General features: G+C 38.1%; 3 protein-coding genes and 1 long non-coding RNA gene across 19 annotated transcripts; 3 read left to right on the top strand and 1 right to left on the bottom strand.

Moving 5' to 3' along the window:
* Positions 1-1,875: 1,875 nt before the first annotated feature.
* Positions 1,876-22,059, bottom strand: CMAS (cytidine monophosphate N-acetylneuraminic acid synthetase). The gene is made up of 8 exons (XM_014832446.3): positions 21,662-22,059; positions 13,937-14,079; positions 13,637-13,792; positions 8,936-9,069; positions 7,095-7,189; positions 6,432-6,603; positions 5,476-5,629; positions 1,876-2,489 (listed from the first exon to the last, which is right to left on the bottom strand). Exons 1-8 carry the CDS (start codon positions 21,919-21,921, stop codon positions 2,299-2,301), a joined length of 1,305 nt encoding a protein of 434 aa, XP_014687932.1. The 5' UTR covers positions 21,922-22,059; the 3' UTR covers positions 1,876-2,298.
* Positions 22,060-94,102: 72,043 nt separating this feature from the next.
* On the top strand, positions 94,103-217,585 carry ABCC9 (ATP binding cassette subfamily C member 9). Of its 15 annotated transcripts, none has more exons than XM_014832427.3 (42): positions 94,103-94,668; positions 95,806-95,920; positions 98,531-98,591; positions 99,929-100,090; positions 102,656-102,797; positions 107,450-107,571; positions 114,642-114,808; positions 115,844-116,086; positions 117,988-118,182; positions 120,111-120,263; positions 121,037-121,192; positions 123,126-123,260; positions 125,057-125,219; positions 129,264-129,304; positions 130,229-130,371; positions 137,882-137,990; positions 142,264-142,371; positions 149,815-149,887; positions 150,790-150,895; positions 160,658-160,696; positions 162,111-162,212; positions 163,876-163,960; positions 165,226-165,306; positions 172,741-172,878; positions 173,026-173,151; positions 176,695-176,791; positions 179,414-179,643; positions 180,607-180,755; positions 180,966-181,035; positions 183,058-183,215; positions 186,590-186,682; positions 191,112-191,214; positions 199,690-199,791; positions 200,375-200,495; positions 201,758-201,888; positions 202,632-202,710; positions 204,617-204,725; positions 206,066-206,169; positions 208,388-208,521; positions 210,125-210,187; positions 210,899-211,072; positions 214,891-217,585. In XM_014832427.3, the coding sequence occupies exons 4-41, from the start codon at positions 99,949-99,951 to the stop codon at positions 211,034-211,036; spliced, it is 4,650 nt and encodes a 1,549-aa protein (XP_014687913.1). In that variant the 5' UTR covers positions 94,103-94,668; positions 95,806-95,920; positions 98,531-98,591; positions 99,929-99,948; the 3' UTR covers positions 211,037-211,072; positions 214,891-217,585. The 15 variants fall into 15 exon arrangements, with proteins under 15 accessions (XP_014687913.1, XP_070350060.1, XP_070350062.1 ...); XM_070493957.1 differs by having other exon boundaries at positions 94,165-94,182; XM_014832426.3 differs by lacking the exon at positions 94,103-94,668 and adding an exon at positions 95,314-95,451.
* A 13,165-nt stretch (positions 217,586-230,750) lies between these two features.
* Positions 230,751-238,003, top strand: KCNJ8 (potassium inwardly rectifying channel subfamily J member 8). Its single transcript, XM_014832453.3, has 3 exons — positions 230,751-231,152; positions 231,996-232,440; positions 236,320-238,003. Exons 2-3 carry the CDS (start codon positions 232,067-232,069, stop codon positions 237,218-237,220), a joined length of 1,275 nt encoding a protein of 424 aa, XP_014687939.1. The 5' UTR covers positions 230,751-231,152; positions 231,996-232,066; the 3' UTR covers positions 237,221-238,003.
* Positions 238,004-272,453: 34,450 nt separating this feature from the next.
* Positions 272,454-286,498, top strand: LOC123287593 (uncharacterized). Of its 2 annotated transcripts, XR_011497015.1 has the most exons (5): positions 272,454-272,590; positions 273,581-273,719; positions 273,879-274,079; positions 274,557-274,712; positions 285,246-286,498. It is a non-coding gene; the product is annotated as an uncharacterized lncRNA (long non-coding RNA). The 2 variants fall into 2 exon arrangements; XR_006530934.2 differs by lacking the exon at positions 285,246-286,498 and having other exon boundaries at positions 274,557-276,242.
* Positions 286,499-288,358: the final 1,860 nt, after the last annotated feature.

Genomic DNA, 288,358 nt, shown 5'->3' with positions numbered 1-288,358 from the left:
TGACACAGGAAGGCTGGAGTGGAGCAGAGTTCCCTTCTCCTGGTTGGGGTTAGTTTTCAGTACTGCCCTTTGGGGAGAGGGGCTTCCTACAATAGGAAGGTAGGCCTTTGTTAGGGAGAAGGATCTGGGACGGTTTCACAAAGGCAATTCTTCCTCTTCTGCCAGGGGCGCAGAGGTATTTTTTTGGGATCCTCAGATCCATCCTGAGCGAACCTGCTGGCATTCCTGGAGGGAAAGTTTGCCCCACTCCCGCCCCCACGACTGCAGCCTCCAGGAGTTTCTCTTTCTCACAATAATCCACACTCAACCTCTGGCAATTCATCAAAACTATTAGTTAAATGTTTCTATTAGTCTGTCACCCAGCAGCTTTTGCTCCAGGTGCTGTATTTCTCTAAATGCGCCAGTCTCTTCAGATTTTGGAGCGGTTGTTTGCCCTTCGACCTCAGCTCTCTGAGAGACCCAAGAAAAGTCACTGATTTTCAGTCTGTCCAGTTTTTCTTGTTGTAAGGAAGGGCCTGGCAACTTCTAAGTTCTTTACATGTCAGAGCTGAACATATATTTTCTTGACTAAGATTCCCTACTATTGGGAACACAGGCAGTAGGAGTCACAGCAAGGACTGAATTGTCTCCTTGTTCTTGGTTTTGGGTCACTGGAATGAAACAAAGACTCCAGTATCACCTATACTCATGCATGGTATTTACTTTGGGAGGTATTTTGGCAGGAGTTTTTTTGAGGAATGAATGATTCACGTGGTGATTAAAGGTAGGACTTGAGAAGAACAGGCTAATAGAGGCATTGCTGAATTACAGAGAACAGCTTGACTGGGGTGGAGAGAACCATAAGAATCAGTAGGAACTGAGGCTGGAAATATTGTGTTGAATACATCTGGCCCAGGGAATGTTTTAGCACATTCTGTGGGCAGCATGGAGTCACTAAAAGATTTTATAAAGGATAACAGCAAACACATGAACAATTAATCTAGCAACGGTGATGGATAAACTGAAAGGATACTGGGCTGTAACATCAGCTCGAAATTTGGTGTCTAACTAGAGATGAAAAGGAGAAACTGAGGAAGGCTGTGATGCCTCAAGAAAAAATCAGAAAATTGAGAGGCGAAGTCCAGGAATCTGGCTTATTACACAAGAGTTTGAGATGCAACAAGAACTCACAACAGAGATTAGATTACAGAGTCGTTAGATTTCAAAGTTATCTGCATGGAGGCACAGCTGAAACTTTGCATAGAAACGTGGTCTCTGGAAAGAACAAGAACCTTTGGGAAGGTGTAAATTTAAGGGGGTAGGAGAAAATAGTCAGGAGTGGAAAAGCCAGAAAGACCGGCGTAAAACCGGGACAAGATGTTAAGGAAATTAAAGTAGAAGATGGTCCTCTTTCTCTCCCAACTTACGTCTGGCCTATAGGGGCGGACTCTGAACTGTACAAATCCCCCCAGTCCTGATGGGGGAAAACAGCTTCCTGTGCAGCATGGCCAGAGTTTTACATGAACTCTTTATAGTCGAAACAGATGTAAATGTTCCACAGGAAATGGTTAGTGTTTATTAGGTAAGGGCCCACATTTATGAGATAAGGCCCCATTCTTGGAATCTAACCAGGTAGGAGAATGATTTGTGGTGGCTGTAAAATTGTGATAGCCAAATTTAGTACACAAAATTACGATAAGCTCAGAGGTAGCTGCAAATGATTTACTCCAAATCAATGGACAACCTTTGCAACATACCAGGTTCTTCAGATATCTGTCTTTGTATATATGCTTTGCACCTGGTATCCAGAGGCTTGTTTCTTATACTGATTGCAAGGTCGATGCTTAAAGGAAACCAGGGGATGTTTGGGAAATCTCTTCTACTAGCACAAGGCAGTTTTCATCAAGTTTGTGAAATGTAATTTTATTAATTATAGAAGGGCATGTCTTACAGACACACTGTCCCCAAATAAATAAAATCTCAGCATCATTAAAAGCACACAAACACACAGCTTTACAGGGTACAATACAAAGTCAAATTCTGATGATGTTGTTACTTGCATTTACTAAAAATCTGAGAAAGACTGTAATCAATCTCTAAATAATTATCTTGCATAAAGAGAAAAGTAGAGCACAATTATTTCAGAGAAGATTTTGGAGTGACAGTTTGAGAAGACACTGCTTTAAAAGATATTAAGGTATATCACAAATCAAATCACACTCTCTGTAACATTACAACATGGAATTGTATTTAACTGAAAATAAAAGTAAAGTGGCTGAAGAAGCCTGAATACTTTCTTTCCCAACATTATACTAATTTCTATTTTTGGCATGAATTAATAACCTTTTCCATTAATAGGAAAATGTGCTCTGCAAACTCTCGGAGGGCACCACGGCCACCATTACTTTTGCAAATATATCCAACAGCCTTCTGGGCAGTGGAACAGGCGTCGGCAGGAACGCCACTGAGGCCCGCTTTCTTCAAGCACTCCTCATCAGACACTTCGTTTCCTACCAACACAAGAAACACCGGTGAATATATAAGAGACAAAGAATATTCTTTCCAAATAACGCAAACAGCAAGCACTAAGTAATTCTGGTAACTTCAATAAGACCTAAAGCACTGCATGTAAGAATATTACAGAATAGATGAAACAAAAATATCTTAAAGTATTTACAAGTATAATTGAGGCCTAGGGCTTTTCCTACACAATTCAAAATAAACTCTTTATCAGTTAAAGGAGGAGAATGAACTACACTTTCTGCCTGCCACGCATATTACAATCACTAGAAATTCTCTATATAAATTACAAATTATTTAAATTTTTATTAAGGAAAATGTCAAACATATACAAGAATCCCATGTTCATGTGGTATAATAATCAATGTTTTGGATTATTTATCAGTATTTTTCTCTATTCCCTGCCCCCTAGTTTTTTGGAAGGAAGATGGGAATTCCCAGATACCATACTTTACCTCAAAATTCTTCAGGATCTACCTATAATAGATACATATATTTTTAAAAAAGTGACACAGTATCATCAAACTAACATCAATAATTCCTTAACATCAATCTAATAACCTAGTACAATGTTCAAATACCCCTGGTCGTCTCAAAATTGTCTTTTTATAGTTTATTTATTTGAATCAGAAACCAAAGTCCACATATTGCGTTTTATTAACACATATCTGAAGTCTCTTTTAATCTGTAACAGTTCTCTCTGATTTGTGTGTCATTTGTTGAAAAATCACCATCACACTGTCATAACTACATCCTTTCTCTCCCAGCCTTGCTGCTTCTCTCCGACCCCGCCCCCTTTTTTATTCGATAAATTTCAGAAGCTCTCAGTAGCTTAAATTCACCATTCTGAGTATAACTATCACTATACCATAGACCAAATACTACTAATAAAATGCTCGCTAAAAGAGGTTGTTTTAAATTTGTTCTACATTTATCTACTGAAATAATTTCTTTTATTATTAAATGTACTGAAATTTGAATTATTTACACTCAAAGATGACGAAAACTAAGGTATTTCTTTGCCTAATCCACTCCTCAAACTAAGCTTTACTCGCTAACTTTTACTTATAAAAGTGTCGATATTTTTAAGAAATATATTTCAATACACTTATGTGGCCAATGCAAACGCCACTCCGATTTTTAAAATAAAAACTTGGAGTCTATTCTGTGTTTTTTTGATATTCTAACCTCTACTTTTTATAGTAACTTTTATGTTATATAAGTAATGCATATTGCATGTTGATAGAAACTTTTTTTTAAATAAAGGCAAAAATATCAAACATCCTAATTACCACTATTTATGGATAATCACCATATTTTGGCATATATAATTTTACAGTTTTACCTACATAAATGATACAGTTATTACTACTATATGTAGGCACTACATTAAGCATTTTATATTATCATTGATTTTCTTTCCAATGGCTTTATAAAGTTCAATTTGTGTTTATATATTAGGAATAGAAAAACTAAGAGTTAGAGATGCTTGCTTAAAGTCACACTGGTAAATGAAGGACAGCTGGGATTGGTTCTATGTTTCATTAAAATTGTCTTCTTCTTAGAAAAACTGTATCATTTTCTAGCAAAGGTTCTACAGCATTTCTCTGCGTTTAATCTTCACGTGTCATTCAAAGGCTATTCCTGAAGCCGCCAGATCAGAGGCTCCCAAAGCATTCCTGTGCAGCTTCTCTTGAGGCCCATCTAGCCCTGTAAAAATGCATTTCCTAAATAGTTGATGGATTTATGTATTTTAATAACTGGTCCTGACTGATATTTAAAATGCTGACATCAATAGACTATCAGCTCTCTAAGCAGTAAGTCCCAACAACCAGTTCCGAGCTTGCATGCAGTAGACACCTGGTAAATATATGTGCATGATGCTAAAGAGAAAAACTCGTGACATCTGACCATGTCAATAAATACAGATTACAGCACTCTTTTTTTGGGGGATTTTTTTTGATTGGCACCTGAGCTAACAACTGTTGCCAATCTTCTTTTTTTGTCCCCCACTGCTTTTTTCTCCCCAAATCCCCCCAGTACATAGTTGTATATTTTAGTTGTGGGTCCTTCTAGTTGTGGCATGTGGGATGCCACCTCAACATGGCCTAATGAGTGGTATCATGTCCGCACCCAGGATCTGAACCCTGGGCTGCCGAAGTGGAGTGCACAAACCTAACCACTTGGCCACGGGGCTGGCCCCACAGCACTGGTTTTTAATGGCTGCATAGTATTCCATTTTAGGAATATCCTATTTTTGTGGGATATTTAGGTGGGTTCTTTTTCTTTCCTCCATTATTGGTACATTTGTCTAATTTCTCTCCTGGAATTGGAAGCTGCGGGTCAAACTATATAGGTTTTAATAAGAGCAAAAATACTCAGGGTGTACTTCCTATACATTAGGAATCTGCTAAATGCTTTACCCAGATTATCTCATTAATTCCTACAATAGACCTATGACAATAGGTATTCTTGACATTTCCAGTTTACAGAGGAGGAAACCAAAGCTTACCTTACCAACTCTGGCTAATTAGTGGTGTGGTCTGACTCCATAGCACGTGCTGGTAACCATTCTACTAGGCTATACTTGATACATATTATCAAACTAACCTCCAGAAAGGCTGTCCCAATTTAATACTTTTATCAGTGGTGCAGGAGAGTTTCTATTTCCTTGCAGTCATGCCAATCTTGGGAATTTTCTTTCTTATTTTTTTTCTATTTCTTAAAAAAAAGTTCTGGGGCTGGCCTGGTGGTGTAGTGGTTAAGTTTGCATGCTCCACTTTGGTGGCCCAGGGTTCGTGGGTTTAGATCCTGGATGCAGATCTACACACCACTCATGAGCCATGCCGTGGCAGTGTCCCACATAGAAAATAGAGGAAGACTGGCACTGATGTTAGCTCAGGGCCTATCTTCCTCACCAAAAAAGAAAAAAAAAATCTGGCCCATTTTATTATGGCTGAATAAAAAGATACCAACCAAGATATGCCACTTCTTTCCAGCAGAGGCCCATTTCTTTTCTCCATTCATCCACAACTGCTAGCTTATCTGGTACATTGACTTCCATTTTGCAATCCAGTTTTAAGGAAGAGAGTGTCTGCTTTGAACAGGCCCTTTCTGAGATTAACCTCACCTTAAAACAAAAAAGTGAAAGGGCAAAATGAGAAAATGAAGGAAACAGATTATCTTTCACAACAAAACACCTTGTAAGCAATACAAGTTACAATGAGTAGTCCTCCAACCTTCTTTAGGACTGACTAATTAAAATCAACTGTTATTTTAAAATGATGAAGCGTTAAAATATTTTATTTCTAGTAGTCCAATAAAGGTGAAAGACACTGTTTTCTACAGTGGAAATGATTCTCTCTACAGATCAAAAGTACAACATAGATTGTCTAATCTAAGATTCTCCTATAATTCAATTTGTCCAGAGGAAGGGCTGTATAACCTGTCTCTTGTGCTGCTTAGGGACACATATTTAAGATTTCTAGTGAATTATATGAAATCATCTTAGCCTTCATTTTTGAAAATACACTTAAATATTAAGTTATTTTGAATTAAAACTTTCACTCAAAAGAATAAGCTACAATTTAAAAACCCTCAAGATATTTGCTTTTTTCAAAATGCTGACACCTATTTTCTATGAAGTCTTTGTTGTTGTAAGATTCTATGGGAAATACTACTATAAAGTGCCTATTTAAAAACAGTATATTCATACTTATTAAATAAACAAGAAATATTCTTTGTTGATTGACAAGTTCCCAATTTTACTCATCTAAAAGCAAACAGTATGATAACTTTCTAGGCGTGTGAAGGCTAAATGTCAGATATTTTAAAAGATAACACCAAAAATGTAAAGCTCTTATTTCCCTCCTATGCTCCTTGACCCTGAATCACAATCTTAAAAACCAGTGCTATATTCAGGGGGCACATACCTCAATACCACTTTTCTTTAATAAACTTATGCCAATAGCATCTTTTATATCATAAGATATTATTTCTTTTTGGTCTCCTGATACATAAATGTGGCCATTGGTGAGACATCCATCAATATTGCAAACCAAAAGTTTTATTTCCTTAAGCTTCTCTTTGCCAAAATAGCCATATCTAAAAGAAACCAAAATAGACCTTTGAACATAAGTGCAATACTAATCACTCCCTCTCATCTGGCTAACACTAATAATTAATAACCCGTTCCCATTCAATTAGCCAAATATCACCCTTCAACTTGAGCAGTGCCGTCTAACCACACTGTGTGTTTCTCAAGCTACTGAATGAGCCATCTAAAAGCATATTTTATGTCTATGTTTTCCTCATGTGAGCAAACTAATTACACAGGATCCTGAGATGTTCGGAATATCAGAAATCGGTGTCTGATTTGTACAGTGACAGATGGAAACTAGACTTTTGGCGGTGCGTATGACATAGTGCCTACAGAATTCGAAATATAATGATGCATACCTGTAATTTATATAACATTATAAATCAGTGTTACCTAAATTAAAAAAAAAATCAGTGTCTATAAGTACAATTAAACATATCTACTAAAAATAATATTTTAGGGTCTAATGCAAAAATTATCTAAGTCTTCTTTTTACCTTAAGACTCTTTGTTCTGCAATAGGCCAATCAATATCCACATCTATATCCACACTGTGCTCAGCTCGCATTTCGTAGTATGCCATTTTTCCACCCTAAAGATAGTACAACTGCCGTAAGTACTGTTTTTAACATCCATTTACACATACCAAAAAGTTTATTATAATACAGAACAATGAATTCATTTCTACAGCACTGAGAAAAATTAATAATCCAGTAGTATTAGTGACATACAACAAATGGTTTTCTTTTTTGGAGGGGAAACCTTTTTATTTCCCATATAGTCAACCGACATAATGCAAATAACCTTGACATTTTTCAAATTCTATCTACACAGTGCAAGTTCTCATTTTTCTTTAAATAGGTTTCTATTTTAAGATTGAAAAAAGCAGAAAAAGTACCCATCCTTCAGTATTCTGACCACAAAGAATTTTCTGGAAAGTCCCTAACTGTATCCCCTTTGTTCTGGCACTCTCTCCTGTAATCATCTAAAAGCAGCATAAATGTTTTTGGAACTTCTGTTCCTATTCCGAATATGGGGCAGGACAGGGGAGGAAAAATAACTGTAGTATCTATTGTACAGAATTATCTTCAATCCTGAGCTACAGAGAGGAGTGGGCAATAGTTATCCAGGTCACATGTGGGCAAAAGGTAGGGACAGGTTCCTGATCCTGGGGTAAGGAGGCAAGAGGAGAGGCGTTTCTTACGATTGTAAATATCTGAATGTCAAGATCTAGTACAAGAAAATTTCATTTTTCAGAATTTCAGTCTCTTCACAAATTTTGTTACGATGAGAAACTTCATTTTTTCCCACACTTTAGAAAAGGGTCAAACCACAGTCCTCTTTAGCAAAGAGCTTGGGGAGGGTGGTATCTATATAGCAAATCAAATTTCCCTGAATACTCAAACTTACCTAAATAGCCAGCCTACAGTTTGCCTATACACTGACCAAAAGATTGGAAAAACACTTTTCCCTCAGAGCATGAGTCACATTAGAATTTTTACTAGAGAGTGGAGTTTTGGGTTTTTTTAATGCTATTTTTTGAGTAACACAAGGACCTGAATGCAAATCCTGATAGTACTATTTACTACTTGTTTTGGCCTTGAGCCAATTACTTCATTTTTCAGAGCTGCCGTTTCCTCCTCTGGAAAACTGGGCTAGGAATGTCCACTTTCTTCCGCTGCTATGCAGATTACGTGAGATAACCTATGTAGCGTTTCATATGGTCTTTGGTGCACAGTCAGGGCTGAATAAATAGTAGCTATAACTCAAATGAACAAACAGTATGCGACGTAACCAGGTAGCCTCTAGAGACATGCAACCACCTTATTTTAAAATGAGAGCAGTGAGACTGAGAGCACATAAAGTGATACATTCAAGGGGACATAATTAGAGACAGAACTACTGTCTGGTTTTCTTGACGCCCGGGTTGATGCTCTTTAACCTCTACCATAATGCTTTTTTCTTTTGTCTCTTTTTAAAGCAACAGAAGTTATTCACCTGTACGACCAGAACCTGACAGCAATACAACCATGGGTTAAAAACAGAGTTTTGAATGGAATAATAGGAATACAGGACATGTGTAGAAAAACATTCAATACTTGATTCATTTCTTATCTTAATGTTACAGTTGTAACAGAATTTCTTGCAATTCACTGAGTGGATTCCAAAGACCAGTGTGTCTGGGGTAAGGCTGCAGGACTAAAGCTCCCACAATAAATCCGCTCAGTCATTGCCTTTCCTCTGGGGCTGACACTTTCCTTTATGAACTGTGCCATAGGCCTCCCCGAGAACTCAAGGTACACAAACAAAAGGGTTTTTGCAAAATGAAGGCACACACCTGTAAGTAACCCATCTCTATCAAATGTCTTTTGGCAAAATAAAATGAGCCATTTTCATATAATTCTCCATCCCAGTCTTGGCGACGAGGTCGTTTAGCTGGATTCAAATTCAGAGGCTCAGTCACTTCACGAACTAAAAGCAAAAAGCCATGGTAAGTCTACATTGCTCTGAATACTCAAAGTGTTCATTTAGTAATTTTTATAAAAAGCAAAAACAAACTCAGAATGTAGACTAATTCTGTACATAGATAAATAATTAAAAGGATTTTTTAAAGGAATAAAATCTCTAAAAATTCTGATGATTTATCTTTGCTTTCTAATAATAATAAAATATTTCATAGAGGAATTCTGAATAATTAAGGTTTTAAGATATTTATACAAACATAATGCTTTGGGAGGACATCAAGGCAACCTTAAAATAACTTCAAAGGAACTAAACTTGGGGCTGGCCTAGTTGCATAATGGTTAGGTTCACATGCTCTGCTTTGGCAGCCCAGGGTTTGTGGGTTTGAGTCCTGGGCACAGACCTACACACTGCTCATCAAGCACATGCTGTGGTGGCATCCCACATACAAAACAGAGGAAGACTGGCACAGATGTTAGCTCACTGACAATCTTCCTCACCAAAAAGAAAAAAAAAAGAAGAAGAAAAAAGAACTAAACTTGTAATAAAATACCCATATTCAATATTTGAGCCCTTTAATCTATTTCTCAGTATTTGCCTCTAGAGAGATACAATGTATACACTATTATCTAATATAGTTGAGAAACTACTTTTATGGAACTCTTACAGAAAACTGATGATTTCCCCATTACTGAAACTTTAATACTGATAGAAATGTTTATATAATGTATTACACATTCTCACCAGTAGTTAAAAAATATACTAAGCATAATAATAAATATATTATGTTTATTATTATCCTTGGTAATGAGAGCTCAGCATTATCAATATTAATGATTACACCACGTAATAAATGAAGCCCTCAGTACTGGTATGTAAGGATTCCTTTGCCCCTTCATTAAATTTTTCCCAAATTTGTATTTGTAGATGTGTATGGGTATGCATGCAATGTGTGTGTGTGTATTTAATAGCTGGTGATTCTTCCGAATCTTTCCTCACTTTGGCTGTCACTTCTGTGTATAAAGGCTTCTAAGAATACCAGTTACATACTTCCCTAACTAAACCATCCTCTGCTCAATCCACCCCAGGGTTTGATACAATTATGAAAACGCTCAGCAAATATACACTGAATACATGGTATAGTGTTATAAGGCCTGGATACACAGCAGTGGACATGACTCTCTGCCCTCACGGAGAGCTGCAATCTAGTGGTGGAGACAGGCAATAAACAAACTTCGTAATGCAAGCAGTACTTTGAAGAAAAGGAAAGAGAGGGACAAGTCTTTCCTAGATGAACAATGATCAGTGGCTGCTTTCTCCCTGGGGATATTTGCTGAGTCTGAGGAAGAGGTGAGAGGAAGATCAAGCTTGGCATAAGCAGCGGGAGTCTGCTGGAGTAAAGAGAAACCAGAAGAATTTTTTAAAGTTTTTAATGACCCGTGGACTAGAGTCACAGATTGTCACCTGCAGAAACTTCAAACACAGAGCTAGCTCTTCCCACCCAATGATGCCCCTACAGGACTTCTGCTGAGTGTGCTGTGGCACCAGAAGCTGAGGATAGGCTGGAAGGCAGGGATAGATGGTTATAGTTTTGTGATGCTTAGATCCTAAGGTCCTGTTAGCAGAGAGGTATTAGCAATACATACAAGATATATCTCCTGACAGGACATCTGCATAAGAGGTGAACTGAAATTAAAGTTCCAACTCAGCCCAACTCCTAATTAGATCAAAGTGATTAGCCCCTTATCCTATCAGCCTGATAGAAGAAAGGGCGTGCCCTCCCAGGAGGAAAATAATTTATCCTCCAAGCATACGAAAAAATACAAGACATATGAAGAAGCAGAAACACATGACCTATAATCAGAGAAAAACTGTCACATAAACTGAACAACAAATGACTCAGATGTTGGATTTTGCAATCAAGGATTTTCAAATAACTATCATAAATATGTTTAAAAAATAAGAGGAAAAGATTTTTTAAAAAAGGAAAAAATGATGAAGAATTTCAACAGAGAATGGAATCTCTAAAAAACAACCTGAATGTACACTCTAGAACAGAAAAACACAGTATCTGAAATAATTCACTGCACAGAATTTACAGTGCACTGGACAAGTGAGACGTGGTCAATGAACTCAAATATAAGTCAACAGAAATTACTCAAAATGAAGCATAGAAAGAAAAATAAACAAATAAATAAATAATACAGAACAGGCTGTGAGAGAGATGTAGACACCATAAAATTGCTTAAAATCCATTTAAATTGCTGTCCTAGAACAAGAGGAGAGAGAACTGTGGCAGATGAAATATCCAAGAGAACTACTGAAAACTGATGATACAATATCATCCTACCTATATGAAAAGTTCAGAGAACTTCAAACAGGATAAACAGAAAGAAAACCAAAGCAATACAAATCAGAGTCAAACTGTGGAAAACTAAAGATAAAGAGAAAAATCTTTAAAAATAGCCTGAGGAAAAAAAGACACTATATTCAGGAGAATGATGGTCAGAGTAACAGCTAATTTCTTATAAGAAACAATAGATGGTAGAAGATAATGGAATGACGTGTCAAAGATGCATCCTCAGAAGAATAACATCTTAAAAATGTAATCTTAAAATGCTGAAAGAAAACAAAGGCCAACCAAAATTTTATATTCAATGCCAATGAAACTATCCTTCAGAAATAGAAGTGAATTAAAGACATTTTTAGACAAACAAAAGCTGAGTGAATTTGTTACCAATAGATCACACTACAAGGTGGAAGCAAATTTAAGTAGAAAGGGATGAAGAAAACAGAAAGCATAATAATTTAAAAAGTGTTATTAACTGTCTAAAGTAAATATAACAACAATGTACCCTGGGGTTATAATATATGCAGTACTAAATAACGTGACAACAGCAGTGAAAGACTGTAACAAGTTAAGGCAAAGTGTAATCTCTAGAGCAGTCCTGACCAGGAGAAACAGAATGTGAGCCACATATGTAATTTTAAATTTTCCAGTGGCTACAGTTCAGAAAAAGTAAAAAGAAGTGAAATTAATTTCAATAATCTATTTTATTTAGCCGAATGTACCTAAAATATTATTTCAACATGTATTAAATATAAAACTTATTGAGATATTGTCCATACTTTTTTCATACTAAATCTCAGAAATCCAGTAGGTATTTTGCATAAATAATGCACATCTCAATGCAAACTAAGCACATTTCCACTGCTAACAGTGCTAGGGCTACATATTAGCGCAGTTCTAGAGTAATGAGTAAAAAAAAGAATACAAAAAGTTATGGAAAATAAAATGGAATCATTTTTCAAGTATTGATTAATCCACTAGCACTTTTAGCAGTAATGACTTTACAAACAAAGAATGTAAGAAAGGAATCATAAGAAATATCACTCTGGTTCAGAATCACTGTCCATCCACAGCACTTTGTTTCACAGCGGTTCCAGGGGAATATGTCTTAGGAAAAGACAAAGCTACTGTCCCTAACATTCACTCTTCAGGTTAAGATATTTCTTCACACATTCCTAATTTCATTTAAAAATCTTTATGGATCTGTCATCTGTTAAATCCAGATAGTTCTTAAACATCTTTAACTTTAATCATGTAGCAAATAAAGCTCAATATTCAGTCTAACACTGGGCTTCCTTGAGTTGCTTCAAAAATTTGTTTTTTAAGCTTTAACAGATCCTTCCCAGATCTTATTTTTGAGATTTGGTGCACAAGGTCAAAATTTTACACATACAGCTTAACACAGAACCTGACACAGAGAAGATACTCAAGCAACAGTTATTGAATGAAATTAACAAATAAATGCCTTCAATGATATATTTTACTGGTTTTGATAACATTCACATTTTGAGACTGAAAAATCATTATTTTCAGTCTAGTTTTCTCCTCTTATCTTAATTAGACTTTTTTGTACCTTCTCCAATTTCACTGCATCTTCCATACTCTCTCCTTTAAGTCACACATGTCAGAGACAATTAGGCCAGCTTTCCCATGTTCAACAAATGTCAGGGCATCTGATAGAAACCACACTGCCTTTCCTCAAGTATGTTCCATTTCCTTATTTGTTGGTGATTCTATTCTTTATTACATATTTTGCTAGGTTATCTGGCTAGAAATCAGGCTCCAGCTAAACCCTATGGAACTCTTCTTAGATATTCTGAGGAGCAATTCCACAATTCATTCTTGAGGTCCTCCAGAACATTTTGGTGGAGGCTGTTTATTCCCACAACTCTATATGATTTATAGTGGAGTTTATCAAACACGTCTAGAACAAACATAAAAGCATTTGATCTAGAAAAATGACATGTCTGCCTCAAAAGACAAATAGAAGGTTAAAATGTCCCTTTGTAAAAAGTAAAGCAAGATTAATTTGGTCTCACTCTCCTGCCTCAATAATCACAAGATTTAGAACTGACTATAAACGCCATTACCTACCACAGCTAAGAATCACATACTCTCTTCTGCTGCTCCCTTTTTACTCTCCTCACTCCTAAAGAATATTATAACATATGAAAAAATTGATTCTCTGTAAAATCAGCTAAAATAAAGACTGATATAACAGATTACCTCCTTTCTGAATTTCACTCCATCGAAACTGATGGCGTCTCACAACTGAGAAAACAGAATCATATCCTTCTTCTCGAATCATTTCTGCAACTTTCTGAAGGTCAGTAGGGTGTAAACACGGAGAAGTAGCTTGAATATTTCCTACAATGTCAACCTCTTACAAAGACAAAACAAATGAAAAGGACATCAAAATAAAGTTCTTTGCAAACAAGTAATACTAAGATCTTAAATGCAAATGTTAAAACCAGCCCTGTGAAATGATAAGAAAGTTGAAAATTACATAAAATTGTAAATGCATACCATTGTGAAAATTAAGAAATTCTATGATGGCATCTAGTGAGGTAGAGCTGTCTTTTGAAGTTTCAGAACTTCTTCGATGAACTTGTGCACCAAATTGTTTGGCCACATTCTCAATTTCATCATGGTCTGTTGAAACCCACACACTGTACAGGCATTAAAAAATAAATTAATTAAAAAGTCAAATCACTAAAAGAAATCACTAAAGATAAAAAGGGGCTCTAAACCCAAAAATACAGCTTACATAATGTTAGAATAGTTTTTGTACATCACAATAATATTACAGATCCAAAGTAACAGAAAATTTAAAGAAGCATATTTTGTATGTAAACTATAATTTTTAATGTCTGAATCAAAAATGTCCTAGATATTTTATATTTACACATATATTTATATTATATATAATATATATTGTTATTTATATAAATATCATTTATGTAGCCCTAGAGATAGTTTTATAAAATTAGAAAAAAGGTTACTTGGTATTTTTAAGGCTACTGGTATATTAAGTAAAACAGTAGTGCTAGAAATTCGAATCTAAAGGAAATAAAGAAGATCCTAATTCTTATTCTCCATCCGAATCCAAAATATTGTATAAAGCATTTTAATATACTTGCTAAGAAAAACATGGACTTGGCTTAGCCAAACCAAAGAGCTGAAAGATTTTCAAGCTTAGAAGAGACTAAATGCCCAAACTGGGTTAAAAATAATCAGATACTTTCTCCTTTTTTGGCCAACTAACAATGGCTATATAAATATTTGAACACAGAATCAACTGGGTTAGAGCCATTGATAACAACTGATAGACACAGAGAAGAGGACTTGATTGGCTCAGGAGTTTAGCTTAACAGCTCTATTAACCACATTATACAGCTGGCTATTCAGACTTTGTAAGAATGATGATTAAGGACAAAATTTCAGCTATTTTGAGGAGATGTACTAGTCTCTATTGAAGTTAAGTTTCTCGGACCTTTACAAATTCCCATTGCTAGAAACAAGATGTGAATGTCACTCCAGCCACAATGTCTGCATAGTGATATTACACAAGGATAATGTCATGACTGACAGTCTTTGGCATATGCATCGACTTTGTTTTATTCCCTTGATTCAACATCTACTGAGGGAAGAGGAACTACATGTTTCAGATGTCAATGTTCAATTGCGAAGAGTACAAAGAAAGTGAGAAACTAAAGACAATTTTCTGATATATCTCTGTATTTCATTTACTAATTTAATTTCATTTATTCCCTTTAATATTTGCAGAAGGAAGATTTAAATCTAGAGATAAAGTCAATAACTCCCCTGAAAAGTTTTCACAGGAAGCTAATAAACAAGATGAGCCACTGGCTAGGGGTCATATCTACTCATGCCATTGTGCACAAGGCAGAATGTAGGAGACCCAGCTTCCTCCATCTGGAAATCTGAAGTAATTTTGGGTAGGTTTTTCACTGGAGAAATGTGTAAAAGGTATACATTAAACTGAAGTACCAATGAAGATGTAGCAATTTTTTAAAATAGAGAAGGTGAAGGGAAGGTGGTAAGACAGTAACAGAATAAAGGAAAAGTGAACAGTAAAAGCAAAAAGAATGGGTCTTTTGACTTTTAATGTTATCACTAACTGAAATAAATTGCTGAAGCCATTTACTTTATTATCCTATCTTTACTGTATGAAAATTCAACACCACAAGATTCAGTGATTTTTTGGAAATGCTTAAAAGGTAAATAAATAGTAGAGGTTTGAGAAGAGGTTTGCTTGCTTTTCTTCTTTCCTCCCTTTTATCATCCATTCATTCCGTCACTCATGAAAGGTATACTGAATGCCTACTCTGTTGCAGGCCCTACTCCAGACACTTGGCGCTACACCAACCATTTTCTTAAGAAACTCTTGGCTTATTGGTAGAGCCAGAGGCCAACACAGTACCACGATTCCCTTTAAGCCATCAGGGAAAGAGAGGTAAGGAGGCAACGACTAACCTCTCCATAATGCTTTACTTTCTACAAAGTATTTTTACAATGCCTGCTACGTAACAAGTGCTCAATACGTATTAGTTGAATAAAACAATAAGTGGTTAAGAGCACAGGCTCTGAAGGAAGGGGTTCAAATCCTGGCTCCACCACATGCTAGCTAAATGACCCTAGGCAAAATTCATAATTTCCAGGGAGGTGATAATAAGGGTAATTACTTCATATGGTTGTTCTGAGGATTAAATATAAACTGTAACACAAAATAAACATTTAATAAATGTTAGCTATTCAAAATAATAAAATAGGAATAGTAATAAAGGAACAGCTATACAGTCTCATTTAATGCTCACAATGACTCTGCTGGAAGGAAAACTGAAGTTTTGCTTTCAGACTTTCAAAGGTCCAAATGTCTAATTTGTATGTATTATGCAAAGCAATGACACTAGAAATAAGAAAACAGCATCCCATATGTACACTTAAAATACAATGATCGTCATCTATTAAAGGGACTAAGTGGATCATTTTCCTTGGTTTAGGGGCAGCAGATGAGGGAGGGCAAAAGAGAAGGAAGCAGCAAGTGAACAAACAGGCCTGATAAAATTTACAATCAATTACAGAGGAAATGTCAAAGTTTAATGGCAATGGGTTTAGCCTCAAATGAAGGCATCCTATATCTAACAGGAGGAACAGGAGTATCAATCATGGTGCCTATGAAAGGTATGTCGAACCGTAACCTGCCATTTTAAAGATAACACAGCAGAGACCTTTCAATAATCATAAATCCATACACTAGAAATGAAACTAAAACGTAACGTTTGTTTTTCACGTTAGGCAACATTTTAACAGTCAGTCTGTTCTGAGGCTTACGTACACTGCACTGAGCCACTGTTGGAAGCGAAGCTCTTAGCAACTCAGGGCTAACAATAACTTCTCACTAAACGAAAATGAAATTATTCCACGACAGCTAACTCTCCAAGTTAGCATGCAACATTAGCAAGCTTCAAAGTCCTGTTAGCTTTGATTCTGAGCAGGCCACAAAAAAGTTGCCCCAATTAAGTCAAATCAGGGTTTTGAACAAAATAATCTCCAAGGTGACTCCTAGCCCTGAAAAACACAAATCAGGCAGCTACAATCTTCTGCAATTCCTTCAAAGAGTAAATCTTTATTGAACAAAGAGAGAGCGAGAGAAACAGGAAGGCTGCTCCAAACCCCTACTGCACCTTCAGAAGATGTCAGTTAAACTCAAAGCAACGTGTTTTAACTGAGGTTCCAATATATAAAGCAGAGCAAAGTGAATAAGATAGCACCGGCTCACAACAACCTTTCCACCTGGTAAAGCAGGGGTCAGCCCAGGCCAAATGTGCCTCACTATCAGCCTGTTTTTAGAAATAAAGTTCTCCGGGAAGACAGCTATGCCCATTCATTCCAGTATCGCTATGGCCACTTTCACAGCAATCAGCAGCAGAGCTGAGGAACAGAGGCTGACTGGCCTGCGAAGCCTAAAACACTTACTATCTGGCCCTTTCCAGGAGGAGTCTGAAATAGAGAGGAAAGACATATTTCCACTAACTCTTCAAAGTCAAAGAACATTAACAATAGAATTTTAAAGATAATTACAACTTTCTCATTTTACCAGTAAGGAAACTGTGGCCCATGGAAGAGATGAAGATTGTAAAAACTTTGAACACAAGGGGAAAATGTCAAGGATAGATCATACACACACTACACGCCAGGCACTATTCTAAGGGCTGTATATACATTACCTCACTTAAGTGCCTCGGCAAGCCTGTGAGGCAGACATTGAAGCCCATTTTGCAGGTGAGGAAACTGAGGCACAGAGACCTTATGTGATTTACCCAAAGTCGCATAGTTAATACATGGTGAACTTAGAATTCAAATCCGTACAGTTTGACACCAGATCTATGATCTTACCTCCGTGCACAGTGCATGCACTAACAAAGATACGAACAACGCTGCTGTGGGTGGGGAAACAAAGGCACAATCCTCTTTCACTGAGGGGATGACCAAAAGCTTCATGGAGGAAGTAGCGCTAGTCCCTTCTTTTACCTTTTGAGTTAAACTCCCCAGATCCCTAGAAAGGATGCCAAGCAGCCATGTGAACTGAACAGAGTAAAATCACAATACTGTAAGTTAGAGAGGCAGAGTTAGAAAGATTATGCTCACTGTGCTAGTTAAGAGACACACTGGTTTTATTTCTTCTAATTGCTATAACTGGTATACTGACAGATCCCATAGGTGGCTCCAAGTACAAAACACCACCCCTATCATCAAGGACTTTCTGCTCTAGTCTAGAGGGATTAAATAAAACTGATACAAAAAAAGTTAATACTTGGGGCAGGCCCAGTGGCGCAGCGGTTAAGCATGCACGGTCCACTTCGGCAGCCCAGGGTTCGCCAGTTTGGATCCCAGGTGTGGACATGGCACTGCTTGGCAAGCCATGCTGTGGTAGGTGTGCCACATATAAAATCCAGAGGAAGATGGGCACAGATGTTAGCTCAGGTCCAGTCTTTCTCAGCGAAAAGAAGGGGATTGGCAGCAGTTAGCTCAGGGCTAATCTTCCTCAAAAAAAAAAAAAAAAAGTTAATACTCAAGAGTCATTCATTCTTTCATGGAATTTCATACGAATGCATGTTAATAAATGGACACAGGAAAATTACTGTTTAATATATACATATATTTTCCAATCATTTTGTAGCAAATCTCCCAACGTCTGCTGTAATAGCTTTTTGTTGGGTTTTGACTTCCAGCATCTATTCCCCACTTGGTGGTAATCGTACTCCAATTTTTCTCTGGATGAACTGCTCTGTGACATGCTTCAGGGGGCGCTCCATCACTAGCTCTGAAGAGTGGAAGATGTGCTGAACTGTACCAATACAAGCACTGTGTTCTGTGTTCTCCTACCTACAGTGACTGGTTCAAGGATGAGAAGAGGTCTACTGAGACCCAATGAGACTTTAGTTCAAGCTGCGAAGAGGGCAGCCCTTTTTGACTAGCCTTAAACCTGGCAGGATATGAGGAGGAGTGTCAAGGATAAACAATGCCCAAGCCTGGTTAAAGCAGGAAGGACAGGTTTTATTCACTAACTATTGCAATAGGGAAGAGTCCAGCATGAACTGAACTCAAATTCCCCCAAGCAAAAGGCTGGAGACAGGGGCCAACCCGGTGGCGCAGTGGTTAAGTTCACACCTTCCTCTTCTCGGTGGCCCGGGGTTCACCGGTTCGGATCCCGGGTGCGGACATAGTACCGCTTGGCAAGCCATGCTGTGGTATGGGTCCTACATGTAAAGTAAAGGAAGATGGGCATGGATGTTAGCTCAGGGCCAGTCTTCCTGAGCAAAAAGAAGATTGGCAGTAGATAGCTCAGGGCTAATCCTCCTCCTCAAAAAAAAAAGGCTGGAGACATTTTAAAGGCTGGAGTGCGCTAAGGGAAAGGAAGGCACTGAGGGCTGTCACAGCGGGCTAATCCCCGTGAGTAGGCCATTTGGGTTTGTTAACTGGCGCTTATCCAGAGTAGTAACAAACTTCTAGCTTTGCCACAGGGGGCAAAGTGCAAGTTGAAGCAAGGCACCCATTGAATTTAGGCCCTTGTCCTCCCCCAGGGACTGGGAAGGCAGAGTTATCTCCCAAAATGTTTGCATTTCAAACAAACAGCTCTCAGGTCCTTGAGGAAACGCTTTTGGGTGGGAAACTTACATCCCAAAGGGCAGAGAAGGGATTTATAATTGTAAATTTTCTAAAGCAACTCATCTAAGAGCAGGGTTCAGAGGTTATCTGCTGATTACCAGGTTATCCCTGAAACAAACAGGAAATTCTCCTGGCAGCATTGAACTTTCCTTGTTGAGGAGGGCTGGGATCATCCTAGGAACATGCCCTTAAACTGCTAGACCCCATACTAGAGTTTGGTTGAGTGCAGAAGTTTGGACAAAGTCATCATGGGCCAAGAGTTCTGCAGTTCTCAGCACAACCATCTTTACAACTATACCATCTTGACACCATAAAGGCAGAGCCTAGCCAGAAAAATCAAGAAACAGAGGATTCTGGTGACAGAGTCCACCATCCCCTTACTCTGCTTTATGTTTTTAAAAATATTTATTACCATCAGGTACAGTATATATTAATTTGTTTCTATGTTGCCTGTCTCTCCCTATTATAATGCAAGCTCCATGAGACTAGGGACTGACCCTGCTACTACTGGTATAGCCTCTGGTTAAGGACACAGAACAGTCAGTGCCTGCCACATAGTAGGTAGTCAATAAATATCTGCTGAATGACTAAATCATTTTTAGCCTTTGAATCTCCTTGTACCTGAAACAAGCCTTACCATTTTTTGTTAATCCAGTTTGAAAGGGGTTTCCTGACATATGCAACCAAAGAGCTGTAAATTGAGTTTTGTTCTCAATCGATTACGAATGTGATTTTGATCTCTAGTTCATTTCACAAAAATAGGATTTTACTATATCACTGATGCCTGCCTGCACCTTCCCTAGGTCCTTTTTTTTCAGTGGGTACCCTTCGTAAGGAGGTAAAAATGTCCAAAAAGTCTGTGAGCTTCACAAGGAAAGAACCATGTCACATCCATCATGGTACTCCCTTGGATGTGTACCGCAGAAATTAGGGCTCAGTAAATGTTTCCTGAATTGAACCAACTCCCCAGGTCTTCCCCTATCTCTCCTTTGCACACTTCCTGTTACGTTAGTAACAGTAATCTTCTGAGTGCCAGCTCCTATTTACCTCGCTCCACCCAGGCCTTCCTTTGGATTTAAAACATTAAGGAAATTAGTAAATTTAAACTTTCTTGGTATCTCCTTTTTAAACAAGGTTGGTTAAATAAAAATCATTTACCTTTATATTAATGTGGGTAATTAATATGCTTCAAAAACAGCCATCTCTTTAAAAACCAAAACCCAAACATCAAAAGGTTAAAATAATTTATCTTCCACAGTAACAAATTCAAGCATAATTGGGTTGAACTTACTATGTGTAAATTCATTCTTGGCACAGACTTCTATCTCCCTTCTTTTATGAATGACATCAGCTTGTAACTCCTGACCAATATGGCATATGGCAATGTCTCTAAATGATGTGCAATTAAAACTGTCCTCAGGGCAGACGAGGTTCCAAAGGTACGATAACACCATTTACAAGCCTATCATAAAAAAAGCTAGCTGCAAGCTTTCCCACTATCTTTCACCTGTGTACAAACGTAGGCAGCTTTCTAGATTGTGCTGACTCACAGGCAGATAGCTTATTTTTCAAAGGTCAGGATAGCATCTCGAAGCTGGGCTTGAAATTAGAAAGCCTTGACACCCCACTCCAATCATGAACCTGATGCCTCCCTGATCGATCAGCACCAAGTGGTTATCAGATGCTGAGCAACCGGGGAACCCCAGTGGCCTCGGTCTAAAGGACTTCACATATTATCGCGGACGTTTCACAGGGGTGGCCTCCTTTACTTTCACCCTGTGAGGTCAACCAGGGCGGCGGAGGTGCCTGAAAAGAGGAAATCTCCCCTTTTGCGGATGGCACTCTCAAGGGCGGGGACAAGAACTGTACCATGTCGTGACGACTAGCAGCTACGGAACAAGGAAGAAGCTGGAGCCCATCCTGCCGGGGCCCAGACACCCCGGCTCTTGCACACCCCTTCGAGGAGCGACGGCCCCAGGAGCCCCAGCCCCTCCAGCGGCCCGGCTCCCCCTACCGACCCCCGCCCAGGCCGCACCGCCCACTCTCGCACATGCGCACCTCTGGAAGACGCCCGAGTCCAGGGCCGCCCGCAGGACCCAGCCAATGAGCGGGACCCCCGCCAGGTGCTTAATGTTCTTCAGGGGGATGCCCTTGCTGCCGCCCCGGGCCAGAATGAGGGCCGCCAGGTGCGGGGGCTTCTCCACCCCTCGGCCCTGGCCGCCGCGGGAGTTGCGCTGTAGCTTCGGCGGCCGGCCCCGGGACGGCCGCCCCCGCGGGTTGGAGACGGAGGTGGCGGCCCCCTTCTCCACCGAGTCCATCTTCCTCCCACGCCTTCTCCCCAGCTTCTCCACATCCGGGAGCTCTTGTCTCGCCACCTCAGCTCGGCGCCGCCCGATCTCCCCGCCCGACCGCTCGCGGGGGTGGCTGTTCCTGGGTCTGCCCCACCCCCCCTGCCACGTCCCGCCCCCTCGCGGGGCACGCCGGGAATTGTAGTCCGCGGCCGCCTCGCCCGTTCCCATAGGCCGAGTAGGCTCTGACTTGGCGACCCCAACCCCAAGGCAAACAGCGAGAGTTCAGAGATGACTGGAAGGAAGTGCGGCTCTTGGGGGCTTGATCTTGTACAGTGATTTCTAAAATAGGCAACATAGATTATTGATCTTTTGCTTCCCCGCAAAGAATCATGATAGGCTTCCCAGTGTACAACTTGATGCGCCCTAACACAAATCAATTTTATATTTTAAAATTTATGTTTTAAATGAGCATCTTTCTGCCATGCTCCTGACTTATTGTTTTCAAGAGATTACCTCATTCGAATGTCCCACAAGCACCTCAAATTCAACATTTTAAAAACCCAGCTCACTCTATGGGCTCAAACTGCTTCAATCTCTGCATTTTCTATCAACCTTGCCATCCACCGAGAGACAAAAATTTGAAAGCTAACTTTGACTATTCCGTTCTAGTGTAGTAGACAACTCTTCTTGGGATTTTTGTGGGGTTTTTTGTCTGCTAACAATTTTTCCTCTTGGGAATTATTACCCCTCTTACCCGGTGGGGTTGTCACTTATCTCCCCCGCATTGTAGCACCGGGTGTGTCACCCAAGCTGGTCAATCTCAGTATCTCATCTTCCTAAACACGGCTATGGTCTAGGGACAAGCATATGACCATCAGAGCCCATTGGAGTCCTTTCCAGAGACTCTGGGAAAGAAAGGATTTTTCTCCTGCTGCATTTTTGGGTGCTAAGGGCCCTGTAATCCTGAATCCTCAGGGTGGGCTGAGGGAAGGGGTGTGGGGAGATTTGCTGTTCTGAAATAGGCTGAGACACTCATGTTCATACTGAAGAAAGTGGGTTCAAGACAAGTGGGGAGAAGAGAGAAAGAGCCCTGATGGCATCACTGAAACTTCTTGATCCAGCCAGACATTTCAAAGGCATGTGCACACACACACCCCTTTTTTAAATAGATTTTTAGAGGGTGTCTCCTACTTAACACACATTTTGTCTTTTGCCACTTTTGCAAGCCTGTATCTGCAAGTAAAGAGTCTCCTTGTCTGTCCTAGGGGGAGGCTAAAACATCCAGAAGTAACAGAAGGTAGTGGTTGTTTTCCCTTCTCAAGGAGGGTAAAAAGGCCTTTATGCTTCTCAGGTCTTGGCTCTTTCTGAAGGGGACAGAATAAGCTTTTGGTGTTTTGAAGTCCTAGGACAGACCCTGGAAACTTCACCTCTCTCTCCCTGTGAAGTAGCGGATGGCCCATCTCTTTCTGGGGCTGGTTCTGGGAGGAGGTGGCTGCACTCTCGGACACGGAGAAGGACGGCTGTAAAGAGACATCAGTGCAGTGCCTGGAAGGGGGCCAGGCACCAAGAACCTTCCCAGCACTACAGCCGAGTGGTCAGTTTGCCCCCACGTACTGGCTCTTTGAATAGGACCTTTGCATTTATTGTGCTTCAGACACCAGCACTGACTTTTTGGTACCCGTGTGAGGAGGACATCTACTGCTTCTTACACACCAAAACCCCTTTCTCCTCTCCACCCCGATAACAATCTTGGTTCCCACTAATAACACAGTTGCCATTCTCCACAGTATTTCCCTAGAGGGCCATAAACCCTAGCTTGCCACCCACACCTGAGTCGTTTGACTCCTGTGGCACCCTGGTGTCCTCCAAGCTGGGGACAGAGCAAGTGGCACCACTGTTACTTATCAAAGGAGATTACAGTGATTTGCGTAAATGACATGAGTCTGTGGACTCCTCCAGGAAAGGGACTGTTCCTTCTTTGTAATTGTATCCAGAACAATGTGTGGGTCACAGTATGTGCTCAGTAAATGTCAGGAAACCGAATTTCATATCACTTTTCCAGTCTCTGCCCACATACACTTTTGTATATAGTTGCAATCTTTTGATAGTAAAGCATTTTGCATTCTTTGTATTGTTACAGTGCAATTTTGGTTAGACCTGACAACTTGCTGGTCTCAATCTTGAGAAAGAGAGAGACAGACAGACAGATGGGATGGTAGTAAAAGCGGAAGGAGTTCATCTAGTTCAATATATGGCACATGGAAGTTCGATAAATATTTTTTTCAATGAAATTACTGTATACTCACTTTATATATTTTTTCTTCTGTCTAATCAGTGGGCATAAAGTTGCAGTTAAGCAAGATGAATAAACTCAAGAGGTCTGTTGTACAACATTGTACCTATAGTCAACGATAATGTACACTAAAAATTTGTTTAAGACAGTAAATCTCATGGTAAGGATTCTTATCGCGATAAAATAAAATTAAAACAAAGAAAGAGGGGCCGGCCCTGTGGTCGAGTGGTTAAGTTCCTGCACTCCGCTTCAGCATCCTAGGGTTACACAGGTTCGGGTCCTGGGCGCGCACACGGCACCGCTCGTCAGGCCACGTTGAGGCGACGTTCCACGTGCCACAACTACAGCAACCCACAATTAAAATATACAACTATGTACTGGGGGGATTTGGGGAAGAAAAAGCAGAAAAAAGAGAAGAAGATTGGCAACAGTTGTTAGTTCAGGTGTCAATCTTTAAAAAAAACAAAAACAAAATACAAAAAACAACAAAAAAAAGACAATGGCTGTGCTAGGAAGAGGAAATGTTAACTTGTCTTTGAATTACTTTGGAGGAATAAAAATAAACCACTCTCAAAGCAAATATTCGGACTCATCCTTCCTCTAAAGATGAATGTGAAGTATTATTGTCAAAGAACAATTCATTGGTATTTATAGTGGAAGAATTTATCTTTATATTACCTCCTGTTTCATGATTCTATATATGAACAAACTCGATACACAGCAGAGTTCTTTCATTCATTGATTTGATCATATTCATTGCATTCCACAAGCCAGGCCCTGTGCTACCCTTTAGCAATATCAATGCGAGATGACCAAAAGATGGAGCTTATAGTTCTGATGGGGAGACAGGCAAACTTCAGTAGAGTGTGGTTTCTGCTGTGATAGAAGTGTGTGTGCTAAGGTAGGCAAACACAATGGGGAGGTATTTAGGCTAGAATGAGATTTTTGTTGGCTGAGTTAACTCTTGAAATACTGCTAAAGTGTAAGAACGTTCTAGGCTGAGGGAACAGCATTGCAATAAGGCATAGAGGAATGAAACAGCTTGATAAATTGGGAAACTTGAAGTAGGTCACTATACTTGGAGCATATGATACTTGTTGATTACTGGAAAAGATGGTAATAGAGAGGAACACGTGGGCCATATTACAGCACATAAAGGTGTTATGGGCCAAGCTTTGTCACGGAGGTTATGAAGTGCAGGGATATGCCATAATTCACTTCATTCATTCTGTCAGCAAATCGTTATTACATGACTATCATGTATCAGGTACTTTTCTGGGCACTGGAAATGCATTGAAGGTAATGAAATGTGCTCAATTTCTCAATATATCTTAAAAGTAGAGCCAATAGGATTTGCTAACAGACAAGATGAGGGGTGTGAGAGAAAGAGGGAGAAAAGAGTGACAGCAGGATCTTTGGCTTGACCACTAGTAGGCAGGAGCTGCTATTAACTGAGACAGAAAAGACTATGAAAGGACCAGTTTTGGAGGCAGAATTAGGAATTCTGTCTTGTACACGTGGGAAGGGGTGGGAAATAATAACATCTTTGTGCAGTGATAAGAGAAAGTAGAGAGGGAAAAATTAACGATGCGGAAGGAGGAGGGAAGAATTGCTGAAGCAATTTCTTTGAGTAGGTGTTGGGCGAGGGTGGTGATCTAGTTCTAGGTGGCAGGGCTGGCTTTGGCTAGAAACGGAAGAGAAGAGGAACTTTATGTGCTCATGTTCAGGTATGCGGGTTTACGTAGCCAGTGTTACTCTCCCACTCAAACCAGACGAAGATAATTCAAGAAAACTACAGACCAACAGCTCCTATGAATATAGACATAAAAACTCTCAACAAGATACTAGTGTATTATTTTTCTATGAATGCTATAACAAATTACCACTAATTTCATGGCTTAAAACAACAGAAACTTATTCTCTCACAGTTCTGGAGGCCAGATGTCCAACATCAATGTCACTGGGATAAAATGAGGGAGCCAGAAGGACCACACTTCCTCTGGAGACTCTAGGGGAGAATTCATTCCTTGCTTCTTCTAAATTCTCATGGCAACTGGCATTCTTTGGCTTGTGGCTGCTTCACTCCCATCTCTGCCTCTGTGGTCACATTGCCTTCTCCTGTTTGTAGTCTCTTCTTTGCCTCCTTCTAATAAGAACACTTGTGGTTGAATTTTGGGCCCACTTGGATAATCCTTGATAACCTCCTCATCTCTAGATCCTTAATTTAATCACAACTGCAAAGTCTTCACCACATAAGGTCATGTTTCACAGGAACTGTTGCAGAATCCAAGGTCTTCATTCCAGACCAATTCTTTCCTTCTGGTGGATTTTGTTTCAGGGGTCCTACTATCCCCTTTGTGAGTCGACTCCTTGTAGGACTCCGCAGTCCCCCAGGCCTGTGTATGTAACTAAATCCCCACCACAGACACAAGTTGAGTCCTTTTTCCAGAATGCTTCCTTCTGTTACTATCTAGATTAGTTTACCATGAGTAAAAACTATGGCAGGGGTATCATGTAACACCATCTGACGGCCATGTCTAAATCTCAGTTCTGGATTAGGTGGGATCATTTTTACACTGGAATTAATGGAGATAGTGTAAAGGGCTTAGCCTAGAATTGGCCCATAATACAAGATTGGTGAATTGCAGTGTTTATTATAATTCTTTAATGTTGATGAATCTCACCAGAAAGTGGGTAGGAATGAAGCCACACCAATATCTGAATCAGGTGAGCAGTCAGTCTCTGGTGAAGCAAGAATGCCAGTTCTGCATAAAATCGCCTTTCTTTTAGGATTTCTGTAAGTTCTCAAGGAATATCTTACACGTGCTCATGAAAAGGAAAGTCCTGGCTGCCACTTGCAATGGCAATGGTTGCTAGACACCCACAGATCCTGAAGACTTCACTTCTATCTCTGGAGCTAAGCTAAGACCTTCTCACCAGTTTTTTAATATATAGATATTTAGAGTTGTAAATACAGTATATACACAATTTTATATTCTTTTGTTGTTTTTGTTGTTTGTATCATTACAAAGTCTTTAAACTTATTGTTAAAATTGTTTAAAATTACTTTAAATTGACAGACCCTAATTTATTTAGCAATTCCTTATTGCTGAACATTTTTATGTAAGGTAATAATCCCTAATAACTTTGCATATAAATTTGTAATTATGTAGGCAACAGTTCCTGGAACAGATTTCTATAAATGAAATTACTTGATTAAAATGTAGTGATTATCTTCCTTTGAATCCAAATTAAGATTCAATGCTATCTGGGTATGTTGGCAACTGTTACTAGTTACGTATAAGTTATCGCGTGCTGCATAATAAGTTACCCTAAAATTTAGCAGCTTAAAACAACAAACATTTATTTATATCTCACAGTTTCTGAGGGTCAGAGAATGATTTAGTTGGGTGGTTCTGGCCCAAGGTTTCTCATGAGGTTTCTGTCAAGCTCTCAACTGAGGCCACAATCATCTCAGGGTTTGACTGGAGCTGAAGAAACTGATTCCAAGAAGGCTCACCCACTTGACTGTTGGCAGGCCTCAGTTCCTTGTGGGCTATTGGATTGAGGGCCTCAGTTTCTCATTGGCTGTTGGCCTGAGGCCTCCTTTAGCTCCTTATCACAAGGGCATCTGCAAAGGGCAGCTCACAGTATGGCAGCTGGTGTCCCCAGAGAAAGCGATTCAAGAGAAAGCGAAAAACAGAGAAACCAAGATGGAAACCACAGTATCTTTTAAACATCTAGTCTCCAAAGTCACACACTATCACTTTTGTTTCATTCTATTTGTTAGAATTGAGTCACTAAGTCCAGTTCACACTCAAGGGGAGGAAAATTGGGCTTTATTTTTGAAGGAGGAGGCATCAAAGAATTTATGGGCATATTTTTTAAATCACCATAACCTAGGAGTTCGACTTCTTTCCTTCTTCCCTCTTTCTTTTTTATTAGCTGAAGAAATAAGAAGGAAGTGCACCCCAGCCCCAGATTCCTGGGAAGCATCTCTAGGTAGACTAATAACCCTAAATAGGCAACAGATTGGTAGAATTTTTTTTTTAAAGCCCATGATAGAGCCCACATGGTCGCCAAATCATAAGTATTCCCAGAAGGTGTGATGATAGCACCTGAGGGGAAGAAGTTTCAACTGTGGCCAGACCCTATTGCTGGGACATAACTCCAGATGCACATCCCTCAAGCAGAGATAATAAGCAGAGTGAAAGAATCCTGAATAAGGGGGCTTCCCCAGCCACAAAGTTGCTAATGGTTTGGTGATTGTGGCCTTAGAATTATTAAGATTTGAATTGGCATTTAAAACCTGGGATGAATAGATTAATTTTTAATTTACATCAACATAAAAGATATGTTAATGCTAGGGAAATTATTCCAAAAATAAGTTGGAAAGAAGCTGTGGAAAATAAACTTGAAAACGTGCATGGAACAAATGAGAGAAGGCTAATCTGTGGGGAAATGCTCCTGTGGAATCTCAGATAATCTGCAAGACTGGAAGCACTCACTGGACCCTTATCTGCCTCTCTCTACCAAATTCTTACTGACAATGACTTTAGAAGGAGAAAGAAAGGCCGGTGCCTCAGAACTACTGAGCTCAGAGCCAGTAGGGTCTTCAGCTACTTCAGCCATTTTTCGGTTTGGTTTGGTTTTATTTTTGCAGGGAAAGATTTGCCCTGAGCTAACATCTGTTGCCAGTCTACCTCTTTTTTCCCCCCAAAAACCCCAGTGCGTGGTCGTATCTATTAGTTGTAAGTCGTTCTAGTTCTTTGTGAGCCACCGCCAGAGCACGGCAACTGACAGACGGGTGGTATGTTTCCCTCCCCGGGAACCAAACCCAGGCCCCCAAAGTGGAGCGCTCTGAACTTTGACCACTAGGCCCTCAGGGCTGGCTCAGTGACTTCAGCCTTTGAACTCCATGGGAGGAGTTGATCAAGGTGGTGGAGATGCTTGTGGTGTTGAAAACATCTGATAAAGCCCTGTCCACAATTAGAGAACTCCTGGGCAAAATATCAGGTCTTTACAGGCACACACAGCCGTTGTTCTGTGGTTTGCATGGGAGAGTAGAAGGTGGAGGGAAGCAGGTTAACTGTAACTGCCAGGGGAGCCGTCTTCTATTACTGAGTGCCAAGGGAGGTCAGGAAGCAATCAGGACTTAGTGTTCCACAAAGTTATGGAACTGACCTCCTCAAAGACTGGATGTAGGGCCAACAAAACCAGAAAAGTTTCTGCTGAGCCTTGAAAGGAGAATACTTCTAAAACAATACTCTGCAACATGGTGAATTAAAAATGCCCACCACAGGGCCTGGCCCAGTGGTGCAGTGGTTAAGTTCACACATTCCGATTCTCGGTGGCCCGGGGTTTGCCGCTTCGGTCCTGGGTGCAGACATGGCACCACTTGGCAAAAGCTATGCTGTGGTAAGTGTCTCACGTATGGAGTGGAGGAGGATTGGCAGTAGTTGGCTCAGGGCTAATCTTCCTCAAAAAAAAAAAAAAGTGCCTGTCACTTTGACGATGTTAATGGAGAATAGCCATTTTCTAGAGGGATGTATTCATAATCACAGTTAACATTTGTTGAGAACTTGTGTGCCATGCAGCTGCTGTATTTACGTGCATTACCTCATTTCATTCCCACGACAACCCTAACCATTTAATGTCATCAATATCTCTGAATACAGATAAGAAAACAGCCTTACTTAGCTCTCTAAGTAACTTTAATTCCGTTCAAAGTCTCACAGCTGGCAATTGGTCAAGGTGAGATTTGAATGCAGAATCTTGAACACTAGAAGCTGGATTCTAAATCCCTATGCTGTGAGCACCAATCTTGAATGATTTAGTAGTTAAAGTCTGACTTGATAGGGAGAGGAAAGAGCAGAGAGAACCCCCAGACTCAGAACAGATAGGATCTAGTAAGACATGTTTCTGTAGCATGTTCACTTCTCTTGTATAGATGGGGTTCTTGGGCAAGATGGTGGAAATCTATGGAAACCATGAGACCTTAGGACTAAGCTAATGCTGATAACACCAAGTGTCCTCACAAACTACTTCCCAACAGGGGGCAATGGAGAATTCCACTGTTCAAGGTGTACTTGCTATAGAAGCACTAAAGGGATATAGGATGGGAAGAAGGTATTCCAAAAGGAGCCACCTAGCAAGTAGAGACACAGGAGTGTCACCCTAATCAGAGGATGAAGAGGGTGGGTCATCTGACCAGATCTTTGTCCCTATATGTTGCCTTGAGCAGAAGACATCTGATAGCCCCAGGCCACACAAGGTCAAATCAGCAGAGCCCTACCTAAATGTCCAGCCCCATTCCTGAAGGAGCTCGTGATGGGGAAAGGAGGCTGTGGATGGAGGTGAGTAATCTATAGGGAATGCTACAAAGTTGCCCAGTGTCCTGGCCACATGCACTGATACTGCTCTGCATGGGCATGAGACTGGCCAGCCCTCTTCCTTTCAAGTGCACGGGAGTCTATAACCCTGGGAGAAAGTCAGAAATAGCAGAATGCCCCAGTTAACACATTGCCTATTTCTCTAAGTGCCACAATGTGATGTGTGGGAGGGGTGCAGAAGATCTTCGCGGGGATGGAAAGATCCTACAGAGGATAGAGCGTCTCCTGCACATGCTTGTGCTCAGTGGTCTATGTGTTCAGATCTTCCCTTTACCACTTATTAGTTGATTGACCTTGAGCCTCTAGGAGTCTAAATTTTCTCATCTGTCTCACAGATATGATAATAGTAATGACCACATCATAAGATTGTTTCGAGGATTAAGTGAAATTCATAAAAAGCATTTAGCACAATGAATAACATATAATAAGGGCTCAATACATGTAGTTATTGAAATATTTATGTATTAGAGAAAAAATGTTAGTTTATGAGCTGACGCAACATTTCCTATTTCCTAAGAAGATAACTGAGCTTTTTTTTTTTTTTTTTTAAGCCCAATGCTTTGAGAGGCTCTTTGGGTAGAAAAGATGAAATTTCGGGTCAAAAAAATGAAAAGCATGGCCTAGATGAGCTGGAGTTAGAGCATTTTTAGGATGTGTCCTGTGCTGTGCTATGCTGTAAACGCCTTCCTGTCTTCCGCTAGAGTCGGCTACCCACACAGCCTCTGTCAGGGCCCAGGGTAGAGGTTACAGGATCCAGTTCTCAGCAGCATGTGGGAAAGAGTGTTTAAAGTGGGACACAATGCACAAGATACGAGATGTAGAGTAGCATTGAGAATGTTCTGCAAAGGCAAGAAGACAGAAGTAGGGAAGAGGAGGAGAAATGGAAAGCTCCCGAGAGTCTTTGGAGAAACTCGGAGGCATAATGGATATCCAGCTACATGTAGTTGGAGAGTTTGAACAAATTTTATTTAAATCTTGAAGCACAAGTTATCCACAGCAGGCTCAAGGACTTTGAGGACTTATAAATAGGTGATACTTAGCTTACAATTATTTCGTTTGATTCCAAACTTGATCATGCTGGTGAGTGGTTGGAAAAAAGGGTGGAGTCTTGAAGTACTGAATTAGCTTTGTTTTTGTGAAGGCATTTGTGTTTTGCTGAAGAACGGTACATAGGCTGAAGAACAGCTCCCCAAAGATGTCCAAATCCTGGTCCCCAGAACCTGTGACTATGTTACACGGTAAAAAGGGTTTCGCAGGTGCAAGTAAGTTAAGGATCTTGAGATGAGGAGGTTAGGCTGCATTATCCAGCTGGGGCTACTGTAACCAAAAGTGTCCTTACTTTAAGAGGGAGGTAGGTGGGTCAGAGTCAGAGCTAGAAGGTTTAAGAATAGAAGTAGAGGTCAGAGAGGAGAAAAGATGCTTCACTGTTTTCTTTGAAGACAGAGAAAGGGACTGTGAGCCAAGGAAAGCAGGCAGCTTCTAGAATCTGGAAAGGTGAGGAAACAGTTCTCCCCTAGAGCCTCCAGAAGGAATGTAGGCTTGCAGATGCCTTGATTTATCCCAGTGAAACTGATTTTGGGCTTCTGACTTCTAGAACTGTAAGATAGTAAGTTAGAGTTGTTTTAAGCCGCTAAATTTGAAGTAATTTGTTACAACAGCAGTAGGAAACTAATGCAGAGGGGGAGTTTGGGGTATTTGGGCAAGAGTAGGAAAGTAGAGAGGACAGTGTGGTGTCTGTCCTCTGTCAGGCCCTATGGGTTGACATCTGGGTCCTGTGAAAGGAAGAGCTGTGGTGGGAAACGAAGGAGCTGTCTTCATGACGAAGCGGTTAGGGGATGAGGGCAGAGGCAGCAGTACTTCGGGTTCTGCATGAGAAAGTAGGACACAGAGCAGAGAAACGGGAGGGTTAGCTCTGCTCCTGCATGAAGAGGTTACTACTAGATTTGTTAATGGCTGCCCTGGGCAAGGAAGAGAGAAGCTTCAGGGTCTGTGATGGGGGGTGGTGGGGATTGGGAAGATGGGGGCGATGGTACCAGGAGAACCAGCACTGTCACTGATGGAATAGGACTTGTTTGAAGAAATATTAGACATCCCCGGAGACTCCTCGAAGGACCTGAGGGACACTGATGGAAGGATGAGTTCTTACATGAGTGGGGAAAACCAGATAGTTTGAATTATTATTGTTTCTGTTACTTTATCTCTAGGGAGAAACTTGGATAGCAGAAGAGTCTTAACAGCGGTTTTAAGAATTCTGGTACATTCAAATAGTTTTCCAGGATTTATTTATTCCGCTGCCAGGGATGAATGTGAGGCACTTGCCACAGGCCAGGTGAAATGTATTGAGACCACAAATTAAAAGTTGTTTGTGTATTCTGACCACTAGGGGGCCCCATTCCCATGGGCTGGAGAATGTTTTTAGTGACCTCCAACTCCAAGGGCTTGAAACACGTCATAATGGTTTGCTAGTTTGCTAACCTGGGTACTTGTAGGCTTTGGGGACTATTTTTTATGTGTTTTACAAGATTATGTTAATATAGGAGCTCCTCTTTTCATTCCCCCTTTTACTTACAAGTGTTCTGTCACCTGCTCCACGAACAGGTTCCTATTTGTGAAGTCAAATGGTCCCACGTTACCTACTAGACTTGAGATGTGGAAGAGAAAAGGAGAATGGCATTGAAATTCTCCTTTTTTGAAGATTTCGTTTCTTTCCCCTTTTGATAAGGATGGGAGAAAAGAATAAACAGAATATACAATGACTTAACCCTGTTTTTCACTTTATATGCTGTTGGCCACAATATATTCATACAGCCATCCATCTCTTCCTCCAACAAACATTTATTGAGGGCCTATTCTGAGCGAAATAAATTTCCTAAGGATTGAGATGGCTTATATAAATTAAAAACACACACAGAGAGCTCCAATTATAAAGAAACTTAACATTTCTTGGAGGAGAACAGATATGTAAATTGCTAAATATGACATATGGGGAATAAAATGTATAATGTAAACTGTCTTCGATCTTCATGCATTCAGTCATCACATTCATGAATTTATTTTCACATGGGATATGTTGGCACTTCCTTTCACGAACGATTATAATATTTTATACTAGGAAAATGTGTTTGAGTTTTAACCACTGACAAAAAATGCAATCTTGAAACACAGCCATTTTAAACTCAGCCTCCATATCTTCAAACATAAAGAGAAATGACAAGTGTCTATAAAAGGGATCTGAAATACGTTAGAAAGTCTAGGAAATGGGAAAAATGGAGGACTTTACGGTGTCCTTTTAATACCCCATAAAAAATAAATGGAAATAAATAAATGAAGGCTATTGTAGCGACGTACTATTTTGAAAATACTGGTAAAATTTGAAACATACCGACATTTTCTCCCTGTTGCTTCATCATCCTCACCATTGTTTAGGCAGATTTTGTTTTGTTTTATTTCCTAAGTTTAGGTGCTGACATTTTAGATAACAGTCCTCTGTTCATTATTTTCTATTATCCTTGGTCTAAGAGAGGCCCCCTCTTATTTTTTTCCCCCGTTCATTCCTAATCCCCACTCGCTGTCCCCTCCTTCTCACGGACACCTTCCCTAATGTGTTTCACATATGTCCTTGGCTATGTATTGATGTGTGCATGTAGCTTTGCTTTGTGTATGTACTTTAAATGTGTTATGTGAAGGAGCTCCTTTTTCACCTACTTAATTTTGTCGGGAATGGCTCTACCAGTATAGGGAGGGGAGAAAAACACCAGCAAAGCTTGAAGACTATAAAAGCAGAAAGGACAGGGTGAAGGATTTGGAGAGATGCTGTCTAAGGGTACGAACTTGCAACCAGAAGATGGAGAAGTTCTGGAGATCTAATGCACAGTGTAGTGATTATAGTCAACAGTACTGTAACATTTGCTTAAATTACTAAGAGACTAGATCTTAAATATTCTCACCACAAAAAAGAAATGACAATTATGTGATGTGATAGGGCTAAGCTAAGTGGTAATCGTATGGCAAAATATAAATGTATCAGGTCAACACATAATAAACATTGTGTAAGTTTAAGGTGTATATATATATTTATTTGTTTATTTTTTATTGAGGTAACAGTGGTTTATAAACATTATATAAACTTTAGGTGTGCATCATTATATTTCGATTTCTGTATAGACTACATGGTGTTCACCATCAAAAATCTAGTTTTATCTATCACCACAAATATGTGCCCCATTACCCCTTTTACCCTCCCCCCACCTCTGGTAACCACTGATCTACTCTCTGTATCTATGTGTTTGTTTGTTGTTTTGTTTTCCACATTTGAGTGAAATCATAGAGTGTTTGGCCTTCTCTGTGTGACTTATTTTGCTTAGCATAACACCCTCAAGGTCCATCCATGTTGTTGCAAATGGCAAGATTTCATCTTTTTTTATGGCTGAGTAGTATTCCATACCATGTATTCTTTATCCATTTATCTGTTGATGGGCACTAAAATTGTTTCCAAGTCTTGGCTATTGTGAATAATGCTGCAGTGAACATAGGAGTTCATATATCTTTTGAATTAGTGTTTTCATGTTCTTTGGATAAATACTCAGAAGTGGAATACCTGGATCTAATGGTATTTCTATTTTTAATTTTTCAAGGAATCTCCATACTGTTTTCCATAGTGGCTGTACAAGTTTACATTCCTACCAACAGTGTTCAAGGAAAACATATACAGTGTTATATCTCAATTATATCTCAATTAAATAAATAAAATAAAACAGAAAGGCCCAATGCCCTCTTCCTAAGCAGAGACTTGGAAAATAGTAAAAGCCCACAGCTGGCCCATGACACTGCACGGTACAAGATGGGTAGACAACATCTGCAGGGTGTGTGTGTGTAGGCAGAGGACCCTGAGAGGGCAACATAAGAGTTTCACTCCCAGCATAATGTGGGGCACAACCAAGTGATTTTCTGTGTACTGGAGAGGACCTGGAAAGGAAGGACTTTCACCTCACCATTTTCCGGTGTCTCTAGAGAGGAAGAACAGAAGTAGCAAAGAGAGAGATTGTATGTATCAGACATAGCCAGGCTTGAGGACCATTTTTCTCATAGTCGTGACCTGCATAGATGCAAAACTAAAGACCGGATTGAAATGCAGATCATGGCAGCAGCTGCTAGAATAGATTGACGATGATGACCAAGACAAGATGCTTCACCTTTAGTTTTTGACGTTACATAAGCCCCCCAGAATGTTGACATTACTCCAGGGGTGGAGGAGGCCATGCATTGGCTGAGATTTTCTTCTTTGCACTTTGTAGCTGCAGAAGATGGAGGCTGAGCAGCTGTGAAAACACGTGTGATGGAGCAAGTCTAAGAAAATTTCCTTAAATTCAATGTGAGCTCTCCCTTTCGAAGAGCAGCACACGGTTATAGCACTTAAGAAGAACTACATCTAAACTTCAAATTAAAGTCATAGTCTTAACCTTCAAGCAAACTTACTCAACTTATTTATTAGCTCTAATAGTTTTTTAGTGGATTCCTTTGGATTTTCTAAATACAAGATTCTATCGTCTGCTAATAGTTTACCTTCCTCTTTTTCAATCGGGATGGCTTTTCTGTCTTTACTTGCCTAGTTGCCCTGGTGAGAAACTCCAGGTTGAAAAGACATGGTGAAAGCAGATATTCTCATCTGATCTTAGTGGGAAAGCTTTTACTCTTTCATCATTAAGTATGATGTTAACTGTTTGTTTCATAGATGTCCTTTATCAAGTTGAGGAAGTTCCCTTCTATTCCTAGTTTTTTGAGTGTTTTTATCGTGAAAGGGTGCTGGATTTTTTTCAAATGACTTTTCTGCACTTATTGAGATGATTACATGTTTATTAATACGGTGTATTACATTGATTTTGGGGGGATGTCAAACCAACCTTTCTTTCCTGAGGTAAATCCCACTAGGTCGTGGTATATAATCCTTTTTATATGTTGCTAGGTTTCATGTCCTAGTTGTGGCAGGCTGAATAACAGCTTCCCCCAAAATATACATGTTGTAATTCCTGACTGCAACCTGTAGTTGTTACCTTGTCTGGGAAAGACTATGCAGATACTGTTAAGTTAAGGATCTTGAGAAAAGGAGATTATCCTGGATTGTCTAGGTGGGGCTCTATATGCAATCACAAGTGTCCTTAAAAGAGGGTGCAGAAGGAGATTAAAGACAAAATAAGACAAGGCACTGTGCCCATGGAGAAAGAGCTTGGAGTGATATGACCACATTCCTTGGCTTTCAGGATGCTGAAAGAATAAATTTCTGTTGTTTTAAGGCACCAAGTTTGTGGTAATTTGTTATTCTGGCCATAGGAAAAAATATACTCGTTATCTTATTAAAGACTTGTGTCTATATTCACAAGATATATTGGTCTCTAGTTTTTTTTTTTCTTGTGATATCTTTGTCTGGTTTGGGTATCAGAGTACTACTGGCGGCATAGAATGAGTTGGGAAGTGTTCCCTCCTTTTCTAATTTTTTGAAATTTTTCTAGGACTGGTATTAATTCTTCTTCAAGCATTTGGTAGAATTTACCAGTGAAGCCACCTGGACCTCGTCTTTTCTTTGTGCCAAGTTTTTATTACTAATTCAATCTCATTACTCGCTATGGGTCTGTTCAGATTTTCTATTCTTTCTTGAGTTAGTTTTGCTGGTTTACAACTTTCTAGGAGTTTGTTCATTTCATCTCAGTTATCTAATACATTTTGGTCATTATTATTTTCATTATTATCAATGATGATTTTTGTTCAAACTTTAGCAAACACTAAATAACCCCCCTACCCCCATATATATATGCCTGCATTCCTGAAGCTTATTTGAAATTCAGAAACTTTATCAGCTTATTTTATGATTTTGACTGCTTGGATCCAATTTCCCTGAAAAGATTCATGTCTTCTATTATTTCAGGAAAGTTTTCTTGAATATAGCTTCAAATATACATTCTGTCTTTTTTTTAATTTTTAAAATTTTTATTGTGGTAAAATATATATAAAATAAAATATGCCATTTTGACCATTTTTAAGAGTACTATTCAGCGGCATTAATTACATAGTCAATGTTATAAATGCTGGAGTTTTATTTTAGATGGGAATTATAAAGATGTGTATATTGGCTGTCTCTGACTACTGTCCATTTCCATCATTTTCTCATCATTTTAACTCTTCATTTTCATTTCATGGGCTCACCTTATTTTTGTCTTCTATCTCACTTACTGTATTTTCAGCCATACCTATTTTCCCTTGTGCTTCTTCCAACTCACTTTTTTCTGTGAATGATTTTATGTTTTCTCTTCTTTTTTGATTTCTCCCAGCTTATACTCTACCTCTTTCTATTTCCTCACAAAACCTTCATTGAGCTCTTGGATCTCTGCTCCTTATTCTTGTTTCATAGAGGCAATTGCTTAAGATTTTCTCATTTATATTAAATATCTGGTGATAGTTTTTCTTTACCCCTTGGTAACGTCCTTCCAGTGAGTGTCCCTAACTAGTAAGTTGATTTTCCTGTTCTTTTCTTCTCCTTCCTCTCCTTTTCCTTCTAATATCTTTTTGTGGATCCTGAACAGATTTCCCTTTTAAAATTCATCAGTAAAACAGGTTGTTTTCTCTAGCTATTTCCAGGAATTTGGGAGAGTGAAGGAGGACCAAGTCTATGGCAGAGGAGCTGGATAGGCAACCATAAATTTGGCTGGTTTATTTAAGCTGGTAAAGTCTCTCATGCACGGCTACCGAGAAAGACTGCCTCATTAAAAAAATGACTTATTTGCGTGATTCCTCTTTTGGCTTTACCTGCACTGATATTGGAACACACTGTATTCCTGCAGTTAACACATGCTCCTTCTTCCTACTGTTGCAGACCAGGGATGTAAGTTTTTGTACCTTTGGGCATGCATTTCTGTTTCAGGAAATGCATTTTTGCCTGCCTGATCCTTATTGCTTTTGAAAGCTCTTTCACCTATTATATGGTTTGGAGTTTTAGCTGTCTTCCAGTTTTGCCAAAAATAACTTTAGAATTTTTGTTTCTCTTTTTCCTCATTGCTCTTGGATGGTTTCCAGGAAGAGAAGAAATGGAAGAGAAGGCAGAAATGCCAACTTTATGCCACTATTTTGAAACAAGATGTTTCATCTTAAATTTGGACATTTCTTTTCCTTGCTTCCCCCCCCCCCACTCCTCACTTTGCATTCTTCTTCTTTGTAATTGATCTGCGCTCACAGTTTCATCTGAATGAATTACTATTAAATTGCCATCTTTATGCCTAGTTTCTCTCCTTTTGATTATTCTTTCCTTTGCTGTTGTCAGCTTCACATGGATATTCCTAAGAAACTTCCAGTATTGTCGCCCTTCTCTATACTTTGATGTTCCTGATCTTGGTCAATGATATCAGTTTCTCACCTAATCTAGCTGAAAAGCCTAGAATCATATTTGTGCCTCTTTTTGTCCATCTATATTCAAAATATCTCCTGCCTCATCTTCTCCTTTTTGTTTCCACTGATATTACCCTAGTCTGGACCCCACAATGTGGATACCACTGACTCACAGCTCTTGGTTGTCTTGTCCAGTGCTGATTCAGCTACCTACTCTGCCAGTGTTAACTTCCTCAAATACCTGGTCACGTTATCCCTTTCCTCAGAAACCCCGTGGTTAACCAGCACAAACAGAGTAATCTCTTTAACTTTCCATAAATTGACATCTGAACTCTCTACCAACATAAAATTATTTGTTGTTTCCTAAAATGCTCTTCATTCCTTCATTACTGTAACTTTGTTCATCTTTTGTTCTTGACCTGCTGGGTCTATTTTTTCATCCACATTTGCTGATGTCTAGGCTGGCTTTCAAGGTTCTGCTTAATGAGGCCTTTTCAAAATATCCATTTGCAGTTAATCACTCCATTCCCTACCCTCTTAGAATTCTTTTTGGTTTTTTTACTTACTCATTACATGCCTCATGGCATGGCATGTATGTCTCTGCCTTCCCCATTTGTGAGTCCCTAAAACACAGGAGCCATGCCTTTTTCAGGTTACATTATCCACAACACACAACACAGGTGCTCACGTGGTGGACACCACTCTTTGATTTGAATTGAAATAAGTTATGCTAATAGATATTTGTAGTTTATCCTAGTGGAGATATATATATATATATATATATTTATTTACTTATATATAAATGTAATATATCATATATTTATATGTTACACATTAATTTTTTTCTTTCTTCTTAGATTCTATCTTATTTGATAAAACTCAGAAACTAACAACCAATTCACATCCCTCCTTCTGGGAAAGAGGTAGTTCCCCAGCGACAAAAAGGCTGTGGCTTGGGGATAATTCACCATCTCCAGGTTTTATGCTTAGGCAGACTGTGGCCTGGTGGTCAGGCCTCCAGATCCCAAATTCTCAGAGGCAATAGAAGAAAGTAAAAGGAAGCTCTCACTTCAAAAATGATGAAACCCTTTTGCCCCTCTTTCCTGCTACCCACAACTGCCTCACATCCCCAGCCTGAATCAAAAGATAGTAGAAGACAATGCAAGAGTGTGAGAGACACAGACAGCTTCCTTTCAACCGAAGAGTGGCAAAATCCCTCCCAGGAAGGAAGAAGATTGGCAACACCAATCACGGCTTGGCGGTCCAAAGCAATAAGAGGATTCATGTGAGACTGGTAAAAATCCACGGAGAAAATATTTCCCCTTCAGCCCATCCACAGGTCTCTAGTGAACTGATTTCAGTTCTAAGAAATCCCCATTTCCACGCAGGTGGACTGTGGTTTCTGGGGCAGCTGGCTTAGAGAAAGGTTTCCCAAGGCCAAGAAGACAACGGTGGGGGAAAGGGGGCAGGGCAGGAGGGTAATGCCTTTGGGGAAGGTCTGGGAAAGGGGGTTCCTGCCCTTGGCTAATAATATATTATATATTATAATATGTAATATATATTACTTATTTATATTATAATAATGTTATATAATATATATTTAAAGATTTTTGTAATTTTAATGTATTAATACAATACCTCTTAGTATTTTTTTAAATTTCATTTTTCAATACTATTTTCAAAGGCTCCTACATCTACTTTTCCAATTTCTTGAAAAAATTTGCATGGTGGCGTATACTTTTCCTGGTGACCAGATCATCAGCTGATTTAACAATTCTTAGTTTGTTGTGTTGTTACTGTCCTTTCTCTGCAACATATTACTACTTATTTAGGTGCTCTCTCCCTTTATTTCTCAAAGCACCAATAACAGAAGGTTATTGTAGATTTGCTGAGTTTTCCTGACGATTTAGAGTTTAGGATTGAGAGTTGTTAGAGCACTCATCATAGAAAGTTCCCAGCCACCCCTGCCTTATGGCAGTTATCGCTGGACATCCTTCTTAGTACCCTGCTTGCTGACTTCTTGCTCATCTATCCCTCTCCAGCCCCCAACTGTCTCGCAAGATGCTTCTCCATAATTTCATGACCTCAAAGTGGTAGTCTACTCCACCTGCCAGGGAAAGATTCAAAATTTTTGTTGCTTTATTTATCAGAATTCTTTTGGTGAGAACAGAAAACCCCATTCCAAGTGCCTTAAATCATAGTGATGTTTGCGATCTCAGACCTGAAGTCCATAGGTAGGGAGGCTCCCAAAGTAGTTAAAGGTTCCATGATGCAGTCAGTTACCCTGTTTCTTTGTGGTTTTCTTCTCTGCAATTCTTAGTATGTTGCCTTCTTTCTCAAACTGCCTCTCTTCATAAAATATCTGCAGCAATTCCAGGCATCATATTTAGACACAACATTCAGAAGTAAGGAGAGACTGTCCCATCCAGTTTCTCCCTTTTAAGAGGAAAAAACCTCTCCCAGAAGCCTCCAAGCAGAACTCCATCACGTGTCAATAGGCAGCCCCCCCAACCCCCCATCCATCACTGACTTAGGTGGTCAAGATTTACTCCTGGGTTAGGGATATGCCCACCCTTGTGTGGGGGTAGAGACTTGAATAAAGTCAGGATTTTGTTAGTATGAAAGAAGTAGGGAACTAGTTTTGTGTAGGTGACCAATAGTTTTTACGTGCTTTATTATGTGTTACAATTTAACATTTTTATTGTTGTTTAAACTTTTTCTGCCTAAAAAGCTTGATTGGGAAAACTCGCCTTTATAATCACACCAACACATTGAGGTATCTTCTCTAAAGAGAAATGGAATTGTTTTGTTTGCTCATTTTGTTTTGTGAGAGATTCTGCCTTCTTCCTAGACTCACCAGCTCACGCTGTAGTAATCAGCTACTAAATGACATGTTTTCCTTCTATTATGATTTTTTGATTTTTAATTTCTCTTGAACTTTCCAAGATATTAGTGAGAGGCATAATATCTAGGTCTTTAAAATTATCTTCTTTTTATCTGGAAAATTTCCTCATTCTTGATTTAAGAATCAGAAAGAGAACTTGTGTCAATGGAGGGTCATATTTTTGGCTTTGTTATCTCAACATCATTTCAGTACGTTGTGTTGTCCTAGATTTTAACTTACCCAGTGTTGGTAACTTTTTCAAGTCTCTTAAGCCGTTTGAGTGGAAGTTTTCCGATGTGTTCCGGTATATATAAAAAACTGCTTGTTGCAAAGTTTTAAGACTCGAAAGCTGATGGGGCATAAAGAAGCATTGGATCACTTGAGGAAGTTGATTCCGCCTGGTCTATTTACTCTTGACTGACTTAATCTGTGATAATGAAATAGCCTCTTTAATTGAATGTGCAAACAAAAAATAAATAATAATGATAACTTTAATAAGTCCTTGTCACTATACCAGAATGGTTTTGATGCGTCTATCTTTATTGTCTACTTTTTCAATATCAATATATTTTAGTATTATATTAGTGTTTTCAAAACATATTTTGTGTTGTCTTTATAAAATACCAGGATAAAAGTCAAAACTCTGAAGACTCAGGTTTCATGACCATATTTGCATATTTTCTTCTTTTATGACTCATAATCTCGAGATCCTCAATATCGTAAAATTATCATGTCATTGGCTATTACAACTTTATGGGATACAAAACAAAGAGTAAATTGAGGGGCTGGTCCAGTGGTGTAGTGGTTAAGTTTGCACTCCACTTCGGCAGCCTGGGGTTCGCAGGTCCCCATCCTGGGCACAGACCTGCACACTACTCATCAAGCTGTGCTGTGGCAGCATCCCACATACAGAAAATGGAGGGAGATTGGCACAGATGTTAGCTCAGTGACAATCTTCCTCAGGCAAAAAGAAGAAGATGTTAGCTCAGGGCCAATCTTCCTCACCAAAAAAAAAAAAGCAAATTGAGCAAGGTTAATATTCATTGGATAATATAAAGTTGAAGAAATATAGAGTTTAATCCCATAGCCGGATCACATCTTTCTCATAGCCTCCATCAGAAATATAGGTGAATTATCTGATTATCAAATATAAGAAAGGACAACCAAATTAGGAGTCTTGTTTGCTTAAAGTTTAAATAGAAACCAATTCAATTCACTGAACACTGACTCAGAATGTATATATCTAAGCTATATAAAGATCAGAAGGTACTTAGAGTCTAATTAATAAGCTGATACAAAACATTTTAAATTGACATGTTAGTTAAATCAAATAATACTTATTTATAGTTATAAATTATATGTAAATATTCTTATATAGAAAAGTTATATTTCATTATGTCATATGCTACCACCAATGTGGGAGGTTGTTTACTATCAATTTAGTTTTATTTGCTCTTGGAAGGCCTGATGAACACAGAAGAGACACAGATGATACAAAGATAACTAAGGATCCTACATTTAAAAACTGTTCAGTAAAATCCTTGAATTCCTGAGAAACAACAATAACACATTCTTGAACAAAGAACTCAGAATTTAGTGAAATGAGAGAGAGAAAAGTCTATTATTTCGCCTAAGATCCAAGTCCTGAAAATCTGAACCCAGGATTTTTCCTCCAACGATGTTCAGAGAATATTGCAAATGTCATCTCACTCTTGGAAGTCTTCATCATTCCCTTTCTCTGAATGAAATAAACTCCTATTTTGCCTGAATTTATTACCTAAATCGTAACCTACTGTTATAAGCTACTTTTAGTAATCTTTTAACTAAAATTAAAAGTCTTAATCAGAAATGCCACTTGACTAGATGGCTACCCGCCTCACTACAGATGTGAGTCAAGGGAGCACCTTTGGGAACACACTTATTTTGGGATTACATTTTACTCGGCCAGTATCGTAGTCACCATGATTGCAAGTCTAACTCCATTCTACTCCCTTTGGGTTCTAGCACTAAACAGACCCTTATGGTTGTTTTCATAGTCTGAGCTATTTCTCCGACTACCTACATCGCAACCTGCCACTTTTCTTGGAGTTTTTAACTTTAATTCAGAGGCATTGTATGCAGAAAATTTGTGAAGAAGCCTTCGCCAGAGATGACTACAAAATGCACTTCTTGCATATGTTCAACTTCTGGCTGGCAGATTTTATAATTTCATTCAGTTTGCTAAGTAAACAAAATTGTGCAAGTCTTATTTTATCTTTCTGGTCTGCTCTTGATTTGATCTTTCAAACACAAGGACTCTTTTGTATGCCTCACACTACTTTGAGGGGTTATCTGCTACGAGGTGTCAGATGACAAAAGAATTTTTATCATGACTTTTATTTTCTCGTAAAAGTTTATGAATGGAAGATGAAAGACAGCCCAGTCACCTGGAAAAGGATTTTATTTTAGTCAAGTGGGATCTGTCTGAGAGCACTCAAGAGGTGACTTTTTCAAATTAAAGTGATCCCTTAGGAACCATGATAGAGTAGTTTATAGACTGGAACATTGCATTTTATGAAATATATATATATAGTTGCATAAAATATAAATGATTATATGATGTGTGTACACACACACACAGAGTTTTAAACAGCATGCCTTTGTACGCCAAGCTCTTAAAAGACAATAGGTGGTAAAGAAGTCAGCTTGGTTTACGTGAGTAACATTTGGTTGTAGGCAGACATGACTTTTTAAAAACTTCCATCTGATCAACATTTATTAGGCTTTTTTTATGTAGAAGACACTAGAATGAGTAAGAGACAAATTTGTTCTCAAGGAATTATTGAAGTAGAGTTAACGGAAGGTAGGTGGAGAAATGTGAGAAGCAAAAGACAAATCATGGAGTCGGAGTGTTTAAAGGAGGAAACAAATGACTCCGCTTCAGGACATCAGGAAAGACTTCAAGGAGTCCACGGCCCCATTTGATATGAGCCCTACAGAAGAAGAGAACTGGACACTACATGCTATCAGATACTGCAAGTGTTCTCATTTTGCTGTCATCACCACCTTTCTCTCTCCCTGGTCCCCCCTCAAGGCTGGCCTGTTTTTCTTTACCTCCTAACAGGACACAGGTGACTGTGATGGCTCATTTTGCATTACATAAGGGAGTATTAATGTCGACTGAGAAGTAACTGGTTGAAATAAAAATTACTAGGACTTTCTGGTTACATACTTTTTTCTGTTTCCTCCTTGCCTGTCCCGCTCCTCTGATTCACACTTAACTCCATGAGGCCCCAGTTTGCTCACCATAGTACACTCAGAGCCTGTGTGTAGCAGGAATTCAATAAACGTTTGCTGAATGACTGAACCAATGGAAGGATAGCAGAGAGGAAAGGAGGAAAACATCAGGAGCATTGTACTTACAATTTCTTCATTTTACTTTACTAACCTCATCTTTGAAGTTTACTATTTATCATTCTATAAACTAAAATTGCAGAATAATTAAAGCACTGGCAGCTGAGATAACACTTGATCTCTTTGTAGATGCAGCGTGTTTAAAGCACAGAGCAAAGAAAAAACCTAGTAAAACAAAGACCTATATCCTAGAGGAGTCTATAAACTAATCTTATCAAACGAATAAAATATTTTTGTTTTGATTCCAAAGGACGTGAAAATAAGGGAAGCATAAGGAGAGAAAATGTTGAATATAAAATTTTGTTAAGGCTCATGAATATTTGAAATTTAATGATAATACTTGAATTCAGGTCATCGTCTATCAAAGATGAGGGGAGGAGTCCGTGCAACGCACCTTAGTCACAGAACTTTGGTCCTTAGTATCCTCAATGTGCCAAAGTTTACAGGCAGAGCCCCCACCCCACAACTCTCCCTATTTAATGTTTGCCTGTTAAAATTCATTTTTGGTTTTTCATGCCTTAACTTCACAGAATATATTTATCCCTCATTACAATGTTTTTCTGCTGATGTTTATATAAGAATATTTTCTATTCACATTACTAAAACTCAATATAACTTTCAATGCCTTTTACCCTGTTTTTTGGAATTCCTTTTCCTATCTAGTTGTGCTTGGTAATTACGTGGTTGGATCTACTGAGCAAGGTATATTTAAGAAAGACTTGCTCCTATCCGTTTCCTCTGCTCTAGTCTCTTCCTCTTTCTGCAGGATACTACTTTTAATTTTTTATGATTTATCTGTTCATTTAAAAAATAATACATGTATAAATACATACATATGTGTTAATAATATATAATATCTTCTGCCTTTTCCTAGATAAATGATAGATTATACACAATTTTCTCTACTTTACATTTTTCATTTAACAACATACCCTAAAGATAATTCTATAATAACAGGTTAAACAAAATGATTAGGGAAAAAATTGAGTTACATTCCAAATAATATTGAAATCACTTGTAGACTTTTTGAAAAATATGTCAATGGTTAACAAATGTTACTACATGCAAAATAGTTGTTTATTAAACAACAATATCAATTGTTTGGTAAACAGAAAGTAAGGTTTCAAGCATTTACATTCTAATGTGATAGTTTGTTGCATATATATATATGCATTTATACATACATGCATATATGTATATGCTTTAGTGAACTTTTGTTACATTTTATAAAGCTGATGAGGCTGTTGAGTTGATGCATAATGTGTTAGTTATAATTGTTCCTTATTGAAATACTGGGATATATTCTCCAAGTTAGTGTTATCACATAGAATGTCTGATTTCCAGAAAGGGATGACTGATAATAAGAAGATATCTGTATCTTATTTCTTTATCCTAATTTACCAGTATGTTATGATTTTACTACCAAACAGTAGATGGCACTGGAAGTACATACTCATCAGAGGCCAAATTAATGTCTCGTAAACTCCAGTGTGTAATTTACATTATTTGTTATCTGAAGTCTTTGTGCCTAATGTAGTTCAAAAATAAATGGACCATTGCCTGAGGTTTAGAAATATATTTCTGGTATATTCAAAATTTCTATTCAAAAATATTTTGAAATGCTATTAGTTGCAACTACTAAGTATTTTTGTTTTGATAAAAATGTTACTGATACAAAGTCTACAAATGTTTTATGGTGCTTTTGAAAAGTTACCAATGGGCCTCCATGTTGCTAAATCCAGTTTTCATTCTCAGGCCTCGTTTTGTTTGACCTGTTGGCAGTATTTCACATAGCTGATCACTCTTTTCTTCTGAAAACATCTTTTTTGCTTGGCTTTCAAGACACCACATCCTCCTGGTTTTCCTTCTCCGTCACTGGCTGTTTCTTCTCTGTTTCAGCTTTTTCCACTTCTCCCTAATCTAATCTCTTAATGTTGGAGTGCCCCAACATTGGTCAATTTCTTTTTCTTATCTATACTCACTTCCTTAATGCTATCATCCAGGTTACAGTTTTAAATACAAGTAAAATGTCCACATTCTAAGTGGAGTCCAAAAAATTAAACTGGACAGCAGGAATTGCTGCATTATTTCAAGGCCAATGTGATGCAGAAGAGGAGTAGTGGTTGCTAATCAAGTATATTTAAATTTCATAAAATCATGGGACCTGTTGTGGATTTTGTGTACCATTTGAGTTCAATGACTGTCTCCTTGGTAACAAGGCTCAAATTTATATCTCTAGGCTAGACCTCTTCTCTGAATTCCAGACATATATTCAACTACTTATCTGGTAATTCTACTTGGATATCTAATAAAAATCTCAAATGTGCCCCAATTTTGTTCCCATCTCCAAGCCTCCTCTGCCACACTTATGTATCTCTGTTGATGGTGGTTCCATATCCTTTCAGTTGATCAGGCCAAAAACATTGAAAGCATTCTTGACTCCTCTATTTCCAACCTGTCACGAAGTCCTGTTGGCTCCTCTAACTTTAACATTTACCCAGAATCTGATCACCTCTCACTACTTCCACTGTTACTGGTTCAATTAATTATCATCTCTCATTTGAATTATTGCGATAGCCTTCCAACCACTCTCTCATCCTCCACTCTGACTGCCTTACAATCCATTTTCAGCAGAACATTCAGAGTGGTCCTATCAAAATGTATGTCAGTTTATGTTACACGTTTGCTCAAAACTCTGCAGTGACTCCACAGTTCACTCAGAATAAAATCAAAGTCCTTACAATGAACTACAAGATCAAATAAGACCAGCCCTCATGACATCTTTGAGTTCATCTCTTGCTACCTTTCCTCTCTCTCACTCCATTCTGGCCGTACCGGCCTCCTTACTTTTCCTCAGACACAGTAGATGCACTCCTACCTCAGGGCCTTTGCACTGGCCAATTCCTTTGCCTGAAGTCTCTCCCCTTAGTATTTACATGGCTTGCTCTCTCTCATCTCCTTGTTTTCTTTACCTCTCTCATTGAGGAGTACATTGAGGGTTCTATTTACAATTTTGAACTTTATCCCTGGCCCCAGCATTCCATTTCTCTTACCCTACTCTATTTTTTTACAAAGCACATATCACCATTGATATAATATATATTATATTATTTATTTCCTGCATTAAAATATAAACTTCATAAGAGCAGAGCTTATTGTCATTTTGGATCACTTCTCTGTCAGCACCCAGAGCAGCATGCTGTAGGTAACCAATGAATATATGTCAAATGATGAATAAATAAATGAATGAATGCTAAGGGGTACAGCACACCATAATCTTTTCAGTATTTAGAGTCTCTAAATATCACTTAGTTTTCACTTAGAAACTGTCACTCATTTTGAAGGATGACTCACTGTTATAATAGCTTTTTTCCTTTTAAATCTCATTGAACCAATCAATGGTGGACTGACTAGAATGAAATTCCAAAATATTAGCTGTTCTAGTTAAAAATATAACTCACACAGTTTAAGGTGTAATAAGGAGGTGCCTAATATTTGAGGAATGTTGAACATCTTGACTATTGTGATTGCCTAGTAAGGAAGGAAAGTCACGTTGACTGGGCTGCTAACATACCTATGACACTACAGGCCTTTGACGTATACATTATCTTTTACTCTTGGCAACTCAGTGAGGTAGATATTGCCCTGATTTTGCTGACTCGGAGGTCTTGGCTCAGGAAGATAAAATTGCTTGACCAATATCACACACTATCTGGAAGCACAGGTGGGATTCAAACCCAGTTTTGATTCCTAAGCTCATAGTCTTTCCATGACACTTAGTACCCTGTTCCCTTAATATTTTAAGGACAAGTAGACTTACATATGTATTTTACCAAGACGAGGTATGTTAAAAATCAGGGAGTCCAGTGATTCTTGAACATTTATAGCCCAGAGGTGCCTCAGCTTCTGGACTCACCTTTCATTCTAACCTGGTCCAGGATGAACTTGATTTTGTTTGGTTTTAATTTAGATAAAAATGGATTAAAAAGGCACACTGGTTTTAGGTACCTATGTACATACCCTAGATCTGGAAAAGCAGAGGTAGAATAGTTCGTCTTGTTACACACGGAACCCTTTAGTTCTTTCACAAGGAATGAAGCGGTTTAATATATACAATAAAATTATCTCGGCAACGATATGGTCAGTCTGGTTACTTTGACAACCCTAACAACCAGTCTAGATTTTGTTTTGATTCTCATAAAAAATTAACCTATCTCTTGACCTAAATTTGGATGGGAAAATAATAATAGAACAAAATACTTTTGTCTGGAGTAGATTCTTCTTCTGGTCCCAGCCTCTGGCTGATAATGACTCAAAGGGCCAAGCACAGAGAAAGTGCATGCAAAGATCATATGCTGTTTGGAAGTGAAACGAAGTCACCTGGCTCACACATCTGCTCCCCATCTGATCCCTGGAGACTGCTAATGGTCAGACAGAGCCCGTGTTCTTCCCACATCCATTTAGTAGCAATACCATCAGGAAAAGTGTTCTTCGCTTGGCACTTAAACTACAGCTTGGAGTTACAGAAAGTTCTTTCCTCTCTCATGCCCTGGTGTTAGCAGAGTGACTTTTTAGGCCTGGGGATGTCTCACATCGCTTTTATTTTGGGATCTCCTGTCCTGAGACAGCTGGTGAGTGTTAATGACCAGGCTGCGGTGCTCAGGTCTGCACGTCCACTCTCCCTGTTTCAGAACAAGGGAAACATCCTGGGATGTGGTTCTCACAACACAAAGGAGACACTAAATCCTTGGGACGATCCTCAGTGGGAGACGAGCTATTTTTCAACTTGGCTTGGGCCCAAGTGCAGAAAAACGTGAAACCATTGATTACATATTACTCCTTTTGGCCAAAAAAGTAGAAATTATACAAACACAAGAAAAACTTATTATATTTTTCCCACATTCTTTCTTTTCCCCAGATATATTGTTTAAATTTGAACAGTCATACAAAAGATCCCATGGGAATGGCACTTCCCACATGAACAGCTTCCTTGCTTATAAGAGATTCAACTCAATTCTCTGGTGGCTGAGGGGCCAATTTAAGGTTGTAATTTAACCCTAGGAGTCCTTAGATGCCATTATGTGGGGGAAGGGAAGGAAAAGAAGGAAAAATCCTAAATTTCTATACGTTGGCTGAAGATTGTCCCATGTGGTATTGGGTTTAGCATTATGTTAATGCCACACTTGCCTATGTCAGTACAAAGGCCTGGTGACACAAGAGAAGAGATAAAGAGCACTGAGATATAATATAGTGCAGTTCAGATCTACAGCACTGTATTAAAATCTGTATTCTAGGAACTAAGCCAGCTGCTGAAGATTCAAAGGTGAGTTATATTCAGTCCTTGCCGTGAACTTAACCATCTAAGAAGAAAGAACGGACTAGAATTTAAACATGGTACCTCACAAACCAAAATCAAGAATCATACCTAGAGCAGGTAGATATGATTCATTACCTTACACTTCCTTTCGACACATTGATACTACCCTTGTGGGTTCTATCAATCACAGGGATGAAATAAATTCACCATTTCAGCTAATGAACTAGCTAGACTAACGAATCATCCGAAGCAAATTGAAACAGAGAAGCAGTTTACCTAGCTCCAGGAGATAATTTATAGTGTTATGGAACTCTATTACACTCCTAGGAAACTCAAATTGTGCTCCCTTCTGAACAAAAAAATATTTGGAGTATGGATAAAGCTGGAAAGGTTCAGAGAAGTATTCTGTTCCTTTGATAAATGTTGTTGTTGCTTTCATCATTATACCATCAGGGCCCCATAGGGTCCTGCAATGCTCATGCCTCTAAGAATGAGGAAGATCTGATTCCTTTTATGCGATGAGGACTCACTTTGCTGCATGCACAATCTTGATAGCTATCTTTCAAGCTAAAGACTTCAACCTACAGTGAAGCCTCTTGAGCAATTTCTTGAATGTTACTTTATGCCAGTTTACTTTAGGTTAAGTGCTTGTCTATCTTATTTATTCTTTGTAGCAACTCTCTAAAGCTAATCTTGTCCCTGTTATCCAGAGGAAGAAATTGTCAGAGATTAACTAATTTGCCCAGGGTTCCTCATCAACCAAATGGTGGTACCAAGACTCAGAGCCAAGGTGTTGTCAACAGTGACCGAATACGACGAAATAAATTATCAAATTTAAAAAATTTCATCACAAATATAATTGGTTATTAAAAAGCAGTTTTACTTTGTATGTAATTGCTACTTGAGAATATCTTTGCATTTTCCAGAGTACCTTTCAATTTCACAAGGCTTTAATTTCACTTGAAAGAACAGAGTTTTATGAAAACGTCAAACGTTTTTCTCCAGTAAACATGATTTGGGGAAGGAGGCTGCAAAGTTAAGAAAAATCTGTGTGTGTGTTTTTTAATCTTCCTTTTCTAGGAAATCAACCAGTGCCTTCTTGTTGACATAATTTCTGCCAAGACTTTTAGAAGTACCATATATCTGGAATTTACATGCTCTACAGAAAGGACGGGGCCGGGGAACACTAAGTAGTGTTGTTTGAATGGGAAACAGGAAACCAGGCTTAAACACAGATTATAGGATTCAATTAGCCTCAAAGCCTAAAACACGCTTTTTCTTTTGCCATGCCTTAATAGCCTTCTTTCTTTATTCTTTTTCCAGTGCACAAATTACTTTTGCACTGTGAAGAGAGTAGGTGTTTAGTAAAGATGTAGGTAAGAATTCATTTTAATACAGCAATAAAATCCTACAGAGGACAAAATTTATAAAAAATACACACACACACACACACATAGATAAACATTCCTTAGAAAGACAGAGAATATAAAAACAAATCAGTTTTGTGCCTGTCCTGGATCATCGCTTTCTTTTCTGTTTTTAATCTCTTCTAACGTTGGAATGAGAATGACTGGGAACAAGCTGAGTTTCTGAGTGCTGGTTCTGGAGATTTACCTAGTTATACCTCACTTAGTTTATTATCTCATTTCACAGCTTCCACAACACTTGGAGGAAATAAATTACTGCCTTTGAGGTCCTATAGCTATGAACAGCTGTGTGGTTCCAAGATACAGAGAAAGTGTATGTTAATTGTCATTTTAATGATGATGGTAACATCGTCTTTTCAATGTAAGTAGACATTTTATCTTTCAAGGAGATTTAGCTGTGACATTTAAATTAAGAGAAGATTCTTTCCTTTCATAATGAAGCTGGGAAGATGTGAACCTGCATCTACCACAGGCCATGACCCCAGCCGTGTGGAAGAAGCTGGTTCACATTGGGGGAAATAAACCCAACACACAGAAAGATACAAAATGAAAGACACACATACACATACACCTGCTGGCATTGGATTCCTGGTTCTAGTCCCTGAGGGCCCTGGAGCTACTCTGTGTGGTTTCCTGATTCCCGGATCCTCATCTTTAATTCTGCAAGTTGCACCAATAGCTTTCAAGTACATATCGTTTGTTGCTGCTGCTGCTGCTGCTGTTTTTGTTGTGATTTTTGCTTAAGCTAGCTCAAGTTGAGTTTCTGTCGTCTGCAACCAAAGGTCTTTATATAGAGAGGAACATTTTTATCTCAAGGGCTGAGGTATAATCTGAGCTCCAGAGGTTCTGTGACCAAGAAGCAAAGGATCACACAGGGTATTACCCCAGCCTACGAAATAGTCTTCAGGGGCTAAACATCAGAAGGCTTGGAAGAGTCTGTGATAACAATACTAAATAAGAGATAAACCTATATATTCTGGTTTCCATGGAAAGTCCCAGTTTATACCAATTGTACTGGTCTCCTATTTGGCTTAGCATTTGTCTCAGAGTTTTTATTTTCTAAATAAGCATTATTACTGATAGTTACATTAAAATAATCCAGCACTGGTTTGTTAGAATGCCGCTTTTCATTTCTAGCTTCTGCAATGGTCTTATCAGGTAGTGTGTGAGACATGTGTGCAGAGAAGATTCTTATCAATGTGTGATTAAGTCTGAAAGACATCCAGCAGCAGCCTGTCTCTCTTCTTCTAACCCATCCTCCATGCAGCTCAGATTATACCTCAGCCCTTGAGATAAAAATGTTCCTCTCTATATAAAGACCTTTGGTTGCAGACAACAGAAACTCAACTTGAGCTAGCTTAAGCAAAAATCACAACAAAACCCTTCTCTTTAAATGGAAGTATGCAGAGTGAATAAAGGTGCATCTAAAGCTAGCAAACACTTGCCAGTCTCCAATGGTGGTAAAGAGGTGTTCAAACTTGCTGCTATTGCCAACAACTTAATGGACCTACCAGTTATGCCATGGGCTATGCATATTTGCAAATCAAATATCAGACAAGGTGTTAATTTCCAAAATATATAAAGAACTCATACAACTCAACAACAAAAAAGCAAACAACCTGATGAAAAATGGGCAGAGGGCGTGAAAAGACATTTTTCCAAAGAAGATACACAGATGGCCAACAGGCATATGAAAAGATGTTCAATATCAGTAATTGTTAGGGAAATGCAAATCAAAACTACAATGAGATATCACCTCACTCCCATCAGAATGGCTATAATTAACAAGACAAGAAATCATAAATGTTGGAGAGGATGTGGAGAAAAAGGAACCCTCATACACTGTCAGTGGGCATGCAAGCTGGTGCAGCCACTACAGAAAACAGTACGGAGATTTCTCAAAAATTTAAAAATAGAACTACCATATAATACAGCTATCCCACTACTGGATATTTATCCAAATAACTTAAAATCAACAATTCAAAGAGATTTATGCATCCCTGTGTTCATCACAGCATTATTCACAATAGCCAAGACATGGAAGCAACCCAAGTGCCCACCAGTGGATGAATGGATAAAGAACATGTGGTATATATATATGTATATATATATATATATACAATGGAATACTACTCAGCCATAAAAAAGACAAAACTGTGCCATTTGTGACAACATGGATGGACCTTGAGGGTGCTATGCTAAGTGAAACAAGCCAGACAGAGAAAGACAAACACCATATGATTTCCCTCATATGTGGAAGACAAACAAACACATAGATAAGGAGAACAGATTACTGGTTACCAGAGGGGAAGGGGGTTGAGGGAGGGCAAAAGGGGTAAAGGGGCACATACGTATGGTGATGGATAGAAACTAGACTATTGGTGGTGAACAAGCAGTCTATACAGAAACTGATATATAGTAATGTACAGCTGAAATTTTACAATGTCATAAGCCAATATGACCTCAATAAAATAATTTTTAAAAATTACAGTAAAAAACAAATAGAGGCAAGAAGCTGACAGGCCATCAGTTAGAGCGTCAGGGTTAGGGTGAACTGTAGGAAATTTGGTTTATATGTAATATGTGCAGGCAATTATAGGCAGAACAGTCCTCATATGGGTCACATAGGGTACAGTCTGAACACTTTGCCTCCAGTGGTTTTGTCATTTATTGTATAATAGAAATCTGCAGTTACTTCTTTGTATTTTATTACTTGGTAACACTTTAGTATTTTATACTTTTTCTTTTTCAAAGATTTTATTTTTTTCCTTTTTCTCCCCAAAGCCTCCCAGTACATAGTTGTATATTCTTCGTTGTGGGTCCTTCTAATTGTGGCATGTGGGACGCTGCCTCAGCGTGGTTTGATGAGCAGTGCCATGTCCGCGCCTGGGATACGGACCAAGGAAACACTGAGCCGCCTGCAGCGGAGGGCGCGAACTTAACCACTCGGCCACGGGGCCAGCCCCACACTTTAGTATTTTGCAATAAACCGTTTAGGCAAGGGTGAGCTCCAAAAGACAAAAGTCCATATCCATTGCAAAGTTAAATACTTAATTTCCAATTATCAAGAATATTCATAAAGAATATGTAATTTGCAGAAAATGTTTGTTGATATTTACCATCCCTGACAATACGAAAACCTAAAGACACAATCTACTGAAGGAGAATCAGCATCTACTTCAAAACTGAGTTGTTATTTTAAGAAGAATGGGCCTGAAGACAACCATTTCATAAAGTTGGCTGTGATATGTGTATTGAAAATCACTCATTTAGGTCAAGTAACTTTTCTTAACTATTTTATCACATTTTCTGTGTCCAAGTTTGGTTGTGCATGTGGGGAAAGAGAAAAGATCGTAGGTGCTAAAAAATATATTTTTTAGTGAATATTTGTTGAGAAATAAGAACAGAACATTTACATGAGAAAAATAGATATAGGTATCATTGAAGAGACTAAGCCTTGAGTGCCTCCTATGTAATAGGTTAATTATATAAATTAATTATTATTAATATAATAATTAATAAATACTTGTGGATTGAATAGGGCAGGTTTTCCACAGATCATTAGATAGATGCTAAACATCTTTCAAGGGCCGTTGTACTCTGATTAGTCATTTGAAAGCTTGCCAGTGCTTTCATCAATTTGCGCAATGAACAATGTTAAAGCTGTTAACACTTACAATTTTAGAAGTTTCTCGAAGTAGGACCTAAATATAATCACAACAGTTTCTTCGGCTGATACAGATTATTTTGCAAACGGCTACTGGCAAGTTTAAAGACTAAAAAACAGTAGTTGGCCAAACTCCCAGGTTAAATTGTGGACCCCTTCTCTGTGTGGGGCTACCATTTCAGGAGCTGCTTGGGTGGTATTTTGCGCATAGTTATGACTGTATTTCAATTTACTAGATTTGCCTCTGAGAATTAGGTAAAAGTCTTCAAAATGCAACGCTAATTCTTTGAATTTTCTTCTGTCAATCCTATCCTCTTATTGACCTGCAAATAAAAAATGACGTGCTGAAAGGATCTTTAGAATTCTTTTAGAAATTAAGCAAGGCTTTCCTCATGCTAATAATTTCCTAATTTAATAGTTTTATGGGTTATTTATATATTATATCTTGCATGTCATTGAGCAAGGAATTAGGATGAAATTTATCTTCTAAAGAAATAAAAGAATTGTATAAAGGTTCACTTTTCTTCCTAGTTCCAAAGTCTCTCTCTTTCCCTGTGTGTGTGTGTGTGTGTGTGTCTGTGTGTGTTTGTATAAAATCAGACTTTTAAATGATAAATTAGATTCTAATTCTTTGGAAATCCATGGCACACTAAATTGAAGAGTGTGTTGGGCAATTTTCCAATGAATTTAGTCAAGGGAAATAGCTAAGGCTGATAATTAGCAGATAGTTTGTTCATTCCTAAACTCAACTGATAGTTGCCCATAACTTTATTTTCCTTTGTTTACATAATGTAGACTTGACACAAGTATGCTAAAATATGTTGCTGATGGGGAAAGTTCCAAACATTCTAACACCCAAACTTGCTTTTATTCTTCCCCTTCTATATGGGAAGCAATGATGAACAAAACAAAGGCTTAGACACCTCAATTTTTCATCTTATTCAAGAAGAACTATGGTCCAGGCAGATTATCACTGGCTCGTGATTCTCCTCTATGTCCCCTACCTAAACCCTCCCCACAAAGCCTGAATTCTCTGTTGAGGTTTCCTGCACATGAGTGGTAAAGTGGGAACATTTGCAAGTTAGGATGGCATAGTGGTGTACTGTCCCAGAATCTCACTCCCCCGATAGCCAAACAAAAGTAGGTAAAAATAATAATGATAAACAAAGCAAGGATTCCCAAGAAGAAACCAATCACAGGAGAAAACTAGGGAATAAATTTCAAAATTTCAAAAATTGTATTTTTTGATAATAGAAGCCAAAGAGTCTGAGGTGGCCAGGCTTCTTTCCCAGCAGCCTCATCCAAGAAGCAAAAGGGGAACTGACAAGATCGGAGAAATGCCACTTATATCCTTCAACTTGGGGAGAAGCTGGCTAAGAGGATGAGAAGAGCTTGCAAAGAAAGAATCCATGAAGGAACAGGTCAAGCAAAATCTCTTCAGAGTAGACAGCCCAGCATCCTAGAAGACCTCACTAGAGGCTCCCTGCACTGAGCTGAGATGGAGGAAATGAGTCACAGCCCAAAGGGGTCACACACTGACTGGATAGAAGGGACTCTGGTATAAGATAATAAAGGGGATCTTAGAAGATGAAGCAGAATCTAGGTCCTCAGCAAGTATTTCATTCAGTGCCATCTGGGTTCTCCCTCTTCCTTTCTCCACACCACCAGATCACAGCTAGCATACAGACCATCTGGTACTTCAAGGGTAGAACATAAGGAGGTGGGAGAGAATAGTCCAGGATAATTGGGAAGAATATTTTTACCACCCACCCCCAGAACAATTACAAAACCAATCATTTAGGAAAATGACTCTTGAGTGTGGAAAGCTTTGGGATTGGCTTATAAGTTTGTTTCACATGGACGAATGACCAGAGGAAGAAGTTTGACATTAGTCTTCCAAGTGTGTCAATACAACATAGTTATATTTTTCTAACCCCAAAGAGTATTAACACTCTTTCCCACAGTCATTTTGACTTTCCTGACGTTTCCTTTTAATCAAATTGTCATTAACATCTGTTTTAAACAACAAGACATTCCCACGGTAGCAAAACTATGATGATTTTTTCATATGGAGAATGTAATGAAAACACATGAATTGAGGAAAACAAACCAACAACTTGAAAAATCTTGGGATTAGGGGAAAAAAAACTTTGATCAATTAATATAAACTTTATTTTGTGGGAAGGAATGTGAGAAGGATACACTATTCACAGTGCGTTCTTCTTTGCTGAAAGCTGCAGAGAAGAACCAACCATTAGCAGCATGTGGGTTGTTCTAAGACAAACCTCAACTCACTCTTCTGTCTTCTTGCCCTTTCTGGGGACTTTCCCAAAAAGGAAGGAGCGTTTCAGACTTTGTCTCAATTGTCATTAGTGGGTCTTTATTGTCATAAGCAATGTGGCAAGACAAAAATCTTTTTCGTAATAGCTCTAGTAGAGGATAAGCCTAGGTGTCAGAAACTATTGGATGATAACTAGAGGGAGAATTTATCTTTGCTATTATAGCCACTCAAGAGCTACCTAAAGCTGTGGGTATCTCTCACACTCACTGGTATACATTTTTACCCATTCCCATCACCAAGAGAAGTGCTGAAAGAAGGCAAGTACCACAGAACTTTGTCCATATGTTCTTTCTAGAACAGGTTCTTGATTACTTTCCACAGACAAGAGCTCAGGCCCATTAAAACTCATATAAGTCTTGTGGCTTCTTTTAAACACCAAACTGTGGTATTGTACCCAAAATAAGTATACTTCACAAAGGGCAAAGGAGGAATTAGTTTAACAAAAACATTCTATACAAGTGCCCTGAGATGTTGATTAACATTCTAAGAAATTGTTTGTGGAATCAAAACAAGAAAGATTAGAATTTCAGAGCTGGAAAAAAAATCTCAACGATATCTAGTCTCTGTCTCTCTAGTCTCATTTGATATGTAATTTCTCATTAATTGCATTTGTTCATCTGTTCAACAGGTATTTATTGGGAACCTATCAATCTCTGCTCAGCACTGCGTATAGAGTGCTGAACGAAACACATAGTCTCTGACCTCATGGAGTTTTAAGCCTACTGGGAGAGACAAAATTGAACAAATTACCATGCAAATATTATGATGTAATCTGATTTGATAAGTTTCAATTGCTCCAGTAGCGTGGAATTTATTATTATTATTTTTTTTTCCTGAGGAAGATTTTCTCTGAGCTAACATCTGTTGCTAATCTCCTTTTTTTTTTTTTTTTGCTAGAGGCACATTAGCCCTGAGCTATCATCTGTGCCAATCTTCCTCTCTTTTGTATGTGGATCACCACAGCATGGCTGATGAGTGGTGGAGGTCCGTGCCAGGGATCTGAACCTGTGAACCCAGGCCCCTGAAGCTGAGTGCGCCAAACTCAACCACTACCCCATGGGGCTGGCCGCAGAACTTACTATTTTTGTAGGTAACCATCCTATTTATATAGGACTGACAACGAGAAAAGTCTTCTAAATCTATTTCTATCTCACAGAGCATGGGCCATCACTTTTCATATGCTTCTAGGAATTATCCTAGCATCATGTTTACACCATCTTCTCCAGTCTTTGCCAGGGTTTTAAATCCTGTATCTCAGGGGAGTGCTCTCTCTTATTCAAATTTATGCCCCACCACTCTTGATCCAGTACTCTCAGAATCCAGTTCCATAAGGGTTCTCCCAGCTTCTGCTAGTATATGTTGGCTAAATCTTACAGCTCCTTTGGGATGAAATCCCTTTTCTCCCTTTTCAGGTCTAATACATTCCAGCTGGGTTAATATTGTCCTAGTGGCCAGGAGGGGATCCTGCAATATAATTGTGGGTCATATTGTCCTGTAAGAGAGGACCTCTGTATCACCTTCATGTAAGGGAGAGTTCAGACACTTAACAAGGATGAGTAGGACACTTCTGAGGCTCACAAGGCAGGGGAATCTGGAGATTCAAGAATTTCAGATGACCCCATCCATGTGTCAGGATCTGATTCTTTCCCAGACAAGACCTAATCTTGGCATAGCAGAACCCTGGAGTTCACTACTCTTCGAAAGTGCTAAGCTTGGTCCTCAGCTTTCTTTGCCCACTAACTATAGAAGATTAAAATCTTTTGTATGCTACAAAGGATGCCCTCTGGCTTGCAGACTTAGAGCGCACAAACTTAATCACTCGGCCATGGAGCTGGCCCCAGTTGATAACATTCTCTATGCTACATTCTCCAACTAATCCTCACCAATTTGCCAACTAATCATCCTTAGCATGTAACTTTTTTTCCAAGGTGTCAATTAAGTTTAGCACCCAACTGTGTCCTTATAGTTGTTACTTACCCTATATTTCTCAAAGGCCAGAAACATCCAACCTGCTAGTGTACTTTCTTTCACCCAAATACCATTTCAGTTTACCACCAATGAAAGTTTTAATAACAGCATGGATACTTTATGTGGGGACAATCTGAGTTACAACTACTACCAGTGCTGGAGTCCTCATTACCAGTTGGGTGGCAGGTAATCCAAATCCAAAGTCCCATCTTAGTGTCTGCTTTCTTGGATCCATTTCTGGTGCCAACTGTTGTGTGCTTAGGCAGGTAGGAGGCTGAATCTTAGAGATGAGAGAGCGGGAAGTTTATTAGAGAGTGCTCCTGGGATCAGCATCTATGGAATGGAAGAGAAAGAAAAGAGATCAGACTGGGCAAAGGGATAAACTGGACTGTGCCACAGTCTCAACAAAGGACTCAACTGACCCCATGGGGAGTTCTGAAACTGGGATGGTCCTTTAGAGTTGTCTCAATTTAGGGCAGGGAGGCTAGATTTTTACGACCCTCAGTCGACCAGTGAGTGAACACGGGTTACCATGGGAAGGAAGCGTGACCTTGGGTGAGGTGGGATCTTCAGCAGAGGCAGGCACCAAAGAAACAGCTGGGGCCACCTGCTGGGAGTACCTCCAGCGGTTAGGGAAGTAAATCCTTTATTCACAAAGGGTATATGGATGGTGATCATATCCATGACAGAGAGCATGAGGGAACTTCTGGAAGTGGCCCACTTCAACCAGGAAAGTGGGCAAAGGCATGCGGAGTGGCTGATGCTTTCTCCAGCATTCTTTCTGCTTTAACATGCTTCACCACCATTCTCCTCTGCAATAATTACCTCATGAAATAGTCTCTTTTCAGAGTATCAAAGAGGACCTGTAATAGGTCTCTTATTGACCTACCTGGACTTTCTACCATTTTAAGAACACTTAAAAATTTTCAGTACTGAGAAAGGAAGTAAGAGTCTTTGAACCCGACCTCTTTCTCTTTTCCCCCTCTGTCTTGGCTTCTTTTTCAATTGATAACTTTTTTTTTTTTTAAAAGATTGGCACCTGAGCTAACGTCTGTTACCAATCTTTTTTCTTCTTCTTCTTCTTCTTCTCCCAAAACCGCCCAGTACATAGTTGTATATTCTAGTTATAGGTCCCTCTGGTTGCGCTATGTGGGACGCTGCCTCAGCATGGCTTGATGAGTGGTGCCATTCTGTGTCCAGGATCCGAACTGGCAAAACCCTGTGCCACCGAAGCAGAGCGCACAAACTTAATTACTCGGCCATGGAGCTGGCCCCAGTTGATAACATTCTCTATGCTACATTCTCCGACTAATCCTGACTGTGAGTTATAGATAGATAGCATATATAGCTCCATTGTCAAAGTCCACCAGACCTGGGTCGTGATGTGTAAATGGCATTTTGGAATTAGCAATCCCTTTTCTCCTAGAAAGTCTGGCTCTCAAATCAAGACTCTACAGAGTAAAAAAATAAAAAATCTAATTTGGCAATCAAAGCTGACTATGGTGTATGGTTCTTCTGATGCTCCAAAACCTATTGTTTCAAAGGATGGAGAGTCGCAAAGAATTACAGTTCAAACAAAATGAACATAGCTGTACTTGAAGTTTTCCAAACAGTATAGTTGCTATGATAGTAGTGTTTCAAACTTTGCAAATATATTGACATAATAAATTTACATTTTAAAAATTATTTGCATCCTATCTCTGTTATTGTACTAATTGCCATCCTCCATTCAAGAGGTAGAAAAACTTTCTAAAAGCACTGCCCTCAAGCCTGAGACGAGACACACTGTATGACAAATAAGCCAATTAAAATGCTTAACAGGATTTGTAAATCTATAGCAGAAGCAAATAATCTTGAAAACAAAGTTTTCATGTGCAACAGCAAGGCTGTTGAGAGAAAAAAGGATAAGTGAATTCTGACTTGTCTGAGCCAGTATAACTTGAAGCAGATTCAAAGAATACAGGATTATGAACCAAAATATAAGATATTACGCCCAGGAAAAGAAATGAGAGCTTGATGACATGAAAGAAAGAAATGGAAATGAAGTAGTAATTAATTGGTTTCTAAGAAAAAATGTTTCCTTACCCACTGTTTGAGTAGGAGAATTGAAATTTCAGACGTGTTTGAAAGTACTGGAGAACATGTGCTAACCGTTTTCTGGATTCTTGAGAGTGGCCGAGGAGGCCACAAGCTTCATAGAGAAGTTCCATGTGTACCAGTGAGCCTTACAGGCAGCTCAGCAATGACCAAGAGAAGGGACCAGGCTGATGGGCCTGAGGGTGGGCTTACAGAGTTACAGTCAGCTCAAGGGATAGACATTACCAATTCTATCCAATACTCAGTTCTCTTCCCCCTGACGTGAAAGAAACGTTTCCCAGTTCTCTTGCAATTAGGTGAAACCAGGTTCCTAATTTGGTCAGTCACATGAGATTGAAAGTGATGTATCAGTTTGGGGCTGAGGTAATTAAAAACTCCAAGGTGATTCTCCAGTCTCTCTCTTCCCTTATCATAGTGACCAAGAAGGCCACTTGGTCTAGATGATACAGCTGTAAGAAGATCAGTGGAACCTCTTCGGCAAGGTCCCTGATGGAGCAGAGCCCTCCAGGAAACCTTGTCGGACCTGCAGCATGTGTTAGAAATAAACTTTTGTATGTTTAATACGGAGATTTGGGGATCGTCTTCCTTCCTTCCTCCCTCCCTCCTTTCCATCCTTCCTTCCCTCGTTCCTTCTTTCTCACTCGCTCTTTCTTTTTTTATTTTTTTATTGTGGCATAGCCTCTCCTGTCCCAACAATGAGTAAGTAGATGAGAATTCTCAAGCTCCCAAATGACAGGAAGCTGGAGGACCTCAAGAAGCCTGAGGCTGGGAATGAGGAAGATTTGAGAATGTGGATTTCAGCAATAATTACTGGCTTCATGACGGCAATAAAAAGCCTAGATGTGATCAGAAATACTATAGCAAAGGCCAGGGACCCTCTTCTGACTGCAGAATCATATGTAAGTTCTCTGGAAATTTAAGTTTACTCTAAGGAAAGGGAAGAAAAAGAATGGTAAGAGGGAAAATCTTTTTTTTGGAAGATTAGCCCTGAGCTAACATCTGCCGCTAATCCTCCTCTTTTTTGCTGAAGAAGACTAGTTGCTAACATCCATGCCCATCTTCCTCTATTTTATGTGGGATGCTTGCCACAGCATAGCTTGACAAGTGGTGGGTAGGTCCGCACCCAGGATCTGAACTGGCAAACCCTGGGCTGCCGAAATGGAACATGAGAAATTAACTGTACGCCACTGGGCTGGCCCCAAGAAGGAGAATCTTGAGCAACTAAATTTAACTACTGAATCAATCACTTTAAAATCAGAAATAATGACATTACCTTAAATTGGAAAATTCATTTTTTCCTGTCCTCCATAAAATGAGGAGCTCATAATCTAAGTTGAGTAGCCTAAGCAGAATAAAAAATAGTACCACAAACTAACAGAAATCAGAATTCACTTTGTCGAAAATTGAACCAATGAGGAGACTTTTTAAAAAACCTGAGAATAAATGTCATAATAATTAGAAAGGAGAGACAACATTGTTTTTATATCTAGATGATAGGATGACTAACTTAAACAAGTCCAAGAATTCAGCAACAAAACTACTAGAACAACACAAAAATCTCAGTAAGTTCTCCAGTTTCCATACAAATAAACAAAACCATTAATTTCCCCAATTTAAAAATCAGAAGTTATAAAATACAACTTTAAGATGTTCTGTTCATATCAGTATATCAGTTGCGTATTGCATTTTGTTGCTAACAGAAGTTTGTAAGATGTCTAATTTTTAAATAATAAATGAAATAATTTTCCTATATAAAAATCACAAGCTATAAAATGCAACTTTAAAATATTCCATTTACAGTAGTGTGTCACTTAGGAAATGCATTTTGTTGCTAGTAACAGACTGAAAATAAACATTGCATAAACAAGATAGAGGGGCCGGCCCGGGGGCATAGCGGTTAAGTTCACGTGCTCTGCTCTGGTTGCCTGGGATTAGCCAGTTCAGATCCTGGGCATGGACCTACATACCACTTATCAAGCCATGCTGTGGCTGGCATCCCACATATAAAGTAGAAGAAGATGGGCACAGATGTTTGCTCAGGCCCAATCTTCCTCAGCAAAAAGAAGAGGCTTGGTGGTAGATGTTAGCTCAGGGCTAATCTTCCTCCAAAAAAAAAGGGCAAAAAACCACACAACAAGATAGAATTCTCTGTATCTTTCACTAAAAAGAAGTCTAGAGATAGACAGTCCATGGCTGGTATGGTTCTACGACTATCATGCTTCTTATCTCTTTTGGCTTTGTCATCCTTAGAGAATGACTTCTCTATCATCAAGTTTGCCCCATGTTTATAATGGCTGCTGGAGCTCCAGCCACCATATCCGTAGTCCCAACAGCAGGAAGGTGAAGGTCAAACGGTGCATGTACCCTAGTTAAATGTCGCCACTTTAATAAACCTTTCTAGGAGTGTCATCTAACAACTTTCACGTGTGTCTCATTGACCAGAAATTAGCCACAGGCCACACCTAGCTGCAAGGGAAACCAGGAAATGTGGCCCTTTAACTGAGCGCTTTGCCACCTTGAATCAAGCCAATATTCTTTCATTAGAGGAGAAAGTGGAATGGATATTAGTGTGGATAACTAGGAATCTCTGCCATAAATTGTGTTTAAAGCTACATACAAGTTAGAAGTATTGAGGATCTGTTCTTGAGCATATAAAATAAGATTTGAATAACTTAAATTATAGTGAAGTAAAAAAATATCTTTGAATGTAGTTAGAAGGACAATGGTGACCCTGGTTGGGAGAAAGCTAAAGACGGAATGGACTGTTGCCAATGTTCTAGCTTTTGTTTTGGGTGGTAGGTTTGCAAGTGCTTATTTCACTATTAAAAATTACTAGCTAGCTTAGTAAATAGAAGCAGACCATGCATGAGCAAAGAATAGAGTATGTCATCAGCTAAGATTTATTAATCCATCACAAAAAAGAAAGTCCAATTCTGAAATCCTAATTTTTTATATTCAAAAACAACCCTAGGGACCGGCTCAGTGGCACAGAGGTTATGTTTGCACATTCTGCTTTGGTGGCCTGGGGTTCACTGGTTTGGATCCCAAGTGTGGACCTACGCACTGCTTGTCAAGCCACGCCGTGGCAGGCGTCCCACATATAAAGTAGAGGAAGATGGGCACAGATGTTAGCTCAGGGCCAGTCTTCCTCAGCAAAAAGAGGAGGATTGGCAGCAGATGTTAGCTCAGGGCTCATCTTCTGCAAAGAATAAAAAAAGAAAAATGACTCTAAAATGTATATGGAAGAATAAACGGGTGGAAAGCCAAGAAAAAATGGGAAAAGGAGAGTAAAGAAAAAAATGAGTACTGTCAGATTTTTAAAACTCCTAACACATCATTTAACTAAACACTGCTTCTTGGAAGGAAGAACCAGATCCTAGTCATCAACCCATGCTGTCACAGATTCATGAGGGACACTCTGCATATTTTATTGGAATTAAAGCAAAGGGAGTCACTGTTCACCTTTCTACACTAAAGAAAGGTGATTATTGCTGCTCATGACTCTTCCAGGGATTTCAAGTTGCATCTTTATGCTGTGTCATTATCACCTTCTGCTGCAGAGGCTGTTGACTACCTAGCTCAAGATCTAGTCTCTTTCTGCCTTGATCTTATTCAGAATGACTAATGATGTAAATGGGAAGTGTGTAAGTTCTGGGAAATTTTCTTAAAAGACAGCTGGAGTACATCCTTTGGCCTTTCTGCCACTTCCTCCTTCCTGCTGCCTAAAATGCAGAGGTAATGCATTTGTGGGCACAGTGGGTGGGAGAACTTGGTGTGTCTCTGGGGTCCTTATGACTCCATGGAGCCACTGTATCAGGCCTGGGCTGCGCTCTCTGATCTTCATCAAACACCAGAGCATAAGCTCATACATTTCAGCTTCCATAGTGGGGTCTCTGTTATATGCAACTGAACCCAATCCTAACCAACCCACTTTCCTTTTCTTCGTTATATGCCAACAATTTTAAGAATCCGAAGCCACAGGAAACTAGCAACAGAATGCTAGGCAGAATCCACATTCTGAAGCAGAATCTTGAAATAGTGGTGGAGAAGATTGTTTCTCCTATGCACTGGAAAAGATGAATTCTCTAGGATACACATTCATTATATTTTACTATTATATTCTTGCGAATAGCAAAATCATCTCTTCCAAATCAGTCTCTTCCGTCCTGAAAAAGTGTAAGAGCTCCTTACACTAGCATTCCATAGAGAAAATTTTGTATCTAAAAATATAAAATGGGGCATTAGTAAACCAAGATTCTCCAGGGTTAGATCAATATGATAGCTAAACTTGCAGTCCAGAAGGCGTGTTTGATGAAGAGTATACTGTCTATATAATATCCAGGCACAGAGAAGTATGCCATTTCTAAATGTTTGCACCTCAGCAATATTTTTGAAATTTTGTGTTATTTAATGCAAGAAATAATCTTCTCTGATTCTTTTAGATAGACTGCTAGACTGGAAGATAGAAGCCCTCATTACACTGCCTGTACATCTTGCCTTATCTTTTTGTATACACTGTCACTAACCTGATGATAAGATTTCCTAACTCTAAACCAGTTACCCATGCAAGCCAGCTGTTCCTGCCAGTGCCAAGCCTTGCTCTCAGGGAGTCTTTGTAAATAGTGAAGGGAAAGCTAAGAATCAGCTATTGCTTCCATAATTTAGAGAGGCATCAAGAGTGTCTTTAAACCTTATCTAAACACTCAGAGAATGACTAGAAAAGAAATTTCCAGAGGATTTTGTTCCCTCAGTCGTGTAGGAGACTAAAATGCTTCTTTCTATTTTTTCTTCTCCAACCCCAATATGCATGCATTAACGTGATGGGTTAAAACGTTTTAACACACGTGTTCTTAACTTCTCCTTTACCTTCGTCCACTTAAGAGGAACTAACTCCATCTGCTGACTTTCCTCTCCTCTGCATCCTCTAAAGAGCATTCTACCTTTCCTAGATGGTTTTTTCTGAGCTTTTCCTGAGGAATCCGGAAGAAAGTGACAGGAGCAGGACAAATACTATGAAAGATCATGGAATGGAAGAAATGAAGATGGAAGAAAAGAGAAGGGCCATGTATAAACTTCGTGGTGTTTGTGAAGAAAAAGTAAAGGCACTGAGTTATTTTGAGATTACTATTTTGTAGCTGTATTGAGTAATTTTGATCAATAACTCTGAGACTTTAATAAGGGCATAGACTAACCTCTCATAACTCTTAAGAGAAGGTCTCTGTGATTAGACCGATATTTCTCAACTGTTAAAAAACCCATGCTCTTTTTTTTTTAAAGATTTTATTTTTCCTTTCTCTCTCCAAATCCCCCCAGTACATAGTTGTATATTTTAGTTGTGGGTCCTTCTAGTTGTAGCATGTGGGACACCACCTCAGCATGGCTTGATGAGCAGTGCTATGTCCGCGTCCAGGATCTGAACTGGGGAAACCCTGGGCCACCGAAGCAGAGGCGCAAACTTAATCATTTGGCCACGGTGCTGGGCTCCACCTCAGGCTCTTTCCTGATAAACATAAAAGTCTCATGACCACCGTACTTCCAGGGATTCTGGTGTGGTCCCCTAGGGCATAGTTGAAAGCCACTGGGTTATCTACATTTTCCCACCAGCCAAAGCAATCTTGTCAAGCTTTACTCTCTGTAGATTGAATTATATAAGAAATAGAATGCTTTTTCAAGTATTTATCTTATAATATATTGAGAAGTATATGACCCTCCATGCCAAAAAGATGGGTATGTCCCTTACTGTTACTGTTACTTCAAACGGAAAGTCTTGCTCCGAATCTGAAGTGAGAGTTGTATAGATCCTAGCCAACAACCTGAATGTGAAAGAATGAAGTGTGATAAACTTGAGAATGGAGTTGTACAGATTTAGGAGAGTTGGGGAGGAGAGATGAAAAGTACAGAAAAGACTGGAAGCAAATGGCTGACTGTTAGGAAGAGAGTGCAGGAGAACTCTCTTGGGTCTCCTTGGGTAAAGTCAGCTTTGCTGGAAGCCATCACCAACCCTAAGGGATTGTGGGATTCATGGCTGCTCAGTAGCCTTAGCCTGTGACATGCAGACGAATTCTTCCAAAGTCTATGGGCACAACTACTCAACTGTCAGTCATTGCTGACTTGGAAACTGCTAAGTTGCTTCTTTCCAAGTGTATTTGAATCGTGTACCTCATTCTTTGAAAAATGTAAAAATAATTAAAGAATGAATTATTCCATTTTTTCATAGCTGTTAAATAATTCTGTCTTACAATGAAGTGTTTCTAAAAATTTAGGTGCCACTCTAAAAGGCACATCTTCAATTAAAAGATTTAAGGTAGAGACAGTCAATAATTTTTCCTATTCTGTGTATTCTTTCAGCAGTTTGGCTCAGAGGGTATTTGTTAGGAGTCAACACTGCACGCGCTGCAGGAGAGAGGTGATGAATAGGACCCCATCTCTGACTTACGGAAGTACTTTAACGTGTGAACGCTATAGTAATTCTTTCTGCAGTTACCTTTTCTATTGGTTATACTAGCAAAATCCTCACGTTGTCTCTGGAATATTGTCTCCTAACTCAGCACTAGGGGGAGCAGCACCGCAGTAGAAAAGTTCTGAAAATTTGAGCTTCACAATCATTACAGGAATATTGAAAATCAGAAAATTTCAGAAAGAAATGGCTGGGAAGTGGCAGGATGTCTAACAGTCTAGGATGCTGAGCAACTTCTAGAACCCAGACAGGAAATCACCTTCTAGGTGAGGTTAGCAGTGGAAGCTGCTTTGGCTAGCTGAAATCTTTTTGAGGGAAGTTTTTCCGAGATCAGGACTTTTCAAGTCCATACATTAAACAGTATCCAGGAGACCAGGACATATCGCTCTTGAGGACTTTCCTGCCAAATTTTGCTAGTTAGCAAGGATAAGGCAAGAATAAGTGGCTAGAAGAGTTTTTGGCCAAGGGCAATACAATTGTGACCTAGTCTTAATAAGCAGACTCCTGAAAACAAAAGACTTTTGGAATGAATGGTAACTATATAATGCAGAGAACAGCCATGTTATTTCCTAGTAAGAATGTTTTAAAAGAAATTCAAGAAATTTTGAGTCAAAGGCAAAGAATTATGGGAAAAAATATTGCAATACTGAGAAGAGAAAAATAACTAAAATGTATCAAGTGCCTGTCCTTCTCCTTTGCCTCTGTGTCAGCCATGCTTCACTATGATCCTACTGAGGGAGGTAGCACTGACCACATTTTTCATATCGGAAAACAGACTCAATATAAGCCAAGTATGATACTCATACTCAATTGTTTGATCATCAGACTATAATATCTATATAATAAATATGATCAGAATCGATACAAAATATGGTTAACTTTATTTTAAAATTTAATACAAACACTGAAAGTGTATATTATCTAAGAAAAGCTTGCAATTTTTGGCATGTAACATTAAGTAGGAAAATTAATCCTTCGAAAGTAAGCTATCTTATTACCAAGAGAGAAAGCTCAGTTCACATTGTTCTTGGCTTTTAAAAGTAGTGGTTTTAATGTTAACTCATTTGAGCTGAGTGTATAAATAGGCTGGGTTTATTATCAGAAATCGCTAATACCGTATAAAGTCCCTTTAATTCCTCATGCCAGTTCAGGTGGTGTTGAGGTCACTCTTTTGTTGGTTTCGTAACATGAATGTGTTGATGTTGACATGAGGATGCGATGGACCAACTCAGATCCTTTCCAGTAATCCTATGGCATTACTGACTGATATGTAGGACTTGCTCAACTCATAGCTGAGAACAAAAGACACTATGAATTCACCTTTTAAGCACAAAGAATGTCCTCTGTCCCCTACTGCTAAATTATGAGATGCCCCACCAGAAACTTGAGAGGAAAGAGAAAAGTGATCATCTTCTTGAGAGTATAGTTCCTAAAGCAGTTAACTAATTCTCAATCCCTGAATTGTAGGACGCACTAGACTTGCATATTCTGAAATTTGGGGGGTTCCAAAAATAGGACAATGCCATTGACTTTTCATCTGGAGATTTCTGAAGGCTGGGAGCCCACTGATGAGGAAGTTCACTCAAGTAGGAGACCCGCAGGGCTTGAGAGCATCATAGTGCGCCTGTGAAGGGAGGAGTGAGGGCCAGCCACATCCCTGTTCCTAGAAGGCAGGGAAGCTGGTGATAAGATTCCACCTGAGAGAGCCCAAAGTTGAACAGAGGGACAGGAGCCACTTAGCTTGTTGTCCAGCAGAATGTACACCCAGAAGGGTGTGTGCACCACTGATGAGGGTTTGGGGGAGATGCACACCAGCCAAGAAAACCCCATATCCTACCTACATGGAGACCCTGCATCAGTAGAGACAACGCACATCAGACTGAATCTGATTGAGGACAGAGATGCCCCTTGCATCCCTCTGAAAGCACCTGACTGTGACTTTGTCTTTGGCCAGAAGCTCCAATTCCAGGGGCCAGACCAGAGGATGATAGCAGTGGCAGAAGCTCGCGAGGAGGAACAGGACTGGAGGCAGGCAGAGAAAATCAGAGAAGTAGAGGAGGACATCATGAGCAGGTGACTTAAGACTGCACAGTGCACATTTTCATAAAAAGTTTAGGGACCAAAACTCTGAGGAGGATTGAATTTATGAGGAAGGACTGAATCGGTGTGGAGTAGCGCTTCACAGGCTTGGAGCCATGTTTGAATCCTCGCTACTCTATTTACCGGCTATGTGACCTACAGCAATTAATTGTCCCTGCACCAAGGTTTTTTGAGAAAATTAGATGGGTTAGCACGGTGTCTTAAACATAAGAAACACTCAATACCTGTTAGATATAATGATGAAGATGATGATGACAAATTTACCATCCAGACACAAGTGGGTTCATAAACTTGATACCAGTTAGGGGAAAATACAGCCTAAGTTTGTACATAACTGAGTTCCAATGCTCGATATACACCTATTTCAGTGTTTATGTTTATATAAAGCATGATATAAAGTTTTTTGTTAATAAAACGAGCCAGCCCTGGTGGCTTAGTGGTTAATATTTGGCACTCTCACCACCATGGACAGGTTTGTTTCTTGGTCAGGGACCGCACACCACCCGTTTGTCATTTGTTGGTTGTCGTATGGTAGTGGCTGCATGTTGCCGTGATGCTGAAAGCTATACCACCAGGATTTCAAATACCAGCAGGGTCGCCCATGGTGGACAGGTTTCAGTGGCTTCCAGACTAAGACTAGGAAGAAGGACCTGGCCACCTACTTCTGGAAAGACTGGCCATGAAAACCCTATGAAGAGCGGCAGAGCACTCTCTGATATAGGCTGGAGGGGGAGAGGTTGGCGCCAGAAGACCAGGGAGGGTTCCGCTGTGCTGTTCGTACAGTCACTAGGAGTTGGAATCTTCTCAATGGCACTAACAACAAAAATTAATAAAATGTTCTTTTACCAATTATATAGCTTATGCAGCCATAAAATATTACATGTTAGTTAAAATAAAGTTTGTAAAAATAAATAACTATAACCAAAGAGGTATTATTCAAACAAAAGAGAAACATTCTTTACTTTTTAAACCAAACCTCAAAACATGGATTTAAAATTACCATGCTTTGAAACAAATCACCATCATACACATTATTTTTTGTAAGACGAAATGTTCATTCCTTTGCGTGGCACACAGACTTTAGATCAGGTCCCCACTTGCCTGTCTAACCTCTTATTTTTCTATCATAATATTCATTCTCTTGCCTTTACATGGGGTCTTTTTCCCATTTGAGTTACACACACACGCACACACCCCTTTGCTGTAGGCAAATTATTCTGTTTTGTTTTCCTCAAATATAATTCTCACCCTTTTCTCCTCTGAGACACCTTCCATGAACTCATTCTTCCAGCATTCATTTTTGATTCATTTTAACATTCATTCTTTCAACAAATATTTCCTGAGCACGTAATTGTTTCAGGCATGATTCCATGCCGGCGGAGGACAGTGATGAACAAGACACACAAGGTCCCTCCTCTGAAGAAGTGGCACATTAGTGGGAAGAGACAGAATAAATAGGAAGAGAAAAAGTGAATAGCACTGACATTGAGATCCGTGGTCAGGAAAGACTCCTGAATGATAAAGAGGCCAGCTGCTAGGACATGGACTCCATAGTAGCAGAGACTTCCATCTCTCCTGCTCACTGCTGTATCCCCAGTGCCTAGGACAGTGCCAGGAACATAACTGATCCTCAATAAACACTTTTTTTGGATGTAAACATGAATGCAATAGATACTTTTAGAATGCAAGGGCAGAGTGTTCCAGGCAGAGGAAAGAGCAAGTGCAAAGGTCTTACGGGAGGAAGGAGCTTGGCATGTTTGGGGAACACAAAGAAGGCCAGGGAGCCAGAGGAAGAGCAGTAGGAAGTGGGGTCAGACAAGGAGACAGGACCTTGTGGAACCTGGACTGGAGTGCAATAGGAAGCCATTGAAGGCAGATGGAAACTTGCAAGGACTTTCATCATAAATGGTCATGATGTTTTATAATTTCTTGATCCATCCTATTGGGCTTGTTTTTTTCACTTTGCCATTGTTTTCTGCTCCTATCTTTATTATTTCTTTCACTCTACTTTATTTGGGTTTATTCTTTTATTTCACTTCTTGATTTTGATGCATAGTTTACTCTTTTTTTTTTTTTACAAATTTTACTTGTTTTACTAATATACGAACATAGCACTATGTTCTAAGTGTTGCTTTAACTTTACCCCATAAATTTTGGTATGCAGTGTTTCCATAACACAGAAACTGTTTCTATCTCAATTCAGATGTCTTCTTTGACAATTTAATTATTAAGGAGTATGTTTTTAAGTCCCAAGTATATGGGCTGTTGGTTATCTCGTTTTTAATTTTGTTATGGTAAGAAAATATGGGTTTGTATGATATAAATTCCATGGCATTTGTTGAGACTTGATTTGTAGCCTAATAAGAGGCAAATTTTGTAAATGTTCCATATGTGCTTCAAAATAATGTTTTTTTCTAGTTATTAGACGCAAATCTCTATATATGTATATTGCATCAAGTATTTTAACTGTGTTGTTCAAATCACCTATATCTTTAGTAATTTTCTGTTTGTTCTATCACTTATTGAAAAAGCAGTTCAAATGATTATAATCATGAGTGCAGACTTGCCATCTTCTTGTAATTATGTCAGTTTTTGTTTTTATATTATCATAATTCATATATATTATTAGGTGCGTGTACAAAGTCAGAACTGATATATCTCCTTAATGAATTGCTCCTTTTATAAAAATAAAAGTTTCTTCCTCCCACTGAAGTGTCTGATACCATATTAGCAGGCACCATCATATCACTCTGGTCTTCCACTTCCTATATTTCACTTTATGTCCTTTGTTCTCTCTTTCTTTTGGACAAATCATGTCTTTCCCAAATTTCCTTTACTTCTTCTTTTATTATTGTATGGCAAGAATGTATTCACTTTCTATTCTTTAAGTAGATAAGTCCACAGTGTTCATTTACAACATAGAAAGTGTAAAGATAACCAGTATCTTTACTCTCCTCTCAGACAACATCAAATTGGGACAACGCATCAACTGACCTCCTACGCACTCCACTCATACATCATTCTGAAAATTCGCCTTGCTTTTAAGCCCCCACCTCTCCAAAGTAAGCATTTTTGTTGTGCGGAGGGGAATTTTTAGAGTCAATGCTAGTTTAGGTGGGACCACATATGTTTACCCATTTTCTTTTTTTGTTCCACACTGTTTATTGCATCTCAGACCTTCCTCCTGAGGTCAATTTCTTTCTTTAGTGAAAATCTATTTGTTATATTATAAAATCTCACAGTCACTGTCTGAAAATGTCTTTATTTCCTCTTCCTTCTTCAGTGATATTTTAGTTTAGTTTATGTTGACAGTTATTTTCTACTTTGAAAACATTATATTGCTGTCATCTGGCCTCTGCTGCTATTGATTACACGCTCCTTGTAGTCTCATTATTGTTTCTTTATAGATAATCTGTCTTCCCTGTCTGTTACTTTTAAGATGTTCTCTCTGCTTTTGTGTTGTACAATGTCTCTTTCAGATCACTTACTTTTTAGTTATCCTATATGAGAATCGTGTTGTTTCCTCTCTTTCCTGACTTCTGTAAAATGCTCAGATGTTATTTCTTCAGATCTTGCCTCCACCATTCTCTCTATCCTCTTCTCGGGAAGACCTATGGCAACCTTCTCCTTGTTTCCCTGTATCTCTTAAACTCTCTGTCATACTTTCCATTTTCAGTTCTCTCCGTCTGTGTCCTGGATAATTTATATGTTCCGTCAAGTTGTTTTTCTATTATATGAAGTCTTTAGTAGCACGAATACATCTGTTATTGTTCCTGCAGACTCTGTCTCAGATGGATTTTTTTCCCCTTGTATGTTTTGTAATTTTTTTCCAGAGAGTTTGTCTTTAGAGGTGCTTGTTTATCTTCCTGAGAGAATCCCGTGGGAGTGTGTTGGGTCGCGTCCCTTAGAGCCAGATACTTGAGATGAGGATTCAGTGGTGACGCTTGGTAAGGAAGTGTTCCAGGGAAACTGGCAAGGGAGTGGGGGAAGACAGGACAGAGGAGAGGAGGAATCTGAACAAGGGTGTGACCTAGGGCAAAGTCCCCCAGAGAATGATCTCAGGCTGATCCTGTAGGGGACTCTGGAGTTTAAGTTATGCCACAGAGTTGTTGCAACTGAGACTACGGAACGAAGAAAAGTGTGGGGTGGGAGGATGTGTCCTGGAGGGCAATGTTCTGAAAAAGGAGGCCCAGGAGGTGCTGGATAAGAAAGCACAGCAAAGAGGGATCCCACTCTCCATCCCCCAAAATAGTAAAAATAAATCCAGGGGATCGAGGCAAAGCACAGACACTGACATTATCTACCATGATGTCTTCACAGGGCGATTTTGCATTCGATTCTGCAAGGCACTTAAGAGTATAACTGGCTGAGAACCAATATTTATATTTGCATCTCAGTTTGGGGACTCTCTGATAGTGGTATGTTTCTATTCTGAGAAAGGCAGGCCAAAGGAGCTGATTTCTTATTAAAGAATTGTTTTCACCCAAAGCAAAAGCCAAGATGAGCTGGTGGGTCAGTTCCCTGGGCTGCTGGGCCATTTATTCCTTCCTAGTTCCTCTTTCCATTAAGAGCACAGCTCCTCCAGGAAAGGCCTTTAAGCAAGGTTTGAGTTTTGAACCCTCATCTCCTGTCCTCTGCAAGGACTAAAATCCAATCCAGGTATTAGCTGATCTAATTATCCCTCCGCATCCCTCCCAAGCCATCTCCTAGGACTGCATACATGTTTGCGTACTAGTCTGGTTAGAGAGTTTGGGCTGCATCTATGAAAGGGCTTTTCTTACTCCTATTTCGGTTTTCTGCTTACTTGATCCTTCAATTTCGGATCTTCTGTCTCTTCTCTCTTGCGGATGGGTTTTATGTGGGAAGAACTTCAAATTCTAACTGAAAGTAAGATTCTTGCCTTCCAGTCTTGGTTTGGACTCCAGTACTCTTGAGTAGACCTTAAACGATCCTTAATTGTTAAGATCGTTGATGGAGAAAAGTTGGAGAGGGGGTATAGAGAATGCTGTGAGAACAAAGGCTTCCAAGGAATTAAAGTGTGGGAAACTTGATATCTTCAAGAAGGATAAACAGGAAGAGCACGTCACCACTACAACCAGAAGAGGAGGTGAATGTATTTGTGTGCCCTCCGGCCTACAGGCGTATTTTATTTCTGTAGCATGAGAAGAAATGGTCAGAAGTTCTCTCTTTTATATTCTTTTTCCTAGAAAATCATATGAGGTTTCTGAGACGGCTGGAGAAACAACTGAAATGCAACTTTCCTCGGTTTTCCTTTTATCCCAAAGAAACTTAAAAATCTCCATATGCTGGATGTATGATAAGAAATGAGACTAAAGTCTGGAATTCTGATTTTTTTCTTTCGTACTTTCCTAGAAGTACTGACACAATACTGCCCCTCCTAACATTGTCTTATAAGGTAACAGCTCAAATAAAGCTGTACAAGAAGAATTTAGGCTTCCAGCAAGGAAAACTTTAAACAAATGATTCACTTTCAAACTGTATGACTGATACTGAGCCCCTCAAACTATAGTTCTAAAGTAGTTGGCATTACTTTGACTTTCTCAAATGCAAGTGGCTGGACTGAAAACATTCTGGGTTGGTGTTAGGGTAACACATAGAAAAATCAAACAGAAGATGCAAGACTGTTTTTGAAGAGTGTTGTATGACGATTCTGCCCAGTTTGGCCAATAGATTTGTAACAATCATGGTCATGTGGGGCCTGTCCTTCTGTCAAGAAGCGTTCTTTAACTCTTTATAAAGACAGAAAAAGGATTTGTTGAGAATAACTATTCACCCTGTAGATGATAGAGGTATTCTATTTCTTACAGAGATGATGCTATAGGAATGATCAGCTATTCAGTTCCTTTCTGACACTAGTTTCCTGTTCCTTAGGAACTGGAGAAAGCTCTTAAGCAAATGTGGCAGGCATCTCAGCTTGCGCGCTAGGATATAAGAACGCCTACATAGGTCCGGAAGACTGGGAGTGGGCTGCGAGACAAGATCTGTTTTACTACCAAGAGAGAACTCTTCCTAAGGTAAGAGAAGTAGAAGCACGGAAGTTTGGTGAAGTCCAATATGTTATTGTTAGAAGGGAGTATGTTCATTTGCATTTGTCATTTAGATTATCAATCAGCCCAGCCATCCTCAGCCTGAGAGCAAGGGAGCTGCAAAATCTCAAAAAGCTGTTGTTCTTACAACCTCCATGAGATATTGAGCCCTCCTGGAAGTAGGGGCATTGGTGACACTGGGATAGAATGTTAGCAATGTTGACAACAGCTGCATTGGCAATATGGGTAATGATCAAATGCTGGTTTCAGGGCCTTCTATCCCCGAATATAAGACATCAGAATCCCTGACTAGCAGTCAGAACCCATGGTCTTGGGCAACTTGGCATCATCAGTGGTGCTTCCAGTAGGGCCATGTCTGGGCAATGATACTATCAATGAGTAACAATGACATAGATGTCACTCTTAAGTGCAGTTAGGCACATTATCTCAGTGCCCTGGACCAGAAGATAAGAAAAATGGTAGGTTCCCCCAGGGCAGTCAACCAAACATTATTAGAAGTTGCGTGAGACACTGGATATGCTTAAGTTTACTTGGGAAGATCTGGGGGTTATCTTTCTTGAGGAGTAAGTAGGATTACAGATAGCTTTTCTTTTTTTTAAGATTTTATTTTTTTCCTTTTTCTCCTCAAATCCCCCCAGTACATAGTTGTATATTCTTCGTTGTGGGTCCTTCTAGTTGTGGCATGTGGGATGCTGCCTCAGCATGGTTTGATGAGCAGTGCCATGTCTGCGCCCAGGATTCGAACCAACGAAACACTGGGCTGCCTGCAGCGGAGCGCGCGAACTTAACCACTCAGCCACGGGGCCAGTCCCCCAGATAGCTTTTTTTTTAATGGCTGTTTTTGCAATTTTGTTCTTAAATCCAAACTACTGTAACTCAGGCAATGTAGGTGACATATGTATAGTCAGAGGAATGATCTCTGTCCTGCTTCCTCTTCCTCGAGTTATCCAAGTTCTGCTGCGCTCCTGTGTATCTGTGACAGACGCTGGATTGTGCTGCTCAAATCCCCCTTCAAAGGGCCCACTGCCCAGCCATGAGGAGTGCATGAGCTCACAGTCTCCAGCAACTGATTCCCTTAGGATCTGCTCCAGCTTTTGAACAGAGGTCAAGTTCTCAGAGTGCCCATCAGCCAATGACTGAGCAAAGTGGTGCCACAAGGTAGTACAAGGGCTTCGCTTTGGACAGTCTTTGCTCCAACAGTCCCCACTGGGCTGGCAGAGTTTTTCTCAGGTCAGTGTCATGGTCTGACAGCTCCCCTTGCCCAATCCTACTTCCTCCTCTTTCCTTTCAAGGTGGTATACTAGTCAATAAACCATTTGTACTCCTAACTCATCTCGGAATCTGCTTTCTAGAGAGGCCAACAGGAAGGGTATCCCACACTCTCTTCATTCAACACAGTTCAGTGTTATGATATTCTGTGCAACACAGTATCCTTCTGCTTCAGGGCCTTCATTCTTAGTTATTTCTTATGCAGACAGTTAAGTTGGTAGGGTTAAAAGAGACCTGATGTTGGATTCAGATTTGCTCTGGGTTTGAATCTCCACTCTGCCTTATACTTAGCAATACGAACTTGATCAAGCTGCTAATTTCTATGAGTTCCTATTTCCTCGTCCTTCTGGTTTGGGCCTGAGCTAGAAACAAATGCCCCACTGGATGAAAACACGGGTGCATACAATTGCTGTGCAAAACAATTAAACATCCTCCTAACAGTTCCAAGGACAGAGGTCCCAGTTCATGCTCACTGTGGACCGCATGGATTTCATTATATTGATTCTCAGCTTTTATTTTCCGTTACCACTAACGTGTAAAATGAATGAAACATCATTTTGTTTCTTCCTATTAAAAAGAAATTCCATGCACTGTAAAATTTGCTGGCACATTTTTTCCCTTTACCCTTGGAATTCCTATTTTTAATCATTTCTCATCTTCTGCCTTTCTTGAAGGAAATCTTTTCTTCCCTAAAGTTTTGTATATTTTCTGATCCTTTGACTATGTTTTGTTGTTGTTATTGTTTTTGTTTCCCAAGGAGGAGAGGTATTAGCTCTTGGTCTTTATAATTAATAGGTCAGTGTTTGGATGTGAATTATGTCCATTGTGTTATTTACTGTATTTCGAAAGAGAGGTTTCACGCCATGTAACTTCCTCTTTGTCTTTTAAAATAACTACTTGAAATATTTTCCCTGGTATTTTTCCATAGAAACAAAAAATTGGGAAAGAGACAGAAAGAGAAGAAGAATTATGGAAAATGTTTTAAACGAAGTTAGTTTTTTTAAATGCTTTTCACTTTCCTTGCCAAGTTTAAACCCATGAAGTCTTGACTGAATACTAAGTATAGGAAAGCCCCAAACAAATTAAACCTGCTTTAAGCATGGTTTCATATCCCCATATTATATTTTGAGAAGGGATCTTTCCTTACAATCTTACAATTTTATGGTGTTTTACAGTTTACCGAGGGCTTTCCCTTTATCTTATTTTAATCTTGTGTAAAAACATCCAAAGGACTTTTCACAGTCTTCTTTATACAACACTAAGAAGACTGAAACAATGTGTAATAGAATGTTAAATGGAAGTCTTGCTCAAGACCTTAAGACAACGGAGCCCAGAGATTCCAGAAACGGGGTGACAGTGCTCCCCAACTCTCTAGGGAGGTGAGACACTTGAACACATCACAAAACGCAGCTGAACAAACACAAGCGATGGGAGCGCAGTTCTAGTGCTTCTCACGATCACCTCCTGCTCTAGCCTCTCATCGTTTAGAATGAGCAGGCATGATGCAATACTTGTTCACTTGGTCCCTCAAACAGCAGGAGACACAGATTAAGCTCACCAACTGGTCCCCTTAGATCTCTTCACTCAAGACTTGGGGTTAGGAGGGAGCTTCTCACACTCTTCCCTTTGAGGGGACTCTATGTAGAGACTCTTCTCCAAAAGTCCCTCTCAAAAAATCATCTTCTATTCACTAACTCCTGACTCCTGTGGGCAAGGAGGCTTTAAGAATTATCAAACTGGAGGCCAGCCTCACGGTCTAGTGGTTAGGTTCAGTGAGCTCTGATTTGGTGGCCTTGGTTCACGGGGTTGGATCTCAGGAAGGGACCTACACCACTGATCAGCCAGGCTGTGGCAGTCACCCACATACAAAATAGAAGAAGATTGGCACAGATGTTAGCTCAGGGCTAATTTTCTTTGGGAAGAAAAAAAGAAAGAATTATCAAACTGGTTTTGGCCAGCTAGTTTTTGCAAGTTCTACAGGATATTCTCCCTCATTTTGATATCTGGTATCTGTTGGTCTCAGCCAAAACTTCTCTTTTGAGAGCCTATTACAAATTATTTTTTGAAAAGCAGTGGTATCTGCCTACTGCTTGCATAGAGAAATATATGCCACAAGAGCTGGTCTTCTATCAAAATCGATCACCCTGGGACCTCCCCGTGGCTAAGTGGTTAAGTTTGCACGCTCCACCTTGGTGGCCCAGGGTTTTGTCGGTTCAGATCCTGGGTGTGAACATGGCACTGCTCATCAGGCCATGCTGAGATGGTGCCCCACACAGCAGAACTGGAAGGAGCAACAAGTAGAATATACAACTATGTACTGGGGGGCTTTGGGGAGAAGGAAAAAAAAAGAGAAGATTGGCAACAGATGTTAGCTCAGGTGCCAATCTTTAAAAAAAAAGAAAAAAGCCAATCACCCTGACTCTGAAATTCATCCCTGATATTAAATAAATGGCTTTACATGTCATGAGATCATCACTCAACATTTTTGAGTATCTGCTTAAATATCAATCATTACCATAAAATTCAGCAAACGTTCACTTATGATTTTCTAGATGCCAAACTAGAAAAAATCAAAAATATTGGAAGTAATTTCAAATATGCAGGGGAGAAAAAGAAAAATCACATTCAATAGGAATAACGAAATGGGACTTCATGCAACAGCAGCCCCTGAGGTTTTTTATGCCTTCTGTGACAAAGATCATTGACTGTGCCTTTTTCTTCTTGGGCACACAGCTAGATTGTTTTTCCCAGTTCTGCTCACAGATATGTACGACTGGGTGCCGAGTTTTAACACATAAAGGAAGATGTGTCACTTCTGACACGAGGCTTTTAGGGAGCATGTGTGCCTTTTCCACACTCTCTTTTCCCATCACTAGCTGGATGTCTTGCTCCCACTCTCAGACATTCTGATTTAATTTATATAGGGTGCAACCTCAGCGACAGGATTTTTAAAAGCTCTCAGGTGCAACAAAGCTTGGGAACCTCTATCCTAGGGGTTGGCAGAGCCAGCTGAGGTCGTGAGTCACCACATGGAGGAAAGCCATCTATTCTTCAGGAGCACAAGCTTTGAACGATAATATAAATAAGGAATAAGCTTTTGGGGTCTCTTCAACGTAGCAGCTAGCACTGCCTTAGCTAATATACTTAATAAATTTGAAAAATGTGCAAGGAAAAATCATGATGCTGAGGGTTACAGTGGTAGTAATTTGTTCATATGTATTGCTTTTGCAAAGCAATATATATATACTATTATATGTATTAATAGTATGAGAAACGAAGATATTTCTATCACTTAAATCAGTAAATCTATTCTTAGTAATATGTTAAAAGTAATTCAACACAAGAAAGTAGATGAGTACAAAAGATCTCTATATAGGCATATACATATTTACATGTACAAAAGAAGAAACAACCTAAATGTTTACCTACTGGCTGGTTTCCTATTGATATTAGATTACATTTTAAGATCTTTATTATGACCTTCCAAGGCCTTGCCTGTTCTGTCTCATCTTACCTCATCCCTCTCACTATACTTCAGACAGTAGCCTTCTACTGGTGCCTCAAAGACATGCAGCTCCTTCCACTGCAGGGCCTTTGCACAGGTTCTGTTGACTTAAAACATGATTATCTTCCCTAACATCTCTTACCTCTCACCTGGCTTACTCCTTCTCATCCTCTAAGTTGCAGCTTAAATGTCATATCCATAGGAAAACTTCCCTCATGAGGTCTGGTCTGGCAATAATACGCTCTCATCACACTCTGTACTTTCCCCTTGTAGAACTTAGCACAATTTAATTTTAAACAGTGTTTCTTATTATGTATTTACTGGTTTTCTTTTTGCTAGACTTAAAGTTTTAGAAAGACAGGGGTGTGTCTACTTTGTTTGAAGCTATTTTCTTCTACCACATATGAGACACATAATAGACAGTCAATAAGTACTTGTTGAAAGAATAAATTAATCCAAATCTTAATACTCTTTGTTTCAAGAAAAAAATGCTCTGTGAGGCTGGTGGAATCAGGAACGTCAATCTGTTGATTTTCAGACTTCATTTTCATCAAGATTTCATGAATGGTACTTTCTCTGACTTAGGGCAGATAACTTTTTTCCCAAATGAATCATCGAAAAAGGAAATGCACTCTTTAAATGGTTCACATTTGCAAAAGAATAAAAAATTTGTTATTACGTGACTGAGCCAGTGTAATCTTTAGTGCTTATCTGAGTTTATTAAATGTCCTCAGGATCTGTTTCCCAGATTAGCCTCTGTGATCTGCTGTTCCAGGAACAACATCATGGGGTTTTTTTTTGACTCTAACCTTATGTCCTTTTATAGTATTTCCTAGGGAAGTTCGTCTGTATTCACATCCTCAATAGGCGCTGTTGAATATTCAGTATGAAATGCGTGTGCATGAGTCTGTATTTCCAGATTTATAAGACGCATAGAAATGGAGATATAGACCTTACTTAGGCTTTTTCTTTTGTGTGAACATTATGAGAATCCTTCATTCCTACAAATCATCTTTGGGGAAACTGCTCTCTGATTTCTATTGCTCGACTCACCTGTCTATAGCATGATTCAGAACAAAGCTCATTCCTTTAAAAACAATATACTTGACTCAAAATGCTATTGGACTCACACCTACAAGCGTCCTCACTGATATGTCTCCAAGAACACAGCTCATTGCTCTTAACCTCTGCGGTTCTCTCCACATGAATCTCTGTAACATCTGTTGCCAATCTTCCTCTCTTTGTTTTTTTCTCCCCAAAGCCCCACTACATAGTTGTATATCTCAGTTGTAAGTCATTCTGGTTCTTCCATGTGGGATGCTGCCACAGCATGGCTTGGTGAGTGGTGTGTAGGTCCATGCCCAGGATACGAACCCGGGATATGAACCTGGGCTGCCAAAGCCAAGTGTGCAAACTTAACCACTCAGCCATGGGGCCAGCCCCTCTGCTCTCATTTTAAAAACACTTAAGGCAGAAGCATATCAAGTTTTCCAAGTTTTCCAAGTTTGCTCTGGGCTAGTGGGAGCAAAGGCATGATTTAAGAGATAGACGACTACTTGTTTGACTAGAGTCCACAGGCCTATTCCTCATTTGTCCTCAGGATAATCGATGCTTTGTACTTGAAGGGAGAAGAGAAGGAGTAGCCGCCACTAAGCCTACTGCCTTCTAAGCTATCTTGATTTGGGGAGGAGTGTGCTGGCTGGAACTGGGCACTATGGGGGGGGAATAATGCAAAAGCCACATTGAAGGGGCTGCTATGACTGCAATTACAGAAAGAAAGGGCTGGAGCCATCAATTTCATATCTACTATGTGGCAGACACTATGCTAGATCCACAGTTGGGTGATGCAGAAAAGGAGGTGTTTAGGAGGAGTGTTGAAACAGGGCAGGATTCAGAGAGGAGAAAAATATAAAGTAGATCGTTTGAGTAGCTGGATGAGCAAAAACAAGGAAGTTGAGGTGGTTAGAACAGGGGGTATACTGGAGCTGTAAGTAGTGGAGTTTGGCTGGAATATAAAGGGTCAGTGAGGACGAGGCAAGCTTTGAGAGGACCTGAAATGACAGAGCAAGCCAAGAAAGATGTTCGAGTGTGGTAGTGCTATGATTGGAGCTGCATTTCAGGAAGATTCATATAATATGGATGTGTAAAATGGTTTAGGCAGCAGGAGACCAATTAAGAGGTTGATGCAATAACTAATGGGGCTCTAAGAGAGAAGGGAGGCAGAGGGAAAGGAAAGAGACAGAGGGAAGTCATTGCCAAGCATAACATAAATGATTTAATAACTACATGAGGGTGGGAGGTGAAAAGAGGAGGTGAGCAATGAGTTCAAGCGCACTCCAGGGCTTGAAGTCTGACTTACCAATGCAATTAAAGAGAGAATGGTGAGGTGGGGCTAGTGTTGGAGTGGGGAAAGAGAAGGAATATACTATAGATAGTTAAAATTTTTATTATGCCTGCAGGGCACTCTAATAATAAATATTTTATCTCAGAAGAAAAGTTTGGACTTTACTGAAGTCTTAAAGATATGGAGAAATTTTTCCTGATCAATATCGATATTCTAGGTCTTCCCTATTGCCCTCCAAAATTAGCTCTTATCGTAACTGTGAAGCAAAGACATTGCAGTTGCTTGTTGACTTACCTCTACTCTGCAGTGCTCTCTACAGTCCTCCAGGGCCATAGGGAAAATCCTGATTGTATTCCCAGTACCACTGGGTTGGCAAGAAATGTAATTCTCTTTTAATTAGTTTCTTCACCAACACAAAAGGGATTATTAAATGCTTAGTGGATAGAATAGTAGTGAGGTTGAGTAAGACGCTTCGACTCGTGGCTGGCACATTATAACTGTTCAAATTGCCTGTCATTATTGTTGCTCTTCATGAATAGAGAAGTGAATCCTTGTGCCTTCCAGGCAGGCTTATAACAATAAGGTTTTTCTATTCTCTCCTTCTGGCTTCTTCTCCTGTCAAATTACCTAGATAATCGTGTTATTTCCAAATACTTTCAGTTATTACCTAAGTTATGATGATTGTCTCGGCTTTCTACTTCGCAGAGTCTGGACAAAGAAAGAGCTGAAACCGTCTTCAGAAAGAAGAGAGGCATGAACCAGCTGAGCAATAGAAAGTTGGGATTTGACTGTTTAAATAGTGATTTCATTAGCCATGGCTAACTGAATAAGAAAATAAAGATCAAAATGAAATTAGAATTACTTTAGCCCAAGAGCTATATTTGGCATCATGACTCAGCATCATTACCTATATTTGAAAGCATTTCCAGAGGTTATCCTGGTAAACAATTAGTTGTGAGGCCATTCTACCACCATGTTTCTTAAACCGGGATGCATGCCTTGGACACTTGATACAACAGAGTAATCACAGAACACATTCCTGGCGCAGTGATTTTACTTGAAGATATAGGAAGATATACATTTTTCCATTGAAGACAGCTTGGATATATTATTTAGTCACTCAATAAATATTTATTGCCTTCAGGTAGAATGTCAGATGCCAGGCAATACTAATTTAGAAAATGGATACGGCTTGTCAGTAGTGGTGATGGTAGGGATATAAGGTAATGTGCAAAATTGGTATGAATTGTTAAGTTGAAACATAAGACGATAAGAAATTTTGATCTTCAGGCAGACCTCTTTGGGTTAAATTGCCAGGGCCATGAAGGTATACATTCGCTCCCCTCAAATGCTGGGGGTAACTGAGAAAAAGCTTGGGAGGTAGGCATGGAAAGCTGTAGAAGCATAAGAGAAACATGCCCTGATGTGTTTTACTGAGCAGAAACGCAGTCTAAGGTTCCTACTCTGCCATAACTGTGAGAGGTTGGCAGTCTTTAGTAAATAGATATTGTCTTCATTGAAACTAGTGATCAGTTCCTCCTTGTTTGTGGTCTCTGAACACTGGCAGACCAAGAATGACTTTCTCTTTGTTTTGAGTTGAAGAAGAAAGTTGGAAGTGAGAAATATCCTTTTACCCTTCTGCACCTCCTATACGCTGAAAAAGTTGCCATGTTAGATATACAGAGGAATACGAAGAGCTTTAAAACATCCTTTATTTGATTTTGTAAACTCCATGCAACATTTATGGCGTAGATAAGCATGTACACACACAAAATACACATCTGGAGTTTTATATGAATCCAGAAAAGTGTTAAAATTAGGCATAGTTAAATATTCTCTCTAAGATTCAGGCAAATCAGACATACTATACAACATCAGTGAGATATTACTGCTAGGATTCTTCCTATTAAATTCTTGAAAATTTAACATATTTTAAAAAAGACTGATTTTTAATAAAAATAACTAATTATAGAATTCACAAAGGGAAAGCAATGACATGACCTTTAATTAATGTTAATTAATTTAGTATAAGATCTCCAGATGTCTGTGTCGAGGATTACACAGGAAATACTTACAGCTAGCGTATCAAATATTAATAGGTTTCCTTTAAAATATGTAAAGCAGTTTACTTTTTTGAGTCATGTAATTAATACCCTTGAAATGTTTACAATATTAGTCTCATGGGCTATTGTCAGAAATACTCCAAATGTAAATAATGTAATCAATATTATTGCAATACCCAAATTAGCAAGATCTAAATTCATTTATTTTTATTATATATTAGAAGCGAAAGCAGTTTTACTACTTTAAGCTTGAACAAATAAAAATGTATAGTTTCCTTAAGTGTTTCGTTTGACTAATGACAAAAGTATGAATCACCAATTGTGGAGATACTTAGATTTGCCAACAATCACGTCTTTACTAAATTTGAAGAACGTTAGAGCCAGCCCAGTCCCCTTTATTTTACAAATAAAGACTTGAGGTCCCTGTCCCATTCTCTATATGACTTTTAATACTTGATATCATTTACACCATTTTCTTTCCTTCTTTTTTTCTGTTTTACCAAGTCAATATAGAATTTGCACCAAGAAATAAACAGTGTATCTAAATTTACTTGGCCCAATTAAAAGAAGCCAATGCTTATGAAGTAAATATCACTGAGATTTACTGCCAAACCAATGAAAAGTCAGTGTCATAGATATGCTTTAGATAAGAATCCTACTGGACAAGTGGATGCTACTGCTTCCTGATGGCTCTCTGATTGTTCATAGGCATGCACCTGAACTGTGGTGGTCACTACGGCCCGCCTGGAATGGGGAACCCCCCAGTCTGAAAGAGCCTTGGACTCCATGGCTTACATGCCATTAGGCCCAGGGAAGGCTACCTAGAGCCATGCAAGGCAGTTCCTTTGTACCAGAGGAGTGTACTTTGACATTCTATTCCTTTCTGCGTCGCTTGGCCTGTAGTAATACCATAGCAAAATAAAGAGTAAAAGACAACTAACTGAAAAACTCAGATTTCATTCAACATATATTCTTTGATTGTCTATCGTTTACCAGATAATGCAATAGATATTGAAGCTACAGAATTGAAGAAGACATAGTCCTAGCTTTCAAAAATTTCAAAACCTCATGGGAAGAGAGATACATAGATAAGCAGAATACAAATGTAGCTTAATAAAATATATAATCACCAGCGATCATGGAGCATAGAGAATATAGTTAAGAAGGCACGTTCAATAGCTGGACGAGGAAGAGAAGAGCATTTAAGACGAGTGGAGCAAAACCATGGGCAAACACCTGGAAGACTCAAAAAAAAAGATTTATTTACGGATAATGGGTGTGCCATGTGCTTAGAGTATAAGGTATCTGGATGATATTAAAAACTATGACTAGGAAAATTACAGAGCAAATGAAAGCATTGAGTTTTTATTGAGTAGGTCATTCTCAAAATTTAATAGTGTTAATAATCACCTAAGATGCTTGTAAAATATATTGATTGCTTGTTGGAGGGCCCCTTCTCCTGATTCAGTAGGTCTGGGCAGAGTTGGGCCCAGGAATCTGCACTTTTCACAAACATGTGAGCAGATTCTGGTGAGGTCATTGGCAGACCACACTTTGAAGGACTGAGAAGAGGTGACATGACTAGATCTGTGTTTTCAAAGATAAGTGTGGAAATGATGGAAGAAAAGTAGAAGAGGACAGTTCAGCCACAGAAACATGAGTTTGGAGGCGTCAAAATAATCTCAGCAAGAGACAACAAAAGGATGAATTACGGCAGTAGCAGTGGGATGGGGAAGGCAAAGAGAGAAGTCACAGGTGACTTAGGAGGTAAATCTGATAGGCATTCATGATCAATTGAGTGTGTATGTTGGAGAGCTGATTCAGAGGTATCATTGTTTGAGCATAGGGTGAGCGGCAGCATGAACAGAGAGAGGAAATCAGAGGAGCGTGGGGCGGCAGGAACAGTAAGTTCAGTTATAGACACAGTGAGTTGGAGGTGTACTATTGGGACTTCTTTCTCCCATCACAGACAGCAGAGTCACTTTCTGGTTAGCTTAAGCAAAATGAGGAATTCACAGAGATCCTGGGACAATTTAAGGGATTCTAGAAGAGGTATGCCCTTGGCTTGGATTAAGGGACCCAAATACCATCCAGACCCTCTCCCGTGTCTAGTCTTTGTTCTTTTCCCTTCTTTCTTTATTTCTATCAGAGTCAGTCACCTAGGAAGAGACTGAGCTCTCTTTTCTCTCTCTCTTTTCTTTTCAGTTCCAATTTCAAAATATTTGGGAAAGATCCTGACTGGTCTAGCTTTGACTATATAGTCATTACACGTCCAATAAGCTGTGGTTAGGAGTCTGGGATCACAAACTAACATTGCAGCTCCTACAGTAACCAGGTAAATCAATGGAGGCCAGACTTCCTAGGACAAAGATGCTGGGCAGATAATGTAGAATTCACTAAAGGTGCCTGTAGAGCCTTCTCCTTTTAGAGAAGTCAAACTTGAAAGAATAACTAAGGGAATTGTTATTGGCTGAGTGCCTCCTGCATGGTAAACAATTTGCTTGGTATATCTCATTAAGTCATCCCAACAATCCTCAGTGGTAGGCACCACACGACCGTGCCCATTTTCAGCTGAAGAAATTGAGGTCCAGAGAAGTAAGAAAACTTTTCCTGAGGTCATACAGCAGGTAGTGACAAAACTTTTAGGCAAGTCTATACTTTTTAACCATTGCAACCATATTAGTTAAAGCCATGAGGGTGAATAAAACCTCTCCCAGAGGGTGTATAAGGTGATAAAGGAAGAGAGTGTAGAGTGGAACCCACATTTACGGCGTAAGCAGTGAAAGAGGAGTCATTGAAGGGGACTGAGGAAGGGCAAATTATTAGAGAAGAAAAAGAGTTTGATGTGTTAAAACTAAAGGAAGCAAGCTTTCCAAAAGGAAGACTTGATCAAGAGTTTCAAGGTGGCAGAGAGAAGCCAACAGGAATAAGTCTGCAGCATTTGGCAATTAAGGAACTGCCTGGTGCACTTCCGCTTCCGAAAGAATCTTCTGTTCCCTGTCCCATTGTGACTGTGATAGCATAGGCCCCCAGCATCTCTCACCTGGACTTTTGTAAGAGGGTCCTGTTGTGCATCCCTGTCTTTATTCTCATCCTCACCAGTCTGTCTTTCATACGACGTATAGACAGATCTTTTACAAGCAAGAAACATAGCATCTCATGCTTGCTTAGAAAATCTGTGAAAAAGCTCCATATTGTTTAGCTTGAAATATATCCCCATCACAAACCAGTCTCTAGCAATCCTTCCAGCTCACTATATTTTTATTTATGCCAAATTAAGCTACTTAAAGTTCAAGTGTGTGAGGTCTTATCGGCTTCTGTGCTTCTGCACATGCTGTTCCTACTGCTTGGGAGACTTTTTAAGGCTTCTTCTTTCCCAACTTTGGCTGGTGATGGAAAGATTCTGTATCTTGGCTGGTGCTAGTCACATGGCAGTATACATTTGTCAAAACTCATAGACCTGTAAACCTAAAAAGTTGGATTTTAATATATGTAAATTTTACCTAAATAAACCATACTTTAAAAAAAGATATCTGGGCAATGTCCAAATATTTGGCAATTAAAACATTTCTAAGTAACCAATGAGTCAAAGAAGAAATTTCAAAGAAAATTGAAAAATATAAAGTCAATGATGCCAAACATTTTTAAGCTAAAAATTAATAAATCTCTAGCTAAACTTGCCATTAAGAAATGAGGGAGCGGGCGACCGGCCCTGTGGCCTAGTGGTTAAGTATGCACTCTGCTTCGGCAGCCTAGGATTTCGCGGGTTCGGATCCTGAGTGTGGACATGGCACCGCTCATCAGGTCATGCTGAGGTGGCGTCCCACATAGCACAACCAGAGGCACTTACAGCTAGAATGTGCAACTATGTACTATTGGGGCTTTGGGGAGAAGAAGAAGAAGAAAAGAAGATTGGTAACAGATGTCAGTTCAGGTGCCAATCTTTAAAAAAAAAAAAAGAAAGAAACAAGGGAGAAAATGCAAACTACCAATGTCAGGAATGAAAGGGGATATCAATAAAAATTCTTTAGACATCAAAAGAATACTTTGGAAATATGAACAACTGTGTGCCAAGACATTAAAAAATGGGAATAAATGTACAAATTTCTTAAAAAGCACTGATTATGTAAACTGACAGAAGAAGAAATAGAAAATTGAGTACTACAATATTCAGTAAAGAAATTAAGTACTTAAATAAAAGTTATTCTACAAGGAAAACTTTTACAAGCAAGAAACATAGCATCTCATGCTTGCTTAGAAAATCTGTGAAAAAGCTCCATATTGTTTAGCTTGAAATATATCCCCATCACAAACCAGTCTCTAGCAATCCTTCCAGCTCACTATATTTTTATTTATGCCAAATTAAGCTACTTAAAGTTCAAGTGTGTGAGGTCTTATCGGCTTCTGTGCTTCTGCACATGCTGTTCCTACTGCTTGGGAGACTTTTTAAGGCTTCTTCTTTCCCAACTTTGGCTGGTGATGGAAAGATTCTGTATCATGGCTTCAACTTTAAACTCTATCAAAAATTTGAGGAAGAAATTAATAATCTTATAAAATTCTTTCAGAAAACAGAGGAGGAGGGAATACTTCCAAATTCATTTTATGAGGCCAGCGAAATCCTGATATCAAAACTGAATGAAGACATTGCCAAAACAAACAAACAAAACTCCCCAAACCCTGCTCCATCAGAAAACCCAAAAAGCAAAGAAAGGAAAAGAAAACTATAGACTAATGTATAAGATAGATGCAAAAATTCAAAATAAGATATTAGTAAATTGAATCAAGGAATATATACAAAGGAGATGATATCACAACAAGGGGAAATTTATCCCTTTTCATTTAATACTCAAAAATCCAACAATTCATTTGGCCTATTAACAGAATAAAGGAGAAAAAGCATATGATCAGCACCATAAATGTGGAAAAAAAATTTGACAAAGTTCAACATCCATTCTTGGTAAACTCTTTCAACAAACTGAATAGTGGGAAACGTCTGTGATCTGATAAAAAGGATCTATAAAACACTTATAGACAACATTATAATTAAATGAAGAAAAATTGAATCCTTTTACCACTGAGATTAAGAAAAACCAATGATACCCACTCTCATTATTTCAACTCAACATCATACAAGATTTGCTAGCCAGTGCAATAAGGCAAGAAAAAAGAAACAGGATACAGATAGGGAAGAAGGAAGTAAAACTTTATTTGTAGATGACATGATCATGAATGTAGAAAATATTAAGGAATCTGCAAAAACACTACAACTCATAAGTGAATTTAGCAATACCGTAGGATACAAAGTGATTTTGTGTATTCTAGTAATGAAAAATTGGAAAATGATATTGAAAAAATACCATTTATAGTAGCATTGAAATCATAAAATATTCTGGGATAGATTCAATGAACTAGGTACAAGGCATATACACTGAAAAGTTGAACACATATCTGAAAGATAAAAGAAGACCTAGATAAATAGAGAGATGTATCATGTTCATGGCTTGGAAGACACAATATTGTTAAGATGAAAATTTTCCCCAAATTGATTCATAGATTCAATACAACCAAAATCAAAACCTCAGCAGAATTTTGTAGAAATTGTTAAGCTAACTTTAAAATGTATACTGAAATGAAAAGTGCATTGAACAGCTCAAATAATCCTGAAGTTTACCAGGCAGTAAGCTTCTTGACATTGGTCTTGGCAATGATTTTTTGGATTTGACACCAAAAGCAAAAGCAACAAAAACAAAAATAAACAAGTGAGACTACATCAAACTAAAAAGCTTCTGTACAGTAAAGGAAACCATCAACAAAATGAAAAGGCAACCTACCTAAAGGGGATAAAATGTTTGCAAATCATATATCTGATAAGGGGTTAATAGCCAAATTATACAAAGAACTCATACAACTCAATATCCAAAAAAACAAACAATCTGGTTAAAAACTGGGCAGAGGAACTGAATAGACATTTTTCTAAAGAAGACATGCAGATGAACACCAGGTACATGAAAAGGTGCTCAACATCACCAGTTATCAGGAAAACTCAAATAAAAAACACAATGAGATATCACCTCACACCTGTTAGAATTGATATTCTCAAAAAAGACAAATAAGTGTTGGTGAGGATGTGAAGAAAGGGGAATCCTCGTGCACTGTTTGTGGAAGGTAAATTAGTGCAACCACCATGGAAAACAGGACAGAATTTCCTCCAAAAATTAAAAATAGAACTACATACAATCCAGCAATACCACTTCTGGTATTTATCCAAAGAAAATGAAAACACTAATTCAGAAAGATATATGCAGTCCTATATTCACTGCAGCATTATCTACAACAGCCAAGATATGGAAGCAACCTAAGTGTCCACTGGTAGATGAATGGATAAAGAAGACATAGTATATATACACAATGGAATATTACTCAGCCAGAAGAAAGATTGAGATCCTCCCATTTGCTACAACATGGAGGGATCTAGAGGGTATGATGCTAAGGCAAATAAGGCAGACAGAGAAAGAAGAATACCATGATTTCATCTTATATGTGGAATCTAAAAGAAACAAAACAATGAATAGACAAAACAAAACAGAAGCAGACTCATAGATACAGAGAACAAATTGGTGATGGCCAGAGCCGGGGGGATGCGAGGGGCGGGGAGTGGCAGGAGGGTGAAATAGGTGAAGGGGATAAGAAATACAAATTTGTAGTCATAAAATAAGTCAGTCATGAGGATGTAATATACAGCACAGGGAACGTAGTCAACAATATTGTAATAACTTTGTATGGTGACAGATGGTAACTAGTGTTAAGGTGATCATTTTGTAATGTAAATAAATGTCCAATTACTATGTTTTAGGTCTGCAACTAATACAATATTGTATGTCTTCTATACTTCAATAAAAAAGTAGATAAATAAATAAGGATGGGGGTCTCATGAAGGGAGAGACTCTGGAGGGCTGGCCCATCACCGACCTCTGTGCCAGGCAGGACATGGGGCGTGCTCTAATAAATCTCTGTAGAATGTATGAAAACAATTGCTTTTATTTTCTGTGAAGGCAGCACCACTAACATTTCTTTAAATGACAAATTGAGAAAAAGACTTGTTATATATATGAAACAGGATTAATATCCCTCTCTTATTAAAAGTTCATGCAAATTATAAAAAAATGATGACCCGTAAGATGGACAAGTACGTGATCAAGCTATTCACAAAAGTGGGAATACAAAGATTAATGAACATTAGAAAAAATGCTGAATATTAATAACAAAGAATTGCATGTATCTGTCAAATTACAAGATTAAAAAAAATAAGAATATTCAGTGTTGCTCTGCGTCTCATACTGTTTGGGAGGAGTTAATACAAACTCTCCAGGAAATAATTTGGCATTCTATATCCACAGCCTTAAAAATATTTACTACTTTTGACCCTGTAATTACTTTTCAGAGACTATATCTTAAAAAAGTTATCCGCTACAAAGAAAACTTCATAACAATGTTCATCATAGGGTTAAATATGGTAGTAAAAATTTGGCAACTACATGTGCAGCAATAGGAAAATAGATTTAAAATTATGGTATAGCCACACAACAGAATATTATGCCACCATTTAAATCATTTCTCTAAAGATTTTAAAATACCATTGGAAAATAATTGTTTTAAAAGATACAGCGAGGACACGAATTATCTTGTGATTGCCAACAATGTAAAATACACATAGAAAAAATAATAACGATAGCATATGCATTAACTTGTATTATCTCATTTACCCTCACATCAAACCTCAGAAGCATATATTTTCTTACTGGTTCCATTGGACCGGTGAGGAAACGAATATACAGATGGATAGAGCTACTGTCTGATCTAATGGGTGGGCTAGCAGGATTTGAAAGTAGGTTGGCTCCCACCTCCATGCTTTTAATCAGTGCTCTATACCGTTTACTTTCGTTAAAATATAACGAAATGTTTTCAGTAGGGTTAGAGGTTTGGGGGCTCAGTGGCCTCTCTTACACTTTTCCATAGCTTCCAATAGTTTCTACAATAAACATGACTTTTAATCATTATAAATGATCTTAATAACAGTAATATTAAAAAAAAATCCCAAAGTCAATTTGATTTTGTCTAGTCACGGTCAGAGTCTATAACAGGGGATTATCTACACTCCCAACCCCGCCCCCTATTTCCAGTTCTCTCTCCCCAGATGCCCTGGGGAGGCTCTGGTCTCCCTTCCGGCTTGTTCACGGGGTTTCCCCAGGTTCCACCCACAGGACCCGGATCCCCATTCTGGAAGCACGCTCTTTTCTCCCTGCGCCTGCGTCGCAGCAAACAGCTCTAAGGTGCAGTTGCCAAGCTTTCAAAGGCCGCAGGACCTTCCCGGGTGCCTCCCCTCGAGGCCCCGCAGACCCCTAGCTGCTGGGGGTTCAAGCTCCAGTCGCTGGCCGAGGCCGGGCACCCACCCGGGAACGCAGCGACCTTCCCGGGGGAGCGGCGCCCGCGGGACCTCCCCCAGGGCTTGCAGGGCGGGGTGGCCTCTGCCCACAACGTCCATCCGAGAGGCCAGAGGCCGCTGAGCTTTAGGGTTCAAGTGCGAGGACCAGCTCCGGCTGCCAGCGGTCCTGGAGCGGTGCCCCTCGGGGGTCGCGCACGGAGCCTGGGAGGCACCAGCCCGCCTGGCTGACCATCCATTTTCAGATTAGGACCGTTGCTGAAAACAATGGTTATTTCAAGCTGAGAACTAGTCCCTGAGAAAATCGAGTGTTATTTAAAGAGAGATGTCTGGGACAAAATTTACAGCATGAGTCCTGGGGGAAGTTATTTGTGGGGTGAGTGTTTTTTGAACACTATCTCCTTGTGAATTAATTCTCTCTCTGGTCGCGAGCAAGAGTCGGGGGAACTGTTTGTGTAGCCTTGGGAGCCACAGTGACCCTTTCGGGGGGCTAGGGTAAGGGTCGCCCTTTTGGAGCGCGGCGACTGGTCCAGAGGAGTAACCAAGCTTTCCGGGTCGCTGGGGCAAGCGTTTCACTTGAGCCGGCCTTGCTCATGGGAGACATTCACACGGGGTCCCACAGCCTGGCTGCGGGGGTCCTCTGCCTGGAAGGAGCCCTTCATTTCCCAGGTCCGCTCAGGGGGAAAAGGGTGAAATCCCCAAATCCGCTTCCTTTTGTGGTTAATAAAAGGGCGCAGACAGCCTGGGAAAAAAAAATTACAAGTGCAAGCGAGTAGCTTGCGAGTTTCAAAGTTTGCAAACCCGACTCCGGTGAAATCATTGAATCATATGTTGCAAGTTTCAGCGTCTAATGAAGTTTGGGGGACGCATATTCCTTGTGTTGGTAAAATGTTTGCATCGCGCGCCCCAAGTCTGCTGCTCCAACGCGGAAAGCGGGGCCCAGCGCGGGTGGGGAGGGTCTTCAGTCCGCGACGCCGTGCTCGCTCGGGGCTTCTGCCCAGTTTCCTGCCTCGGAGTCGCCGTGTCCGCCCCAGCCCAGAGCAGTTTGTGCAATTTAGAAACTCGATAGGAGGCAGCAGCTGATCTCCCACCACCCTAAAAATAATCTGCTCCGGCGCCCTGCGTGCTTCGGCCAGGGGAGGAAAACTCTGCCTTCCGAGTAAGTGAGTCCGTGTCTTTTACATAAATATCATTTAAAAAATTTAAGAGTAAGGCTAAGCTGTTGTTTTTGATCTTAACATTTCGGCAACCAAAAGGCGCCCGCGCACTCTCGAAGCGCTTTGCTTTTCCGGTCGCTATTTCTAGGATCCAGGCACCGGGCCCCTGGCCGGAGGAGAGAGGGCGGGGGGATCAGGTTTCCAGCTTTACTTACAAAACTCTGCCGGCTCCCGCTTAAACCATCTGGAGAAAGTGCAAGGAGTTATTACAGGACTTTTTTTCTCTTCGACATTTCCTGTCTTGTTCGTGAAGGAGCTTTCTATCTGCTTAATTTTTGTTACTCTCTACTTTTTAGGAGTTCTGCGTCCCGGTTTGAAATGTACACTTAAGACAGTGTAGGAAGCCGGTGTTTTGAAGGTAGCGCAAGCGCACCAGTAGGGGTGTGAAGCAGCGTCAAACGATTGCCCAAGGTATTTATTTGTTGCTTTATTTGTTCAGTTTGGGATTTTTAAAAAAAAACCCATTGAGGGGTCTGTCTAAGGAATCTTATCTGCTGAGTAGTCCCAACATTCCCCTTGGTGTGCGATAGAGCTTCGGCGGGTGAATTCAGATCAGTATTAGATCAGAAGTCTGTGGGCGTTTTTGCTAGGGATTTTTCTACTTGGATCTGTCATATTCATAGATAAATGGGTAGACAGACATCTTTTAGTACATATTTTATGACCCATCGGCTGAATAACTTCAAAAAGTTATTACGTTTGTTTTAATAAGCGATCTGATCCTGAAAATGCCCTAGATAATGATAAAGCCCTAAATAAGTTCTTGAAAATGTCGTGTTTCTGTCTCACCACGTAATTTGGTTGATCTCTGAATAACTGAAGAACGAGTTATTTTGTATGTAGGAATGAGAGCTTTTATATTGCCTTTAGCATGTTTGCTTCAGGTGTTTCCAGCATGTTAAATTCTCTGGGGTTTGTACTCCTTTAGAACTGACACTTTCTGCTGGGTGAACAGGAAAGAGTGTTACTTTTCACTTGCTTTATTGTATATTCATCAACTAAATCCAAATTTTCTAACTCCTGACGGTGTGAAACTTCATGCAATGCATTTCAAAGAATAAGAATGCTGAGGGTAGTATTCCTGCCTTGAAATCATAAGTTTGGTCATCAAGGAGTGTTTTCTTTTTATGTTTTCTGCTCTACAGACCATCTCTGTAATCAAAGTTTCACTTTTGATGTTTGTCTTCAAAATCCATACAGTCAAGATCTCCAACCTTATCTGCTGTCATAAACGCTTGAACATCTTTCCGTGGGGTCATGCTTGTGGGGAGAAAAATGTCACGTCTTCCTGTCTGGCTGGCCTCTCTTCCCTCTCCCCCATCCTTGATGCTTGGGCCTGTCAGTGCTCAGCTGAACCAAACAGCTCCAGAAAGGGCGGGGCTGAAGGCTGTCACGTGACAGAGTTTAGCCAGCAAGAGCAGCAATTTATACTCTTCCCAAAGTGTTCCTAACTTAACCTGGGTTCTGGGAGGGAAACCCTGAATGACAACTGGAGATTTAAGAGTTAGTTAAAAATCCTGATTGAAGAAAATGCCTTTAGTAAACAGTAATTATCAACATATCTGCAGGGTTACTCCTTCGCTCTTTTAGTCCATGTAAATTTGTAATATGGGATGGCTGTTAGAAATGTGCACATGCACATGGCATATTGGAAAGGGGGCCTAAGGGACAAGGGGAAAAAGATGGAGGAGGAGGCAGGAAAAAAAAAACAAAAGGAGGGATGTGGTGAGAGGTAGTGAGCAGGTTAGGAACTGGCGGAAATGTGAGGGTAGAGATTACGGTAGAAGGAAGAAATCATTCTAAAGCTTTTACTTTACTAATCAGAAGTATACACTTAGTATGATTATGTCATTGTATGTTTCCCTGTCTGGTAGATCACAACCTTTACATTATACCAATAACTATTGGGATTAGTGTGTATATCAGGAGTGTAGTATGATTTATATAGTCTAAGACCACAGTGACTATTTCTGTCATGTGCACTATTGGATTCCTAGTGTGTAGCACATGGTCAGCATCAATAAGTATTTTTACAGTTAATTACTCAATGGCCTAGAATCCCAGCCATCAGGTACATGGCTGCAAATGTTCTTTGACTTCTTCAGGTTGTTGTTCTTCTGTGATATTTTCTTTCCACAATTACACACATTTATCCAAAGATTACTTAATTGGTAGGTTTCAGGATTCAGACAGGCAATGCTTATAGCTAATGAAGTCTATGTTTTGCAACTTCAGATTATACTTTAGCATCTGGCTCAATGATGATGATTAAATATCAAGGTTTATAAATGTGGCCAATTGGAATATTATAATTTGGATAAAATTATAAAACTAGCTAAAGTAAAAATTATTTTCTGGTTTGTTCTAGGAAAGTTTATACATGTCTTTCAAGTAACAGTCGGCTTTAAGTTTCCTTTTATCATTTCTTCTAAATAAAGGAAACAGTCTTAGAAATTCCACTACTACCTGTTGTTTTTTAGTTTCTGTTCTTTCCAGTTTTACTGAGAAATAATTGCCATACATCACTGTTTAAATTTAAGGTGTACATCATTATGGTTTGACTTACATGTATTGTGAAGTAATTACCACAATAGGTTTAGCTAACATCCATCATCTCATACAGATACAATAGATCATACAAAGTTTCCATTTTACTGTTATTTAAAAAAATCTCAAGTCCTTTTAGTCTTTTTATCCAACTTCAAACCTTAATAGTTGGTAAGGATTTGCCAAGTACGTAACCTCATTTTGAATTTTTTTTTAAATGTAACTTTTTTTTAAAGATGAGAAAAAGTCTTGAGTAGAAAGCATATCAATGATTTGTCAGAAAAAGGGCTTACCAGAAATAATATGTGGGAGGAATTCTGGATAAGCATTTACAGCCTGTAAACTCCTCGGCTTTCTAAATAGTTGTTCGACTCATGTAATGCTTTACAAAACTTTTGCTTGAAATTTGGTTTCTCCGATAGTTTACCTATTGTTGTCAATCTTTTCTGTGTAACACTCTTTGTTTTTTTCTAGGAAAAAATATTGTTTGTGACCCTTGCTAAATCAATTATCAATGAAAGGGAAGAGAGAAAAGGTACAACTTTAGTTATTCAAACCTTTGCCAACCTTTAATAATCTAACTCAGAATCCAGTGTGGCATAAATATGGAAAAGAAATAACGTCCAGTGAGGTTAAAATCTTAAACTGTTACTTATTTTAGTAAGAACGAATAAGATCTTTTCTTTAAAAAAATAGCTTGGAAGCTACATGATACAGTGGGAAGAACAGAGTTTATAGTCAGACATGTGGGTGTGGATCACCACTGCCCCACTGGTTGGCAAATTACTGAACCTAGTTGAACCTCAGCATCCTAATCTGTAAAATACGAATAACTTCACTAATATTGCATGGTTGTTCTGAAGACTTAAGATAGTGTATGCACAGTGTCCAAATTTAGTAGATATTAAATAAATAGTAGGCGTTACGAAAGAAATTTTCAGAACGCTAAAACTCTTGCTCGGATTTCACAGTCGTATTTTGATGGAGTAGACCCATGCTCCTATACCATCTGTTTCAGCACAGCAATGAAAGGAATTCATTTAAAATGTAAGTCAGAGTGTGTTACTCCTCTGATCAAGACCCCCTGGTGGCTCCATTTCACTCAGAGTAGAAGCCAAAGTCCCAAGAATGGCCAAGAAAGCCAAGGGTGATCTTGTCCTCTGTTTCCTCTCTAAACTCTACTTCTACCCTAATGGAATGCAGATTTCCAATTAAAAGGCGTCCTTTGTTTCAAAGCTCAGTTAGGGTGCATTTCATGTCAGAATATGCTCTGACTACGGGACCTACCTGAGTAGTTTCATTAAATTGTCACATGAGTTATACTTAATTTGTCTTAGTATTCTTCAAAGAAAGGCCAGTTGCTGTTTGCAACCACATTGGTCTCTGTTTATTGGCATTTCCTGCAATTAATGAAATGTTGCAGTAAATTGTGCCCTGCTGAAGTTGTTTGTTAATGCATTTTCAATGAATGAACGTGGGAAAAGATTTGATGTTACACCATTTTGTCTTTTCAGTCAGTAGTTTCATTTTTTCTCCTCGTTTTTCTTGATATATCACCACTTTTGTTCTGTGAAACCATTTTAGTCCAACAAACACTCCTTTGGGGTACCACTGTTGGTAGATATTAATTTTATATATTTTCCAAATTAAAATGAAATATCTTTCTCTGAAAAAAAAAGATTGAAGGGAAAAACTGGCAATGTTTAAAGCCATTATGAGAAACTCTCAAATGGCTGTGGCATGAAATTTCCTATTTTCTCAACTACAAAAATAAAGGAGATTAATTTTATGATATGATCCCCTCTTTAAGGCTATAATTTATGAAGGGGGATTTAGTAATAAGAGGTTCTGTCTCTTTTATCTCTCTTTTAGAGTAAACCATATAAGAAGAAATGAGCCTTTCATTCTGTGGTAACAACATTTCTTCATATAATATCTATGATGGCGTGTTACAAAACCCCTGCTTTGTGGATGCCCTCAACCTGGTCCCTCACGTCTTTCTGTTGTTTATCACTTTTCCAATATTGTTTATTGGTAAGTAATCTACTGTCCAATATTATATCACCCCATGTTTTATAAAAAATCTTATTAATGGCTGAGATTTGGTATAATGTTGACTTAATTTCTTCAACGTGAAAATTGATATGTAAGTCTGTGAGAAAACAACAAGCAAGTATTTTGTGTTTTCCAATGATTTGTATTCTTGGCATATGATATTCCATAGGTAAAAATAGAATGCCTTCTAGAAATGGCCTTCAAGAAGCAGCAGCGGTTTTTTAAAAAGAGAGAATTATATGAGATGGATCTAAAACATTTGTTTGGCACTTGCTTTGTGCTAGGTGAAGAGAAAGGAAAATGGGTAAAAACACAGTACTTGCCTGGACTATTCACTAGAATTGTCTAGTGAAACAGATTTTTCAAAGTCAAGAGAAATGACTATACCACATTATAAACCCATTTAGAGATACAGGAACAAATTATCGTGGGCATGAATCTGCTAGAACAACTAATTCTTCTTGGGGCTGATGGGGAAGATTGCATAGAGAGTGACATGTCTGGGGACTTGAGGATGTAGAGTGTGCAAATTAAAGTAAGAGTGATGAGTGTGTGTTTCAAGTAGAAAGAGGACATGTGCAAACCATTTGCAAAGGAATTAAAAATATAGTTTTCTCTAGTATTTTACAGTTTACATATACACAAAATCCTATTATTGAGAGCAATTGTGTATAATCTGTATAATTCCCCCAAACAACCAAAATAGATCTTTTAACTTTGGTTAAATTATAAAATACTTTTCATATATAAAAATGACAGAGACTAATATAATAAACACCTGTTGAACTTACCACCACCCATTGTAAGAAATTTAACAGTAAGAATATAAGTGAATCCCTCTGGGTACCATTTCCTGATCTTGTTACTCTTCCCACATCCTACATTCTTATCCATTCAAAACAGATAATTGCTGTTTTCAATTTGATGTTTAATATTCCCATGCATAATTTTGCTCATAAAAGTAAATGAAAAAGCTATCTGACTGATTTTCTTAAGAAAGTTAGCATAATTTAATGATCTGCTTTAAAAGAAGGCTTAAAAATAATTTGTATGTTTTATTTCTTCATTTAACAAATATTAATTGAGAGACTACTGTGTGCCTGGCATTCTAACAGTGATCAAAGATTTTCTGTTATATGAGATAGCATATCATGCAAAGGCCAATATAACTTTTGGTACATAGTTATTCATATTAAACAAATGTATAGATATTAAATATATTGGGACCAGAGTGGCCATATATAGAAACACTCGTTGTTTATGTGTTATTATTTATAGGACATTAAGAATGTCTTTTGGCCAAAAGTAGAACGTCTATTTTTTTATTGCAATTCTACAATTAATAATTCATTTTTGACATCTAATTGACTTCTTGAGAGCGATTACTGTGACAGTCCTGTTTGCATCTCTCGCCTCGACAGGCTGACAAAAGGGTATTTGAATCAAATGGAATTGGAGTGAAGGTTGTCAGAGGAAAATGGTGGATAAAAACGCAGAGTGTTCATCTATAACATTGGCTATTTGAGTTAGGGAGAGATCATAAATAGTAAATCTCAAAGAATATCAGGTATAGGGAGAATTATGTTGCAAAAAAGACAGAGCTTGTCTGCAAGAGTTTGCAGCATAAATGCTAGTAGAATATGTTAAACATAACTAATCTTCCAATAGTGAAGTTCATATTGGAACAACTAAGACATGAATTTTGTTTTCAAATAATGCTTCAGGAATCCCTTTTGTCCGTACAGAAATTCCTTCCTGCAATATTTTAAGCACAAACTCCCATTCATTCTTGAAGTATGTTGGGCTTCTCTATGATCAAAAAAGTAAGAAAAAAAGGTGACAAAAGGACACAAAGTGGGGTCCTTTCCTGGCACACTGTATATGAGTTGGCATTATTCTATCTAGAGTTTTGAGGGGAAACCATCAAAATTTACTGAAATGTAATCTTGAAGTTTTTCTTTAGGGATGAGCTAAAGTTATAATATTCTTGATCCTTCTTAAAAGTTCATCAATGAACAAGACTGTAGCTTTCTTTGAGAAAATATCACCACTGTTGAACAATGCTAATCCAGTCATAAGTTATCATTTTTCTCACATGATATGTATATGATTGAGTTGATTCAACTAAGGAGTCCTATATTTCATCACTAAATACAGCTTTTTTTGTTAGTCTCCCCACAGAGCCCATGTTTTGAAAGATTTTAGACACCAAATTGCTTTTATTAATATCATCCTTAATTTGGTTTCCTTTTGAATGTATCAGAGACCTGTCATTAAGAGCTTTGATTAGCATGAAATAACCACCCCGAGTTGGCGTTATTTTTGAGCAATGAAACAAATATCAATGTGTTAACCTAGGCAGTCTTGCAAAAATTAATTGAAATTGTGATTTTTTTGACATAATGAAAACAGACCAGGATTTCCTTGCTACCCTAGAGAGCACCAAGGTTTTATGAACCCCCCAAAGCATATCACAATGGAAATTATTTCTGTGGTTATGATTGATCCTTTTGTTTATCTCTTTACTTTTTTCTCTTCTTTCAGGGTGGGGGAGTCAAAGCTCAAAAGTGCAAATTCATCACAACACATGGCTTCATTTTCCTGGACATAACCTGAGATGGATTCTCACATTTGCGCTCCTATTTGTGCATGTTTGTGAAATAGCAGAAGGCATTGTTTCAGATTCGTAAGTTATTACGCTACACTGGTGAATATACTGATATGGGTAGTAGTTAAGAGCGTAGTGGGTCAGGCTTAATTTTTTGGTTTTAACTTATTAGAAACAACAGCTATCACCCATTTTATGTGATAATCATGAGTTTTGTCCATATTTTTGTGTTGCTGCATAATTTCTCTGATAACGTAAGTTCAGATTTCTGTGACTTGTGCTCATTCATTTACTTTCTGTTTCTTTGCTCCTTTCATTTATGTAGCCCTTCCAGAAAGTTCTCTCCTTTTAGACACTTCCATGTTTACCTTATCTTTCAAAACAGTTAGAAAGATTGTCTATATTGACATATAGCTCTAACAACTATATATTTACATATAAATATATAATCAATTCTCACATGTTTCAATTTATTTTATAAGAAGCAAAGATAGATGAGGCAGGCATGAAAGAAGTCTGAGAACCAGTGAGGATATAGCTGTAAGTGGAGGCAAAGCACAAAATTATTTTAAAATCAGGATTTGTCATCAAACTCCTATTTCAGAAAGAATTTTGTCATTCTTATAAAAGAACTAGTTTATATTAGACAGTTAGGATATAATGAATTCTGTTTATAAACGTGAACATAAAATGGAAAAATATTTTTATCACATAGTAACAGAAAATAAACTCAAGTAATAGTAAAATTTTGATTATGAAATTATGCTAAATATTACACCTTTCGTTGAAGAATTGATATGAAAGGTCTTTAAAGTTTTTAAAAAGAAAGCTCCAAAAATCATTGTCTTCTCATCTCTTAAGAACCTCCCTTGACATCTGTTTATGGTTTTCTGTTGCAATTAACAAGGAATGAAACTTCTAAGCTTTTGTCATGGAGCCAGCTATTCTGTAATGTTTTATGACAGTTCTTTGCATATATTTTCACATCTTAGTTTTTTATAAAGAGAAAAATCATAGACTCTAAGATATGCTACACCTCCACGCATTTAGAAGCCTAATTGGCTATTATTGATAATTGTTTAAAACTCTTTGACATATTTGCATTACGTTGTATTCGCATAGCCAATTCTCGTCTTCATTTTTTTCTTCCCTTAACATATAGATTGACCCTACATGTTACTGTATGTATGTGTAAGGTGGGAGATAGATCAGTTCAATATTTCCTAAAAACTTGATTTCATGAAGGCAAGGATGACTCCTCCTTTCTAGCCTCATGGTTGATGTGTAGATTCAGAGACTTAGAACAGAGGCTGAACTAATAATGATAACATATGCTAATAACATATGGCAGCAACTTGTTTTATAGTGGTCGTGATGCAAGAGGCTCATCCTAAAAACGAGCAGAAATACACTCTTGACCTTGTGCTACCACCCCCCCCCCCCCCCATTCTTTAGCTACAGACTTCTTCTCCTTACCTTTTTCTCCAGGCCTCTCAAAAAGTCATCTTTCAGTTACTTTTGATTCCACAGATTTAGTTTGCTTTCTCTCTTGCCTTGTCCTATTCTGGAAACTGCTTCTACAAGAATCCCAAAGAACATTAATGACACCTTAATGGATGCCTTTTCCTCCTTAACATACTTATTACATTAGACACTTCTCTATTCATTCCTTTCTTCCTTCTTTCTTTTTTAACAAAATCTTTATGAACTGTTCTTTACTTAAAATATCACAAATGCTCCTTAGAGTTAGGGAAACAATGCAAAGACTTTCCTGACTGAATGTTTTATTTTTTTAGTAATATAAATATTAAAGCTATTAATTTTTCTTTTGAAACATCCTTATCTGTTTTACACAGGTTTTTGTAAGAAGTGCTCTCTTTTTTATTTCTGTCTAAATAATTTGTGGTTCTGGTTTGGACTCTCTCCTAGATCTAGAAATCATTTTCATTTTGCTCTTTAGTTTAATTGGATTGGTTTATTATTAGAGCCTGTAATTTGTTAAATGAATACTTTTTGGTATTTATTAACATTTTCTTTATAGTCAAATATTTGATTATTGTATAAGTATTTAATGAGTATTAGAAAATAATATATATTCTTTGTAGGAGACAAAATTTTATTGAGTTTATGGATTGGATTACCAAAGGCCTGTGTGGTGATTATTTTTATGCTATTTTATCCATCAAATTCTAAAAGCGTGTATTAAAATCTTCATTATTATTGTGTTTTCATTTAGGTTTTTATTTCTACCATTTTCTCTTTCTTTAAAATTATCCTTTTGTCCTCCATGCTGTATGCTTTTTGATTTTCTTCCTAACTTTCTGACTAAAGATTTTCTGCTATATTGGGGTGTATGTGCTTCTACCAGAACACTGAGGTCTGCGAATCATCCTCTAAAAATAATAGAGATTAAAGGAAAAGGTAGGGTTGGGACACCACTTGAAACCTATACAACTCTATAAGTGGAGCACTGACAAAATCATAGCAGTCTTAATAAAAACACTAGTATGGTTAAAAGACACCTTAAATCTCTAATGAAGAAATGTCGCGGTCAATATAAAACCTTACTATTGCTGCTGTCTTTATTAATCTTTTATTATTACCTCCCTTACTGATGTCCTGTCATTCTTTTTCTAACATCTTGAATTAACTACTTGATTTATTTGTTATAACTATTTCTTATTGAATATGTTTAAGGTTATAAACTTTCTTCTGGGTATGGTTTTGACCACCTTTTATAGGCCTTGATCGATAGTGTGCTTATTTTTAAATTTCCTAAATAACAAGAAAGTGATTTTTTTTTTATTCTTTCTTTGGTTCAACAAGAAGAGAGTATTAGAAGCATTTCCTAATTTCTATACTGATGAAATATTTATTTCCTGCTTTTTTTCTCTTTGACCATTTTGTACTTTTTCGGGGAGGTAGGGGGTGGTTTTTAAGCCAGCTCTTATGCTGTTGTAGTACTTTCACATTTTCGTTAGCGTGTCTGTATGAATGACCCCCAATACATCACTGATCGTGTTCTGAATCTCTGCATACAGTTGCATATGAGACAACTCCCTTTGCGCGTTTATTAGACACCTTCAGAATCCACATGGCCCCACTGAAACTTACTAGCTTCCTCTCTCCAATCTGCTCATCCTCTTAAAATCTTCTTTGGTCACCTCATCCGCCCAGGCACCCTGGGAATTATTCTCTACATCCATCACCATCACCCTCCTACCCTAACGCTATTAGAGTCCTGTCCATTTTGACAATTGTTATTTTCCAAATGTATTATTTCCTCCATGTTACTGTTTCCAAAGCTTAGTTCAGATTTTCATCATCTCTCACCTGGCCTATACCCACAGTTTGTGAACTGCTTTCCTACCTTCCATGTCTGTCTTCTCACCTCAAATGCACACACTACCTATGAACTCCATCATCCACATTGTTACCAGATTGATCTGTCTAAAACCCAAATCTAACTGGACCGCTTACCTGTATTCAATTTTCCATAAGATTAGATACCAGCTCCTTACCATGGTATACAAAGCTTTTCATGATACATCTTATTTCAAACTTTCTGTTTAAGAAACATTAAACTAGTTGGAATTTTGAACATGTTACACTGTTTCATGCTTCTATGTATTTGCACACTCTGTTCCCTCTTTTTAAAGTGCTCTTCCACCTCTTTCCTGAGTACCAGATTCCTTTTTTTACATTTCAGTTCCCATTGTCAACCACACCTCTTCTGAAATAATTTCCCCAAAAGTTCCTGTTTCTCCCACTCTCGAACTAGTCACTCAGTTCTCTATACCAACTATTTATGTACCAACATATTTAAGTAATTTGAGAAAAGTTAAATGTTTAACTATGTGGCATTACTAATGCAAATAGAGTTGAGGACTGTCTACCATGCGAATCTGGTCCAGTCATATTTCTGATCCGCCTAAAGCGCTCTGTTGCTCTCAGAATGAAGTCTAGTCTCCTTGCAGTCATACTGAATCGCTTGCAATACCCTTAAGCATATCTAGATTCTCTGCCTAGAGCAGTCTTCCTCTCTTCTTCCTCTGGGTGGCAGTTCCTCATTCTTCAGGGCTCAGTTTAGCAGTCCATTCCTTCACAAAGCTTTCTCTATGTCAGACACTGGCCCTGTGTGTGCTCTCAGTCCCTTCACCCGTGTTGTAATATCGTATTTTCTATTGCTGTCCTCAACAGACTATAGATTTTGTGATCATGGACACTAAATCTTGTCTTGTTCACTGTTCACTTGTTCCCTGTTGCATCCCAGAATCACATGTCTGGACCAGTAAACATGTGTTCAATGAATTAATGAAAATAGAGAAATCACTGAGAAGCTTAGGAAAGCTATCAAAAGAATAAACATACTTTTCACGTACATTAGAGTACATATTCAGTTGATTATTTTTACTTGCTTTAGGTGTTAAGTTATTTCAGCAGTTCTGCCCTTCAGTATAGGAGTAGTCATGTATTTGTTTTTGTTGTAAGCATTTTGACGTCTTGCTAGCTGTGTTTACTCAACCCTCCATGTTAGGGTAAATCCTTCCAGCGGAATTATGTCTTCCAATATAGTCTTTCTTTATATATTCTTTTAACATCTACTACTGCATTCTGTATTTTAAACATTTTATTGCTGAGAGAGACTTTAAATGAAAAAATTGGAAACAAAATGAGAAACGATCTGGAACCATCAGCTTTAGACTCTGATACTCTACCGCTCTCCGTAGACGGCGGGAGTCGCGGCATCTCCACCTGTTCATGCCAGCTGTGATGGGATTTGTGGCCACTACAACATCAATAGTATATTATCATAATATTGAAACATCAAATTTTCCTAAGTTACTTTTAGGTAAGTATGATCAAGTGGTTTTTTTTACCCCCCAAAGAGTGATTTGTTTTTCTTTTTTCTCATAGTATGTGCTATCCCTGTGGGTTGGGAGTGGGAAGCATGGGAAAACCACAATAATTAATTCTTCAGTACTCTCCCAGCAAATGTGGAGAGGAAAATAAGCTAAGTTGCTCTGGGCTGTGAAAACTTCGTTTCCCCAGGACTTTGTTTCTTCAATAAGTGCCCCTCATGGTGTACTGGTGTGTGGGAGGAAGAAAGTGGCAGGGATGTGCTGGCCTTCTGGCTCTCAGAAGCTGTACTGTAAGAATCAGAGCTCTGCAAGGAGCTGCTGCATGGTACTGCCCCACGAACAAGTCATCTCATCTAGTTCCATGTGTTTCTGCCTCTGGCTTAGAGTCTTGAGGCATTTTTCCCAAGGTTCCACCCTTTCATTGATGCCGTGGGAATGTCACACTCTTCTTAGAATTGCTCCCGAGCTTCAGGGGGCTCGCTGGAGCAGTGTATGCTTCCCAGCATGCTGAAAACCATGTTGTCCTGAGAAGCAGCTGCCCCCAAAGCACAGCCCTTCACATCTGCATCATGCTTAGCATTGTCTTTTCAGCCTCTCTCGCCTCCTTGTCTTGTGGAAATCAGAGGATGTCTAAAATGTCCCTAATTTTATTTTTTCCTTAGGCTGAAATAATATAACTCATCCCAATTAGTTAGATTTAGTGCTTTGTCCCATCCCATCCTTGCATTCCTTGGTGTACACCTTCATAAAGAGAGCTGAGGTGAAGGTATAGAACAGGGATCATGAGAAGCTTCAGGGTCCTGTGAATCTCTGAAAATTGTAGGTCCAGTTGTGCGTGCTCGTGTGAGTGAATGCGTCCAATTTTCTAAGCTTCATAGATTTTCATGTGATTGTTATATGATGAAACAACATTGACTACTGACACAGAAATTAGGAAAAGTGATAATTAAACCACACAACTATTATTTTATTTGCTTGTCTAGAAGACATTAAAATTTAAAATGGATAGTGGAAAATACTGATTATTTCATGCTATGTTGTGTCACATTATGTGACTGGGCAAAGGCAATCTAACAAAAACAAGTAGACAGGGTTAAAGATTAATTGAAAAGGCTTGTCCAAGTCTAAATTATCTTAATAGAAAACTGTTCAGTACAAAATGGTAGGCAGTTGTTATCACAGAAATCTCTTTGTGAAGATGCCAAAAAAAAGAGTGAAATTTCCAACAGGCAGCAGCAAAAAAAAAAAAAAAAAAGGCATTGGGAATTTGATACACTAGACATTAGGTTTCTGAAAAACTGGTGATATGTTATAATATGTAATTAAAAAGAAAATATACATTTTAATAATATTTTGAAAGAAATGATCAAAATCTGGCTGTCATTTTTATGTAGATACAAGGAAGAGGGTACAATTTGATCATATTGCTGGAAGGACTTAGAGAGATGAAAGTCTAACTTTCTCCATATTTTAGGAGAAAAAAACTTGGACCTAGAAGAGTTATGGCTATTTTAAGACCAGAAACTAGGAGTTTTGTCCCAACGTTATACTATGAACATCACCAAACATACAGAAAGTTGAAAGAGTTATGTGAGCACTCATATACCTACCACCTAGATTTGATTGAACTTACGTTTTATTCTGTTTTATCACGTCTACATCGTTCCATCTCTCTATCCATCCGTCAATCTCTCTTATTTTTTGATGGATTTTAGAGTAAGTTGCAGACATTAACATGCTTCACTCCCTGATTGTTTCAGGGTGTGTATCATTAACTAGAGTTAAATATTTGTTTACAGTTCTTTTTGTGAGATAAAATTTACATTCATAAAGCACAGAAAACGTACTTAGCCAATTGCATACACCTGTATAACCCTATCGTGATAGAGAACATTGCCATCATCCATGCCCGTTTTCCTGTGCCCCTCCCAGTCACTCCTCATTTTCATCTCTACAGAGGCAACATCTAGTCTGATTTTTTTCCCACCATAGATTCGATTTGCCTATTCTAGAACTTCACAGAAATTGGATCATACAGGATAAACTCTTCTGTGTTTTAAGACTCAGCATGATTTTTGAGGCTTATCCATAATATAGTATCAATCATTGTTTTGTTCTTGTAGTTGTTGGGTAGTATTCCATTGTGTACATATACCACAGTTGTTCCATTCTCTTGTCAATAGACATCTGGACTGTTTCTAAGTTTTGGCTGTCATGAAAAAAAAAGCTGCTATAGAAAAAAACAGAAACAAAAACAAACAAAAACCTGCTATAAACATTCATGTGCAAGTCTTTTTGTGGATCTGCTTTTATTTCTCTTGGGTAAATGCCTAGGAGTGGAATCGCTGGGTCATAGAGTAGGTAGGTTATTGTTTATATTTGTAAGAAAACACCAGATCTTTTCCCAAAGTGGTTTGTTTTACCTACCCACTAACAATGTGTGGGAGTTCCAGTTGTTTCACAGGCTTACAACATTTGATGATCTTGATCTTTCTAATTTAGCATGCTGGTGGGTATGTAGTGATAACACATTGTGGTTTTTAATTTGCATTTCCCTGATGACTAATGATGTTGAACACTTTTTGATGAGTTTATTGGCCATTTGTTATCTTTGTGAAGTGATTATTCATATCTTTTGTCCATTTTTTATTGAGTTGCATTTTTATCGTTGTGCTGTAGCAGTACTTTATATATACTAGATACTAGGATGTCATCAGATAGATGTTTTGAGTATATTTTCCTCTCAGACTGTGTCACATATATTCATTTACTCAGCGAGGTCTTTTGATGAGCAGATTTTAATTTTTATGTAGCATAATTTATCATTTTTTCATATATAGTTACTGCTTTCCGTATTTTGAGAAATCTTTGCCTTCTCTCAAAATATGTTTCCCTCCTATTCTCCTGTTTTCTTTTAGAAGCTTTACAGTTTCAGTTTTTATTTTTAGGACTATGATCCCTTTAAAATTAATTGTGTATATTGTATAAGGTTGGTGTTAAGGTTATTTTTTTTCCCAAATGGATATGGATATGTTCCAGCACATTTGTGGAATAGACTTTCGGTTTCTCATTGGATTGCTTTGGAACCTTTGTAAAAAAATTAAATCAAAAGACTGTTTAAGTGTGATCTATTTCTTGGCTCTATATTTTCTGTTTCTTTGATCTATTTGTGGATTTTTATACCGTTGCCATTCTGTCTCGATTACTGTAGCTTTGGAGCTATTGAAATCATGTATTATAGTCGTACATTTCCTTTGTTTTTCTCCCAAGATTGCTTTGGATATTCTAGTTATTTGGATTGCCGTATTTAGTTTAGAATCAGGTGATCAATTTCTCCCCCCCACCAAAAAAATCCTGTGGGATTGTGATAGGGATTGCACTGAAGATATAGAATGCTTTATAGGAGGATTGACAACAGCACTGAATTTCACAATCCAGTCTTCATTGATTTGGGTCTTCTTTCATTTCCCTTGGAAATGTTTACACTTTCCAGTCTATAAGTCTTCCGTATCTTGCTAAATTTGTTACTAGCTTTTTGTTTCACTGCTGTTGTTATAAATGGAATTGCGTTTTAAATTTCATTTTCTAATTGTTTCTGCCATTGTGTAAAATACAATTGATTTTGTACATTGACCTTGTATCTTGCAATCTTGGAAATTCACTTATTACTTCTAATTTTTGCTTTGTAGGTTTCTTAGGATTTCCTGTGTAAGCAAACATACCGTCTGAAAGTAGAGACAGTTATACATATATTTATCTTCAGACTTTGTGCTTTCTTTGTCTTGTCATGTTGCATTAGTTAGGACCTCCAGGAAAATACAGAATAGACATACTGAGAGTGAAATCCTTGTCTAGTTCCTGATTTTAGAGAAAACAGTCTTTCACAACTAGTTATAAAGCTAATTATAGGCTTTTCATATAAGACCTTTATCAGGTGAGTAAGTTTTCTTCCATTCAAAGCTTTCTCAGAGTTTTTTTTTTCTTAGCATGAATAGATGTTGAATTTTATTAAAGTTTTTTTTTTTCATCCATTGGGAAAATTTTATTTCTATTGGTGTGCTAAATTACATTGATTTTTTCATATGATAAAGTAACCATGCATTCCTGGGCTAAACCACACATGGTCATGATGTATTATTCATGCTATATATTGCTATATTTTATTTAAGATGTTTTACATCTATGTTGTGAGAGAGATTAGTGTTATTTTTTGGTAATATCTTTGTCAGGTTTTCGTATGCTGGGTTATACTGGCTTCTTAAAATGAATTGGAAAGTATTCTCTATTTTCTGAAAGACTTTGTGTAAGATTAATTTTACTTTACCTTAAATGTTGAATAAAATTCACCAGTGAAGTCATCTGGGCCTGGAGTTTTAATAAGGAAGGATTTTTAATTATAAATTTGTTTCTTTATTGGATATAGACTCTCCAGATTCTCTATTTCTTCTTATGTCAGTTTTGGTAAGTTACGGTTTTTGAGCAACTTTCCACTTCATCTAAATTTTTGATTTATTGTCATAGAGTTGTTTATGATATTCCCCGATTAGCCTTTTGTAGATATGTAGGATATGTAGGGACCACTCCTCTTTCATTCCTAATAATAGTAGCTTGTGTTCTCCTTCTTTTCTTGAACAGTCTAACTTGGGACTTAGCAGTTTTCTTGACCTCAAAAAATCAATCTTGTTGGCTTTGCTCATTTTCTCAATTATTTGCTTTTTATTTTATTGCCTTTTACTCTTATCTCTCTTGTTTTCATCCTTTTATTTATATTTTTCATTGTCCTTCTTCCCCTAGCTTTTAAGGTAGAAATTTAAGTCATTGATTTTGGACTGTCTTTTTTCCTAAAATAAATATCTAAAGCCGTAATCTTTCCTCTAAGTACTGTTTTAGTTGCAATCCTTAAATTTTTAATGTGTGGTATTCTCATTATAATTTAGTTAAAATATTTTCTAATTTCCCTAGTGATTTCCTCTTTTTTCTTTTTTTTTTGAGGAAGATTAGCCCTCAGCTAACTGCTGCCAATCCTCCTCTTTTTGCTGAGGAAGGCTGGCCCTGAGCTAAGATCCGTGCCCATCTTCCGCTACTTTATATGTGGGATGCCTACCACAGCATGGCTTGTAAAGCGGTGCCATGTCTGCACCCAGGATCCAATCCGGCAAACCCTGGGCCACTGAAGCAGAACATGCGCACTTAACTGCTGTGCCACCGGGCCGCCCCCCCCCCAGTGATTTCCTCTTTAACAGCGGATCATTAGAAACGTGTTTTTTCCAAATATATGGAGACTTCTAGATATCTTATTAGGAAGAAAGACCTCCCTTATCTCTGTGCCTGGTGTTCACACCCTGTATAATCCTCTCCCCTTGGGTGTGAGTGGGACCTATGACTTGCTTCTCGCCGATAGAATATGGCAAAGATGAAGATACCAAATCAACTGAGCCTCTGTTGAGACTGCAGCCCTAGTCAACACCTAAACTGCAGCCTTGGGAGACCCTGAAGCAGAGAAGCCAGTTGACTCATGCCCAGACTCTTGACCCATGGAAACCAGGAGATAATAAATGTGCATTGTTTTAAGCTGTTAAACTTGTCATAATTTGCTAAGCAGCAATAGAAAATCAATACACTTATTTCTCTTGAGTTTTCATTGTGATCAGAGACCATACTCTATATGATTTCTGTTATTTTAAGTTTATTGCTCCTTGTTTACTGAATGAGTATATATAGTCTGTCCCAGAACCATGTACACTTAACAAGAATGTATATTCTGAAGATGTTTGGGTGTGTTTTTATAATATTAGATATTGAGTAGTCTTATAAATATCAAATAGTTCAAAGTGGTTGATAGTGTTTAGATCTTTTAAGTCTTTATTAGGCGTATGTGTATTTTTATTATGTTTTTCTGAAAAAATTGACATTTTATCATTATTAAAGGGTTTTTGAATTTCTAATGATAGTCTTTGTCTTGAAGCCTACCTTATCTGGTACTAATATAGCCACTCCAGGTTTCTTATGCTGTTTTCATTGTATATCTTTTTCCTTCCACTTATTTTCAATCTGATGTTTCTTTATATTTAAGGTGAATCTCTTTAGATAGTATATAATTTTGTCTGGGTTTTTTCCTAAATCCATTCCGACAGTCTCTGTACTTTAAGTTAAAAAGTATATATATGATAAGCTTATATGGCAATGTTCAGTTCTTTTTCACTAAGGAAGTTTTGATCACCCTTAAACTTTCTGGCTTTGATAAGTGTTATCCAAAGTGGATTGTCTTATGCATGTTTTAGATTTCTTCTTTCTCATCCCATATTCATTTGTACTGACCTTTATTCAAAGTTTGAAGTATACTGAGTCCTCGACAACAGATTTCTAGGAAAGTCTCTGCTTCCATTTCATATTTGCTGCAAAATGTTGGCTGTAGTTATGAGATGGTGTTGCTCCCCACCTTTCTGACTTCACCACTTGCAGCCTGGGGTTGCTCTGTAGGATCATTGCTTTTCTCTGTACTCTGTGGACGCACGTGGTGTTTTAAACTGTTTGGGTGAGAAGAGTCACTTACTACTTGAATGCCGATCTGCAAAGCAGAAAACCATGGCTACATGGATTCCAGGGTACAATCATTGGACAGATCCCTGGGAGTTCCAATCCACTTTTCTATTGGGTAGTTTACACAGATACCAACTTGTGAATTCTTCATATAATCAGGGCTTCTTAAGAAACAAGACCAGAAGATAAAGTCGATTTTAAAGTCTACAGAATTACACGTAAGTTCTGAAGAGTGTAGGCTCTTCTTATTTACACATCTCCTTACGTGTGCCCATCTATCACATATGATCAGAGTAGAGGACAGTCATTTTAAAGTCATTACCACAACATCAATTCAAAACTCCAGAAGTGCACTAAAGCATATATGTTTGTTTTCTTAACAAATAAAATTATCTAGAAATAGAATATTTAAAATTGTTTGTTATTAAAAAGCATTATATTTTTATTGAAATTTCAGTGAAGTTTTAAAAAGTATCAGGGAAAGATTGCATCATTTTCTCTTTACTTTTTATTTTTCCAGCTCTATTCCTGTATTGGGTAATGGCCTTTATTACAAAAACCATAAAATTGGTCAAGTACTGGCAGTCCGGTTGGGGAGTATCAGACCTGCGTTTCTGCATCACAGGCATAATGGTCATCTTGAATGGACTCCTGATGGCTGTGGAGATCAATGTCATTCGGGTCAGAGTAAGTGACTAATGATTTTTGTTTAGTTACTGGAACTCAAGACCCCAGTATTAAAGATCACAGTCAGCTAGAAATTATTAGTATGTAAGAGGATGAACAAATGTATATTATCTTTGTATGTAAATATCAGGTTGAGTTAATCACTCAATTTCAGAGCATTAATGTTCTAGAAAACTCATATGACCCTAGAATCTATTTATTCATTTCCAAATATTGATTGAACGCCTGTTATGTGCCAAACATTTTGCTTACTTCATGTTATAGATAAAATTGTTTTCATCAGGAAGTTCCATCTTCCATGATTGGTGCAAAGCAAACCTGAGTTAATCAAACTATGTATTCTCAGAAATTTTGAACTAAAAAGGAAATAATCTCATCCAGCTTGCTCATTTCACTGGTAAGAAACTTCTGTAGAGGTCACTGTAGCCGTATATCCAAAGTTACATGGTCAAGAGTTGTACTTCGTATTTGATAACAAATGTATTGTACTTTTTCGCCACATGATGCTGTCAGTTATGTTGTGTGACATACTAGTGACTGATTTTTCACTGTTCATTTTCTATCAGAGCACTTTGAATTTGCTCTGAAGGGCAAAGATACATGCTACAATGAGTAGTGGAGAACAGTCACTTAACATCAGCCCGACAACACATTAACAGAAAGTGACTCAACAATGGTGTTGATAACAAGTTTTAAAAATCTAAGTAATATAAAAATCTTCATTTAGTTGACTCTATCACAGGATATCACAAAAGATTGATTTTTAGTAAGTAACTTTTAAAGGGATAACTCATTTTTCGGAATTGGCCCCAAGTGGATTAAATGTGAAATTCTGGAATTTAACTAGTTAATCTAGTTAATTAGTTAATCTGGTCACAACAAAAGGGGAAATATTTCAAAGAGGAATGGAAAGAGGTATGAAAATATAAATTTTGGGTTCCTGAAATGAAAGGTAGAGAAATTTAACATTTCGTTTTTAATATCTGGAAAAAGAATTAGGTTAATTTCTATTCTGTGGAATGTTTCTTTCCATAGAGGTATGTATTCTTCATGAATCCTCAGAAAGTAAAGCCTCCTGAAGACCTCCAGGACCTGGGTGTGAGATTTCTTCAACCATTTGTGAATTTACTGTCAAAAGCAACGTACTGGTGGATGAACACGCTTATCATATCCGCTCATAAAAAGCCTATTGATCTGAAGGCAATTGGAAAATTACCAATAGCAATGAGGGCAGTAACAAACTATGTGTGCCTGAAAGAGGCATATGAAGAACAAAAGGTAATTTAGTATCTGTTTTTCGTATCCATCATTGTAGTGAATGGGCCTGTTAAGTATAGAGACACTAAGCTTAAATAATGTCTATGGTTAAGGAAGAGCAGATTTTCTCTATCTGTCTTTCCCAATAGTTTTGAGTCATGTTAATTGGGCTGCTGAGGAAACAGAAGAGCCAATGAAATATAGTTTTGTTGTGTTAGTTGCACAGTCAATACACGAAGAGGGCTAGAGAGAACACTGCCTTTTCTCTGGGACCAAGGAGAAAGTAAGAATTCAGTTCAGTGATTATGTGTGTCTAATCTTTGTTTCCATGTATAGCTTTGTTACCATGTAATAGAATATTAATAATTCATGGAAATTTTTATTAAATCTTTTTTAGGTATCTTGCCAATAACTTTATTTAAGGGAAAATATATCATATCCATCAATAACTACCTTTAAGCAACTAAAATCCTTAAATTAATTATTAACTAAAATTTGGACTCTATTTCAAGCTTAGGAAACTAAATTAAATAAAAGGGGGTCATCTACCTACTGAATGTATCATCTTATATATCTACCAAAATTGATTTCTCCTGGTACTTCCTTTGAGTATTTATAATTGCTTTAAAATTTTTAAATATGAGAATCTTTAGATATTTTCAGTTTGTCTTGTTATCATTGTGAATGGTCATGTATGCTATCCACATTAGTAGGTGTATTTTATAAGCAATCATCTACAAATATTCTTGTCATTAAAAATACGCGTATTTATAACAACATTGGAAGAGAGCAGGGTATGGTGAATCAGTTAAAGAGTTTTCGGCTGTTCTGAATTGAGATCAACAAAGCATTTATGGTAAATGATGAAAATGACCTCTGTTTTGTGTCAAAAAAAGAGTGTTATGAAATTAATATTGCAGGAAATGGTTACTACAAATGAACCTGAGTCATCTCTCTGGTTTCACCTCTGGGAAAAGTATTGCATAATATTTTTTAAGCTTCTCTGCTGAAGTAGAGATTAACAGTATAGCCTAAGCACAGCTTAAGTTTTCTGAGTGCTCTTTGTAACACAAATTAGCTTGAACTTGGTGTGTTAATATCTTTTATCAATAGACTTTGAAAAATAATCCAGTTATTCATCTAACAGGGAGTTGAATATGAATCACAATTGAACTCGATTGCATTGGACTGGCTTCTTTGCCACAATGAAAGAACTTTCTCCACTTCCTCTCCAAGACCTAATCGTGATGATTGTTCAGACCTTAAAATCTTTTCAACAGATGACTGTAGATGTGTGAAACCATGAATTGGCTTAAGCATATATGCCGCTTTTCATTCTGCGTTCCCTTGAGGAATAATTAGGAAACACAAATCTAACATAGGTTTAAAAACTATTAACTACCGTTCATGGCGATGGGAAATACCTGGAGGAGAAACAATTTGAAGTTGTGATGACCTGTTTTGTTTCACTTGTAGTAATTTGATAGATGACTCTCTTATGATCTAATAACTCCAGAAATCTTGACTAATCTGTCAATAACCTTGATCCTTGTACCTTACTATCGCCTTTTCCTTACAATATTTGGTGATATTTGTAACAGATTTATACTTTCTAAATCAAAAGGGATTAAAATGAATTCGGTCTTAAGAATTTTGGGTCATCCTTTGACAAGTAAAAATAATATGAAGTCTTTGAAACACTGGCCTGGTTACTTTTCATTCTCTCTAGTTCATTAAAATGCTTTCAGTAGCTACTGTTTGCATAGAATGCAAGGATACAGAATTATACATCCTATACTGAAAGGGACTCATTAACATTTATTTATAAACTTTTAAAATAGCAGAAGGAATTTCCATAGTTGCTGAGATTAATTGCTGCTCTAGTCATTTTATTTTGGTTCGTCTGTTCTTTTTCCTTTCAGAAAAAAGTAGCAGATTATCCAAATCGGACTCCATCTATATGGCTAGCAATGTACAGAGCTTTTGGGCGACCAATTCTCCTTAGTAGCACATTTCGTTACCTTGCTGACTTACTGGGTTTTGCTGGACCTCTCTGCATTTCTGGAATAGTTCAGCGTGTGAATGAAACCCAGAATGGGACAAATAACACAACAGGAGTAAGTTTGTGGTGTTTTTGAAGAGAAACATATTATTGGCAGATTTCATTGTAGTTACTTTTTATTAACTCAGTTTTATGAGTAGTTCAAACAGGCTTATTTACAGAGAATTGAGTGTTTTTTTAAAAAAAGAAAACAGTTTTCCTTGTAGAGAAAATTACGTGTTTATGTATTCATTGAATGGATGTGGCCAATAGCATTATTTCTCAGATTCAGAGCCTATGAACATTAATAAACATCTACTGTGTGCCGGAAACTATGCTTGGAAATTTCACATTGATTATTTTATTTGGTCTTTATAGCAATCCTTTAAAGAGTTTCAAGCATGAGTACATGAGAGGTGGCTGAGTCATCTTTTTAGAGGCCTGTGACCGATGATGTTATCACATGATTTTTAATCTATATACGTCTCCTTTTTTATATGATAAACGCTATAACCCTGTTTCCCAGTGAGCAGGGAAAGTCACATTCTGATATTTTTATTAGATATTATGGTACTATTTGGCAGCTACATAGTATAAGATATTTGCTATTATAAATTTTTAATCATATGTTTTCTGCTCTTAAGAAAGTCTGCATCATGAACGTCCTAGTTTCTTCCTAAGAGTTGATTTCCCTAGTTTCGTGGGTAGAAACCCTAGTCTAGTTGCATCATTTTTCCTTTTCTGTGCTCTCAATCCGATTTCCTGTCCTCTTTTCTTTACCTTTTAATTTTAGGTCTTATTTGCCTCAGTGAAGGTTTTTCTGGTTGTCCTAGTTGAAATTTGACTCTCCTTGGCACTCCCCTACCACGCTGTTTACTTCACGTTGGCACCTCCTATGAATGCTATTTATAATGAAGTGTGTTATTCATGGATATGCTTATCTTTCTAAGCTGTGAGCTCCTTCAACAGAATAGCTGTGGACAGTTCATATTTGTTGGCACAGTGCTTAGTCCGGTCCCTTTCCTATGTTAGTGCTCTATTTTTATTGGGGTGAAGCAGATATTTTCACCATTAAATGTACTTTTGTGATGTTTTGTCCCCAGTTGCCTAATTACACACAGATATCTAAATTCTACATAGAATTCTGTCATCCTTCTGCCTTACTCATGTTAACCATGTTTTTCTGAGAAGGAACAGAACTCATGCATTTGTATGTATCCCCGTGAAACTAGAGGTAGAGACCAGAAGTAGAATTTAGTGGATCTAAGTCATAAAAAATGAGTGGCCAAATTGACATGATTTGCTTATTCAAGTGGTACCTTTCCCTCACTTCTAGCAATCAAGTTACCATATGCTATTGTTACAAACAAAAAGCGATCAATTTTGTGTATCCTATGATGACTGCAGTCGTTTTCCTACTAAAACAGTTTTTCATTAGTTGTATTTGTCACTGAAAGTATCATGTGGGCAAAATCAATAGCCAAATTAGGTATTTTATAATTTATAATTTGTTTCATTAATATAAATTAAGATCTGAAACTCAGAAAAAGTCAACTGTGTAGAATTATTTTAAATGAATAAGGCTACAGAAATTGTGTTTTTTCCCGTTGGTCTTGCTGACTGACAATCAGTCAGTTTTGTAGGTTCTGCTTCTAAACTATAGTTGAAACCAACTTCTATCTTCATTTGCTACTTTGCGTTTAGGTAAAGTAGAATAATCTTTGCGGAAAATCTACTCAAATCTTTTCTTAAATTAAATTGTACCCTTTCTACAGTCAGGCATTTCCAGCAATCTTAATGATCAATTTGGGATTTTATGCGCTGTATCTGTGGACATTATGAGGAAAAGCCAAAATTGCCTTGCTGTGGCTCACTGCACTACTGTGTTATCAAGACATTGAGTTTTTATATTTAAAAACCATGTAATGCTTAATAAATGCAAACTGTACACCCAATATATGAAAAGTCTGGTCTTAACATATGTCTTTTTTCTTTTGGGACAAGACTTCAGAAACCCTCTCATCAAAGGAATTTCTTGAAAATTCTTATGTTCTAGCAGTTCTTCTCTTCTTGGCTCTCATTCTGCAAAGGACATTTTTACAGGCTTCTTACTATGTAACCATAGAGACTGGCATTAACCTCCGTGGAGCTCTCCTGGTACGTCCAAGCTTTGAACGATCTTTGTTTCTTTTCTTTTTTTTTCTTTTTGAGGAAGATTAGCCCTGAGCTAGCATCCACTGCCAATCCTCCTCTTTTTGCTGAGGAAGACTGGCTCTGAGCTAAATCTGTGCCCATCTTCCTCTACTTTATGTGTGGGATGCCTGCCACAACATGGCTTGCCAAGCGGGCCATGTCCACATCCAGGATCCGAACCAGTAAACCCTGCTCTGGGCCGCTGGAGTGAACCGTGCACACTTAACCACTGGGCCACTGGGCCAGCCCCTGATCTTTGTTTCTTGAAAATGCCATATACCATCCAGTGACAGGAATGGTAGTGGCTTCAGTCTGGTTTTTCATTCGGTTTTCACTTTGATGTTCTGACATCAACACTTCTAGGATCTACTTAATAAAAGAAACTCAGAGCTAATTAGTAAACCCATTGAATTAAAAATAACTGTTATAATAATGTAGTAAGAAAAATATTTTGAAATCTTGCATTTACTTATCTCTGTTTCCATTTGTTCTAGAGCTTATATTTAAATTTGAATATATCTTTTGATTCTATTGCCAGAAAAAATAAGTTTGTATTTAGCTGACGATTGAAAATAACTATGCTAGAATGAAAATAGTGGTTGACTTAAGAAGATAGCATTCTAGGGTTTCTTTTTCAGAAATGTTTAAAATGCTGTTTTTCCAATAAACACAAATAAGCATAGTGTGAATTATTAAGTTTAGAGCTTTAAGTTCTGTTTTTTTTTTTTTTTTTGCAGGCCATGATATACAATAAAATCCTTAGGCTCTCTACATCTAATCTATCCATGGGTGAGATGACCCTGGGACAGATCAATAACTTGGTTGCTATTGAGACCAATCAACTTATGTGGTTCTTGTTCCTGTGTCCCAACCTATGGGCTATGCCTGTTCAGGTAGGTCAATATGAGTAAGATTCTCTTTTGCAGAGGAAATAAAACAAAGGAACGGAAGAGATTTAGCTTAGTAAAGGGTAAACTTTCTGAATGTGTGAATGTTATTATACCCTTTGTGTAGACAAGAGACTCAAAAATGCTATGATCTAGGTTAAGAAAGTGGGGTTTGGAATGATACTGCTTGGGTTCACATCTCTGCTCTACTCCTTGTTTGCACAAGTGCTTAATCCTTCAAAACATTAGTTTCCTTAACTTTAAAATGAAAATGATAATAGTGTCTGCCTCGTAGTTGTTGGAATTGTCAAGATTAAATACATTAATATGTGTAAAGCGTTTAGCACAGTGCCTAGCATTTTGTGGGCACTCAGTAATTGCTAGTTGTTATTATTATTGCGCAAATTCATAAAGTCAAAGAGCCAAGGTTTGACTCCTTTTGTTTTGACAAGCTCTCTCATAACATTTCCAAACTAGAGCAATTGCTTTAATCCATTCCATAGTTTCAATAGCTGGTATACTATAAAATGTCAAACCTTATAAGATGGTAGGAATGCTGACAAGCTGGAAGAGTAGCTATTTTCTAAGGAAAATAACATTTTAGGAAAGACGGGTTTTTTTCCCCCTCATTGGGTAAAAATGGCGAAAGAAATGTCTCCAGATTTTTCCTCTATGTAATGCTGAATATTTTAAATTATCTTGAGTTTTGCACCCTGTAGATGGAGCTTAAACTGTAGATCTCATCTTGTTCGATGCAGTCTGTCACCTGTGTGCCTGTGTAGCACGTTTATTAAAGTGCATATAATAATAAAGAAGATGTGGTCATTTTAAAACTTACTGTTCGCCTTTTCATTTTTTAATGGAAATTCAGTGAAATAAGAGTGTTTATCAAGTGCTTGGCACAAAGTAAAATTTAAAATTTACTTTGTCTTGTTTTATCAAAATGTATGTATACACAGGTGAACTAAGTTGCTTGCCTACAGGGTATAATTTAAAGTGCACTGAAAATTCCAGACTGCTTCTGAATGACTGCATCATGGGCAACCTTAAGGAAATTTTCATTCTGATTGGAATTCCCAAAGAGCCTAATTGGTTAGGCAGTGAGCATGCATCTTCGCTTCCAGAAGGCCACTATTAAGCTGTTGTCATTGGCATATAGGCATGGGTTCAGTGCTTTCACTGCATGGATACAGTTTATTAGTTGACGTTTTGAACCATGATGAGCTGACCTACTGGAGAAAAATTTTTCAGGGAGAGAAGATAGCAGGGTTAAAGCCTGAGTTTTCAAAAGAAGAGAAGAAAGGGTAGAGAAGCATGGGGAGGCGTAAGTGGTTCAGCCTTGGGTTTGAGAAATAGATTTAACAAGGAAAGTGAAATGAGATGGAGAACCAACTTTGGCTTCTTCACAGTTTTAGTTAAGCCTAGGCTTCTTGTCATTAAGTGACTTCTGGAGTCATTGAGGAGGTGAGGAGCTCAGATCATTCTTTAAGTCCACAAACAACCATCCTGTACTCATATTATGGTGCTACCCTCTACTTTCCATCGTCCTTGCCTTGAAGTGCTAGTATAATTCCAAGAAAATATGGAATGTCAGATTTATGGTGGGTGAGAAGCTTTTTCAAGAAAAATTTCATGTCCTTTTAAAAATTTGAAGACTACTTTGGAAGGTGAAAAGCATCATAGGGCCACTCTGCAACTTCATGCAATAAATTGGTTTGACACCAGTTGTACAGATCATCGTACTCAAAATAAATTCCTACTACATAGCCTTCTCCAAATAAATCATGGTAAAACCCAACTGTCACAGTTGAGTTGACTTTCAAATAAACTTAATATAATAATTAAGAAATACTACATTTTCACTAAAAAATATTTCCTTTCATTCAGTGGTCCCCACACCCCCATTCATTTTCCCTTTTCCATGTGTTTTCCTTCCTAGATCATAATGGGAGTGATTCTACTCTATAATTTACTTGGATCGAGCGCATTGGTTGGTGCAGCTGTCATTGTGCTCCTGGCGCCAATTCAGTACTTCATCGCTACGAAGTTGGCAGAGGCTCAGAAGAGTACTCTTGTAAGTAACATCTTTTGGAAACCTTATTAGGAAAATCTAGTAATGCTGTTTTCTTTAAAGTATGGGAAATGAATACATACCATTCAGGACTATTTGGAAATCATTATATTTCATTTCATGTCTTAGGTAGCGAAATGTGTACTTTCTGTGTTGCAAAACAAGTTTTAAAAAAGGATCTGAAATCTGAGACTCAATGAGCTTAGACCCACAATGCCAGAACACAGTTCCTGATGTTTTTAATTGCCATGAGGTGATGGGGCTTGCATCTTCTCCTAGATCACTTGCCTAGAGAATACACTTACTTGTCCTTTCAGGCCATTGGGTGTTGATTATTGACATGGGAGAAAGAGATCAAGGAACAAATAAAGAGTCAAGTTTGGTGCTTCTGAAATTGAGTTTCCCTAGGTTTGAATCAAACCATGTGATGATCTATGGAGTTACACTGAAATGTTTCTGTGGCAGCTGCCCTGGCTAAACATGTTCATGGTCAACTTGGCAAGCAAGAAAAAGCCCAATTATTGACCCTTTCTGGCTTTAATTTGCCATGAAATCATTTTATTTGAGCAAGAATTGGCTTCTTTTACAGAAATGTTTGCAAATAATAAAATTGTTGACAGCATGTTTAAAAATAAAGTTTGATTAAATATGAGCAAAGCTGTTTGTAAATCAGCCGTGAAATGTAGAGATGCTGCCACTGATGGAATTGTTTCCCAAGTTGGTGTTTCTGCTGGGACAAGCAAGTTGCATGTCACGCACATGGTTTTTATCACTTGTTTTTCTGCTGCTTCTGGTAAGGTTACTCATTATTTCTGTCTGAGCCATCTACCCTCTTTACTCCAGGACGTAACTACGGAAAGGTGTGGAAGAGGGGAACGAATGGAGAGCCGACTATCCTCAAGCATCTGTCTTTCACTTAGCCATTCATACTGTGTTCGTCCACTCATTTAACAATCATTTGATAGGCCTCTAAGACCCTGAAGAAGCAAAAAGATGAATAAAACACAGGCCTTTTGCTATTTTTGCTTCCTCCCAGCTGCCTTTTGCCACTCTACTGCTCCTTTTGATAGTTCACAGGTCATATTGTACCTTACTAGTAATTCTAGTGTAATTGTTGGTTGAGGAAGCTGAAACAGTTGACTAAATTGAGGCTTTTGAATCAGCTACAAATTTCTCTGCAGTTAATTCAAGTTGTTAATAATCTGTGAATCTAATTTACACCTTAACCAAGAGCTTACAAAGAAGTATGTAGCAATCCCTTGAAGTTAAAGATAATGGACTTGGTTTCAATAAGTGTGTTATGAAGATGCGATATGAACACACACAACATTGTACCCTCACAATCCCAAATACGAAGCAAGCTAACTTTTCTTAAGTTCATTGTTTCTCTTCTCTGTGTGATAGTGCTGAGGGGAGAATAAAAAATGATTTAAATAATAGAAGGAGCCATTGGAAGTCTCTTTATCATGTCCCTAAATTTACATCTGTATTATTTGCAGATGTTATTCAAGGAGATCATGTGAAACTTAAGAAACTGCTTTTATTTAAACCAAAGCAACAGAGATATAAAAGTTTTTAGGTGGAAAGAAATTTGAGGCCATCTCATTCAACTCTCTATTTTAAAGTTGGAGGCAGAAGCACGGAGAGTTTAACTGCTTCTCCTGGGACTCTCACAGCCATAATTAGTGGCAGAGCCAGGCAGCAATCAAGATCTCCTCAACCCCTGTCTATTACATGGTCCCGCCACTCTGATTCACTTGGATGCAACTTCCCTTGTTTTTCATTCCTTTTTCTAATAGGATTATTCCACTGAGAGACTGAAGAAAACAAATGAAATATTGAAAGGCATCAAACTTCTAAAGTTGTATGCTTGGGAGCACATTTTCTGCAAAAGTGTGGAAGAAACAAGAATGAAAGAATTATCCAGCCTCAAAACCTTTGCACTTTATACATCACTCTCCAGTAAGTTGCTATTGCTTGAAGGCCCACCAAAAAAATATATGGTCTATTCAGTTTAGCTTGTGATCATTGAGACATTCTAGTCAACAGAAAAAGCCCACTTATTTTCTACATATGTACTGTATGTACCTATACCCACTAGCCACATGTAGCTATTTAAATTTAAATTAAAGAGCAGAGTTAAGCACAGGCTAAGAGTCGAATAGACCTGAATTTGATTCTTTACAAGTTGTATGCCTTGCCGTGTTACTTTACATCTGAAATCCTTGGTTTCTTCATCTGTAAAATGGGGTTGGTGATGATAGTAGTAGCTGTCTTTGAAACCCTCTTACCAGTTATGATTGGGATGGATACTGGGTCTTCAGTAAAAATTTGTTTATTTAAATTGATTGGACTGTATTACTGTTGACCTTCTTATCTCCAAAGATCCTTAAAAATTATCTGCAGTTGATTACCTGTCTCTTTGGGAGCTTATGATATTTTATTTTCTTGAAGACTGTGCTTGAAATGCCATTTTTGATAATTAAGGAGCAGAAATGTCAATGTTTCCAAGTGAAAGAAGCCAAACTACATTCACATTAAACTCTCTTGTCTATTATGTTTTCAAGAACTTTTAAATACAGAGCACTTTTATCCTCAACTGTGTTTGTGTGTGTGTGTGTGTGTGGTGAGGAAGACAGGCCCTGAGCTAACATCTGTTGCCAATCTTCCTCCTTTTGCTTGAGGAAGACTGTTGCTGAGCTAACATCTGTGCCAATCTTCCTCTATTTTGTATGTAGGATGCGACCACAGCATGGCTGATGAGCAGTGTGTAGGTCCATGCTTGACAGCCAAACCCACGAACCCTGGGCCGCCATAGGAGAGCATGCCAACTTAACCACTACACCACTGGGCCAGCCCCCTCAACTCTAATTTTTAAAAAACAATTGTTACAAGAATATTTTTTTCACAAAGAGTGACACTGAGTACTCTCAAGAATAGTGAGTTTATGTTAGTAAAATTCTTACAAACTTAGCCAAACTACTCCCACTAATATTTGACTGGTTTATGTGTCAGTTTTGCTCATCTCTATTGTTCCCAGGGCTTTTTATAATTTCAAGTTTTGGAGATTTGTGTATTGTTTCCTCTTGAATTCTAAACTACTTTAGTTCTTAGAGATTATAAAGACTTCTTTTGTGAAATAGATTTAGAGAAAATATTTGGTCTTATAACTCATTTATTCTAGCCCTAATGCTTGATGCATTAGAAATGAAATGGGAAGGAGACTTATCTGCCAGCTGAGCGCCCCTACTAATATGGTGTCTAAATGCTAGAAGACGGAATGATGGATAACCACTTGCTTATACAATAATACTCTAAACTGGTGGCCCCTACAATGTATTCCTTTTTGCAGTGCACTGAAATTCTCATGGGGAAGATGGCTGCAGCCAGAAATAATGATGATGATAATAATAATAACAAAAATATATTGAGATACTCAGCCATTTATTGCCATAAGTGGCTTTACATCTATCATCTAATGAGATAATCTTCACAACAGCCCAATGATTTAGATTCTGTTATTAACTTCATTTTGGAAATTATAATGGAGATAGAGAGAGCTTAAGTAACTTGAACTTGCCCCCAGTCATCCAGCTGCTAAATGGCAGATGTGGGTTGTTAACCTAGTCTGTCTGTCTCCAGACATGAGATTTGGGTTGGTTTTTGAAAGTCAGATACAAGAGGAGAGAGGACAAAAGAGGCCATACTAGGGGAGAGAAACAAGAAGTCGTGAAGGTAAAAATGCATAATCATATATTTATGATAGGCAGCAGGAATTCTTGAATCAATGGTGTAAAGTTCCAGTTAGCCCACTTCCAAGTTTTATGATTTGGTTAAGTACAGTGTTCTTGGTGGTTAAGAGCTTGAACTATGCGAGTTGAATAGACCTGACTATAAATCTCAACTTTGCCACTTCATAGTGGCATGACCTTGACCAAGTTATTTGTGTTCTCCAAACCTCAACTTCTTCATCTGTAACATGGGATAGTAATAATATCTACCATGTAAGATTGTAGTAATGACTAAAATAGATAATGAATTCTACAGATGTTGATTGAGTTGTTGCTTGACTCTATCCCGGGCACTGTGTTAAGTGCTTCATACTCATTATCTCATATAAAGCACGTGGCTAAGGGTCTAGTATTCAATAACCTCCCTCTCTCAGTTTCCTCATCAGGAAGCTGGCATGTATTAAGAGTACCTTGGGGAGGCAAATAAGATAATGTATGTATAGTGTTTTGAAAAGCACCTGAAACATAAAAGTGCTCCATCAATGGTATCTGAAAATATTGAAAAGCAAAAACAGGACAAATCCTAGTAGAATTGAAGAGCCATCTCTCCTTTTATGAATCAGTCTTCTTGGCACTTGAGATAATATCTGGGGGGGAAAGAAATTCTGTTAAATAATTGCCAATGGTCCTGTGCTGTCTGTGGATTTAATTCATTGGTAAAAGGCAAAAAGATACTATTTTATTTTTGTCTCTTCACTTTGATAGTTTCATATGGAGAAGTGGTAAGAACAGGAAGCTTTTGACAGAAGTCTCTGGGTTTTAATCCAAGCTCTGTCACTTCCTAGTGTGGAATCTTGCATGCTACTCATCCTTTCTAAGCTATTTCCTCATTATTGGGTGAGGTAGTTGGAGTCATTAAATATGAGAGTGTATGTAAAAGTACTCCCATCATACCACAATAATTGTGAGTTGTTGAGTAGTAGAGAGCAAAGTGGTGTTGAGCACTGTCTGAGGAGCTAGACTGCGTGGGTCTGAATCCCAGCCGTGTGACTTGAGCTTGTCATTTTCATCTCTATAATGGGGTAGGAGGAGTACCTGCTGCCTGTACCTGGTGCAGAGTGCCATACAAAAGGTTTTTAATGAAAGAGCAGTTGTTCTCACTCTTCCTCATCAGAAGGAGATTACTTATTTAAAGACGCAGAATATAAAAATGAATTATAAATAATGATGCGAGGGAAAAGAAAGAAATACACTTAGAAAAAAGGGTGATAATAGCCAGAGAAAGAAGATGAAGACAGAAACGTGGCTCCTCATCTGTGCTGTTATGAAGCTCGGAGCTGTGTTTGGATTCTTGGTACTGTACAAGAGTTCAGATTTGATAACTAAGCCATGTCAGATCCTGCAAAAACATAAGCTGATGCTGGGTACAGTGGGAAGGATAGTTCATGGGAGCAAGTCATGAGCACTGATGACGATTCTTGGATGGACTGTCTCCTGCGTGTCAAGATAACTAGGTTCTCTCACTCTGCCATTGCCTGGCTCCGTTACCAACCATTCGCTTAATCTTTTAGTCCTCAGTCCCTAAAATTCTATGGTTTATGAAAAATATAGCTACAAGTCATCAACTTGGCTTTTTTAAAACTGTGACTTCCAAATGCTAGTATTTTAGCCTAAAATATGAGTTTTTCTTGTTCCACTTATGCATATCATGCTTATCAAATGATAATGCAATATATTCCTGGAGACACATTTAAACAAGCAGAGGATCCAGGATATGAAGTTATTTTATTAAGCAAAAGGTCTGTAAGTTATTAATATTAATGTCACTGTTGGAAAGAGAACTTGAAGTGATGTCAAATTCTTGTTTTTAGTCTGTAATAACCCAGTTTTCATATATTTAACTTAGTTTAGTGGACAAAACAAAATATAGATTGTAAAAACTCGAAAGAATGCAAAAAAGAATTTAAAAAATTCTAATAATTTGCATCATTAAAGGATTATTTTATCTGAGTTTTGCTGTTTGTAACATTTCACAAAAACAGTAATCTTGCAGTAAAGAGAAACATTTTCTGCTTAAGACTAATGTGTGGGAGCTCATACAACTGCGATAAGGAAATACCAACTGGGAAATGTTTGTGGACTCCAGACAAAATGTTATTTAATGCACTTGGTCCTTTTCTTCAAGGAAAGTTAAAGTAATAATAGATGATTAATTAAAGTTACTGAAAATGTTTCACAGTTCAATGTAACTAATGTATTTGATTTCTTTCCACAGTCTTCATGAACGCAGCAATTCCCATAGCAGCTGTTCTTGCTGTAAGACATTTTTTCTTGCTTTTAGAAATGGAACTAAGACAGTGTTTAGAAATGATCTATGAAAGGAATGTGCGGGTGGTAATATATGTTACCTCACCTCTGCCAGTTTTTCTCTTTGCAGACCCCACTGCAATAGTTCTAATCTGGGTTTTCTTAACTATGGCGCTATGAGCATTTTGGCTCAGTGATTCTTTGTTATAAGAGCCTGTCCCCTGCATTAGGATGTTTAGCAGCATTCCCTGGCTTATTAGATGCCATTAGCACCTCCAGTCATGACAATCAAAAATATCTCCAGACTTGCCAAATGTGCCGTGGGGAGCAAAATTAACAGTAGTCGGGAACTAACTGTTCTAATCTCCGTGACCGGGGTTCCTGGACATTCTTACGGCAAGATGATGCTACATCAACAACCAGAAAATGTTATATAATTGCATTACATTTCAAACTCAAATGACAAACCCCAGAACTAGTATTATATTTAAAATGTAATTAAGTCTCCCTTGGACACTTGTGTTGGCAATTGTAGTAAAAATCCCCAATAGGGACCCTAAAACAATGGAACGTTCTCTTTTTATCTTAGAAAATTTAGTATTTGTTGGAAAGAGCCTGACTGATTGTTAAGAACTCAGAGTTCTCCTCATAGTTATTCCCTCTACTCAGTAATTTGACAGAAGTCAGTTTCCTAATCTGTGAATAGAATCTATTCTGTCCTCACAAGTTTATGCTAGGACGATATGTAAACCATGAAGTACTCTACCAACACCAAGTATGATTTTTCTTAAGGGGTAATTTGGATGAAGTAATTGTTTTCATAGTTGCGATGGACATATTGGCATAGCAGAATATGTTAGGTTTGTAAAATTGAGTGTAAGCATTTGTGAAACTTTCTCCAGCTTTCTCTAAAGAAATCCTTTCTTTGCACAGACATTTGTGACCCATGCGTATGCTAGCGGGAACAATCTAAAACCTGCAGAGGCCTTTGCTTCACTGTCTCTCTTTCATATCCTCGTCACTCCACTGTTCCTGCTCTCCACGGTGGTCAGATTTGCGGTCAAAGCCATCATAAGGTAGGCACTGGAATGCCTGAAATTCTTTCTTTGATTTTAGAAATAGTATATACTCATGGTAGTAAATTAGAAAAGGTGTAAACAAGAACATTAAAATCACTGCCCAGAGAGAACCATTGTTAAAATTTTGGTATGCTACCTTTAAGTCTTTTATAATTATTCTAAAATGAAAATAATAATTATTATTCTAAAATAAAATTTTTGAATGTATGTAGCTTTTGTCTCCTATTTTGTGTATTGTTTTTATTATTTTCCCCTCATTAAGATCATAATACATAATGTTAATTGGCTGTGTGATAGTCCATTCTTTGGAAGTACTCTGTTATTTAATGATTACATCTTTATTGGACATTTAATGTTTGTACTTTCTACCTCACATAAATAATATAAATAACATTGAGATAAACATCTTTATCTTTAAATTGTCCTCTGATTATTTTCTTAAGTCAGATTTCTAGAAGTGGGGATGCTAGTTCTAATGGTATGCACATTTTTAAGGTCCTCGATGAATATGGCTGTGTTGCTTTCCATTGAAAGAATGGTAGGTCAAAGGTGTACAAATTTTTAAGATTTTTTAAATGAGTACAACCATAATATTTTCCAGTGAAGCTGTCCTAGTTTATATTTGCACCAAAAGTGACAGAGAATTGTTCCCATTAGTTCATATTTAATTTTCATTTAGTCTGGAAAAAAATTTCAGGCTCATAGTCTCTTTGCAAAACCCCTCAGTGTTTTGTTCATCTTAAATATACTTCCGTAGTGTTTATAACCAGTGCAGACTCTGTCTGAGACTGACAATTCCCCACAATGCACAGCTGTAAAAATAGATGTGATATGCTGGGCCAGCCCCAATGGCCGTAGGGGTTAAAGTTGGGTGTGCTCTGCTTTGGCAGCCTGGGTTCAGTTCCCGGGTGTGGAACCATACCACTTGTCTGTCAGTGGCCATGCTGTGGTGGTCGCTTACATTTAAAAAAAAAAAAAAAAGAGGCAGATTGGCAACAAATGTTAGCTCAGGGCACATCTTCCTAGGTAAAAAAAAAAGATGTGATATGATAATGACAATTTCCTCACCATCTTTACTTGTATTATATAATAAATATGTTACCAAACTGTATTATACTACACCGTATGTGCCATAGTCTACTGTAGCCTATACTCTATTATAAATAAGACAGTTTTAAAGCAGGATTTTGCTTTTTGCTGTAATATCTTAGAAACCTTATAAAACCTCAGCATGTTTCATAAACAGTCACTATCATATTTATATCTGGCTTTTGAAAGAAATGCCAAGATGTTGCAGCATTGAAGAAAAAGTGAGGCCTTAAGTATACAAAGCATGATGTTGCCATTCATAGTGATATAGAACATCTCTTGTAAAGTCTTTTAAAATGAGATGATTTTTCCAGTACCAATGTAGAAAACAAGTATTCAACATTCAAAGTACCAGAATTTCCAGTTTCAGGCAATAGTTTATATTGGCTAAACAATGGCTGAATACCAAATAACATTAAAATGAGTATGCATTATCTTATTATAAACCAACTTCTGCTTGGTTACAATAGCGTCATAATAAGATTTCAACCCTATTCTGTAAGATATGTCATTAATAACCAATCTGGAGCTGTTAGAGTTTAAAGCTTAGGCCCTCTGGCCTTGTCTGCTCTCCTTTTCTTTTCTTATTGTTCTGCCTTCTGAAACACTTAGACAGATCCCTGACCGATTTTTGTAGCCCCACTTCCAAATTAGGCAGTGCTCTGGAAGGGAAGTTACTTCAAACAATAAAATTGATAAATGGCCAGAGTCTGCTATTTTGGTCCTTATTTTCATTTTCTCCATTTAATAGCTGTCCCTCTCATGGTTGCATTTTTAATTGGAATTTGACTTTGTGCTGCAAGTGGAGATAGAAAGCAGTTGATAACTTATAATAGATAACTCCTCTGAAATCAGGTTACCAAGCATCAAAAGGACTTTACGAGTTGATATGAAAATAAAAAATCTCGAGGTGTCCCCAAGTCCATAGGATACAATCCTACTGTAATAAATCCTAATAAAATTAGGGTGGATAATATCCCCTGTATCTTTCTGCATAGCACTCTCTCTTCTGTATGTCCCAGGGAAAAGGCATTTGCCAGTTTGATAAAGACCAGTCTGTTTTCAGGGCTCAGCTCCAGATTCCCTAAAGCCATAGGCCAAATAGAATCATCTTATAAAAACTTGCTTCTCTAAAATGAGTTTCAGTGGTTCATTTGTGGGTTGTGCAGACATGACTGGTCAACAGGAGAGGCCAGTGCTTTTTCCCACTGTGTGCTGGTTCTGGGAACCCAATTGAGCATTTTCCCGGTGTTGACTGTGCTCGGCATTTTCTTCGGTGCCTGGGGACCCGTGACCAGTCTTTGATGCCAGTTGGCCTACGGCGAGTCGAGCAGCCTGTTTATAACTTTCGTCGGCTGATTTTGAAACCTCCTCTTCCGGACTGTGGAAGTGATAGGTTCTTCACTGCATTCTTAAATGCGTTCAGAAATTTGGTGGGTTAGACTGGGGCGCAGCACACTTTCAAACTTGTGTTCGACGTGCATGGAAGCGACTTGTACACTTCTCTGCTGTAGGAAAATTCCATGCCCTGTAAAATTCTCCGCCACAGGAAAATTCTACGCTTCCTTTTAAAACTGGGTAGCTTGTTAGCCAAAACTGTCTTCATGGTGCTCAATGAGCAGGACCACATGTAGGCAGAATGAAATGGACGAAAGAGGCAGTTACGATTCAGGTTATCTCCTCACAACCCCAGCAGCCCACACAGTTAAAGCTTTCTAGACGTTTTATGATGATGTGTTCCAGTCTGCCTTTGCAAAACAGAGCGAAGAAATGAAGAGAAGTAGGAAAAGTGGCTGTTATCTAAAAGATGAACATACTTGAATAAGAGTGATTTTTCAGATGCTTGCCTCACTTTTCCACTTTGTTTTATTTGTAAGGAAATAATTTCTATGTTTTGCTTTTTGGAGGAGAATTTAAGTGGATATGTTGTATCTTTTATAAATAATTTAAGTTTCTGATATTCGATGTGTAATGCAGTATCTAAATCCAAAGATGTTATTGGCTAAGGGAAAAATGTGTAAAATTGATCCCTCACTTAGTTGGAAAATAATTTGGTGTCCTTTCTCTCATGTACCTCCCAAAGGAATGTGTGCTCGGCTAGTCTACTGCGGTTACCTGCGATCAAATACATTGTTACGATATTTATCATTAAATTTGTGTAGACTTTGACCTGGTCCCTGTTTACAAATGTTTCATAGTTCCCACAAGAAAAACACATAACAGCAACAAAATCAGTTATTCCCGATTAACATAGCACCTGTCCAAAGTACTCAAGTTGTATCCAGATACCCAAAGTGAAACTTGAAAAGTGAAAAAATAACATATGTAGGTAAAACTTTCAATACTTTTATGAATTATCTAAACAAATGAGAATTAGGAAAATGCTGAACTATAAAGGTTGTGGAGGCAGGATAAGAAATTGGTTGGTATCAAAGATGCCTGATTTCAACTCGTAGACTGCTATGGAATAGTCATTGTTCACCCTCACGCTCATCATTTAGTGGCTCTGTAGCTCAGCTTCCTCGCTTGTCAAATAGCTCTGCTTATGGCAGTTGAGAGAATTAGATGAGATAATACAGAAAGAGTGCCCAGCATACTGCCTAAATATTTTAGGTATTTTACAATTCTCCATTTTGCTAATTTAACACCATCTTACTAATCTCCATTCCATGCTTCAGAGAGTGATCTTCTGTGGGTCTACATGCGTTTATTGACGCTTCAGTTACATTGCTAGGCATTAGGGATTGCAAAGATGAAAGGTAGAGTGAAATCAGGAGGGAGTCTGCAGTCTACTTGGAGAGACCAGGACGGAAAACTAATTACAATATGGTGTGTTTTGCTGTTATAGCGCTCTACACAATGCCAGGGGCCCATATCTGAGAATCCTTGAAGCTCTTCGAGAGAGAAGGCAGATAGTCTGGTCAGTGGAAGTTTAAAGCAGATTGTGGCTTCTTCATAGGATATTAAGGAATAACTAGGATTTGGCCAGTTGAAGGAAAAGGGAGAACACGTTCTTTCTGAGGGAACTACATAGGCAAGGTGAAAGGGTGAGTAAGTAGGTGAGAGCTCTTAGTACATTCAGGGGACTAAAAGTAGTTGAGTGTAGCTGGGGAAAGGTTCTGAGGTGGAAAGTGTCAGGGATGAAGCTGGAGAGTAAAATCCTGATCAGCCTGTATGTGATGCTAAGGATGCTAAAAGGCAAAGGGTGCCCTTTCATATGAACAGGTTTGCATTTTTAAAATATAACCCTGGCAGCATGGTGGAAATTACTTCACCCTTGGTCAGGATTCATGCGTTTTCCATAATTGTTTTGCCTCTGTGATTTCTAAAAGGACCCTATATGAACAGGAAATGCTTTTTGTATTACCTATTTATTCATTCACCAGACATTTCTTGAGGAATTACTATGTTAGATTTTTGGCTAGATTCTGAAGATGAAAATCTTTTCTCTTAGAGAGTTCACCATCTAGTGGGAGAGATAGACAGTAACAAAACAATGCCAAAGCGGTTCAGGGGACCCTCAGCCAGAAAGCCTACAGTGATGGGGACAGGGAGGAGAAAGGATGGGCGAGGTTCAGAGGAGGGTTAGTTTTGGGGTGCTCCAATGTTCATTGTAATTGGAGCTCCAAAGTAAGATGTTATAAAGAGAAAGGGAAGTTCTCGTCTTGCCCCAGTCATGCTCAGGGACCATTGCTTCCTGAGGTTTAGTAAAAATGGGGCTCATTAATTCCATAAAATCTTCAGTAAGATTTGTGTGTGTACTAGAAAAGTGAAATAGAGAACTGAATCAACCAACTTTACTTAAATGTCTGAATCATTGGCTTATTCATTCTTTGATTTATTCAACAAACACTCGTTGAGTAATGTGTTCCAGGAGCTGCTCGACTAAGTTACAGGGGCAAACAAGCCTGACGCTGTACTTTCCTTTGTGTGCAAAGACGTAGCACAAGATTGTTTAAAAGATATTCCTTTTATTGACAGAGCTGTGCTCTTTAAAATCCAGTCTCTTCAAAACATAAGAACAGAATGTCAAAGTCTATAAAAGTAAAGAAGGAATAACTACTGTTTAAGATGATTAATATGACACTTCATAAGGCATTTCTGACACTGTCTTTCAAGTCTGTGTGGTCAAGCTTTGCTGACAAAGACTCAAGAGAGCACACAAACCAAACTCTTCTTTTTTGTTATTGTTGTTCTGAAATTCTTTCTTTAATTGCTGTAAAATATACATAACGTAAAGTTTGCCATTTAAACCATTTTAACTTACAGTTCAGTGGCATTAAGTACATTGACGTTGTTGTGCAAATATCACCACAATCTATCTCTAGAGCTTTTTTATCTTCTCAGATTGAAACTGTATACTCAATAAATAATAACTCCTCGTTTACCTCTCCTTGCAGACCCTGGTGACCACCATTGACTTTCTGTCTCTATGAATTTGAGTGTTTTAGGTACCTCATATAAGTGGAATCATACGTATTTTTTTGTGCTTATTTTATTTAGCATAATCTCTTCAAGGTTCGTCCATGTTGTCCATAACTCTGATATATTTAGGTGAGTCAAGAATTCCAGGGGCCGACCCGGTGGCTCAGTGGTTAAGTGTGCACGTTCCACTTCTCGGTGGCCCAGGGTTCGCAGGTTCGGATCCTGGGTGCAGCCATGGCAGCGATTGGCAAAAAGCCATGCTGTGGTAGGCGTCCCACATATAAAGTAGAGGAAGATGGGCATTGATGTTAGCTCAGGGTCAGTCTTCCTCAGCAAAAAGAGGAGGATTGGCAGTAGTTAGCTCAGGGCTAATCTTCCTCAAAAAAAAAAAAAAGAATTCCAGAACCAGGGTGCAGCCGCTATGGAAAACAGTATGGCTGCTCCTCAAAAAATTAAGCATGGAATTGCCATATGATACAGCAATTCCACTTCAGGGTATATACCCAAAAGACTTGAATAGATATTTGTGCACCCATGTTCATAGCAGCATTATTCACAATAGCCAAAAAGTTGAAACAACCCAAATATCCATCAGCAGATGAATAAATAAACAAAATGTGACCTATACATACAATGGAATATTATTCGACCAAAGCTTTTCTTAAACAATTATCTCTTTTAGTTTCCTATGAATGCAATTTGGAAGCGAATGTGTAGTTAGACTGCCCCAATGGATTTTATCTCCCTTTACGTTTCCGATGAAAGGAAGCAATTTCTATGGCATATGAGGTTAAAGAGCTTAAAGGATTATGGGCAACAGACTGAATTAAATAGACTTCTCTTCATTTTATTAGTCTGTCACAAAAACAAACTATGCAGACCTATCCGGATGCACTTCATTTTACTACAAGTTCGAATGAAAAGAAAAAAGAAACCTTCTGTTTCGAGTGTGTATTTTCTAGTTTCATATCAAAGGCGATATTTCCCTGTAGTTGATGCTGCCTGTGCCAAGTTAGTTGGTCCATGTTCTGCATCATAGCATGCTAAAAGGAGCCTTTCTTTTCCTTTGCAACTTCACAGAGTTTTCTTTAGTGTATTCTTTTATTTATAGAAGGATGTTTTCAAATCATGTTATTGTTTTCTTTGATTCTTTTTGCTCCTGGTCCTATGACACTGGTTTGAGAAAATTAGAATGTGAGGGGTAGGTGGGCCAAGGAGTCTTGTGCCCAACCTAAGGAGACCATGCTGAAGAATGTTTGCAAACCACTGTTCTAGAGCAGGGCTTCTCAAACAGTAATATGCTTATGAAGCATCTCCGGATCTTGGTAAAATGCGTATTTTGATTCAGTAGGTCTTGGGTGGGGCCTGAGGGTCTCTGTTTCTAGTAAGCGCCCAGGTGCTGTTGAGGCCGCAGATCTTTGGCTAACACTTTGAGTAACAAGACTCTAGAGGGCCCTCTGCTTCCCAGGTTCGGAAAATATGTGTAATATCTAGTGCTTCAGCAAGACAGCATAGTAGGCATGGACCCTGGATCTGTGTGTTACATGCTGAATGCTTTTTGGCAGGCCACTTAACTTCTCTGTCCCCATTTCCTCTCATTTGTAAAATTAGAATAATAAGGGTACTTCTCTCATTAGTATTATTATTTTTAACCACCCTGTTTCAAGTTCCTCTCCAATTCTACCGTCTTTGACAAGGAGTACAATTGCAAAAGAAATTTGGCTGAATCTGTGGTGACCAATTGTTTCTGGTTTTCATGAGATTTCTGCTTTTAGCACTCAAAAGCTCAGGTCCCAGGAGCCCGTCAGTCCCAGGCAGTTTAGGACGCTTGTTCATCCTAGCTGAATTCCCAGTTGGTCTTGAGAAATGACTCTCAGAGGCGGCTTGCTCAACATGATAATAAGTGGGGAAAAAGCTCGTTTACTTAGGTAGAACTCCATTGGTGGCGGTTTTATTTTTAAGCCTTATTTTGTGTTTGTTTGCTTTTTTGCAGTGTTCAAAAGCTAAATGAGTTTCTGCTGAGTGATGAGATTGGCGAGGACAGCTGGCGAACTGGTGAAAGTTCTCTTCCTTTTGAGTCGTGTAAGAAACACACTGGAGTTGTAAGTGCTTTTCCTTGTTATGGAAGCTCTGAATAAGGGACAGTCCCAGATGGATGGTTTAAAATGGGTCCAATTAGAAGAAATTGTAAGCTTTCAATCTGTATGAAGAAAAATTGCCACCTACTTCCACAACAAAGCTCACAAGTCTAAAATCAATACACAAATGTATAAAGCTTGTCTTTATAAATCACCAAAGAATTCTCTCAAGAGGGACAGTGTGTGTTCAATTCAAAAGGAAATCGAAAGGTTGTTTACCCCAAGCTTTATATAAAAATAATACAAAATAAGCTTACAACTCCTGCACCATATTCTTATAATACCTTTTAGCAATATTACACTTTTTAGTTTGAAAAGTGCTTCAATTTTGATGCATTATAACTTTTGACTCACTTAATGCATTACATTGCATTATCTATTTTTATTTTCTAGAAGAGTATATTGAGCTTGCAGGTTGTTTGGTTTGAATAAAGTATAAGATTAGTATGTGGCGGAACCTGAATTAAAACCTGAGTCTTGTAACTCCTGAACCAGTTTATTTATCCACTACACCAATGTTTACTCAGTGTCTACGTAAAGCCTGGAAACACAGTCAGCATTATGTTGTCATGTATTACATGTCACATGACATGTATTATGTGTTTGCCTGTGTTTCCAGACTTATTGACTCCCTTGTACTTTGTGCCAAGACCTAAGTCTATAGCTATGAACAAGGCAGACAAGATCCTTCTGGTCACAGAATTTGCTTTCTAGGGGCAGGAGTCAGATGACAAAAAAATAAATAAAATGAGAGAATTTCGCTGTGGGAAGAAAATAAGAGAAGATAATAGACAGTGATTGAGATGCTCAAAGCAGGGTGGCCGTTTCTCAGAAGGCCCCTCTGAAGAGTTGGCATTTGAGCTGAGACCTGAATGGAGAGTAGATACCTCTTCTGCAAAGATCTGAGAAAAGAGCGTTTCAGGCAGAGAACTGGTAGATGCAAAGACCCTGAGGTGGGAATTAATTTGGTGTGTTCAGGGAACCGAGGGGCACTATGGTTGAAGTCTGGTGAAGAAGAGAGAGACAAGACAAGGTAAGAAGCAGCACTCAGGGTCTTGTTAACCATGGAAGGCATTTGGATTTAATTGACATGCAATAGGAAACCGTTGGAGAGTTTTAAAGCAGGGCCTAATATAATATTGTTTATATTTTGAAAAGATCACTTTGGCTACTGAGTGGGATGAGAGTAGAACAGATGGATCGGTAAAGAGGCCGTTATAATAACAAGAAAGAAAGAATGATGGTTGGAACTAGTTTTTATTGCAGTTACGGTGGAGATTGTGAGGAAGTAATCAAATTCAGTGTACATTTTCTTAGGTTGAACTGATAAAGACTTGCTCGTAGATTGGATAGAGGGGATGAGGGAGAAAGAAGACTTAAGGAGGAATCCTAGGTTATTGGCTTGACTGCTGGGTGGATGGTGGAGCCGTTAACTGAAATGGGAAGCTAAGAAATAAGTAGGTTGGTGTTGAGGTGGAATCAAGAGACATATTTTGCACATGATAATTCTAAGATATTTATTGACATCCAAGAAGAGAAGTCAGCATTGGAGAACTAAATTTAAGAGTCATTAGCCATTAGATAATATTTAAATCAATAGGACTGGATTATACCACTTTCTTGAAAGACGTGTCTGAAAAATTCCGAAGTCTTTAAAATTAATATGTATGTTTCATGACAGTAAAGTAGAAAGATGTTATTCTAAAATGAATCATGTTATGAGTTATTATTAGGTATTCATGTTACTCTTAGAGAAAAATATGAAGACCTTTACCATTTGTGTAACAAAACAAAAATGCACATGCAGTCTCCTGACTGGAATTGATTGAGGCTTGGAAATCTATATTAAATTTTTCTTTACATTGTGTTTAAAGCTGCTAAAAATATCTATGATGAGCACTTGGCTATATTTAAACTTGCTGTTTTCTTCTGCTTTTCTGGAGTTACTTTTCACTCTGTGCTAAGCTATTTTATTGAGCAGGTGTGATTTTGTCTGAGAGGGAACTACCACTCACGCTTATATACGCTGGAGCAACAATGCTTGAAAATGCTTGTTTGCTATTGTGCAGACACAGACACAAAGACAAGAACACATTATAGAGTGTCTACACTTTGAGGCAGCAAGAAAGTCCAGCATTTGATTAGAACCAACATGGTCACACTTTGGATGGTAGGAGGTTACCAGAGAACTTATTAGATCATCTTTCAGAGATGTGGGGAAGAGCAGAGTGAGATGACCTCACGAAAGGGAATGTCGCAGGTCAAGTCTGCAGAGTCAGGGAAATCTGAAGAATCTGAAGTTTGTGTGAGATGAGGGAGAGAAGAAAAATGGAACCGAGAAAAGGTTTTTGGAAGGAAAAAAGAATCCCCTTCAAATGCATCCAATATCTTCAGGGTTATTGAAACCAGACTGGACTTCTGATGTCTTTCAGGATCATTCATCACTGCTGATGGGCCAAACCACAAACGACAAACTTTTTAAAATGGAGTGAAAAAAGCTGTGTGTTTGAAAATAACACTAATGGAAACTCCTTCTCGAGAGCGCTTACGATGCTATGTATTCTGTAAAAGCTTAGAGTTAAGTGGTTTTGGCTGTAGAATCTCCATGGAGAATTAGTGACATTCTAGAGCCAAAGTCTCTTCAAATTACATCTGTGGAACTCCGACTCAAATCTCTGTCAACACATCTCCTCCTCCCACCCTCTCGTTAATTTTGCGAAGAACGTGAAGTCATTCCTTTTGGGTCTCTGGGGGCAATGCTACTATGGAATTGAAGACTCTAGGAGACAGTGAATATATGTATAGGTATAGATGTGTCTTGCGTGGGAGGTACGCTTTGCTTAAAAGATAGTGACTTTCAATGTCTCACGCAATGCTCTTCCAGGGTCATCTGTGAGGACTATGAGAAGAAAAACAGAACTAAAATAAAATTTCATGAACACTCTCTTTTTTTTAAGTTAAATTGCATTAAGTATTTTCTGTGTGACAGAATCACTGCTAGTTCTTCTCAGTGGCTTTTTAGTCTGTGTATTTATTTGCATGTAGCCCAGCAATGTACTGTTTGATAGTTTGATATTCTGTTGGTACACCAGTTGATGGAAGCTGGAAGAACACTGTCTTGCTTGGATTAGATTACTGATTATTCGAGGATATTCCTAATCCCCATAGTAGAACTCAGTGGATTTTTCAAAAAGCTGAACCTGTAATTCCAGGCCAACAAAAAAGAGTTTCGTAATTCTAGAATTCTTTGCTTTTATAGGTGATTTACCAGTTTTAAAGTATATTACTGCTCAGCCTTCATAATGACTGTAAGGTATTTAAGTAAGATAGATAATTATTTATGTTGAAATGCTTGCTCACTAGATTCCTAGGACAAATTTGGAGCTTACGAATTTTTCTAAATTAGAGGTTTACAGAGCTGAATTTTCTTTCTCTCTAGCCATTCATCTCTATCTATGTGAAATTAAACTAAAAATTAGAGAATAACAAATTTCTAGTCTATGACCTAACTTAAGCTCATTTTAAGTATGTGAAGACTGTCCAGCCATAGCTGGCATCCTCTTTATTATGGCTGCTTTACTCCTTTCACTAGGAACAAGGCAGTAACACTTGAGAAAGACTCAATCAGTCTACAATGCTTGTGGATCGCTTTATACATGTGTGGGCAAAAGAAAAAAATCCTAGATCTTTATGCTTTTTCTCACTCCACAATGAGTCCTTCAGTGATGTGCAGTCTGATCTGATTTATGTGAATGTATCAGGTTCAAAATCCTCATGAATAAGAGGGTGATCAAAAATGTACTGTTGGAACTTTTACAAGCCCAGTGGCCTAACAAGTAGATTCCAGTTTAACCTGAGTTAATCTGCTTGCTTTTTGACCTGACACACAGTTTTCTATTGCCTGGATATATTTGTCCGGATAGCTGGAGAAAGGCTATCCAAAACCTAGTTGGGGCTCAGCACTTTAACTTCCATCATTTGCAAGTATCGCATCTTTGTATTTTCATTTTTCTTAAAAGCTTTATAGATTAGATTTAAAATGACAGCTTCATGCTTTCTCGTTATCATTTCCTTTTTTCTTCTTTGGAGAAGCCATTGAAATAATTAAAATAATGCATTCACTTAGATCTTTTTCTTGGAATTCAAGTGGAGAAGTAGCAATGTGAGTTAATGTTTGGTAAAACCTCCATCTTTTTTGTAAAATTTCAACTTGTGTTCTTTTCCATTGGGAATGCAGCAGCCGAAAACTATAAACAGGAAGCAGCCTGGAAGATATCACCTGGACAGCTATGAGCAGTCAACACGACGTCTACGTCCTGTAGAGACTGAGGATATTGCAATAAAGGTTATTTCCTGGATCCTTACAATAATAGAAACATTTATGTTCCTATTTTATGGTGAAGTTCTGCTAAAGTGTCCTAAATCGTGTCTTTAAAGTCTCTTTACAGTGATCACTAATCCTCATAACATTTTCAAAAATATGCTGGAGTTTGTAATTCTCAGTTCCTCCTCACCTCCCAACGACAGTTTTTGCTCCAACAGTATGTTTTAATAACTGGAGCATGAGCCTTTCTTCTGAATCTGCGTTAGAAGCTAGTATCCAACGTATTTCCTCTTACGTTTATCTACCAAGAAAATTGATTTATAGAGAACACCAGTATTATAAATCCAAGTTTTAAGGAAATAAATTAGATAGCAATTGTCTTCAAGCAGGAAAGGCTTAGACCAGCGTTGCGTGTGTTCACCCAGCTTCTCCATACTGCCTTTGATCTCGTTTCAAACTCAGCCTTTTGTACTCTTCCCAGGCAAGTGTGCTTCATAGAACAGGCCACCACAGGAGCACCAGCTAAGGATGGAGAGTTGGGATAAGCCCCAGGGAGGGGTCAGTGGCGTGTGGGGACTGGAACAGATGCCAGCAGCAGCCAAGGGCCTCTGGACATCGGAGCCACGAGAGTCCTGGCAACTAGCCATTAGAAAACTAGCTGCATCGGCTGCTTGGGGCTGTCAGACTCCCTGCACCGCCCAGCCCGGTCAGAGAGTAGGGGAGACTCAATGGGGTGGACAGAAGAGCCAAGAGCGACACTTAATTCTCCTCTCTCCCTATTGCCTGACACAATACCTGTCCCACAATAGGCGCTTGGCAATCGGAGCAAGTGTGTTATTGGATGGAATAAGCTAATGCTAGCCCTGCCTGTGCCATTAGTTTGATGTGTGACTTTTGGGCAAACTGTTTCTCTGAGCCATACCATGGCCCGTTTTGAGGTGGGGATGCCATTTTAGTGTGGTTGTTTTGAGGATAAAATATGTCACCTGTGAATTTAAAGAGCTATAGTGATTCCTAACCTTGGCTGTCCATTAGAATCACCTAGAAAGCTTTAACACTATGTATGTGAGACCTGGACGTCGGTTTTAGAAATAGTTGTAGTAGTTCCCTAGGCAATTGCAATGTGCAAGTAGGGTGTGAACTACTAGGCTATGAAAAAGTAAGTAACGAGAGACTAGACATGGTCTTCTATGCTACTGATTCTCAAATATGTCCAGATAACAACTAATATATTAGTGACTAAAAAAACGTCAGTTTTTTAAATTGATATTTTCTATTCATTATAATAGGAATCTAAAAATGTATCTTTTCCGTGTGACTTATTCAATTTATTTTCATTTTGAAAGTAAAAAAGGAAGGTATCGGGGCCAGCCCAGTGGCGTAGTGGTTAAGTTCAGTGCACTCTACTTTGGTGGCCCAGGTTCACGGGTTTGGATCCTGGGCATGGACCTTTACCACTTATCAGCCATGCTGTGGCAGCAACCCATGTACAGAATAGAGGAAGATTGGCCATGGATGTTAGGTCAGGGCAAATCTTCTTCAGCAAAAAAAAAAAGGGGGGGGTGGGAAGGTATCATGATTTTTCCCCCCAAATTGATCCTTTGTCCACCAAAAAAACCCCACAAAAAACAAGAAACAAAAAAACCCTGCTTATCAATGGCCTAGAATATGCTATGCCTCTGAATGTCCTCTGCAGCTTCAAGACCAACTTCAAGCACAAATTATTTATTCATGGTGGAAATTCCCAAATTGATAATAACTCATTTATCTTTTTGAAATCTTTTTTTATTGTGAAATACAACATACTTACATAAAAGTACTTAAAACACATATGTACCATTAAAATTAAATGAAGACCTATGCAACCACCACCAAGTAAAGCTCATCACCAGCTCTCTCCAAAGGTCCCCAACAGACGCGTTTGCTGCTCTCTCATATCTCTCCCCCAAAATATAATTGCCACCTTGACTTTTATAGCATCATTTCCTTGATTATCCTTGCTATGTATGACTCCCCAAAGACGTATTTTAGTTTTTTTAAGTTTAAGTGTGTGTGTGTGTGTATGTGTGTGCTTTGTTTCTTCTACTCAACTTAATGTACGTATAATCCATCCACGTTGCAGTGTGAAGCCATAATTCATTCATTCTCATTGCTGCGTAGTGTTCCATTGTATGCATATACCAGAATTTATTTATCCATTCTACTTTTGGTGGACTTTTAGTTATTTTTCAGTTTGAGGCTGTTGTGAACAGGTGCTGAGTCATAGGGTTGGTACTTCTTCAACTTTCCTAGATAGGTGCAAACTGTTTTCCAAAGTGGTTGTGCCAATTTACACTTCTGTCGTAATGATCAAGAGTTCCAGTTGCTCCACATCTTCACCGGTGCTTCCAATATTTTGCCAAAGTGTGTATGGTGTGTTGAGGGGAGGTACAGTTGTTGTGGTTTTTATTTGCATTTTTCTGACTTCTAATGAAGTTGAGCACCTTTTTATATATATTCACCATTTGGGTTTGGATTTTCTCTCTTGTGAATTGCCCAGGTTATTTGTCCCTCTTGTTTGAAAAAATTCTGGGTACTTCTTCTCTGGCAATTATGTATGGTACAAAATTCTTCTCCCACTCTGTAGCTTGGCTTTTCACTCTATGGTATCAGAAGTTCTTAATTTAATTTTATTATTTTTGGTGAAGAAAATTTTGGTGAAGAACAGATTTGGCAAATATCTGTTGCCAATCTTACTCTTTTTGCTTCAGGAAGATCGTTGCTGAGCTAACATCTGTGCCAATCTTCGTCTATTTTATGTGGGATGCTGCCACAGCGTGGCTTGACAAGCAGTGCTAGATCTGAACCCCAGGCTGCTGAAGCAGAGCGTGTGATCTTAACCACTATGCCATTGGGCCAGTCTGCCAGAACTTCTTAATTTTAATGTAGTCTAGTTTATATAACTTTCCCTTTATGCTTAATGCTTTGCTTTTCATCTCATTTAAGAAAACTTTTCCTACCAGAGGTCATGAAGGTATTTTATATTAGCTCCCAAAATCTTTGAAGCCACACCTTTCACTTTTAGTTCTTTAAGCGACATAGAATTGATTTTTGTGTTTGGTATGAAGCAAGGTTGTGAGTTAGTAGGGGAATCAGTAATAAATAATTTGAGTTGTAAATTCTGCAGTAGTAAATTTAGTGGTAGTAATTGTACTACACTTAGTAGTAAGTCAGTAAGGTTTGATTTAATTGTTTGTATGATATCCAATTGTTCCAGCCATATATATTGATCACTGTCCCCACTGACCTTCAGTGTAGTCTGTCACACATCAGGGGTCTTTATATTTCTGGCTTGATAGCTGGCCTTAATTTGTTTTCATCTGATTTATTTGTCTGACTAATATTCCACTGTTATGATTTTTCTAATTTCCTAATGAACATTGACATCTTTTAGGAAAGATTCTTACGCCTTGTTCTTTTCCTCCTAAAATATCTTAGCTATTCATGGCCCTTTGGGGGAAAGAAGCTTAGGTGCCCTGAGCTTCTATTTCTGAATGTGTACTTTTCCTTATACTTTGACTTGGCATTTCCTTACTCCTTGCTTTAATGAACTTTTTAAAAAACTATACCTTATTCAGCATTTTTACTTATTTCCAGCAGGAGGAAATGGACAATGGTTTGTGTAAGGTCCTGCCTTTAAATGTTTAAAAATTATTTTAATTGAGTTGAAATTCACACAGCATAAAATTAACCATTTTAAAGTGAGCAATTCATGGCATTTAGTGCATTCACAATGTTGTGCAACGACCACATCTATCTAGTTGCAAGCCATTTTCATCACCCCGAAAGGAAACCCCCTACCCGTGAAGCATCTCTCCCCATTCTCCCTCCTCTCTTGCCCTTGGCAGCCACCAATCTACTTTCCGTCTCGATGGATTTGCCTATTCTGGATATTTCATATAAATGGAATCAAACAGTAGCTGACTTTCTGTGTCTGTCTGGATGCTGCCTTTACATTTTAGTCCATTCTTTCCTCTTACTCCTGACCCTCACTCCTCTTCACCTCATCCCCCAACCCCATTTTGGTACCAGCTCTAATGTGCTCAATAGATGCACTTAAATATACTCATATTATTGGAAAATATGTAGTGTTGTCATGAGCATCTATGTGCTTTCAATTTACTAAAATGTTTTTATGATAGTTTGCTCCTTCTAAAGGTACCACTGTATTCTGGAGAATGCATCCCTGTCTTTTACTTATCCCCTAGTGATGACTGCTGGGTTTGCCTCCATTTTCCCTCTATCATAACCCAGGCTGTGATGATCATTTTTGTACCTATCCTTTTATGAGCCTTCGCAGAGATTTATATGTTAGCTGATTTTCCAAGATCAAATGGCTATTTAGGGAAGCCAGGATTTTAACTCTGATAGTAGACAAGTGAGACTATTTCGTAAAAGGCAAGAGGGGCTGGCAGTGCAAATTGCCGCAGGAGAAATTAACTTTGGCCCTCCTCCTCCATCCCTCTCAAGTGGACATTGTTCCCTCTTTTACTGCTGTGTAGCACCAAATCATGAGGTGACGCTGCATTCTTCTGCTGCTTTCAGACCTTATCTTTCTCTCCTCTCTCACGCTCTTGTGAAGCTATAGTATTTTCTAGCTTTCTCACATTTATTATCAGAGGACCTCATAATCGCTCCCCACCTCATCGAACATTTGGGTACCTGTATCCTAGTCCATCTTTCTAAATTAGTAGCTGCCACACATGGATGTAATTTAAACTTCCAAGTGCACAGCCTACCTGGTGTCCCAGCCCAGAAATCCCTTAATCTACTGTCACTCCATTTCGACAACCTCACTTATGATCACATTTGGCTACCACCTGGGACTGCTGCCTCTGAAATCTTAAACTCTCTTATACCAGTCAGTCACTGACCTCAAATCCTGACCCTTTAGCTCTTTCGGGTATTTACCTTCACTGTCATTGTTTTTTAACCTCATTGAAACCTCCAACAACTTCAGCCGCTTCCTTTTCTCTCAGTCCTTTCACACCTTTCTGTAGCAATCCAACCTCATGCCTTCTGCACTCCTATACACGGGCTGCTGAGTACTATGGAGGAAATGCCACCATGGTGCAAGTTGGCATAGCCACAGATTTGTCATCTCCAACCTCAGCTGACCCTCAGTAGTTCCTGACAGTCCTTCTACATGCATCTCATCAGCATTCTTTCCCGTAACCTACAGTAGCTCTTCAGCTGTCACCACTCTCTTCGCACCTTGTTCTATCTCTCCTTTAGCCTCCTCTTTCTGCAGATAACCTTTACTCCCAATTCACTGAAAATGTAAAGATTGTCGTGTTGGGCCTCTTTCAGTTCTGTGCTGGCCCTCTTCCAAGCCCATCTATGTTTGCAACTCTTTTAGCCTGCTTGTCTACTCTCTCTGAGAGAGAGGGATCCTCAGCCTTTGAGGCTGTGTATTTTCTTTGAACATCATTTGTCATTTAGCCACAGTATCTTAAACTTCTGCCCCGGCCAGCTCTATCCATTATTTCCCGCAATGTGTTTCATAGTTTTCTGATCCTGGGCCTCTTCTCATTGTAGATATTTACCCAGAAACGCCTTCATTGAAATTCAGTATATTTTCAAAACTAGCTAAAACACCACCTTTTCCAAAAAGCTTTTATTTTCTTTAACTCGTCTCAAAATGACTTTCTTTCTGAACTGCTGTTGAATGTCTGTGTGTCTGCCCCCTCTATTTGTTACTTAGCCCATCTCTCGTGTATTGCACTTACTTCTGTCCATGATTTATTTACTCGACAGATTGCAAATTCCAAGAGAGCGGGGAGGATGCATTCTACCCTTTTTGTAGCCAACATTAGTCCTAACACAGTGCCTCACATAGAGTGGGTACTCAGCAAATGTTTGTAAAGCGATCAATAATTCAGTCCTTGCTTCCAGGCCACCCTCCTTCCAGGACTAATGTCAGGCATATCTGATGATGGCTATTACTAAATGCCATACCTTATTTTACAAGCCAAAGAAAACCTATATGGAAAAACACAATCTAACCTTTTCAAGCAACCTTTTCATTCTTTAACTTGTTCATTTTAAGGGCTTTTTAGGGATAGAATTAGTTACAATTTAGACACCCCCAATCTATTCTGCAAAATTCCCAAACAATAAGGTGCTTAGAAATTTCATCGTTTGTGGTTTTGCAACACACATTAATATATGAGCAAGGAGTATCCTTATTTTATTTTTCGTCTAAGTTTCCAGGCACCTTCCCTCCCCTTACCTGTTTCTATTCACCCTTCCAACCCTTGGGTTCTGTTATACCTCTTTTTGTTTCCCATTTTTGTAACTGTTAAAACTATCAGGTCCACTTGAAGCCTGTTAAAACAAATGGATTGCTTTGGACGACTCTCAGGTCTTCTCATCTTTGCTGGTTGTTGAGTTTATACCACCAAGCAGTGCTGCCTCATTTCTGTGCTTTATTCCTCCCCCTCCTGCGCTCGTTCCTTTAAGTTCAGTGAATAGAGATACATCCACATAGTTCGGGAAACTCATTCAATACAAAAATCTTCCTCCTGGAATTATGTTAAGTGAAATAAACCAGCGAGAGAAGGATAACCTGTGTATGACTCCACTCATATGAGGAATTTAAAATTATGGACTAAGAACAGTTTAGTGGATACCAGGGGAAAGGTGGGGTGGGGGTTGGGCACAAATGGTGAAGTGGTGCACCTACAACATGACTGACAAACATTAATGTATAACTGAAATTTCACAAGATTGTAACCTATCATTAACTCAATAAAAAAAAATCTTCCTCCTTAGCTAACGGAGTCATTTTGTTGGAATAATTTGTAGTCATTTCTGTGCTTTCCTTTGCATCACTGGATTCTGGGAGTTGCCTAGCAGTGAGAAAATGATCAACGTAGAGGTTACATTGGAAAATATTTGGGACGGTTACTTTTTAAGAATGCTCACATGTAAATAATCCAGTAATCCCAAATTTTCAGAGAAAATTGTTGTAATTTTTAGCATTCTTCATAATATGACTCAAAGACTCTCCTTTCACTTCCATTCTTTTTTGTTTCATTTATACCTTTAAATATAGTCGTGTGTCGCTTAATGACGAGAATACATTCTGAGAAATGTGTCATGAGGCAATTTTGTCGTTGTGTGAACACCACGGAGTGTACTTACGCAAACTTAGATGGTCTAGCCTGCTACACACCTAGGCTGTATGGCACTAACCTTAGGGAACCACCGTTTTATATGCGGTCTGTTGTTGACCGAAACATCATTATGCGGTGCATGACTGTAGTTACAACTCCAAATTAGAATTTCACCACCAGTGTGTTCTGCCTTGTGTTGAAAATCTTTCAGTGCTTTAAAAAGAAAATTTATTTTAATTGAAATTACTCTCTAACAGTGCATATATACATAATTTTATAATTTAATTTCTGTATTCTTATTTTCTAGGTCACAAACGGATACTTTTCATGGGGGAGTGGTTTAGCTACATTATCCAATATAGATATTCGAATTCCAACAGGTAAGAGTCGTTTTTTACTCAGTTTGTGTAATTGTTAGCTATCACAATCATGGATTTTCTGAGATAATTGAGCCTAACAAAAAGAAAGACTTTTAAAGACAAAACATTGTTTATAATTATTTATTTGCACCATGGATCTCATGAGCCACTGTATCACTGTGGGAATGACTGGAAATGATAAAACTTGCCTTTCTTTACAAAGCGTGGATCTTTAGACAAGTAATTTAATGCCCAAATGAACTGTTACCAGTTTATTTGCTGATTTGTGCCATTTAAATGATGGGATAGTTGATTTCTCATTTTGTTGGAGAAAAAAACTTAAAGAGTATATGAGAAAATAGTGTTCTATCCCTGAAGAAGACTGATGAAATTTTGAAGATGTTTATGGCTCAAATATCCAATAAGTTTTGTTTAAAGTGTCTGGATAATTGAATAGAATATTTTTTGACTTGGCTTGATGGTCAGTTGTCTTCGGATTTTTCCCCTTTTATCTGTAAATCAAAGTAAGAAATTGGAGAAGATGTCTTAATAACAGCCCAAATCACTTTTATCCCAATTATCTGTTTTAGTCAGAACTGCCTTTTTCACTTGAACAAATTCAATAATAACATTAAAACTAATTTAGCTGGTTTGAGCAATTATTTCATTGCTTTCTTTACTAATGTCAGCTATTCTCATAGTTCTAAAAATAATAAATCAAGACCTATGTATTTTAATTTTTCTTTCCTTTTCCAAAAAAACTTACGTATCAGAGAAAGGAGCTGTTGAGAATATCTTATTGCTGGAGAACAGAACTGGGCCATTGCTTGTGGAGCATCAGCCTTTTCTAAATGTGTTTTGATTTGATTTTACTAAGAGCATTCCATCTCATCTTGTTATCATCCTTTGTTTCATTTGTCTAGGCCAGTTAACCATGGTGGTGGGCCAAGTGGGTTGTGGGAAGTCATCTCTTCTCCTTGCCATCCTCGGTGAGATGCAGACTCTGGAAGGAAAAGTTCACTGGAGCAAGTATGTGTATTTGTAATTGATTTCTGTTGCTCTGTCATGCACCTGATGATCTTCCAAAGGAAGAAATTAGACCACTAGATTCCCTTGTTAGGAGTCTGAGGACCCCTTAGAAATAAGTGCAGCTTTTTTTATTATTATTAAATTAGTTGAAACCTTAAATGTCATAAATAAAAAATTATAAAACAGTTTATTACAGTGGTTTAAAATAGTACAAACTAGTATGTTGCTGAGGTAGAAGTATGATTGTGGTTGCAAAGATAGATTTTTAAAGTTAGATGGGTAACAATCAAAGAAATAACAATGCATTCAATAATAAAAAGAAGTTCTGGGAAACTTGCATTATTTATAAAGCTTAAATGCCAACAGAACCTTAATGGTTCAATATTCATAGAAGAAACATCTAATAAGCTTTTTCAAAGTCTTCATAAGGGGCTGAGAAATCAGCCATTTCTCTTCACACCTAACTAAGTTTACTAGACATTTCAAGTGTCTGCTTAGAGATATGGATGAGTCAGACTAGTGTGTTGTGTAACCTAATGACATGAAAAAGGAGGTATCTGGTGTGGTGCTTCTGCTGGGTATTTGGATGGTTGTCTTGAGGTCTTCAAAGTACATTGTGGTATTAAAGTGACCCAGAACCATAATATTATATAATTATGTCATAAAGAGTAAATCGTGTTTATTTAGTTTGACCTACCTAGTAGATTCTCCAGAAGCAGTTTATGAAGAAATTGGCTACAGGTTATCTAAAGAAATGGATTGTAGATCAGTGGTTCTCAGCTAGGTGTGATATTCCCCTCAGGGGACATTAGGCAATGTCTGGAGACATTTTTATTGTCACACTGGGGATTGGGCTGCTACTGATCTGGTTGGTAGAGGCCAGGGATGCTGCTAAACATCCTATAAGACAGAGGGCAGCCCTTCACAGCAAGGAATTACCTGGCTCCAAATGACAGTTGTGCTGAGGTTGGGAAACTGCTCTCCATCTACAGTTCTTTCGTATCATTTTGTGCCTCGCCTCGTGAGTTCCATTGTGGCTCAGTCTGCTGTTTACATATATAGATGTCTCTCAAGAATGAGTATAGATTACTTATGGGCATTTTTAGATTAAATTCTGTTTTAAACTTTAAAAAGAGAAGAAAATGCTTGGATGTGAAATTTGAACTGGGAACAGAACTGTAAATCTTATTTTTGATATCACTGGTGAAAGAAGGAGACTCAGAAATGTTGAGTGTACATTTTACTTCTGTCCGGGAAATCTAACAGATAGTAGACATGAAACTGTTTAGTTCATATCCAGCAGAGAGCTCAAGAAATAGTTGATAGCTGCAGTTTGCTTCATGACAAGTTCCTGTTGATCGCTGAGGTCAGGTGCAAGTGGTGTTTGCCCTCCACTATCACCTTCCATCTGGGGTGAGTGTAGGTTTTGAGAAGCAGGTCTTACTGGCTTAAATTATATTATGTGACATGTAGGACCATAATCAGGTTATTTGGGTTTTGTTTTTACCTTGTTTCACTGTCATTAAAACAGGGAGAACGAATGAGACAGTGACAGAAAAAGCATGAGATTTGATTTTCATACTTCTAAGATGTTCTCTTAATCTAGTCTTCTCCAGTGTTAAGACTCCAGGTTCTAGAGCCAGCCCTGATGGCCTAGTGGCTAAAGTTCAGTACTCTCATAGTTTCGGTGGCCCAGGTTCATTTCCTGGTCGTGGAACCACACTACTCGTCTGTCAGTTGCCATGCTGTGGCAGTGGCTCACATAGAAGAACCAGAAGGACTTACAACTAGAATATACAACCGTGCACTGGGGCTTTGGGGAGGAAAAAAAAGAAAGAGGAATATTGGCAACAGATGTTAGTTCAGGGTGAATCTTTCCCTGCAAAAAAAAAAAGATACTTATTAAAAAAGAAAAAAATATTCCAGGTCCTAGCTCCGCTTGGACCAAATTGACTCCAATATCATCACTGATAATTATTGTCATTTTGTTAATGGGTAAATAAATGATATGGAAATTAGGAAAGTATTATGTACAATCTAGTTATTTATTTTCTTACATTCCTAAGTGGCATATCCTAAGCAAATGTACACCATGTATATCTTACTTCATAAAGGTTGTGAATTATTTTATTCAAAATAACATAGTTTATACAATAAAGCTTTAAAAATAAAGATATCAAGAAAGAAATAAAGTTTAAATAATAATCTTACAAGTTAATAGATAGAAATGCATGTGCTGCAGTCCTGCATATTTATAAAATGTGGGCCACAGATTCCACTCTGAGCTTCATGGAAGCTGGGCAAAGAGGGAAATAAGATAAAAACATACATTTACCCAGAAGAGGTTAAGATATTTTTTTTGTAGGAAAGAAATCTCTTCCGTGGATCCTAATACAAGGTTGTATCTTGGCGACAGTCCCAACAGGATGAAGATGTGAGAAGGGATTTAAGATAATTCTCAGTATTTATAAAATCCCCATAATTTACAAATCATCTTTTTATGAACACTTGCCTTAATAAATAACAATCCCATCTTTTCATGGGAGACAAGACTAAGATATTCTTAAAAAAAATGCTTGGGTTGGCTCATATACACACACAACTCAAAATCTAAGCCTCTAAGAGATTCGATAAGCTAACACAAGTTCTGTTTTCTTTCAATTACAAGAATTTAATTTTCTTCCATATCTGATAAAACATATTTTCAGATTAGCAATGTTCAGAGGATACTGACCCTCTTTTAATGTTATTTGCGATTACTCTTCATTTCAGAAAAAAGGTGCTGTGCCTTGCCCAATAAGAAAAGGCATAGGAATGTTAACTAGAGCAAAGCTAATTTAGAAATTATCAATATTGATAGGTTGATGATGTGCAAATGCTAAAAAGTACTTTAATTCAGCACACTGAATTGTTTGATATTTTTTAAAGCTCAAAAAAAAAAAAACAGCCTAAAGCAAAACAATAAACTAAATGTTACAGTAAGGCACCAAGTGCCTTGCTGTCCTTCTGTCACCATTGCATGTCTCTCTGGTTGCGTGAATTTTATTTTTAAATGTGTCCTCATAGACTGGCAGGAGCAAAGTCCGATGAAGCGCTCTGCCCTGTTGCAGTGAGAAATATTTGCTTTGGGCAGGAGAGAAGGTACCGCTGCTCATTCAGGGCACACCTACCTGGGTGGAACTTGGTACACAAAGACATTTATAGGTGTTTCCTTGGAAGCTGCTGCCTTTGACCTAGTCTGACTTTGTTGTACCCCAGAAGAGAAGGGTGAAAGAAGGGATGGAGCAACTAATAAATTCTCCAAAATTGTCAGAAGGCCAAGGTTCTCACTCCTGCTTCTGGGTGTGCTTTATCATTCTGGAAAAGCAAATGTTCTGCCCCACTGAAGGTGTCCTTTCCTGTCCTTTCCCATCATGACGAACAGTAATTCCTACTGCTATCTGAAGAGCTAGAACTAAAAGACTTTCTCTGATGGAGGGTCCCAGTGAGGGAGTCCAGAACGTGTAATAATTGTGGTAATCATGTGAGACATAGCCATCATTTCTCTTTGGTTTCCTTTTCTTTTCCTTTCCCTCTCTCTAGGCCATCAACCCTCCTACTCTCAGGCCCCATCTGTCCTGATGTTCTGTCTTCTGTCTTGTTGTAATCAACTCTATAACAGTGGGCTTATTATTCTAAACCTGGTGAATCAAAGAGTTACTCCTTTTCAGGTGACTTTGCCAGGCACGAAGGGATAATGGCACATTGAGTCGGCTGTCCTGGATCAGATATAATATAGCATGTTTGTGTCCACATCTAGCTGTCCCTCTTCCAAATATCCTTCATGATTTAAGCTTGCAAAAGTCACCCTTTCCCATTTCGGAAGGTGTATCAACCATGATACTTGGAAGTTGCTAGAATACCAAGTTTAACTTTTACTCTTGAAGGAAAATACGCTCAAATCCTGCACACAGAAATGAAATCTGATGCCATTTTCCGTCTGACCTCTTTGCTTTCTGTGTCGCCTCCGGTGCTGTTTACTACCCCATTGAGTGGTGGAGGATGAGTCTGGACATAGATCTGGCGATTTTCATGGAATCAAATAACATCTGATGTTGGAATTCACAGCTAACTCTATTTATTTATTTATTTTGAAAGAGAAAAAATAACACTCTACGATTGAATTTAATTAAACATATTACTCCATGAGAGGGTTGGGAGGTGGTCTCTAGAAGTTAAGGTTTATAACATTACTCATGGAAAATGAAACAATAGGACAATTTTTTCGTTCATGGAAGATGACTACCTACCAATGGATCTATATTTACCCTTTCTTTCTTCCTCTGAAACTAGTATATGATATTCAACTTTTATTCTTAAGGGAAAATATAAACAAATCCTGCAAGGGGAAGTCTTCAGAAGTGAAGATTCGCTATATGCTGTCTTGCCTTACTCAGGACATTACTACATTAATTAAGCCTTTTTTCTTATAAAAGACTTTAATTTCTTGCTCTCCTCATTCCATTATCCTCCATTTAAAAAAAGGTCTTGCCTACTTAAAGAACTGGAGCATTTCTCTTTTTAAAAGAGGAGTCTACCCACACTTAACCCCTTTATTTTCCTTTCATTCAGAGCATTGCAATCTGGATGAAAAGTTCTCACCCCTGCCTGCCGAAATGCTAAATCATCATAATTTGTTCTCAATCCTTCTTAACATCTCCATAGCTTTTGAAACTTCTCCCCACTGATGACTCCTTGAAACCAACTTGTTTCTTGGTTTCCATGACACTTTCACTTATTCACTTGTTAAAATTATTTATTGCACACCTATTACATGTAAATCATTGTGCTGGTTGTTGGGAATGAATAACTGAACAACGGAAGCCAGGCCTCTGTTCTCATGAAGCTTCCTCTTCGGCAGGGAAGGCCACGAGGAAGTAAGAAAATAATTTCATATTAGTTATTTGGTTAGACTTTTCTATAAGTCAGGAAGAAGAAGTACAGGGTTTTATCAGAACAAGTACTGGGTGACCTGACTGAGTCAAGTCTGTGGGGTCAACAAAGGCTTTTTTAGAGGGACGAATAAATGAATGATACTTGAACTTAAGTTTTAAGGATAAGCCAAAATTGATGAGTCAAAAAGTCAAGAGCTGCAATAGAAGTGGGGATGGAAGGTGGGGAAGAATATTCTAACTCTCCCTCAGTGTTTCTGCAGTCTACTGTAGGGTCCTCTTCCTTACTCAGCCCTTAACTTATGTCTTTGACTTCAGCTAGTCTGTAAGTACTAATGACATACCAATGTACGTTTCTAGACCAGATCTTTCTTCTGATGATGTAACAGCTCCTCCAAAAAGTCTTATACAGGCTGCACATTCAATACATCCAAACTGAACTTACATCCCTTATGTCTCCAGAACCTGCTTCTCTTATATCTTGGTTGGAGTGTGTCCTCACCCCTTAAAATCAGTTGGTGAGTGTCCAAGTCAGAGCTCAAAGAGTCAACCTAGATTCTTCTCTCTCTCTCGCCTGCAAGATCCAACCAGTCACTTATTCAATCACAGTGTACTCACATTTCTATTCTATTTCAATATCCCTGGTTTAAGTACTTATCACTTGTGTGAACTACTCACACTAATAACTTCCTCACTTTTCTTCACACTATTCCAAGATTTACCTTTTTGACATGAAAATCTAATTACTTCCTTCCTGCTTATAATTTTTTTTATTGACTAGGCAAAGCATACAAGAAATATTCCAAAGACCTTTGCATACTCCATCAGGGCCTTTTATGATTTGGTCCCTGTCTAGCTTTTTAAATGCACATCCTGCCGTTCCACCCACCCTTATCATTGTGCTCCAGTAACACTGTGCAGATAGTTCTCAAATGTATATACTCCCCTGTAATGCCCTGCCCCAGATTGGTGGCTCCATTCTTGTTTCTAGTGTCAATTCAGAGGTCATCTGTCTGACAAAGTCTTCTCTTATTCTCCCAGGTGGATTGTAATGTACGTTTTCTTCTGGTCCCTCTGCACTTTGTTCAAATCCCTAATGTGGATTGGTCTCCTCACTAGACTGAGACACCCTTAAGCCAAAGGATATTGTTTTTTTATCTTTATCTGCTTCATATCTTGCCCAGCCCCTGGCTCTTTCCCATTTCCATTTGTAGAAAAACAGGACTTTTGCATCTCTCCCTCTCTCTTTTTAATCTCAACCCACAGCTACCACCCTATCTCCTTCTTTTTGTAAATAAAAAAAGGTCTTCACTCGTTCTCTCCAATTCCTCTTGTTCTCTTCTTGCCTCAGTCCACTGCAGTCTGGTTTCTACTCTGCTGCTCCACTGAAACTATTCTTATCAAATCCATCAGTGGCATCCTAGCTGTTAAATTCATTGGGCACTTTTTGATCATTATTTTACTTGGCATTGTCGATGAAAATAATCCATAACCAATCTATAAATGAAAGTTTGGGTGAGTTTATTCTGAGCTGAAATCTGAGGCCCATGGCCCGGGGCCTTTCTTCCTGAAGGAAGAAAGGGCACCGAAGAAGTGGGGTACACAGAGTGGTTATATAACCCCAGAGAGGATGTTTCACATAGGATTGAAATGTCCCTTTTACAATAGTCGCGAGACTGCTCTGTCGGCACAGCGATTGATGGAAACAGCAGGTAGGTCTTCTGTCTCAGTGAACGCAGCAGGGTGGCAGTCTGTTGTCTCCAGCTGAGTGGTCACAGGTGGGCGCCACAATCAGTTCCTAGCCTAAGGAAAGATGCTTAATCTTTAAGGAAATGCCAACGTTGGGAGGGGGAGGGAAGTTGCACCTTTATCTCAAGGGCCTTTGTTCTTCCCATAGGAAATGTGTATACAATGCATGCTCAACGGCCACAGTCAGGCCCTTTTGGAAAAAACAAAGTCAGGCCGAATTAGGGTTATACCAAATGGCTTCCTCATATACTGCAATATATCCTATTGCTTGCCATTTTTTTTGGTCATTATTTTACTTTACATTCTGGCCACTTGACATTATGGCTCATGCCTTCCTTCTTCAGAAGATCTTCTTGCTTAGTTTCCAGTAAAACTCACAGCCCAGTTTACTTCTTATCACTTTTGCCTGCTTCTCTTGGTCCCTTCATCAGATTTCTCTTCCTTAGCCATTTGTTAAATAGTGATGTTTTTCAGGGTCTGTCTTTGTCCCCTTCTTTTCTGCCTCTGTGCACACTTGGTGGACAGTCTCATAGCTTCCCATGACTTTGAGATCCTCTATCTGCTCCTGTTCCTTTGTTTGCTTGTGAAACAAACTAGAGTGATTTAAGTAATTTATTGACTTTTCACTAATAAAGGATGGAATTCAAAGTCCTTGGTACCTAAGGCGTACATTATGAAGACAAATCACCCCAAAGTTTTCATTCGTTTATCAAATCTCTCTCTTGAGCTTCAAGTTCTGCTTCCTGGCCATGGCCATTTGGATATCCCTTAGGTACCTCGAACTGAATGCGTCTGCTGCTGAATTCACTATCTTCCCCTGCCACGTGTACTTCCTCATCTCTGTTCCCTGTCCATGGTTCCTTCCTTGATCCTTTATCCCCTCCCATCTTGTCAGTCCCCCACAATCCTAGGTATCTTTGTACGTGTCCACTTCTCTTCATTCATTCCCCATTACCCTAATTCAGGGCACTGCCTTCTTATCTCCCTTACTCGCACGGCTTCTAGCGGTCACTGTATCGCCTCCAGCCTTGTTACCTCCAATTCATTTGTTATATTTTGCAGTCAGAGTGATATTTCTAAACCAAACCTATCTCTCTCTCTTGTTTAAAGCCTTTCAGTGGTTTTCTGTTGCTCTGAGGAAAAGTTCAAACTCTGTAAAATGGTTATGAGCCCTTTCATTATCTGCCTGTGTGTACTTTTTAAGTTCACCGTGTACTTTTCTTCACTCGCCATTTACACCCACATTTCAGCCATGCTGAGTTTACATCAGTTCCTTGTATGACCAGGATACTTCAAGGTCATTCAAGATGTATTGCATCTGCTCTGAAACACTCTTCAGCTTTTCTTCATCTAGCCACTCTTATTTATCCCTCTGGCATCAACTCTGTTGTTTACTCTGACTTGCCAAAGGTGGCTTGGGTGTCCTTCGTCTCTGCTCTGAAATAACCCTTTACCTCATCTATCATAGTATTTGTTCCCTTGCCACACTCCCATAAAACAGAAAGTAGCATGAAAGAAGGAGTGAGTTTTCTTTGTTTACTGTATCTCTCGTATTTTGGCACTAGGAGTGATCAATAAATATTTTTGAATTGATATTGAATAAATATAGTTGGAATTTAGTTAATAGTAATTGAAAAACTTGATGACTTCCAGTTTAGGCTGACATTTTCAAATGTCTAATGGGCATTTGCACCTGGATGGCCAGGAGGCATATTAATCCATAATTTCTGCCACACACCTGCTCTTCCTCATCTGTTCTGTCTCTTCCTCAGATTAACTAAACCATTGAGGTCATTTATTGGCTTTTTACCACTAAAAAACTAAAATCCAAATTTCTTGGCATCTAAACCTATTGTGTGGAAAATATCACTTGGAAAATTGTGCATTTCATTATTTTTTTATGAGCAACTTAAATCAGGGAATAATCATTATTGGGAAGGAATTTTTAGTCTGAGATTGTTTTGCCTGCCTCTATTAACCATCTCAAGATGTCATTAGCATTGTGCAGTTGTGAAAGTCTTATCATTAGTAACTCTAAGCCAAGCATCAGTAGGTAACGTACTTAGGTAAATTTTCTCCACAAAAGCATATGCGGTTTTCCAACGTCTAATAGGATCTATTTTTGGAGCTCTTGTAGACTTTAATTATGTGTGTGTTTTTAAACTCAAGTCTTTCAGAATGATGGAATTCAACTGAATTACACTGGCGTGCCACATAACGACTTTTCAGTCAACAACAGACTACATACAACATGGTGGTCCCATACAGCTAGTACCATATAGCCTAGGTGTATAGTAGGGTATACTCTCTAGGTTTGTGTAAGTACACTCTGTGATGTTCACACAACAATGAAATTGCCTAAGAATGCATTTCTCAGAACGTATTCCTGTTGTTAAGCGACTCATGGCTGTATTAAAACTTAGAACAATAAAATGACAGGTCCTCAGGTGTTTTTCCCCATAATATAGATTTAACTAAATTCAATTAGTCAGACACTTCTTTTTACTTAAATCATATCAATCAATAATTAATTATAAGCAAATGTTGCAGTTTGACTTATTGTGTGTGTCTTTCTTACCATTTCTTTAAGGCCAGGCTGTATCCAAACTTTTCAAGTGGAAAGCCCAAAAAGTATTTCTTCCTTTCATGCCTTAGCATAGCTAGCTAGGAATTTAAATAGAATTCAAATAAATTTGAATTTGAAAGGTAGGGAGGCCAAGGAGATATCAAATTTTTATTCAAACTAGGAAACTATTCTAGAGAGATTATCCAAGTTTACACAGGTAGTTGGGGCAGGGTTGGGGCTAGAACCCAGGCCATTGTATGAGCCCAAATTTTGAATGGAAAAGAAGAGCGTTATCTACCTTTGGAAACTTACTAGGTAATTGTTTCCCAGCTGATAGAGACATTAAAGAAGACTGTCATTCATCTGGGTTGTCTCTGAAATTAATATCAGAAACCATTTGGGAAATGTAGCTGTTTAATATGTCCAGTGTTAATTTTCTCTCTTACCTGATATGTGCAGACATTCATTCTATATTTATATTTCATAATTAATAAACATTGTTTGCCATACTTGCAGTGTTAATGAATCTGAACCTTCTTTTGAAGCAACCAGAAGGTATTATTTCTATTTTAATCTGCATTTGATAAGAATAACTTCCTCCCTCAGACTTTACTTGATACTCAATCTCTTACTGCTAGTCATTTTATGATGATATACAGTTATTTATTAGAATGTGCTAGCAATAGCAGTGGTTCCCAACATTTGTAGCCTACTAAAAGAATTAATTTGCCAGACAAAATGGCCCATGGTGTCAACTGTTTTCCTCTCTGTGAGTCACACATGTCAAATTGGGCTGAAACTCAAGCTGTTCTTACCAAACATGATTTGGGGTTTCACGAAATAAAAATGCAAGAATTAATAGGTATATTGTTTATGAGTTAAACAGTGAAGGGATCTGCCTATAAGCTAGAGATGGAGAGCCAAGTGCTTCATCTATTTTAAAAAACCACTTACAGGACCACGGGGCAGGGGACGCAGACATGCCAGAGGTTGGGAACCACTGCTTTACTGCACATATGGTTATCTAAGTGACTACTAGTATACTATATATTATCCTGTCTTCTAAACTCCTAAGCCGTAATGTTTCAGGATGGTTCCTGAGCATTTCTAACTACTCTTTTTCTTAATCTTACTCTCTTTTAACCTAAATTCCTTAATTAGTACTTACAGACCATGAACTAACTGTGGAAGTATGACTTTTAGGCTGACCCCTTCCCTATCCCAATCCTGTCATCTTCTTTATCTTCAGCTCACATGCATTTTCCTAATTATTGCAAATTAAAGTCTGATGTATGGACATCTGGTAGAATTTGCAAGCCAGAAAAATGGGGGAGGGGAAAGAGGTTATCATCTTTTAAAAACAAACTCTTTCAATGTGCATTGAAATATGTAGTTTTTAAATGTGTAGTTATTTTAATATTGAAATGGACTCCTTAAGAAATTATTATTTGTTTTTAAATATTTATATATTATCTTTTACCTTAAAATACGTTGTGATTAAGCCACAAACACATACTATAATTATAGTATCAAATCATGTCTTTTGTTAAGGTCTGAGTATGAAATTCATAGTTATGTAAAGTGCTTTTATTATAAAATAAAATATCTGTGGCTATTGGAGAGGATGAATTGTTATTAATCTTTTAACTACTTTTAAAATCATGGTCATTTTAGAAAATAAAATTTCAATTAAGAGTTTATACCTTAAAAGACTTCTTTAGCAATAGCAAATCAAATTTTGCGTATTGTGGAACATTTTGATTAAATTCTAATCTCTTTAATTTAGGTGGAATATTTAACCATTAATTAATAAGGGTGGTGGTTGTTAAAATGCATCTTTTAGAAGTATTCCATTTCTCTGTTTCAGGTATTTTATCAACTTTTATTTTCCTTAGTTATACTAAAATACACATACAGCACAGCACGCTTGTATAATTTTGGTGTTTTGTTTCTCTTTTCCATTTTCCAGTAGGAACAGGTATTCTGTGGCTTATGCAGCTCAAAAGCCTTGGCTATTAAATGCTACGGTAGAAGAAAATATTACCTTTGGAAGTCCTTTCAACAAACAAAGGTATTTTTGAATGTATCAAATTTAGAACTACAATGAGCAACTATTTCTAATCCTTATGTTTGGTCCTCAGTTTCTGGAACCTTAACATCTGGGATATACTTTCTTCTCCACTTGCCTTACTTCCATCCCATGGCCGGGCCTTTTGAGTCATCTCTTTTAGGAGAAGCCCCATTGGAAGTTTCAGCCCATCCTAGACACTTATTGAGAGCAATTTATACACCAAACCTAACAGCCGAAATTGAAGCGTGTATGTATGTGAGGAGGGCTGGGGGGGATGGTGCTGAGGTTATTGGTAAGCAGAAGGAAAAATCCAAATAAGGAGCAGAAGGAGAATTAATTGCGGAAAGAAGAGGGACAATGTGGGATCTGACGGGTCTAGAGCAGCCATAATATGCCGTCTGTCAACCATCTTTTAAATACCCTGGAGCATACAAAGGTATGACGCTTTCGGTAAGCCCCCTCACAAGGGTGGATCATAAGACCCTAAGCTGGGTCTAGCAAGTTAAGGACAATTAGGTCAGGGGAGAGACGTGAGCAAAGGGGAGGGAAGAGAAAAGCAAATAGTGTCAAATTACATGGGATCTTTGGGAGTCTGGAAACAAACCAAACAGACAGGAATTTGTATATGTTGATAGTGGGATACTAAATTGTACAGGAAGGCTGAGATGAGTTAGTGGAGGGCCTCAAAAGCCAATTGGATTTAATTCTGTGCATTCTAGGGAGGCAAATCAAGTTTTAGAAAGCAGAATAACGAAATACATATGATGTTTAATCTGGAAGTGTAATGGCAGATATATGTGGGATGAATCTGAATTAAGAGCAAGGAGACATTTAGAAGTTTCTCGGGATAATTATGCAGGCATGCAGTGTTGGTTGCCTGCCTTTGGGGGGAACTGAAGAATTGGAAAAGAGATGGTTGACAGAAAACCATTCTAGAATAAGAATGGACAAATAAGGGCAGAGAGAAGAAGAGGGAAGAATCAAGAATGACTTGAATATTTTAAGACTAGGTGATTGAGGAAATGAAACCATTGATATTTTTCCCAGCGCTCCAAATGCCCATGCTTCCCTATACTTCCCATCCATCCGATTTCCAGTCCCAGCCTTAGATCAGTTTGAGTACTGTCAGTGCTCCTCATCTTCCAGTTCTCCTCAGTGGAGCATGCATAACAGTCTGCACAGTTACCCACGCACACCTCTACTTCAGGCTGGGTGAGCCTCCTGTTGGCCCTCGTATGCACCATGAACTTGTTCACCTTCAGGTGAACCTTACGCTTCCTTTTCCTCATTTTCTTCCTGGAACATTATGCCTCATCTTTCTGGATACAACTTACAAGTTGCCGTCTCTGCAAAGGTGTCAGTGACTTCTCAGAGTGGTCAATCATTTCTTCCTATGTATTCTAGGAGCACGTTGTACCTACCTATCTATAGCACCTAACAAAATGCATTTTTATTGTATGTTTCTGTATCAGTCTTCTGCCCCACTTACTAGTTTTATAAGAGTGGGAACAAATATCTATTTATCTTTGTATCCACAAAATAATGTAGAGGCTGGTTGTTCAATAAGTGTTTTATTTCAGCTTCTAAGATATTGCACCTGGGACTTAGTTCATGGGCAGTATATTAATAGTGATCCAAAAATTCAAAATTGTTTATCCCAAAGGTACAAAGCTGTCACAGATGCCTGCTCTCTTCAGCCAGATATTGACTTACTACCATTTGGAGACCAGACTGAAATTGGAGAGAGGGTGAGTTATATATAGTTTCCTTAAACAATGAACAAAAATCTAGTAAACTCTTTTGGTTGTGTTTAACCTTTAAGGGAGCATAATGAAATCTGAGAATTTAGAAATTATTTTCCTGGTGACAAGTTCCAGAAACAGGAGCACAGGAGCTCTTTGATGCTACTCTCCCTTAAGTATTTGCTGAGTAACCACCATAGACAACATTTTGCTAGTCACTCAAGAGTTCTCAAGGAGAATAAAGCAGTCCCTGCCTTTGATCAAATGTATTTCTAGCTACTTGGAGTTGACTTTAGATTGATCTGGAAGCTGGGATCGCTTCCGACAACTTCCAGTCTTGTCGACATCTATTTATTCTTGTTAAAAAGTGTTCTTTTTTCTTTATACGTATAAACATTGACGTCATACTATTCCGACCACTGAAAAATATTTATACCTGTATGTAATCTTTATAACAACTTTGGCTAGAATTTTTAACCCTTCTAGGTGTCAAGTACTGGGCGATAGCCTTTATACGTATTGTCCACTTTTGCAGCAAACCTGTTGTGTGGGTGTTATTGTTATCTGCATATTGCAGCTGAGAAAACTAAGGCTGAGAGAGGCTGAAGGACTTGCCCGGTCACGAGTTACTGGTGCAGCTCCAATTGGTCTGAGTCTGTAGTCAGCGCTGTTAATGACTATTCTTTATTGCAGCATAGTATAGTGTTTAAGAGCATGAGCTTAACTTCTCTGAGCCTTGGTTTCTACATGTGTAAAAAAGGACAACAATACCTACCTTTTGGAACTGCCGTGAGAAATAAGAGAAATAAGGCCATTCACACAAGCCTGGCACGTACTGAGTACTCAATAAATACTAATTTTTAAAAAATTTATAATTAGTACTTGATTAGTAAAGAATATTGCTGTATAATTCTGTTGAACATAACTTGTAATTTCAAATTTAAGAGGTATATGTTAAGTAAACTACAGACACAATTCAAGAAACTAGTAACAATTTTGCAATTGCCTGCAGTCTTCAGCACTCACTGAGGGTGCATGTTAATTCTTTCCTGCAGCAGAGCTCCCTATCAGAGTGAAAGAAGAATTAATGTTATCCATCAAGAATTGCCTTAATATAATTCAAGTATTGACCAGTAGACACATTTCATTTTATCTTACCAACGTTGTCACAATTTAATTAATAAATTACCATTAATTTAACATCTTTTTAGAGAAGTTTCTATTTTAAAAGGGATGGAAAAAGTGGATGTTTATGGATATTTCTTCTCTAGGGCATCAACCTGAGTGGAGGTCAGAGGCAAAGAATCTGTGTGGCACGAGCTCTCTATCAAAATACCAACATTGTCTTGTTGGTAAGAATATGGCCTTTCCTTTTATTTCTATTTTCTTTTTCCCTCTGGACAAATGAGTCTTCAAAGACACAAGTCAAGGAACTTAAGGAAAGGTGGTTTAACTTGTGAAATCATAGAAAATTTAGGGGAAACAAATCTTCACAAATCAGATGAGCATGTGAAGTTGAGAGTTGGAGGAATCCAGACTGGTGTCCAAGAGACTGAGGTGTCCTCAATGGTGGCTTATATGAATTTCTTAATCACAAGGATTCTTAATGAAGTGTGGATGGTGCTGGTTCAACTGGACAGGATCATAGATCTTATTTGTATTTGTTGACAAAGAAAGAAGGGTGGGAAAATACACTCTTAGCGGACATGGGGTAAGTGAGCACTGTGCTGCATTCTAGTGGTATGCAGCTTAGGCTGTGGCTAAGATTTTTCTGCGTTATTTCCCCCCTCCCTCCTTCCCTTCCTTTCTTCCTTCCTTCCAGCCTTCCTTCCTCCTTTCCATCCGCCAATATTTAGTGAACATCCTCAGTACCATCTTCTGTACCGGGCAAAGGACACAAAGAAGAAAAAGACATTGCTCCTATCTTTAAGGATCTTATTTATACGAATAATTGCTTGAATGGTTTTACATTTTGCTGTAATTAAACTTTATCACAGTAGCCTTTACACAATATCAAAGGCAAATGAAAACATCTTAATTATGTATCAAGTACATTAGTCATTTTTGAAGCTTTACAGCACCTACAAATGTGCTGTATCGGTGAATATATTTATAAGAAGTTATTTCCAGAATTTATCCATTCAATAATATACTACTTAAACATAGTAGTTGAATATAAGAAAGAATATATTAGTAAGAAGTGAATATATGTATATAAAAAAATAATATATTCTTGAAAATGAAGAATTGACCATTCATTGAAGTAGCAATTTGTCAGTTATCGTGCATTCTTTAAAGGAAGTATCTCCTCAAAATGTTAAGATACAAACTGAATCTTGAGGAATGATTCCCAGTCCATCAAACCTAGATTTTTATTAAGTTATATGAAAGGTTACATTTGACTATAATGCCAAGATGCCCCCTAATGAGGCCATGTTATATAAGTGATAGCAACCATTTTCAGGGGCTGTCTGTGACCTAGGCTTGATTCTAAATACTTTACACACTAGCTCACTCAGTTCTCACAATAACCCTATTAAGTTTGGCATTGTTGTTATTATTACTACTATTTATAGTTGAGGATACTGAAGCTTTGGGGGATAATTTATCCAAGGTCACACAGCTAGTAATAGTGAAGCAAGGAGACAAACTCGGGTGGTCTGGTTCCAAAGCTTGTGTTCTTAACCACCATGCTCTTCCTTATTAAGAGATTCCTAAAAGTCGCTAAACTCTCACTGTGATGCTTTAAAGGGAATAGCACAGTATTAGTCCGCTACCTTTATTCATAAGAAAATAATAATAAGATAACACTTTTAAAACACTTTGCAGAGACACTTACATTATTTTATTTGATCTTTGCAGCAATCCTCTGTGCTCTCTGACAGGTATCTTTATTATCCCCATTTTACAAATGAAGTGATTGAGTTCGAAAAATTGCCCGGTGCCAGAGATCTACTCTCTTAGCTACATTCAAGTGTACAAACAGTAGTATTAGCTATAGTCATGGAGCTGTACATCACATCCTCGGGACATATTTATCTTACAACTGAAAATTTGTACCTTTTGACACCTTCACTCATTTTCCCCACCCCCCCACCCCCTACTTCTGGTGACCACCAATCTGTTCTCTGTATCTATGACTTCAGTTTTGTTGTGCTTTGTTTTGATTTGATTCCACATTTGGTGAGATCATACGGTGTTTGTCTTTCCCTGCCTTATTTCACTTAGCATAATGCCCTCAAGGTCTATCCATGTTGCTGCAAAGGGCAGGATTTCTTTCTTTTTATGGCTGAATAATATTCCATTGTGTGTGTGTGTGTATATATATATATATATATATATATACATATATATATGACATTTTCTTTATCCACTTATCTGCTGATAGACACTTAGGTAGCTTCCATACCTTAGCTATCGTACACAGTGCTGCAATAGACATGGGAGTACGGGTATCTCTTTGAGACAATGATTTTGTTTCTTTTGGATAAATGCCCAGAAGTCAGACGTGGAATTGTTGGATCATATGGTTGTTCTATTTTTAAATTTTTGTGGAAACGCCATACTATTTTCCATAGTGGCTGCACCAGATTACATTCCTATCAACAGTGCACAAGAGTTTTCTTTTCTCCACATTCTCGTGAAGACTGGTTATTTCTTGTAATTTTTGATAATAGCCATTCTCACCGGTGTGAGTTGATATTTCATGGTGGTTTTGATTTGTATTTCCTAGATGATTAGTGATATTCAGGACTTTTTCATGTACCTGTTGGCCATTTGTATGTCTTCTTTGGAAAAATGTCTATTCAAATCATCTGCCCATTTTTTAAATCAAATGTTTTTGCTATTGAGTTATATGAGTTATTTATTTTGGCTGTTAACTGCTTATCAGATAAATGATTTACAAATATTTTCCCCCATTCCGTAGGTTGCCTTTTCATTTTGTTGTTGAGTTCCTTTGCTGTGTAGAAGCTTTTTAGTTTGATGTAATCTCACTTGTTTATTTTTGCTTTTGTTGCCTTTGCTTTTGATATCAAATCCAAAAGATCATTTCCAAGACCAATGCTAAGGAGCTTATCCACTAAGTTTTCTTCTAGGATTTTTATGTTTTCAGGTTTTACATTCATGTCTTTAATCCATTTTGAGTTGACTTTTGTGTATGGTGTAAAATAGGAGTCCAGGCTTATCCTTTTGCATGTGGCTGTCCAGTTTTCCCAACACCACTTATTGAAGAGACTGTGCTTTCCACATTGCATATTCTTGGCTCGTTTGTTGTAAATTAGTCAACCATATGTGCATGGATTTATTTCTGGGCTCTCTATTCTGTTCTATTGATCTATATGTCTGTTTTTATGCCACTAAAATAGTGTTTTGATTGCAACAACTTTGTAATACAGTTTGAAATCAGGAAGTGTGATGCCTCCAGCGTTGTTCTTCTTTCTCAAGATTGCTTTGGCTATTTGGGTTCCTTTGTGGTTCCATTACAAATTTTATGATTGTTTTCTCTATTTCTGTGAAAAAAATGCCAGTGGATTTTCTTTCTTTCTTTGAGGAAGATTAGCCCTGAGCTAGCATCTGTGCCCATCTTTCCTATTTTGTATGTGGGATCCCTGCCACAGCACGACTGGATAAACTGTGCATAGGTCTGCACCCGGGATCTGAACCAGCAAACCCTAGCCTGCCAAAGCAGAACTCATGAACTTAACCACTATGCCACTGGGCCAGCCACTGCCATTGGAATTTTGATAAGCATTGCACTGAATCTGTAGATTGCTTTGGGTTATGGACATTTTAACTATATTAATTCTTCCAACCCATGAGCATGTAATATTTTTCCAATTATTTGTGTCTTTTTCAGTTTCTTTCACCAATATCTTATAGGTTTTAGTGTAAAGATCTTTCATGTCTTTGGTTAAATTTATTCCTAGGTATTTCATTCTTTTTGATGCAAATTTAAATGGGCTTGTTTTATTAATTTCTATTTCTGATTGTTATTGGTGTATAGAAATGCAACTAATTTTTGTATATTGATTTTGTATTCTAAACTTTACAGAATTTCTCAGTTCTAACCGTTTTTTTGGTATAGCTTTAGATTTTCTTTATATAATATCACGTCATCTGCAAACGAAGATAGTTTTAGTTCTTCCTTACTGATCTGCATGTCTTTTATTTCTTTTTCTTGCCTAATTGCTCTGGCTAGGACTTCTAGTATTATGTTGAATAAAAGTGGTGAGAATGGGCATCCTTGTCTTGCTCCTGATCTTACAGGGAAAGCTTTTAACTTTTCACCATTGAGTATGTTAGCTGTGGGCTTGTCATATATGACCTTTATTGTGTTGAGGTACATTCTCTTTATACCTACTTTATTGAAAGCTTTTATCATGAATTGATGTTGAATTTTGTCATATGCTTTTTCTGCATCAATTGAGATGATCGTATGATTTTTATCCTTCATTTTGTTAATGTGGTATATCACATGGATTGATTTGTGGATGTTGAACCTTGCATCCCCAGAATAAATCCCACTTGATCATGGTGTAAGATCCTTTTAATGTATTGTTGAATTCGGCTTGCTAATATTTTGTTGAGGATTTTTGCATCCATGTTCATCAGGGATATTGGCCTGTAGTTTTTTTTCTCATAGTAATTTCTCTGGTTTTGGTATCAGGGTAATGCTGGCCTTACAAAATGAGTTTGCAAGTGTTCCATTCTCTTCTATTTTTTGGAAGAGTTTGAGAAGGATGGGTATTAATTCTTCTTGAAATGTTTGGTAGAATTCACCAGTGAAGCCATCTGGTCCTGAACTTTTGTTTGTTGGGAGGTTTTTGATTACCGATTCAATCTCCTTACTAGTAATCAATCTGTTTGGATTTTCTGTTTCTTCATGATTCAGTCTTGGTGGGTTGTTTGTTTCTAGGAATTTGTTCATTTCTTCTAGGTTGTCTGGTTTGTTGGTGTATGATTGTTTGTAGTAGTCTCATGACCTTTTGTATTTGTGTGGAATCATTGTAATGTCTTCTCTTTCATTTATAATTTTATTTATTTGAATCCTCTCTTTTTTTCCCTTGGTGAGTCTAACTAAAGGTTTGTCTGTTTTGTTTATCTTTGGAAAAAACCAACTCCTAGTTTCGTCTTGTCTTTTTAGTCTGTATTTCATTTACTTCCACTCTGATCTTTGTTATTTCCTTCCTTCTACTAATTTTGAGCTTAGTTTTTTCTTCTTTTTCTAATTCTTTGAGGTATAAATTTGAATTGTTTATTTGAGATCTTTCTTTTTTCTTAATGTAGACATTTATTGCTAGAAACTTCTCTAAGAACTTTTGCTGCATCCCATAGTTTTGATACATTGTGTTTCATTTACATTTGTCTCAAGATATTTTTTGATTTCTCTTTTGATTTCTTCTTTGACCCATTGGTTGTTCCATAGCATATTGTCTGATCTCTACATATTTGTGAATTTTCCAATTTTCTTCTTGTGATTGATTTCTAGTTTCATATCATTGTGGTCAGAAAAGATGCCTGATATGATTTCAGTCATCTTAAATTTATTAAGACTTGTATTGTGGTCTAACATATGATCCCTCCTAGAAAATGTTCCATGTGAACTTGAGAAGAATGTGTCCTGCTGCAGTTGGATGAAATGTTATGTACATGTCTGTTAGGTTCATGTGGTCTACCATGAATATTAAGTCCAATGTTACCTTATTACTGATTTTCTGTCTGGATGATCTACCTATTGTTGAAAGTGGAGCATTGAAGATCCCTATGGATTATTCTTTTTGCTATCTATTTCTCCCTTTAGATCTGTTAACACTTGCTTTATATATTTAGACACTCTGATGTTGAATGCATATATATTTATAATTCTATGTCTTCCTGGTGGATTGACCCTTTATCATTATGTATTGATCTTCTTTGTCTCTTGTTACAGTTTTTGACTTAAAGTCTATTTTGTCTGATATAAGTATAGCTATCTCTGAATTTTTCAGTTCAGTTCTTGTATTCTTCAGCTCTATTTCTTTTTGGTACTTCATAATGTTTTCTATCTATTTGTTGAAATTCTCACTTTGTTCATGTATTGCTCTCCTGAACTTGGTGAGCATCTTTAAGACAGTTATTTTGAGCTATTGGGTAAATCACCTATCTCCATTTCATTAAGATTGACTTCTGGAGATTTACCTTGTTCTTTTGTTTAGAACACATTCCTTTGTTTCTTCATTTTCCTTGATTCTCTGTGTTGATTTTTGCACCTTAGATAAAACAGCCACCTCTCCCAGTTTTGATAGACCTGTGTAGGAGATGAACCTTATCAATCAGACTGGCCTGAGCTCCTGGTTGCCTCTCCAACCTTTGTGATTGTCCAGGTTGCTGTCTTTGTTCTTAGTGGCTCCCAGTAGTTGAATGTGTGCCAAGACCCATCAGTGTTCCAAAGAGAAGGATCACGGTCATCACTTAGATGCAGGCTGATTATAAGCTGGACCCTTAGGCAGTAGCTGGGAAACCCCTAGTTGAACCCCTTCCAGCAAGAAACTGGGAGATGGCCATTTTTGACTGCTCCCTCTGTGCAGAGCCCAAGTTCATAGCCATGCAGATTGCTCTTGCGCCTGTTTAAAAACTACTTCTTTGTTTTCTATGGTACTGGGGGGCTTATAAATGCAAGCTCCATTGGCTGTCAGAGCCAGGTGATTTGGGGGCCTGTCCTTTGGGTGGCAGCTGTAAAAATTGGGGCACTAGATGGGTGGATAAACTCCTTTCAGAGAGGTAATGCTCACTTGGTTTTATTGTTGGAGCAAGCTGGAGAGAGAAGGTGGAGGAAGTGCCCACCAGCTTTTTGGGCTCTGAAGAGGATGAAGATCAGCACCCAGATGTGTGCTAATTAGAAGCTGGACTCTCAGGCAGCAACTTGTAAAGTATACGTCAAATTCCTTCAGGAAGAGACTGGGAGATGGGCATTTTTTGCCTGCTACCTGTGCACTGAGGCCTGGGGCAACAGCAGTGGTAAAGTCTGCTGACAACTGCTTCTTTGTTTGCTGTAGTCTTAGGGACTCAGTGAACAAAAGCCCTGTTGACTTTCAGAGCTAGGTGATTTGGGAGCCAGTCCCTTGGTTGGCAGCCTTAAAAGTTGGGGTGCTAGACATTGGGTCCAAACCCTTTGCCCCTCAGGGAGATGCTGAGAGTTGGGGGTTCCTTCTTGATTGTGTGGTCCTGTGCTGGGGACGCGGTTTATGGTGAGAGTGCGTTTCAGCCTTTCCTACCTATTTTGATGTGGATGTTTTCTCTGTCCCCCAAAGTGTAGGAGTCACTCAACCAGTTTCTGGATTTCTTTCAGAGGGACTTGCTTGTTGTGTAGCTGTACGTTCAATGCTGATAGGCGGGAAATTCAGAGCCTCTTATGTTGCCATCTTGGTCTGGAGTCTAAGCCTATTTTTAGTATCTAAAATTCAACTACTACAATTATCATTTCATTCTTTGTTTTGGTTTATTGTTATGGGTTGTTGAGTAATGTCAGTTTTTGAACTTGAAGATTCTATACATAAGAATTCAAACCACTTCGAATATTGTTATTTACTTTCTAAATTATTTTTAAGGTGAAAAAGAAAATAAAAGTTTCATTTTAATTTAATATCTCTTTTCAACAATTTAAAGTTATTCAGGGTCTGTTTATCATAAATTGGATTTGAGGGATAATTTGCCCTTAGTTATTAGTATATCTACTTTCTAGAGGAATTGAGTTACAATAAAGAGTCTAGAAAATTTTTATCACCTCTCCATTTTGCTGGTTGCAGGATGATCCGTTCTCTGCCCTGGACATTCACTTGAGTGATCACTTGATGCAGGAAGGGATTTTAAAATTTCTCCAAGATGACAAAAGGACACTCGTTCTAGTGACCCACAAATTACAGTATCTAACACATGCTGACTGGGTAAGCATTTAAAAGAACTTTTATTAATTTTTATATTACAGTCATATGCAAAATAGGGACGTTAATAAATGCTTTCTGAGATAAAGGTATTTCATTTGTCCAATTAAGGCTTTTTGTCACAGTTCTGCGAATATGTCCTTTCCTTAGATCATAGCCATGAAAGATGGAACTGTCCTAAGAGAAGGGACTTTGAAGGACATTCAAACAAAAGACGTTGAGCTTTATGAACACTGGAAAACACTTATGAATCGGCAAGATCAAGAATTAGAAAAGGTAATTGCTCATAGTTCAGAAGAGTTCATGGTCCAGGTCAAAAGAGTCAGAAACATACTGTGTAATTACTAAAAATGCTTTTAAAGAAATATTACCATTTAATGTGTGATAATGGTCCTCATCTGAAATCCAAAATAATTCTATATTTATATTGTTAATGAATAGGCTACTTTGAAATTATCAAATTCTAATGATATCTTTTGGATGAAGTGTTGTGGGGTCTTTAGAGGATTTTTATTTGAATTTGAGCCATATTGCAATTATATATGTGTTTAAAACTTAAACTACTTGCATGGTGTTTCCTCATTGTATCTTATTTTTCCTTATGTATATCTTATTTTTCTTATCTGTAATATGAGAGTATTTTCACTCACCACCTACAAATGGAGGGTCATGGGCAAAACAAAATCCAAGATAGTTTAGAAAGAAGGAAGAGCTGTGAGCTGTGGATAAAGTTGTAAAGCATGTCTGGGATAGGGTTGGGGGTGAAGGAAGGTGGATCAGAAGGAAATAACAAAATTTTATATTTGTATAGTTGTTAAAGTCCACAAAGTCTTTTTTACACTATCTCATTTAATTCCTACAAAATCCCGGAAATAAGCAAAGAAAATACAAGAAATAAGCAAAGAAAATATGATCTCACTTCTACAGATGAGAAAACTGAGGATCAGAGATCCTAAGGAACTTGCATAACTTGCCTAAAGTTCTGCAGCATGTAGAATAAGAAGTCCTACTAGCTGGACATGGATATCTATGTATCAATAGACAGAAGAAAAGAAGTCAGACAAACCCTGGGATTCCTTTGGCTTCTGTGGATTTGCCAAAGATCTCAAAAGCACCACATAAAAGATAAATGTAACAATCTTTAAGTAGAATACGACGAATCACAGAACTATTGAAATGCGGATATTTGTCAAAAATATTACAAAGTGCAACCAGCAAGTGCCCACTTAGGAATTATACTGCGAGAAGCTTGATTAAGAACTTACTGGGGATGGCTCCAAATGACATTTTTTCAGTGATCTAGATGCCAGGGACAAAAGAACCTGACGTAAGCTTAAGGAGTGGGACCATTTATGGTTTACTTTGGAAAGAAGATCTGGAAGAAAAAAAAAAGAGAGAGCTGTTGGCTTGATCTTTTAGTAATACTGACTGTTAATCAAGCCAGGAAGAAAGTCCATTAAGTTGTATTTAGAAATGAAGTGATCACTTGAGATAGCATGGCTCTGTAATTAAAGACACATTACAGGGTTGTAAATCAGCTGAGGGAGATATGGAGCAAGTTAGGGTGTGGACAGGGAGAATCCAGTTGTGAGGTGGAATGGTGGCCATTAGAAGCCGAGTGAACCATGCACCTGTCCAGAATCCTTACCTTGGATGGAGGGAGGTTACTGAATTCATCTGAAGCCAGAGACAGTCACACCGTGGGGCATGACCACTGGAACACTTTGGGGACGTTTTTGTAGGAACAGCTTCTTGTTTAATTTGTTATATGTCAGGCTCAGGTGTTTTCCTGGAGCACTGGTTCTCAACCAGGGCTAATTTTCCCTTCTAGGGGACATTTGGCAACATCTAGAGACATTTTTGGTTGTCACAACCGGAGGGCAGAGGTGCTAGTGGCATCTCTGAGTAGAAGACAGGGATGCTGCTAAACATCCTACAATGCACAGGACAGCCCTCAAAATAAAGAATTTTCTGGCCCAAAATGTCAATAGTGCCAAGGTTGGAAAAGGCTGACCTAGAACCAGAAGAGATCACGCAAGCAGAGAAGGAAGGTGAAACTAGAGTACCCACAAAACATCCTGTGGCAGGGCTTTAGACAGAACTGTTGGTTTAAAGGTTAAGGGGTAAACAGGAAAGAATATGTTAAAAGGAAAGAAATGAAAGCTACAAGAAGGAGAAGGATTTTAATTTTTTAACTGATTTAAATATTATTAAAAATCCTAACTTGGATTGCATCAAGCATTATCTTCATAATGTTATTAAGCATAATAAGCTAGCATCATTTGGCATTTCCTCCCCAGCTTTCACCTTGACTCAACCCATAGCAGGCGTTCAGTAAATATTTATTGGGTAAATGAAACTAAATTTGTATTTACTTAATCCAAATATCAACACAACTTAAAATATTTAACCTTTCAGCTTAATCTGAGCATTTACTCGTAAAAAAATATGACTTTAAAGATTTTTTTTAAAAAAATCGTTTGCTCACAGAACGTGGAGGGTTGAACAAGAACCAAATCCTTCCATTTGTCAATGTGCAGGTTCATTTCATTCCATTACACTATACACAGAGGCTAGGAATCCTCTTTAGTTCTATGTTTTATCAAATCTCATGTACAAGTATTGGTCTTCATAACCATAGGCAAAATTAAGAGTTAATGTGAAATTGTCTCTGAAAAAGTACTATTCAAGAGACTCTTTCACTTTACTCTTTTTTTAAACAAGAATCTGGAAACAATAGAGACTTCTAGAATAGCAAGTCTAAATCACACGTGTTGTATGAGGCCAAAAGAAAAAAAACAAAAGAACAAGATCACTACCTAGAGACTAATCACCAAAGGTTTATTGGTTTATTGATGTTAGAGTCAAACAATGATTTTAAATTTTTTCTGTATCAGCATATACAGGAAGCCCCCCATTTTCCATAGCTTCCAGAAGTTTGTGGGTCAGTTGTTTGGAACTCAGAATTCATTTCCCTGCAGAAACAGGCATATGGTTAGTTTCCCAGACTGTCCTGCAGAAGCTGATTTAACTCACAATGTAACTGCACTGATACTGCTACTCCAACTCTGAGGCCAAGGGGGCAGGGGTGTTGGAAGAAGAGGAGGGCCAAAAACAAACTGCTTCTCCTTTTCTTGAGCACAGGACAAGTCTGGAGCAACGGTTAAAAATTCGCAAAGTTTGTTTTTGGCACCTTTCTCTTCTCTTTCTGCGTATTTCCCATACTAGGGCTTTCTCCTAAATTGCTAGGCACCTAAGTACTCACCTTTCCCAGTGGCTTCAAAGTTACCTACCTTCCTTCCATTCCTCTCAAAGTCCATTTCTTTCGTGCAGCTCCCTTAGCGAGATGCTAAAGAAACTCATTCTGATTTAATAACTCATAAGAGTAGTGGATGACTGGCAGCACTTCAACCAGCCTAAAACTACGTGCATTTTTAAAGTAAGGTACTTATTAACGTAAATAAATCTTTAGTTAGGGAAATGACAGGGGGTATCTGAAAGTGACATAAAAATAAAACAAGGAGCAGTGATGAGACTAGAGGAGGTGTCCCCCCACCCCTGGGGTCATCTCCATCACATTGTTACTACTTTTCCTGGCTTCTTACTGCCCTACACCTTTGAGCTCTGAAGCACTGCCTACAAACCTCAGCCATCGCCTCCAAACTGCTCCTATGACAGGAGCTGTGGATCTCTAGGATGAGCAGAACGCTGAGACTGGTAAAGGTACCGAACGCTTGGTACATGGGGGTCGCTGATAGGTAAGTCAAAACCTACCTGTGGCCACGAGCTCCTTGAATGATAGCACAATGTTTACTGCAGGATATGGAAGCCGACCAAACAACTTTAGAGAGGAAAACTCTCCGAAGAGCCATGTATTCAAGGGAGGCTAAAGCCCAACTGGAGGATGAAGATGAAGGTAGATCTTTTTCTTATATCTGAAACACTCAAGCAGGGAATAGGGTTTGAGGGTCCTACCTTGGCAATTGATGTGGGAGTGTGCCAGCGAGGAATGACAAGCCACTTTGCAGGGGGGAGAAAGCCAAATCAAATACATAAGCATTTGATTTCATTTTCAGTATTGGAAAATAAAAAGAAGAGGAGTGAAAGAAAGGTATATGTAATCAGTCAACAGGCATCTGGAGGGGTTTCCCATAGTTTGTTTTAGTATATTTGTGCTGTGTGTGAGAGCGAGCTGGAAGGATGGGTGCTAGTTTGTAAACAGATCTACACCTTTGTTCAGATCAATTGGAAAGGTCTAGTAAAATGACCAAATCAAGTTACTAATAAAATGTCAATCTTTCAAAAATAAACAGTAAATAGGGGCTGGCCTGGTGGCGCAGTGGTTAAATTCGCACATTCCACTTTGGTGGCCCAGGGTTCCCCGGTTCGGATCCTGGGTGTGGACATGGCACTGCTTGGCAAGCCATGTTGTGGTAGGCATCCCACATATAAAGTAGAGGAAGATGGGAATGGATGTTAGCTCAGGGCCAGATTTCCTCAGCAAAAAGAGGAAGATTGGTGGCAGATGTTAGTTCACAGTTGATCTTCCTCAAAAAACAAAAATTAAAAAATAAACAATAAATGGGGAATAGAAAATACTGTTTTGAAATATTTATACTTGAATCATTCTGTGAGTCCTCATGGGGTTTTCATGACAATATAGCAGTGAAAGTCAAGAGAATTAGAAAGCCATTTGTTTCGGTTTTTGGTATCTAGTAAGTTATAGTGGGGAAAAATGATTTACTGGGAATTTGAGGAATGAGATGAAATAATTACATTGCCTTAGCATTTGTTGCCAAGAAGTTTGTAAGATAAATCACACTGAAGTCTGTAGAGTAAATGCATTCTCCTTCATTTCTCCTATACACTTTTTGCTTAAGATTACATTTCTACAAGCCACTTAATAGAAACAGAGAAAATTATAGTTTCAAGCCATAGGACACCAAAATGTACTACCTTTACATTTCAGATGATAACTATTCAGTGTTTCAACAAATACTCTTTGAGTAAATGAATGAATGAATGACTGGATCATGCACTTCAATTTCTTACATTTAAAAATGTTTTTAAAAAGTCTTTGGTCCTATAAACAGACCTCAGCTTCTAGAATTCAAAATTCATTGTTTCTAATGCACTCTAAAACTGGATTCGTGCCAGTTACTCTCTCCCGTGTTCCAGTGGTGAGTATACCACTTGAGATGCTGACTCTGCCCTGGGCTTGCTGTGTTAATCCATTTTCTCAGGTGCAAGATAAGACAATAATACTTTCCTTATAAAGTAAAATGAGGTAGTGTATATGAAAGAGCCCAGTACAGTACGTATTATCTACCAGGTTGCTGCTCCTGGCCCTATCATTACGTCTGTTCAAGCCACCAGGAAGGGAAGAAGAAAAGTCATTGCACATATTATAGCTACTACTTACCATTGGCCACTTCATCCCATGGACAGATTAGCTACTGGGAAAGTGAAGAAATGTTGTTTTTAGCTTGACAGCCATAGATAAGTTGAAATTTCAACTAATATCAAACAGAGAATGGACACTGGGAAAACAGCTAGCAGTCTACAAACGTCCACCTCTTTGTTCATGGCAGATTTCAAATCTTGTCCTTCTCACATGTTGAACCCATCCTTACCAAAGGAGAGATTATCTGAGACTTGTTCATTTACTGCATTCAGCTCAAATCATAGGATCCTTGGCGATGCTTAGACTTCCCATTATATCCATATTTAGATCTGTGTGGTCTGATGACCTATAAACCAAAGACATGTTTTCTACCCTTCCTCCCCACAACCTACTCAATATACAGCAGTGGAGTACATACAGGATAACTGCCGTGGAAACCGCCTTTGCAAAAGGAAAGGATGGGAAATGCACAACGGCCACTGCACCATAGAAATGATCGAATTTCGCTGGTCAGGAAATGCCAAAATTCCCTGTCCTTGTAATGGAGTTCTTAGGATAGCCATCTTGGAGTTTCCAGATGGTTTATAACATCTGAGAGGAAATCCCTGCCCATTGTCCTTTGTCCTCTGGCTTCTCCCTCTGGAAGGCTTTTCCTTGCTCATGTTCCTCCATGACCACATCTAAAATGGGCCCTAGCAAGCATGGATTACGCCCTCTTGGGCTATGCACAAATTTCAGAGCCTATTTCCTCCTGGTGCAGTTTTACAAATCCAGAAATTTAGAGTTCAAAAAATGATAAATGTTTGCAGGCCAGACATGGTTTTATTGGCGGCATAATTCCTTCCATAACTTGGTAAACTTCTAGTCTATACTTTCAGTCAATTTTGATGTGTAATAAATCAGCAAATTATCTCATCTAGACACAGATTTTGTTTATTTTTTCACTCATTCATTCATTAATTCACTTTTCACTTCGTTTTTATGGTTTTTCTCTGCTAAAAGCATTTAAAATTTCTAAGACTAATACTTGTATTTCTATAAATTCGAAGGAGATTTTTATATGCTTTTTTGTGAGATAATACAAATTCTTTCACCTGTTGCCTGTGTGAGGCATAAATAAGTTTTTGTGTGCAGAGGAAGAGGAGGAAGAAGATGAGGATGATAACATGTCCACTGTAATGAGGCTCAGGACTAAAATGCCGTGGAGAACCTGCTGGCGGTACCTCACTTCTGGAGGATTCTTCTTGCTCTTCCTGATGATTTTCTCTAAGCTTTTGAAGCATTCAGTCATTGTAGCTATAGACTATTGGCTGGCCACATGGACCTCGGAGTACAGTATAAACAATACCGGAAAAGCTGATCAGGTACATGGCTTCTGTTTTTAAATCATCAAGGAAATGTTGAGATTCACAGTGATACCCTTTTATCTAGTTAGATGCTAAATATAGGACTTTTGTAGTATTAGTTAGAATAGGGCCTGAAATAGAATAAACTGTGAAAATGGAATCTATTATTGTCACTTTTATTCTTTAAAGCTTATCATAAGAAATAGCTAAAGATAGTGTTTCGATTTGGATGCAAGGGAGTTGTATACACATGATATGTGTGTGTGTGTGTGTGTGTGTGTGTGTGTGTGTATAACATTCACATGGGACTTTTGTTGTTGTTCTCATGGTTTTTTATTTTAGCTGCTTATTCCAGTGTATTAGCCAGTCATTCTTATTAGGGATAAGAAGAAGAAGCTCGGGCCTGGCTCCGTGGCCGAGTAGGTAAATTCATGCACTCTGCTGCAACGGCCCAGGGTTCGGATCCTGGGCGCGGACATGGCACCGCTCGTCAGGCCACGTTGAGGCGGCGTCCCACATCCCACAACTAGAAGGACCTTCAACTAAGATATACAACTATGTATGGGGGTGTTGAGGAGATAAAGCAGAAAAAAAAAAAAAAAGGAAGATTGGCAACAGTTGTTAGCTCAGGTGCCAATCTTAAAAAAAAAAAAAAGAAGAATGAGCTCTACAATGTAGAAAGCCAAGCATATTTCAAACCTGAAAACAAACTCTAACGCTTCATCTGCCTCAGGCAAACCTTGAAAGAGAGCGAAGGAAGCAAGCAAGGACTTGGCTGTAGGATTATGGTGGGTGGGGATCCTGCCCTGAGTCTCCAAGAACTACACTCCTTCAGCTGTCTAAATTGATGGAATGATGATCAATGATGCAATGCAATGAAGATAATGAAGTTGCAGTACTGTCTGACTTGGATATTTGGTGTTCTAGGAAGAAAAAACTCAGTTGCTAATTTTGTATGTATTTTTTGTTGGTTGCTTTTAGACCTACTACGTGGCTGGATTTAGCATACTTTGTGGAGCAGGTATTTTCCTCTGCCTGGTTACATCTCTCACTGTAGAATGGATGGGTCTCACAGCTGCCAAAAATCTTCATCACAATCTCCTAAATAAGATAATTCTTGGACCGATAAGGTAAAAAAGTAGTTATTTCTTACTCCCGTACACAAATCATAAAAACATGCATTTTAAAATTTAAGTGAAATATGGAATTTTAAAGATTTTAATCAATTCTTGAGCAATTGAGTAGAGACTTCATTTTCATGACTCCAGGATGTCCATTAGCAGTGCTCACATTCCAAATAGTCTAGCATTATCATACATTCCAATCTGTTCATTGCCTAGATTCTTCGATACCACACCCCTGGGACTGATTCTCAATCGCTTTTCAGCTGATACAAATATCATTGATCAGGTGAGTGCCTTGAGTTGCTTCCAAGTTCAAAAACAAATTTCTCAGTGTAAGCTAAATAGCATTTTAAAATAAACTGTGATTCCTGTTAATAATAGAAAATTTCTAAAACTTAAATGAAAGCCTATTTGTATTCATGTCAATATTATGTGCATAAATTATTTCTAGGATAAAATCTTCATGGAAAATTTTAATTCAAAATAATTTATGCACATAGAAGAGGCTACTTAGAGAATCAGCATGAAGTAAAGAGAAATAGCAAAGAATAACATTTAAATTTTTTTTATTACAAAAAGGAATGATTTTGGTCAATGTTGTATCTCCATTCATGATAAAGTTCTTAAAAGTTTAGTGTTGATGCAGAGTGTCTCCCAGAAGTAAAGGATGAAATGCCAAGCCATCTTAGATGTCCTTTACTTTCACAGGATTGGCTCCTGACTGAGAGAAGCTTTAGATGGTGTGGTATTTTAGGGACTATTCCAAGGATGCCCAGTTTAGTCTTAGATCCTTAGGCCTCTAGAGTTTGTTCTGAAATGAAAGACCTCCAACTCTGAAACTGGATCACTCCAAGCACAGACCCCTCAAAAGGATCAAGAAAAGAATCCATCAAATGCAGCCCTTGCCTTTTCTGATTTTCCAGAGTGGCTTAGGAACACCTAAATTATTCTCACTTTAGAAAAAGAAGGCTTGCTGCATACAGCTGACTAAAAGTATGCCGAAAAATTTTGATGTTTTCGCGGCATTGGTGTCAGGTCATACTGCACCTAAAACACCTCATAAAGAATGTGTATTAGAAAAGAAGAGGCAAAACAGTCCTTATTGGGAAGATGATACGATTGCTACCTAGAGAGTCCAAAACAATTCGTTCAGCAGAGTATCTGCATAAGACATATAAGTCAGTAACTTTCTCTACATCAATTAAAAAATTAAGTGAAAAATAAGTTCCATTCATAAGAACAACAAGAACTATGAAAATATAAATAAACTCAGTATGAAGAAAAGAGATCCAATGATCCTGGAAATCATAAGAATCCTGTATATATAGAGAGAATTTCCCTATCAGATACCAAAAAAATACTATAAAATTAAAACATTCTGGTGATCACAGAAAACAAGCAGATCAAAAGAACAAAATGGAGAATTCAAAACCGCCAGCATATATAAAGATTTAGCCGGATAAATATGGTGCCTTGAATGAGTAAGAAAAGGATTATCTTTTTAATAAAGGATGTGGAGAAATTAACTATCTATAAAATATAAAGCAAATACATATAGAATAAAGATGGCCATATAAAAACACAAAACTATAAAATAAAATGCAGAAGAGTAGTTATAGAATTTGAGGTGGGAAAGGTCTAAGACACAAAACTGAGAAACAATAAGGGAAAAGGCCAACAGAAATGACTGTATAAAATTTCAAACTTCTATTGAGCTAAAAGCATCAAAGTCAAATTTAAAATATAATAAGATTAACTGGGAGAAAAACTGACAACATATGTAAAGAAAGAGGATAAACATCCATAATATACATATGAAAATCAATAAGGAAGATAAACCAACCAGAAACACACAAAGGATATGAGTAAGTAATTGCAGAAAATTAATTTAAATATCTTACCATAGAGGAATAGCTAAATATGTTTTTTAATACTATGCAGCCATTAAAAAGAAGTAGATTTGTATATAGTGACGTGAGAAGATTTGCCATCTATCCTGTTCAGTAAAATAAACACGTCGACAAATAAGATTTATAGTATAGTGCCACTTATATAAAAGCCCCAAGATAAATAGGTAGATAACTGCCAAATGATAAGTAGATAGGTAGACAGATGGATAAATATACTAAACTATGGGAAGTGAGTGAAGTTCAAAGAGTGGAGAATTGCTTACAGTGAAAATGTTTATATACTACTTATGTAACTAACTGTATAACTTGGTGTAAATATAAAAGGAATATTTTGTTGCATTGTATCCAATGCTTTATTTGAGCTAAAACATTTTCCTTTCAAATTACCTTCCTAACAGCACATCCCTCCAACTTTGGAATCTCTAACTCGCTCAACACTGCTCTGCCTGTCTGCCATTGGCATGATTTCCTATGCTACCCCTGTGTTCCTGGTTGCTCTTGTGCCTCTTGGGGTCGCCTTTTATTTTATCCAGAAATACTTCCGAGTGGCCTCTAAGTAAGTAAAACAGTGTTCTCTTCATCTTCAAAAGCCTATATATGTGATTTACTGTGATCCACACTTACTGTAGTGTTTTTCAAGATAAGCTATGGAATTTGGAGATGCAACCTATGTTTAACAGGATGAAACATATCCTGATACTATGTTTCATTTGCAGATCTATTATAATTTTTTCTGTAATCGGTTGTCTAAGGCTGATATAGCCCCAGACGTATATTAACATGTGGACTGATCTACTGAGTTTTGAGTTTACAGACTATGCCAAATTTTTCATTCCATGATCCTTTTTCTGAACATGACATTGACATAAAACTTACGAAATCAAGCATAGTCCCAAAGGAAAAGTGATTTAATATCATTAGATTTCACAAGTGGGAAAAAATAGTAAAATATTTTCAAACGTGTAAAATACATTCTGTAAAAGAATTAGTAGAAGTCAAAATGGTTAAAGAGGTACATTAGAGTCATGACTATAAAAGTAGATAATATTGTCTATATGTCTGATATCAGTGCTATGATTTTAACAGATTGGAAATTTTCAGATTGGATCATTTAACATGCACTTGAATATCCAGCCAAATAAATAAAAGAAAGCCATGAATTTTAAATTCTTCTGTTAATATAATATGTGTCATTTGCTGAGATGTTGAGGAGTTAAATAGAATGTAGTACCACTTGTTTTGAACTTTCCAGTTTAACTTTGAAGCCCTGCTATAAATAGTATCATAGCATAATTACTTTATTTCAACAAACACTTGTTAAGCATTTACTATGTTGCAAATAATTTTGTGAGCCATGTGGCATATGATGAGATCAACATGACAAGAACCTGTTCTCAAGAAACTTAGTCTCTTGGGAAGATAAAAGATATATAAAGTAACCCTTATATGTGGATTAAGTGCCGGAATAGGAAGGCAGATATTGAGTTTATTCAGTAAACTGAAAATATTTAATAGGACTTGAGTGCAGGGAAGATGAAAAATTGGCGAAGCTAACAAGGAAAGGCAAGATTATAGTTGGGAACCTCTGAATATATCATGTAACATTTCTTAATTTAAAAAATATAATGGTTTCTCCCTCAGGGCTATGAATTAGGGTCCTTCAAATATTAGAGATCTATATGAAATCTAGAGTATTTTTTCTCCCCAGCCTCATTCCCTTTCTTGTAGCAAATTCAGAGCAAAAGGGAGAGGCTAGCCATCAAATTCACTCTTTCATGTCTCCTGATATCATTGCTGATGCTACTTGCTGAGGGGCGGAAAAGTTCAGTTACTTCTTTTCTCCTGGTTGTTTTCAAATCTATCCTTACCTTCTCACCACTAAGATCAAACCATTGTGTCTTACTTCAATCACATACTCGCTTGGGCCTATTTTTGCCTCTTAGCAATACAGATTGAGGGCCAAGGCTGGGCAAGTATTCCTAGTCCATTATAAATTCGAATGGTGAATTTTGTTCATTCTAAGAGAGAACAATCTGTTAGCATTGATAATGAGTAACCAAAATATGGAGGAGATGATCATTTTTAAAGAATTAACATTGATAATGGATTATAAACAGTTCTTATTTGAAATTCTCTGAAAGTTATCAAATATGACCATATGATACTGAATCTCACAGACGAAAAGACCCTTCTAGATGCTGAGACTCTGCAGGACTCACCCATGTTGAAAAACTCAGGCAACTTAACAAACTATTTTGTAAACACCAGAGGGAGTTAAAGTGGGGGACTAGCAACAGGAAATACCATGACATTTTGAGTATGGAAAATCAAAGATCTCATGTGTGGTTAGCTCTGTAAGTTAAGCGTTTCCTACTTACAAAAATACAAGATCCAGCTGTACCCTCACCTTGGTGGTTTCATAAAATACAGTCCTGTAAACAAAGGTTCCTCCTTCCTAATTTTTTTCCTTTCACTACGGACCTCAATGTAGTGACCACCTGTCGCTTGTGTCAGATTTACAAATAGCCACTTAGGTTTAAAATAGCAGACTTCGCATTCCTTCATATTCACTCTCTTCCTCCCCTTTTCCTTTTCTTCCCCTCATCTGCAGTGGCTAAAGTGAGCAAATCCATTTTAGTAACTCAAAAAAGACTTTGCATTTGTTTGTGGAACCACATAGGCAGCCACGAACGGACTGAGTTCATTGTTGAAGATGATGTAACAGTCTAATCAATTCTGTTGACTCTGGCAGGTGAATGTCAATGCTACTACTCTAGTGCCCTGGACCACAAAGACCTAGAGAAGGGCAGAAGACAAGACTGAAAAGAAAAAAAAGGAATGTTTTGAAACACAATATAACTCTTAGCCTATCTTCTAGAAATGTTAGCTTATGGTTTAAAGAAAAGTTGTCATGAGTGTGCATCTTTAGGAAAACATCAGATTCAGGCGATTACATTCACTGCATTTATTGAACAGCCTATATATATATCTCCTTGGAGGACCTCTGAATAGAAGTTCCATGAAGGCAGGGATTCAATCTCATTGTGGCCAAAGGCAAACTCATTGTCTTTCTCTTTAAATCTCTTTATTCAGTGTAAAAGGCACTGTCATTTTCCAAGTTGGCTAAGCAACAACCAAGTCATATTTGACTCCTATCTTATTCACCGTGCAACAACTAATTGACTGTAGCACTTTAGAAGGCTACTTCCAGGAGACCATCTCACAATCCTTCCCCAATTTTAACTCTCGTTAGCATCACAGTCATTCAGAACTTAAAAACAATCTCTTATATAGACTACCGTAACTCACTCATTCTCTTTCATCCTTTACACTGTCTCCCAGGTTATGTTGCTCGTGCACAGCTCTGATCATTTTATTTCTAGTCTTCAGTGATTTTTTCCAGTCCACCCAGATTCTCTGCAGTCTAGTCCCACCCATCCTTTATACCGCCTTTTCCCGCTACAACATCTCCAAAGAATTCTGGGCACTAGGCAGATTGAATTTGCCAGCTTCTTTAGTCTTCTGTGTGTGCTCTTCTTGTCCCCTTACCTGGAATGCACTTCTTGTCTGTTTGGTTGAAGCCCTCTTCATGTTTAAGATTTGCCCTAAATTCCACCTGCTCAAAGAAAATAGTACCATCTCCTACATATGAATTAATTACTCGTTCCTCTGTGTTCCCATGCAGTTTACTTCAGCTGTTAACAAAGCTGATATTTTTTGTACAACATATTATATTCAGCATGGACCCATATTCATTAGGTACCCATCTTTCTCTTCCTCTTTAGATTGTAAGCTGTTGAAGTTTTTGTTAATTGGATGCTAAAGGAAACTGGTTGCAATGACAAGTAATAACCTTAATTTAGAACGAACACAGAGATCTTTGAGTCTGAATGCATGTCAAGTTTACTTTTGCACTTCTTTCTGTCCTAGGGACCTCCAGGAACTTGACGATACCACCCAGCTCCCTCTGCTTTGCCACTTCTCAGAAACAGCTGAAGGGCTCACCACCATTCGGGCATTTAGGTGAGTAAACATGTTTTCATTTTGTTGATTAAGCAATTAAATCATCAACAAATATTTACTTACAAATCACTGATAATTGCTATCATTTTTTGGATGGCCACTGTGTGTGTGGCAGTGTTCTAAACTAGAAGTAAGAAAAATGTGGCAATAAATGATCAGAGTTAGAGTTTAATCATCTGAAATTTTAACAAGAATAAAGAAAGACTGAAGCACCATGTTGGAAAAATACTAGCTCTGTGATTTACACAAGGCTCTTAAATTCCCTAGCCTCAGTTTCCTCATCTGTGAAATGGGGAAATCAGTTTTGTTTCTTAGGGTCCTTGGACTAATTGATATGATGCATGTTAAGCATTAGCCACAGTGATTAGCAAATAAGCACTCAATAAATAAGTTAAAATAAATGTGTGAATAATAATAAAAGAAATATTATTATACCGAAATTATTTTAGGATTTAATCAGTTTTCTTCAATGTTGGTAAACAGGGTAATAACCTAAGCTTTTGATTAGGAGTGTTTACCTAACACTTAAAAAATTACCTGCCCTTGTTTTCCCTGATCACGTAAACTCAGAAAAGAAGGTGGCATCATTGAATATTTCATTTAATCTAGAAAATTGACATCTTAAATCATTATATCTTTCTGCAACCATAAATGCAAATATGTATTGATTTCAATCAGAGATTGAATATATTATATATGTAAAATTGAGTCAAAAAGTGGAATATAAAGATACAATCATCCGTAACTTGTATGACAGAATTTCTACATAAATCTACATAGGTTTCATAAGGAAACATTCATACTTTCTGTAGTGGTGTGTTTTCCCATCAGAATGTGCAATGCTTTTTATTGCAGATGGCAAAACTATTTATTGACATTGAATGTGCATTTAAGGCAAAATTTATATTCTAATAGTAGTCATCAATGACCAGTTGTACTCATTGAGTGCACCGTATTAAAGATTACATTTTTATTCAAGCAAGTCCTTTGAAATTAATTTCTTTGAGTATTGATCATATGCTAGGTACTACTCTTGCTGTGGATATATAAAGACTACAAAGCTATAGCCTTTCATTTCCACCCCAGATGAATATCTCAAAGAAAACAGGTAGGATAATATGGGAGGTGGGGGGCAAGCAATGACTGTCAAAAGCTTGCGTTATTACTCTGTTTTACCAACATTGATTCAGGCAAGCTGGTAGATGGAACAGTAGGAAGTTGATGGGTTGAACATAAAACAGCCTCTATTTTCTCCCTGAAGAACAAGCTGAGGTCATTTTCTAAGAGTGATGAGGACTAGAATCAGGTAAAACATCTTGAAGGAAATGAGGACAGTTTAGAATGAAAGAGAAGCTTGACCAAGAATCCAGCTTTAGATTTTTCATTTACCTTCTTCCCTAGACACACGAACAGAATTTAGCATGACTATCCCTAGTTTTACATCAGGAAAATTCTAGGTTGCTGTAAGAAGAACAAGATATTACGTGTTAACCTTCAAGGCTTGAATTCTGATTGGAAGAAACAAAGGACAAACCAACTTTTATATAAAAGCATCTGCATCATCGTCACCCAGATTTAGCTCTTCCAGGGTTCATTTTCAACATAAATATTAAATATCACAAATATCAGCATTGTTAAACCAAAGGAAGTTTGAAAATGTGGGGAGGATCCCGCTACCACAAATAAAATTCTAGAATCTTTACATTTGGTGCTTGTGGTCAGGAATCAAACATTTTTTTCCATCCATTTCTTCCCTTTTTTCAGGCTACCCAGAGTCCCCAGAGTCTTCAGCTCTTCTGGAAAGTTACTATTTACTGATTAGGCTGCCTTTCCTCCCCTGCGCTCAGGGTTCGTGGTGTACTCACATGGAGCAGCGAACTCCCTCAAGTAGTTTACCATGAAAGTATCACAGTTAAATTAGACTGAGATTTCTGTGACCTTTCCTATTTTTTTTTTTTTTTTGTCTGACAGAATAAAGGTCTAAGAATGTTCAGAAGATGAGCTGGATGTGGATGAAAAGATACAGACTGAGTGTGTCAAAGTTTCCATTAGGAAAACAGAAAGTTTCTTGCCAAATAGAAACACACAGAAAGAATGTTCGCTGCATTTCCACCCCTCCCCTCTCACTGCTGCTTCAGACTCTTGCCAACTCCATTTACAAACTCTTTAAGAGTGTGTCTGAAACAATATCCCAAAACAAAAGAAAGAGTAGGAAGAGTCCCAGACAAAGCACTTTGTCAAAATGAAGTGTTTGATGTTCATCTCAAATGTAATCCACTGGCTTCGGGCCAGCTGGCCCCACCTCCCATCTCTCCATCACCTTCTAGGGAGAGGACCCTGTCTGGAGCCCCTGAACATGTTGAGTTTTCTTGTTTCTGTGCCTTTGCTCATGTTTGTTCTCATTACATCCAGTGCTTTGTCCTCTCTTGTTCACCTGAAAAATTCAGCTCATCCCTTAAAATCTCACACAGACCATCCTTCCAGTCCTCTGTGAATCTTTGCTTAATCCTTCTCTCCCCACCCTCCACGCTATTCCCTACCATCTTGATCCTGTGGTCAGTGGAGATCATCCCCTTTCTTTACGTTCATGTAGCATTTTGTGCATAATGCCATTATAACTAGCTTCTGTGTTGTGCCATCCTTGCCTGTTAATGCCATATTTACCTCCTTCACTAAACAGTGGGCTTCTCAAGAGCAGAAGTCCTGTCTTGTTCATATATATTCTAATGTCTCACTTAGAGGTGGTGCTTGCTAAATGTTTCTGAAGGAGTAGATGAAAAGCTACTTAACATTGCAAGTACAGAATGAATGGCCCTTACATGGATATATGTCTTTACAGTTCGTATCCACTATCTTAGTAAATCCTATGACCCTGTAAACCATCCTACCTTTTAATCATTCACTCTAGTTATCTCTAAAAGGATCATCACGAGGGGAGTCACGCTCCTCGGACTGCTTAGTCCTGCCCCAGTGTGTTGCTGTTCAGTGCAGGTCCTCTTGTGCATGGCATTTGGGTCAAGGCTACATAACTCAAAGTGAAGTAATTATTTGGCTCTGATTGTAGAATCCTTTGATTATTGTAGATCAGATGTTGCTGTCTGATTCAATTATCTGATTTATGTGGTTTGGCATATTGGAATGATCAGATCGATTGGCCAGATATCAAGTATCTGCTTTATATTGGCCTGTATGGATGGCTCCAGGGGCCAAGGGAACACCCCACCCAAGACTTCTTCATTCTTTGATATAAGTGATGGTTTATTGTAAAGTTTTGCAAATTGATTTGAAGATTTTGGGGGACTTATGGCAGTCTTTTATCAAACAGGAATCACCGCTGGGCTGTCAGATGAAATTTGACTGTTGCTTCTAAACATAACGCGTAGACAGGAGGTCTATACAAGGCTAGCCATGGCGCAGAGAACGAATAAACCACATTCCGATTTGGTGTTTCCTCCAGCCTTCAAACCAGTTATTTTAATTATATTATCCAGCTTTCCATTGTTACTGTTATTCAGAGAAAACAGTCGAAAAATGAAAAGAGGCAATTTTATGATTTAGGAAAGCTTTCTCACATTTAGCACGAGTGTCCATGAGAGCATGGCTCACAGGTTCAAATGGATAACGTTTTTATTAGAAGTTTAATTTGCAACACAGATTTTGGTCTGATTATATTGTTCACCAAGAATGACCTTCCTCTGGTCAAGGATAAATATCTCAACTGTACATGTCATAGAACCCTGTTAGTACAGCAGCCCAGGAGTTACTTTTGTGCAAAGACCATCCTTACAAATAGTTTTGAACTTTGGAGCATAAGATACCTTATTTAACAAGCACATCTGCCATCTCCGAAGACTCCCATCTTCTGCTTCCTGTCACCACAGTTTCCTTCTTTGGTTCCCAAAAACACCAGGCAGAAAGAGTAATTTAAAAGTATATATTTGTCTGCTACAAATGCATAGTTTCCTGTCTCCCCTGGTTTTCATCCAGCACCTTGCACCCAACTCTAACTGTGCCATTTGGAAACGTAAAATAAATGCAATAAAAAGCAGGTAGAACCTATTGCATTTCTGTACAATTTATCCTGGTTTTTGTAAGGCCCTTGCAACATAGGTCATGCCTCGTTTTCATGGCCACAATAATTACATGGAAATTTATGAAATGATCTTTAATAGGACTTTGTCATCAGACAGATTCCTTTTTGCAGCAGGGGTCTGAGAAAGGAAAGAAACACGGGACCACACCATCTCTAAGTCAGGGTGCCGCAGAGCAGTAGCAGCTGGCCTTTATTTTGAAGTAGGAGTCCTTTTACTAGTCATTCATCCCAGCCGTTTGTCACTATGTTGAGTAAATAGTGTAGTAGTAAGTGTGGCTGTTTTTTATTATTTCTCCTGTTGTGTGGCTAACATCATAATATTTTTGTTTTCTGCAGGCATGAAACCAGATTTAAGCAACGTATGCTGGAACTGACAGACACAAACAACATTGCCTACTTATTTCTCTCAGCTGCCAACAGATGGCTAGAGGTCAGAACGGTACGTTCATCTCATGATTTCGAAATGGAAGCCCAACAGAAAGGAGGCCTGGTGCAAAGAGGGAGCCAGTTGTAAAAATTAGTCTTCCACTGAGATTCACATTTTCTGGACTTTAAAATAGCTCAGGTTTGTTTATCTTACAGATGAAATTTGTTGTAATGTTTTAGCTAATGGCAACACAAATAGCCCAAACAGCAAAAATTCATTTCATGTTCATTAGTCTCTAGATTACATAAGTTAATGGAATGGCAAATATTTGTATAACTTCGGGTTTTTTTCAAAAGAGCAAATTTGACAAGTAAACAGATTCACTCATTTCCTTCACTGAGCTGGACAGGCCTGGAAGAGACGGTGACTTTTCATGTTTTAAGTCAATTTAGGATCACCTTAGCACAAAATGTAAAAAAACTGCGATTAAGCAACTACTGCTTTCTTCTTTCCCATATGAAGTAGGAGAACCAGCATCAGCTTTGTGATTGGCAGACTTGGTCCAGCAAGTTAATGAATTTATTTGAGTCCCAGTTCCCCATTTATAAAATAGCAGTAAAATTTTTTTCCTCATGGGAGTGTTAGTATTAAAAAGTAATAATATAAATCCTCTAGCTCACTGATTAGCAAATGCACTCAATTTATCTTTTGAATGGATGGATGAATGAATAAATGAATGGAAACGGTACCTGCCCTGGTAAGTGGTTATCAAGCCAGCCAGCTGGAGTAGGAAGTAGGAGACAGAGGAGATGCAAGTTCCAGAGGGAAGAGACTATAGTTTGCAGACTGGCCTGCATAATCTGTAGTATGAATAAGCTCATATGGTGGTAATGATGAGTTGACTGTAATCTTTTTTTTTAAAATAATCATCCATTTGTGAAGAGGAAAAGGAGCTTTATCTGTACTATTCTTTTTCTGTGTGTGCGAGGAAGATTGGCCCAGAGCTAACATCTGTTGCCAATCTTCCTATTTATTTTCGCTTGAGGAAGATTGTCATTGAGATAACATCTTTGCCAATCTTCCTCTACTTTATGTGGGATGCCGCCACAGTATGGCCTGACGAGTGGTGCTAGGTCCACACCTGGGATCTGAATCCGTGAACCCTGGGCTGCTGAAGCAAAGCACATGAACCCAACGCTACACCACCTGGGCTGACCCTATCTCTACCATTCTTAGACCTCACTTCCACTGATCAAGCATCTCTACTGTCTGCAGGCTTTCATTCAAAACTCAATAGATCGAAGAAGGCAGGTGGAAAAGGGAATTTGATAAGGTTAAAATGAAGGAGCCCAAGTTAAAATCTGAGTTGTTGATGGATGGATACAGATTGATATGGAATCGTGAGCTTTAGTTGTCGTGATTTCTCATGGTTTACAGAGATTCTCTAATACTGTATGAGTTACTATGTAGAAATCATTCGGCAACATAGCACAATTATATTTCACAGATTTCAGATAGAAGCATTGGTTGTTGATAAGAAATTCTTTCTAGGTAGCTGTGGGGGCAGGACAGAATGTCTCCTGAATTACCTACACAATAAAGGCAGGTGAAGTGTTGCTTAGGATTTATAACAAAACCAAAACATTATTCCTAGATCCTATCTGGACCCTAAATCCTTGTTTTAAGCTTCTGTTTGTTTGTTTAAATTTCTGTTTTCTCCAAGGAAAAAACAATCATCTGAATAATAGAATTAATGATAAAGTAGCTTAGTGAAAGAATGTGCCCAAATCACAAGGGAAGAATGTCAGTAGTAGCCTTTGTACTTGATTTTCCTAAACTTGGAGATCAAGTCTGTTTTCAGGGGGCAAGTGTGTTTGCTTTGGGCCTGAGGTGAGTGTCTTACTTGACTTCTGTTTCTGCTCTTTAGCACTTCCTACTGTCAGGTTAATGGACAAGTGTTTAACAGGCATCTTCAAGCAAACCATATGTTCCATTCTTGTAGCCAGAAGACAAGATATTAGACCCTTCAGACTGCCAAGAAAGGGAAGGTCAGGAAAAATTAGAGAGGAACAGCAGCCAGATTCAGAACGGGCCCGTTTACTTGACTCACAACCCACTGCTTTAACCCCCACGTGAAAAGGCAGCTGGACCTACCGGAATATAAAAGAATTCTAGTTCCACCTGTAGCAACCTAAAGAAAATACTAATATCTGCAACAGAAAGGGCAGAATCTGCCATTCTCTCTGTTACTTTATAATACATTTGTTATTATGTCTTTTCTTTGTTTTCTGTTATAATCCTTCTAAGATTTGCTGTCTAGTCTCATACCAGAACTCTCCCTTAAAAACCAGTCCAAAAAATTAAGGCATCTTTTGCTCCTATTTCTGATGGGTAAAGATAAATTTTGATAAGAAACATTGATTTATTGCAAAGTTTCAGGCATAACTGCTGACAGAAGTCAGCGTTCAAAGTCCTTTCTGTATGACTTGTCTCCTTTGTCTGTTGTATTTAGTGTCGATAAGTGTATATGGGTATGCACACACACACACACACACACACACACACACACACTCTCTCTCTCTCTCTCTCCTCTAGACAATCCCTGAGATCCAACTTAAAACGAGATTCACTCTCTTTCTGTTCTTATGAGTACACTGAGAGTTTTCTTTAGAACCAGAATATTTAGAATATTAGAATACTAGAATATTTGTTTGAATATAGATGCTATAACCCAAGAGCATAGGCCACAGTGGGAGTGTTGAATAAATAAAAGAGATCACTCCTATTAGGAAATAACCTTTCTCCCAATTATACACATGTAAATGACCTCATTACTACTGTGCTTCTGTGGACGTGTCTGCATCACCGGAGACACAATTCCAGTTTGAAATAAATGGATCTTGCGTCAGAAATATGAATGTTGAGATACAGGACCTTGGAGACCAGGGTGTGAACTGCTCTCTGAACCCCACAGCTGGACATATTCTGCCTTGTAAGTCATTTTTAAAAAATAGGTAATGAAAACTTCTATTTGGCCCAGTGAAGCTGCATGGATCTTATCCACAGTATCAACACAACCCCCTCTGTTCCCTGTTCTTTGCCATTTTACTTACTAAGTTAACAAAAATGTCTGCTTACAGCAAATATTCTTGGAGTTCCTACAGCAGAAACACAACTAACCTGGTAGAAGGAGAGGTACAGCATTGGGCATACATCAGAAGAGGCAAGCAAGATTTTCTGACGCAGATCTGGGGATTTCACCAACTCGAATGCAGCGATTCAGCACCTTACTGGAGAGAAAGAGGAGAAAACTCACCATAGCTTTCTGAGGCTCTTCCCTTTCTCTTCATTCCCAATTCTAACTTTCCCAAGCAATCCCATTGAATTCTATAGATAGAAAATCTCAAGGAGAAGGAAGAGAGGGAAACCAGAGTAAAAACACCTTTTGTTGAATTTGGGAAGATCCTTGAGCCTCATCCAATTTTTGTTTATGATCTGATATTTTTTAAATACGTAGCTCTCTCTTCTTTTCCTGGTCATGGTAAGTCAGAGTTAAGACAATCCCAAGTTATTCTCTTTCTCTGGGTAAACAGTTTTCCCTATGGAAGATTTAGTTCCACCCCCCATATTCATTTCCTATTCATTTTGAATTGGGAAAAAATAAAGGTCACAGCACACTCAAATCAAAAAGGATGAGAGTCTAAAAGAATAAAATAATTTGGTGGGTGGAAAAGTAGCCACACTCTGACCACCCGGGTTGCTCTGGCAGCTGAGGGAAGTGCTTTTCCTCTTAGTGCGGAGTGAAGTGGGCCACAATTGTGTGCAGTGTGGCACTCCACTCTAACCTTTGAACGCTGCTTACGTTCTTTTGTTCAGCACAGCGTTTTCGCTTCATCCCTCTGCACTAAACAATTCCAGTTCTTTGGCATCAGTGTTTCCATTTGCAAAAATTGTGTAACTCTATCTAAAGGCTGTCTTTCCAAGGCTTTGTCTTGCTGTGTGGTGAAAGGATAAAAGAAAATTCACATCAGGAAGCCAAAAAAAGTTTTTTAGAATCAACAGGCTAAAGTGAAAATAGTCTTCAGGATGAACTTGCACGAGAGTCTGTTCTGTGAAACAGCACAGAACTTTTCTGGGTGTTCCTAACTCCGGGATAGACAGGTGTGCACTGATCTTGTAATCTGGAGGCCGTAATATATTCTCCCAGACACTTGGTGGTCCTGTAGATTTGTACTTCCAAGGGCTGTGTGAAGGAAAGAGATTGTGTTGCTATTAACTATTTACAAGTCTGTTTTAAAGAAAATTACAATTTCACTATAATCCCACATATAGATAGATGTCATTGAATTGCTAGAAATCTGACAAGAGGCCTCTGTTTTGACATGAGAATCAAAGGTTTTCCTTCTGGAGAGGAGCATTGAATTTACAAACTCAATGAAACTTATAATTTATCACTCTACAGCTAAAATGGCCTGGGGTGGGCTCTCTTTGAGAGTGTGCAATTCACATACATAGTAGCTCCATTGTCTACGTTGAATCTCTCATTCCATTGTATCCTGTTGACCACAGGTGTGTTTTCATTGAATTGATTGGTTAGAATGTGCAAGGCCTTAGCAATAGAATGAGTGCTGTTAGTGATCCCTAAGTATTTGCTGTGTGTGAGAGCTATTCAGACTATCTGCTTCTCTTTTCTTAATTTATTGCCTTTAAGCCATTTTGTTGTTCACATATTTGAGAGGAAAGGAAAGGTGTGACTGTAAAACCACTTTCTAGTTCATTAAACTTGTTACGTTTAATGGTAAAGGAAGCGGAAAATGGGAGCTAACGTCAGCTCCTACATTATCAATCAGTTTCACATTTCTGTACTCCTGTCCTATCTGTAGGAAACTTATTGGAATTTAGTGATTTTTCTATGAGATTTCTTGATAAACATCATGCACAAAAGTGCTTCCTCTCTTATGCAGATCAAGGTAAGATTCTGATCAAATGCCTGCAGAAAATTTCCAATTCCTTAGCAAAAACAGTTTTGAGTGGTGATAATAATCCAGGAGTGAGCTGAAAAGTATCTAGTTGGTGTAACTAAAAGAAGACATGAATAGCACTTTCTAAAAAACCAAAAAGTGGAAAGAATATTTTTATAATAAATAAAATAACTATGTTATGGATACTAAACTGCAGACATATTGGCCTCTAAGCTCTCACATCTATTTGAAGTTAGTAGATTGTAGATTTTGAAAATGGATTCATCCCTTGAAAAATTTGCTGTAAATGTACCTCAAAAAGCTATGCCTTATTCTGAGATGTCAAAGACATTGTCTCTATACATTATCTTTACATGTCAATTTTGGTATATTTTACTTATTGTACTAATAATTAAAATAATCATGTCTAATGATCATACTGAAAACCTTACAAGTAGTTTTGAAAACATTAAGCATGTGAAGGAGACCCAGGAAATATACATTGTTTATTAATGAGTCTTCTCTCTTCACCTGTTTTTACTTCTCTTGCTGGCTCTATTGCCGGGATAAGGCCTACCTATCTATTACCACTTTAATTCAATAGGAAATAGTTTAAGTTATCATCTAATTGAATCTACCATTTATTTCCGTATAATAGGTGAATTCGGGGCCCAATATAGGATATAAAAATTCCATGGTAAATTAATTTAACAGAGAGAGAGAGAGAGAGAGACAATGAGTGCATAAGGTTTTGCATTTCTTTTGTAATATTTATATTAGGCCTACTGTCTAATTTCCATTTATTGAGACTTAGCAATTATTTTGTTTTTTTGGTTTGTCTTGTTCTATTCTAGTCCTATCCAGATCTGGTCTTTGTAACATAGAACACAGTGTTTTATGAGTTTTTTCCCCCACAATTAAAATAGTAAAAAAATAATAATTTGGAACTGAATGATGAAGTTCATGGCCTAAAGTGTTTTTCACTTTAGAACAGCAAAGAACCCCTAACACTACGCACAGCAAAGCTTTCTAAGAGACAGTCATATTACAGTCCTAAGTGGGGGATTAAAGATCCTAAAACTTCATGTTGGATTTCTCACCTTATCAGAAATGCATCCTTGTAATATTTTTACATGTTCAGCTCTTAAAGTCTGGAGAAGGGACTAGTGGAGAATGAAATGATTCATAGGAATCCTTAAAAAACTCAGAAGTCTTGACTTAGAAGATATTTGGCTCATAGAAAAACTCAGTGAATGTTTTTATGAAGGGATGAATTTATCCAGTCATTTATTCCATAAAGAATTACTAGACCTTTTCAGTGTATTTAGCATTATTCCTGTGACTGGAGATAACAGTGGTAAAAATTTAGACAAAGACTCTGTCTTCTTGGAACTTAGATTCTAGAGAGAGTAGATAAACAAAGAATATATGAACAAATAAGCAAATAAGATCATTTCAGATAGCTTTAAGTGCTTAGAGGAAAATAAAACAGAACAATGGGATAGGGAACAGCTCCAGAGCTGGAGGTGGGTCCACGAAAGGAAGGCTTATACTTTTAAAAGAATTTATGAATGAATGAATGAATGGATGGATGAATGGATGGATGGATGGATGGATGGATGGATGGATGGATGGATGTGGCTCTTCTTCCTAAAGAGGTCAGCTGGGTGGAAGTGGAGAATAGAAATTAATAAAAAGATGCCGTGCTTCGAGCCCTTAACATGTATGTTGCCCACAGAAATTTCTCAGAAGCGGCATGGCATGTTTCTTTATATCAAGCCAGGAACATTTTGCTGGAAGTGTCCTCTGGTACTAAGTTTCTGGGACTTAACACAGAAAATCTTTACGAGTGTTTTTTGAAAGAGTAATATGGAAATAACGAATTTATAAGATAACTTTGAAAGTACTAACTTTACACAAGAGAGCTGGAAGGAAAAATTCACGTTGCTGTAAATATTTTAGAAGTATTTTGGGAGCACACTGGCATTTATAAAATAAAAAAGAGCAGCCCAGCCTGGTTAGATTCTGCATCCGTGTAGCTATTGCTTCAAATAAAGGGAAAAAGAAGCGTCTGACTGGGATCTCACAAGTTGTTAACAAATGGATACAGGGAAGAAGAAGCAATTCAAAGAAGTATTTACTACCCCTGTGGAATTCACTGCCTCAGGGATTAGCTCTGCGTGATTTCTTTCTTTATTCTTTGTAAAGATCATGGGAACGATTGTAGGATCAAATTTTAGTGCCTATTTTAACCTTTGATGTTTATCGTGCCCACAAATTTTTAAGCTTGCTTCAAACATTTGAAAGTCATCTAGGGCTAAAAAGACAGCCTGATACATGGAGGTGTGGAAATCTAACACGGATGTAACATTTTTATTGCTTTCAAAATCCCTGTGAATTGGGTATCATTTCTATTTTCCAAAGAAGAAACTGAGTCTCAAAGGGGTGAAATGACTTGACTAGCCGGTGATTGGCAAAGCCAGCATTTGAACCCAGATCTCTGGTTCATATCTCTGAGATCAGCGACTGTTCCCCAACAATTTGATCTTTGGAGCTGTTTTAAAAAGAGGTAGGAATACGCACATGGGGGCTGATTTGAGAAACTTCCATTTGTTGACTTCAGTATGTTAAACACTCCATTATTGCAATTAAAGTCTTATCATCTAGTTACTAGTTGTGTTTTTTTAGAGGGGTCAGAGATGTATCTAGCTAGAAAAGGTCATTACCAGTGAGGTGACACTTCAGATGATTCTAGAAAGTGTTCATGCTTGAAATTCTACCTGCTTCTGGGATGTATGACACCTCAGTATGACAAGTGTTTAAGATTTCTTTTTCAAATGAAAAGACGTAACAATACCTAAGAGTGCTGGGAAATGGGGAAGGAAGCGGGTGTTAGAAAATGGACAGATGTCCCCTATCCCTCCTTTGAGTGTAAAGCTGGCCTTAATGAACTTTTAAAATTTCACAAAAGAGTTTATCATTGAGTCATAGACAATTCAGATACTCTAAGACATGCCCATACTTCTAATTTAGGAGCAATAGTACCCTTAGTCTTATTTCCATGAAATCTGTAGATTTAACGTCCCAGACTCTGAGGTCAGATAGTTGACCACAAGTTCAAATACAAATTCCAACGAATTAATGAGAGGCACATTTCTGCAAGGGCCTGCAAGCACACAAAGGAGCTAATCCCAACCCTGACATGAGCAGGCATGAAATGTAATGTAGAAAATCAAGTCCCAAAATAATTGCCTCTCTGGCAACGAAATGCAGTAGAAAGGGGGGAAAAGGGGAAGCACCATGTCTGATCCTGGTTGTACCACAAATTACAGCTTAATTTCTGGCAAAGTATTTAACTTCTCTGAACACATATCTACATGGATATAATGAAAGCCTTGCATCGCTCCCATTCCAGCCCTAACTGTGTGAGCTATCATTCTTGTGTATCTTAGTTTCCTCTGAAACTTAACAGAATGCACAAGGAGTGACATGGAGTCTCTTAGTGATCCTCTCTCTAAGTTGATGGGGATCTTTGGTTTAAGAACTTGGGAAAAATCTTTTAACATTTTCTCTTACTCCTTTTTAGGATTATCTGGGAGCTTGCATTGTCCTCACCGCCTCTATTGCATCCATTAGTGGGTCTTCCAATTCTGGATTGGTGGGCTTAGGTCTTCTGTATGCACTTACGGTAGGTATACATGAATTTCTCTCTCTTTTTGTTCAGTGTTGGAGGTACTTCCCGTAGTTATTATCAACTCTTACTCATGGCTGTTAGAGAAGTTTGAAATTCATAACAAAATACTATCCTGTAAATAATAGTAGATTTAGGTCCAATCCCAGCATTCTGTGATAGCATGGATAGCATGATATTGTGAACTAATTTTTAGAAACGTTTCGAACACTATGGTCAGAGCACCCCCACAGCTGTTTGGGAACCCTGTCCTGAGTGATCGACAATCTATTTGGGGACATTAAAATAATGAATAGGAATGAGATAAGTGCAAACAGAGCTACATGCAACTATCTGTTGTGCAGGGAAATCAGGACTTCATAAAACAGTGACATTTGAGGCCCCTTGAAGAAGAGCAGACACCTTCTTTGCCCACTTTGTGCCGTGACATCCTCTCTGGTCTTTGGTATCCTGCAGCACTTATGAATTGTACCACATGATGTATATGAATGGTCCAAGTCGTTCTATCTCCAAATATCCAGTGATTGCAAAAATTACTACTTCATTTGAAATATGTTAATTTTTTTGGCACCTGACACAGATAACCAACTATTTGAATTGGGTTGTGAGGAACTTAGCAGACCTGGAGGTCCAGATGGGAGCAGTGAAGAAAGTAAACAGTTTCTTGACGATGGAGTCTGAGAACTATGAAGGCACCATGGGTATTGTTCTGAATATTATTTTGTTTCACTTATATATTTATTTTATACGAATATCAGTTGTATCTCAGATGCATTGTTACTTTTGTTTTTGTTTTCCACTTCAATATCCAGAGAATCCCCTCTCATCTTGACTTTGCTCGACTAGGTACACCTGAAATGATATGACTCTTTAGGACTGAAAAGTCTTGGATACGGCCAGAGTCCAAATAGATATTATTTAGTAATATTTAAAGAGAATTATAAAAATATTTAGACTTTATTACATTAATTACCAGTCTAAACTATGAACTATTTATTATGTTCTCTTTCTCAAGACCTTATTAACTTAAATGTCAAGAAACTTGGATCTTAAAATACTGACTGAAATTCTCGGCTTTGCTAAAATAAAATTGGCAGGAAATTCAATACTGAGGACAGAATAATACTTCTTAAATGCAAATCTCATGCTTAAAATGCATTCGTTTGCCTAAATCCTTCAATAACTATCCAGGTCTTCAAGAGCAAAATCCAGATAACTTAGCTAAGACCACTAGACCCTTCATTAGTCAACTCTTACCCACCGATACAGTTTCATCTCTCATCTATCCATACACCTTTCACTCTGGTCGTACCAATGTGCTATGCTTTCTTTTTATCTTTATTCTTCTCTCTGTATATATTTGAAACAAATTTCCCCATCCCACGTTGTTTAAGATTTATCTCAGGCACCATCTCTTCTTGAAAATTTCCTGGAACCCTTGGGTTAGCACCATCTGTGCTCCCAGAGTACCTTAGATTGGTCTCCACTATGTGGCTCTCCATGTAGTACCATACACGCTGACTTGTATTCTTCCCCCAGGACACAGCGAGCACCTAAGGCATGTCTTTCATCTCCATATTCCCGACGCCTTGCACAACATCTCTCACATTTTGAGCACTCAAATGTTTGATGACCTACTGACTGAACAAATGAATCAATTCATAGATGAACTATCTTGAATAGAATTGAGTGATGGAATGCTAAAGAGACTTAATGCTGTTTAATGCTCCAAAAACAAACCAAAAAAACTATTTTAAAAGTTCTTAATCTAAAGGCCTTTACTCTGAATGTAATTTTTATGTAAGAAAAAACCCCACAGAATTTTGTTCAGTATTACTTTAAATTTAGAAAAAAATGTATATGTTTGTATGTATAGTATGTAAGTATGTGTGTGTTTCTTTCTACTCCTCCCTCCTTCTCTCTCTCTTTTTCTGTCTTCCTCTATTCCACCCCTACCCCCCAGATCCTTCTCAAGTTCCAGAACATTGGCCACAGGAAGGGGAGATCAAGATTCATGATCTGTGTGTCAGATATGAAAATAATCTGAAACCTGTTCTTAAACACGTCAAGGCTTACATCAAACCTGGTCAAAAGGTATGGAGCTTACTGCCATTTGATTTATTTCATACAAAACCTCTGACGGAACCATTCTGTCACCACCTAAGCTATTGAGACATCCCAGCCAAGTATATTCTCACTGGGCTCACACAATATTCCCTACATTTTACAGGTCAGATTATCTACACGAACGAGAAAAGGGAGAGATAGGATCAGGATCAAATACACGTTCTCTAAGTTTATTGCCATTTATTAGTCTCCCATGAAGATCAGGAAAGTCAACAATACATGTGTTTTTCAAAATTTCTGCCTTCTGGCTCTTAACCATACCAGACATCCCCTTGAGAACTTTTGCATTTGTACTAACTCTAGTCCCCAAATGATTTATTTTCATTACTTTAAGAAGACCGAGTGTACAGAAAAAAATTGACTCATTATACTTTTTATTAAAAAATCATCACTTCTAAGATAAAATGGAATACTTATTAGACCAACAATATACAAAATGCAAAATTTAAGCCACAAAGGAAAAACAACACGACCACATAGAAACGAGAAGAGTTAGAACAGAATCATTGACGATTTAGTGAGGACTCCATCTTCTTATCTTAATAATGATAATTCATAAGGCAGATCTGAGAAGGGAATGATGATTTTAGTGTAACTATTTAAGTAGAATTGCCATTTCACTTTGGTATCTTCTCTAAGTTAAAAATACTTTTGCCCATTTTCTGTCTTTTGTCTGAGTCCTCTTCTCTGAGTGACAGTTGCTTTTTTAGGTGGGCATCTGTGGTCGCACTGGCAGTGGGAAGTCATCGTTATCTCTGGCTTTCTTCAGAATGGTTGATATATTTGATGGTGAGTTACTAACTAAATTTTTTCACTGGCCATGTGATGCTTTACCTTTAAAAAAATGCAACATCAACTTACCTAATCCTGCAGAATTTAAAAGCAAATATTTATAAGGACTTTTTGTCCTACAGTCCACAGTTTGAGGCAGGCATCCCAGATAAACAGTCCAGAAGTAAATAAAGAACATAGAATTGGGGAAGTAAAATTATTAGCCCTACATTCAACTGTGAAGATTGTTGTTAAAGAATTCTAATACTGATAAAATGAAAACAAGGCCATCAATTTTGAATAGCAATAGATGGAGGTGGCATTTCAAGAGGAAGGAAGAGAGAGGAAGATTGTGTTGCTTTCCACAGATGAAAAATTTAGCTTTCCATCAAAGGAAAAAAATGCAAGGAGACAACTAATCTTCATTTTTAATTTTAGTACATGATTCCAACCATCACCGTCTTAATAATGTTGTTTAATAACGTTGAATATTTTGTGAGGAGGCAACCTTTGCTGTAAAGTGCCAAGCACATGTTGACAATATACAAAAATATTTATTCACTCACAAAACTATTAATAATATGATTCATGGAAATAATTTAGTCTTTGCTTTAGAAAAAATATGTCACATTATTTAGTCTATCAAGTGGCCTATAAATAGGCCAGCACATAAGCCATCTTGAATGAAAGGAGATCCAGCAATGTGCTGGACCATCCTTGACCAAAAAAGTGCTTACTGTTATTATCTGGAATGATTATGATGACAATGATAGTACTTTACATTTTTATTGTACTTGAGAGTTTATATTATTTAATTTAATCTATACAACAGCTCTTGAGATAAAGAAGTCACTTTCTAAACAACAAAGTTGAACTGTGGTAATTGCAGTCTCTTTGGGTTTAGATTCAGGAACAGAGTAAACATCTGCCACTGGGTTGTTAGCAGCTTACTCTTTCCATGGCTCATAATAATACACAGATACTTTAAGGATTTTCAGTGGGATTTGCACTGTAAGTCAATTACATGATCCCAAGACAATTGATGGACACTTTTCATTAAAAAACTGTGGTTATGACAACATATTAGATTAACCTGATGCTTATGAATCCAGAAACATCATTTCAGATCCCATGTGGGCTATCAGTGACTGATTCTCTTTTTTATAGCATTAGGCTATTAAGATTTTAATAGATAATATATTATTCCTGAAAGAAAGTTTAAGCTAATCACCTTGCCTACTCTTGAATCTAAATCCAGCTGGAAAAGGTACTCCAGCTGCCATTTGTCACCTGGCACACTCATCTCATAGGGCAATATTGTCTTTGCACAAAGTGATATGATAAAATAAATCTATCAAGTTGAGAGGAGGACATCAAGATTGCACAAGTCTCTATAAGTCTATGTACAGTGTGGAGAAATTAATTAAAATTTGGTGTCTATATCATAGAATTTACTTTCTTATTTGTAATGCACTATACTGTTCAATCAACACAGGAAAAAGTAAGACAGATAAAAGTCCTTGTCTTCAAGGAGCTTATATTCTAGTTGGTGAAGAGAGACAGTAAAAAGATCAGGAAATAGTATGTAGTGTGTCCTATGAAGGGAAAACAAAGCAGGGAACCAGGATAAAGGAATATTGGAAGGAAGAGGACCCACTAAAGGAAGAAAGTACTTTTGGTTCACATGAACCACATAAACTGAATAAAAACTGGAAATCGCTTTAGGAGAAAATAAATAAGAAAGAGAAAATATCATCAAAATGTATATAATTTTTAGAGAGGTATAATGATGTTTTTAATACTTAAATGGAAAGCTTCATCTTCTGAATGTCAACACTGAACTAGGAAAGTACTTTCAATTTTTACACAAATATTTTTCTTGTGATTTTACTGCATGCCTCTGATTTTTGTTTCTCTTTAACAGGAAAGATAGTCATTGATGGGATAGACATTTCGAAACTACCACTGCACACGCTACGTTCTAGGCTTTCCATCATTCTGCAGGATCCAATATTATTCAGTGGTTCTATTAGGTGGGTGAAGTATCCAGCAGAAACCCGTCTGCCTCAGGATTTACCCTTTGGCTCGTAGGAGAGTCTTGCTCAGAATCGCTTTTCAAGTAGCTGTGAAATGACATTATCGCAAGTACAAGATCAAACATTTTGTCCAACAATTTGGATTGGGGACCCCTAGAGCTGCTGCGTTAACCTGTAGAAGCTAATCCTTTATGTCACTAGGAGCACTTCCCTCTCAGTTTGATTTTACAAAAGTCACTTTTGCCCCTGTGCTTGGGGGCAGTGATTCTTGGCAGACATTTATGAGGTGTTCCACCTAAAGCTAGCCTGCCTGTCTCTTGTGTGTCTGGCCTAGCCTCAGTGGAGACTGACTTTGGTTAATACCTTGATTCCCCCCACCCCTCAGGACTTATCTTTCAGCCAAAACTGCTTTTAAGATGCTGCTACAATCTTCTCCAAGTCTGGTTTGTAGTTTACCACAGGGGGGAAAAAAGAATGGAAGTATCTACTACCTGCTAGGTGCTTTAAATATATTGTTTCATTAAATCCTCAGAGCATTGCTCAAGTATATGTATTATTATCCCCATTTTACAGATGAGGATTTTGAACCTCAGAGAACCTGTAACTTGCCCAGGTTCATACACTTAGTAAGTGGTGGAACTGTGATTCCAAATAAAGTTTGACGCCCCAGTCCACCATGGCGTCCTCCACCAGAGCATGCCTCCCCTTTCATCCATCCTCCGTTCCCTCTTGCTCCCCTCTTCCATCCACTTAACTACAAAGAAGTATTTGCTACCTCCTTTTACTGATTGCTCCTTGTCTTGAAGAGAAAATGTGTGGAAGATTGCTCAATATTTAATCAAAAGTTCTGGATGTACCAAGTTATTTAGCAATACCATAATAAATTTTCTCTCTGAATATATTTATTATGAATACTACTATTGTGCTCAGCGCAGCACAGCTCGTCTAAAACAGCGTTGTATGTTCCCATGTAGAATTTGTGTATTTCGCATCAGTTCTGTAGGAATATTTTCCTAGACACTATTAGAGTTGTAGTAAACATAATGTGGAAGTGGATGAATCCAAGTAATGAATTTTATCATATCTTATCATGCATATAAGCTTACTAATTATATCATCAAAAACCATTTTTCATGACATGAAGGTCGTTCATTCATTCATCAAGCATGAATTGAATGCCTGCTCTGTCCTAAGCACTATTGTAGATCCTGGCGATACAGCAGTAACCAAAACAGAGAGGACTTAGATTTTAAGAAAAGAAGAGGAATAAGCAAACATGCATAAAAGTTCCTTTATTTTTATTTATTGACTAATTAGCTGATTATTTTCTCCTACAGGTTTAATTTAGATCCAGAGTGCAAATGCACAGATGACAGACTCTGGGAAGCTCTAGAAATTGCTCAGTTGAAGAATATGGTCAAATCTCTACCAGGAGGTCTAGGTATATTTTCTAAATCATACATTTATTTTTTACATATGCAATTAATTCTACATCTCTCTCTCTTCATTTTATGCTGGAATCACCTAATTCTGGTGTTAAATCCCCTTATATTTAAAATAATCTCCTAAAGTCATTAGGACACTTCAAAATCTAGTGATTTTGCGTGAGGTGCAACGGATGAACTGTACAACATTCTGTTGTCTGTGAGCACTCCAAAATATTCCAATTAATACATTTGTCTCTTTAGTCATTTCACCATTGACAGGTACAGTTCACTGTAATCAGAATATTTCCTTGTGGTTGTTCTGTCATGTGATTTACATGTTCACTTACCCTCAGTAAATGCAAAAGAGGACTGAGAGGCTGTTAGGTTCAAAGAATGCTTCGTGCCATTTAGGAGCAGGTGGTTTTTCCACATTGGCAGCCATTTTCTTTGCTGCCAGGAGAGTATATTCTTTTTATTTATATAACCTAATATTTTTGAAGACTATTTTCTGTTACCTTTCTGTACTATCAGTTTTGATCACTTGTGTAGTGGATGAAACATGTACTCAAACAATCAGTGGTATAAATTCAGTCCTAGAGGTAGTACAATTTCTGGTAAATAACTGATGACAGAACAAAAGAACAACATGAATAATGAAAGAACGGCGTGATTAATGAAACAACCTAGAGTTCATGATACAGTCTTTAATTCATAAAAATGAACATCTCTGGTTTCGGACTTTTGCTTCCTTAAAATCTGAACTCATTTAAGAAAGCAATCAGAAAGATAATAGTTGGTTGATATTCTAATTTTAACACATAACATGTAGTTGCCAAATTGACTGTGTTGTTTTGGCATCCAGTTGAAAAAAAAGTCAACCTACAAAATAAAATCATGTTTATTTGTTTAGTTTATTTGGGAAAGAAGACCTACTCAAAAATGATACCTTTTATGATTTTAATTAAGTCTCAAAGAGAAGGCATCTCACAAACAAAATTTGAGACAGCATGTCTTTAAGGACAGTTTTGTTGACCTTGCCAATGTCAGACTGTGGGAGTAATTCCAGAGGTCTGGATGAACTTTCCCATAATAATTTTTGATGTCTCAGAGCCCAGCAAGTGCTCTTGAGAAATTGATAATGTTTATAGACTTTTCTCCCTTGGTATTTAGAGACATCTCCCCCATAAATAGTTGGAAAGACAGGCAATTACATCATTATAGTCCTCTTCACTAACATGAGAGTTGCATGTACCTGTTTTGAATGGTGGGGGCATTGTGTTTGGGGTTATGGTACAGTGTAAGCAACAGGAGATTGGATTAACACTATGTAATTGAACGTTGTTTATGCTCGTTGTCTTCATAGAGATTACTTCAACTGCTTGATGAAGTTCTAATTCAGGCCAACTCTAGTGAAGAACATTCATCATCTCAAGCATCCTCCTTATTAAAATTTGGAGAAAAAATGCATAGCCCCCAAGCATGAAAAGTAGTAAGAATTTGACGCAGTGAGAATATAACCAATAGAAATTTCCCCTCATGATGCTACAAAAAAGTATTTGAATGCTAATAAAAGAGATATTTTGGAAACAGAATTCATCTGAAACTCACAATAATAGTTTATGAAATGTACATGGCAACAAAAAAAGGAAGTGATAATGAGGAAACATTCGTTTATCCATAGAACAATGTTTTATTCAGCTACTAAGTCAGATACCGTGGTAAGTGCTGGGGATACAGTGATGAACAAAGACAAACCCAGTCCTTACCCACTTGGAGCTTATAGTCCAGTGGGATGGGTAAGAGAATGGGTATTGAATTTGAAAATATTCTGTTTCCTGTCAAGCTCTACTGCCAATCAGCTATGTGATCTTGGGCAAGCCACTTAATCTATCTGGGCCTTAGATAATTATACTGAATAATCTCCTTGGATAATTATATTACATAATTAAATAATCTCCAAGGTCTTCCAGTCTTCAAAATGTTTAACCGTATTTTATATCCTACTATAAGGAGGTAATTTACCATCTATTGTCAAAAATAGGATGGCCCAGGATGATCTCCATTTTCCCAAAGTAAAATTCCTCTTCACCTTTCACATATGAAATCCTTGCACCAGTACAAAGTGATATCCAGCTTCCTGTTATAGGGCATAACCTGTTTTTTACTACTTTGCCCAAGGAAAATGGTAGTAGCGTGTCTTTAATGAAATCCTTGCTTCTTCCTCTGATTTAGATGCCGTTGTCACTGAAGGTGGGGAGAATTTCAGCGTTGGACAGAGACAGCTGTTTTGCCTTGCTAGGGCCTTTGTCCGCAAGAGCAGCATTCTTATCATGGATGAAGCGACAGCTTCCATCGACATGGCCACAGTGAGTGCATTATCTAAGCCTTTTAAATTGATGACTTGGAGAAATGTACATGAAAATTACAATTTATTTTTCCTGAGTGTGTTCTGAATCCTCAGTACCATTGAGTGTCATCCCATCCATCTCATTGATCAACTGGTGATAGCATGTTAAGAATTACAATACAGGAGACACAACATCTGCTTTAAAGAAGTTCCTATTGTCCATAAACATAAAATAAATTTGTCATCACTTTTTGATAAATTCTCAAAACAGTGAAATTCCAGGACTCAGTTGATGGGAGTACTGTATTGTAGTCAAGTATTCGATATTATGCCATGGAACTGCTAAAATGAAGGATGCAAATCTCTATTTACTAGAATCTATTGAGAATCAAAACCAATCATTTACTTTATAAATCAATTTGAAGAAGAAGGATTCACTAGAATTAGTTTTTCCTAGCATTAATAATGGCCTTCTCAATGTCTTCATGGTAACAAGCCAGAAACTTGGCCTTTTGAAAGAAATTATTTAAAAGTATCAAATATGTCCAAGAAGGGTCTCTCTAGAAGGGTGTGATCAAGTGAAGAAAATGTCACATTAAACCACAACCTGTATGAGCTAGCAATTAATTTTGTTCTTATAAAAGTTAACTTGATATTAGAAGTTTGGCATCAGAAAGGACAAAAATAAAAAACAGCCCCAACCTTGATGTTATTTGCTTGCTGTACACTTTATACTGGGTAAAACTACCCAAAAAAGTGAGATAGCTTCAAGATTAAGAACCAATTGTATATGGAGATGCTAATTTGACATCATTTCTTCCTATTAAGTAAGACTAATCAAAGGGCCTATACAAAGTTATATATCCTTTCAAAGTTAGCATAGTTTAAAACAATAAGATAGTTCCTAATCAAGCCATTTCACTAAGTAAGCATAACTACATCAAAATTAGTATTAATTACTAAGGTTTTACAATATTGGGGATTATTATAAGGATAATACTGCCTCAATAGAGATGAGAGAGAGAATATGAGAATGATTTGATTGGCAAATAAGCAACTTGATTGGAAGGAAAAACTCCTTCACATTAGACCTTCGGTAATCAAGCTTTCCTCTAGGAAAGAGGTAGAATCTTCATCCAGAACATCTTTTAAAAAATAATGATGATAATTTGTGGTGGGAATAAAAATGGTTCCTGCCTGGAATGTTCATTGTGGCGTCAAAATCCAAATTGGGGGCATTTATTTCATTTTTTCCCTTTCTGACCCAAAGGTTAACACCATTTTGGGATTTTATTAGTTTTGAATACATATTGTTTATGGTTTAACTCAAGTGGGCATTTCTATGCCCGTTTGATTTCATTTTCCTGTTTCAGTTCGCTAGCAGTAAATCGATCGGTCATTCTTGCTTGATCACTGAGTTTTATCTGCGTTTTGAAGACACTCACAGAACGCAGCATGAGCAGCTGAGGACTGCTCCCTCTTAGCCCTTCTGCAGCAGACTTAGGCGTGCGAGTTCTCAGAAGGAATTGGGCATGGTGGAGCATTGTTCTTGGGGGCAAATATTGTTGCGAGAGAAAGTAGTCTAGAGAAAACTCAGACTGACTGTATTTGTTTTTTGGCAGGAAAACATTTTGCAGAAAGTGGTAATGACGGCTTTTGCAGACCGCACCGTGGTTACAATAGCTGTAAGTATGGGAGGCGGAATTGATTTACTCCTCTTTGGTTTTTGTTCCAAGATTCAATAGTTTTTTTGAGCAATTAAAATATATTTATGTTGAATTACATACTCTCTGCTAATGTTTCTGTATCTGTGCAAAAAAACAAAACAAAACTCCAAAACAAAATCTTAACTATACTTTGAAAGCCTTTACTTTGTTTCTTTCCAAACTTCTCTACCTACCTCGCCTGGGTTACAATGATAGGAGTCCTAGCTCTAAGGATTCCATCAGGTCATGGGCTGTGCTTTTTCACCAGACACAGATGTAGTTTATATGGGATAATTCTAGTTTCAATAATATAATGGTCTCTTGAGCAGTTTTGGAAGCAAAATTCTTACATTTGACTGTCAATTCTACTGGTATTTATACTTAATTTCTATGTTTTATTCACTTAACTGTTTTAAAAAAGGAGGCAATGAGATACCTCCAGCCGAGGCAGATACTTTCTCTGACTTTAGATCACACCAGTCAAATTGAAGAATTGCTTAAATCTTTGTAGTTCACGGGACAGCTTCCTTAGAAGAGGCCCTGGTTTTCTCTCTTCTCTCTGCTAATGGATGGATTCTTGTTCACATTTAGGTCTAACGTTAAACAAAAACTACTGTTTAAGTAAATCACCTGGACATTGTTCCTCTTGCTGATTCTCTTCTCTTCTTTCCCTTTTTCTTTTCTCTCCAGCACCGAGTCTCTTCTATTTTGGATGCAGGCCTTGTTTTAGTCCTTTCTGAGGGTATTTTAGTGGAGTGTGATACTGTTCCAAACTTGCTCGCCCACAAGAATGGCCTCTTTTCCACTTTGGTGATGACCAACAAGTAACCGTCATGAGCTACTCTGCCAGTACCCTATCCTCTGGTAGTTATCTTAGTGGCGTCCCCTTAGTAAGGCAAGGCTGAGGCAGGGATTAAAGGGGAGGGATGGGGTGAACTAACTAGAGGGTATTATCACACGAATCAGCTCCACCAGGTGCTTCAGTCCTGTTCAGTACCAAATGGGGCACGTGCATGTATTTGCAAATGTATACACGCAAGAGATACATTTACAAAAACCTGAGGACCAGATTGGCCTCTATGCTAAAGACCAATTTCACTACTCCTTGGGGATATTTTGTAAGTGTCCCTAAAAATACCATACATGTTCCTTACCTGCCCTGAAGATCGCATTGTTTAAATAGTGACTTAGGTTTAACTGTTGACTAATGGGATTTGTGCACGGACTGCTTGCTTATGCTTCCAATTTTGTGAATGATGTATGGGAGAAAGAGCACCCTTTGAAGTGCAGCTTTTTCAGGGTGGCTGGAAATGACTCCCCATCAGGGTCCACCTTCTGTACCCTGGGCCTAAGTAAAGAAAAGGCCTCTTTCTCTCACTTTCCCAGTGAAGTCTGTGGTTCCTTCTGCCTTGGAGGAGAGTCACCTGATTAACTCATTCACACTGAAGTGTGAATGATTGAATGGGTGAGAGAACTGGCTAACTTGAAAAACAGTTCTCTAATATTTTCAAGAACTTTCTCAGTAGAGAAGGTAGGGAGATATTTTGAGGGAGAAAGAACTTTCCGTTGCCCTAAACAGACAGCTCAAGGGGGAAAAAGTAGACCCTTGCCTACTCAAAAGGCTAGTTTTCTCAGTTCTGCATGAAGCATGGAATTGTTGAGTGGTCCCATTTAGTCTACACCTGGAAGATTACTGTAGCATACTTTGTGTTTTTAACCAAAATATTATGTTCTCTTCTCTGGTTTCTGTTCGCCTATATTCACTGAATACTTTTCTTAAACCCCTGCATCTTTCCCCCATTCTTCATTTCGAGAGCACTAATGTGGAGCTGGCCGCTAGGAAACCTCGAGTTCTCCCCACTGGATCTATAGAAAGCTGTAGGGGGGATGAATGACTGTGGGACCAGCTCCTCTGAACAGGCTCATAGGAAAGAGAGCGCCACCAGCTTGCAGTAGACCCCTTGTAGAATGATCCTAGTTCTGTTAAGAGTAACTCTTTTTTCCTTTACTGCTAAAAGTTGTTCTGATAATTTTGTTAACTGCCACTGAAAATTATGGAATAACTTAAAGAGAGAATTTTCTCTGGCTTCTAAAAAGAAGCCGTCATGTACCAAAATAGTTCATGGCGTTTATTTATAAAAGCGATTTATTCTTGATTAGATTAATTTCTCTGGAGCATTTTGGAAATTTAAGCAATGCTGTTACAATTGACACTACACTTTCTCAAGCAAAAAATTATTTGGATTAAAGGAATGAATACCAGATATATTTATTTCTATTGAGCAAGATTTTTCAATGTTTTTATTTTTATCTTTTTAAAATAAACATTATTTTAGTATAACAAGACATTGTTTATAATACTCTATTTATGGATGTAGAGGCCAAATTCTTTTTTTTTTTTTTTTGAGGAAGATTAGCCATGAGCTGACATCTGCCCCAATCCTCGTCTTTTTGCTAAGGAAGATGGGCCCTGAGCTAACATCCGTGCCCATCTTCCTCTATTTTCTATATGGGACGCCTGCCACAGCATGGCTTACCGAGCAGTGCCATGTCTGCACCCGGGATCCAAACCAGTGAACCCTGGGCTGCTGATGCAGAGCATGTGAACTTAATTGCCACACCACCAGGCCAGCCCCCAAATGCTTTTTTTTAACATCTATCATCTGGTTATTTAAGAACTAGTTTTTTTGTAGGGAAAATGCACAGCAGATATTAAACCGTTCATTAAGTTGAAGTTTATTTTTTGCTAACTCAATGGGTGTGCAAGTGGCTCTGGTCCTTTCTCCAAGATAAATAAACATTATCCTTCAAATTTTGATAATTCCTAAATATATATCATTGGTTACCAATATTCAGTGAACGATAGATTTGTCTACGGATGTTGAAAATAGCGGCGCATGTTCTAGGCTGGCATCTTTATCATACTCCATAGACGTGTTTCTTTTCTCCTCTAGTTGTGAGTCTCAAGTATGACTCTTTGCTTTTCTGAGAGCATGATCACTGAGACTAACCCATCTACATGGCCCAGGGCAGAAGATAAGCCTTGGCTTATCTTTAGGCTTCAGGTTGGACCTTGGGTTGTAGGAAAATGCACTTTGGAAGTCTGTCAGCTAAACAGATGGCATTTCTAGGTTTGACTCTCCCATCTGCTTGCCCATGTTTTGGCCTGCATGGTCCTGGTCCAGTATGGTAGCCCCTAGCCGCATGTGGCTATTGAGCACTTGAAATATGGGTAGTCCAAATTAAGAGGTGTTGTAAGTGTGAAATACACATTGGATGTCAAAAACTTATTACTTATAGAAGTATGTAAAAGACCTCATGAACAATTTTTATAGTGTTTACATGTTGAAATAATATTTTGGATATATTGGGTTAAAATATATTATTAAAATGAATTTTGCTTGTTTACTCATGCTTTTAATATGTGGCTTTAAAAAGTTTAAAGTTACATATCTCACATTTGTGGTTCACATTATATTTCTATTGGAGGGCGGGTATTTTAGCAAGAGTAGTGAAAAGGCCCACTGCACAAACGTTTCCCTTGTAAATCTTAAAAATAAAAAAATAGTGGTAGCTAAAATTTATTATTTGCTCATATATATCAGACCAGCTGCTGAATTTTTTTACATGGATTCTCTCATTTGGTCCTCACCACCATTCTCCGAGGCAGGTACTATTACCGTTATTTTACAGAGGTGAAACTTGAGGCATACGAAAGTTAAGTTTGTTGCTCAAGATTGCATAAGTAACAGGTGATGAAACCAAAATATAAGCCCGGTCTAACTTCAGAGTCTACGCTCTTAACATAGCACTCATGATCACAGATGCTCCCTATGAATGGTTCAATGGCAGGGTGGAAACATCTCACACTTTGAAGTTAATAAACCTGGTTTTGATGCTGGTTCTTCCACTTATATCTATGTGATCTCCTTATTTTTGCTTTGTCTGTATGAACCCCAGTGGTTTCCCTTACAAAGTGGAGAGAGATAACACCTACATTTGAGGAATGTTCTGATGATTCACAAGTATGTGTGTGGAGCACTTGATGTATAGTATATGCTCAGTAACTGGTAGCTTTTATTATTAATTACTACCACAAAAGCTTCTCTCCAAAGGGTACTATGCAGAAAGAGAGAACAAGTGAGCGGCAGGGATCGCTAAAGCCTAAGAGATGGCATGGCTAAAGTCCTGAATCATCCATTCTAATACTGCCTTCCAGAATGGACATCCCCCATCTTGCCTCCCCAGAATCGAACCACCTTCCAGGGTTCTTCAGATTGTGTGTTAGCCCACAGAATTAGTTGAGACTCTACACAAGAGATAATTTTAGTCTAGACTAAACTATAACCCAACTGGTTCACGATGGCTCTTCTTATCATTGAATTATTTGACAAACATTTATTAGCCTACTTATACTTCCATGAAAATGATGAAACTACTATATTAGCTACACTCAATTTAATACAGTCCATATAAGACCCAGCCATACTGGCCAGTATTTAAAAGTATGTAAATAAATGATACTCTAAATAAGAAAGAAAAAGAAACGCTGTGTTTCTTGTATCTTCTGGAACCCCAAGACAAAGAGATGTCCCTGAATAACCAGTGAAATATGCATATTCCATTGCTTTGCCTTGTACCCTGAAGTTTGTAACAAATATACGTATTCTTTTCACTCACAGCATCGGGTTCACACTATTCTGACGGCAGACCTAGTCATTGTGATGAAGCGAGGAAATATTTTAGAATATGACACTCCAGAAAGCCTCTTGGCCCGGGAAGATGGAGTATTTGCATCTTTTGTTCGTGCAGACATGTGAAGAGATTTCTTAAAACAACACGTGTATTTAAAATAATGTAGTCATAACCTACTTAATGGATCATTGGCTTGACCTTCGTCAAGTGGCATCTTAAACTTTTACACATTTTCTTAAAGCTTATTTGTTACATTGTGAAACTTCCTAATTAGTAACAATGTCACTTTACCAATGAATATTGTATTTCCTGTTCTGACATTTCCTCTTCCTAGTTTTGTTTTCTAAGATATTACTGCTTACTATGTTCATTAATGATGTTTTTCTAATGAGTAAGCCACTTTAGAATAGCAGATTGCGTTAAAACATCTAAGCGACTTTAAGTGGTAAATCAACAGCTATGTTTTCTCATAATTTTAAGTCTGGCAAATATCTTCTCAGGCATAGAAGTTACATTGAGTATTCAGTATTATTATATTCTTATTTGTAAGGATATATTATCCTTTTTGTTGCTGTCTCCAGATGTTATTTGAAGAGAATAAAAGAAGGACAGGTTTTAGAATCAGTTCCAAAATGAAACAGTCAAATTCATTATCTACTGTATGAGAATATTTTCTGTATTCATTAACATTAGTAATACTGATGTTTCCTTTAGCAGTCTCTGTTTTTCATCTAAATTGTATCCTGTCACTAAGAAGTTATGACATTTATAGTAGTTCTGTAAAGTCAAAGTCTTAACTAGAAAGATCATGAAAAGTGTTTGGATATTTGAAAAATTATACTCAAGTTTCCGTTTTTGCCTATCTAGTAAGGAAAGAGGTCTTAAGATATCAAACATAATGTGCCTTTCCCAGAGTAATTCAAAGTCATTTCAAAGAGTGATTAGGTTCAGTCCTTCAGTGGCAGGCCAGCTAAAGCTTTCTATGGTTTAATTCATCATTAGATGTGGTTATGATCTTGAGCTCTAAAATGCCACATTATTTAAGATGCACGAGCATAGGCAAGTGGCCTTATTTGCACAGGAGATATATATATCTATCTCAAGTATGTGTTTCTAGTGGAAGAGTGTACTTCTTTTAGACATTTTTGCCCAATGGTGTCACACATGTATCCATTTGCTCTTGTTCTGATTTTAATGTGCATGGAAAAAGTGTATCAAAAATGTTATTCTAATTGTAATGTGCATCTTAACAGTGTATCAAAAATCCATGGTATACTAATGTTATGTTTTGCTTAAATGTAAAATAATAAATTTAAAAATACCAAAGGTTACCTTCACTGTCATGCTATCAGCCAAAGCTTTCTACTGTGATTCTGTACCCATCTCGTATAAATCTCATTGATTTTCTTATGAGGATTCACATGCATAATAAGGTTTTGAAGAATTATGATTGATGGAAAAAGAGAATTTATGCTCCCTCCCTATAGTTCTTGTGTTCAGTTTATTGTATTGTGTGTTCACTCTTGGAAAATCTGTAATACTTGTTTATCCAGAAAATATGACTGGGCCTTTACGTGAATATAGAGCCCTTATGGTTTAACAAAAATAAGTTCTACAAGGATTGACAAAAATGTTCTATGTCATTTAGCTTAAATTGTCACCCTTTATTGTATATATAAAACTTCATTGGGGGAAAAAATCCTCTTATTGCTTCCTGAAAAGCTAAACAGAACAGAATCAGTAACTACTAACTCGATCTCGAAAATATTTTCTAAAAATTCAACCAGTCTCCTCAAAGTATTGCTAGCATGCACATGTTTTGTAGGGCTGAATTTACATGACACTTGTTACTGAATTACCTCATTCTCACGGAAATGGGGATTTACCCATAGAAAATAGTCCCTTACAATATCTGTAAATTATACTGCTACATAGACAACATCAGCAGAAGCATATTTAATTACACTAAAGTGAGACTCATGTTTACCATTCTTGCACCCAAGAGATCACTGGTTCCCTCATAACTTTTCACCACTTAAGTTGAGTCAGTGTTTAATTGTTTACAAAACTAAATTGACTGAATAAAGTCAGGGATGATTTTTTAAATTGTTTAATCATTTATTATGTTATATGTGTTATCTATTGAATACAAAAATGATTTATTTTGAATAATTTTTTACTAAAGAGGTACATAGCTATAAAAGACCAGCTTAACCAAATCAAATTTATATTTACAAATTTTACATTTAATTAACCAAATCACTTTTATAAATTTTGATTCCTTAATATTTGTTAAAAGCAATAAATGTATAAACTTTATATTAAAATAACAAAGTTACTGATATCATTGAAAGAGAAAAAATATCTCTCTTAAATGATTACATATCCTCTACTTTTATACTTCTACTGTTGATCCATTTAAAAGTCAACTTAGCTCTAGATTAGATACCAGAAGACCATTCTAAGTAAAGGATGCTTGAGATCTGGGACCATGTCTTGTTTGTCTGGCCCACAGTAGGCCCTAATAAGTATAGTTGATTGATCCATTGACAAGTTTCACCACTAGCCATGTGCCTATAACTATGGGTTATTCTCTTCAGTTTGTGTTGTGTTTATTCTACTGTGAAAATATATTGGCTTGGCATTGTATAATAAATTACTCTTTTTGTCTGCTGAGTTAAAGAGAGTGGTTATTCTTTTACTTATGACACAACTGGGTATCAACCGGGACTGATCAATAGATATAAATCAACAGCAGTTGCGAAGACAATAGCTGGCTCTGCTTTGACAATTTTGTTTCATATTTGCCGCTGTCATGCACTTCATCAGTTTTATATATGGGCTTCAGGGAAGTTGCCATTAAGTAGAACAGCTATATCAATAAATTTTATTACATCTCTAATTAAATAGCTGGATGTCTGAAGTTTTTCCCGAGTTTATCGACCAGTTCTTATGGTTGTTTTCCAATATATGTTTTATCACCTATTTTGTACTACATGCTTTAGAGTCCTGTGATTTATAGTACTATGATAATTCCCTTCTTGCCTTATTATCCAAAGTTAAATTCAATCTTCTAATCTTAACCTTTTAGCATCAGAAACAGTAGCCAAGAGGATGTATCCTGTAATTTAAGTTTAATTTTTCCTTGGGTAACTACACATCATTTGCAACAGCTTCTCTCAAGCCTCAGTAAGATTCACCTAGCTCAGCCTCTCCAGTGGAAGGGCTTATATCTGTATTTGTAGCAAGTGCCTCCAGATAAGATTCATAATCAGCTAAATTTGGGAATCACTGGTCTACCTCAGTCACCATCTCAGTTTCTTTTTATTATGCATAAGATGGAGCCATAAAATCCTGAAGGTGATTTTCACATGCTTCCTATCTTTGCTGACATTACCTTACCCTTGATTGCTAAAACAAGCCTCTCAGTGTCATTGAATGAACTGCCTTAATCCCATCATAAAGGAAACATAGTTAAATGAACTGAATCTCCATGAGAAGATACAAACAGGGACTCTGAATGCTATTTTCTTTTGTGTTTAATCAGCAATATGTGATCTAAGGGGAATACATATCACAAAGATGCAAAGCTTTTTGTTCCACCTCTGAATTAGCTGTTGAATGATTTGCACGTTATTCTGCTGCATTTGAATTTGTGTTTCCAAATGTTCATAGTACATAAATGTGACCAGTTTGGGCAGGTTTTGCTGTTGGTGTTTCACAATGTGGAAAGAAGGTAAATTATCTGTGATGATTGTTCCCTTTTCCACCTTCATATTTTTTCTGCAGGTGTTGTCATTATTGCTGACACATGAAGGTTAGTATCTTCATTCTACATATCTACGACATAGGATTTAAATGATTTCTTTTTCTGTGGTCAGTAGCAAATTTTCCTTAGCCATTCATACTATGATCACGAATGCCCTATTTCTAAATTGACAAAGATCAAGGGAACCACACCTGGAGAAATAAGTTAATTGGCCCTAAGAAGAAAGCCTTCTGTAATCTCAGTGTCACCAACCATCACAGACCATCTCCAAGTATACACTACATATTAATGACAAAGAGCTTTGTTTTCAGACCATTATTTTTATCACTTCATCTGCCCACTTCATAAAACAAGCAACTTGTTCATATACAGCAACAGTGCAACTCTGGTTATTGCTGCTTCATTCCCATTTTTCTCTTAGAGAGGGTTACAGTGTGTGCTATTTATATACATTATCAGTTATTGTTAAGTGAAAGATTATTGACCTTTAAAATATCAGGGGCAAGTGGATTTAGGCCAGAGCTTCCATATCTAGGAATTTGCTCTTTGACTCATAGTAGTTGGGGCTTTGTTCCAACACTATTTAAGTAAAGAGCAATTTTTAAAATTTTTAATTTCCTTTTTTCAGACACCCAAAATGTTCATCAATCCTTTTGAATGTAGACAGAAGCAGAATCCTCAACTGTCTGAATCTATTAAAGTGTATGGCTAACTCTCTCTCACAGGTTGCAGCCTGTCCTCCAACCTCCCAGTACATGTGTGTGTCCCCCCACAGACACACACGCATGTGCACATACACTCACATTTTATCTTAACTTGCTGCCTTAAAGAAGAGTAGGGTTGCTATGAATCTTTCCATCACATATTAACACAATGTATAGATAATTCAAATACCAGTGCCTAGAATGGATGGCATAAAGAGAAGTGCACTGGGTTACATTGAGCCAGCTCCTTAGTTCAACAAAAGGATAACGGTTGTCGTGAAAGGTCGTGAACTAGGCCTCTATGAAAGGTGGTTATCTCCCTACTAAGGGATGCTGCATGAAAATAAACTTTGGTTATTTCATCTTGATTGATAATTTGTTGACTATCTGCTGTGTGTTCACCTTTGAGTAAGAAAGTGTGATTCAAGGAGGTTGAGTAGTACAAAGCTTTGCAGTATATTAGAAATAGTATAAAATCTTCTGAAATAACTATCTTGATTGTATTTATTTTACAGGCAAGGAAACTGAGGTTAGGACTTAAATGAATGGCCCCCAAATCATTGATTTAAAGTCTATCTGACTCCACAGATGGCGCCTTAAACACCATCAGGGGATAGGAATGAAGAGATGTGGGTGGTATTGAAAGGATACATCTGTATTGGAATCTGGAAAAAAGCAGAATTATCGGGTCTCAGGAAAACTGAGGATGGGGTCAGGTCTAGGAACCTTTTTAGGGACAGTCCACTCTCTCAATTCTCTGTCTCTGTCTCAACTTCTCAGCTCCCTTCTGCCCTTTGGTGCACTCTATCCTTCTGTCCATTTCCTTCTCATCTTGTATGCGGCCTTTATGAACCATGCGGATCTCAGATGAAACCTTCTTCACTTGGGCCCACAACTATCACCACTTCTCAGATTGTCTACTGTAGAGTATCAAGCAAGGAATCTCCTTCGTCCACCTTATCTTTTTATTCTTATATGTGACTGGACAGCTTTGCATTACTTCACTTTGGGCAAGGGATCGAATTCTGATCTAAAAAACTGTGGCCAGATAGTTATGCCAACTGAAAGTAATTTTTTATGCTGAGGAAAACTTAACACAGAGTGGAGAGTGACATGAAAGCAAGAATACAAACCCAAATCACAACCAGTAGTTCCAGAAAAAGAGTGATGAGATTGGGCTGGCTACTGATTATTTTCCTTTGAGGAAAAAAAAAAATTGGAGGAAGGGAGAACCATTTGTAAGTCACATAAGCACTAAAGTGTGCTGGTTGACTAAACCCCTTGGACATTTCTCCCATGTTCCCACACCCTACCTTTGCTCCAGAAAGAGGGAAAGTCCAAAGAAAGATGTAATTTTCTTTCAAACAAGGAAACAAAACAAAATCTCCTGCCATAAGTAGTCACCTCCAAATACTGACATTTTAAGCCCAAGTTTTATTTCCCTGTGGGCATGACTGCATGACACACAGCCTGTGAGACACTTTCTCACAACCACCCATTCAAAACAAGCAGTAACACCCACCTAGAATTACACCACTCCACCCATTTTAGGATCCCCAACACGTACGACTATTATAAGCATACTTTAGATAGAAGCACCAGTTTCTCCAAGTGACTTGTCACTCTCAGACACTTCCAAGTGCCAAGTCCTTGGCCCAGGCCCTGAATTTGCTGTGTCCTTGACAAACTGGGAAAGAGAAGGTAGCAAAAGGTAGTGATTCGGGGTGACAAGATTTCACCTGAAAATAGGAGTTTCTCTTGTTGGTTCCCACTTGACTGAACTTCTAGCATATATGAAATGCAGTAAAATATTATATTGGAAACACAAGGCATCTAGGCGTCTGGCCAAAAATGTAGGGAAAAAATTAGCAAGACTAATATTTCATGGGAAATTCTTGGCTTAAATAATATTTTAATAAAGCTTAGCTCCATGTGCCAATAAAGCACAGAGATGACAAAATGATTTATGATTTAAATATCAAACAATCTCTGTAATGTCTAGTACCATCTTGTAGCAAACCACATGAGAGAAGCAAAATCACAGGGGAACAGAAGAGAGGAGCAATGTGAAATCGATTGAGATATCAGTAGAAGGAATGGTGCATAAACCGTCTCATTAAAATTTTGAAGAAATGATAATAATAGCTAACAAATATTGAGCAGGTATGATATAAGCCTTATAAGTATAATTCCATTTAATCTTGACAAAAATTCTATGAGATAAACACTATTATTCCCATTTTGTGATTGAGGTTCAGAGAGGATAACTTGCTCAATGTTCAGTGGAACTGAGATGCAAACAGGCCATCTGACTTCAAGACCCACACTTGTACCCAAGTGCTACACTAGACTGACAAATTAGCCAATCGATTAACTTCTCTTGCAAATAAATGATTTACACGATATGTGATATTTAAGAAAAAATAATTATGAGTATCTCTGTAGAATGTACTGAAAAGGGAACTGGACCAGGAATTAAACATGAGTTCTACTCTTGGCCCTATCACATATTGGATGTATGGTCTTGGATTTATTATTTGAAGTCTGAGTTTCCATTTCCTCATTTGCAAAAAGGAGAACAAAAAGGCATGATAACATTTACTCTGCTGGCCTCACTGAGTTTTTGTGAATCTCAGATTAAATGATGGTGAAAGGATTTTATTATTTGAAAAGCACACTCTGACATGCAATATTAGTACTAGGAACCCAATAGGTATACCACTTCTTAATAGTATGATGTGAGATTTTCTTAAAGTCACAAAATAAGCTTTTTCTCTCTCTTAAAAAAATCTGGCATGATTCCAAGTTTACAATGGTGAGATGATATATTCAGGCTGAGATGTTATATAAAATGGCTCCGGAACATTGATATCCCTGGGGTTCTGGAAAGGGCAAATGCAAAATCAGTCTGTTGGGGTACCACCTGGATCTTCTGGGAAGAAAAAAATAAAATTAACTCACATTTAAATTAAAACCACAAGAGAAAATGAAGCACCGTGGTGAGAATCAAGAGGCATAACAAATTGGAATATTAGCACAAGAATTAGAAATAATAAAACAATCTAAAGAGATTTTTAAATAGTGTGTTTGCCAATAAACATATGAAAATGTGCTCAACATCATTCTTCATCAGGAATGCAAATCAAAGATGCAAATAAAAACAGCTACTTACCCACTAAAATGACTAAGACTACAAAGACTGACAACACCAAGCATTGGTGAAGTTGGAATTCTCATACACTGCTGAAGGGAGTGTCAATGGCACCACCAGTATGGAAAACCGGCAGTATCTACTAAGGCTAACTATGTGCCATACCAGGACTCAACAATTCCATTCCTGGGCATGTATCCAAGAGAAATGAGTGCCTATGTCCACAAAAAGGCTGGTACAGAAATGTTCATAGCAGCTTTATTTGTAATAGTCCAAAAAACCAAGAACAGCCCAAATGCCCATCAACCGGAGAATGGATAAATAAATGGGCGCTTGTTCATACAATGAAATACGATTACTGGGATGTAAAACAGTTTGGCCAAAACTCACAGGTACAATGTTGAGTGAAAGAAGGCAGACACTACACAGGACATACTGTATGATTCCATGTACACAAAACTCAAGAACAAGCAAATCAAACTCATCATGAAATAAGCCACAATAGATTTAGCTCTGGCAAAGAGCAATTACAGCCTGGAAAGGAGCAAAAGGAAATCTACGGTGACAGACATGTTTTGTATCTAGATCTGTGATTTGTGTGGTGGTTATTTAATAGTATACACGGGTTTTAAAAAGGTGGGGAAAAGAGAAAACTAATTTCCAATAACCAAATAGAACTTCTAGAAAAGAACAAAAGTTACTAAAATTAAAATTCAATGGACAGATTAAACAGTAACTAAGCTTAAATGATTAAAAAATTCTTTCCAGTGGAAACAGAACTGGCACGTATGTACATAGAACGCAGCACAGAACAAGCTGATAGAAAATATAAGAATGATTAGAAGACATGGAGGATAGAATTATTAGGACTGAAATAGGGGTTCCAGAGGGAAAAAAAGAGTGAAGAGGATTCAAAGAGCCAAGAACTATTCCCAAAATATTCAGACTCAGATGATTTCAAAATTATTGCACTTTCAAGTAGTAAGCCAGTCCCTGTTCTATATAAGCTATTCCAATTCATAGAGAAAGAATATGCCTTAATTCTTTTTATAAAGTTTCATAACATTTATCCCAAACCAGGCCAAGATAACACAGAAGGAATAATACAGACCAATCTTGGTTATAAATATTTATGCAAAAATCCTAAGTAAATATTACAAAACAATCCAGCATTATGTTAAAATAATAATTCACCATGACCAAGTGGAATTTACTCAGGAATTTAAAAATAATTCAACATTTTAAAAAATCTAGTGACTTAATTTACCATATCAACTGGCCAAGGAAGAAAAAAAGATCACTTTGGTATATGGTAAAAAGGCCTTTCATGTAATTCACCATCCATCATTGATTAAAAAAAAAAAGAAAAGTAGAAAAAGCACATTACCTTAAAAATTTAAATAATAAATTAATTAAATGCAAATTAAGGAAGTTGTGTCAAAGTTAAATTATTTTAGAAAATACTATGTTTTAAGTGTCATTGTCCTGTGCTAAATCCTTTACATACTCACCTCATTTAATCTGTATAACTCTGAGAGATAGATGTTAGTGTCTCCATTTTACATTAGTAAATTGAGGCTCAGAGTAATTAAGTATGTTGCTCAAAGCCACCAACCAAGCAAATGGCAGAACTTGTAATTGATCCCACATCTTTCTAAAATTCTGTGAACTTAAAAAATCATAGTATATTTCCTATACCTTTAACAATTCCTCAATTTTTAAAAAAAAAAGATTGACTCAAATCCATAATAAATTTCTGTAGGTTTACAGAGAGGAGATCATTTTATTACCCCACTTATTCTAATAATAAGTGAAGTAATTTGACATTTTAAATTAGCAACAAATATCAAATATTTAATTCTAGTATGAACCTGTTTAGAAAAAGGTCCTTGTGAAAGCTTTTCTGGCACAGATAATTTTTTACCTAAAGGAAAATCCAGGTCACTTAATAGCACAAAAAAAAAAAAAAATCCTGGCAAATGATCACCGGGGCCAATGAGTCTAAATATTACTTTAAAACTTTCAACCCCTATAATCTCTTCTGCAGCTGGCATTTTTTGAAAGGTGGCAATAAGGAGTCACCCTACAGAGAGTTCTGGAAAATGTCAGGTTTCTCTTTCCAAGTACCACATGAGTCACTGATTTTTCAAAACATATTGACGTGAAAGCTGAGCAGTAGATCAGGACATTCTTGGGAAGTGCTCTTAACGTAAGAGCTTCAGAAAAGCCTGTGAGGAGTTCCTATACCAAGACAGATCCCAGGTTCACGAGAACTTGGCTTTCTTTGGCAAGAGAGTATCAAGGCATAATTTCAGGGCCTGGAAAAATGAATAGTGACAGCCGCTATTCCTTATGTTCTCTTGGAAAAGTCCCTACCAGCTTTATTTAGTACTAGCATTTTGTACCCTACTGGCTGCAAATAAGGACCACAGGGACTCTCTACTTGATTGAAGAGACCACTTTTTTCTTGGAGACACTATTATAGTGCAACAGGAATGTTGATTACCTGGGTCCTTCTTTTATTACCAGCATCTTGGCTGACTCCCTTTCAGTCCCCAGTGTCTTGATTAAATTTAAGAGTTGAAGAGATGCCAGTACAAGTACTGGTTACTTAGCACTCTGAAGGTTAGTGAGCTCTCAAAAATAATACTCAGTCTATAAAATGATAGCATCATGTTTTCTTTTCTTAGTCTTAGATTAGGAAAGATAGTTAAATAATAGTTAAAGGAATCTGTGGGTCTATACCTCCCCTCTCTTCCCACCTCCACACCAAGCTCTGAGATCTTTTTGACCATCACCAAGCCAAAACCAGCCCTAACAGATTAATAAGAACTGACATTTATGAAGTAACTTATCACTGGCCACTCAGTATCCTAAGCACTTTATATGGATTGTGTCATCTTGCCCCCCATAACAAGTCTATGAGTTTCTTACACCTGAGTGGGCATGAGAATCTCCAGGGGAACTTTTAAATGTGCTTTATTTTATTAGAAGTATTTATAACTTCTCGTTAAAGATACTTTCATTTAGGGGCCAAAGATTTTATATCTTATTCTATCCTTGCTCAATAAAAGCCTGGAGGGGCATAAACAACGTTAACAGGGGTTTCTCATGTAGCTGGACCATGGATTAATAGTCATCCCTTTGGGATATCGTCCAGTGAGAAAAGCATAGGGTTTGGGATCAGACGTCTTGAGTTTGTCATAACTTTCCACCTACTAGGTATTTGATTTGAGGTAAGTCATTTAGCTATACTCTAACAGACTCACGTGTAAATTAAGAAAATAACTTACCATATAGATTCCTCAAGGGTTAGGTCATTGTTTGTCATAGCCTAGTTAAGTGCAGACTCTCAATCTTCATTCCGTGGGTAAATGGAGAGATGGACAGATCAATGAACACACTTCTCACTTTTCCCATCTCATCTCCTGCTCTTCCTCTTCTCCACTGGATATGTAAATCTTGTTTCTATTCTTCAAACTCATCAGGTCACTTTCTTTATCCTTGTTCTTGAGCTGCCCAAACCACTCTTTCCCCAGTTGATCACCTGGCTGATTCTTTTTTCAAATTTCGCCTTCTTAAAAAGGCTTTTTCTGAACTTTACGAAAAATTGCCAATCTCTGGCCCCCATTACTCACAATACTTATCTTGATTTATTTTCCTCATAAATCTTAACACTATTGATAATTATATAATGCATTATTTGTCTTGTTTGCTAACAGCTTCCTCGCCAAGAATACCCTGGAGCAGGGAATATGTTCTGTTTCTGTTCACTGAGATATATATTAAAAGGTAGTGATTATTATTGATGCCCCCTTCTTGACATGCTGATTCACACCAGTGAGCTGGCCTAAGTTTGAGGAGTTGAGCGTGCAAGCTGGATGCTGGCCTTTTCATGATATCCTTGAAGAAAAGAGGTGACCTTATTTAAAGGAGAGTGAGGCTTTTTTGCACATAAATAGATACATATCTCAAAAAGAAATGTTCTCTGAGCTCATTGGAATAGATAAGTAAGAAGAGTTATACTGTCATTCCCATTTGGTGATAACTCCAAAAAAGTGAATTTATAACATGCTGTTTTGATTACTAGTTTATGTAACAGTTTTATTAAGCTGATTCCAAAGCAGTATGTTCCAAAGTGGTTTATATGAGGACACTAATAAAGCAGCATACCAAGAAAATAGACCAACCATTATTTGGGCTGCTAACATGAATCATTTCCATTGTCATTTTGAAGACTCGCCAAATCCTGACGTCTCATGTGGCTCAGGAAATCCAAGAATTCAAAATTCACAAGTTGAGTCAAAGTGAAGGTCATCAAATGCAAGGACTTCACTCTGATCTCAAGCGTACCTTCAAGGACATCACTGAGTTCTATCTGATATTCTAAGCAGCAGACAATCGGCAAAAGCATCAGCCTGGTACTTCGTCCACTTGTTTTAAGGCACCTAACAAACTTTGTTTCTTAAGAGAATGAGAATCGCAGAAACTTCTTTATCCACAAATAAAATGCTTACAGGATCTGAAAAGAACCTGACAGACATTTTTTTTAACCAGTGAACAGACATCTTTGAATTGCTTCCCAATTGTAAAACTTTCTCTGGTATGCAACAGGAGTCAAACAGGACTCCTGAATAGTCAAGAAGACCATAAGATTTTAAAAGTTAGCTCTGTCCTAAACCGATTCCTGGTGTCCTCTAGGAGTAGCGAATCAATTAGTCTTCACTCCTGAAAGAAGAGTTAGGAAAACTACAGAACAGTTAAGAAAACACGTAACTTTTAGCGGATGACAGCAAAATAGTGATTAAATAAGGAGACCAATAAAATGAGCCTGAAGTAGTAAATGTGTTCTTAAAAACTTCATTGATTTCTGGGGCTGGCCCCGTGGCCGAGTGGTTAAGTTCGCGCACTCCGCTGCGGGCGGCGCAGTGTTTCGTTGGTTCGAATCCTGGACGCGGACATGGCACTGCTCATCAAACCACGCTGAGGCAGCGTCCCACATGCCACAACTAGAAGGACCCAAACGAAGAATATACAACTATGTACTGGGGCGCTTTGGGGAGAAAAAGGAAAAAAAAATTAAAATAAAAATTAATTGATTTCCTTCACAGATTTCTCAGAGGGGAATTTAAATGTTCACTATTTGGACCATAATATGAGAAGAGGAAGATCAGAAGGGGGAGGAACTAGAGAGCAATCAGTAATAGATATAACCAGCTACTGTGTGTCTAGAGAGACCTTTGGGGGATACAGGTATGTCTCTATTGAGTTCAAAATAAAGTTGTCAACGGAAACATAGCCAGCAAACGCCAAGTTTAAACACGTTTAAGTATTGCCCACCTGGAGTGGTTAGGGTTGTTGCTGAAGAAGGAAGGAGCAGATAGTGTGAAGGGAGGAGAACACGAGGGTGATGAGAGAAGGGGGACATGACAAGTAAGGGGACCTTTGCAGACAGGAACGGCCATAGACTTCAGAGATCTCCAAACTTCAGATTACCTATATGGGGTCTGAGAAATGGTTGCAAGACAGAAACACTGTGTTGCGAGCCCTATACCTTCTTTCCTTAATTTGGCAAGTATTTATTGAGTACCTACTTCTAGGACTAGGAACAATTCCAGACACTGGGTATGTGGTCATAACAAACAGTGCGCCCTGATAGTTTCCACCAGGTACGGAAAAACTAGTTAAAGGAAAAACACGTAAAGGGTTGGTAAAAAAAATTAAAAAAATCAGGAAGGGAATGGAAGGAGAAAAGAAAAAGAAAATCTGTAATATTTTTATAGTACACGTTTCACCTTTTGTCTAAATGACTTCTATTTGTTTTTAGGCATTCTATTGTCAAAAATTTACTTGGTAACTTCTTGTTCTTTGTCATGTGTATTCTTAGTGCGCTTATTTTGAAGCAATCAGTTTAAATTAGTGACTAATAAAAAGTATGGTGTAGCTTGTCATTTCAAAACAGGTCAAAACTTGACTTAAAATTGCATGCTTGGAAGAATATATCTCATTAGAAAAAAAAATGAGTCCTAAATATGGATTATAGCAAAAGAACAGAATTTTCCTAAGATTCAGATATGGATGAACTCAGTTCTGAGTTCTCATTCTAATTTTTCTATTATTTCTGTCACTACAATAAATATCACAGTCACCTCCAACTTCTTCCTCTCCCAGTACTGACTCTGTGTAACATTCCTTTTGAGTATGTTGCCCACTGACATTGCCTATTAGCCCCAGACCTCATTTCCTAATTATTGTAATAATTTCCAGTGTTCCCTTCTGCCAGTCACAGAATTTTGGAGCCTGAAGGGGTTAGAAATGCAACTCTGAAAGCCACCACTGCCTTGGCTTCATGATCAATCTTCCCAAAGCCAGGTTCTTATTATATTGTTCTCTACTCAAAATCTTTCCATGACTTGCCACTTACCTACCGAAGATTGTCCAGACTCCTTTGTTGAGGATTTAAGACTGTCTGCATTTTTTTTCAAGGATTCAATATGTTTTTCAACCTTACCTTTTCCATTCATTGATTCAAAAGTATTTTTGAGCACCTCTGTAATTTGAGCTGTGCTGGAGGCTTATGACAAAAGATTAAGTCACAGCCCCGCCCTCCGTCTCAAGGGGTGTGGGGCTGGGGGTGGGGGGAACAAGTACACGAATAACCCATGTGTTGAGAAGAGTGGTGACAGAGACTATCCAGGGAGCACTGGACTCAGGCAGCCAATCCTGCTATCTTGCTGACCTTGCTTCATCACTGGGGATGAAATTAGTTTCTGTTACTAAAACATGGCCCACTCTTGTCAAGACTCTGTAACTTTGTTCATGATGTTCCCTCTCTGTAGAATGTCTTTTCTCTGTGTTTCTGCATACCCCCAATATATCTGGTCTTTCAAAGACTAATAAAGTGCCAAATAATCCATGAAGTTGTCCTTGGTCTCAGTAGCTCTCATTTGAATGCTCACGGCAATTGAGTTCCATTCCTTGCTCATTCTAATCACATCATTGCTTGTATTAGAGTTTATTGTCGAAATCTTCTCTCTTTACTATAATTGTCTGCCTCTTAGGAAAAGCAACTATGATTTTATATAAAAACCTTAAAAAAAAACCCTTCACATAACAGGTGTTCCATAAATGTTCCCCCAGCTAAAATAATAGGGAATAAATTGCACATCAAAATCAATTGTAAAATAGAACAAGCAGGGGATTAACTATACAAATTGATCCCCACACACTTGTAGTAAAACTACCACATACATTACTGTAAAAATAGCAACAGTAGCAAGGAAAGCTACCACTAACAGACTAGGATCCCCAGGCTTGAAGGGGTTAAGCAGATCTATCCACAGGGGGAAAAATTATTCTTTATTTGCCTTCATTAAAGACTAAATGTAGGTCTTTTGGTAATTAAATGAACACATTGTTTATTCTCCATACACTTTCTACCCTGAGTCTTGGAAAATACATGAAATTTCCAAGAATTAAAGTTTCCATTAACACAAGTGCCAAATCAGGAGGCTGGACCTGTGGGAGAAAGTACATTTGTCTTTTCTGGCTCCTTTTCAAAAAACTATAGAAAGATATTTACTGTATAACCTTTCTTGTGAGCAATTGCTCTGTTTTATCATTCAGGTCATCTAGACAAAATGGAGAAGCTGCAGCATTTCAGAAAGCAACCAATTACTGAGGAATGACCCTTTGAGTTCTAAAGTGTTGACAGCAGTCCCTGTTTGGGGTAAAATTTCTCACTGAAAGAGATTTCGAGCAGTTTTTCTTTCTTCTACTTTTGTGTGTGTGTCGTTGTTTTGGGCATGTGTGTATGTGTGTAATTCCCTGAGAATTAACTTTGGCCAATAAACAGTTACTATGGTGGGTTTCAGAACATCTGCCACCTGTATCATCCCTACCAGATGGCAATTTAATGTAAAATAAGTAAGTGTGCACACAGCTTGAAAGCCTCAGAAGACTATTTTCTAACCTCTCTACCTGGTTTTATTCAATCTGAAGTAGCCCAGTTTATCTACCCAGGTTACAAAATAAAAATAAAAAATAAATTCTCTTTACGTCAGTGAACTTGGACTCAGCAAAGTCGCTCGGAGCAGGAAGCCTTTTACAGACGTGCGTATCACGCGGGCAGCAGGGGGTCCCAGCTACTGGGAAAAGAGCTGCTTCTACAGGTCCCGCCCTCTCAGTGTCGCCCCTCCCTCTGGCCGGCTCCCTAGCACCCCCGGGCGCGCCCTCCTCCCCCACCCCCTCCCGCCAGCATCTCGGCAACTTCGGCGACCTCCGAGGTCTGGCGCGCGTCAAAGCCCGAACTGGGAGGCTGAGTTGTGGAGCATCCTCTCCCCGCAGCCCCTCCTCCGCCCACGGCAGCGGCCAAGGGTGTAGAGCTTAGCAGGGGGAGGGGAAGATCTACACCCATCCCCCTTCCTCCAGCCCTCCCCGCGATCAGATTCAACTGCACCTTTTATTATTTTAACTCTTCTCCCTAGGACACGCGGCCCCCGGATCTGTCCCTCCGGCATTAGCGATCCCCGCTCCCGCGCGCCGGCATGGGACAGCGAGGGACCTGCCCGCGGTCGGCCGGCGTGTGCGGGGAGGTGCCGCCGCCGCGCCCGCTGCCCCGAGTCTGTAAGTTTCAACGCTCCTCCCGGGGAGGGGGGAGGCTGCCCGCGTCCCCGCAAATGATTTAAAATGCAAAACACGGCAGAGGTTTACTGGGTTGGATGAACTTTTCGGGGCACGCACTTTTAACTCCCTCCGCCGCCCTCAGGCTAGCGTCCGGGTTTTTTCTTGCAACTTGTACGCGTGATCCCTTCGTTGTAAAGAAGTTTCCATTTATAATATTTTCAGTTCCAGTGGGAAGGTTTTTTAATGCAACTCATACTTCTTTCAAGTTTAAAATACTTAATAATTTTCAAGTTAACATGGCACATCGCCTATTGTTATTTTGTCAATTTACACTAAACATGTTATTTACACTGCGCAAGAGGCCACGGCCTTTTCTTTGCCTACTTCTTAAAATAACGGAGGAAGAATTTCCCCTTTTTACTTTTAATATTGCTGTATCATGTAAATACTTTGGTAAATAGATCGTGATACCCAGCTGGTCTTAATTTTCGTCATAGACGCCACGCGCTTGTATCCTTACACTAATCGGCAGACGCGGTTAATCTCAGAGAATTAACATTGAGCCTGCTGTTTACAGGAAGCCTCCTGGTTTTGTTTAACTAAGGCTATGCCCATATGTGTTCAAAATGATAAGGAAAATTGAAACGGTTCTGATTCAGACCAAATAATTTCTCCGGGATCTCAGAACTCAAGCACAAACAAGATTCGTGTTTAGATTAATAAGATCATCCTTTTAGTTTTGCACGTCACCTCGAACGTATAGACATACCCCCGAATGCAAAGATCGAAGAGGTGTGGAAATGGGGGGGAGGGGAGTTTTTGATCATCGTTTCCCTCGTGCAGGAGGACGGGTCTCGAGGAAAGGAGAGGCCGAGGAAGAGACAGGTGGATAGGCTGGCTATGGTGACAGGACGATGTTGGCCAGAAAGAGCATCATCCCCGAGGAGTATGTGCTGGCGCGCATCGCCGCGGAGAACCTGCGCAAACCTCGCATCCGAGACCGCCTCCCGAAAGCCCGCTTCATCGCCAAGAGCGGGGCCTGTAACCTGGCGCACAAGAACATCCGTGAGCAGGGACGATTCCTTCAGGACATCTTCACTACCTTGGTGGACCTGAAATGGCGCCACACGCTGGTCATCTTTACCATGTCCTTCCTCTGCAGCTGGCTGCTCTTCGCCATCATGTGGTGGCTGGTGGCCTTTGCCCATGGGGACATCTATGCTTACATGGAGAAAAGTGGAATGGAGAAAAGTGGTTTGGAGTCCACAGTGTGTGTGACTAATGTCAGGTAAGAATGCAGTGGGATGAGGCAGGGGTTGAAAACAGGAAAAATATTAAACTGCTCTCATCACTCTCATTTTGTTGAAAGTAAAATAAAGAATTTGCTTTAGTACTTTCCGAAACAAAAAAGTTAAAAGACTAACACATTGAAAAAGTTTAAATGCAGCTTTATGGATGAGGAGGCCCGGAAAATGTGGAGCTTCAATCCCTTGGGCTAGCCTTGAAAATATTATACCAGTTATTAAAAAAAAAAGGTTGTGGTTCAAAGAATTCCATATTGTGCCTTACTCAAAACAAAGTACACATTTAGGTTTCAGTATGAAAAAGCTTCTGTCTGTGGTTCCAGTGTCCACAAGTAAATATCTGATCAACAAAACATTGTGTAAATGCTAGTAATATTTTTCCATGACTTCTCTTACCCATGACATTTTCAAGAATAATAAGAAAAATGGGTAAACACTGGTGAGAGGTGTCCTAGATTAAAAATCCACTAAAAATGACATAAATAAATATTAGCCCTTCTTTATCAAGATTGTCTTAAGTAGCTTGTTGCTTGCATTGGATTCCAAAACTAAAAGTTATGCTAAGACTCAGAACTAGAATAAATTAATTTTTAATGGAAATTGGTCCAAAATTTTCATGAAAGAGATTATGTAGAAGCGTCTTAATGTTGTGGCTTTCTTTCAGAATGGTAATAGAATAGGAACAAGACAATTCTTAGATTGCCTAACTTCACTTCTTTCTCTTATATCATAAGTATTTCAAAGATAAGTAAAGTGAATTTGATTTCACTGATTCTCCGCTCATATTTTTTCACAAGCTAAGAACATTTAGTTGGGGTGATTTGTCTCTTAATTTGGTTCGTTGGAAGATGGAAAGAGATCATTTTTATCAGTTGCAAAAATGTTTACTGAAGCGACACAATAATAATAATAATACTAGAAACTTTTCCAGGACGTTTTCTGAATAACATTCCAAATTCAATAATGCAAAAGCAAAGCAACTGAACAAGCACCATTCTGCCAGGCAATTGTAGACAATGAGACCTTTACTGACCCTGAAATCTTAGGAAACTAGTGTACCACTGCAAGAAGCAGAAACTCAGACTGTGAACTTGTCCATCCTTCCATTTCCTGAGTAATTACTGCAAGGCCTGCATATCAAGGAGGGATGCAGCAATGTGTGCAGGGACCACACGCCACAGATCTCAGCTCATGTTTTGAGAGAAAACTGTATTGAATTGATCCATTGCCTTTACCGTCGAGTAAATATTATTTTCTTGTCTTAAACTTATCGCAAACTTTTATCTCAAAGAAAATACAGGTGAAAAGTGTAGGTGATCATCAGTATACCAGATATAAAGGAAACAATTGAAATACTGTGTTTAACAGGTATTTGTAGGTCAAAAAGCGTTATCTATAATATTTCTCTATAAGAAATTTATGGGCACTGATTTTGGTGAATCATTTTCCTATCAAGACAAGTTTTTAATAAACATGCAGTAGACTCTCATAAAAATAGATAAACGAAAAAGATAAACTTTGAAAATAAATGACAGATTTTATTCACAAGACAAATATATTGGCTTTTCCTATGAAAAAGAAGTCATTAAGTCATTAGGGAATGTATTAAAGATCTATCATCAAAGTGCTATCCTTGCAAGGGTTGTTTTAAAAGAACTTCGCCGAGTGCACTCGTTATCAAAAACTGTTTTGCATATTCCTTCCGCGGATGTTTTCCTGCTGGTGTGAACATTAACCTCACTGTGAGAAATGGTGTTGCAAATACAAGAGAAAAGTTGATTTTATCAGCATGACAATTTTAGCATTTTAAATTGCAGTTATCTAAAAAAAACTATTTGACATCTTTTAAGGTTAAAATTTTATTGGTTTTATTTTAATGTTATGGTACTATTTATACTTTAATCTCAACATACAGTTTAATTGTAACAAACCATAAATAATAAAAATTTTTTCACCAAAAATATAGAAACAGGAAAATCTCTATTCTCTCCCAAGGGGGATTTAAAAGATAACCAAGAATATTTCTAATTCTTTGCATTTTCTTTCCTTTCATAAATTCAGTGTCCCACCATATCATCAAAATTGGAAATAACTTATTGTGATAGATACTCCCCATGATGTCCAAGTAACATTTTACCATTCTCATTTTAGAATGGCTCAGTTTTCCTTTTGTGTGGATGACTTTCTAACATGAGTCAGAAAATAAACCCACATATTTCCTCTTCTTATTCAGCCTAACTCCCTCTCTAGCAGAAGAAACAAGCAGCTAAACACGTTCATCTCTTGAGATTGTTTAGCGTGGCAGGTGTCCATAAAAGGCTGAGTCTTGCACCATATAGTGTTTAGAATTAAATTCTTTCATAAAATAAACACTATACAAAGTATGGCACATGAATGGTCTCCCAAGCCATTAAAACAAAACATTTGGGAATATTCATCATTAGCCTACTCCCTGAAGTCTGTATTCATTGTTAGAAATCAGTGTTGGGTCCATGCCCCGCCTCTGGGGTCCATTCTTATTCTTTGCCATGTTTTTGGATCACATGGTGTATCTTGTGTATAGCTAGTGCAAAAAGCAATTATTGTGATTTTCCATGAATCTTTTTAGTGACAAAGGGGTGAAAAAGGCACTTTTCACATTCTACTTGAAATCTAATCCAAAGAATCATCTATGCATGCTTGCTTATCCCTCACGGTGTTCCACCAAGTGCCGTGTGTAGACTCAGTGTTCAAGTGTTTAAACATTTTGCTCATTCATTGTATGTGGCATTAATAGCTACATAATACTTTGACAGATGGCCTATGCATGGCTTAGATCCTATAATTAGGGAAGTTTGAAATTGGGGTTGGGGGCAAACACGAGCTAACATTGTTTCTATTAAGAAGCCACAGCCATATTGGGTATGTAGTTAAGTGAATAAATTAATGATAAGGATAACCAAATGTGATGCTTCTTAACCACGGGGATAAATCAGAATCACCCGAGAGCTCTTCCAAAGTCTTAACCAGATCGGCCCTGAACCTGCCAAATCAGTGTTCATTCACTGGATGTGGAAGAAACGCGCAATTTGGAAAATCTTGACACTTGTTGACCCCTTCCCTTCACCTCTTTTAGGGCACTAGGCCAGAATTTAGAGGATTCAAGCTCTTAATAATTATGTGATCTTGACACAGTCACTAATCTCTGCCTCAGATTCTTCCTTTAATGACTTCCGTATCCTCTATGTCACTTAGAGAACAAAATGACACAATCAATAAGAGCACATTTTTTTCCAAATAGAAAAACGTTCTTTTTTATTAAAAATACTAGCATTTTTGAATGATGTGTTTTGTACCACTTTTTAGCACTATGCTTTCTCTACATAAGGTACACAAGTGTTAACTAATAAATATGATTTTAAAGGTTGTACATAATAGAAAGATCACTCATTACTCAGTACTTTCCATATGCCTCAAGTCACTTAAACACAGATATGCAATAAATAATAAACATCTGCCCGGTAGCAAGTTTCACAAAAGTAAACTATGCCTACAAATACAGCTGTGTGTATTTATTATTTTAATGCTTTCATATAAGTAGGCCCATCATTACATGTCCTAGAAAACATTAAAAGACATATCCCAGAAGCCTAGAGGTAGATAGAGAATTGTGTCCTAAGTCCAGAGGTGATGCATGCAGGAGAGAGAGAGAGAGAAGCAAGTGCTTCTGTTTATAATCAGATATTTGACAAGTTAAGCTGGCTGGTCTTTCCAAAAGCATTTCATAGCCTTTGGAGGAAGAAAATGAAAGATTCAGCTTGGCATGTTATGTCATTATTCAAAATTTGATCTGATGGCATTGTTTTCTGATCTCATTCGTACAGGTCTTTCACCTCTGCTTTTCTCTTCTCCATTGAAGTGCAAGTGACAATTGGATTTGGAGGGAGAATGATGACAGAAGAATGCCCTCTGGCCATCACAGTTTTGATTCTGCAGAACATTGTGGGTTTGATCATCAATGCAGTGATGTTGGGCTGCATATTCATGAAAACGGCTCAGGCTCACAGAAGGGCAGAAACTTTGATATTCAGCCGCCATGCTGTGATTGCTGTTCGAAATGGCAAGCTGTGCTTCATGTTCCGAGTGGGTGACCTAAGGAAAAGCATGATCATTAGTGCCTCCGTACGCATCCAGGTGGTCAAGAAAACAACTACACCTGAAGGGGAGGTGGTGCCTATTCACCAGCTGGACATTCCTGTTGATAACCCTATTGAGAGTAATAACATTTTTCTAGTGGCTCCTTTGATCATCTGCCATGTGATTGACAAGCGCAGCCCTTTGTATGATATCTCAGCAAGTGACCTCGCCAACCAAGACCTGGAGGTCATAGTGATTCTGGAAGGAGTGGTCGAAACTACTGGCATTACCACTCAAGCAAGAACCTCCTACATCGCTGAGGAGATCCAATGGGGCCATCGCTTTGTGTCTATTGTAACGGAGGAGGAAGGAGTGTATTCTGTGGATTACTCCAAATTTGGCAACACTGTTAAAGTAGCTGCTCCGAGGTGCAGTGCCCGAGAGCTGGATGAGAAGCCTTCCATCCTTATTCAGACCCTCCAGAAGAGTGAACTGTCCCATCAGAATTCTCTGCGGAAGCGCAATTCCATGAGAAGAAACAATTCCATGAGGAGGAACAACTCTATCCGAAGGAACAACTCATCCCTCATCGTGCCCAAGGTGCAATTTATGACTCCAGAAGGAAATCAGAACACATCGGAATCATGACAGCAAGACAACCCCAGGAAAGACTTTTAGCAAGTGTTGACAGTTTACGCAGGGCTCTATCAGACTGTACCAGAGCTGGAATACAATAATTTGTCCTTCTCTATCTTAACGCACTAAATGATATTCATATTCAAACAACAGCACTTTCTGTGTCAGTAAATAGTAACACAAGGTGGAGGATTCGTGGCTTACACTTGTTTCATACATGCAGTATTTGCTGTGATAAGCTTAAATTATGTATAAGAATTAGTTATGCTCTCATTTCTCTCAATTTGAAACACAAGAATTACATTAATAGTAATAGACCTTCAATACAAAAGTTGGCCAAGGAATGATTCTGTGTGAAATGCTTAGTGGGTGAAACCACAGATCTCTCTGTTTCTGTTGTTCACTCTGGAAATGCAAATAGGATGGGGGACAGGAAACAAAATTGTGTTCTTGATGCTTTTTGTATATCAGCCGGTATGTTCCGTGTCCTTTTTTCATGATACTGCTCCTGGTAAGACACCTGAGGCAAAAAACTACTTAGCGTTATCTGCTCCTAAGGAGATTCTGTTCATTGACTTAGTTCTTCACAGTGACCTCCAGGTATTTCCTCGTCCTCCTCATGGCAGACTGTTGGCAGAACTGGGCAAGGAACTTTCGAGAAAAGCTAAGAACATTCCTGTCTCATTTAGGACTGGATTCCCGAAAGTGATACTTACTTCTTTTGGCTTCTCACTTCTTAAGAGCTCCCGCAGGGAAATACTGTATTGACTATTTTATTAAAATATTTTCTTTGTATTCACTGTGGTTTTGTGATTTCTCTTGCACAAAATTATCCTTAGTTGAAGCTCAAGAGAAAAACATTTTTAGAGGCATGTGAAAGAGCTATCATACGATAGCGCTTACCTGTGAGATCTCTCTCTAAGGGCCCCTCTCTTTGAGATCTGTTGTTCCGAGGGAACTACATTTTTTGTTTCATTTTGATTTCATTTCATTGCAAGTTTTAAAATGTTCTCTTGACTTTTCTATCTGAGCCTGATGTATCATGGAAATCCTGTAAGCTTTTTTCTTTGAATCTCCCACCTCCCCTCTTAAAACTACACTTCCTTCCCAGTAAGATCTAAATTCAGGCCTGGCATATATAGATTTAGCGTTATTGGGCAATTGCTAAAGTGAGATTTTCTACCAAAGCTTGATTCAATCACCTTTGGCTCCTGCTTCTTCAAGGATGGGATGAGGGCACAGAAAGAAGTACTAGGGTAACAAACTATGGGTTTATTGTTATAGTTCACATAGGTAAATGTCAGATAGCTCTTGTGTGGCCTTTTACATAGATTTTTGAGTTTGTATTTACTTTACTTCGTTTATGAACATTAAAATAGGCAAGTAATCATGAATATATTCAAATCCTACCTTAAACAAAAGACTCATGATTCTAACCAGACGAAAGGAAATTATTATTTATCATCTTACTGAGTTAATCATTTCTGAAAAATTCTAACCATTCATTTGAACTCTGGACTCATAGCAAACAGGTACTTGAAACTCTACTTGGATACATAATATGCATTTAAAACTTATTGTGTCTAAAACCAAATGCTTCATTCCAATTAGCAAAACCTGCCCCCTCCCGTAGTCTTTCTTCCAATCACTCAGGCCAAAATCTGGGAGTCATACTTGACACCTCTCTTTCATACCTCACATGCCATCCTTTAGCAAAATTGGTTAGGTGTGCCTTCAAAATGTATCCAGAGTATGACCAGTGCTCTCCATACTTTAAGCTGGGTACTCATTACCCAGTATATGGATGCAGCTGTGCCAATTATTAGAATATTGAAACATTTCTCTATAAGTTGCTAAACAAAAATCTATTTTAATAAGACTTAGCCCAACTGTGACTACAAAGGTGGGTATCAGACCTCCTAGCCATTCTGGCATGGATGTGGGTCCCCCAGTTGCACTCCAGGGCGACTGAGCAGACCCAGAGACAGCTACCACACCAGCAATAAGGACACGTACAGTGCCAGCCTGCTGCTCAGTGGCAGCCCAACATTTGTGGAGGTGACACAGGCTGTGGAGCAGGTAATGTCAGGACATGGTGGGGATGAGATGCAGGATTTCTGAGCCTAGCCTTGGTGCCCAGGGGCAAATCTAGCTATGGAGCATGGGCAGTCTCCCCAGCCACCTTCGAACTGCAACCAAATGCTGGGTGCCAAGGACCTAATGACCATCGATTTAGTGGGGAAGTCAATGGACAAGTTTGATGGGGCCCCCTATGTCAAGTTTTGGCCCAGACAGGGACATCATTTAGCTAGTGAGAGCCACATCAAACGAAAGATCACATCAATAATTTCTAAAAATCTGCAGATGTTTGAGAGTATCACAATGATTTGAGAACCGATTTTTGCTAAAATATATTTAACTGGCTAGGCAGTTTTAGGTACTATTACTTTAGTTTTAGAAAATAAGAAGAGTGAGTGTGTATGTATAATTTTGACAGATGTATTGACTATAAATATTATTAGATATTTAGATTCTCCACTTCCACATTAGTCTTCATGGAGTAACCACAATATTCTTTTAAATTTTATTACATCACACCTCTGCTTAACACCTTCCTGTGGCGTTTCATTTTTCTAAAAATGAGAACCAAAATCCTTCCCAAGGCTCAGAAGCCACTACATCGCATTACTTCCACTCTTCCCCTCGATCATTCCCACACTGTCAACACTGCCTTGCTGTTCTTTGAAACAGAGCCATACATATTTTCATATCATGTATTTGCTCTTACCTGGAGCCCTTTCCCAGAAAGCATCATGGGTGTCTCCTGTCATTATTTAGGTCTCTGCTTGAGTGCCATCTCATGAGATAGTATAGTCTAGAGGGTAAGAAAATAGACTCTACAGCCAGACTCTCTTGGTTTAAATTTCAATTTCAACACCTAGCATGTGTGACGTCTTGGCAAAACTAGTTAATTTCTTTGTGCCTCATTTTCTCCATACATAAAATCAGAATGATTAGAGTACTGACCCTGTAAGTTGTTGTAAGGATTAAGTGAGTTAATATGTATAAATGGCTTAAAAGAGTTTAATTCATTCACCCAGGACAAAAGCTTGAAAGGAAGGACTGCCTTGAAATTAATTGGATTCTTAGTAAATAACTAATTCAATGCATTACATTTGTTAACTAGGACAGAGACAAAAGATCTTTACAACATGAATCTGATCTCTTAAAAAGTCTGCAGCAGGGACCTCATAGCTGCCCACTCCCAGTTGCTTTTCCTGATTCTTTGACAACTGCCATTTTTCTGTCATCAAACCGTGTAATGTGTAAAATACTACAATATGTACATACAGAGGCTGTTTTTGATTTCACATGTCTATCATTCATTTATTCATCTGGTAATATATACTGAACATCTACCATGTCTGACATTTGCCATCTGGCAAAAATAGCTAGCTGTGTTTCCCTTCTTTAAGAAGGAGGAGAAATTTACAGGCGGGGTAGGTGCTGATTCTGTTCATAAGTAATCTGAGATCGAAAGTCTCAGGAGAAAAAACTGGCTTATGTACCAGAATTGCAGAAGAGACACTTCCATCTCAAAATCAAAATCAAGACCAACCTCTAGTTACTGAGTAGGCATGGGAAGAGAGCAGAAGATCCAGAGCTGCTGAACATGCAGCTTTGCTGAGAGCTGGAAAATAGAACACTGTTCATCTTAGAACTATCATTTTTTTCCGGCTTTATCTTATCCCAATACCATAGTTTTGTTCTACAATTTCTCATCATTTTTCACTTGGCTCAAGACTTTCTTTAAGTAAAAATCCTATTTCCCTGGCCACAGACATTTCCAGATACCCTTGGCCAAGTGTTCTGACACGTGTCTCAGAAACGGCAGCGACTTAAAGAAATGACCTCAGTTCCCAAAGAAAGTCTAAGTTCCAGAGAAGTTGATAGCCACTTAGTGAATATGGGGCAGTGTTTTTCACCCCTTCATTGGTTGGAATCATTTTTTGTTGTTGTTGTTTAAAGATTTAGCATTTATGGAGCAAGAAGTGTCCTCTTTGACAATAAATTAGTCATAGATAAAGAAGAAAGAATGAAAAGATATCTACTTCTCTTGGGGTTCCCACCCCCAAATTTTGTCAGTTTCAGCATGTCAAAAGTAGAGGCGGAACCAAAAGTAGTGTCTCCAAGGACCAGTGCATTAAAATAACCATAACAAATCCTACAGGCTGTTTAAGAGGAAACCCAAGGGCCGTGCTCTTCCCATGATCTTTATGCACAATTCTCATCAATGGTGATGGGAATTTCCCCACAGACCTAGGAAGGAAGTGACTCTAATTACACCCCCTTGATAGTTTACTGCACACACTCAAGTTTAAGTTCATGGAACTCTTAATCAGCCTTTAACTTCAGATCAAAATGTCGCATCAGAGACCAACTTCATTTTAGATTACTTACGTCTTCATTAGTACTCTTTTTCAATTGTTGTCCCAGTTCTCATGAAGATTTTCTTGACTGTACTGTATGACACCCCTCCCCCAACTCTGATACTCTCTGAGGTCATTTAAATGAAACTATTACTTTGCACGATGTTTATTTTAATCACTGGAGAAAACAAAAAATATTAAGGCTGGATTTCCATGTGCTATTGGATTACTTCCGTTTGTACTGACTAAATATTGAAAAAGTGGAGGATAAAATAGTTATCTGTAAAATTGAAGTTAAAATATACTTTTCACTGAAACTGTACGTACTAACAGATTTCTCAACAGGCTTCAAGTATTCACCATTGACTGTTGAAAAGTCCACACTCCTTAAGCACGATAGTCAAGACTCTTTGTGGTTTGATTCCAACACATCTTTCCAGTCTCTTTTCCCAGCTCCCCTCTTCAACATCTTATTCTGTTTCAAGTTCCTTGAATGCTTCGCTCACATTCAGTCTCCCATATGTGTCTGCAGGTCTTGAGGTTGAAAGTCTGTGCCTTCTCTATCTACCAAGACTGTTGCCTTACAAAGCCTTCTCAAATCCTTCACCCAAATTACTCCTTCATCCCCATAATGTGCACCTACCTCTGCTTATTGGTTAGTTCACAATAACTGGTATTATACAACTTTTTGATATCATATACAACTCTCCTCACTAGATTCAAAGTCTTTTCCTAAGCTACTTATCACAGTGCTTGCCTAATGATAGCAGCCATTCTTCCTTTCTTTCATAGCAATAGAGTTGTTCAGCTAGAAATACCATATTCCCCAGCCTCTGCTACACTTAGTTGTGGCCTTGTGCCTAATTTTGGGCCAAAAGCCTATGAATAGAAGTCAAATGGACCACTACCCTTCTTTAATTTTTTAATTTTTTGCTGGGAAAATTCACCCTGAGCTAACGTCTGTTGCCAATCTTTCTCTCTCTTTTTTTTCTTCCCAAAGCTCCAGTACATAGTTGTATATTCTAGTTGTAAGTCCTTTTAGTTCTTCTATGTGAGCCACCACGATAGCATGGCTACTGACGGATGAGTGGTGTGGTTCTGCACCCAGGGACCAAACCCCAGCCACCAAAGTGGAGCACCGATCTTTAACCACTATGTCATCAGGGTCAGCTCCACTCTTGATTTTAAAAACCCTGAGCTTGTGTTTCTCCATCTTCTTTCCCATCCCATGGACCAGACACATATGTAGTGGAGACCAGCTTTGACCAGGCTGATGACAACAAAATCCACGGAGCAAAAAGAAGGAAATAATCTGAGACACTAAATGGCTTTGTGGAATTGAGCCACACTTGCCTGGACTGTCTAACTAGATAGATACAGGAGAAAGAAAGAAATATCTATTTTATTTTAGTGTTTTTAAAGGTTTTTTTTAACTGTTTGTTTCCTTGTTTTGTGACTATACTACAGCTTAGCCTTTATCCTAATTAATATGATGCCAAGTTAGATCAAATGAAAAGGCAACCCACAGAGCGGCAGGAGATATTTGCCATCCTCACATTCTACAAAAGACTCCTATCTATAACTGATAAAGAACTCTCACAAATCAATAAGAAAAATACAGACTACCAAAGAGAAATAATTGGCAAACATGAAAAAGCACGTCACAAAAGAGAGACCCCAAAATGCCAATACATATATTAAGAGGGGCTCAATTTCACTAGTAATCCAAAAAGGCAAATTAAAGGCACAATGCAATCACATCTTACACCACCAGAATGATTAATCTGAAGAAGATAAAAGCAAGTGTTGGAGAAGATAAGGAGCAACTGGAACTCACATGTACTACTAGTAGGAGGGTATACAGTCATGTGTCACTCAACAAGGGGGATACATTCTGAGAAATGCATCCTTGCATAATTTAGTCATTGTGCAAGCATCGTAGAGTATACTTACACAAACCTAGATGGCATAGCCTACTACACACTCAGGTTATATGGTATTAATCTTATGAGACTGCCATTGTGTATGCGGTCCATCGTTGACTGAAACGTTGTGATGTGATGCACAATTGTGTTGCCATAACCGCCTTGAAAAACTGTTTGATAGGGTCTTCTAAAACTAAATATAACAAAATCTATAATTCTACTTTGAGTATGTACTCAAAAGGCTTGCATAAGAATGTTTATAGTATCATTATTATTATAGCCCCAAACTGGAAACAACGCAAATGTTCATCTATAATAAGATGGATTTGTAAATTGTAATGTAGTTCTACAATGAAATACTATAGAACAATGAGAATAAATAATTTACAACTACTCTTATTGATAAATATCTCATAAACACACTGTTGAGTAAATGAAAAGAGTTAAAAACAGGCAACACAACTCTGCGGTGTTTACAGGTCAGGACATTATTTATCCTTGAAGGGCAAATTAGTGCCCTGGAAGACAGCATCAGGGGGCTTCTGGGGTCCTGTTAATGTTCTGTTTCTTGAACTGTGTGCTAAGTACTCAGGCGTATTCACCTTGGGAAAATCCACTGGCTGTACACTATAAGCTGTGCACTTGTTTTTATAAGCACAGCTTCTTTCAATAAAATTTAAAAGAATTTAAGCAAACAAAAAGAGTTAAAGAGAAGAATAAAATGAGAGGTAAAAAATGAATCACTTAAAACTAATCAACAGTGATGGAAGTCTGCTTTTCTAATGGTGTGGCAAATGCACTGAATTTTCCTAGGTTGATTGACTATCAAAAGACCTTATAAAATTAACTTGTCATTTAAAATGCATTTATCTCTACTAGTATCGTGGTCTATTCCATCTATAGCTCATGCTGGAGCATGAGTACAATCATTCATTTGACAATTATTTATTTAGCAACTACTCTGTGCCAGGCACTGTGTTAAATTCTCGGAACACAAATTGTAAACCAAGTCATCACAAGGTGTCTACAGCCTAACAGATTAGGCTCAGTTACATTATTGCTATATTATTGCATATATAATATATATTATAATACATTACATGTATAATATGTATACACATAATACATAATGTGTACAATTGCATACATTTCACATATTTAATACATACGTTATAATACTATGTAATGTGTACGTATTATATGTGTTATATATTACATATAGATACATATTATATGTACAATGAGAGCAACTACTTTATATAATATCTATTTCACATAGGGTTATTTCGCAGATTGTGAAAGAATTTGTGTTCAGCACAGTGTCTGGAACATAGTGTGTCCCTAAGGAATCTTAACCATTATCATCATAATTACTATTATTTTTGCAGCAACAAAAGTAGCATGCTGGTGCTCCCAGACCAGTGTCAACCAAGGGCAGGAAATAAAAAGAATCTCTAGAAGGGAACGCAGTAAAAGACCAATGAGAAGAAAAGAATGGAGGATTTGCTCTAGATCATCCAGAAGGCTCCTAAAATAACCACTGTGACTACACGGGAAGACGATGAAGCTTGGGCCCCATCTTTCACCAAAGACATTGATAACTGCTACGAGGTCATCAGATCCCAGCGTCCCTCTTTCTCTCCAAGTTGTGTGTCTAACTTCACAAACATAAATATCTTAGAATTGACTATTGTAAGGTAAGAAAGGAGACAGAGAGGCTATCAAACCCTTCTTCTCTCATATTAATCTCCTCCTTTACAGGAAAGGTAACAGAGGCACATAGCAGAGGTTAAGCGGCTTAGAATCAGAGAATCATTAGAAACCTGAGTGAGTGTGAGTGTGAAGATTTTTAGCTCAAAATGAGCTATGCCTGTAGCTGGTCCCTTGTCACTGAAATAACGAAACAAAAAATTTTAAATCAGAATTAATCTCCTACAGTCCCATAAGTAAGAAAGCTTTGAATCAGTGGGAAAGAAACCCTGAGGAATCTCTGGAAAATATAAAAAAGATGACATGGACTTGCTGGGAAAACCAATCAGAGCTGAGACGTGTTACCCAGATTCACTCAAAAGAAGGAATAGAGTGGCTAGACAAGTGGTTTTGCAACAAAGGTCAGAAAATCCCCGAAGGTCAGAGACAGTAGGGGTTAGGAACAGAAGCGGGAGCAGACAGTGATCTGGGGACAGCGTCCAGCTGTGCAGATGTGTGCTGCTCTGCTCACAGACAATGATGGACACTGTAAGTAACTGAGGATCTACTGCCTGAGGTTTCTTGGGAGGTCAATGGGGTTTTGGGTCTGCATATACCTTGAGCTACCACAACTGATATAGAGAAAAAAAAGGAGGATCCCAGTTGAGTGTAGCATTTGAATTAAACTTTTATTCAATGCCTTTTGAAGTGTTCTAATGTTTGGTCACAATTTATGCTTTAAGATTATGTATGTTGATACACTTCTTGACAGATCACACTTTTGGCATTTTCTGGGGGGCTTAAATCTGAGATAGACATTAAATCTTTTTTAAAAAAATCACCAGGAACATAACTTAACTTACAATATTTCCATTTTAGGTGGAACTAGCATTAGACAGAAAGGATTTCTGGCGTGCCTTTGGTCTTTGCAGTTGAGGGGTATTACTACGGATTTGGGAGCTAGAGTGAGCCGATTTCAAGAAGGGAACGAGGTTGTCCAGGACATCGCAGCAGCTGTGGAAGTGTGCGTCATAATGGAGGCAATGTACAGAGAAATCCGTATAGAGAGCTTAATTTGGAAGGCTGGAATGCAAATATGATAAATGTAACACGCAAAACTTATCAAATGAATACAATTTCTGGCATTTGAATAAATGATTTTCTGTGTGCTTATTCAAAATAAAATGATTTTGTCCCTGATATGCTTTAGCAAATCTCCATTAAAGCCAATTATATTTCATTGGGGGAAAATGTACCTCTTTTCTCTTTTTAACCTTTTATTAGAGAAAAATTCAAACATATGCAGAAGTGAAAGAATAGTATAATGAACTCCACGTGTTCATTGCCCACCTCAATAATGACTCATGGCCGATTTTTTTTCTCTTTTACCTCCCTGTACTTCCCTGCTCCTTCTGATTGTTTTGAAGAACTCCCAGTATTGTATATTTCATCTGTAAATATTTTACAACATATCTAAAAGGTGTGGAATCTTTAAAAAAAATTTTCACACCCCAAACAAAATTAGCAACAATCTCTTAATGTCATCAGTATGCTCCAAAAATGATTACTGCCACAGCCAGCATAATGCTTATCCTTTGTAGTAATTAGGAAGACTGAAAGAAAAGAAAAGTCTATTTGTAACTGATAAAACCATAAGGTAGAGACAAGGAAATTAGAATACAAACAGAGTGTGGAATGTCCAGACCACCAAGAGACTACAAGGGGTAAAGACTAGTAAATGCATCCAGTTAAAGTCAAGAACACAAAAAATGAAACAAATATATAAAACAGAGAGTGGAAAACAGCAGGAATAAAATGAATGATATCAATGTAAGAGAGACACCTCTGGAAGCAGGCATTCATGGGATTCTAACAAATCATACTTGAATACAGTTTTGGTATCTTGTTAATTTTTGGTAGTGGGGGTCAGACCCTATTTACCCACTGCTGCTTTTTAAATTCAAGTCAAGTTTACATTTTTGTTTGTTTAGAACTATTAGACGCCCATATGCATGGAGCTGCTTATTTTACTGTAAAAGCAAAATGGAAAAAAGTCTTTACATTGATTTTTCCTTAAAGTGATTTACATTATCTGCCTTTTATAACTATTAATTTGTACCATTGAACATTATAAATTCCTATATCAGTAATTCGTTTTAGAGGCAAAGCCATCCTTTAAGCCCTAAAACCAACAGAACCATGAAATCTCGTGTGAAAACTTCACATGATTTCTTGTGGTATTTCTTGCCTTTTAATTCAATATATCAACTCTCTATATAACTACAGTTGCTTTGGCACACTAATTAGATGTAAAGATGACCATAACAAAACCTCATTGCTAGAGAAAATTGTAGGCTACTGAAGAGACGGTGGAAGGTCTAAAATAACAAGGCAGAACCGGGCAAGGGCCATAAGCAGTGGGCAAACACAAGACTATGTAAAAATCTAAGGGTGGGAATCACGTTTGGATATCAAGACCCAAGAGCTGGAAGCCTTGGAGATGGGTCTTGAATGATGGGCACTATTTCAACAGGCACAGATGGCAATGAGTACAACCACTGCAGAATAAATGGCATTGATTCATTAATTCATTCAACATGTACAGTCATGTGCCACAGAACAACATTTCAGACAACAGTGGACTGCACATACGACAGTGGTCCCATAAGGTTAGTATCATGTAGCCCAGGGGTGTAGTAGCTATACCATCTAGGTTTGCGTAAGTGCACTCCATGATGTTTACAGTATGACAGAATAGCCTAACAACGCATTTGTCAGAACGTATTCCCATTGTTAAGAGTTGTATAACTGTATTTATTAAGCAAGGAACGACACTGCGTTAATGTTGGGAACACAGCTGTGAGCAGGATCAACAAGGTCCCTGGCCTCATGGAGTTTGTGTTATTGTGAAAGAAGATAAGAAACAAAAAGATAACCGAAAAAAATTTTAAGCCACAAGATAATTTCAGCTAGAGATGAAAACGATGAAAGAAATAAACAGAGTGATGGATTGAGTGAGTGAGGCATGGGCAATCCTTTAAGTGGGAGGATGTAGAAAGACTCTGAAAAAGTGTGATTTCAGTTGAGGCCCGCCGGACAAAAAGTTGCCAGAGGAAAGGCGATGAGAAGTGCTGGGCTTGTTCAGAGGAATAGGATAAAGGTCACGTGCCTGAGGGAAAAAGAGTTTGGAGAGTCAGAGCACAAAAGGCCTCCACTTTGATTCTAGAAGCAATGGGGAGACACTGAAAGGGCTTAAGCAGGGATTATCACTAACTAATTTATATATATATATATATATTTTTTTTTAAGCTTATTCTGGTAGCTGTGAGTAAAGTGCAAAAGAAAGGGGTTCGCTAGAGAGCAGCAAGAAAGGATATGATGGAGTTTTATGGAAGAAGTAAGTGAGAAGGAGAGAGATGAATTCAGAAGTAGATTAGGGTCATACCATAAAAGGCTTTAAGTGTTGGGATGGGGAGTATGAATTTAATTTAGAAGGAAAGAGAAAGTCTTTGAGCTTTTTAAACAAAGGACATGATCGTGGTTTCACTTTAGAAAAACTATTTCATTAACAATATGTTGGACAGTTCAGAGAAAAGAGAGGCATGAAGATCAAATTGGACGTAATTGTAGTAGTCTGGGCAACAGGTAATGAGGGCTTGGACCAGGATTACAGTAAGATGAGTATAAAAAGGGACAGATGAACATTGTTTGAGAAAAAATCTATGAAATTCAGAAACTGATTTATTGAGGAGGAGGCAAGGGATGACAAGGGATCAAAGACGAGTAAGTGATTTATGTTGGGTTTTTTCATCACTCAAAAAATTCAGGATGAGGAGCTGGCACAGACCTGTGTGTGTGTATGTGTGTTTATGTATGTGTCTGGGAGGCATCTGCATAGACAACTCAGAAGAGATCACAGAAATGGATAGTCCTGTCAGGGGAGAGAAGAGAGAAAATGTTAAGTAGAGCCAGGAAGAAAATTTACTAAACTTCAGAGAGATAGTAAAGAAGATTAAGAAGCATAAGAAAGGCAAGAGAAGAACCTGGGAAATGTGACAGAGAAGCCCTAGTGTACGAGAACTCCCAAAGGGTGGGAATGATCAACAGTATTGAAGTGACAGAGAAAGTTAGGAAATTAAATCTCTTTGAGTTATTATGACCATTTTCAAATCATATTTTAAGATGATTCAAGATCCTGATTTGACTCTTTTCTGGGCAGTTTTCATCTGCAGCTACACACAGGTACTGAGAAACTGCTGTCAAACATCTGGGAAATTCCGTGTTAAATCAACTGGTTGCATAGTAGTGGACCAAGATAGATAGTTAGTTTTTGGTGTTTCTCAGGTGTTGAAGCATTTTCTCGCAGTTCAAAGCCTAAAGTCCCTTTCCTAAGGCTTCTTCCAGTTTCCAGAGCCCCAGACTCGTTCTTGGCTGTAGTCATGTGTTACCCATTTAATGAAGAGTCTAAACGCAGTGAGGGTATATTCATGAAACAGATGAATTTTTCTCCAAGCACTGTCCCATGTGCAGTATGTCAAATTTCACTTTCTGCTTCAGTAGAAAATCTCTTAATGAATTTTTGGGCAACCTCCAAAAACTTTGTCTACTTAACAATTCCAATCACATATCAGATGAAAAACATCTACTCTCCTATCCCTGGAAGAGCTTGTGGCCCAGAGGATTGGAAATGAATGGGCAGATGTGGGCCGCTCTTTGCGTCCTCCTCCTCCCCGCTGACCTTGGAGGAGTGGGACATCTCCTCCCTCTTCCTTTTTAACATCATGGATATTGGAGAAACAAGAGGGAATAATAGAGATGGTAGAAAATATCTTATGCAAGTGGTGCCCAAAATGTTTCCAAGTGTTGCTAGTGGCTTCTGCCAATGTCATGGTCTTCACCAATATGATGTGTGTGTATTTTTCTTGGGGTGACTTTAGCTGCACCATTACATTACTGAGCAACCCCCTCAGTGACGGGCTTCCCATAGCCCACCCTTTGGCTGTGGCTTCATTGCCTCTGTATTAGTTGTCTATTGCTGTGTAAAAAAATTACCACAAATGTACTGGCTTTAAAAAAACATATATTTATTATCTCACAGTATCTGAGGTTCAGAAACTTAGGCATGGCTTGGCTAAGTCCTCTGCTTCAAGATCTCTCATGAGGCTCAAACAAGTCTCATCTGAACCCTTGAGTGGGAAAGGATTTGCTTCTGATCTCGTGTGGTTGTGAGCAGGATTCACATCCTTGTGACCTATTGGACTGAGGGCCTCAGTTCCTGTCAGGTTGGCTGGCCGCTACCCTCAGTTCCTTGCCACACGGGCCTCCCAACTTGACTGCATGTTTCATCGAAACATGCAAACTGAGAAGGCAATGGAAAGAGCAAGATGTAAATCACAATCCTAATAACAAAATCCTGGAGGTGACATTCCATCACCTTTGCCATATTCTGTTGGTTACAAGAGAGTCACAGGGTGTGAATACTGGGAAGCTGAGATCCATGGAGGCCATCTTAGACCCACCTGCCAGTCTCCTTTGGGTAAGCCTGGACCACTCCTATCCTTTTGCCATACCCCCATCCCTACTCCTTCACTTGGAGCCTCAGGAAGAACTGAGGGCTTCTTCTGCATCTTACAAATGTCACAGAGAATCTTTGAGGGGTGAAGCATTGCCCCATTTTCCCAGGGACATAATACCACAATCTCTTCACTCAACTGTCACAATCAAGTCCAGCAAGCCTCATACCTTCAGACTTCTCCAAACGACAAGCAGACACTAGACTTCATATTCATATAGGTTTTTCAAATTTTGGGGGACACAAGTAATGCTTTTTCAAAAAGTCGCTCACCAACGCCTTACTGAGAGCATCTGTCAGATCTATAATTTAGTAAACACCATCCAGAAAAGGAGATGCCAGTCATCCTGTTTTGCAGGCAACCGTAAACTTTATGAGTGATTCTCTTGGAACCCTGTCTCATAGAGAACAGGAGGAAAGGCCACAGAACTACCCCTGTAAGCTGATGACACCTGATTTTAGTCATTGTTCCTCTTCCCACTGTCTTCTTACACAGGCACAGAAAGTTCAGGAAGGTTTGAGGCTGTGGTTAATGATGGGAGGCAGGTTCTACCATCTCTTATAAATGCTAGGGATGGGAGGATGAAAAGGTTATAGGGTTCCCATCACTCAATACCACATGGGGGTATGTAGTACTCTTTGACCCCAGAGTTGGGGCCCAGTTGCCAGTTCTGGGAAAAGAGAAAGTCCCACTAAGCATCTTCTTACACACGCAAGGCTGAGAAGAACTTTAGGGGGGCATTTCCTAAAGCCTGCCCCACACGACCAACCTTTAGTCCAGGACCTTTGTAGCTGATCCAAGTACTGGTTCCATTTCATCTGCATCCTACTACGGCATACCTATCTTTGGTTCATCCTACTATGGTATGCCCATCTTTAGTTCACATTTTTTAAAAAGTTGCCACTGCCCTTTGTCTTAGCAAGATTTAGGCTTTACAGTCTCAGTCACTCCCTCTCTATCCCATGTCTATTCATTCCCCAAAGCCAGGCAATCTCATCCACTTCCAGAGCCTCAATTACTTAATGATGCTGGAATCTGAGCCTGGATCACATCTTCATTTTTATATCCTTATATTTCAGTGCCTGCTAGCCGGGCAGGCATAGGAGAGCTGAGTCTCCTTAGGAATGCTGAGTTATTTCTCATCTTCCAGAGAAGAATAAAGAATTGTAGTTCCATAGAACGTTAAGATTAAAAGGAAACTCTGAGGTTATGTAAGGCAACTCTCCTTGTTTTGTAGATGAGCATCCTAAAGGTCAAGTTGTTTAGGAGAGGGTCAGACCAATTTGCCTGGCTCCTAGTATGCTGTCTTTCCCACTGTATAATATAGTTGTTTGGGAAAAAAAGCAGAAATATTAAAATCACACCATATTTATCACAATTACATGTCACGTACATGATTTAAATCCCGCCACATATATAATGCGATTTTAACTGTGAGTTGCAAATGTTTTTTAAACTTGTCTGAAAGGCTGTCCTAATTGTGCATATTATAAATGAATTGTGCTGCTTTGTTTTATGAGCATTGAAATTAGACCACTTACACAATGCTTGCAGAAAGTACTTGCTTTTCCTGTTACAGTGTTTAGTGACCCATGTTGGGGGTGAGAGGGCAGCTGAGTCTTCCAGAATCTGGGAAAAGGAGCATTTCTATTGCATCTGCCAAAAGGGAGACTCCATTTTAGTTAATAAGAAGTTTGCATTAATTCAACATTTGGATGAGGTCCAAAGTCAGTTGCAGTAAATCTCGATAACTACTGTTCATTTCAAGCCAGAACCAGGCAGTTTGTTTATTTTAAACGCTTGCTGGATGGCTTTCTCCCCTGGGAAAATGACCTTGTTTTCATCTCAGGCCCAAGGGAAACTTCTTACACTGTGGAATCTTATTCTAGAACGTGTCTGGAAAGATGAAAGTTACAGCCTCTACTCAGCTCGCATCATATCACTCACTTCATTAATAAAGTTTTTGTATTTTTTTAAATAAAAGTAGAAAGATGGGGAAATTTTAACCCTTTCGCTCCCCTCCTCCACCCCTGCCTCAGTCCGAAATCACAGCTGGGAACAGCCAGATGCCACCCACATTCCTGCATTTCCTTTCCTTTCGGGGCCCCAGAGGCGACAGAGGTAACAATCCCTGTAAAGTGACAGGAAACTCAGGTGATTCTATGGCCCCTGAGTGGCCGCGAAGTAATGTGAGAGGTAAGCTTACTGCAAACAGCATGCGTACCTGGGATGGGCAGAAGGAAGGTTGGATTGATCTTTTTTTTTTTTTTTTTTTTTTAAGACTTTATTTTTTCCTTTTTCTCCCCAAAGCCTCCCGGTACATAGTTGTGTATTCTTCGTTGTGGGTTCCTCTAGTTGTGGCATGTGGGACGCTGCCTCAGCGTGGTCTGACGAGCAGTGCCATGTCCGCGCCCAGGATTCGAACCGACGAAACACTGGGCCGCCTGCAGCGGAGCGCGCGAACTTAACCACTCGGCCACGGGGCCAGCCCCAGGTTGGATTGATCTTATGTAAATATGGAACCTGTTGTCACTCTAGAGCAGCCTTCTTCTTTTTTTTCTTTTCGTTTTTTTTAGGAAGATTAGCCTTGAGCTAACGTCTGTTGTCAATCCTCCTCTTTTTCACTGAGGAAGACTGTCCCTGAGCTAACATCCGTGTCCATCTTCCTCTAGTTTATATGTGGGACGCCTGCCACAGCGTGGCTTGACAAGCAGTGCGTAGGTCTACACCCGGGATCTGAACTGACGAACTCCAGGCCTCTGAAGCAGAACATGCAAACTTAACCGTTTTGCCACTGGCCTGGCCCCAGCCTTCTTCTTCTTTATCTCCCTCCTCAACACACTAACAACTAAGCAGGCATTTGTAATGCATGCCTTTGGTTGGGATCCAGGCCTTTCTTGCACACACTTCTAACCTGTAAATACCGCTTGGGTGAAAACACCTTATGCTATCTCAGTCATTAACACAATTCTCTGCATTAGTTAATTTTTTGCCTTTTTCTTAGACGTGGAGCTGAGATAAGAAAAGTGCGGGGGAAAAAAAAGAGCTTCATAGCTTCATAGCTGGAGGGAAACACCATCGCGACAATTTTGGAGCATCTGGCTTCGCCTCCTTAAAAGGCATAGGAGGAGGGTTATAAAAACACGGATGCAAGTCAGGATCTCACCATCCCTAGAAATCCTTGCTTCTGGAGAGTGGGGAAGGGGTAGGGAAAGGCAAGATGAGAAAAGAAAGAGGAAGAAGGGTGAATAACAAAAACACTGAAAACAAAATTAGACTAGGTCACTCTCACTACTAGGGCACCACACCAGGCCATCGACTTCACACATTGTAAAGAGTCACTCCATTTCTGAAGCCAGCCTTGCACTGCCAGTCTCTGCAAATACAGTCTTGTCCTCTATCTGAGGTCAAGCAAAAATCATTTTGACCAAGACGCTTACCAAAGACACATTAAGACCTCAACAGCTTGTCTGGAACGTGATGAGAACAGGCTTCATAGAGAAAATCTCAAGATGACTCAGTGTGGGTGTCGAGGGAAGCAGCCTAGGTTGGAGAGCTGCAATCTGTGCAGGACAGAATCTGTCAGAGGTGCCAGGCCAGCCCTGCTGCTTCTACTGGTGTCAGTCATAGGGCAAAAGCAGAAAAGGGAGAACGGAGAATTACAGGCAATCCCATAAAACCCTATGCCAAGATTCATAGACTAACCTCTCTAATCACTCTTCAGACATCCTAGATGCAAACTCTAAACAAAAGCAAACAGCCCAGATCTAAATAGGAAAAGGATCTTCAAGTGCTCCATTCTCTTAGAAAATTTACACAAGACATTCTGACTGGAATAATAATCAGGAGGAAAAAGACAAGAACAAGTCCCATCTTCTCATGATCAAAAGGAAAAAGGAAGTGGTTTACCCGTACAAAAAGTACACCTCTCCAACTACATTGGGGTGGGCTGAAAGGGAGGTGGTACTTTCTTTGTAGAACAGATTTTTAAAAGCACGGATTGTCCTAGTTCATGTTCTATATCCGCAGTCTTCAGTGTTTAATATGTTAAGACATGATAAAAAACAGTATGCTATAAAAATAGCTTCTTTAGTGGGATACCCAAATTCTTTCAGGGTCTGGGCAAGTCAGTGAATGCCCTGTCATTTGCCAACTGATAGCTGAGACACCAAGCATGTTTTGGCAAGGACCTACCCAGGAATCTGTCACTTAAGCCATGATTGTATCTACTTATAAAGTAATAGTAGAAGACAACAGACTTGGTTTCAAATTTCACACAAACTCAATAAAAAAGTTTGCATTTAAGCAATTATTTAAAAACATATTTTATAGTTGTAACTTTAATGCAAGAGAAGTTTTGCCAAATGGGTAGAAAGTCTAGCTTGACATAGAAGATATTGACTAGAATCTTCACTTGTAGTTTACAATATGTAAAGAGAACAGATAAATGTACTGGGAAGGTACTATGCTAAGACACTACTACTAATACAGGTGTAAGTTTCCCAGAGATAGAAAAAGAGCAGGAAGCAATGAGACTATCATGGTAGTGTATTCAACTTTAAGAAAAATAACTTATAAAAACAGAGATTTACAAAACTAATAAATTGAGAGTGGTCATTCACTTTACAAAGACAATTCCGTTCAGTGACATTACCAAGATGGTACCCTAGGAAGCTCCAGACTCTCCTTCCTTCACAGAGCTACCAAGTTAACAACAATATACAGATTCAAATACTTCTGAGAGAACTCTACAGACTAGTTGAGAAGCTACAGCATCCAGGCCAATGTAAAACCAAGAAGGGAATGCAGAAAAATGGGTAGAAAATTTTGCAGGTTTTGCACATCAGTCCATGCCCCTCCCCTTATGTAGCACAATGCTAGTGCAGCACAACTGGGAGGAAACACCCCTATTGGGGCTTCTCCCTCTGGACAGAAACCAGAGTAGATCATGCATCTAATGTTCTAGCTTGTCTGAAGGCTGCCTGAGGGACTGATTTCTGTCTCTCCTGACTCCAAGTGCTGATCAGATTGATGGCATAATTTGGAAGCTGCTGAAAACAGACTAGCACCCTGGCACATTACAATTGTATTTCCACATACAAACACCAAAAGGAGAAAGAGATTAGAAAATGTTTGAGAGCGCCTGGAACCTTTAGCCAGGCTGTTGGTAGAGGTCTTTTCCTGCAGGAAGCCAGTATGCAAAGATTAGGAGAGGTGGTTGTTTTTCCAAATGCCCAAATCTCAGTGAAAGATTAAGAGGCACACAAAAAAACAGGGAAACATGGCTCAATCAGTGGGAAAAAATAAAACTCTATAAACTAACTCCAAAGAAATGTAGATCTATGAGCTGACAAAGAATTTAAAATAACTATCAAAACATGTTCAATGAGCTAAAAGAGAATGCAGATGTACAATCAAAAGAAATCAGGAAAATAATGTATGAACAAAATGAGAACATCAACAAAGATGTAGAAACTATTAAAAAGTAACAAACAGAAATTCTGGAGCTGAAAAATACAGCAGCTGGAGTGAAAAATTCCCTAGAGAGCGTCAACATCAAACTTACTAGGGAGAAGAAAGAATCAGTGAATTTGAAGACAAGTCATCTGAAATAATCAAGTCAGGAGCAAAAAGAAGAAAAAAATGAAGAAAAGTGAAGAGAACTTACAGGACTTATGTATCAAACAGACCAATATATGAATTATGAGAACCCAAGAAGGATAAGAAAGAGAGAGAGGGGCAGAGAGCTTATTTGAAGAAATAATGGCCCAAAGCTTCCCAAGTCTAAGGAAAGAAAGGACATACAAATTCTAGAAGCTCAAAAAACTCCAAAGAGGATAAAGACAAAGAGAACCACCTGAGTCACATAATCAAACTGCCTAATGTCAAAATCAAACAGAGAATCTTGAAAGCAACAAGACACAAGGAATTGTCAGATACAAGGAAGGGTCCATGAGATTATTAGAGATTTGTCAGCAGAAATCCTGCATGCCAGAGTGAGTGGGATGATATATTCAAAGTGCTGAATGAAAAAAACTGTCAACCAGAAAAACTGTATTTCAGAAATAAAGCAGAAAATAAGACTTTCCCAGATAAACAAAAGCTGTAAGAATTGCTTATTACTAGACCTGCTGTATAAAATTGCTAAAGGAAGTCTTTCAAGTTGAAAGAAAAGGATGATAACAACGTGAAGCCATATGAAAATACAAAATTTTCTGGTAAAAGTAAATACATGGACAAATATAGGAACCTGTGTTTTGGTAATTTTGGTGCATAGAATTTAAATGACAAAAACAAAAAATAACTATAAACATAAAAGATTAACTATGTTAATGAGTATACAATATATAAATATGTAATTTGTGACATTGATAACATTAAGTCAAGGAGTGGAGCTATAAAGGAGTAGAGTTTTTGTATACAATTGAAGTTAATTTGTTATCAATTTAAAATATGCTAAAACTTTTGAAATGTTTTATGTAATTGAAACGGCAACTAGAAAGAAAATATCTATAGAGTATACAAAAAAGGAAATGAGAATGAAACTAAAGTATGTCACTAGAAAAAAATAAAACACAAAGGAAGGTAGTAAGGGAAGAAAGAAGGGACAAAAAAAGCTACAAGACATACAGACAACAAAATGGCAATAGTAAGTCCCCACCTATAAGTAATTAGTTTAAATATAAATTATTGTAAATATAAAGTCAATATATTTTTAATATGCTATACTTTATATGTTTAAATATAAATCAGAAGACATAAATTGACTGAATGGATAAATCAACAGGATCCAATTACAGGCTATTTATAAGATACTCAAGATCTAAGGACACACATAGGCTGAAAGTAAAAGGATGGAAAAAGTATTGCACACAAATGGTAAACAAAAGAGAGAAGGGGTGGCCATACTAATATCAGACAAAATAGACTTTATGTAAAACTGTTATAAAAGATAAGGAAGGACATGATATAATAATAAAAGGGTCAATTCGCCAAGAAGATATAATAATTATAAATATTTATCCCTCAAATCTCAGAGCTCCTAAATATATGAAACAAACTATGATGGAATTAAATGGAGAAATAGACAACAACATAATAATTGTAGGAGACTTAAATGTCCTACTTTCAATAATGCATAGAACAACCAGACAGAAGATCAATAAGGTAAGAGAGGAATTGAACAACACCATAGACCAATTGGACCTAACATATATATGCAGAACACTCCCTCCAACAGCCATAGAACACACACATTCTTCTCAAGTGCACAGGGAGCATTCTCCAGTATAGATATGTGAGGTCACAAAACAAGTCTTAAATTCGAGATTGTAATCATACAAAGTGTTTTTTGTGATCACAATGAAATGAAACCATAAACCCAATAGCAGAAGGAAAACTGAAAAATCTACAAATATGTGGAAATTAAACAGCACATTCTTAAAAAACCAATAGGTCGAAAAATAAACCAAAGGGAAATTAGAAATACCATGAGACAATGAAAATAAAATATACCATAACTTATGACATGCAGCAAAAGCAGTGGTAAGAAAGAAGTTCATAGCTGTAAATGTGTACATTAAAAATCAAGAAAGATCTTGGCCAGCCCGGTGGCATAGTGGTTAAGTTTGCTTGCCCTACTTCAGTGATCCAGGGCTCACCAGCTTGGATCCAGGGCATGGATGTAGCACAGCTTATCAGGCCATGTTGTGGCAGGCATCTCACGTATAAAATGGAGGAAGATGGTCACCACACACCAAAATAAACTCAAAATGGATCAAAGACCTAAAGATTAGGCCTGAGACAATAAGTCTTTTGGAAGAGAATATAGGCAGTACACTCTTTGACATCAGTTTCAAAAGAATCTTTTCAGACACTGTAACTCCTCAGTTGAGGGAAACAATAGAAAGAATAAACAAATGGGACTTCATCAGACTAAAGAGCTTCTTCAAGGCAAGGGAAAACAGAATTGAAACAAAAAAACAGCTCACTAATTGGGAAAAAATATTTACAAGCCACTTATCCGACAAAGGGTTAATCTCCATAATATACAAAGAACTCACACTGCTTAACAACAAAAAAACAAACAACCCGATCAAAAAATGGGCAGAGGACATGAACAGACATTTCTCAAAAGAAGATATGAATATGGCCAATAGACACATGAAAAGATGTTCATCATCGCTAATCATCAGGGAAATGCAAATCAAAACTACACTAAGATATCACCTTACCCCCGTTAGATTGGCAAAAACATCCAAAACCAAGAACGACAAATGTTGGAGAGGTTGTGGAGAAAGAGGAACCCTCATACACTGTTGGTGGGAATGCAAACTGGTACAGCCACTATGGAAAACAGTATGGAGATTTCTCAAAAAGTTAAAAATAGAAATACCCTATGACCCAGCCATCCCATTACTGGGTATCTATCCTAAGAACCTGATATCAGATATCTCAAGAGTCCGTTGCACCCCTATGTTCATCGCAGCATTATTTACAATAGCCAAGACGTGGAACCAGCCTACATGCCCAGAAACTGATGATTGGATAAAGAAGATGTGGTATATATACACAATGGAATACTACTCAGCCATAAAAAAAGACGAAATTGGCCCATTCACAACAATGTGGATGGACCTCGAGGGCATTATGTTAAGCAAAATAAGTCAGTCAGAGAAAGACGAACTCTATATGACTCCACTCATAGGTGGAAATTAGTATATTGAGAAGGAGATCTGATCGGTGGTTACCAGGGAAAAGGGGGGGTGGGGGGAGGGTACGGAGGGGGAAGTAGTGTACCCACAACATGACTAACAAAAATGTACAACTGAAATTTCACAAGCTTGTAATCCATCATAACATTAATAAAAAAAAAATGGAGGAAGATGGGCACAGATATTAGTTCAGGGGCAATCTTCCTTAGCAAAAGGAGGAGCATTAGCAGTGGATGTTAGCTCAGGGCCAATCTTCCTCAAAAAAAACAAAAAAAACAAAAAACAAAAAACCAAGAAAGATCTGAAATCTACAACCTAACTTTACACCTCAAAAACTAGAGAAAGAACATACTACATCCAAAGCTGGCAGGAGGAAGGAAATAATAAATATTAAAGCAGAGATAAACGAAATAAAGAATAGAAAAACAATAGAAATAATCAATGAAACTAATCAAACTTTTTTGAATAGATCTACAAAATTGACAAACCCACAGCTAGATTAACTAAGAAAAAACAAGAAAAGACTCAATAATTAAAATCAGAAACAAGCGAGAGGACATTACAACCAATGCCACTGAAATAAAAAGAATTATGAGAGAATACTATGAACAAGTGCACACCAACAAATTGGATAACCAGAAGAAACAGATAGATTCCTAGAAGCACACATCCTACCAAGACTGAATGAATAAGAAACAGAAAATCTGAATAGACCAATAACTAGTAAGATTGAATCAGTAATCAAAAACCTTCCAACAAAGAAAGTCCCTGGACCAGATGGCTTCACTGGAGAATATTTAAAGAATTAACACTAATCTTTTTCAAACTCTTCCAACAAATTAAAGAAAAGGGAACACTTCCAAATTTATTCTATGAGGCCAGCATTACTCTGATACCAAAGCCAAACAGACACCATAAGAAAACTACAGACCAATATTCTTAATGAAGATTGATGTAGAACCCCTCAAAAAAATACTAGAAAATGAAATTCAACAGCACATTAAAAGAATTATAAACCATGAACAAGTGGGATTTATTCCTGGAATTCAAGGATGGTTCAACACATGAAAATCAATCAGTGTAATACACCACATTAACAGAATGGAGGACAAAACGACATGACCATCTCAACTGAGGCAGAAAATGCATTTGGCAAGATTCAGCACTCTTTTCCTCTAAGATCAGGAAAAAGGTAAGGATGCTGGCTCGCACTACTTCTGTTAAACCTAGTATTGGAAGTTCTAAACAGAGCAAGTAGGCAAAAATAAATAAATAAAAGATATTCAAACTGGAAAGAAGTAAAATAATCTCTGTTCTCAGATGATATGATCTTGTATGTAGAAAATCCTAAAGATTCCATAAAAAAACTGTTAGAACTAATAAAGTCATCTAAGCTGCAGGATACAAAATCAACAGCACAAAAATCAGTTGCGTTTCTACACACAATCCAAAAAGGAAATTAAGAAAACATTTTCATTTACATCAAAAGAACAAAATACTTAGGGATAAACCTAACCAAGGAATTGAAATACTTCTACATTGAAAACTACAAAATATTGCTAAAAGAAATCAAAGAAGACAAAAATAAATGGAAAGTAATCTCATGTTCATGGATTGGAAGAATCAATACTGTTAAAATGTACATACTACTCAAAGCAATCTACAGATTCAATGCAATTTCTATTAAAATTCCAATGTCATTCTTTTACTGAAATAGAGAAAATAATCCTAAAATTCATATGGAAGCACAAGACCCCAAATAGCCAAAGCAATTTTAGGCAAGAAGAACAAAGCTGGAGGCATCACACTTCCTGATATCAAACTATGTTACAAAGCTACCTTAATCAAAATAGTATGGTACTGGCATAAAGAGAGACATATAGACCAATGGAATAGAATAGTGGGCCCAGAAATAAACCCTTATTTATATAGTGAAATGGTTTTGACAAGGATGCCAAGACCATTCAATGAAGAAAGGACAGACACTTCAACAAATGGTGTCGGGAAACTAGACATCCACAGGCCAAAGAATGAAGCTAGACTCTTATCTTGCACTATATACAAAAACTAACTCAAAATGATTGAAAGACCTAAATGTAAGTCCCAAGACTATAAAACTCCTAGAAGAAAACATAGGGGAAAAACTTCATGATCTTGGATTTGGTAATATTTTCTTGGGTATGATGCCAAAAGCACAGGCAATAAAAGCAAAAATAGACTAATGGGACTACATCAAATCTAAAAACTTTTGTGTATCAAAGGACACAATCAACAGAGTGAAAAGGCAACCTAAGAAATGGGAGAAAATATTTGCCAATCATATATCTGATAAGCGGTGAGCATCCAGAATATATAAGGAATTCTTACAAATCAACAACAACAAAAAAATAAAATAATCTGATTAAAAAATGAGCAAAGGACTTGAATAAACTTTTCTCCAGAGATGATATACGAATGGCCAACAAATATATTAAAAGATTCTCAACATCTCTAATCACTACAGAAATGCAAATCAAAACCACGAGATACTTCCTCATACCCATTAGGACGGCTACTATCAAAAAAACAAAATAAGTGGGGCTGGCCCTGTGGCCGAGTGGTTAAGTTCACGAGCTCCGCTGCAGGGGGCCCAGTGTTTCGTTGGTTCGAATCCTGGGCGCGGACATGGCACTGCTCATCAGGCCACGCTGAGGCAGCATCCCACATGCCACAACTAGAAGGACCCACAACGAAGAATATACAACTATGTACTGGGGGGCTTTGGGGAAAAAAATAAAATCTTTAAAACAAAAAAACAAAAAAACAAAAAAACAAAATAAGTGTTGATGAGGGGATGTGAGAAAATTGGAACCCTTCTGCACTGTTGGTGGGATTGTAAAATTATGAAACCACTACGGAAAACAATGTGGAAGTTCCTAAAAACTTAAAAATAGAACTACCATATGATCCAGCCATCCCAGTCTGGCTATATATTTAAAAGAACTGAAAGCACGGTTTGAAGAGATATCTCCACACTCATGTTTATAACAGTACTATTCACAATAGCTGAGAGACAGAAGTAATGCAAATGTCCACCAACAGATGGATGGATAAACGAAATGTGGTGTATACACACAATTGGATATTATTTGGCCTTAAAAAGGAAGGAAATTCTGTCACATGCTACAACATGGATGAACGTTGAAGACGTCATGCTAAGTGAAATAAGCCAGTCACAAAAAAACAAATACTGTGTGATTCCATTTATACGAGGTAGCTAAAGTAATCAAATTCATAGAAATAGAAAGCATAATAGTGGTTACCAGCATTGAGGAGAGGAGAAAAAAGGGATTTGTTGTTCAGTGGGTATAGACTTTCAGTTTTGCAAGACGAAAAAGTCCTGGGGATCAGTTTCACAATAATGTCATTATACCTGACACTACTGAACTGTACACTTAAAAAAGGTTAAGATGGTAATTTTTACATTATGTGTTTTTTACCACAAGAAAAGACAATGCCATGAAATTAACTAGGTAGAATTTAAAACGTATTTGATTTACTTTCTTCTCTTTGTAGACATTCCCAGAACTTTCTCCCTGTGTCTCTATACTATAATGACGATAATAGTTCTAACCGCATTCATGATACAATTAGCAATTAATAGAGCCAAGATACATTTGAACCTAGATTTGCATAACCTCAAATCTTTCTGCATTTTACTATGCAAAACTAATTTTTTTTCTTTGCAGCTTAGTTTTGTTTGGTTTTTCTAATACACAGTGCAAGTGAAAAAGAGCAGCATAGTTAGGAGAATGTCAATCTGAGAGAATCCTCGAAAGGTTTGTGTTTTTTCCTAAGGAGAAGGAAAAGGAAGGAAAGTATGTCACACTTTTATTCCATAGATGACCAGGGAGAAGTCCTGTGAGGAAGCGACAGGTGGAGGCAAGAAAAGCAAGAAAGGCAATCAAGGGGAAAAAAATAGAAGGTAACGAGGAAATCAGTCTAATAGTCCTCATTCTCTAGCTCCTCACTAGCACCCAAAACTCATTATTATCTGGTTTCCTGAAGACTCTCACCTTTCCGTTATCTTCCTTCCAGGACACTCTGTGCCAGGATACTGGAGCTCCCATCATGGCTTGTGGCTTAAGGAATCTTTATTTGTCTGTCTGGCAGTTGGGAAGGGTGGGACAAGTTGCTCAAGTCTCAGCAGAGAGAGAAGAATGTGGCAGGTGTTCAAAGTATAAAGTCTAAACACATATTCTCAAACAAACACTATTATTCTTAGAAATTAAATTCCATAGCATTGAAAATACTGTCTCATATTTCAGGTAATTTATGGGCTGTGGAAGATTTCTGTCCTGCCCAGATCCCTGAGAGAGGGCACCCATCCCCCATCTGCTGCCAAGAGCTCCCTGATGAGAGCTCGCCAGGTCACACTTCTCCCTGAATTGCCGTGGTCTAACAGGAACTCCTTTGTATGGAAATGCCTGGAAAGTTATAACCTCCCTCTTTAAGGATAGCCTGTGGCCAAAGATCTACTAATTCAGGGGTACTCAAGCCAGCCCCTTACCTCAATTTGGGACAATACTGCGGCACGTTTTAAACTCTAGAGCTTTCCCTGGGATAGGTGAGGCCAGACTTTAGTTGAAGCCCATCTTTGCTTGGCTTTTCCCCCATCCTATCCTGCTCCCCTCAGTTTTTCACAGCTTTTTTCTTCTGAGAGAACTCCCCCAATAAACAACCTGCAAAAGAATCCCAGGATCTGCCTCTGCTTTTAGGGAACTTAACCCAAAACATGGGGAAAATCGATTTTTTATGAACAGCCTGAGAACCTAATTAGCATATACATTTTTATAGAAAAATGCATTTCAAATTCAATTAACCATTGCAAATACATTTTTTGAAATAAGCTTGTCTATACACCTAAGACTAACTATATATTAAAATGCGTATTTTTTCCAGATTGTTCTATAAAATATACCAGGCACATATACAGAGAAATAAGTAAAATCTTCTGCTTCTGAGTAATCACAGACTAAATAATTCAGAACTACCCTCTTGCTGAGGACAATAGAGAATTTGGCAAAGCATTTTTTAAAATTCTGCTTGAAAGCATCAGAGAGTTAATAAAGTAGTAAAGAATTATGAGGCAAGATAATTTTTGGAAAGATGGAGGCTTAGGAAGGTGAGCTAGAATTTAGGGCCACTTTTCTCCTGGAAGAATTCACCAATTCTAAACAGGCGATGACAAAATGATGACATACCAGGAGGTGAGATAACATGAATAAACTGGCAGAAACAACAGACAATAGAAATAGACCCACAAAAGCTCCATATAATAGAGTTATCAGAGAGGTGCTTTAAAACAGCAACACTCATTAGGCTCAACGAAATGACAAGATTAAAAATTTCAGCAATGAATTAGCAGATTAGAACTCAGTGGGTAACACAATGAAAGGGTACAGCAACAGGGGATAAAGAGTGAGGAGAGAATTACTGAATTGAAAGAGAGCTCAGAAAATGAAAATCCATAAATCTATAGTGAAGCACCAAGAGACAAATGGGTGGAAAACCTAAAAGAGAAGGTAAACTACACAGACGATGGAGTAAGAGTCTGACAAGTAACAATACTTGTATTTGGTGTCCCAGAGAGAGAGGAAAAAGAAAATAGTCGAAAGCAATATTTGAAGAGATAATGGCTGAAAGCACCTCAAAACTAAGAAAACCACAGATTCCAGAATCCCTCACAAATTCAAGCAGAGAAGCAATTAATCAACTTTCTAAGGACAAACTTGTAAAATGTAAACATACTTTTTGAAATATTATCTGTAAAACTGAAATAATATCACTTCACAAGATTGTTGCAGGATCAACTGTGGTGACATATAAGGACACTATATAGAAATTAATTGTAATCTCAAGTGTTTAATTTTAATGATAATTCTAAACTCTTTTATTTACTCAGAGCTAAAAATCCTGTAAAACACTTTATTTTATACAACAATCAGTCTTGAAAATTTAGGGTTAAAAACCCCTATAATTAATAGAATTGATTCATATAACAAACACTTGTTACAATATAGGTTATAATTTATTAATTATTCTCTCTCTTAGCCTTTATAGTTTTTGAGTGTAATATTTATCAATCTTAAGAAGTTGCTGGAATAATTTGAAATTACTAGAGCCAACTGGGTTTTTTTTGGCATCAAGGAAGGAATGTGGAAGAAAACCAGCAAACCAAACCTACAACTGAAATTCAATAGTCCCTAAATGACTGTGGTGTGGGATTGATATTCGTTTATATCCTTGTGAAGATAAAGATCACGAAAGTTCCGAGGGTTTTGTGATGCTCAAATAGTATTTTAAAAAAATCCATATCCAATTTTAAAAACCGCTATTAGATAATTACTAAAAGTTTATGATGCCAGGAAGTTGGGAAAGCAGAAAACTTGAAACTAGCTCATAAACATTTTAATGACCTAATAAGAGTTATTTTCACCTACAGCTATTGATCAAGCTCCAGAAGAGAAGAGAGTTTTCAGCCAAGTTTACTATCCTCACATGACCTATCTTGGCTGTTTATCTTTTCTGCCTTCTGCTGAAGTTCAAATCAAGACTTTCATGTTAAAATAGGAGGATAATTTACTAAGTGAACTGAAGGAACTGGCTTCCAGAGCCAAATGAGCAAGGAAGCATCACAAACATTTTGTTTTTTTCTGGGATGTTTACTTCCCAAACCATAAATATACGTATTTTAATCAGAGATTCTTCAACCAACAGAAAATAGTCTGCCCATAATTCCATTGTCAAAGCAGCTTCCATTCAGTTCAGTAGGATATAGTTTTCTTTTTACATCGGATTTCACGACAATGTTTTCATTTGGGGTCAAGTTTCCAAAATGAAGTACAACCACCCAGAAAATATATAATTACAACTATGGAAAGTTAACAATAAATCTTAGCATGAGTCAAATAAATTTTGAATTAATTTGTTTACTAAATATGTATTCAGGGATCAACTACAGAAAGACAAGGACCAGAGGTAAAAAGATAAAGAGCTAACTTGAAGGAGGTTATACTGCCAAGGTGGGCATCCATGCAATCCACAATTATAGAATTGTCAATAACTACTAAGATGTACAAAGTTTGCGTAAGATATATTGTATTTCTAAGCATTCTTGGAGAAACTGGGAAAGGCTTCAGAGTGGTATGCCAAAGAGTTGGGAGAGAGGAAGGCATCAAAAGAAAAGGGACAGGCATTCTAGTCTGTAACAGTAGGTTGTGCAAGTGAATTACAACATGAAAAAACACCACGTGTCCTAGAAATTCCAGTATTCAATGTTGCTGAAGCATAAAAAACAACAAGGGAGAAGTAGGAAATGAGATTATTTAGATAGACAGGGACTAGATAATGAAGGAGTTGAGATTTAAATAGACCAGCTGTCTTCAAAAGAAACCTATGGATCCTCAAACCCTTGTAAGGTCCAAGGGGAGACCCACTAGATGGGGCTCCATGCCAGCCCTCTTCTAGTAAACCGATACCATTTTATCCATTTTACATATTGGGGATTCAGGCAACACTTTATTGAAAATCACTGCTATAAGTAATGGGAGCTACATAGGAATATTATCCAGGTTTTCTCAAGAATTGAATTAATTAGACTGTATTTCACAAAGTCAGTTTCAAATTGTTTCAATATATTCCTATTTTGAAAGCCACATCATCAATTTTAAAAAGACAAGGAAAAATGAAAGTAAAACAGAGGCAAGAACCTAGAAGATGATTGAGGGCACCAGCCGAATTCTAATCAAAAGTATTTTGTTGTGTCGGATCACCTTTAAGTGGTTGGCAACATACTTTACACGGCACGCATAATCTCTTACAGTTGCCATGTCTTGTTTGACAATCACAGATATAAATGATAGTTGTGTTTTAATGAATACTTCATCTTATAATTCTTAAATATACTTCAGTATATAGGAGGAGTAAAGCAGTAATTAGTAACAGAGTTTCCTGCCTTTGGAAGGAAGAATGAATAATTCTGAATTCCCAAGATTGCATAAAACTGATTGGTGTGACCTTTAATGAAACTAAATTCTTGTTTAAATAACAGAAAATCCATTATGTGGGGGTAGCCCAGGCATTAATTATTAAACAGAATCAATAGGGAGAAATAGCAACTGCTTATCCTCAGATTTCTATACTATAAAGACTCTATTTGTTAAAACCTGGTTGGTGTGAAAATGATTCTCGAAATCCTCCAAACTAAAGTTTTTTCTAAAATATTCTTTGTTATAAAATATGGTTCCCAGAATGGTTCACACTTGGTTATTTTGGGAAGCCGTGATTTTTTTTTTAATCTACACATAAACCTCAAAGTTTATTCTGCTATTATTGATGAAAATATGAAAACAAGAACAACTGAACCACATGGAAGACTGTCCAGACAAGAATGTTAAGAGTTATGACTGAAATAATTTATTATTTGCTGAGAGCCAACAGTACGCTTAACATTAGGCAAGGCATCCAGAGAATAGGATCCCAGCCATTGGACTCACAATTTAAGCCAGATACACAAACAAGCAAATCATAAATCACAACAGCTAAGAAAATGGTGTGAATTTCACAGGCGTGAATTTCAGTGTTGATTTACTTTCTTAGCAACAAAAAATTGAAAGATACCAGAAATAATTATCATAAACATTGTCAATGCATGTTATTAATCCAGTCCCAGAATTAGCCACCTGACTAAATTTTAAAAGCAAATTTTTGACATATAGCAATCATGAGAATGCATATTTTTAGCAGCAGCATTTATTTTTATTGCATGATGTTATGAAAAGCAAATTATGCTTAGTGTCCCTAACTTCTTTGTGTGCATACATTTACTAATTTCCACTTTTCTTTCTTTCTTACCTTCATAATCACTGGCCTTGTTTGATAAATAGAAATAGTAAGCCAGTGGGATTAATTTTTCTCTGCTTTTTTTTCCTCATAGGGTAAATTTTTTTTTTTAATGAGGATAATTGGCATTGAGCTAACATCTGTTGCCAGTCTTCCTCTTTTTGCTTCAGGAAGATGGTCCCTGAGCTAACATCCGTGCCAATCTTGCTCCATTTTATATGTGGGATGCTGCCACAGCATGGCTTGATGAGCAGTGGGTAGGTCCTCGCCAGGGATCCCAATCAGCAAACCCTTGGCCACTGAAGTGGAGAACACGAATGTAACCACTACGCCACCAGGCTGGTCTTAGGGTAAATTTTTGGTGGTGGTTTTTTGTTTTTTGGGTTTTTTTTTCAGGAAGACTAGCCCTGAACTAACATCCGTGCCCATCTTCCTCTACTTTATATGTGGGATGCCTGCCACAGCGTGGCTTGCCACGCGGTGTGTAGGTCTGCACCCAGGATCCAAACTGGGGAACCCCGGGCCAATGAAGCAGAATGTGTGAACCTAACCACTGTGCCACCAGGCTGGCCCCAGGGTAAATTTTTATAGGCGATCACGTAGATATAAATTCATCCTGACTCAAGAAACCAGAAAACCAAGAATCTCAAATATTTTTCTTGTTGTCATCTTCCCAAAGAGTGCTGAAAGTCTTGATAAATAGTCAAGCTTTGGGCTGGCCCCGTGGCCGAGTGGTTAAGTTCGCGCGCTCCACTGCAGGAGGCCCAGTGTTTCGTTGGTTCGAATCCTGGGCGCGGACATGACACTGCTCATCAAACCACGCTGAGGCAGCATCCCACATGCCGCAACTAGAAGGACCCACAACAAAGAATATACAACTATGTACTGGGGGGGCTTTGGGGAGAAAAAGGAAAAAATAAAATCTTTAAAAAAAAAAATAGTCAAGCTTTGAGATTAGAAACCTACACGAGGGTACAATTCACAAATTTTCTGTCTTTACCCTGCTGTGGAAATTAGGTGGTATCGGCTTTGACTAACATATAACATCTCTGGATCTTTGTTTCTTCACCTGTAAAATGGAGGTAAAGCATAGAGTTGTCATGAGAACTAAATTAGTTAATATATTAAAATGCAAAAAACAGGGGACCTTAGTAAGCACTCAATAACAGTGAGCAAGTATTATTACTGTTCAACACCATATTTATACAAATAATATAATAATTATCATTTCCACATGTCCAAGTTTATCATGCTGGAAAAATAGACCTAACAGATGACATACTTTAGAATTATCTACAATGAAATGCCAAGGAAAGGAAGGTGTTTTGTTTATGTTTTCTGAGAAATCAAGTATGAGAATTAGGGGGCACTCCATGAGAGGCAATTCTTTCACTTAGGAGCCTCAACACAAAGGGCATAGCTGCTGAGCAGGAGTGGATGCAGATTTTGTGGGTCTTGAAGGTTATACAGTTTGAGGTCCTCTTTAAGGTAATATGTACATACATTTAATACAAAATTAAGTACCGTGATTTTAATGGGATCCATGTACATGAAGCTCACAGAAACTTAAACTTCATTAGCTTCATGGTGGATCTACCCCTGCTGGTGAGATAAGGAGAACTTCAGATCCCACCAATAGCAGAGGGTAGAAATGAGAAATAAGGGTTAACGTTAGTGCTTTGAAAGTGAGTTGTGGAAACTAATTAACATGAAATCTCGTTTATGTATGTAACTGCAGGAACCAAGAAGGCCTATCCGTATGTCCAGAGAGTGTGACATGGCATGTACACAGTTAGAATAAGGTCCTCTTAAGACCATATTCTGTAAAATGTGCTGCTTGCCTGGTTCTGGTCACCAAAGGACCCAGCATCAAGACGAGGGTCAAAGTAAGGTGTGCATAGTCCAGATACACAGAATAGTCCCTGCACAGGCTGTTTAACACCAGAGTTTGTGTGGATTACAGAGGGATTTGTTTGGAGTGTATTTATTTCACTCAACAAATTCTTGTTGGGAATTTACCATGTGCCAGCTACTCTTCTAGGTAAGGGGGATGCAACAGCAAGAGAATCGATTAAAAAAAAAACAGGGCAAGCAAAAACCCTTTTGATGCTTACCTTCTATTTAAGGACCGCAGAAAATAAACACGACTAATAAGTAAATCTCATGGCATATTTGAAGGTCGGTCGTGCGTGCTATAGAACATAAACTAAGGAAGGGGGAGGGGAAGGCTGGGGAGCACAGAGGTGTGAGTTTAAAGATTTAGGCCAGGAGAGGCCTCACTGTGATTGTGATATTTGAATAAGAACTTAAAAGAGGAAAGACTGAAAGTAGCAAGCCATGAGGATATCTGAGGAACAGGCATTCCAGAAAGAAGGAACAGCAAGTTCAAATTGCCTAGACCTGTGCCTGGCACACAGCTGCTGTTCAACCACATGTATTCAGTAAAAAGGAAAAAGTGGGTTGGGCTAATCAAGATGAGTTTTAGGGGGTGACGTGGGGAGGAAAGCCAGTTTTTTTCCTTTTTGGCAATGGGGCCCTCAACAAAGAACAGAAGAGCAGGGGCCTCTGTTGTGGAGGTTATGTGGCTCTGCAGCACCGGGTGTCACCGTGGTCACTCCAGGCCACTGTAGCATTTCCTTAGGATGGATCCCCTGAGCCCTTGGTCCTGTCCTGCCCACTCAGCATGGCTTTGACTTTGTCCTCTTCAGAACCAATCTCGTGGCCTCAGCAATGGACTCCATTACTTCCCCTGCTCCCAGCAGCTCTACGATCCCTGGGCTCTGATGTGGTACATCCCTACCAGTTGCTTAGTTTCCGTCTCAGCTCCAGGCACCTCAACTCACATCACTTCACATGGCTAGTTCTACAGAATCCACAGCAATGGCACCACCATTTTATAATGGCAATTGGCACAAATCAGTCAGTCTACACTTCCAGGACAAATAGAGCACTTCTTTTTTCATAATATCAAGCAAAATCATCAAGCAGATTCTATAGTCAACTAAGTGAGTTGAATCAGAACGGGCAAGTTGTTTCTAACTACCTAAACACTCACCTTCCATATTTCACAAGGAAGAGAACATAGAAAAATCCACCAGCTTACTTCATGCACATTGCAATAGTGCACTAAACGTCTTCTACTTAAATCTCCTGAGTTACAGTTCATTTTCATTGGCTCCCATAAACACTCAAGTCTGTAAAATTTAGTAGTGCGAACAGTGCCAGGCTAAAAGTAGACTGGAAAGAATTTGCTTATATATACAACTATAATAATTTGAGAGACTGTAACGAGCTACGGGCCAGCCTATCATTTATTCCCGCGTCCCACCGCGATCCTTTCCTGCAGCCATCCTGGAAACACCCATCCTTTCCCTGTCCTGAGACAGTTCCCAGCAACTAAAACTCTAAATCTCTAATTTATCGAGCACTCACTACATGTGAGGCCCTGAAGGAAGGGTGCCACATACAGGGCCTCATTTAAAATCAAGAATACCCTGAAAAAGAAGGTAATAATATTATCCTTATTTTACAATTATTAAGATTTAAGCTCCGATAAGGCATATAACTTGTTCAAGGTCATACAGCTTATTAGTGCCTAAACCAGGATTAAACCATAGAGCTATAGGATGCTAGAGCTTGAAGTTTTAACTATATTCTCCACATCCCCAAGTGTTAATCCCACTGGGAGAGCAGGATGAGGCAGGAGGCGAGTAGTATCGGTCTGACAGTAATAAATGGCTTCCCAAGATCCCCCCCGGACAGACGTTGTTCTTGGTCTTCCTTTCCCCTTGGGAATGGAAGCCTGATTTTGTTTGGGATGGGAATGTACCCAGCTTAATATTTTTTCATCTTTCCTTGCAGCTAGAGCTGGCCACATGACACATGGCCAATGACATGTAAATTAAATTCTGCTAGGCAGTTCTGGAAAAGGTTGTAGTTGCAACCTTTTCCAGAAGGACACAAGGGACAAGCTTGACCAGAATCTTCCCTCCTCCTTTCCTCCTGCCCCAAATGTGAACAAGAAGCTGGCAGAACTTGCAGCTGCCCTCTTAAAACCAGAAGGGAAAATCGAAAACAAAACAAAACCCGAGAAGATCTTGGCAATGAAATCGAATGACTGAACCCACATCAGACCACCTACTTCCAGGCAAGTTGTTATGAAAGGAAAGTAAGTCCTTCTTTATTGACACTGTTCTTGGCTGGGTGCTGTTCCTTGTAGATAGACGCTGAATCTTGTAGATGGACACAGCCATCAGAGCCCAGCTCATCCCGGCTCAGTGCTTCTCCATCTGGTCTACCCTTCTATCCCAAACACTCACCATCAGCCAAAGATTTAAATGTTGCACAAATTATAGAATCGAGGTTCAGCTAGGTACTTTAAGGTCAGCTATTTCCTTACTCCATATGAATATGATGTTTTTCCCTTCTGTGATGTGTGCGTTCTCTTTTGTTTCCTGTGTGTATGTTTGTTTCCTCCACTAAATTTTATATTCCATCCAGGATATGGTAGTGCTCTGCATATACTGGGTATTGATAAATACTTGTTAAATAAAATACAATAAATCAAAGGGTAACTTGCACACTGAGGGATGTTTTTAGTGGGTTTTTCTGTCTCTTTGATATCCAATACTTGCTTTCAGGCTGATGGTATATTTCTTTAAACAGTAAAAGTACACATATGATTTATATCAAATATTAGTCAGTACTATCAAGTGGCAGACTAACATTAAAAATCAGGTAATGATCTCCAATCCATGTCTACCTTCCCCCAATTCTCACATAACTAACTAAATCAAGGAATATACTATGACTTAGTTTTTATGTAAGTTTCTATTAAAGAAAGACCAAGCCTTAATGCAATATTTTCAGGATGGCTAGGGTAGAGGGCTCAATGTAGTCTAGTGAACAGAGATATTCTTTCCCAAAATTACTGGAGCTGTCTTGCTGAAACCGTCCACCAGCCCCTGTCCTTGTGACATCCATAAAGAAATGAAATCACCTGAAAATTAAAGCGGTCATCAGAGATGTGTTGTATTATAACTTAAAGCCATGGTACTCAAAGTGTGGTCCACATAGCAGCAGCATCAGTGTCATCAGGGAACTTGTTATGAATTACAATTCTCAGACCCCAGAAATCTGTGTTTTACAAACCCTCTAGGTGATGGTGATAATGCTAAAGTTTGAGAACCACTACTTTTTACTGGATTAACAGTGATAGAAGGAAATAAATAAAGTGAACTGAGAAAAATCTAGAAGGAGAAAGCGATAAGAAATGAGGAGGAAGAAGGGTGAAGAAGGTAAGAATGATGGATAAATGGCTGTGGGACACTTTTTCATAATTATCTCCCACACCACGTTAACACGATTTTCTGTAAAATCTATAAAAGATATGACAAGTTTGTTATGAGTGAATTTCTTAAGCAATTGATGTGATTGAATTTTGTGTGTTTGTGTAGAAAGTGGTGAAGGAACTGGGTTCTGTGTACAGATTGACATCGCGGGGGAAGAGAAATTGCACAACCAGAAGGAACAGAGAAGGTCCCCCTGGCATCTGAATGGCATGTGGAATTTCCCTAAAGAAGTTCTCCTTGATGACATGTGACACAGAATCTAAGTTTGCTGTAAATACGGATCTTCTTCCGTCCCGACACCCCTGCGTAAGTGCACCCCCACCTTATACACATAAACACACAGGCCTTCCTAGATTTAGGAAAATACTCATATTGCTTCAGCACTTCTGTAATTGGACACTTTTATCAACTTCACTCCTTGCTGTCAGGTCTTGATGTAACATCCTGATATTGTTTTTCTCCATCAGAGTCAAGGTTCTTCCTGGAAGTAGATTTCCTGTTATCTTTAGGGAATCTTGGAGGGAAAATATCCTTTTAAAAGCAGTTGCTGAAATCTTCTTCAAAAGTTTTGTCATTCCTTTGGAATTTTAAACTTCTACTTACATTAATTTTCACTCTTGCATTGATCTGTGATTCTCATCATCGAACCTGTGAGTTCCTTAATTTTAGGGACTCAGTATTATTCACCTTTGTGTTCCCAATGACCAGTAACAGTGCCTGACGCACAATAAATGTTTGATGAATAAATTAATGGTGTTATCAATAGACATTAATCTTTTCCAGGCCTCAGCTTCTCTCCCTCGAGTCCTGTGCTAGACACCTTCCCTTTGCTCCTGGCATCCACTCTCCACCGGCTCCACTTCCTTGCACTTGGACTTCTTATTAGGTTCGGCCAATGGAGAGCTATGACTGGAGACTGGAGGGAAAGAAGAGAATAAGGTCAGAGTGTATTCCCCTGCTGCCTCCTTCCCTGTGGGGTCACCGCGAATTAGCTGTGTCCCTTGACCTAAGATGACTGCTTCTTTCAAGGAGGCCTTCTGCACACTCTTCTTCCCCGTTCTACTAACTGCTTCTTCCCCTCCTTCCTTTGTGATAAAGAACGGTACTCGTTCTGCTGACCCTAGCCAGATTGACTGCACTATTCTTTGTGGTTCCTCTACATCCTGCCTACACCCATGTAAATATTAAACAATCCCCAAATTATCCTAATCTGAATGTGCCATCTCTTTACTGTTGGAACACTGACTCACAAAACTACCAAATACAAAAATATTGGAAAACCTTAATATCTTTAACTGTTCACCAGCAACTGGGTTGTTCTCAATACGTGTTGCTTTCGCATAAATAACCTATTTTAAAGATTTCATAAGTATAATATTTTACATTACATATTGCATATAAACTTATGCCCTCCCTAGTCTCCTGTCCAGGCGGTGCAGAGGGGCACTGAGCCAATCAGTGTCTGTAGAATGTTCTAGTAGAGCCAGGTCTCCCACAAATAACTTCATGCAAGGATTTCAGAGAATGTGCAAATATGCATGTAAAATATCTTCCTTTTGGTTTTTATATGCATAATACAATTTCTCCCATAGGTATCATATCTTTGATTTATTATTTTTGCTTTTTGATTTGTTGGGATATTTACATTTTAAACTTTTCAGCAACAAAACCACTTGTGGAACTTTGAAAAATATACTTTGAAATCTGTATTTTTTAAAAGCCCATCAGATGGTTTTGATTGGAACCCAGGGGGGACCCCTAGTATATGTTATAGTGTCATAGGGTTAGTATTGAGTAGTTTTACCTGTTTGACTTTTTAATAACCTTTTGTAAATGTCGTACCACAGCCCGAGATTGTAGATGACCCACATGCTTGTCTTTGCATCCAAGGGAAGTGGTGAAGGGAATAACCCTGGTATCAGAGGCCCTGGCTTGTACGTCTCCACTACCACTGAGAACAAGTTGTTAATTTCCCTACACCTTGCTATTCTCACTTGTAAAACAGAAAGGTTGAAGAAAATGGTCTCTAGAGTCCTCTCCAAATCAGTAGTTTTTTATCCTGGTGTCATTAGAAAAAAGGGAATACGTTTCTTTTCAAAACTCAGTCTTCATAGCTACATATAACTGTATATAACCCCAAATGATTTGAAGCCCTATATACATTATTTTCCAAGTAAGAAAAATTCAACTGTGCCTCTCCACAAATTCTCTACATTCTTCCTGCCTATAATTTCTGTTTTATTCACTGTTATTACTACATCTAATTTAGGTCATTTCATATAATTATTGGAACAACCCCTTCTCCAAATCTCAACTTCCAGCACTCCCTTCATCATGCTCTCTTTATGTAGAATGAACTCAACTGCCCACAGCACCTTCCACAGACGGTGTCTTACTTGCTTAATGATACCCAGACACACTCCTTAAATCTTAAAGTGCTTCACCGAGTCTCTCCACCCTGCGTCCCTTCTTTTGTGAATTTTTTTTAGAGAATTTTTTTTTTAAGATTTTGTTTTTTTCCTTTTTCTCCCCAAAGCCCCCGGTACGTAGTTGTATATTCTTAGTTGTGGGTCCTTCTAGTTGTAGCATGTGGGACGCCACCTCAGCGTGGCTTGATGAGCGGTACCATGTCCGCGCCCAAGATTCAAACCGATGAAACACTGGGCCGCCTGCAGCGGAGCGCGTGAACTTAACCACTGGGCCACGGGGCCGGCCCCCCTTCTTTTGTGATTTAAATCTCTGGAAGATCTTTCTCAGTCCCTTCGATCTCAGTCCTCTTGAACAACTTTACATAGCTTATTTTGAACTTCTATGCCAAATATATATCCAAAAACACATCCAAGTTTAGCCCCTTTTACCGTGGCTACTGCTTCCTCCATAAAGCCTCCTTGGGCTAGAAGACCAAGTAACTCCTCAATGTCACCTTCAATGACAGTATGACCTCAGCAACTTCTCCCTCACTTGCACTTATTCATTCAACAAACATTTGTTGAGCACCTACTCAGTGGCAATACTCTGTCCATTACCCACAAATGCTTTATGTCCTTTCACACATGCATATTAAATCTGTGTCTATTTTGTCACCATTCGTTACTCAAATGAATAGACACCTGCTTGTGTCTGCGTGCATCAGCACAACCCCGGAAGTAGAAGGATCACATCCGCTCACTTTAGTACAGTCATAGGGCCGAACTGCTTGCTTCTTGAGGCATTCAGGCTTTCAGAACCCTGCTGACACAGGCCCAGGCACTAGTGAACATTGTGGTATGCTGCTCAGATCCTCTTGCCACGGTGAAGGACTTATTACCCCTGCTGCTCAGAGCACAGCCTGCAGACAGCCCCTAGCTTCAGGCTCCTTCAAATACCACTCCAGCTAAAGAGATTCATGTTGTCCAAGTCAGGTTCTCTTTGAGGATGGCCTACATCCAAAGACTGTTCAGCACAGGACTAGAAAGGCCCATCTCTCTCCTCTCAGCTCGGGGTAGCTGTGAAGTAGACTTCGAACTCCCCATAGGCTTGGCTGAGCCTTTTGCCGAAACCGCCTTGAAGCTTGACCTTCTCCTCCCCCGAGGCCTGCTTCGTTCCCTTCTCTTTCACAGGCGTTGATCCTAGGAGAACTCTGTAAAATGCCTCCTGCAGGCTGGTCTCTGTCTTAGAGTTTGTTTCTTTGGGACCTCAACCTGCAACACACAGAATAGATTAGAAAAGGTTTCCACAACTAGATGAGTAGGAATATAGAGGCAGAGCCCACCTACAGCAGACAAGATCTCAGTTTTCCACTTTCATTTTAGCTTTTTGATAAAAGAAATCTTGAGCTGGTCCAATGATGTGGTGGTTAAGTTCAGGGCACTCCACTTCGGTGGCTCAGGATGGTGGATTTGCATCCCAGGCGCAGACCTACACTGCTCATCAAGCCATGCTGTGGCAGTGATCCACGTAAAAATAGAGGAAGGTTGGCACAGATGTTAGCTCAGGGCCAATTTTCCTCACCAAAAAAAAAAAAAGAAGAAAGAAAAGAAAGCATAAAAAAAAGAAAAAAGAAACTGGATGCAGAGACCATGCATTAAATAAAGTGAGAAAACTGATTCAGCAAAGTGCCTGTTCTTTTCTAGTCATGGTAAATCCTATAATGCTTAGCTTTAGTGAGGAAGAATAAACATTTATTGAGCAACTATTAAGTTCTAGGCATTTTAGCCACATTATTTCATTCAGTCTTTACAGTTACTCCGAAAAGGCTGACACGCACAAAGAATTAAGGTAACTTGCCAAATATCACACCATTAATAATTGAGTTAGAAACAATAGGACTTGGAATACTGCAAAGGACAAAAGGATGCAAGTTTTTAGCTCTTAAAAAAAAGAGGCAAAAATTTCAGTTAAATTTCTCCTTTCTGCATGACTCTTTAATATAAGATTTTTACTCTCCGATTAAAGAGGAGACCATCTTGCTGAGTTTGCCTTTCGAAGCCATGCTGGAAGTTCCTACCAACCCTTGGTAGAGGTAGAGGAAAAGTGACCCTTCTTGCTCTTTATTATTTATACCCTCGACAGAACAATACCTTCCCAATCAAGCCTTGTCACTTTCTGATGATGGCGTTCCATTAATCTCCCAAGAAAACACCAGTACTGGCGCACATCAAGTAACTTTGTAAAACATAAGGTTCTGGTAATTTAAGAATAAAAGAAGGCACTAAACCTCACTTTTCCCCAGGTCCACATATCACTTCTCAGGCTTGTTTTTTTCCAAAGACCACCCCCAAAGAAGCTATTTAAGCTCCTGGGAGGGCCTGCTGAATTTATGGCCCAGAGAAACGTGTTAAGTATTAGCCAATTGTGCCAAGAGACTGCTAAACTGGATTTTGTTAACTGAACCTGAAATTTTCTGGGCCTTTTACAAGACCTGCAAATTTCAAACTGAATTTATACGTGTTTATAATAGCCTGAAAAATCAAAGTGAAAGGGACCAAAGAGACCTTTGGAGTGAAAGTCTCTTTCTCATGTAGACAGTTTAATTGCTCAGTGTGAAATAACACAATGCCATTAAAGATCCTTCTGGAGGGCCTGGTCCACCCATACAGTGGTGAATTTCCTTCCAGTATTGCAATATGTTGCCATTGGCTCCTCACCACTGGAAAGCTGCTTTTGGAATCCTGCAAAACTGGCTCTCTGTGATTGCTCTTGAGCAAAGACCACATTCAGCAAATTTTAAGCAGGGACAATAGGTCATTGGCTCACGCAAAAAAATACCATTTCCCTAGATAGGTCTCTATCCTAGTGGTGTTTGCGTCTTAAATAACTTCGAGCCCTTATGGAGCAATCTGTCTTGTCAATTTTTTTCAACTTCCTGCCAGGCTCTGTATCAGAGGAAATTCAATATTTGTCTTTGCAGTCTTTGTGTCCTAAGTAAACAAAGTGTCCAAAAAATTGTCAAAAATCATGAAATACCAATTTTTCTAATAGTAGGAATTTTTGTATTTTTTCACACTTTACTATTAATTCTTCTAATAGTAACATTGACTTGTAAAACAGTAAGTGGTCCTGATTCATGTGGCTATAAATGATGAAAAGCGGTAGTGACCATTTATTAAACACATACTAACCCTCACTGTGGGCCAGGTACTAATTGATGCGATTGGCACATGGCTTATCTCAACAGCTCTAAAAGGAGAGTCAGACAGGTTAAGTAAAAAGCAGTACAACTAGAACACAGCCTGACTCATTCCACACTGTGCTTTTAACCATTGAACAGTCTCTCCAGAGTGAAGCTAGAAGACAAATGGTGACCTCTTTTTTCACTCCCTTCTCCAGAAATACTGTTTACAACCCTCTCACAAGGCAAGAGAAGATGAGGAGCTTGATAAAGTCATATTTTATCATACAATGACTTTGAGAGAAAAGCAATGAATATGCCTTCAGCCTGGCAAAATTCCTGTGCACAGTTCTTGTGCTTGTTGTCTTATGATCTTATTTGATAAATAAACAAATAGATAAACACACATATGTATATATTACAAATTATATATGACATGTATATAAATTATATATGAAACATATATGAAAAAGTACACACAAAATTCTATAACAAAGGAACATAAGTATTTATGGAGAAGTTACAACAAGGTTTTCAATGGAGGACTTTGTATTTATTGAGGGAACTTTGCCAAGACATTTGTATTCTGTCAACAGTTGAAAGGTATGATTTTGACTCCATTTTGCAAATGAGGCTGAGGATAAAGTTAAGTGTCTCACACGAGGCCACATGGATATTAAAGCTAATCATCTAAACTAAAGCACCCCCTCAAATTCTCACACTGTCAACTTTCTTATCGTAACAACTTCACCGTTTCCAGCTGATTTCCAACAGCTGTTTTTGTTATTGTCCTCGATGTTGTTTTCATTTCCTGCTCCCCATTTACATAGAGATATTTTCAGAATAAATCTGCCTTTCAGCCAAGATCAATTTGTCCTACTTTAATTCTCACCAAATGATATAACATAGGGTTGACTCAACTGCAGTAATTGCCAAACTTTGCTGCCATTGAAATCACCCAGGAATCTGGAAAGACAGACTCATGTTGCGTTGCTGTCCCCAGATATTAGGATTTATTTGGTATGGGATGTGATCTGGGAATCCAGGTGTTTCAAAGCTCCCCCAGGTGATTCTAATGTGCAGCAAAATTTGGGAACTTTGTTCTATGATTCTTTTAGTCTTCTCGAGGGCTGAATCTCCAAAACTCCCAGCTTGTGCCATGGACTATATTATTCACTCTCTCTTTTTATTCCAGTTGTCTATGGACCCTCAGAGCCCTCCCCTCATTCCTTGAAGATTATTATATTATTATATTAGCAATGGTCACTCCAAAGCAATTACTGCCATAATTCTTGGTGATTTCCATATCCAGGTAGACAATGTTTCCAATATCTTGTCCTTTCAGATTCTTGCCTCCTTCCTTGTATTGTGGTTGTCCTTAACACTGCCTAAGTCACTTCTGACACAACCATACCCTCCATATGTTTTACCAATAACTTTATCATTCCCCAAGCTCAATTTCAAGTGCACCTCTCTCCAACCATTACATCCTATCTTTCAAGATCATTTACTTCTGTCCTCAACTCTAACAATCCCTCAGCTGTGTTTGGATCTGTCTTTGGATCTCCAATTATTCTACCACCTTTTCACCACCCCTTACGGTCCTCATTTTCTCACCTCCTTCTTATCCAGCTTAGATCCTAGAATTCATCAGTATCATTATTCCCTTATACACACAGTCTCTCACTGCCTTCCCCTCCATAGTAGTCCTTTGGCAAAATGCCAAACCTGGCTAAACATCAGTCTGTATCTAGTTTTCATATGCACCAAAGTAGGCAAACAGATCCAAAAAAAAGCATTCAAACTTGCTGACTGGGCTCACTTTAAAATGATGACTATTATCTTCAGATAGGCCCTTTGTGCTGCCAGGCCATACTACTCATTTCCCTAATTCATTTACTCATCCATCTTCTGAGCTCCTCTGAGCTGATGACCTAGATTCTTATTCTGTGGAAAACTATGAGACAAGTTGAGAGATAACATCCACATGGGTCTACCACAAAACCTACCACACCATCTCTTTGTTTGCTCATTTACTTGACCTTCCCTTCTGTTCTGTGGATGAACCTTCTGTGCTCTTATGCGAGACCACGTCTCCCCCTACACACTGAATTTCACCCCTCTCACTTACTTAAGGACCTCATTCAGACAATGTTCCTCTTTCTTTTTTTTAGATCATTTCTGTTAGCATGCAAACATACTGTAAGAGTTCTTATTTAAAGAAAAAAAATGCTCCCTTGACCCCATATCTCCCTCAGCAACTGCCTCATTTCTCTGGTTGACTTTACTAAAAAACTTCTCACTCTCTCCGTTTGCCCCAGTTACATTATTTCCCCGAATATCCTATTTTTCTCTTGAACCCAGTCTAAGTGGGCTATTGTCCCTACACTGAAACAGCTTTTTACATCATCCCAAATGACCTCCAGATCTCCAAATCCGAAGGTCAAGTCTTAGTCCTCATCTTGACCTCAGCAGGTTAGAGACAGTGAATCACTTCTTCCCTCTTCAACCAACTTCTTCACTTGGCTTCCAGGACACCACATTCTTTTGGTTCCCTTCCTATTTTTCCAGTTGTATCATCTCAGTCTCTTTACTGGTTTTTCTTCATCATCTTACATGTGAAATTTTGAAATCCTTGGATTTCTACACTTTTTTTTCCTCTTTCTACACTTATTCCCAGGTCTTCTCAATCAGTCTCATGGTTTATGATCTTTATGCCAAAAGCATTCCCAGTCTTCAGTCCATGCTCCCTGAACTCATCTCAGATATCTAGCTGCCTACTCAACATGATCACTTGGATGCTAATAGCCATCTCAGAATGTTTGTGTTCAAAAACAAATTCTTGGCAACTGTGGCCATATGTCCACGAAGCCCACTTTGCTGTACCTGGACTTTTGAGGGGAAGGGACAGAAGAAGCAGATGTGTTAGGTTAAAATGAAAGAGAAGAAAATGAGGCAGAGATGGAAGTAAAGTGTTTTGAAACTGATTAGAATCCATGGAGTGAGATATGAGTTAACGGTCAGCTACTGCTCTGGGAATTGCTTCTGATGTCTTCACCTATTGAAAGAAGTTTTTGTTGTTGTTGTTGTTTCTTTTTGGTAAGGAAGATTGGCCCTGAGCTAACATCTGTTGCCAATCTTCCTCTATTTTGTTTGTGGGATACCACCACAGCATGGCTTGATGGATGGTGCACAGGTCTGTGCCCAGGATCTGAACCCATGAACTCTGGGCTGCAGAAGTGGAGCATGGGAACTTAACCACTATGCCACCAGACCGGCCCCAAAAGAAGTTCTATATTTTCTCTTTTTTGGTAAATCTTTATTCTTGGTTTATTAAGCTAAAACAAAAGGTATGAGAAGATATAGATAAATAAATAACTCTTGATTCCTTCCAATACAACTCACTATTCCTCTAGTGTGTCCCATCTCAGTAAATTGCATAGTATTTCTTTCAGTTGCTTGGAAAAGAAATCTTAGAGTCATTCTTGGCTGTCTTTCTCTCTCACACATTGCATCCAGTCCATCAGCAAATCCTGTTGACTACTCTTTAAATATGTACCTTAAATCCAACTACTTATTACTTCCTCTGCCACCACCACCCTGGTCTAAGCCAGCACTGTCACTCACCTGGACCGTTGCAATTAGCCTTCTAAATGAGCTTGCTGCTTCCACCCCATTCCCCTCCAGTTTAATCTCCACCTGCAGCTGGAGGTTTCCTTTTGAAATATAACACATATTAGGGGCTGGCCCCATGGCCGAGTGGTTAAGTTTGTGCTCTCCGCTGCAGGCAGCCCAGTGTTTCATTGGTTCGAATCCTGGGCGCGGACATGGCACTGCTCATCAAGCCACACTGAGGCAGCGTCCCACATACCACAACTAGAAGAACCTACAAGGAAGAATGTACAACTATGTACCGGGGGGCTTTGGGGAGAAAAAGGAAAAAATAAAATCTTAAATATATCTATATATATATAAGACATATTATGTCACTCGTCAGCTCTGTGTCTCCCAGTAATTCAGTCTCCCTTAGAGTAGAAGCAACATCACCACGTGGATTGACAAGGCCCCCCATCGACTGCCCTTCACTATCTCTGCCAGTCTTTTTACTGATCTCCCCCTGGCTCGGTACATTCTCGCCTCACTGGCCTCTTTGCTATTCCTCAAATAGGCCAAGCATACTCCAGTTCATTCGCTCTTCCTGTTCTTTGTTTGGATTCTTTTCTCCCAAATCTGCAAGGCTTTCTTCCTCACTTTCTTCAGGTCCACTCAGATATGACCTTCTCAGATAGCACTTCCCTGATCACTCTATATGAAAATTCATCCTGCTTTTTTAAAAATCACTTACTGCTACCAACACATTATACAGAAGTCAACCGATATTTCTGTAAAGGGCTGGATAATAAATATTTTAGGCTTTGAGAGGCAAAGGTCTCATCTCTGCCACAACTACTTAACTCTGCCATTGTAGTGCAGAAGCAGCCACAGATAACATGCAATAGAATGCAGGGCTGTTCTAACAAAACCGTATTTATACAAATAGACGGTTGGCCAGATTTGGTCTGTGAGCCTTGGTTTGTCAATACCTGCCTTATATAGTACCTTCTTCTTTCCTAAACTTACCCTCTACACTGTAGACTCCTTGTTGGTAAAGATTTCTCTGTTTAATAGTAGCTGGTCAATTAACATTTTAAAGTAAATATTGCATGTTGAAATAGAAATAAATCTGTTTCTCTTTTTGTAATTTTTGCATACCTTTCTGTGATTTTCTGCCATGGGTTGATCGGTACAAAATGATAATATTTTCACCATTCAAGAGGTAATTGTGCATGTTTGGGTAAAATTTTTAGTATTGTTGTAAAAAGAAAAATCCAGCTAGCAGTCATTGGTAGATTTTCTTTATAAAAATATAAAATCAATCCTTTGCATGTTTTGTGGTTAGGCACATTACTATTATTGTTTGGCATCTTTGTGTTGTGTTTTCTTAAAAAATAAAAATTGAATTGAATCTGAATCAAATTGGATAATAATCTACCTTTAATGTTTTAAAATAAAGTAGAATTAAATATTTGTGATGGCAATCCATTTCTCTGAGGGAAGTTGCCTTCCTTTTAAATAGGAAAATGGTCTTAATTCTAGTTTCACAAAACACAGAAGATGCACGTGAGCTCAGGCTCTCAAATATACATCGTGCCTGGAATCCATATGAATCCTTACATAGATGTTTCCAGTGGAAGCCTACTCCAAATACCATCAGAATCCCACTGCCATCAAATTCTAAAGCTGTCAGCTCAAAAATAGAGGAAAAGCATATGATTCTGAGCAATCTATCCTACTGGCATATTTCTATGGCCACTGTTTGACGGTGGTGATTGCTTCCAAAGATATGTTCAGACGAAAGCATCAGTGTCTATAATTTACTCAAATTTAATTTTTCACTAGCATAAAAATTTTCAATTTTACAGCCTGTCCTGAAACTAAAGCAAAAAGTTTGCTTCTTGAAGTTATTTGATCTTATCTCCTATACGTCCCTGAATTATGTCTTAAAATCATCCTCCTGGTGTTCCTAATAAAAGCTGTTAGAGAAGACGTCAAGATTTCTTATTTTCCTAATTGTCGTAGAAAACACAGGAAGTTTTCAAAGACTGTGAGATTCCACAACACAAAATGCTTCTGTGCTCAATGCCTCTCAGGCATCCACAGCTGCCATCAGTTAGATATTTTTGATTTGCTACTAGATCATTATTTTGGTAAGAGTAGAAAGTAGGAATTAAGAAAAATCTTCCTTCTTAATAATAGGCAATCTTTTCTCCAAAATTGCTAATCAAAAGCCAAATAAATTCCTAGAATTATCCAAACTAATTGAATTTCTTTCTCATCTCAAGATGCTGTTCTTCACAGACGGTTCTGGAAAAGAAGGCTACTCTTCTTGCAATTGCTCGGAACATAAAAATTCTCTATCTAGGCCTTGAATTATCACCTTTTCCTTTTCTAAAAACAAAAGTGCACTCAGTGTGCAATGCATATCTCTAAAGGAAAATAAATGAATTTCATTCAGATGTTTGTGAAACCAAACACGGACGCTGTCATCTGAGAAGCAGAATTTATGGGAAAAAAAGAGAAAGATGGTTCTGGGATAGTTCAAATCCCAAAGGAAGAGAAAAACACATAACACTTAGCAAGAATTCCCACCAGAAATGAGGACACATGCATTTGAGACAACGAAAAACTGAATGGAACCCAAAAACAATAGACAGATAAGGAGGTTTAGATGAGTGAAAACTATTTTTTCTTGTTTATATTACAGTGTTATAACCAGATTTTAGGGCAATTTGCCAGTGATAAATTTTTAAGCCTCCTTCAAATATGACTTGTTTAAGATATTGACTTCAGTATTCTAATAAACATTGGCTTAATAGGGGTCACCAGTGTGCTAAAAAATTCTCACGATTAAAATACTTGCTCAAGATTTATAGATGAGAGAAAATGCTCATCAGCATTCTGCACAAAGGTAGCAGGCAAGGAAAATAAGAGCGTGAGAGCTACTTCAGAAAGTCTCTTCTGAAACGTCCCTGTGAGTTAGTCACACCAGTTGAACACTGGCTTGCACTCTTGGACTAGGATGCAGCCAACAGTTATCTTCCCGCATGGGAGGAATGTTAGTCTGACTTGAAAGAAAGAACATACTGAACGTTATAAAGTTTTGTTGGTGCATCTCAAATAATCTTAAGGCTTAGTGCAATTCTACGTAAAATCCCAAACAGATATTTTTAACTAGGCAGATAATTCTAAACTTCTGTAAGCTGAAATGAGCAAGAAAAACTAATAAGTTTTTGTAAAGAACAAAAGAGTAACATGAGGAATTTATCTTACCAGACGTTAAAATTTACTAGGAAGCTATGATAATCAAAACTGTGGAGCAAGAACAAGAATGAATAGATCAATGAAATATAAATAAAGAACCTAAGAATACATATAGTTATATAAAAAATTAATGTATGATACATGAGATTAGTAAGAAAATATGTAATGTGTAATAAATAAATGTGTAAATAAATAAATATGTAATATGCAAAAAATATGTAATAAATAAAAAAGTATATGATAAGTAGGAAAAAAGATTGTTCAATAAATGGTTCTGGGAAATTGATCAATTATTTGAGAGAAAAAGCAAGTAACTCCGAGTGCGTTATAATGTTAAAGATTAAAAATTCAAAGCAGAAAAATCAAAGCTGGGAGAAAATGTAACTAAATATTTTCAATGGTTTATATGGAAAAACTCACAAAGAAAAAATTATTCAATTCGATTATTTGCAAGTACTATCAAGAAATATCATTACCAAACTTAAAAGGAAAACACTAAAATGGAAAAATAAATGTGAATCCAACAAATATGCATTCGGATAATGTTCTTGATAGCTAATGAGTTCTTATGAATGTGAGAGCAACAGACTACATACTAATTTAAAATTAGGGAAGAATCAACAATGGGCGGTTCACAAAAGAAACAATTTAAATGTCTATTAAACATACGAAATCAATAATCTCCCTAACAAGCAAAGAATATAATTAAAAATAATAAGAAAAACTTTGCCTATAAATTTTTTTTTTAAGTGAATGCATACTCAATGACAATACCCAGAGCTACAAAAATGGAGCAAAAGAGCTCCATAGATCTATCCATGGATAGATTATTGGAATCATAAATTAGTAAAAATTTTCTCGAAAAAAGATATACAGATATTTATCAAAACATTTTTAAAAAATAAAATCAAAACTGAAACAACTTAAATGTCTAATAATAAATAAATAGTTGAATAAATGATAGCAAGATTGAGCATTTGGATAATATTTCGTAACAGAAAATTCATGATAGCATGATGCAAATAGCAAAACTGCATATGACATGATCCCAGTTTGTTCACACACACACACATTCACACACATTTTCACAGGGAAAAAAAATCAGAAAAATAGATAAATACGTTACTCACAATTTTTTGGTCATTCCAGATTTGCTCTATTATCTTGTATTTCCCAGTATATCCAAAAAGGGGCTGTATTGCTATTTTTGGAAATTGTTATTTAAAGTAAGATCTGTTGGCAGCCACCAGGCGTACGTCTGGACTTCAGAAGAATTATATGAGATCGTTCCTGTCCTCAGGGAGCTTATAGTTTCACACCACACAAGCTCATAAATAAAATTCAAATATTTACGACAGGGTGTGTTCAAATGTCAAAACAGGGAATCATTTGTATTTTGGAATTCAAAGGCTTTGTGGATTGCAGGAGTCAAGGAAAGCTGCCAGGGCTGGGGCTCGGAGGAAGATAAGAATTGTCTAATGAGCAAAGATGTGACAAAGACTTGAGAAGAAATAGGGCAGGACATGGCACACCCAAGAGACAATGACAATAAGTGCTTGGCAATATATCCTGTATTGTCTACCCTCTCAATGGTTATTTTACAGTTGTAAGGCATCTGGAAAACCAACATAAATATACTACTAATATATCAAACAGAGCATTTGAAAACTTTCACTTTCTACCAGAGATTCTATAATAGCCTGTCTCTTTAAGAGGCAAACTCATCTTAAAAATTGACAAATGAGTTATTTAAATGTACAAGCATTCTAAAATTCTTTCACAATTATAGATAGGCAACAAGTTTGGTGCTGTGACTACATCTAAATTCCTTAGAGACAAATGGTTCTATCTACTGCTAGAAAGTGGCCGTGGTGAGCGAGACTCGTATATGTGCTGTGCAAGGAAGACGGAACTTTCCCATGACCTAAAGAGACTCTGCAAAATGACCACAGATGGTTTATACCAAAAAAGCCGGAAAAATTATATGAAGTCCTGTGAAAAATATTAGTTTGGAAAAAAATAAGAGGAAAGAAATAAATAGAAGTCACCAGCAACCTCCAAATTGAAGGAGGTCTCTGAATCAGCCTCTGAGATTTTAACATATGGACTTTCTAAATCACAGAGGTCTGGGGAG

The sequence above is a fragment of the Equus asinus genome, chromosome 22 (genome assembly GCF_041296235.1).
Source record: "Equus asinus isolate D_3611 breed Donkey chromosome 22, EquAss-T2T_v2, whole genome shotgun sequence".
Taxonomy (NCBI): domain Eukaryota; kingdom Metazoa; phylum Chordata; class Mammalia; order Perissodactyla; family Equidae; genus Equus; species Equus asinus.
The sequence above is the reverse complement of the archived record's forward strand: the minus strand, read 5'-3'. Positions and strand labels throughout refer to the sequence as shown.

Bases quoted from the DNA above. Each gene is read 5' to 3' on its own strand.
- CMAS (XM_014832446.3), bottom strand. From the start codon at position 21,921: ATGGACTCGGTGGAGAAGGGGGCCGCCACCTCCGTCTCCAACCCGCGG. The intron at 13,793-13,936 runs GTATGCATTTAC...TGTCTTTGTAAG, and splicing joins ATTTCTTAATTTTCACAATG to AGGTTGACATTGTAGGAAAT. The intron at 7,190-8,935 runs GTGTGTGCCTTC...TACTATCTTTAG, and splicing joins TAGAGATGGGTTACTTACAG to GGTGGAAAAATGGCATACTA.
- ABCC9 (XM_014832427.3), top strand. From the start codon at position 99,949: ATGAGCCTTTCATTCTGTGGTAACAACATTTCTTCATATAATATCTAT. The intron at 100,091-102,655 runs GTAAGTAATCTA...CTCTTCTTTCAG, and splicing joins TTTTCCAATATTGTTTATTG to GGTGGGGGAGTCAAAGCTCA. The intron at 107,572-114,641 runs GTAAGTATGATC...TTATTTTTCCAG, and splicing joins TTTTCCTAAGTTACTTTTAG to CTCTATTCCTGTATTGGGTA.
- KCNJ8 (XM_014832453.3), top strand. From the start codon at position 232,067: ATGTTGGCCAGAAAGAGCATCATCCCCGAGGAGTATGTGCTGGCGCGC. The intron at 232,441-236,319 runs GTAAGAATGCAG...TCATTCGTACAG, and splicing joins GTGTGTGTGACTAATGTCAG to GTCTTTCACCTCTGCTTTTC.